The sequence below is a fragment of the Trichosurus vulpecula genome, chromosome 4 (genome assembly GCF_011100635.1).
Source record: "Trichosurus vulpecula isolate mTriVul1 chromosome 4, mTriVul1.pri, whole genome shotgun sequence".
Lineage (NCBI taxonomy): Eukaryota > Metazoa > Chordata > Mammalia > Diprotodontia > Phalangeridae > Trichosurus > Trichosurus vulpecula.
Window position 1 is genome coordinate 302,591,402 of NC_050576.1, and position 278,127 is coordinate 302,869,528.

A 278,127-nucleotide genomic window follows, 5' to 3' on the forward strand; every position below is an offset into this window, starting at 1 on the left:
GAAAATTTGACTCCATACAGATATGTAATTGGAAAAAGAAATATTTTAGTAGGCAAATAACATCTTAGTTTTATTATGAAAATAGTTTTGACTTTGTGAAGCTCCAAAAGGGTTTTGGGGACCTCCAGAGTTCTATGGACTACACTTTTGAGAACTATCACTTTAGAGCACCTCAAATGTCTCTCCTAAGTCCTGTTGCTGTTCAATCATTTTTCAGTCATGTCTGGTTCTTTGTGACCCCATTTAGAGTTTTCTTGGCAAGGATACTGGCATGGTTTGTCTCCAGCTCATTTTACAAATGAGGAAACTGAGGTAAACAAGTTTAAGTGACTTGCCCAGGGTCACAGAGCCAGCAACTGTCTGAAGTCACATTTAAACCCAGAAAGATGAGTCTTCCTGTCTCAAGGCTGGCACCAGCTGCCCCTATGAGTTCCTTACTGGAAATGAATAGGTCTTTAAGGGATAAAGGGAAGGAAGAAGAGGAATCCAATTGAGACTCAAGCTCTCTAGGACTGTTTCCTTACCTGCAAAAGTGTTGATGTTCTCTGAAGTCCATTATAGTTGTAAGATTTGGGGGCTTTACAGCCTCTTCCCCTATGCCATAAGCTACCCCTTGTCATCCGCTCTGTATCACTTAGAATTAGACTGAGCAGCAATGTTTTATGTACTTAGGAATGTATCATCTTTCAGATGATTTCTTGTGTTGGGGTGGGGGGGGGCCGGGATGTTGTACTTTATTTCATTGGTACCTCCCTAGAGCTCTTTGCTAGTGCCCTGAACACACCCAGGGCCCTCAAATTCTTACTGAATGAATAAAAATAAATAGAAAGGTAGATCAATGGAACAGAGTAGATATATGATTCATAGCAGCAAATAAATAGAGTAATCATGTATTTGACAAGTGTAAAGACTTAAGATTTTGGAATAAGAATTCATTATTTGGTGAAAATTGTTGGGGAAACTAGAAAGCAGTATGGCAGAAACTAAGCATAGACCAATCTCTTACACCATTTACCAAGATAAGGTCAAAATGAATACATGACCTAGATATAAAGAGAGATATTACAAGAAAATTTGAAGAACATGAAACATATTACTTATCAGACTTAAGGATAGGCAAACAATTTATGAATAAACAAGAGACAGAGAGCAGAATTAGGTGTAAAATGGATAATTTTGATTACATTAAATTAAATAGGTTTTATACAAAGAAAACAAATGTAGCCAAGATCAGGAGGAAAGCAGAAAACTGGTCTCATATCTCAAACATATAAAGAATTTTGTAAAATCTGTAAGAATATGAGTCATTCCCCAATTGATAAATAGTCAAAGAATATGAACAGGCAGTTTTCCAAGGAAGAAATCAAAACAATTTGTAGTCATATGAAAAACTGCTCTAAATTATTATTGATTAGAGAAATGCAAATTAAAACAACCTTGAGATATTTTACACCCATCAGATTGGCAAAATTGATTGAAGGGGGAAAGCAACAAATGTTGGAAGGAGTGTGGGAAAATTGGGACATTAATTCATTGTTGGTAGTACTGTGAAGTGATGCAATTTTGAAGAGCAATCTGGAATTAGGCTTAAAGAATTATTAAACTGCCTATGCCCTTTGACCCAGCAATACCACTACTAGGTCTATTTCCAAAAATGATCAGGGAAAGAGGAAAAGAACCTGTATGTTCCAAAGTATTTATTGCTGCTCTCTTTGTGGTGGCAAAGAACTGGAAATTGCAGGGATGCTCATCAACTGGGGAATGGCTGAAGAAGTTGTGGTATATGAATGTGATGGAATACTACTGTGCTATAAGAAATAATGAGCTCGATGATCTTTGAAAAACATGGATAGACTTGCACAAAATAACGAAGAGGGAAATGAGCAGAACCAAGAGAACACTGAATACAGTGACAGCAATATTGTTTTAAGAACTTTGAGCAAATAAGTTATTCTGACTACTATGAATAGAAAAATTAACTATAAAGGGTATATGAAGGAAGACTTGATCTGCATCCAGAGAAAGACAGATAGAAGTATGATAGATAGATAGATAGATAGATAGATAGATAGATAGATAGAAGTATGTGTGGAATGGTTTTACACATATATATACAAATTTGTTTTTCATGGTAGCCACGTGGAAGGTGGGAAGGGAAGAAAAAAAGAAATTTACATGATAACTTTTTTATATATTTAAAAGGAATATCAAGTTGTATGCAATAGATTTGCAGTTTCATTTACTATCATTTTCATTATACTATGTTATGGAAATGCTTGTTTATTCCATAAATTAAAAATAAAAGAAATAAAAGCCTGAGTAAATGAATAAATCTAAAGCCATACACTGCTCTCTAGTCCATGATGAATGGGACTTTGTCTTTCTTTTCTTTTTCAGTTACCATGATCATGGATGGGCTCTCCAGTGACTAAAGATTTCTGTTTGTGTAGCGATTTGCCAACATGTCTAAGAAAAAGAAGACCCAAAAACTTAAAATACACCCTTCCTCTTATAGACTCTCATTTGGTTCTCTGTCTTCTTCAACGCAAAAGTTCATAGACCGAGAACATAAAAAGCTGCTTCCTGAAATCTTAGTGACAGAAGACACAGAAAGACCCCTAGGGGAAAAAACACCAAAGTCAGAATCTCTGGACCATGATGAAGTCGCTCCTTCTCAGTCTCCTCCTTCCTCAGCCCTTTCATCTTCCAAAGCCTTTCCTTTGAGCTCTTTTTCTTTCTCTTCATTGAAAAGTGCTGGCACACAGTTTAAAAGCTCAGCATCAGTGATGTCATCATCCACTTCATCCAAGTCAGAAGAAGGTAAGAAGAATCACTAATAAAAATTATTCCCAGGTCTTGTTGCAGCTACATGGGACTTCACAGGTGAAATAACCAACAACTCAGGCAGCAACATAATAATCAGGCAAATATTTGTTGGAGGTTAATTAGCATTTCTAAGGAGACCTTTGATTTTCTAGGAAGGAATAATTTATGTTCAAGGTCTTTCACTCATTATAGGACTGATTTTAATAACAATAACAGCAATGATGATATATATTCTTGGGAGCCAGCGGTAGCATAGTGGATAAGGGATTAGTCTTGGAGTCAAGAAAACGTGGGTTCAATTCATCCTCTGACACGTATTAGTGGTTTCAGAGTGGACAAAGTCGCCTAACCTCTCAGTTCCACAGGCAACTCTCTAAGACTGTAACTTATGGATAAGTTACAGGCTTGTATATAGATGAAGGGAGTTAATGTATGGGAACTTCTCGCACTAATAAAACTACGAACACATATAATACATAAATGTACAATATAGAAAAATAATATATATTCTTAATTGGCAACATTTCCTTCAGTTGTTTTAAACTATTGGCTCAGTAATAATAGTTTACACTTATATAGTACCTTGCCAGTAGTTTTGCATGTCATCTCACTTGATACACACAAGAACTTCATTTTACAGAAGGTAATCGAACCTGAAAGAGTTTAAATGACATCCACTGTCACATAGCTAGTTATGGACTGAGGAACAATCAGAAGCTACCTAGTTCTTCTGACTTCAAGTCCTACATCCTATCAACAAGACCTACTGCCTCAAGAGATGCGAAGCTGCCCGTGTGAATAATAACTAAAAACTGGATCTTAGATCCATTTCTTCGTAGACCATATGCCTGCCTTCTTCACTGGGGCAGGGGGCGTTAAGAGAGTGAAATATCTAACCTATATTCCGTGCTATCATGGGCAATTGGAAAATTAGTGGTACTTATTTCTTCATAGATTATTTTGATACTCCCTCAGCAGCAAAACTTGATTGCTGTTTGCTCCGTGATTCACACTCAGAGCACAAGCCAAAAAACAGAATTTTCTTCTTAGCTTTATCCAATCTGGAAAATATTTGCAATTCACATTTATGCGGTACTTCGGGTTACAAAGATTCAAGGAGAGGAGGTAAGTAGGTAGGACAAAAAGTAATATCACCACCATCATCATTGATGTTATGCTGCCCATTTTTAGGTAAGGAAGTTGGGGTTCAGAGAAAATAAGTGACTTAGCCGTGGTCATTCTCAGAACTCTTTCTGCTGCACCATAATTTCTTCATTCAAGGGCTATTAGTATTGTATAGATAGGTATGGCCTCTAGGTCAGTCTGATCTCCTCAGGGGGTTAGATGGAAGGGGAGACAAGTACCATACTCTCTGTGCCAGTCTAACCAGAAATTGCTCCTCAGAATACTAATATCCATCCTGCTCACATTCCAAGCCTAATTCAGAAACATAAAAATAGCATTCAGAGGTTTTCCCCTGCACAGTATGGAATCAGGCATTCTTAACATATACCCCTGTGGGCCATATCTTTGTAAATAGATCCCCTGCTGGAGTAGGACAAATACAGAAGTGTCAACTGACCAGAATTGTATATAAAGCAGAAACCTCAAAAATAAATGTCGTACTGGTAAGGGAAAGGAGGTTGATAAACTGTAGGTAAGATTAAAATGCCTTTAAAACTACATCTAGCTATGCCTTGCTAGAGAAAAATCCAATATGTACTAAAAAAATCCTTCAAAATTTATAAAACATATTAAGTTGGGAAGGAATTTATGATAGGATTCTTGATCTTGCAAAAGGATTTATCGTAGTAGCCTTCCTTTATACAGAAAGACCTTCTGGGATATTTTGAATTGTAGAGTCTCAGAAGTGGAAGGGACCTCAGATATCAACTAGTCCAATCCATTTCTGAAGCAAGAATTCCCTCTACAATTTCCCTAAAAAGTAGAGAAGCCAGCCTCCATTTGAAGACCAACAGTGACAGGAAACTCACTACCTCCTAAGATGATACATTCCATTTTGGGACAGCTATAATTACCAGTACATTTTTCCTTATACAGACCCTTCTCTACATAGCTCTGACTCTTAGTATAGACTCTTCCCTATACAGACTTCCCTATACAGACTCTTCTCTTTACAAATCTGACCTTTATATAGACCCTTCTCTTACAGATCTGACCCTTTCATAGATTCTTCTCTACCAATCTGACCCTTACACAGACACTTGTCTGTATTTTTCTGACCCTTATATAGTCTCTTCCTTATACAGATCTCACTCTTAGACTCTTCTCTATATAGTTCTCACCCTTACCTTATTCAGAGGCAGCCATGATATAGTGGAGAGAGGATTCTATATAGACCTGACCCTTACATGGACCCTGCTCTACATAGCTCTGACCCTTACATAGTCTTCTACCTATACAGATTTCCCTGTGTAGACCCTTTTCTAGAGTACTCTCTACACATCTGCTCCTTATATAGACCACACTCTACATAGCTCTGGCTCTTATAATATAATGAAAATAATAACTAGCAAAGTGTAACAGAAAGAAACAGGAGATAGATTGACTTGGGGCGCTATGAGAAATTCAGGGAACGACAGCACAGAGACAAGTTATGGATTCCTTGAGTATTAGAGATGGAAGGGAATTTAAAGATTGAATTTAAATTAAATCTTTTCATCTTTCAGACAAAGAAACTGAGGTTTGGAGAGGTCAAATGGCTGACCCAAGATCTCACAGCATTCTGGGTGCCTCAGTGTTTACCTTAGGTGAAGCATAGTGAGTAACACCTGCTCTCCTACAACCTCCCAAGGATGTTTCAAACATTAATTAGTTGAGGTAGAAGGCTTCTGTCTTACCCACCCCCTTGAACCCTAGCTTGCTAGCTCCTTCTTGAGCTGTCCAAGGAAACCTTTGTCTGTTGGCCATGCAGTACTTGAGGAGGAAACTACATAGCTAACATAGCTAAGCCAGCTAAAGCACACACTCTGTCCTGCCATCATGTGCCCTAAGCTTCTTCAAGGGCCCCATTGTCACCGGAGCTGGCTGCCCTACCTAGAGTTTGAATTCACATCTTTCCTTATCATCCCACAATTCATGCACAAGTCAAGACATGACCCCATGATGTCATTGGTCCTCTTCAAAAATGACGGACAAACAACAAGTGCACACGCAAAACCACAAGTGTGCTTTTCCTGAGGAAAAGGAGCATTTACATAAATGGCAGCACAAGGTTCGGATGGTTAAAAGAGTTCTTTCCCAGAAATAGGACTTGAACAATTCTCAGGTTTCCTAACTTATCGACACTTTTGTTGTTGTTCCTGTTCAGTTGTGTCTGACTCTTCATGACCCCATTTGGGGTTTTCTTGGCAAAGATACTGGAGTGGTTTGCCATTTCCTTCTTCAGCTCATTTTTTGGATAAGGAAACTGAGGCAAACAGGGTTAAGTGACTTGTCCAGGGTCATACAGCTGGTACATGTCAGGAAGATGAATCTTTCTGACTTCAAGTCTGACTCCCTGTGCACTATGGGCACCATCTAGCTGCCCTAACTTATATATACTGACTAATTAATGTTTCCTCCTTGACATAGAAAGGAAGGAGTTCATGGAGAGGCAGCCATGGTATGGTGGAGACAGAACTGACTTCATAGTCATAGGACCTGGGTTTACATCTTAATTATCTTACTACCCATATGACCTTAGACAAGGCATTTTACTTGTCATGGCCTTCTGGGTAAAATGAAAGGGTTATTAGATGAATGAATGAATGATTTATTAAGTGCCTACTATATGCAAAGCATTGTGCTAAACACTGGGGAAACAAATAGAAAAGTAAGACAGTCCCTGCTCTCACCTTCTAATGGAGGAGACAATACCTATCTCAACTGCCAGTTAAGATGACCTCTAAGTTCTCTTCCAGGTTTAAAATTATGCCTATTTGATTTATGGCAGTGGGGCTATACATATCACAGGTTATTTCATGTGTGCAAGAAATTCCTGATGTATTCAGGGCAGAGACCCAGGTCACCAAAAAGAAAAAGCATCCTAAGGTTTTAAGAAAAGAATTTGCATCCCAGGCATTTCCCACAGCCCAGAAAGCCCATTATCTGGTGATGGAAGGAGAAAGCCCCTCATGATAACCAAATGGGAAAGCAAAGTACCTTTGCCTTTGAGATGCCTATGATTTCTTGAAGAGCATATTCTCAGACACTAATTACTTTTAAAGAGAACCTTTCCAACTTAATCATTTTAAAAGAATCATTAAAAGGAAAGATTCTTGTTAACCATAGCATTGACTACCCTGGCAATCTGATAGATAAAAATTATAATAGTAAGTATGTCTTCCCCACCCCCATTCCCACATATATGATGTTTTTTTTAATGGAAAGAAAAATGATTTCTCAACATTCTCTCTTTTTATTCTTTTTTTCCTTCCAGAAGACTACAGAGACAGACTCAAAAGTGTCGTGAAAGTAACATCAGGGTAATGTTTCTCCATTCTATTTAATCCAGTTGTCTTTAAACTTAGGTGGGTTGCTGCAGGGGCCTTTCAGCCAGGGGTTAAGTGGTACTTACATTTGAAAAGAAGTTATGAGCTAAACACAAGTGATGATGTTTTGGGCATTCATAATCCCTGCCTCTGCCTAAAGGCCAAAGTCATGTGGCATCAGGACAGTGAGGGTATAGGAGATAAAAATATGTCAAGGGGCATAATTGTGGGTGTAACCTTGACTATTAAAGTGAGCTGACAGATAAGGGCTGGGGGGAGAGGAATGAGGGAAAGGTCATACAACGATGGGATGTCACTTCCCTAAAATAGGGATTAGTTTCCCTAAAAGGTAACCCAATTGTCCCTGGTATTTGATTGGTCCCTGCTTCCTTTGAAGCAGCTTCCTGGTCACCTAAAGTCATTAAAAAATTCCACCTATGTGGAGTTGGGGCCCCTCCAACTTGGTGGATTTCTGAAAACCGTACAAGTCATCATATGCTGACTTGCTGACCCTGTATTTCCATATGGAATCAAGGAGGAGCTGAGTCCAGAGAAGCCAAGTGCCTTTGTATCCTTGTTGTACATCTTTGCTGTGTTAGGGCAAAGCAATCTTCTTTTTGATAACTGTTCTGTGACTTGTGAGTGCCTCATTTCATCCATTTCGTTCAAAGTTATAATTATTATTTGTGAATTTTCCTCCATCTTATTTTTACTCACTATTTGCTTTCTCAGCTTCTCTTTTTACCCTATCCCTGTTACTTTATCTTCTCTCCCCACCCTACCACCACCCCCAGTTCCTCACCCCCCCAATAGTTCCCCCATTCCCTCCCCTTAACCCCAATCCACACACCCCTCTAAAAGTCCCTCCCCCATTCTGTCCCCCAGCTTTCTCACCTCTCTGCATGAATCCCAATCTTGAACTTGAACTGACAGAAGCCTAAGACAAGAAAACTCCCCCTTCCCAGTCCTAAAACCCTATTTGCCTTGGCATGGATCAATGCATTTAACCACACCTCCACAGATAAGCCTGACTGACTCCCTCTCCTACCTGCAAAAGGGTAAGATACAGCATTGTAGGTCATCAGGTATATTCCCTGCTACCCCCTAAGGACAGTCACATTTTCCCTTGACTCTGCACCATCAGCATTACATAAACACCTCCCCTCTCTCAGTTAGTGAGAAGGTACACAAGCTGTGAGACTTTGTGATGGCAACAAACCTTATCAGTCTATCTGCCATGCTTACTGAGGTTTGGCTCTGTGCAGCACACTATAGGAGGTAAAATGAGGCAGAGGAGGGAAAAGAAAGTTGAAGATAAATGTCTGCTGAAAAGGGAGCTTAACATCTGGCTGTTGAATAATAGAGGTTATCAAGGAATGTTTCTAGCACCACACTCAATAGTCAATCAACAAGTGTTTGCCTGGAGTCTCTTATTAGCCAGTATTTTTATAGCCACTGCAATAAATACAAAAGGCATATACCATACACACCTTAATTTGGGGGCCCAAAATTTGAAAAAAAAAATGTCTTACATAAAGTTACTGAACTCAAGTTTTATTCATCTGCTCATAGCTTTCGGGCATCTTTTGGGCAAATCTGGTGCACGTACGCATGCTTAGTCCATTCCGTTTCATGAACCTGAAGCACCAATTGTGCCCTCCTTTGAAATCAGTAACTTCTGGGAGGTGGAGCCAAGATGGCGGCTGGAAAGCAGGGACTTGCCTAAAGCTCTCCTCCAGGACCCTCCAAACACCTATAAAATGGTTCTGAGCAAATTCTAGAACTGCAGAACCCACAGAATAGCAGAGAGAAACAAGGCTCCAGCCCAGGACAGCCTAGATGATCACTGGGTAAGGTCTATTGCACCATGCTGGGAGCAGAGTGGAATAGAGCCCGGCGTGGGCCACGCCCAGACCAACCAGACCCAGGAACAGGGCGGAACAGGACATAGCGCCCTGTATCAGTGAGCTGTGGCAGTTACCAGACTTCCCAACCCACAAATGCCAAAATTCAACAGAGAAGGTTAGTGGGAAAAACTTCAGGGACAGAGTGAAAGGAGTTTGCAGTTGGCCACTGCCATGGGGTTGGCAGAAGTGGTGCAGCTCTGAGGCTGCTTCCAGAGCTACAGTTGCAGTTGCTTTCAGCCCCAGGCCCACCTGGTGGGAGAAATTGAGTGGCAGATCAGAGCAGGAGTGCAGAGCCTGCTTAGATCTGAGTCGTGGTCCAGGTTGGCAGTTCTTGGGGGAGGAGGAATACTGGTGTGGCAGAGCTGGATGTGTAGAAATAGCTCTGAAAACAACAGCGTGGCCCCTAAAGCTTGGAACAAAGTGCTCTCTACTCTACAAGCAGCCATATCCTGACAAAAAGCTCAAGGGTCAAGTAGTTGGCTGGGAACATGGCCAGGCAGTGAAAACAGACTCAGATTCAGACTCAGACTTGGGAATCTTTCTTTGGCGACAAAGAAGACCAAAATATACAGCCAGAAGAAGTCAACAAAGTCGAAGAGCATACATCAGAAGTCTCCAAGAAAAACATGAACTGGTCTCAGGCCATGGAAGAGCTCAAAAAAGCATTTGGAAAAGCTTGCTGTCATCGGATTTGACCTGAGTAGGGAATAACACACACACTCAATTGGGTATCTTACTCCACAGGAAAGAAGGAGGAAGGAGACAAAAAGCGGGGATGTATTATGAAGGCAGAATTTATAATTTCAAAGAGAATCATATATATGTCTGAAAGGTTCAGAACCGCAGGATATAAGAAATTCTCTAGATAGGAGGCAGAAGAATTAAAGCATGTATTTAAGCTCCAGAGTAACAGACCCACAAACAAGCATCCCCATTTTGATATATTGATCAAAAGCCTCCAGGCCCAATAAGTCCGCCTCACAAGAGTAACCAGGAGGCCACAGAGAAGCATGATGGTATAAAGCAAAATCATATACATGCTTCCCCTCTATGGTAAAAAGATTACCCACTGGCCTCAAGTCCTTGTTCAGCACTCCCCAATCCACATGTAGGTCAGCTCTGCTACCAGCAGTTCCTGCTTCAGCTTCGGCTGCAGCTGCCTCTGGCTCCAACGGAAGCTGTTTTTAACCATCCAGCTAGCGGTGTAAGGTACGCCAGGAAAGCACAGGTTCCTTCAACCTGCTTAACCAAGGGAAGCAAGGTGAAGGGGCCGACAAGCTTACTTTAATCCAACATACAGACAGCATTCAGTTCAGGGGAAAAAGCCAGCACCCCGAACTTCAGAACATTCATTTAGTTCAGGGGGAAAAAAAAGCCTCTGCTATCCCAGACCTGTAAACTAGGCCCTCCCTGGAGTTAGCCCTACCCCACCAAGGTTCCACACCTAACAGGGCTCTGGGCCTGGGGCCCAGTACCCAGCAAGGCTCAATAAGATAAACTGAGTCACTCAAAGAAAATAAAGGCCATTCTGCTTACACTCCACCCCTCACAATGTTCTAGGATACACAATCCAATCATAATTTAAATTAAATTATATATCTTAGAACATTGTGATCCAATTACGCAGGAAACTAAAACATATCATTCACAATAAAGCAAAACATATCATTCAGTGACATTCCCAAATATTGGTTTAGGATTCAAATGTGACCCACCCCTGGGTCCCAGCAAGATAATCTCTTCAATCAAAGTTATTGAGGGAGCCTTGTGTGACCCTGTGAAAAAACAGTAAGGAATCAAGGGGGAAGGATATGAAGTACTTACCAAGCATTGCACAGAGGCAGGCAGAACCCTCTCTAGGTTCTCTAAATTACCTGAATCAAAGTGGCATACTGTAGCATCCCTAAGGAGGTAAGAGTTTGGGAGAATATCCAGAATAATCACTAAACCCTTCAATGAAAAAGAAATGATAGAAATGGAACTCAAGACTTTCTTGCAAAGGGAAGGATTGTCTGAAGATGCTATGAGATGTATGCTTGAGAGAAAGTTAACACCTGGAGAAGGCAAGCAAGCTGGATACAACCTAGTATAAGGACTCCATTAGAGCAAACTACAATCCTTCTCAGGAGAGTTGCCAAATCCATCTGGCGAAGAACCATTTGAATTCTGAATAGGACATTCCACAGAGATATTACAACAGTGGGAAATAGATGGCTGATACAAAGAAATGGGGAAGATAAATGGAGAGCTACATGGGGTCAGGACTCAACCTAGTTTGCTATTTGAAATCAGAGCCTTGATATCACAGCATTAGAATTCATACAGATATTAGAGGGGGAGTACAGGAGGGAGGAAGGAAGGAAGAAAGGAAGGGAAAGAGGAAAGGAGAGATGGAGAGAGAGAGAGGAAGGGAGAGAAAAAGGAAAGGAAGGAAAGGTGCCCACTCACATACTGAGTACTCCTAAGTGGAGAACTGCGCATTAATTTATCAGCAGTCAAATAAGATCAGTCCAATTTAAGGAAATTAGGACAGAGTCATGGACAGAGGTCGGCCAAGACCCGCTAAACCTTAAGTTTGACCTCTTCATCAGTTTTTATGTATGATTTCCACCAGGACGTATAGGATCTTGTAGGAAGGTTAGTGGGAAAGTTATTGTGCATCCTCTTGTGCTGGATGGTGGATCTCAGGTAGACATTGTACCCTAGTCATTGTTTCAGAGGAATCTCCAAGAAAATACCTTGGCAGCCTATGCACAGAATAAAAGGACTCTGTGAATTAAGCATCTTTCCATATTTGGGATACAGGATGTTAGAAATTCTCTGCAAAAGTCACAGATCTTAGCAAGAAGGATGATACTTTGAATCTGGTATATCCAGGCATAGTGAATATCTCTGGGGTGTTAACATTGATTGGGACCATCTCCAACTATTCAAAGTATTTGCAAAATACCACGGGTAGCAAACTGGAATTTGATACGTAGATACCCTGATGAGCCTGGTCTCCTATGATAATTTTTTCAGAAACCAGAAGCCAGTAGTGGCATAGAACATCACATGAGTACCGAATCCTTCAGGTCAAAAGTGGATTCAGAGATATTTTACTTTGGTGATCTTCCAGTCCCTGAATAATGGAAGGAACCTTTGAGGAAGAAACTCAGTACAAGTACTGGCATGTTCTCATTACATGAGAGAAACATAGGTTGTGCCCAAGGAGCACCACACAGAATTCAAATCAACAATTTCCGCCTTTTTTGGAGAATGACCTGGAAAGATTGCATTATCAGAGATGCAAGATCCACCTAAAGGAATTGTTAATCAATAGCATCATCACAGAGTATCAAATTCCACATGCATTGATTACAGCAGTGGTATAGAAGACTAGAAAGATATGACTCGTAGACTTTGAATATTCAAGTGTACCACTGGCTGAATACATGAATTACTTAATGGTGCTGGTCTACTTGGATAATTTCATTGTATTGGGGAAGATGATGGAAAAACATGAGAAAAAGATTGATCAAAGTCAGGAAGAAGCTAGACTGAAGCTATTAATGGGAAAGCCCAGTTCTATAGAGCTTTTGTCAAGTATGTGAGTCACATAGTATCTCATAAGGGAGGGAGTACTGATTTAGACAAGAGAGAAGTACTCATCAGTTGGTCACAGCCAAAGAGTGTAAAATAAAAATTTTGCTAAGATTCAGTAGTTACTGTGGAACATTTGTAAAGAAATGTGTTATTGTAACTAAACCATTCATTATTTCACTTGTGCTTGGGAAGAACCAAAAGCAGAAGGCCAAGAAATATCATTCTGGTGTGATGGAAAGACTACCAGCCCTGGAGTTGGAGAAACTAAGTTCAAATCCACCCTCTGATGTTTATTACTTGCATGACCTTGGACAAATCACAACCTTTCTGGACCTTAGTTCTGTCATCACAAAATGACGGGAAGTGGGGCAGAGAGGAGTAGAACAGATTGTCTATGCGGTCCCTTCTAACTCTAAGTATATGATGTTACAATCACTTATCAATCTCTTGGAAGTCATTGGAATGAAAAATGTAATAGTCTTTTCGGGTCTCAGCCAGTGGTCCATATATATAGACAGACCCAGGAAGGCCCTTTGTGCTTCATGCTGACATCAGTTTAGGAGGCTTAGCAACAGTCTCATGCCAAGAGAGTGATGAAAACCAGATACTTACTGCATTTGCCAGAGGAGGACTTATTGACAGTAAGATTCATTATCCCATATATGAATGAATCAGAATTCCTGGTTTTGAGCTGGACTGCCACTGAAAAGTTCTGAGATGGTGTGAATGGAGCTCACTTTCAAGCATGGACTCACAACAATTCAATGATTTTTCTTCTTACCACTACCAAATTGCCCATCAGAAATGGGTAACAACACTCATTAGCTATGTGTCTAGTATGCATTGTATAAGCCAGGGAAGACTACTGTGGACGAGGCTGTTAACAGGATTTTTACTGAGCCAGTCTCTAACCTGAAATGCTCAGAACCACACAAAGCAGGCCTAAAGAGGGAGTGCCAGTAATCAAGTAGTTTAATTAATCAATTTCAGAGTGAGAAATGTTCTCTCAGCTGAAGTAAAAGCACAGGTTATATACTTAAATCACAACTGGGGAAGGAGAAGGGAGGGTGACTCACAAACAATCATTTCATGGTTTCCCGCGAGAAACCCACAAATCCCACAATACAACAATTCTGGAGTCAAGTCTTTGGGGGGTTGTGACCACCTCCCCTAGGGCATAGAACCAGAGTTCTGTGATGTGAACAGGTTTTACAATCTTTTATTCACTTCACTTAAGGTCCAGTATGAGCGTTGTCAAAGTTTTTATTGATCAATTCAAGCTGCATTGGGAGCGCTGACTCCCAAGCCAAAGAGGCAACTCTTGAGAGAACTAAATTATTCGTATATTCATTACATATATCATATTGATTAATATAAAAATCATAGTCCCATGAGGCTGACCTATTCAATAAGCTAGGTGAGTCCAAAACTAAAATTACCCCTATGGAAGGAGTAAAGAGATTATATGACATTCAAGAAAACAAATCGTTTTAATGTGAAAATGCAGCTAAGGATCTGGGACTTTCATCAGAGTGTGCCACCTGTAACTATGAATTTTGTCACAATGAACTAACCCTCTTTGCCTGAATTGTCTTTGGATGACTGACAATGGAAGCAACTGCATGATAAGAGTTAGGAGCAGTGATAGGAATGAAGAAATGAAAGAAGAACTCTCAATTCCCTAGAGGGTATCCCTAGTCATTACCTAGAGGGCAACTTACTATAGAAACAATGGTTGAGGTTTTCATGGGAATGTTGTCCTGGACTGTACTTCATCACACAAACAGAACAAAGAAGCAGTTGCTGCTACTCATGGACTTTTGATTTCTCAACACAAAAGCATCGACATGACAACTTTGGACCCTTTGGTCAGAAGAAGACACACATTGTATTAGGCCCCAATAGCAGCAGAGCTCCAGAAGAAGCCTAATATTTGTACCTGAAAGTATTCAAAAATTAAGTTCTACCAATCCATGCTGCATATCTGGAGAGTATAGGTGCCAGTAAGCCTTTGGAGCTTGTGGGTTTAGACTTTCTATCTCTGGAAGGAGAAGAAAAATATTAGCCACATCTTTATGGTGACACAATCTTTCCCCTGGAATGCAAAAAATACGCATTGTTTTGTAAAATTTGGACTCAGTCAAAAGGCCACACTTGAGGACCTAGAAGGCAACATGTGGCCTTGAGGCTAAAGGTTCCCCACACCTGGCCTAGGCATTTGAACCATGCTATCCTAAGCATCCTGAGGATCATGAGACCTCAGCAGAATATTCAGCGCGTCAACAAGGGGCATGTACAACACTCCTAGAGATGATGCCACAGCCTTTATGTATCTGTGAGAGCCATGTCTGCTCATCAGCTTGTGCTGTAGCATCTCAGAAGATGTAGGTTTAGAGATTCCCAACCAATATTTCTCTAAAATGAGAGATTAGCTGAAGGAGGCCGTAATGTTAATGGGATATGAAGATCTTCCCCACCCATTAATAGGCCTCACGTGGAGCCCATTAAGGGAAGCTTGCTTAGGGGAGGCTTACTTGTAGGAAGGCTTCCACATCTTTTGGTACTAAGTTGATTAGGCACTGAGTCACAAGGGTTGTGATGACTTCTGGCTCTGAGAAGTGTATATATACTCTGAGTTGGTATTTTGCTTTGGGGGTTCACTCATGAGAAGGATCTTTGGATTCTCTGATCATGACTCAGAGTAGCCGTATGTTCAGAGCTCCCTGACTGCTCAGATGTGAAGGCTCCCTCAATCTAGTGGTGTATGTAAAGTGTATAGCAATATTGCTTTGATTCAGGCAGTTAAGAGCCCTGTCTGTTGGTCTTTGTGTTAATTCCTCTGCTTGTATTTTCTCTGACATTCAGGGAGCTGGCTTTTCCCCTGAACTAGTGAATATAATTAAAGAAGATTGTTGACCCCTTTGAAGTTGCTTTCCTTTAAAAGCAGATCAAAGAACCTGTGCTAGCCGGCCATCCTGGGTGTACTAGGGTGCTTGCTGCTACTGTTGACCACCGATAGCTCTGATAGAAACAAACAACAATTCACTTGAATTGCAACAATTACTATAATGCTCCAATTCATTGTCAAAATCATAATCAGCAAAATGAGAAGAAATCATGGCATGAAGAAAACATAGAAGATGGCATCCTCTACCTAGGAGCTAATAGACTGGAAATCCAATCTTACCTTTTTACAAAGTAGCTGCCAAAAGTGATCAGGGCAGCACAAAGACAATATATCTATTGCTTGTTGAGAAATTAACCAAATTCTTTTCTGAGCAATAGAAAAGGAATGATGGACTGCAAGCCAAGAGGACTTTGATGACATAAGACAACTAGCCAGTTATGGGGTGACTATCTGAACTAGATAAGAGCTCAGATGACTGATTCTGCTAAGGGAGAACTGAGTGGCGGTTCTCACTGAAGGGCAAAGAAATTCCACATAGTTTGTCTTGGCCCAAAGGAAGACAATGGACATAAAGGGGATGGGTTGAACCCAGAAATAACCTCCTTCCCGTCCAATATTCCTAATGCATAGAATACTTTAGCCATGGAGATGCCTAGGGAAGAGTCCACTTCCACCAAGGTTAGAGACAGCGGCAGTCTGCCTGGGTTATCCACCAGCTCAGGTCAACAGGTACGTGGATCCAAGAGTTACCCTGACTCCGACAAGCTCAAAAGGTTACGGTTGAAGTTCCAGGTGACCAAGCCTTAGGAGAAATGGGAGAAGTAGTTACTCAGATAGACAAATGACACCCATTACTGGATTGCTTATAATGTGAGCATTGTCACTCCAGCGTATGCTATTAGGTGTCATGCATGGCACGTACGGTTATTCTGCAATGTGCTTTTATGCATCTTTGCTATTTATAGTAGTGTATCATAGGCAAATTACTATTGCTACCTTGAATTTACTATGTTTCTACATGTTATCTACGATCTTAGTCATCACATTCAATGTTATATGATGCTATGTGTTTGTATGGCACGAGATGTGTGTCCTTAATTTAATATATGCAGTGATGTCACCTGTTTTATTACATGTATGCATTATATCACTAGGTACATGCTAATGCTAATGCTAACTGCATGCAATTCCAGTGTAAATGTCATATATACCTTTGCATTGCATTGCACTAGGTAGAAGGAAAAGAAAGGAATAAAAGCAACTACTAAGTACATACTATGTGCCGGGTACTATGGAAATACAAATATTATCTCATTCTATCTTCACAAAACCCCAGGACTCTGAAATTTGGATTCTGTCAAAGGGCCACACTCGAGGACCTAGATGGCCACATGTGGCCTCAAGGCCACCAGTTCCCCACCCCTGACCTGGGAGGTAATAATAATAAAAATAACACATTTATATAGCACTTATTATGCGCCAGACACTATGTAAATGCTTTATAAATATCATCTCATTAGGTCCTCACAACAACCATGGGAGGTAATCATAAAAATAATAACTAATGTTTATATAGTGCTTACTATGTGCCAGATGCCTTATTATTATTAATATTATCTCATTCAGTCTTCACGACAAGGGCCATGGGAAGTAGGTGCCATGTAGGCGGGATGACTGTAACTATTATATCTGAGTTATTATGCTTACAACATACACCCACAAATGCTCAAGAACACTTAGTAAATTTTTTAGGGATTAGAAATATTTCCCTGGAGGGAATGTGTAACCTCTCCTCATTCTGGTCTACTGAGGAAGAGCAAAAAGCCATCAGCTCGTGTCTCCCTTAGGTTAGCCCCATCTACAAAAGTCAAGTAATACAGAAAGGTCCCAAAAAGCAGATTGGGGGTGGGGTGGTGATTAGGTTTGGTCAGTCAATAAATATTTAGTAAATAACTCCTTGTGTGCCAACGACTGTACTAAATGCTAGAGATACAAAAAGAGGCAAAAGAACAGTTCCTGCCCTCAAGGAGTGCACAATCTAATAAAGCTCAGCACAGCAGAAGAGACTTAGGATGTTCCCCACCCCCACCCCCACAGAGAAGGGGCGTAGGGGTGGGGGGTAGAAACTGAGACGATACGATTGGCAGTATCAAGGAAGGCAATATCTAGTCAAGCTTCTCCCATGATGTTTGCAAGAGTAGGGCTGCTCCCCCATGTATTAGGAGGGCAGAGTTTATAATCTCAAAGAGGATCATATGTATGTCTGAAAGGTTCAGAACTGCGGGATATAAGAAACTCTCAAAGTAGAAGGCAGAAGAATCAAAACATATATTTAGGCTCCACAGTAACCAACCCATGAACCAGCAACCCCATTTTGATATATTGATCAAAAGCTTCCAGGCCCAATAAGTATGCCTCGAAAGAGTAACCAGGAGGCTACAGAGAAGCATGATTGTGTAAAGCAAAATCATGCTTCCCCCTCTATGGTAAAAAGATTACCCACTGGCCTGAAGTCCTTGTTCAGCTTCCTCCCGTAGGTCAGCTCTGCTACTGGCAGCTCCTGCTTCGGCTGTGGCTGTGGCTGTAGCAGCATCTGGCTCCAACGGAAGCTGTTTTTAACCATCCAGCTTCTGCGGGGGTGTAAGGTACGCTGGGGAAAGCACAGGTTCTTTCCATCAGCTTAAGCAAGGTGAAGGGGTTGACCGAGAAAGCACAGGTTCTTTCCATCAGCTTAAGCAAGGGAAGCAAGGTGAAGGGGCCGACAAGCTTACTCCAGTCCAACATACAAACAGCATTCAGTTCAGGGGAAAAAGCCAAACTAGTCAAGGGTACTTGTTGACTAAGTGCTATAAGGAGCCCATTTTTGGTTGCCAACACACCCCATTCCATCATGGCTAATAAAAATAACATTTATATAGAGCTTTAAGGTTTGCGAAGGGATATAATAATAATAACATTAGCTAATATTTCTACAGCATTTATTATGCTCCAGATGCTATGTAAGCGCTTCACAAATATTATCTAATTCGGTCCTCACAACAGCACATAAACATGCATGTATGTATTTATAGTCTCATTTGAGCCTCACAACAATGCTATGATGGGGAAGGTGCCATTATTATCCCTATTTTGCAGAGGAAGAAATTAAGGCCCAAAGAAGTTCAACTTAGGGTCACCCGGCTATTGAGTACCTGAGGCAGGATTTGAGTGTGGATCCTCCTGACCCACATACTCTGGGATGCAATACCTGGTTGCCTTTCTTCTTCTCCCTCTCCACCCATCCCCCACAGGAAAGGGGCCAACTGTCATCCCACTTTTGTAAAAGCGCTCCTTCCAAGGCTAACAAGGTGTTGAGAATTTCTGCAGCCCTTCCTACCTACCAGTACTAAGATGCCTGTATCTGGTTCGGCTTCTCCACAGATTGTCCTTTCCCTCCACTTCTGGTTATTCTGAGGAGTCTTCCAGCTCTTCTATTTATGTCCCAGTTCCAGTCCCTGTTCCTGCTAAGCAACTTGAATCCAAACTACTAGCCATCGAAAAGTCTCTGTCCCTTCACCGTTCAACCCAGACCAAATGGCAGATGGATAATGTCGGTAAGCAGACCTGCTGGGCTTCATTAGCCGTACAAAGAGTCGGGATTTATTTCTGTTGTGAGCTAGAGAAGGGAAGAGTTGTATGTGGTGGTGGTGAAGAGCAATAGCTATTTTAAGGCTGTACCTGTGTCAAAATACTGTGATAAACTAAATGTGGTTGAGGAAAGGTGGGGTGTGGTAGCAGATAGAGGGCCTACCTTGAGGTAAGGAAAACTGGCTAATCTCAGTGCCTTAGACAACAATCTAAAGACTATAATTTAGTGAATTCTCCAGTTTTCACCAGGGGAAAGAGTTTCCACAGCAAAAAAAAAAAAATCCTACACTGGTTGAGTCAGAAGAATAACCAAAATCCATGATTCAGACTAACACTGCTTTTGGGGGGAATCCTTTCCTTTGAAAGCCAGAGTTTCTAAGTAGCCATCCACGATAGACTGCAAGCTCCCTGGGGAGGGGGGAGGGAGGGAGAGTTTCTATTTAATTTCTGTCATTGCATCCTGGGTGCCTGACACATAACAGGTTTGAGTTGATTGGGTAATAAATAGATAGCATTTATATAGGCTTTAAAGTGAAATATATATTACATATATATGTGTGTGTGTGCATATACATATATATACATATATATGTATACACATATATATACATATATATGTATACACACACACACACACACACACACACACATATATATATATACACACATATATGTTAACCTCATTTAATCCTCACAACAACCTGGTGAAGTAGGGGCTATAATTGTGGCCATTTTATAGATGAGGGAACTGAAAGAGGTTAAATTACTTTCCCTTGGTTATAGACCTAGCAAGTGCTTGGCCAGGATTTGAACTTAGCTCTTCCTCTAACCAAGTCCAGTACTCTATCCACTGTGTTCCCTAGCTACCTCTTTGGGTAGAAGGTTAGGTTTCCCCAGGGGACCTTTTCTTGACCCTCCGCTACCCACCTCCTTTGTTCTCTAAGATTCAAGGGAAAAGGGTGTCAGGAAAGCAAATAACCAATTTTGCCTCCTTTTTATTTCTCCTTCCTTGTAATTCACTTCAATTCAACAAATATTTGTTAAGTCAAGGCCTACTGGGAATAGTAAGGCAAAAAAAGGAACACCCCAACTTGGCAAGCTTCCATTCTATTGTAATCCCTCCCCAAAGTTAGGTTTTCTTCACTTCACTTCCACAGGTTGTCTTGTTCCTCTTCTGCTTGGCTGCAGGAACTATTTTCCTTAGGAGCACTGGTTACTACAAGAATCTTGGAGTAACACAATCAATTAATAAGAAAGAATAAGGGCCCTCCCCCACTCCCAACCGAGCCTAGAACTCAAAACAGTGGAGACCACCCCACCCTTTACAATTACCAACTGAGGTACAGAGAGGTATAGCCACTTGCCCAAAGTCCCTTCCCTCTCCCCGAAGGTTTCACTCAGAGTCAGTGGCCAGAGCTGGGACAGAACTTGAGGGTTCATCCCTGTCAGCCCAGGCTTCCTCCACTCCCTCACTTCAACAGCCAACAGCATTTGCATGGTGCACTTTCCTTTGGGTACACAAAGCTGAGATACACCTGGAAAGAGCAATCCAGCAAAATTATTTGGAGTGTCTTAATCCTCCACACAATTACAGCCCAAAGGCCCAGAACTTTAGGAGCGTCATGATTCACAGAGTGCTGAGCCACATTTCTCGCTGTTATTAATAATTTAAATCCAACCTTAGTGTTATCGATCCATCATGAAATCAGAGCTTTATTTCATAACTGTAGTCACAGCAGCAGTAAATTAGATTTTCTTCCACACATGCCCCCCCCTCCACCTGCTAAACTTTGCCAATATGATGAAATTAACAGGGGCTCCAGAAAGAGGGAAAGGAAATAAAGAAACAGGAACCCACCAAACCAAGAATCCAGGGAAGCAGGCAGCATGGGATGGGGTGGATGGAGAGAAGAAAGGGGCACTTGTGGGGTAAACTAGCTCATTCATGCTTTTTGACAATCTCTGTGGCTTAGATTGTGCCCCACAATCTAGGGCCATATTAAAGTCAGTAGGCACCAAAGCTTTAACCCCAGGAAAAATCAATGCAATTCATCTAAATATTCATAAGCAGGATTTTGAAAGTCATCTCTCTTGGGCAATAACCTGGAAAATTCCAGGGCTGAATTTGAAAGGACGTGGGAGAAGAGAGAGAAGATAGGAATAGGCAATGGGGTGTGGAAAGGGGGGAGGAGGAGGGGACTTAGAATGAAACTTAATTCTGCTCCCGGGTCTTCAGAAATCATGGATTTTTGCCCTGCTTATCCACATCAATTAAAATTAGAGAGTCAGGGTTTGTTTCTGAGAATTCTTTTTAAGTTTTCTAAGATCTATGTTATAGAAATGCTTGTTTTATTCCATAAATTTTTTTAAAAAAATAATTGAAGAAAAAAGATCCAGCAGTTTCAATTTACAGAGTATCTAGTTTAGGTTATGGTATCCTTGCAAAAGATCTTTATTAGAGGAGTGTTTGTGTACATGGCCACCATGGAGATGTTTCAGACATTGCCTTTTGGGAGATCAACAAAAATTTTGTCACATCTGTCCCCTCTTCTCTATTCCTGCTACCACCATCCTAGTATAAGTCTTTAGCCCTTGTTACTACTGATCTTTGAGCAAAGATCCGACAATTAGATCTATTCCCAAGCAAGTACACTATTTGGTCAATGAAGGAGGGGGCAGTGATTGAGTCAGGGGGAATGAGAGACAGAATGGAGAGCATACCCAGAACAAACCATCTTTTTAGAATCAACCATTGACCCAGGTGTCACTTAGAATGTTGGCAGGGTTGGCTTTACAGTCTGAGCTTGCCCAGTAGAAATCCTCCCAGTTTAGCAGCTGTGTTTCAGAGTGTAATAATAACTCCCATTTATACCATGTCTTAAGGTTTCTAAAATGCTTTCCTCAGAGCAACTGTGTGAGGCAAGTAGTACAAATCTTTATATCCCCATTTTACAGATCAGGAACTGAGGATGAACAATTTTCCCCAAGGTCATTTGGCTAGTAAATATCTGAGCCAGGAATAAAAACCCAGGACTCCTGACTTTGAGTCTCAATGCTTCAATTCTAATATGCTGCCTCTTCAGACAACTGAGTTGTCTCTGGAATCTGAAACAAAATCAGATTTCTTGGGATGAAAGACATCTTCTGATTCTTCTCTAAGATTTAGTTCACTCATGACCGCACCCCCTATCCCTACCCCATCTCCTAGTAATCCAGTTTCACCCTACATCTTGTCTTTTCTTATTTGTTTTTCAGAAACAGAATATGAAGATATTGAATCAGTGACCACCAGTTACGAAAAACGTAAGAGGAAGAGTATGACATGCTCCCTAAAATTCTGGAACACTTGGGAAGGCATAGAAGGGTAACAGTTTATACATCACCTCCCCACCTTGGCAAGAGGCAGTAAGGTACAGTGAGGAAAGTGCTGGATTTGGAGGCAGAAGACTTGAATCTAAATGCCATTTCCACCATTTTCTACCTTGGACAAGTCACTTCTTGTAAACTGAGAGTTAGACTAGATAACCTCTGAGGTCTATATCTAGGATCCTATAATCTCTAAAATTTCTTGCAGCCCTCAGATTAAATCTGTGATCCTATGAACAAATGAGTGCTGAAAATGGCCTGGGTTCTCCTCTTTTGGATAGGATCGGCATGCATCATCAGCCTGGCCTAAGACAGACTGTGGGCATTCCTGACCCAGACTCCCAGAACTTGAGCCATGGAATTCTTTCAAAACTAGAGGTATAGGTCTTGATCAGCAATGGAGGGAGGTGCAAGACCAAAGGCATCCTCACCTCCCAGAAAGCCAAATATGGTCTTTTTGATCTGGGAAGATTAGCTAGTTCTGACTCTGGGGATTTTGATAGGAAAAGAAGGGGAAGAGGAAGGGGAAAGGGAAGAGGAAAAGAAACGGGAAGAGGAAGTGAAGAAAAGGACTATTGAAGTTGGAGGGGACTAAGAAAAATATATGGAATTGCAAAGGGACCAATTTAGGGTTGATGTTTTTTAAAAAAACATTCTAAATAATTAGGACTGTGACAAAATGGAAACGATTGGCTCAAAGGTAGTAGGTCCCCTCCGACTGGAGTCAGTACCACAAAAGTGCTGGGTGGCACTTGGCAGACATGATAGAGGGATTTCTTGTTCAGATGCAAGTTAGAAGCATCAGGTCCTGTCCACTTGTGACCTTCTATGATTCTGTGAAGAACTCCTAGCTCAGCCACTAGAAAAGCATTTAAATGAAAGAGCCAGGTTGAGAAAGGTAGGACCCACCGGCTTCTGTATTCTATTTTAATAAAGCTGCTTTATGTGCCTCTACAATTCAGGCCATCTCAGTTCATGGACAGTGCCTTTAACAATCCACCATGCCTATAAGCCTATTATCTCACTGAATACAGGCAAAAGTTGACAGAAATCCAAAACAGGAAAGTTAATTAGTAGTCAAACTTTTAATTCTGGATTATGTACCTAATTCTAAGTGCATTATGACTTATTTATTCTACCTGGTTTGACATTTAGACAGTTCCCATTGACATTAATAGGTTAATTATTAGGTTGAATTCTATAGTTCTGAAAACTGCTGTTCAGTATTTAGAACTGCCAACTTCATCTTCTTTCTTCACCAAACTCCTACCTCTTTTCTGAATAAATATGTATTATTCAATACAGTCCTATTCAATTAAGGTAATCACAGGTGTTAGAAATTTGCTGAGATAATTAGTGCTGCAGCCAGAATCCACTGCCAATCTAACAGGAGGAGAAGGAAAGGCAGCACTACCTTCTACCTCCCTCTGTAGAAAAGTCTGGTCTTGGAATAACTATCTATTCCTGGGTCTTTCCAAATCACCAGATCTTCCACAGTTTCTCTCTTTCCTTGTGGCTATGCCCCAATGAGGAGATCCCCGAATTTTTATTTTATTCCCATAGTATCTTTTGAGCTTATTGAGGTTTGTTGGGGGTGGGATTCTATTTTTTCCTTTATAAAGCTGCTGACTAGCAATGTTTGTGTAAAATCTTTCATGAGCACAGACTGTTTAAAGGAGAAAAAAACCACTTCCAAATGCCAATTGTTTTTGTAAAGTTGTGGCTGTCCCCTTTGGGAGTGTATACATGTATCAGTGGATGTCCTCATGAACAGAGAGCCACAGATAGGGAACATGCAGCTCCCTGAACAGATTTGACTTAGTGCTTTTGCATGCTGTCATGAAAAAAGAGAAATGGAAGACTGAAAAGCCCTTCTGCTTACCTTAGGTAAACAAGAGGAACACCAGATGGCCACCTGCCTCCAAATAAAATCCTCTTCTAAGAGGTCAAGCCAAGACACTCACTAAAAAAATCTTTAATGGCAAAAATGAGAGCAAAAGGAACTAATGTACAGTGATATTCTGAAGACTTGAAGTTGCCCGTAGGGCAGTGCAGGAGTACACTGCTTGGCAGCAGCATGACTGATGCTAGGGGCTCTCACAGGCTGTAAGGCCCTGAGGGATCATTGTGATACAGGAGGAAAGAGTGGGAACTAGAACTTCCTGATTTCCCTGGGGCCACAATTTTCTATAATGGCCACTTCTCCCAGTGGTGTATGCCTCACCTTCTTCACTCTCCCCAGAGCATGAAAAACCAGTGCAAAGTCAGAATCAGAGCAGGGAGGATTCAATTTGCACCCAGAAGGGGCAGGATGGTTTCAGATCTCTCTTTAATGACATAATGTAAAGTGATGACACTGACCTTCTAGACCTGGAGGTGTCTGGATTTGCCTCATGCTGGCTCTCCTATGGTCACCTACCTTGGGGTCCAAATGGGCTGACAGAATCCAATGCTAGTTTCATCCTCTCTTGGGCCATCATTAGGAGCTATAAACAATGAGAAGTTAGAAGAGGGGGACATTTGAAGGCTGAGTATTCAAAGCTGATGGATATCAGTAAGATTTTCCAGAGGACAGATTTCCAGGAGATCAGTTCCCACTTAGACTCAAGTTACCACAATTGCCCACAAATGAGCAGCTAGGTAGCACAGTGGATAGAGGACCAGGTTTGTTTGTTTTTTTTTCTCAAGTTATTTTATTAAGTCTAAAGAAACACTGAGGCATGGAGCCCAGGGCAGGTTGTCCCAGGAGGAGACATTCTGCAGTTGTTCAGTGGTCTTAGGCAGGCATCTACATGTAGTCAGAAAGACTCATCTTACTGAGTTTAAATCTGGCTTCAGACACTCACTAGCTTTGTGACCTTGGACAAGTCACTTAAACCCTGTTTACCTCAGTGTCCTCATCTGTAAAATGAGCTGGAGAGGGAAATGGCAAAAACCACTTCAATATCTTTGCCAGGAAAACCTCAAATGGGGTCATGAAGCCTTGGATATGATTAAAAATTACTGAACAACCACAAATGAACTTTGTAGGCAAATGTAAACACAGATACTAACATGAGGCCCATGTCTCCTGCCTTGGGATTGCTATATTTCTACCTGACAATTGTCAGTTTTAGGGACAAGCACCATTTCTCAAAATAATGTTTTGGCCTTCAAAAAAATTCTGATATTTAAGATTTCAGTGTAGTGTAGCATAGTACAACTGAAAGAGCATTTGAGCTTGAAGTCACAGGACCTAAGTTTGAATCCCAGCTCTGCTCCTGAGCTACCCTGTGAACTTGGGAATAAGTCTTGGGGTCTTGTAAAATGAGGGGGCTGGACTAGATGACCTCTAACTTCCCTTCCAGTCTTAGATATGATGTTTCTGTATTCTTCACGTAATCATAGAATTTCAACCTGAAAAAGACTTTAGAACTCCTCCAACCCTTTAATTTTAAAACTGAGATCCAGAAAGAGCTGAGTGACCTTCTCAAAGTAGCAGAGCAAGGACCAAAACCCAAATGTTAGCACAGAGGGTAAGGTATCACAGCTGATAAGAAGGGAGCATATGGGGTCATTTGGCCTGCTGGGTATTCTGGCACCTCCAGCTATGATCAGAGCTGCTTTTGGCCAGAGCATGTAAGGAAGAACACTGTATTTGACCATAATGGTTTATTTAAAAAGAAAAAGGAGAGAAAAGCAAGTAGGACTCTTCTTGGGGTAAGCTATGGTGCTTCTAGGTACTCCGGGTATGATTCCTCAGGTTTCAAAGGCCCTCCCTTTTAAAACTGCTCATCGTTCACAGCTCCCAATGATAACTCAAGAAAGGATGTTATAGCTTCTAAGAACCCAAGTGACATTCAAGGCCAATAACCAATAGACAGTCAGCATAAGGTATGTGTTAAGCTGTGTGACCTTGGGCAAGTCACTTAACCCCAATGGCCTCACCTCCCCCCTTAAAAAAAATAGGATATGTGTTATCAGATGCTCTGCTATGGTCCTGACATTCCAGTAAAGGCTGAGAGAGGGTTCATGGGAAAGTGCACCATCACATTCCTCCCCTGCCATGCGTCTTGGTTGCCCATGGTACATTACTGCCGTAGGTGCCAACTAAACAGCCAACTGCCATCATCCAGGAGGAGACTATGATAACCCTAAGTCTTCAGATTCATCAGGCACTGTATCATTACTTAAGTCCTGTCTTAGATAACTCAGAGGATCATAGATTGAGAACCAAATCATACCATAGAGACCATCAAGTTCAACTCTTTCATTTTACACATAAGAAAACTGAAGCAAAGAACATTTAAGTGTCTTATTGCAGGGGAGGGTCATATAGGTAGTAAGTCTCTGAGGTGGGATTTGAACCCAGGTCTTCCTGGCTCTAAATACAGTTGTTAAAATGCCTGGTGGCGACTAAGCATGTGAGAAATAGACCAGCATAATGGAGGTAGGCCCTTTTCCCCCATCATCTACCTAAAAAGGGTTAGAATGGGCTGAGCTAAAACTCAGGAGATATCTATGGAGTTTCATGGGGTAGTGGTAAGGATGATCTTTTGGGAGAAGCTCGCCCAGGCCATTGTGATAGCTCCACTCCTTCCAACATTCCTGTTGGAAGTATCATTCCTGCCAAAGTCCACTAGAGTCTCACCACCTTAAGTAAATGGTGGCATTCATGAGCCAGTGAAAATTAGCCTCTGAGATCTAGTACCATTGGTGGAACTGTTAATTGATCCATTATTGATCCATTAGAAATTATATGAAAAAAATTCAGTTAACTATAAATACCCTTTGACCTAATGCCACTATTAGACATGAGGAGTTCAAAGACAGAAGGAACGTTCTCAAAAATAGTTATAGCAATTTTTGTAGTAACAAAGAGCTGGAAGGAATGTGGGGACCCACCCAGTAGGGGATGGCTGAACAAACTGTGGTAAATGAATGCAAGGGTCTATTACTGTGCTGTAAGAAATAATGAATATGAAAAATCAAGAGAAACTTGAAGAGCCGTATAGTAACTGATGCAGAAAAAGAAACAGACAATTTCTATGGCAACCGCAACAAAGTGATGGAAAACAACAACGGAAAGGAGGCTTCAGTACTTGGACCAATACAGTGACCAAACGCAGCATCCAAAGATTTGAGGTGAAGCATGCTTCCCAAGAAGCAATAGATGCAGAAGGAAGCAAACATCTTCAGACACATAGTGATAATGATGATAGCTAGCAATTAATATAGTGCTCACTAGGTGCCGGGCACTGGACTAACTGCATCATAATTATCTCATTTGATCCTCACAACAATCCTGGGAGGCAAGTGCTATTATTATCCCCACTCTACAAATGAGGAAACTGAGGCAAACAGTGGTTAAGTGACTTGCCCAAAGTCAAACAGTGTCTGAGGCCGAACTTGAACTCAGGTCTTCCTGACTCTGAGGCTAGGGCTATATCCACTGCACTACATAGCTGCCTCCAGTATGACCAATGGGTCAGTATATTTTGTTTGACTGTACTATTTGTTACAAGGTGGGGAGGGCTTCATTGGAAAGTGACAGCAATAGGAGGAGAAGGAAAAGAAGGATATGGAAAAGGAGTAAGAAAACAAGAAGAAAGAGGAGGAGGAGAAGGAAAAGGAAGAGAAGGAGGAGGAGGAGGAAGAGAAGAAGAAGGAGGAGGAGACATCAATAAGATATTTAAAAAGAAAAAAATTACGCAATGGAGCAGCTATCCATGGTAATAATTATAGGCAAGACTTCAGATAGATCCTATAATATCAGAAGGGATATTCTGGCAGCGGTTGGGGAAAGGGATTATTGGCACTTCAACAACTGAAGTTTTCGTAATTTGGGCATGCAACCACAGAAAGTGGATATACCTACCACTGAGCTATAGTAGAAGAGGAAACAGTCATTGATTGATTACATCAGTGAATTGAAGCAAGTAAAAAAGCCATATTGGTCCAGTACTAATATACATAGGATAGGCTTAGGACTGGATCAATTCAAAGGCTTTAGTAAACCACATCCTAGGTCTAAGCTAGGTGATAGAAAATAAACAACTAACAAAAGACCATTCCAAAACTGTTGCTGATAGTAGATGGCTGACCTCTGAGAGGGAAATCATAATTTCAAGAGACTACCAGCCCACTAACCCAAAAGTTAGAGGGTAATACAAAGTAGATAGTTTGAGGAATAGGTAACATGGCAATAGTGGGGGTGGTTATTTGTGTCACCATTCCAATGGCAGCACGACCCCATCATGGGGGGTTCAATTTGATGCATCTTTCCCAGACAGTATGCACTTAGGCATTACTGGGAGCTATCTTTAGTCCTGACTCCTAACATAGTCCACTTGTTTAAGAGGTAGTTGGGGAGAATACTTCCAATTACCACAGTTTGCAAGCATTTTCCAGGAAGAATGAAATCAATCTGTTGCTTTCATATGCTATGGCAGCCCAACTCATTGAAGGCCCCCCACCAATACCTTACTGCCCTACAAAAGGATTTAAGGATTTAATGAGCTGGAGAAATGAGCCTTGAGGAAGTTCATTGGAGAGAACCAAGAAAGCTCTGTTATAATTTCAAGGGCAGGGCAGGCAAAACTCCCCAGTGTGGCTTGAACCAAATTAAAATATAATTGGAAATGTTTAACAAAATAAACAAAAATATAATATGACATAAATAATGCTCATTTGTGGTTCTCTTAGTAAATATATGCTGCCTAGTTTAACAACAGTCTATAGTTGGATAGATCACTGTACTAAGTTCAAATCCTTTCTTAGATACTTACTAGCTGTGTGATCCTGGGCAAGTCACTTAAAAAGGTGAGAGGGGGTGGTTAGATTCAGTGCCTTGGCTCTAAATCTATAATTTTGTAAATAACAGTGTGAAAGCTCCCTTTTTGGAGCCCAGGGGCTGGGTCTGTCTAGGCCATACCAGTGCAGAGGACCTTCTAAGCCCTGAATGATGTATATATAACTATTTCTGTATAACCATTTACCATTACCTGTCAATTAGTTCCCTTACGAAGTGGGACTCTCTGAAACCTAGAGGATTCACCCCATTTTCTGTGTCTCCTATATGAAGTTAGTCTATACCTGGAGTTTTCATGGAAGCAGTGGTATTGAGTACTTAGAACTGTGCCCAGCACTTTGTAGGTGCTTAATAAATGTTTATTGACTGACTAACTTCCTAATGTTCAAGGAGGGTTGTAATATGAGAATGAAGTCTAGGATAGTTTGAACTATGGGCAAAGGAGAATATTTAATAGTGATCCTAATAGATTAGGAAAGGAATAGCCCAGCTGGCAGGACCAGCACATGGATAGATGATATTCAATGGTCAGAAGAGTCAATTAACAACAAGCTTATTAAATGCTTACTATGTTACAGGCACTGTGTTCCACTCTGAGAAACCTTAGCCACTACTTCCAACTGAGCTGGGGATGGGGCATCAAATAGAATGAGGGCGTTTAGGAAGGGCATACTGTTTAGCACAGAGTATAAGATGCCACAGCTGGCAGGAAGCGAGGGGGTGAAACTCACCCTTCCACTGGTGAGTGCTCTGGTGTACTTCACCATGCCCTGACCTGCATTAATCCAGGGCGTTTACAGCAACAGCAGTAGTTGCATTAATGTAAGAAGCTAGCCAGCCTCCGTTCTGCTCATATAGAGTGGACTTTTACAAAAAGAAAAGGGGACAGGTAGGAATCTGTTTGGGGAAGAAGGAGCTTGCCTGCAGTGGTCTGGGGTCCCCAGTGATCTGTCCCTCTCAATGAATGTCAGTAAGCTTTTCAGCTGGGCCAAACCTCAGTTAAAGGAAACCAGGGAACAAGTGGTAGCTATGTTTTTTCACCTCCAGACCTCAAGTGTGTTGTCTGCCTGTAGGTAAGCTGGCAGGGTCTAAACACAACCAACACTCTCTGGAAGAAGTTTGTAATGCAGCAGATGTTGAGTACAAGTTCTGAGGTGACTCCCATTGCTAGGGTGTACCTACTGTAATATCCCCCCTAAGGTCACTCCCCTAGCCTGCACTCATGCTCAAGATTTTAGGTCCCCAAAGAGACAGTTGACTACTCACTCTTAGGCCTCTAAAAGTAAACCTGAAGGTTTACCCCATTAACCCCATTACCCCATTAACAGGTATCTAGACTTAACTGGCTTCTAGAAAAATTATTTACTAAGGCTGAATAGTAAGGACAATTGGTACAAACCATTACCCTTTGCCAAACCTGGCATGCATTTTCCACAAATGCACACAGAATCCACAAGGACAGTAGACACAAGCTTAAAATACAATGGTGATTAGGCACACTTGTATAGAGAATATGTGTAGCAATAGGCAGCCTCACTACTCCTGTACTGAAGGTCCTTTTCTCCCCTCATGGAATCTATGAGAAATAATCCTTAGGGGTAGCTTTCTGTTGATTGGACCACTCAGCTAGGCTTGGAGGACCTATGCCTTTCTAGAATCTATACTTATGTACTTCTCTCCAAAATGGGGAGTCAGAGTCACTGAAGCTGCTGTTGTCCTCAGGCAACCATCTCTCCACATCTGTTCCAGGCACTTCCATTGCTATCAATCTCCAGCAGAAACCGCTACTATTGCCATTCTTCTCTGAGCTCTAACGGGATGTCTAGATTCGCTAAACTGACAAGGCTGCCTGGACACTTTCATCTCAGGATATTTTTTTTGCCTAGGATCTGTAAAGAACAAGACGCAAAGACATATAAATAGTCAAGTGTTCACATTTGCCATGGCTGGGTGGAAGAGAGGGCAACCAGCCTCTCTGTTCTCAAGGAAGAAGTTCAAAGTACTACCGCCTCCTTGAAGCCACAAAGGAAAGAGAATAACTTTCAAGCAGACTACCTTTTTATGCCCTTGAAGTCACAGCTCAGCAATACCTGAATCAGTTTTTCCAGTTCCATAGCCAATCAGAAGGCTTCTCATCATCAGACAGTACAAGCTCTTTAGTCACACATGGCTGGAAAATGACTCCTGAAAGTTCCAGATGGTAGGTTGAAACACAACAAGAATACTGCGCATGCTCTGTATAACCTACCAGGAAGAGCTAATCTAAACATTCTCCTTTAATCAACCAATAAACCTACTCTGTGCCAGGTATTGTGCTAAGTGTTGTGGATACAAAAAGAAGCAAAAGACAGCCTCTGCCCTCAAGGAGTTTACAATCTAAACAAATATGTGCAAAAGAAGCTCTATCAGGATAAGTAGAAAATGATTAACAGAGGAAAGGAACTAGAATTAAGAAGGGTTGAGAAGACTTGCAGTAAAAATGGGATTTTAGTTGAGATTTAAAGGAAGCCAGAGAGGTCAGTTTCGAAGGACCTGTAGAGCTGAGGACCTGTTCCCTGAGATGACCCCCCATACACACACACACACACACACACACACACACACACACACACACACACACACACTGTAAAACTATGACTAGTAAAGGATAAGAACATGGCACTGAACCTTTTGACACCATCTTATGCTCCTTCTTCTGTGTCTTCCTATCTCTTTGGTTCCCAAACTGGAATTGTATTGGCCATGTCTGCCTTCCCTAAGTATCTCTCTTACCTCCAAAAAAGACATCTAGTCATACTCTATAGGAAAAAAAAGTGTAGGTTCCTCCTGATCTATCCCACCTACCCTGTTTCTAGAGTACGGCCAACCTGGCGCTGAACCTGCCTACATATTCTCTGCCATGGTCTGCCCAGAAATGTATAAAAAGTCAGTCACTAGCACCATCAGACTGCCAGACAAGAGCCCTAAGTCAAAGTTGCCAGATATCAATTGATATCCTAAGGTGTGAGAGTGAAGATTTTCAATATATGCCAGTAGGAAATCAGATTACCCAGTAACAAATTTCTGAAAAGACACGAGCTAAATTGGAATCCAGGTACAAAGCAGCAGGTCCAATGACACAGAAATAAGCAAAATAGAATCAGGGCAAGGATTACTGAGTTCAGCTGCCTCAGGCTTTCTGCTTCCCTCAACCAATATTTGGCCACTGGACCCAGATGGCTCTGGAGGTGAAAGTGAGGCTGGTGACTTTGCATAACCCTCCCTCACTTAAGTCCAATTCACTTGCATGTCAGGGCATCACCTCCCTGATATCATGGTCCTCTTTGAGAACGAAGGACAAACAGCAACGACTGCCATTGGTGGCTCATTACCCACAATCCCACTACCCTCTGGCCCATCCGATCAATCACAGTTGCTATTGTACATAGTGGAAATAGACAGATCCATTCAGCATTGTCCTCTAACACGACAAGGTTGAGTCTCTGGATCTCTACAGTATATGGGGGTAACATTTCATTTATTGGTCAGCACTTCATCCACCTCTGCCTTAACAATCAGAAGTAATTGATCAAATCAGCAAAAATGTATTCAGCAAAACTATAGACAAATATCTAGGTACAGAAAGACAAGAAAGAAATAGCCCCCGCCCTCAAGGATCTTGTATCTTTTGAGAGAATAGGACACATAAAGGAAATACAAAATTATCCAGTGAATTGTAGAGACAGGGTGCACTTGGACCTGGGGATGGAGCGAGGGGGATTGGGTGGGCAGGAATTAGATTGGCCTTAAGTAGAAGGTAGCATATGAGCTGTGTTCTGAAGAAAGTGAAGGATTCTAAAGAGGTAAGGAGGAAATACATTCCAGCACAGCCATAAATGAAGAATCGACAAGTCAAGTGGTTAGAGCTAGAAAAAATCCATTCTTTCCTATCAGGAAACTGCTTTATTCTTCTTGCAACGCACTTTATTTTTTGTAAGCTTAATTTTGTTCTTTGATCAGACTCTTGGATCTCTATACTGAAGCAGAGAACATCTTAGCGGTTGAAAAGTTCCACATGCTTCCTTTTCCACGGATAGAACTTGAACAAATTATAAATTTACATTTATCATGTAACTATAACTCATGTGTGAGTTTTTCTGTCCAACCAAAACAAGAGCATGGGAATCCATATTTCCCTTTCTAAAGCAACCATTAAAAACCAACCCTTTTCACTCCCTTACGTTAGTAACCCCAAATCAGAGTTCAGTGATTTCCTTTAAGTGGATTTAGCAGATTTATTTTGAGCTGTGCTGATGGGGCAGAAATGTTGATTTAAAAGAGTTATTTCTTATTTGTCTCTTTCTTAAAATGCCTTCTGAAGTGCCGAGTGATGACATCAAAATGAGTTTGACACAAAATCAGGAGCAGACAATGACTACCCAGACTGTTAAACCACCTTCTCCTCTTCTGGTAAGGCCATAAAACCCTCAGACACTTTATAGTCTTGGGGGAGGGAGGTAATAAAAATAAGGGTTCGCAAGAGTACTTTTACTTATATTATCTAATTTGATCCTCACAACAACCCTGTAAAGTAGATGTTATTATCCCCATTTTACAGATGAGAAAATCAAGGCAGATTGAGGTTAAAGTGACTTCCCCAGGGTCATACAGCTAAACCTGTGTCTGCAGCAGGATTTAAACTCAGGATTTCCTTTTGCCAAGTCCAGCACTCTATTCACTTCACTACCTAGCTGCTAACAACTCAAGTCTAGGACCCATTGACTAAAGTGGTGGACTTGGAGGGAGGAAGAACTGAGTTCTTCTCAGAAATCGACTGGGTGAAAGAACCTGGGGATGACACAACTTCTCTCAGCCTCAATTTCCCCTCCTGTAAATAGCACCCACTTTACAGATTTGTTGTGAGGATCAAATGAGGTAATGTACATAAATTGCTTTCCAAACCTTAAAGTCCTCTATATATGTGTTACTATTCTGTTGTCATTACTGTTTTATAAAGAATCTAAATTAATTTTTCAGAAACACAGGTAGGAAAAGCATTCATAAAATATATTTTTAGCCAAAGTGGTCAGAAGAAACGTAAGGCAGGAGGAAGAAGGCTGAATTGTAAGGTCCGGACATTTCTCTTTCTGGTCTGGCCATATGCTTGCTCGCTCTCAACTAGTAATTTGGACACAGGAGACCGCGTGACCAAGATACCTTTTTAAAGAGTTTTGGCAAAACGCTTTTGATAGGCAGTCGGAGGGAAATTGATTAGGACTCTCTTGCTCCACAGCGGCAAGATTTTCCCACAGGCTGGGTCTATATCCATCCTCATAACAATACATGTTCATTTGGGCAGCTAAAGAAACCTGTCTGTCCCCAAGGATCAGAATTTGTTTTGTGACTAATTTGGAATCTGTTCATTATTTTTCCTCTTAAATGTGCTCATCTTTCTGACCTCCGTCAGAGGTCCCATGGTTCATCCAGTCTCCCACTTTCAAAACTTTGGGTTCCAGGCCACTCTTCCCTCTTCTCCAGCTCTCACATTCAATCATTTAAAAGTTCTTTCAGTTCCACCTCTGCAATGAGAAATAAAATGAGAATAGAGCTCTCAGGCCTTGGCCCCAGGGCACTCACTTTTTACTGGCAACATAGAAATAATTGAGCTTAGCTTCTAGTTAGAATAATTAGATAAAATAGGAAACTACCAGGTAGCATGGCTTCCTCCCTACTCCAACCTCTACAGGTGATCATACTCCTGTTAAGTTGCTTCCTGGCCTCATCCCATCCTTCATTGACCTCTAACCCAACAATGAGCCTCCCCAGCTGTGGCCATGAGGTTTTAGGATCATAGAGTTAGAACTAGAGGTAACCCAGAGATTATCTATTCCAACCCTCTTACAGACAAGAAACTAAGGCCAATTGAGGAAGTTACCTTGTCTAAGGACCCACAGGTAATAAATGACAGGGCCAAGATTTGAACCCAGACCCTCTAGCTCCCAATTCAGTGCCCTTTTCTGTTTTCCCTCCATTGGATAGTATCCTGGGGTATCTCTCTTACACCTTTCAACTGAATTTGCCTTAAATGGGTTAATTTGAAGGTATATGTCATACTATTTGCCCCTGATACCAAAATACTAATTCTAGAGTCCACCCTCCCCTCCCTATTCACATATCTACTACTTCAGTACGGGCTCCTCTCACTACCCATCTGGACTGCTGTAGTGGCCTCCTAACAGGTTTTCCCATCTCCATTTTTTTTATCATCCTTCCAATTCATCCTTTATAAAACTATCAGAGTACTCTTCTTTATACATAGATCTAGCCATGTCATTCCTTGGCTCAAAAATCTTCATTGGCTCCCAGTCTTCCTATCAAATGTATTTGCCTGGCATTCCTGGTCCTCCACCTTCCTCTTTTCTAGCTTATTTCTTATTTTTCTCCTCTACCTGCTCTGTGCTTCAGACCCATTTGCTCTCATCCTTTTCCTCTCCTCTTTCTCCTCCACTTCCTCTTCCTTCTCCTCCTCCTCTTCCCCCCCAAATACACCCTGTACTTTCCAACTTAAGGACTTTTGATCATATTGTGTCCTATGCCTAGACTGCCTTCCTTTCTCTTCTTCTCCTGTCAAATTCCTGCCTATCTTTTAATGACCATTTCAAATGCCTGTCTTCCACGGAGCCCTCCCTGATGCCACTGTTGGGAAGGACTTTCCCACCTAACTGCACTGAGTTTATAGTTCTCTTATGAGCTTATGTGTTATTTATGAAGAGTTTTCTATGGAGGGGTAGTGTGGCATAATAGAGAGATGGTCTTCAAACCAAAAAGACCTGGGTTCAAGTGCTTTCTGACACACTGGGCAAATCATTTTCTCTCTCAATGTTTTAGGCAATTGTAAAACTATAAATTACATAGGTGTCGACTTGCCTTGGTAATGGGAGTTTCCTTACCAGGGAGTTCCTCATACCAGTGAAATCACAAGTCTACCACCTAAACCCTAGCTTTCTATGTATGTGCCATTTACCCCTATTAGAACATAAGCTTCATGAGGGCAGGTATGGCTTATCTAAATTTTGCATCTCCTTTAGTGCCTTTTGTTTAGTATGCCTAGAATAGGCTTATATCAGTGGGTCAGTGCTTAATAAATGTTAGATTTCATTCAACGCAATTCAATACCTTTTGAAGTCATACTTGATAATATGATAATTAAAACAAAAGAGTCAAACAAGAAACCTCCACCTCCACACACACACACACACACACACACACACACACACACACACGGGTATTTGATCCCCTCTAAACTTTTTTTTATTCCAACGTTTAACGCATAATAAAAATGCACAAGAGTTAGCTCCTTAATAAAACTAAATTATGTCATAGTTGCAAAATTTTGAAAGTCGGTCAAACTATATTCCTCACATATAGTTTAGATATTTTTAGATAATTTTAAAAACTTAGCCATCATGGCAAGGATTAAGAGATTAATGTGAAACTGAGGAACCCTCCATCAATGTCATTAACTATCTAACAGGAAGTTCCATTGAAAATAGAAATTTCCTACTTCACGCTCGGCCATCACAAATTCAAAAACATACTTAATCACACTTGGAATCCTTTACATAGTGCACTTTATTTACCACTGCATTAACAAGTTGGTGTGGGAGGAGGGGAGTAACCAAACTAAGAGAAGCCACTGCGATCACTGTCAAGTTGCTTAATGGGCCTCTAGGGGAATTCTCTTCAGAAAGACCATGCCTCATAGGAAGGACTAGCCAAGCCAAAGGGACTATATGTCAGAATCCATCCATCAGTACATTCTATCTTGCCAGAAGGAGCATTCATTTCCTTTCACTGTCAACTGACAATCAGCAAGCATTATTTAACACATTATGTGATGAGTCCTGAGGATACAAATACAGAAAATGAAATAATCCCTACTCTCAAGGAGTTTATAATTCAACAAGCATGTATGTGTGTTTATACATACATATACGTACATATATGTGGATTGTGTGGCTGGATGTACAGAATAAACACAGGGAGAATGAATACAAGATAGGTATACATGATAGTCAAAGAGGAAGGGCACAAGAAGCTGGAGGGATCATGAAAGACTTGATATAGAACAGGGGTATATAATCTGAAATCTAAGGGCACCCAGGGTCCTTGGATTGTTTGGGGGGATTTGAGGGGTGGGAGGGTGTGGTCTATGAACTTGAATGGGTAAAAAAAATCTCTTTAATTTCACTACCTCTAACTGAAATTTAGCATTTCCTTCCATTATTTGAAAACATTCCTCTGAGAGAGGAGTCTGTAATCCTCACCAGACTGACAAATGGGTCCATAACACAAAAAGGGTCAAGAACCCTTTGTGTAGAAGGTGGTATGGGAGCTGAATCTTAAAGGAAGAAAAGGCATTCTATGAGGTAAAGGTGAAGAGAGAAGGCATGTTGGGAATGGGAAGACAACCAGTGCCAAGTCACAGAGATGGGAGATGTAGTACTACATGTGAGGGATGGAGAAGACCAGTTTAGTTGGATCATCCCTGAGAAACCTATGTTTCTCATTTGTGACCTATAGGTCAGGGGCTCCTAATATATGCTTTTGAACAGAAGATGTGATTATTCCTGACAACTTGACCATGTTCCCTGAGGGAGAAATCCTGCTGCAAATACTATGGCACCCGAGGAGAAAGATAGTTGCATTTGAAAGTCATCAACACCACCTCCTAATAAGTCAAGCGGATTTCTTGGCCGGCTCTGGCATGCCCAGAAGGCGTTTTTCTCATCCACTTCAGGAAAGATGTGGATGTTGGGGAGGGAGGGAGGTTCTTCAAGAGCTCTGTATTCTCATGAGAGCCATACTCTGTGTCTGAGTAGAGGGAAGGAAATTTGCTTTTCCTCCTAAAGCTGAGGTGCTATTGCTATCACCCCAAGTTCAGGCCCAGAGCATTTGTATAAGAATCTCGTCACTGGTAGAAAGAGCATACAGACAATAAGGGAAATCATAGAATTTACTTTGCAAGGTTATGAGTATCAAATGCAGTGTTTGTATTAGTAGTATTAAGAAGACCCTAGCCCAAGTTTAAGCAATGAGTTGGACTGCCCCTGTGCATACACAAAACATAACATGAGTGTGGTTTATTCAGTGTGAAGACATTGGAGGTCCCAGGGCTAGCCTTGGCTTCCTCCTCTGTCTCCATTCCAACCACCTATGAACATACTCAAATCTCCACAATCTATTAAAAAATATAGCCTTTTGTTCCATCTGTTTTCCATAGCACCTTTTTTCCTTCTCTTCATGACCAAACTTTCTGAAAAGTCTCTACTTAATTCTTCCACTTCTACAATGACCACTTGCTCCTGCAATTTGGCCTCCTTCCCAAAACTCTACTGAAATTTCTCTCTCAATCATCACCAAAGACTTCCTAATTAACATATTCATTGGTTCTTATTTAATCTTCATCCTCCTTGATCCTTCTGTGCCATTTGACAATTTGCCAACCTGTCTTTATGGACATTCTCTTTAACCTGGGCTGCGGAGATAGCCACACTCTCCTGCTTCTCATCCTTATTCTCTTACTATTCCTTCTCTCTCCTTTACTGGTTCCACCAACCCTCTGAGTTCCATCCTTGGCCCTCTTCTTTATCCCCTCTGCATTCTCTCTCCCTTGGTAATCTCATTTACTCCCATGGCTTCAACTATCATTTCTATACAGACGGATCCCAATTTTCTATGCTTATCTCTTCGTCCTTTTTTTAACCTTTTAAAATTTTATTATTTATTTTTAAGACTCTTTTTCCAAAATTTTGAGTTACAAATGCTCTCTTGTCCTCCCTCCTCTTCCCCACCCATTGAAAAAGCAAGCAGTATGATATTGATTATACATATGAAGTCATAGAAACATATTTCCATATTAGCCATATGACAAAAACACATGAAAAGCAAAGTGAGAAAATTATACTTCAATTTGCACGGACAGGTCTTCAGTCCTTTATCTGGAGGTGGATACATTCTTTTTATCAGGAGTCCTTTGGAGTTGTCTTGGATCATTGTATTGATCAGAGTAGATAAATCTTTCACAGTTGATCATCATTACAATATTGCTGTTGCTGTGTACAACGATCTCTTGGTTTTGCTCACTTCACTTTGCTTCAGTTCATATAGGTCTTGCCATGTTTTTCTGAAACTCTTTCATCATTTCTTATAGCACAATAATACTCCATCACAATCATATGCCACAACTTGTTCAGCCATTCCCCAAATGATTAGAGTCTTCTTGATTTCCAATTCTTTGCCACCACAAAAAGACCTACTAGAAATGTTTTTGTGCATATATATGTGTGTTTACACATACACACATATACATATATATACATACATATATACATACAAATATGTATATATACATGTCCTTTTCCTTTTTCTTTGTTCTCTTTGGAATACAGACCTAGTAATTGTATTGCTTGGTCAAAGGGTATGCACAGTTTTATAGCCCTTTGGTCATAGTTCCAAGTTGTTCTCCAGAATTGCTGGACCAGTTCACAAATCCATCAACAGTTCATTGGTGTTCCTATGTACCTATTTTCCCTCATCCCCTCCAGCATTTGTCATTTTTGATAAGTGTAAAGCGGTACCTCAGAGTTGTTTTAATATGCATTTCTCTAATCAATAGTGATTTAGAGCATTTTTTCATATGACTATAGATAGCTTTGTTTCTTCTTCTGAAAACTGCCTGCTTATATTCTTTGACCATTTACTAATTGAGGAATAACTCTTATTTTTATAAATTTGACTCAATTTCCTATATATGTGAGAAATTAGGCCTTTATCAGAGAAACTTGCTGTAAAATTTTTTGGTGTTACTTCATTGACATTTTAGAAAAATGTAGTTTCCATGATTATCTCTTTTAATTAAGTCTATTTTTTGCTTTTTAATTAGGTCTATTTTTGTCTGGGATCATGACTGCTACCCCTGCCTTTTTTACTTTAGCTGAAGCATAATAGAGTCTACTCTGGCCCCATAGTTTAATTCTGTGTCTTTTGGTTTCAAGTGTGCCTCTTCTAAACAACACATTGTTCGATTTTAATTTCTAATCTATTTTGTTATCCACTTCCACTTTATGGGTGAACTCATCATATTCACACTCACAGTTATGATATATTAACTGTATTTTCCTCTATTCCACTTTCTTCTCTTTATCCTCTCTCTCTTTCCTTTTATCCTTTTTATCCTCCTCAAAAGTCTTTTTTGCTTCCGACCATTATCTCCTTTAATCTACCCTCCCCTTTATCATTTCCCCCACCCTTTCTTTGATTCCCTTCCCCTCCTATATTCCTGTTGGGTAATGTAGATTTCTATACCTAACTGAGTGTATATGTGTGTATATATACATATACATATATATATATTCTTTTCTCTTTTTAGCAATTCTGATGAGAGTGAGATTCAAGTATTGCCCACTACCGCCCCTCCACATTTCCTCTCCATTGTAAAAACTCTTCCTTGTGTGCCTGTTTTATGAGAAAAAAAAATGTCCTTCTACCCCTTTCTTTCCCCTTTCTCCCAATGCATCCCTCTTTCCCACCTGTTCATATTTTTTTTGTTGATCATCCAAACATAATCAACTCATGCTCATGCCCTCTGTCTATGTAAACGCCTTTTAACTGTCCTAATAATGATAAAGTTCTTAGGAGTTACATGTATCATTTTCTCATGTAGGAATGTAAACAGTTTAACTTTATTAAGTCCTTTATTATTACTCTTTAATGTTTACCTTTTCATGATTCTCTTGAGTCTTTTGTTTGAATGTCAGATTTTCTATTCAGTTCTGGTCTTTTCATAGGGAACATATGAAAGTTCTCTACCTCATTAACTATCTATTTTTTCCTTTGAAAGATGACACTCACTTTTGCTAGGTAGATTATTGTTGGTTGTAATCTGTGCTCCTTTGCTGCTATGTGTGCTCCTGGCTATCCTCCACCCCAGTGTCACAGACCCCGCTTGTCAACCTCCTAAGTTGTCTTAGGCTAGAAAAATGTCTCTCCCTAACCTTTTGTTTTCTCTGCTTTTCTGAAATTAGATTTGAGGCATGTGGACAGTAGTAGGTACTAGGTCATCTTTATCACTTGTGCTGCTTAGAAGAGAGCTCACTGTTGCCTTCATTTTCTAACTATGATGAATGAATCATCAGGAGGTAGAGTGGGTCTAGAAAAGATGTTTCCAGGGAGTGTGTTGTTGCTGTGTCATTCCAGGGAGAACCTTTCACAGTCGAGGAACATGATAATGCCACAATGTTCTATATCTACTCTTTCGCCTTTACAATGTAAGACCCATAACATAACCTCAATTGCAATTATAGGAATCCATCTTAGTCTATTCTGATAATCATTAACCAAAACTAGCATTTTGGGCACAAATTCACAAAAAGTGAGATCAGATATAATATATTCTCATACTTAAGGTGCTAATTAGCCAATGAGCAACAGTTCACATTTCTGAACTTAATATCTGCAGATATTGTGAATTCTCTATGTTCTGCTAATTCTGTTGACAAAAGTCCTTTGTATGTATGTATGTATATATATATATATATGTATGTATATATGTATGTATGTGTATACAGGTAGATATATAAAATACACAACATTAATGTTAGAAGCTGCTCTTTTAATTTGTTTTACATGCAATGATATCATCTTACTGGCAGGGACTTATAAATATCAAATTTGGAAAAGTCAGAAGAGGCTGTTGAACAGCTTTATTATGAAAGAATTCTATACAGAAGGCAAACCTGTGACTTTTCATTCAGAAATTTACATAATCATAGCATTGCAAAATGATAAGAGTATAAACAGTAATGTCCTTGCCAGGCTGTTGATTATGTTTGTGAAATTTAAGTCCCTGAACAATGGCTGATGGCTCTGGTCTTGTGGAATAGAGATTTGACTCATTCTGCTTGTTCAGAGAGGATTATAAAGAAGAAGCACTGGGGGACGTGGCAAAGAGACAGATTTAGGTTTGATAGAAGGAAAAACTTCCTAACAATAGAGCTACCGAAAAGCAGAATGAGCCACTTGGGAAGGCAGTGGATGGCCCTTCATGCAAGATCTTCCAGGGAAGATGAGACAATTAATTGCTAGGCATTTTACAGAGACAATTCTTGTGCAGGCATTAGACAATGTGTTCTCTGAGATCCCTTCCAATTGTGAGATTCTGAGGTTCTATATTAATTCCCCATGATTGTTAAATGCCTCAGTCTTAGGTGAAGCTGGGGAAGTAGAAAATTTTATTGTAAGATGCTTGCACATCATAGACCATCAGGAACATGGCTTACTTCTGTTTCAGGTCGTACTTTTGGTCTACTTTGAGGTGGAAGCAAAGTCTCTCTGTACAAGAATCCAATATTCTCACAGTTGGGAAAGTCCCAATGTGCACCTAGTCCAGCCTGTGTCTGACCAATATTTACTGCTAGCCTGTGGATAGCTGAACTCTTATCACTTAATATGTTAGTGACCCCCTCCAGCTTCATGTCACTTACAAATTTGACAAGCATGCAATCTATCAATGAGAAGTAGTGTGGCACTGTGGATAGACAGTCAGTCTTAAAATCAGAAAGAGATTGGGTCAAGTCTTGCCATTGACACATATTAGTTCTGTGACCATAGACATATTATTCAACTTTCCAGTGTCCCCAGTAACTACTTATGATTCAATGATGTAAAGGAGTTGTTGATCTGCAAAAGTGAAGAGAGCTCCCAGACAAAGTCCCAGGAGAGACTTTGTCAAACATTTTGCTGAAATCTTAAGTATAGAATGTTTATAGCATTCTCCTGATCTAGCTATCAAGTTACACTGTCAAAAAGAAGAAATAATTTTAGTCTGGTATGGCCATTTCTTGCTAAAATCAGGCTTTCAATAATCAGTTTCCTTTTCTGAGTATCACACAAGCCATCAAATTCTGAACAATGTGTTCTAGAATTTCACCAGATCTAGAAGTTAAGCTCATTCATTTTTCTGTGGTTTACAGACTGCCCTCTCTTCTCTTTAAAAATAAAACTGAAACATCCTTCTCTGGATCTCTGATACTTTTCCCATTCTTCAACATCTTTCAGTGATCACTGACAGTGGCAAAAGCCAGTCCCTACCCTCAAGGAGTTCCCAATCTAATGATCCTCCACTTTTATCTCTGGGAAAAGTTATTTTTCAGGTTATCAGTAAACAGGTTAGAGACCAGCAAGCCTTCACACAATTGGAGGTTTTTTATTTTGTTTTGCTTTTGCTACAAAAACTAATCTAATCATACTCTCTACTTAAATTCACAGACATCTTCAAGAACTGGAAAGTAAAAAAATGAGAACTTATTAGACATAATCAGAGTTTATACCGCAATGGCACCTCCCTCACAGTAACCCTATAAGATAAATAATGTGGATCCAGAGATACTCCATTTTAAGAATCACTCTATTTTGTTCACACATGTATGTCTGTACCCTCCCATTAGTGCTTGCAGTACAAGTGACCCCAAATAGGATGTGCCATGGTATCCTGTTGTACAACCTATTCTAACAAACAGTCTAGCCTCCTGCATCCTGTTACGCAATAACTCCTAACCTTAAACCTGAGTAAAGCAGTTTTTGTACCAGATCAGCCTCAAGTTCCAGCAACAGCGATCTTAACCAATTAACGTTTGCCTCATCCCTTACCACTCCTTGAAATCAAGATAAACTTTGTGTACTGTTCATTTGGGGAGTCTTTGCCTCTTCAGGTGAGACTGCTGTGCTGGTGAACTCAATAAACCCTAATTGGTCCAAATTATGTTTCTTGTTTAATCTGTTGTTGCTCCCATTCCCCACATCAACAGTACTGACTGTTACTCCTTTTTATTTTTTTAACTAACCCTATGATTTCATCAGAGTAGGGGATTCCTTAGGAGTGTGAATTTCCCTCTACCAGTGCAGGACCAACACTAGGTCTGGAATTTAAGTCTCCGTCTTTAACTGTGAGGTTGGTTAGGTAGTTCACACAGGGTCACATAGCTGATGTGTCCGAGATTGGACTTAAATTTAGGTCTTCCTGACTCAGAGGCCAACTCTCTATCTACTATGCCATCTTGTCCCTACCTCCCCATTTTATGGTTGAGGAAACTGGTGTTCAAAGTCATCAGTGACTAGTATAAATGCTGGGAATCAAAGGTGCTAGGAACACAAATAGTCCCTGAACTCAAGAGATTACATCCTTGGAGGGGGAAGGGGAGATATAACCTATACAGAGATAAGCTAATTACAAGATAGTTCAAGGGTGTCAAGAGGACTAGCAAGGAGAGAAATCAAAGAAGGGTTCTGGGAATAGGTGGCACCTCCACTAAGACTTGAAAGAAGTGAAGATGCTGAAAGGCATCATATAGATGAGGAAATATATTCTATGCATTAAGGATGGCTTATATAAAGATAAGGAGTAAGGGTTGGTGGGGAGGTGGGGATGGAATATCCAGTTCAGTGAAGAGCAAGTAGATCTTTAAATGTTGGGGGATCAGGGAAGGCCTTACGTAGTTCAAAGCATTTGAGCAGAACTTGGAAGGAAACTAGGGATTTAGAGAAATGGAGGTGAGAAGGGAGTGCATTCAATGTATGGTGAAAAGCTTGTGCGAAGGTATGGTGATGGGACAGCAAAAAGGCCAATTTGGCTGGGAATGAAAAACTAAAAAGAGCCTCAGTCAATTCAATTGCTAATATATACTTCACTAAGGCAAGAAAGTAGATTCATGAATTTTAGATACTTTGACTTTTCTAAAAGTTAAAACATTCTTTAAGCCATTATTTGGAAGCAGGGCTAGATTTGTTTCATTTAACTTCAGAAGGCAAAACCAGGAGCAATGGGTAAAAATTGAAGGACAGATTTAGACTTGTTGTCCAAAAAAGCTTCCTAACAATTCAAACTATCCAAAAGTAGATGTTGCCTTGAGAGGTGGTCAATTCCCTATCACTGAGGAGTCTTCAAAAAAAGAGTAGATGATGACATCCTTAAGGTTGTAAAGAAGGGATTCCTGTTTAAGTAGGGTTTGGAATAGAAGGTCTCTAATGGTCCTTCCAACTTGGAAGTTCTGTGATCTTGTGATTGATATATATATGTGTATATACGTATATATGTCTGTGTATATATATATACATATATATATATGTCTGTGTATATATATATACATATATATATATGTATGTGTATATATATCTCAGTGGTTTGGGACTCAATCTATTTTCCAATAGGAGTAGCATTATAAAAGTTGGTTAGCTTTGTCAGGTAATCCCTAAAGTCATCCCTATAAAATACATAACATCCTTGAGATGTCCTCCATTAAAATCCATTGCTAATGTCTCTATGGCTTGGAGATGACCAAAGGCTATTCCAACATAGTACTGTAAACTTCAGGCAGCTAGGTTGCACAGTGGATAGAGAGATGGGCTTTAGAGTCAGGAAGACTTGAGTTAAAGTGAGTGAGACAGAGTTAAGTGACCTAAATGTCTGGCCTAAAACACTAGTTGTGTGACCCTAGGCAAGTCTCTTAACCTCTGCCTCAGTTTCCTCCACTGTAAAATGGAGAGCATAAAAGCACCTACCTCAAAGAGTTGTTATGATGGTCAAATGAAATAATAGGTTTAAGTGCATAGCACACTGTCTGGGACATAGGATGTGCTATGTAAATGCCTATTCCTTCCTTCTCTCCCTACCAAGCTGGAAAGGGCCAAGTTGTATATCTATCAACCAAGAACCAGCCTAGCTACATTTGCAGGCAAATCCCGGCAGGAAGGCAACAGTGATGAAGTTTCTGATTCCAGAAACTCTCCAAGGTCTTGAGGAATTGTGATCTACATAGACCATGGGAATGCCCAGAGTCTGACCATTATTGTATTGTAGATTATATGTTATGTATAATATATCAGATTATAGATTATGTTATTATTTTATAGATATATCATCTGAAATTATAGATCCTTGAAGTATTGTTGTCCAGTGCTAATGATATGTCAGTAACACTATGGTAGAGGTCTTAGCTAGAGAGTTCAGCTTGAATTAGTGCTACAAGAGAGAACACAGAATCTCACGTAAGACAACCTGCCACCCTGCCCACGGACCAGGATTCATGAAGGGAAGTCAGCAGTACTGAAAATTAATATGAATACCCATACAGCATTCCCCCACCCACCCACCCACCCACCCAACTCCACAGAGGGCTCTATTGCCCTTTTTATCATATGGTGAAAAGGGAATGGAAGAAAACTGCTCTCTAGGGGGGAGGAGGTCATTCCCACTCAACAGTGGTGTGAGCCAGCTACTCAAATGTATCCATAGTTTGGAAAAGCCCAACACAAAACAAGAATATTAAGCCATTTTCTCATCATTTTCTAAAAGATGAATATTACAGATTCACAAAACTTAAAGTGTTGTATTGTGTGTTCCTTTTTTTTTTAAGGTGAAAGAGTCAAGCAGCACTCAAGGAACATCTACTGCTATACGGACAAAATCCCAAGGAACCGTAAGTATTGACAGCCACAGGCAAGGTTTCTCTGAATTCATTCCACAGTGTTCCAAGGGCAAAGTCAAAATGTTAATGGCAGTTAAGCAGAAATGGTAGGGGGAGGGCAAGGAAGGGACATCTGTTGTTCTTAAATTTGAAATGGTCACAAACCAATATGATTTCTGGTACACGTGAAAATTTTTAGCTAATTCAACCTAGTTTTATTCTTCTATGGTGTTTTTATTTCTTCTTGAATCATAATTGACTACATTCAATCCCACAAACATTTAAGTGACTACCATGTGAAAGGTACTGTACTTGAAAGGTAACATATTCTAAGGGCCATTTGATATAAAACCCTTGTAGTTATTAGAAAAACAGGCCAAAGGATCCATTGGCATAGCATCATAGATTCAGAGCTAGAAGGGACTTCAAATATCAACTAGTCCAGTCCCTTCGCTTTACAGGTAAAGAAACAAAGATCAGAGAAGTGATTTGCCCAAAGTCACCCAGACAGTAAATAGAAGAGGTGGGATTTGAACCCAGGTCCTTAGACTCTAAATCCAATGCTTTTGCCACCATACCATAGTACCACTTGCCAATAAGTTAGAAGTATTATTTTCAAGTATTATTACAACAGATTATCATTGTTCTTCCATTGAGCTCCAACCTCACAGTTACATGGAAATGATTCTAGGTTCTCGAAAGCTATGCCGGTGAAATTCTTCCTTAGGGTCCTACCAGATTAGAAAAAAAAACTTCAAGTATAGATCTGGTATGTACATATGTCATATGAGGACCAGCCTAGATAAGTCTGTAGAAGCTCAGCAACCAAACCCTGACCACATTTGCTCAAGCTTCACTGGGAACTGCATCAGTGCGCACAATGCCCACACATAGAGCTTTAAAGGATTAGAGGTTGTAACTACCATATTCATCACAAATGAAAAGACCCTCCTGTTTAATGATGGAAAACTGCACAGAATGGTCCATTCAGCTACTGATCCTCAGATGTGTCAAGGCTTCATGCCTGAGCAATCAGAATATAAAAGAACTTAAAACTGGCAGCCCCCAAAAAACAATTACTTTATATAAGGTCTTCACCTCCACTGCTCCAAGAGACTGGAGTAACAGAGAAAAGATGGCGATGGGACACGAATTAATAGATGGCTTGCATGATACTATGAAAAAGAAGAGTGTTGGGTTTGGAGGCAGAGGACCTGCCACTTGCTACCTATTGGCCTCACCTATAAAAAGAGGGGGCTGGTCTAGATATTCTCTGAGGTTTCTTCCAGCTCAAAATCTATGATGCTTTGAGCCTAAGAAGGTCATTTTCCCAGGTCCTCAAAGCCAGGAACCCCAGCAACAGAGAACTGAGGTCAACCTTGTCATTAGATAATTCCAGTAACAAGCACAATGGTTTGTCATCAACCCTAAACACACTAGGAAACTGTTTCTATAGAATAGAGGCAGTACCACGAGCAGGATAAATACTTTGTGAGTTGTTGATCCAGTTGGTTGCATCTGAAACCGAGTGTGCATTTTTAGAAATTTTTTTTCTTACTTTCCCTACTGCCAAATATTCCTCGATAAACCTCCAAGACTTTGGCAGCTTCACACTTCTGATCAACTTCATAGGATAAATCTGCCAGACTTTAACCCTTTTACTTCACTACCAAACTGTTTCTATGAAACACTCCAAAGCATCTGTTACTCCAACACATAGAGTTGGCTTCTAATTTCTTTATGTTAGGGATTCCTAAGTTTTTCAGTGTCATGGACTCCTCTGGCTATCTGGTAAAGTCCATGGACCCATTCTCAGAATAATGGTTTTGGAAAGTATAAAACAAAATACATAAGGATTAGCAAGGAAATTAATTATATTGAAATACAGTAACAAAAAAATTTAAGTTTACAGACCCCAAGTTAAACCCCTGCATTATACAAATGGAGTAGGGCTGAGAAGACAAAAAAGACGCTAGCTCTGAGCCACACCCTGTATATCCATTCCAGGAATGATGAAAATTAAGTTAATTCAGACATTAAGCTAATTTAGCCTACTTTAGAAGACTGGTGTCAGAAATTACAGTGTAGTGTAGAAGAAAAGAAATCTCTGAATTGTGTAGTAAGAGGATATGGGTTCAGGTCCCACTATTGCTAGTTACTAGCCATGTTATCACAGGCAAGTTACCACCTCTCTGATCCTAGAGTGTCTCATTTGCAAAAAGCAGAAAATACTATGTATGCTACCTAGAAGCATAACTTTAAATCTAAGAGGGGGCTCAAAGGTCATGTATTCCAATCCCTACCCAATACTAGATCCTATCAACAACATCCCTTAGGAGTGGTCCAGGCTCCACATGAAGAGCTCACTACTCCTCTGAGGTAACCCATTCCATTTGTGGGCAACTCAACATACAATCCTATATTAATCCAAAATCTGTATCCCTATAACTTCCATGCTTTTGTCCTAGCCTGGTCCTCCAATGCTAAGGAGGAAAAATTTCACAGGCCTGTGAGAAAAGCATCCTGTGACCCCAAAAGCATTATATAAGTATTCACTATTATTACATGGGGGAACTCAGTCGTAGATTAATGCCATTTATTAGCAAAATGATGAATCCAGGTTAATGTAAACACAAAAACACAATATTTTTTGAATAAGTAAAGGATAAAGTAGGACAGGATGTAAGTTTTTGCCCACCAGTATTCCAACAATTCAGATGAGTCAGGATAAATCTTAGTTTTACAAACCTCAAATGAATTTGGGGCAGAATAATCAGTCCTGGACTTGGAAACAGAAGATTTGAGTCCAAGTCACAACTCAACAATGCACTAGTTATGCGGCAAAGTGGCAAAACACCTCATATGAGAGACTGATCAAAATGACCTCTTATACACGTTTTAGCTCTAACAGTTTGAATCTACAACCAGATGTGTAAAAGGAAAAAGGAAAGAAAAAAACGATGAGCAGCATTACTATTTGGAAACAATCTCATACTATTATAGCAAACCTAACACTATTACAGGACCTTACTCCCTAAACTAGAGGCAGCTAGGTGGCACAGTGCTAGTATTCTGGGCCTGTAATCAGGCAGAAATGAGTTCAAATCTGGCCTGAGACCCTGGGCAAGTCATTTAACCCTGTTTGCCTTAATTCAATAGAACAGGAAATGGTCCACCGTTCCAGTATCTTTGCCAAGGAAATCCCATGGAGAGCATTGGCATGCTATGAAATCATGAAGAGTCAGACATGATTGAAAAACAGCATACCCTAAACTACTGATACCTTATCCCCTTCTTCAAACCCCTTACCTAATATCTTCTTCCACCTAGAAGAAAACGCCATATACCTTAAGTTCTTCCCAGGATAGATCATAGAGAAGATTACATAGAGCTTTGTTGCTGTTGTTCAGACTTTTCAGTCCTGTCTGACTCTTTGTGACCCTATTTTGTTTTTTTTTTTAATCATTATTTATTTATTTAGTGTTTTTAGTTTTCAGCATTAATTTTCACAAGAGTTTGAATTACAAATTTTCTCCCCATTTCTACCCTCCCCCCACTCCAAGATGGCATATATTCTGATTGCCCCGTTCCCCAGTCAACCCTCCCTTCTGTCACCCCACTCCCCCCCATCACCTTTTCCCTTACTTTCTTGTAGGGCAAAATAGATTTTATGCCCCATTGCCTGTAGATCTTATTTCCTAGTTGCATGCAAAACCTTTTTTTTTGAACATCTGCTTTTAAAACTTTGAGTTCCAAATTCTCTCCCCTCTTCCCTCCTCACCCACCCTCCCTACGAAGGCAAGCAATTCAACATAGGCCACATGTGTATCATTATGCAAAACCCTTCCACAATACTCATGTTGTGAAAGACTAACTGTATTTTTCTCCTTCCTATCCTATCCCCCTTTATACAGTTTTCTCCCTTGACACTGTCCCTTTTCAAAACTGTTTGCTTTTGACTACCTCCTCCCCTTATCTGCCCTCCCTTCTATCATCCCCTCTTTTTTAATCACCTTCCTTCTTCTTTCCTGTGGGGTAAGATACCCAATTGAGTTTGTATGTTATTCCTTCCTCAGGTCAAATCCGATGAGAGCAAGATTCACTCATTCCCCCTCACCTGCCACCTCTTCCCTCCCAACAGAACTGCTATTTCTTGCCTCTTTTATGTGAGATAATTTACCCCATTCTATCTCTCCCTTTCTCCCTCTCAATATATTCCTCTCTCATCCCTTAATTTGATGTTTTTTTTAGATATCATCCCTTCATATTCAACTCCCCCTGAGCCCTCTGTGTGTGTATATATATGTGTATGTATGTATATATATATATATATATGTGTGTGTATGTGTATATATATATGTATGTATGTATGTATGTATGTATATATTCCCTTCAGCTACCCTAATACTGAGGTCTCATGAATTACACACATCATCTTTCCATGTAGGAATGTAAACAAAACAGTTCGACTTTAGTAAGTCCCTTGTGATTTCTTTTTCTTGTTTACCTTTTCATGCTTCTCTTGATTCTTGTGTTTGAAAGTCAAATTTTCTATTCATCTCTGGTCTTTTCACTGAGAAAGCTTGGAAGTCCTCTATTTTATTGAAAATCCATATTTTGCCTTGGAGTATGATACTCAGTTTTGCTGGGTAGGTGATTCTTGGTTTTAATCCTAGCTCCATTGACCTCCAGAATATCGTATTCCAAGCCCTTCAATCCCTTAATGTAGAAGCTGCTAGATCTTGTGTTATTCTGATTGTGTTTCCACAATACTCAAATTGTTTCTTTCTGGCTGCTTGCAGTATTTTCTCCTTCATCTGGGAGCTCTGAAATTTGGTGACAATATTCCTAGGAGTTTCCTTTTTGGGATCTATTTGAGGAGGCGATTGGTGGATTCTTTCAATTTCTATTTTGCCCTCTGGCTCTAGAATATCAGGGCAGTTCTCCTTGATGATTTCTTGAAAGATGATATCTAGGCTCTTTTTTTGATCATGGCTTTCAGGTAGTCCAACAATTTTTAAATTATCTCTCCTGGATCTGTTTTTCAGGTTAGTGGTTTTTCCAATGAGATATTTCACATCATCTTCCACTTTTTCATTCCTTTGGTTCTGTTTTATAATATCTTGATTTCTCATAAAGTCACTAGCTTCCACTTGCCCCAATCTAATTTTTAAGGTAGTATTTTCTTCAATGGTCTTTTGGACCTCCTTTTCCATTTGGCTAATTCTGCCTTTCAAGGCATTCTTCTCCTCACTGGCTTTTTGGAGATCTTTTGCCATTTGACTTAGTCTATTTTTTAAGGTGTTATTTTCTTCAGTATTTTGGGGGTCTCCTTTAGCAAGACATTGACTTGTTTTTCATTCTTTTCTTGCATCACTGTCATTTCTCTTCCCAATTTTTCCTCTACTTCTCTAACTTGCTTTTCCAAATCCTTTTTGAGCGCTTCCATGGCCTGAGACCAGTTCATGTTTTTCTTGGAGGCTTTTGTTGTAGGCTCTTTGACTTTGTTGACTTCTTCTGGCTGTATGTTTTGGTCTTCTTTGTCACCAAAGAAAGATTCCAAAGTCTGAGACTGAATCTGAGTCCATTTTGGCTGCCTGGCCATGTTCCCAGCCAACTACTTGACCCTTGAGTTTTTCGTCAGGGTATGACTGCTTGTAGAGTAGAGAGTACTTTGTGCCTAGCTTGAGGGGCTGTGCTGTTGTTTTCAGAGCTATTTCTACACAGCAAGCTCTGCTACACCAGCGCTCCTCCTCCCCCAAGAACTGCCAACCCTGACCATGACTCAGATCTTAAGCAGGCGCTGCACTCCTGCTCTGATCTGCCACTTAATTCCTCCCACCAGATAGGTCTGGAGCCGGAAGCAACTGCGGCTATAGTTCTGTCCTCAGAGCTGCCCCACCTCCCTGCCCCCAGGGTGGTGGCCGAACCTTGAACTCCTTTCACTCTGTCCTCACAGCTTTTCCCACTAACCTTCTCTGTTGTCTTTGGTGTTTGTGCATTGAGAAGTCTGGTAACTGCCACAGCTCAACCAGACTGGAAGCCGGGGAGAACGGGCCCTAGCACCCTGAATACTGAATACTAGGGCCCGTTCTCCCCGGCTTCCAGTCTGGTTGGCCCTGGTGCAGCCCATGCTGGGATCTGCTCTGCTCCGTTACCAGCTCCGTGTGTTGGAGCCTTCCCTGAGTCCATCCAGACTTTCCTGGACTGGAGCCCTGCTTCCCTCTGTTATTTCTTGGGTTCTGCAGCTCTAGAATTTGTTCAGAGCCATTTTTTATAGGTTTTTGGAGGGGAGCTCAAGCAAGCTCCCTGCTTTCCAGCCGCCATCTTGGCTCCACCCCTTATTTTGGGTTTTCTTGGCAAAGATACTAGAGTAGTTTGCTATTTCCTTCTTCAGCTCATTTTACAGATGAGGAAACTGAGGCAAATAAGGTTAGTGATCTACCCAGGGTCACCCTTTGAAGGGTAGGATCTGCCTTCAGGATAGAGACTGGTGAATAAGAGTTCTACCTCCCCACTTTTCATTTTGTTGGGGCAAAATGAGTTGTACAGGATAGACAAGCATGGATGCTTATCACAGGCCTTTTCACATCATCTTTCTACCCAAACCAACCCCCTTTCAAATGTCCCCATTTCTGCTGAGAGCACAACCATTCTTCCATTCTCACTCTCCTATACCCCATACAGCCAATCAGTTGTGAAATCTTGTCCTTTCTATCTGCACTCTGTCATCAGTCCCCTTCGCTTCACTCACACAGCCACCACCTTCATTCAATCCCTCAACATTTTTCTCCTAGACTATTTTAACAGCTTCCTCATTGGTTTCCCTGGCTCAAGTCCCTCCCCAATAAAATCCATCCTCCATACAGCTGCCAAAATGATGTTTCCAAAATGGCAAATCTAATCACATCACTTTGTCATTGTTGTTGTGTCGTTTTTCAGTCATGTTCTGCTCTTTTTGACCCCATTTTTGGTTTTCTTGGCAAAGATAACTGGAGTGATTTGCCATTTCCTTCGCCAGCTCATTTTACAGATGAGAGAACGGAAACAAACAGGGTTAAGTGACTTGCACACAGTTACACTAGTAAGAGTCTGAGCCTGGACCTGAACACAGGTCTTCCTGATTCTAGGTCCATCCAGCACTGTACCACCTAGCTCCCTTGTCACATCACTACCCTGTTCAATATATTCCAATGCCTCCCTATTACCTCTAGAATCAAATATTGTTTCATCAGCATGTTATCTTTTTCAAATTTCTATTTGGGAGTTTTATAATGTACATAATGATTAATACAGTAGTCTGTATATATAATTCATAACTCAATATACATATATTGGGGCTGTGTTCAAAAATGGTTTACTGATAAGGTTACACAATCAAAAAAGCTTGGAGATCTTTGTTTTAGGAAATCATTTACATATGAAAAGGACTTCTCTTTGAATTAATAGGACTTTAGCTCTACAAAGGCCAAAAGGCAACTTCTGGTCTAACCCCTTTGTTTAACAGATGAGGAGAAAGAATCCTGGAGAGACCAAGTGACTTTACTTAAAGTCACATAGTAAATCAGTGGCGAAGCCAGGACTAGTATGGTCTTTAATATCATTTCTGTGCTCGTGTCTCTACAAGCTGCCGGTACCACTCTGGAAAAAAAAGAGACAATTTGATCATTCTCAAAAAGATTTCTGGGGACACTGAGGGAAAATTCTCTTTAAAGAGCACATCTTCTTTAAAAGAAACAGAACTGGCCCCCCTCCAAAGCTAAGAAGAACATTTTCTATAGTTAATTTCTTGAATAACAAACTGTAGCATAATCTGCTCCCTTTGAAAAGTTTAAAACAAAACAAAACTGGTGCAACAGATGAAATAGGAAAGCACCGCTCTTGAAGAGTCTGACTTTTTGCTTTGTGGCTTGACTTGTAGCCATCACCTTCTAGGACATACCAGAGTGTATTTAAGTGCATACTACAAGAATTGCTAGAGCGAGAAGAAAAGGCATCCCTTGATATTGATGTGTCCCCCTCTGCTCGGCTAAGACAAGATACCCGGAGGAAACTGGCCTACATGTAAGTGGATGAGGACATTTCACGTTATCAGTCAAAGTGTCAGGCCAGGCCATAAGCTAAAGATGAATGGCTGGGGATGGCTTAGTAAAGTCTGGAAGACCAGGCAGGCAGCCACCCTGAGTCACGCCCTGGGAAGTCTGTCTGCCTGAGCTCACCTGTAAGTAGTGAAGCCAAGTGAAGGCACGTGTCAGAACCAGGTGGGTTGGGAAGAAAAAGACAAGCACACTATTCAGGATCAAGGAGTGAGCATAACCCAGAAGTCAGACAGAAAATAAGGTTTTTGAAGGAACAGAACAGAAATCAAGACCCCCAAAGAACAGGATTAAGTTACAAGGTAGGGGTCCAGACAAGGAATTAACAAGGGTCAGAAATCCAGACAAAGAGTGAGCAACAATGGATCAGAAACCCAGGAAAGTGACTGGCAATGGCAAAGGCCAGGAGGGGTGGAGGGAAATGGGGAGGTGTCAGGTGTTCAACTACCACTTGTCAACCTGCTTACACACAAACTTTAAAAAAACCATTTTAATTCATTATTTATTTATTTTGAATAATCTTTTTGAATTTTGATGTCCAAATTCTCTCCTTCTTTCTCTACCCCTACTCCACCCAATGAGAAAGCAAGCAATGTATCAATGATACATGTGAAATCATGCAAACAGATTTCCATACTAGCCAAATTTAAAAAGAAAAAAGAAAAAGAAAGAAAATGAGAAAATTATACTTCAATTTGTACTCAGAATTCATCTATTCTCTCTCTGGAAGTATATAGCATTTTTTCATCATCTTCACTTTGCATCAGTTCACACAGGTCTTCCTATGTTTTTCTGAAACCACCTCCCTCATCATTTCTTATAGCACAACGTACTCTATCACAATCACATGCCACAATTTGTTCAGCCATTCCCCAATTGCTAAGCATCCCCTGGATTTCTAATTCTTTGCCACCACAAAAAGAGCTGCTAGAAATGTTTTTGTACATATGTGTCCTTTTCCTTTTTCTCTGATTTTTGGGATACAGATCTAGTAATGATATTGCTTGGGCAAAGGGTATGTACAGTTTTATAGCCTTTTGGGCATAGTTCCAAATTGCTGTCCAGAATGTTTAGAGCAGTTCACAAATCCACCAATAGTTCATTAGTGTACCTATGTACCTATTTTCTCTCATCCCCTCCAGCATTTGTCATTTTTGATAAGTGTAAAGTGGTGCCTCAGAGGTGTCTTAATTTGTATTTCTCTTCTCATAGTGATTTAGAGAGTTTTTTTATATGACTATAGACAGCTTTGTTTCTTCTGAAAACTTCCTATTTATGTTTTTTGACCATTTATCAGTTGAAGAACGGGTCTTATTTTTACAAATTTGACTCAGTTTTATGTATGTATGTATGTATGTATGTATATATATATACACACACACACATATATACATACATATATATACATGTATGTATATATATATGTATATGTATGTATATGAGAAATTAGGCCTGTATCAGAGAAACTTTCTGTAAAATAGTTTTTTATATTCATTGTCCATAGTACATTTTAGCAAAATGTAGATTCCCTGATTATCTCTTTTAGTTAGGTCTATTTTTGCTTTTGCTTTGTCTGAGATCGTGATTGCTACCCCTGCCTTTTTTACTTCAGCTGAAGCATATTAAATTCTGCTCCAGCCCTTTATTTTAACTGTGTTTGTCTTTCTATTTCATTGTGTCTCTTGGATTCTGGTTTTTAATCCATTATGCTATGCATTTCTGGTTTATGGGTGAGCTCTTCCCATTCACATTCACAGTTATGATTACTGTGTATTTCCCTCCATCTTATTATTTTCTGTTTCTTCCTCTCTCTTTTTCTGTCTGTCCCTGTCTGTCTCTCTGTCCCTCTCTGTCTCTTTCTGTCTCTCTGTCTCTCTCTCTGTCTCTGTCTCTCTGTCTCTCTCTCTCTTTCTCTCTCTCTCACTATCTATTGGATAAGTTATATTTATATACACAACTGAGTATATATATATATACACATATATATATATGTGTATATATATATATATGTTCTTTCCTCTTTTAATCAATTCTGAGAGTAAAGTTCAAGCATTGTCCACTACCTCGCTCCCATTTTCCCCTCTATTGTAAAAGCTCTTCCTTGAATGCCTCTTTTATGTAAGAAAATTTTCCCCATTCTACCTCTCCTTTCCCCCTTCTCCCAGTGCATCCCTCTTTCTCACCCCTTCTTGGAGGGGTGGGGGAGAGAGAGAGAAATCATTCCAACTTAATCAACTCACACTCATGCTCTCTATGTAAACTCCTGGTAACTGCCCTAGTAATGATAAAGTTATTAGGTGTTACATGTATCTTCTTTCCCTATAGGAATGTAAACACTTTAACTTTATTGAGTTCCTTATGATTACTCTTTCATGCTTCCCTTTTTATGACTCTGTTGAGTCTTCTGTTTGAATGTCAAGTTTTCTGTTCAGCTCTGGTCTTTTTATCAGGAGTTTGAAAGTCCATTAAATACTCATTTTTAATCCTGAAGGATTATACTGAGTTTTACTGGGTAGGTTATCCTTGGTTGTAATTTTAGCTCATTTGCCTTCCAGAATATCATATTCTAAACCCTCTGCTCCTTTAACACAGAAGCTGCTAAATATTTTGTGATTTTGACTATGGATCCAGGTGTTTGAATTGTTTCTTTCTAGCTGCTTGAGGTATTTTCTCTTTGTCGTGGGAGCTCTGGAATTCAGATATAATATTCCTCAGAGTTTTCATTTTGGGATCTCTTTTGGAAAGTGATTGGTGAATTCTTTCAATTTCTATTTTACCTTATGGATCTAAGATATCAAGACGATTTTCCTTTATAATTTAATAAAATATGACGTCTAGGTTCTTTCTTTGATCATGACTTTTAGGTAGCTCAATAATTCTTAAATTACCTCTCCTTGATCTATTATCCAGGTGAGTTGTTTTTTTGTAATGAGATATTTCATAATTTCTATTTTTTTATTCTTTTGACTTTATTTTATTGTTGATCAACGTCTCATTGAGTCACAGGCTTCCACTTGCCCAACTCTAATTTTTAAGGAATTATTTTCTTTAGTGAGATTTTCTTACTCTTTTTATTTGGCCAACTCTGCATTTTAAGGAGTTCTTTTCTTCAGTGAATTTTTTGTACTCCTTTTTCCATTTGGCCCATTCTGCTTTTTAAGGAGTGCTTCAGTGGATTTTTGTGCCTCTTTTACCACTTGGCCAATTCTTTTCTTTAAAGTATTATTTTCTTCCACTTTTTGTGCCTTTTATACCAAGCGATCAATTCTCTTTTTATAACTTTCTTTCATCATTCTCATTTCTTTTCCCAATTTTTCTTCTATTACTCTTCTCTCTTTCTTTAACTCCTCCAGGAATTCTTGTTGGGTTTGAGTCCAATTAGTATTATTGTTTGAGGCTTTTTTTGGTAGCTGTTTTCACACTGTTGTCTTCTTATGAATCTATGTCTTAATCTTCCCTGCCACCGTAGGTAGCCTTTTTATATATTTTATAATAATCTTTTTATTTTCCACTCATTTTTCTAGCCTATTTTTTTTACTTTGAACTTTATTTTAAAGCTGAGCTCTGTTCACCTGGTGGTAAGGAGGCACTATCCCAAGCTTCAGGCTTTTTCGTGCTCCTTGTTTCAGAGCTAGTTCTGTGGGTCTACATGTTTTGGTGCTTCCAAGGTGATGTGATCCTGGGGTTTTCCTGGTCTGCACTGTGTTCTTTAACCAGGAAGGGCCTTCGGTCCCCTGTAGCCACAAGTGCTAGTGCTCCTAGCACTCTGAGTACTATGACCAGGGCCCCTGCTCCCCTGTGACAGATCGTCAATGGTCCTCTCCTCCCTGTAACTGTGACCAGAACTGTGTATGGGCAGTCAAATTGCCAATCAACATCAGCTGTCCCCAGTGCCAGCAAAGAGTTCCCTGTAATCTCTTTCCTACCAGTTGTCTGACCTCCTGACTATCTCTGGGCTGAGAGTTCCTGAAGCTGCTGCTGCTGCAGCAGCCGCCGTTGCCACTGCTGCAGGATGTGGGTTCCAGGAAGGCCTCCACCCCCTGCCACAGACTTCTCCTGCCAACCTCTTAAGTTTCCTTAGGCTAGAAAAATATCTCACTCTGACCTTTTGATGTCTCTACCTCTCCAAAAATTTGTTATGAGGTGTTATTTTAAAGTTTTGGTTGGGGGGAATATTGGAAGAGTTCACTAGGTGGCTGCCTCTAATCTGCCATCTTGGCTTCACGCTGCACAGAAACTTCTGAAAGCCTCCTGCTTAGTGTGGCTTATCCAGAAGAACTTACTTACCGTCATTTGTAACTAAAAGAATTTCACTCTGCACTCTGTTGCAGATTCCTTATCAAATTACCAGATAAGCCTAATGCTAGCACTGATTCATAGAGAATCCCACGATTTACGTAGTACCATCAAAGAAATGCCCATAATACAGATCTCTGTTCTATATTGTCTGTCTTTTAACCACTTGAAATTGAACAGTTAAATTATAACATTACAGATTTAGAGCTGGAAGGGACCTTAGAGGCCATTGACTCCTGCCCCTTTCATTTTGTAGTTGAGGAAACTTAAGCAGACAGAGATTAAGCAATTTGCCTAGAGTTATACAGCTAGTAAATAGCTAAGGAATGATTTGAACTCAGGTATTCCTGACTCAAGGTCCATCAATCTATCCACTATGCCACCAGGCTATATGGACTCAATATTGAGTCAGACAGCAAAGGCTGAATCTTGAGTACGTTCAAAATCATATAATCTACAATGTAGATTTCCTTATATTCGATAAGGTCCCAACTTCAGCTTTATTGCTGTTGTTCCTTCTTCGCACAGCATTTCAGATCCTGAGATGGTAGCATCCAAATGTAGTAGTAACATTATTATATCACCGGTATGATAAGAGAGCATTCTAGAAATGCCACCTTCTCTATTCCGTTTTATATTTATATCTTGTCTTTTTGGTGTCATCAGCAAATGTTCTCAGGATGACATGGCTTAGTTAAACTGATAGACTCAGTTAAACTCTCTGAAGTCCTATTTTTTTTTCTTTTGAGGAGTTAGTCAACATGCATTAAGGGTCTACTCTTCACCAAGCACTGTGCCAAGCACTGGAGAGGATCCCATGCCTTATCCTGCCCCTCCTGCCTTCCCCCCAGCAGCATTATACTTCACTCTGGACCCTGCCTTACCCTTCATAACCTCAGGTGAAATCTCCCCAGTCCAGGCGCATTCTCATGCCCTCAAATTTCTAAGTGCTCCAGTTCACTCAGTTTCTTCCATTCATGCAACAAACATTGACTGAGCATTTGCTCTGTATAGCACGTTGGTCTAAGGACTGATGGAAAGGGTCGGGGGAAGGGCAGAACAAAGTTTAGATAAAACAAAGATACTTGACTTCCAAAACTCCCTCAGTTCTCCAAGTATAATGGAATCTGAATCTCACTTCTTGAGAGGCACCTCAGACTTTATGAATCCAAGTTTTGACCCTATTTCTACTCTAATGCTTTTCATCTCTGACCTTTCAGTTGTATGACATAGCACAGTTACTAACTTTGTCTCATAAATAGAAATTCTTACTCACCCAGGAATTTTCCAGTTGTCGCATTCTTTAATTTCACCAAACCAGGAAGTTTTCATCCACCCCCTACAGTTGTCATATAGACCAGCCCACAACAGGTCCCAAACTCTGATTAGGCTAAGGACCTTCATGAATCAATCAATCATGGAAATCTTCTCTCTTTCACATGGCCTCCTGAGGAAACCTAATTTACTCTCATGGCTTTAATTATCACATCTATGTGGGTGACTCCTAAAACTTCACTAATCCTCCCAGAGCTCTAGTCTCTTATTTCCAGCTGAATTCCTCTAAACGTCCTCCATTTTATCAAAGACATTCTGAAAATATGGGACCCAGAACTGAGCACAATACTCTAGATGTATCTGACCAGGACAGAGTGCATTGGACTATCATTTGTCTCCCTAGTCCTAGATACTATATCTCCCCAAAGGGCCTAAAATTACATTAAATTTCTTGGCTACCATATCACACTCCTGGCTCACAATGAGCTTGCAGTCTCTTAAAGTGTAGACCTCAACATTTTTTTTGGAGGGAGAGGGCAGGGCAATTGGGGTTAAGTGACCTGCCCAAGGTCACACAGCTAGTAAGTGTGTCAAGTGTCTGAGGCTGGATTTGAACTCAGGTCATCCTGACTCAGGGCCAGTGCTCTACTCACTGTGCCACCTAGATGCCCCAACCTCAACATTTTTTAAAATTGAATTTTTTTTAAAAAGATTTTGTTGAATCAAGTTAGCTTTCAGCTTTGTATCATCCACAAACTTGATAAGAATGGCTTCTATTCCTATACCTAAGACATTTATAAAAATGTTAAAACTGTACATATCTTTGGGGTGCTTTGCTAAAGCTCTTACAAGTTTTCATTGAACTCTTAATGATGATTCTTTGGGTTCAACTAAATCCGAATTCAACAAATGGTACTAAGATCTCACCCCAATCTCACCATCTTGTGTATTATAATAGCATGATTTCAAATGTTTTATGAAAATCTAGGTAAACCATGATAGCAAAGAGCTAAGAACAAAATAGGTGCCCATCAACTGGGAAAAAGCCAAACAAAATGTGGTGCATGAACATAATGGAATATTTAGAGAAACACAAGAATGCCTATAAGTGGATCCAGAGTGACACAGGTAGAACTAGGAACACAAGACCTATGACAATATAAATAAAAATAACCAAAAAAATCAAGCTGAGCTTTAGCACTGTTGCCATTTTTCTTATAGGACCATACCTGTAAAGGTAGGCAAAGTGGGACTTTTTACTGTTTTTTCTTTGGGAGTACTTCTGAGCACTAAGGTAATCAAGTGCCTTTGATTGAGTCTTGCCTTTGTATGTAGGAAGGCCCACACTCTTTTGCTAATTAGGTCACAAGAGGTGTGAAGCCCTCAGGCCCTGAAAAAGGGTATATATACCCAAAGGATAACCATTGAACTCAGAATCGAGATCCGAGAATTGAGAATCATCAAGAACTCTCAGAACTGCGGAAGGAAAGGTTTTGCTTTGGGGGCTCACTCATTGGAAGAGTGTTGGTGTGGAGATTCTGCGTAGCCATTAAGGAGCCCCCCTGGCTTTGAAAACCCAGATGTTGGTGCTTCTCTCTCTGGTAACTAAGTATGTAATATCTTGGTCAGACAGCTAGAAGCCCTATCTGTTGATTTGTGTTTATTTGCTCTGTTTTTATAATTTCTGCTTGTAATTTCTGTTTGTGTTTCCTCCGAAGTTCAAGGTGCTGGCTTTTCCCCCTGAACTAATTGAATGACATATGTATGTTTAATTAAAGTGAGATTGTAAACCCCTTAAAGTTGCTTTCCTTAGAAAAGCAGATCAAAGAACCTGTGCTAGCAGCTCTCCTGTGTGCTGGTGTTACTGGTCTTACACAGCCACAGTAGTGGCAAGTAACATTGTTGTTACAGTGCCATGCCTGATTATGCATCCTCCATTACCTGCCTTGTCTTCCATCTTCTTTCTGTCTTTTTGTTTTTGTTCTTCCTAATTTTTATTTTATTATATTTAAGCTGTTTGGGGAAGTCCATGTACATCCAGATCAGATTCTTTCCCTCTTTGTCTTCACATTGGAATTTTTTCTCTTACATCTCCAGCACCATATTCTTGAGAGCTACTCATCCCTCCTGGGTCAACTTTCTTTGTTAAATTTGTTAAATTTCATATATAGTATCCTAACTATCTTTCCTCTAAACCCTTTGAAATCTACATTCCCAAAATCTAGGGTACATGCCAGAGTACACCCACTCTTGCTCTCCTTGCTTGTCATAAATTCTAAGATGCTGTGATTAATTCACCTCCAGCGAGGGTCCCATCAGTTCCAATTCAGCAACCAGTTCTTGTTGGTTCATTGTTGGTAAGAATCAGATCCAAAACAGAAATTTTCCCCTTGTTGGTTGCTCCATCCTTTGAAGATAAAATTACCATCAAGGCAAGTCAGGAAATTATTTACAACTCTGTTTTTGGCAGAGAGAGAGCCCCAGCAGATGTTCTGATAATTGAAGTCCCCCTCCCTCTACTACTTTATCATGCCTCACTCCATGCCAGGCTTGTGTTCTATTTCCCAAACTCTTCAACTATTTCCTCTTCCTGCCCAGGTGCAGTCTGCTCTGATGACAATATTGCTTCTGCCTCACTCCAACGGCAAATATTTCCAAATCATATCTGGTTAAGATGGGTTAGGAGGGGGAGAAGAAAGGTGGAAAAGGAGATGTCCCAAAAGAAATTATCATTTGCCTCAAGGGAAGAAGGGTGTACATTCATGTGTATGTGTCTTGGGGGCAGGCAAAGGGTTTCCCATGCTGTTCCTTGACAACAAGGGAATCTCCGTTGTGGCTTCCCCACACTCCTTTTTCTAAAGTAGTGTGGAGTTTGGGGGGGATAAATCAGCTTTGGAATCAGGAGAGACCTGGGGTTCAAATCCCACCTGTGACACTAGCTCCGTAACTATGTCTGTTGTGAGGATCCAATGAGAGAATGAGTGTAATGGGGCATAAATAATAAAGCGCTTATGTGAATGTCAGCTGTTTTTATAATCTCTGCTGGAAATTCCTACAGTCTGTGGGGAAGGCAGAAGTATGTGGTAGCACTCTGTATTGTATGGAGAAAGGGGAGGTGGGAAAGCATAATAAAAGAGAAAAAGAGAAAAATAGAGAGGGATTGAGAAAAATTAAATTTAGATTTAAATTAGAGCAAGACTCAATAAGATATAGATACTGAGGCAAATGGAGGTGACAGTGGCTGTGTTCACATTTTCAGGGTATCGTTTCATCTTATTAATTGTTCACCTTATTAACTACATTCACAGCTCTTCAATTTGCTTTTAATAAGGGCAGCCCTCCCAGGTGAAAATTATTCTTGGGGTTGGACCTTCCAGAGGTTTGGGTGAATTTAATTTAAGGGCTGGAAGGTGCTCTGCCCCTGACTACCTGGGGGGAAAACAACTGACCTGACCTCACTTTTCTTCTCATCTATAAGATGAGAGGGTTGAACTAGATGAAGCCTGTGGTCCTTTCTAGCTTTGAGCCAGTGGTTCCCCTTTCACAGCTTCCTCAACCCCAACCTAATAACATATATACAGATAGAGGTAGTCTTCTTCTGATTCACCTAACCATGCAAAAAGCCAGTAACACAGCCCCTTCCACTTTCAATTAGCGTTCCCCTGTAGGAATATTGTTGACTCCCCATAAAGCCCAGGTAACTCTTAATTATTCAGGAGTCAGTGAGTTACCTGTTTGGTATCCAAGACTTTTTTAGAGTTTTTTTTTCCTTTTTTTAAAAAAAAACTTTTTTGGATGTCTTTCAGACATTTTTCAAATTTGTTGAAACTTTAGAGAAGAAAACAAAAATTAAATTAGTCCATTTTGCTGCTTACTAATTGACAAACTCGGTCATAGGTTTAGAAGGTAAGAAGGAGGCTAGAAGTAACAGCTAAGAAATGGGCCCCTTAGCAGGAGCACAATATGGAGTCCATAAGCAGGAGAAGGGCAGCTAGGTGGCACCATAAAGCATAGAGCGCTGAGCCTGGAATCAGGAAGACTCATCTTCCTGAGTTCAAATCCAGCCTCAAACACTTACTAGCTATGTGACCCTCAGCAAGTCATTTAATCCTGTTTGCCTCAGTTTCCTCATCTGTAAAATGAGCTGGAGAAGGAAATGGCAAACCACTCAAGTATCTCTGGCAAGAAAATCCCCCAAAACTCACAGAGAGTTGGATATGACTCACAAAATGACTAGCAGGAGAGTACTTCCCCACAGTCCACAGGAGCATTCAAACAGAAGGGGGTGGCGGAATAGTGTAAATAAAAGGCACCACTATTATTTCACTTGCCAACAAGGCAAGGGTGGGATTACCCTCCCCCTTTCTATATATACATATACTGACTCCTGCTTCCAACTTTATTTATGCCACCGCCTCCATTTTTCCATCAACATTGCCCTTAGTACTCATTTTCACCATTTTTCCTGGATGAAAATGTTAGAAAACATACTCTGGTATTTATCATTCTTTTTACTATAGACAGTGATAGCTGGGATTAGCCAGCAATTTAAGTTTCAAAAAGTACTTTATATTATCTCATTTGAGTCTCACAACAACCCTGGAAGGAAGATGCTATTATCCCCATTTTACAAATAGGGAAGCTGAGGCATGGTGAGGTTAAAATGGTTTGCTCAGAGTCACACAGGTCAGGAAGACTGGGGTTGCTTACTAGCATCTCTGAGTTGGGGTTTGAACCCCAATCTTCCTAACCCAGAGTTCAGCATCAATCTACTACCTCAGCCTGCATCGCATGAACCTCAACCTCTGCATCCTCTTCAATCAAATCAGAGCCACCCCATTCGACTTGCTCCCATTAGCTCCTGATGCTATGTCTTCCTCTCCCTTGCTCTCTGCATATGGTCATCTTCCCTCCACACACATTTTTCTATATAGGATGGCAGCCCAGGAAATTATTTTAGTCCCAAGGAAAGTAATTACAAATAAAATAAATAATGTTCATGGAGATGGGGAGCCAAGAATCCTTCCTTTCTATGGTCTTCCTTTGTTGACCATGAAGCACCAGTGAAAAAGATTAGCGTTCTTAGCAAGGTAAACTAATACAGAGGATGCAATCATTTTCTAGTACAGGCTATTAGCTTTCTAAGGTTATGACGAATTCAACTATTAATCTTTCTTAAAGTAATACAAACTTCAAACTTAAATATGGGTCATCACTGGACCTCCCCTCATCCCCATTTAGGTCCATTTACAGAGAATCTCTTTTTCAAAAGCACTGAGAAAGGCTGCGAAATCTAGAGGCATGGTCTTCAAAGAATCATAGATTCACAAAAATTCATAGCTGAGAGGGATTTCAAAGGTCACCTTATCCAACCCCAGCCTGAATGGGAATTTACTGTGACATCCCTGACAAGTTACCATATAAGTCTCCACTTGAAGACCTCCATTAAGAGAGCACTCACTGGGTCCCAAAGCAGCCTGGCCAACATTTGAATAGCTCTAATTATTAAAAAAATGTTAAAGCCAAAATCTGACTCTTAGAAATTTCTACCCATTGATCTTCATTCTGCCATCTAGCTTTTGTTGTTCAGTCATTTCTAGGTTTTGTTGTTCACTCGTGTCTGACTCTTTGTGACCCCATTTGGGGTTTTCTTGGCAAAGATACAGAAGTAGTTTGCTATTTCCTTCTCCAGCACATTTTGCAGATGAGGAACTGAGGCAGAGTTAAGTGACTTGTCCAAGGTCACACAACTAGTAAATGTCTGAGGCCAGATTTGAACTCATGAAAATGAGTCTTCCTGCCTTAATTAAGTCTTGGCACTCTATACACTATGTCATCTGTGACCAAGCGGAAATAAATCTAATCTTTCTTATATGTGACAGCCCTTAAGATACATGATGACTGAATTCATGTCTCTCCCCAGTGTTCTCTCCTCTAGGCTAAATATATCCAATTCTCTTAATTACTTTTCATGTGCTTTCTAATTCTCTTCCATCCTGTTTGCCCTTCAATGGAGGGTACTGAGGCAGAGTCATACAGCAGGAGAAGGGTGTTAAATTTGGAGTCAGGGGACAAGAATTCCAGTCCCAGCCTTGCCACTTATTAATTATATGACTCTGCACAAGTCATAATCTTTCTAGGTCTTATCTCTTCTCTTTTTTCCCTACTTAATAGTATTTTATTTTTTCCAATTACATGTATAGCTAGCTTTCAACATTCACTTTTATAAGATGGTCTCATCTCTTCTCTAAAGAATGAGGGGGCCACTGCCAGTCATCTTGACTTATGTCTTGGCACTGGATTCCAATGACTGTGGAGGAGTGAGGCTGATGACTGCACAGCCCTGCCTCACTTAAATCCAATTCATTGCAAGTCGAGACTTCACCCTTGTGATGTCATTGGTCCTCTTCAGGAATGAAGGACGAACAACAACATCCTATGTTATTTATTTTGTGTGACTTTTCTTAAAAATAGGATTGTTTCTTAGCAAATTAAATATTTTCTTGGCATCTTGCATTTGCAGATTTGTTTTTGTTTTAGTTCAACCACCAGTTATCCAGGTTCTGGGGACTGGTCTCATATCTCTAACATGGACTCAAAGTAAAGGAGACAGAAGGGTTCTGATGCTGCTGTCAAGGAGATAGCTCTTCTGACCTTGCCACACAAATTTATCATGGCTAAATTCCTTTGGCATTCTGTCCAAGTCCCTTAGGCAACTCTGCAGCAGAGCACGAGACCCCCAGAGAATCCTCCAGCACTGAGGACACCAAGGGAGAGTTACTCAGCTCTCTCATCCTATATATGGCCCTATATACAGCATGAGGCCTAGGTTCCAAACATCTTCAGCAGAAACCCTGCTTCTCCCAGCTTCCGTGTGCTAGCTGCAGACAGCCTCAGCATGGAAGAAACTCGGACGCCTCCACTGGTGATATTGGCAGCAGCTGCTGCTCCCTCATCATTCAGCTTGGCTGGATTATATACCTTGCTATTGTAATAACAGGAATGAACAACTCAAACCCAGAGAGAACCTCAGAACCCTATTTTAGCCACTGTTTAAACCTGATCCTACACCATACTTTTTATCAGAATTTCCAATAAAAAACATTAATGGATTCATTTGCATTTCAAGGCCCTTCTTGACCTACTTTCTGCTGCAGGTGCCAGTGAAATGAGAAAAATTTCAAAAGGATAAAGCAAAATTTAAGAGAGAGAGAAAGAGAGAGAGAGAGAGAGAGAGAGAGAGAGAGGAGAGAGAGAGAGAGAGAGCCTTAGGATAATCCATGACATTGTCTGGCCCTGGATAATGGGGAGCTTGCTTTACTTTCAGTGGTTTATTTTTTCCAATTCACATTTCTAGTCTCATTTTCTCAATAATGGCCCTCTCTTGTATGACTAGTTCCTAGATGAGAGTTCTTTTCCAACTTTCATACTCTCCACTCTATTGACCTGGTAACTTTACAAAATAATGTATCTAAATCCAAAGTGTTTATTTTATATCTGTAATGAAGGTCATCAAAAACAGAACTTTTTTCCTAATCTTAATCCTTTCATATCATAAATTTTTATTCCATTATTAAAGATATTAATAACAGTTGCCTATTTACAGTTTTGGGAGAAAAGAAAGAAAAAGAAAGAAAGGAAGGAAGGAAGGAAGGAAGGAAGGAAAGGAGGGAGGGAGGGAGGGAAGTGAGAAAGGAAAAGAGGAAGAGAAAGGAAGGAAGGAGGGAGGGAAGGGAGAAAGGAAAGGAGGAAGAGAAAGGAAGGAAGGGAGGAAAAGAGAAAGAAGAAAAAAGAGAGAAAAAGAAAGAAATAGGAAGAAAGAAAGCCATACTTTCATTTATCTAAGGACACTAATGTATAGAAAGATAATCTCTAGGGTTGTGAAGCTTTTCACTTTATTCTCAGAATGTCTGGGCTATGTGCTATAAAATATTAACACCAATTTAATCAGCATTTTTTTAAACCTGCATATGTTTCTTTTAGGTTTAAAACCAATTTTGAAAGATACAAGGATGTTTTTAGACGGATTCTGAAGAAAAGAAGTGAGTAGTTCTGCTTTTCTAAGTAAATAGAGCCTGGCACACCCAAGGCATGTAAGGGGTTTGGTGGAACTGGCCCCTGTAAACAAAGCTCTCTAGCTTTGGCTGTCAAGGATACTAGCAAATAAACAAAGAACTAACTATATGGAGCTGCAGGCATGCTCATACCAGGAGAGAGCAGCCAGCCCCTGGGAATCATGTCAACAGGGTGAAGTTGCAGGTAGGTGAAAAGAGCTTTGTTAGTAGACTATGGATGTTGGTGATTTATCAGTCAATCGATCAGCAACATGGTCAGACTTGGTCTTTAGGAAAATCCCTTTAGCAGTTGTGTGGAGCTTGGATTGGAGAGAGGAGAGGCTTGAGGCAGGGAGCACGATTAAGAGGTCTGAGCAAAAGGTAAAGAGGGACCAACCTACAGTGGTGGCCCCATGCATAGAGAGAAAGAGACTGACGTCAGGGAGGCCATGCAAGTAGATTTGACATGGTTTGGCAAACAACTGGATCTATGCAGTGAGGGTAAGTGAAGAGTAAAGAATGCCTCCGAGGAAGGATGGTGGTATCTTCACCAGAAATAGGGAAGTCTGGAAGAGGAATAGATTCAGGGGAAAATATAAATGAATTTTCTATTTTAGACATGTTGGGTTTGAGACATCCACAGGACATCCAGTTCAAAATGATCATCAGTTGATCACGTGGAGCTGGATCTTAGGAGAGACACTAGGACTAGATAGAGAGATCAGAGAATCATTTGTGTAGAGATAATAACTGAACCCATGGGGAAACTGATGAAGACACCAAGGGAGTGTGTAAAGAAAAAAGGCATGGCCCAGGACAGAGCCTTGGAGATACGTTGATATGGGCAATTAAAAACAAGTGGATAGACAAGTCAGAGTAGAACCAAGATAAAGCAGGACCACAAAAACCTAGAGAGAAAAAGTATCCAGGAGGAGAGGGTGGTCACCAGTGTCAAATGTTGAGAAGAGTTTAAGAAGATGAGCACCAGAAAACAGACACCAGATTTGGCAGTTAAAAGATGAGTGTTTACTTTGAGGAGCTAAGTAGCGGCATAGTTCATAGAGCACTGGTCCTGGACTTGGGAAGACCTCAGTTCAAATCCAGTCTTAGACACTTACAATCTGTGTGACCCTGGGCAAGTCATTTGACCTCTATTTGCCTTAGTTTCCTCTCATCTATAAAATGAGGATTATAATAACACCTACCTCCCAAGGTTGTTGTAAAGTTCAAATGCTTAGCGCAGTGCCTGGCACATAGTAAGAGCTATATAAATGTTAGTGATTATCATTAACTTAAGTTGAATGATAAAATAGGAAACCAGATGACAAGGGTCTGAGAAGTGAATGAGAGAAGAAATGGAGGAAATGAGAATAGACAGCTTTTTCAAGTTTGGTTGTGAAAGGGAGGAGAGATGGGTTAATACCATGAAAGAATCCAATTCAAAATGTCCAACAGGTAGTTTATGATGCAGGTCTGGAGTTAGGACAAAGGTCCAGGATCTAAGAGTCATTTGACTAAAATAAAACTGAGTAGGTTTTTTTAAGGGTTGGATATATTTGTATCAGCACATAAACCTCTAGGAAGAGGTGGAAAGTTAGAGAGAGGATATGATTTTGGAAGCAATCTGTAGGAAGAGTCGGGCAGTGATGTGACCAAGACTACACATAGAAAGGTTGGCATTAGTGAGGAAGGGCCCATGATTTTATCAGAGGTTGGAGTAAAGGAGGGAAATAATGGTAAGTGATATTAAAGGGATCTGAGATGAGCAAAAGAGGGAGCACACAGAGAATGGCCTCTCTTTTTTTAATAAAGTAGAAGGTGAAATACTCAGCTGTGAGGGTTGAGGAAGAAAATGGTGTGGGAGGCTTAGAGAGTAATTTTGGAACAGCTGCAGTAGGGAGTATAAGAGTGAATCAATTAGAGGAGTAAAAAGATTGCCTTGCTACATACAGCAAGTGCCCAGTTGATATTGGAGAATGTAAATTTGTAGTGAATCTAGTCAGCTCAGTTGCATGACTTCCTCTAGTACCATCCAGCAACAAGCAAGTAGACATTTAGAAAGTAAATGGTAGTACTGATTGAGAGCTGGGATTTGGCAAGGCATGTCCTACCGTCTTTAAAAGCTAGAACCAATAAAATTTCATAAGGAGAAATATGAAATCCTAAACTTGGATACAAAAAAAATCAGTTTTACAAATATGTCAGTAAACAAGCACTTATTAAGTGTGCCAGGTACTGTGCTTAGCCCTGGGAATACAAGGAAAGAAGAACACTCTGAGATTCTAAGCTCCTTGAAGTCAGGGACTATCTTCATTTCTGTATTTTGTACCCACAACATTTCATTCTTTCCTTCATTCATTCACAGAGAATAATCAGTCATCCCCTCACTTTGCCATATTTTCTGCTGAATTTTTACCTGTCGAGTCCCGTGAAGTAAAAGTTTTGTCTGACGTCTGTTTTGAAGTTATGAGGGAAAAAAGTCTAGGCTGGAACCTTTAATTACTTTAAAAGTAAAGGAAACAGAGCAGTGAAATTGGTGTCTTGACCACGTCTCAATCCCTTCCCACATGATCTGGCACAGTGATCTGGTTTCTAGCTAGCGTTCCACACTGGAAAGCACCTAAACAAGCATTAGTTTATTTATTAGAAGTAGAAATAGTCTTTTTATAATTTTTCTCTATTTATATGATTTTATTTCTTAAAAATAAAAATATATATTTTAGTCAGTCAATAAGGATTTATAAAGCACCTACCATCTATCAGGCACTGTATTAAGCACTGAGGATACAAAGAAAGGCAAAAGACAGTCCTTCCTTCAAGGAGCTCACAGTCTAATGAGGGAGATAACATGCATGCAGACATGCTATATATAGAATAAATTCAAGATAGTCAATGGAAAGAAGAATAAATCATTTTCTGTAGAACGATGGAGAGCAGGAAAGGCTTCCTGTTGGAAGGTGGGATTTTACCTGGGACCTGAAGGAAGCCAGGAGGCAGAGATGAGGAAGAGAGCATTCTAGGCATGAGAGAGAGTCAGTGAAAACGACCAAAACTGAAAAATAGAGTGTCTTGTGCAAGGAACCATAAGGATTAAAGAATTTGTAGGAGACTGTAAGACATAAGAAGATCCTAAAAGTAGGAAGGGGAAGGTTATGAAGAGCTTTGAATGCCAATGAAAGAATTTTATATTTGATCCTGGAGGTGATTTGGGAGCCACTGAAGTTTATTGAATTGGGGGGGTGGGGGGAGAACAGTGGCAGGGTGTGACACCGTCAGACCTGCTCTTTAGGAAGACCGCTTTGGTCACTGAGTGGAGAATGAACTGGAGTGGTAAGAGACTTGAGGCAGATAGATCAACCTATGGATTTTGCAATAGTCCAAGAGTGAGGTGATAAGAGCTCAACCAAGGTGGAATCAAGCATCAGAGAAGCAAAGGGGACATCCATGAAAAATGTTACAAAGGTAAAATTGATGGCCCTTATCACAGATTGGATATGGGAAGTAGGAGAGAGTAAGAATTCAAGGATGACACCTAGGTTGCCAACACAGATGACTGGGAAGATAGTGGTACCCTCAACAGCAATGTTCTTAGGTGAGAGGTGGGGAGGCAGGAGATGGGTGAATATTGATGATAAGATCAATATGTATTATATATTATTATGTGTAAATATATTACATTTTATTATTATCTTATATAATTTATCATATTGTATTTTATATTATACATAATTGTATAATATCATTACATTATATTGTATATATTATATTATATATTGTAATTATTGCTGTCATTTATGGACATAGCCTGTGTCAATTTGTTTTGTTTGAATGTACTTTTATTTGTTACAAAGGATAGTCTTCAGGAAGTGACAGTCAACAAGCATTTATTAAGCTCTTACTATGTGCTAAGCACTGGAGATTAAGGGGTGAAAACATGGCCCTAGTCCTCAACAAGCTCCCATTCTAATGGGAAAGACAACCACAAAGAAGTGGGTACATTCAAAACATGTACAGAGTAAATGGAAAGTAATCTGAGAGGAAAGGCACTCAGAGGAGTGAAAGGAGGGGGAGGCTGCTGAAAAAAGCCTGTTGCACAAGGTGAGATTTCAGACAAGTCTTGAAAGAAGCCAGGGAAGCCGGGAGGCAGAGGTTAGGAGAGACAGACAGCATACCAGCGGAGAGAAAGTTGAGTTAGAGAGACCAACCACAGGCTATCACAATAGTCCAGGAGTGAGGAGATGAAGGCCTGCATGAAGGTAGCAGCTATGTGGGTGGAAAGAAGGGAATCTATATGCGAGGGGAAGGTACAGAGGGAAAGATGACGAGCTCTGCTTTGGACAGGTTGAGTCCGAGGTTTCTATGGGACATCCAGTTGGAGACATCCGATAGACGGCTGTTGTTGACGCTGTTGTTCGTCCTTTGTTCTCAAAAAGGACCATGACATCAGGAAGGTGATGCAGTGACATACGAGTAAATTGGATTTAAGTGAGAGATGGCTATGCAAAATCATCAGCCTCACTTTTTCCTCTGGAGCCATCTGGGTCCAGTGGCCAGATGAAGATCAGGATGACTGGAGATAGACCTCAGGCAACTGGTGATGTGAGACTGGAGATCAGGAGAAATGTTAGGGATGGATAAATAGATCTGAGGATTATCTGTATTGGGATGATGATTTAATCTACAAGAGCTGATGAGAATACCAAGCTAGATCATATAGAGGGAAAAGAGAAGACCCAGGACATTCATTTGGAGGACATCTACGTTAGTGGGTATGACCTGGATAAAGATTCAGTAAAGAAGAATGAAAAGAAGTCAGAAAGGTAAAATAACCAGGAAAGAAGAGAGTATCACTAAAGCCTAGGGGAGAAAAAAGTACCGAGGAGAAGGGAGGTGATTAACAGGGTCAAAGGCTGTGGAGAGGTCAAAGAGGATGAAGATCAAGAAAAAGCCATTAGATTTTGCAATTAAGAGATCATCAGCAACTCATCATTAGCTAATTAACTATTAATTACTCATCTAGATCATTAACAACAAGTTTAATTGAGCCAGAAGGCAGAGGGTTTAGAAAGGAGTGAGAAGAGAGTTTGGGTAGCTTTCTCAAGGACTTTAGCCACGAAAGGAAGGAGAGACAGAGGGCTATATCTAGTGGGGATGAATGAATGAAGTAAGGGTTTTAGGGAGAACAGGAGTATGTCTGTAGCCAGAAGGGAAGCAGCCAAAATAAGGGGAAATTGAACATAGAGAATGGAGATGATGGAAGTAGTATAAAAAAAGACAGCATCAACAAAATATTAAAGAAATAATTGTTCTGATTTTTTTTGCATTGGAAATCAATGCCAAGTAACTGTAACAAATAAACTCAAACCTACCCTGAAAACAAATAAGGCCCTTGAATTCTCCTTAAGCCTCAAATTGCCACTGATCAGGATCTCAGATAGGTGACTTAGAAGAAATACAGTGCATGGAAAAGCTTTAAGGAGTCAAGGGATGTGGGTTCAAATCTTATCTTAGGCATTTGTTAACTGTGTAACTCTGTTCAAGTCACTTAATCTGCACCTCAGTTTCCTTGGCTACAAAATGAGGGGATGGACCTAGATGACCTCTGAAGTCCATTCCAGCTCCAAATGGATGAGCTTAGAAAGTACTGGCTGAGGGATCCTGCTCCTTTTTGCTTTTTTTTAATTAATTAATTAATTTTTTTTAGTCTACAACACTCAGTTCCACAAGTTTCTGAGTTCCAAATTTTCTCCCCAGCCTCTCCTCCCTCCTCCCCCCTCCTTCACATTAAACTTATTTTCCCAATAATCAAGTTGTAAAGAAGAATTATAACCAATGAAATGAACCATGAGAAAGATGTAACAAAACCAAAAAATAAAATTAATTTAAATTTTTGGAAAAGAGAGAGAACACAAATAGTTTGCTTCAATCTGCATTCAGATTCCATAATTCTTTCTCTGGATGTGGATAGCCTTTTCCATCATGCTGCTCCCTTTTTCTAAGCCTATGAAAGTTTCACTAAGTCTTGTCCTTCCTCCATCATAACAGAACCCATCAAAACACCTTCAGTAGAGGACAGAAATGTGATAAATATAGAAGAGTATCGTATAATCCATGTTCCAGAGGAATCTCCTGTTCCTTCTGTCCACGAATTGGTGGTAATGGATGAAGAGTGGTTAGAAGAGGTTACTAAGGTAGGCAATAATATTGTAATTCCTTCATTGTTTGCACAGGTTAATCTGCCAGAGGCAGAACTCTGTACACACTTATCAGGGAATGGTAAAAACCAGCACAAGTTTAAGGCTGAAGTTGGTGAAGTAGAGACACTTGGATAGGTAAAAATGGTTTACTGGTACAGCCAAGCAGAGAACAGGAGGGTGTGGACAGATGCAGTCAGAGATAGAGACCTACGTGGCCTCCCTTGACTCCACAGTCCAGCTGTCATTGGCAGCCTGATGAGTGCTGAGATACATCCTCCAGTCAAAGGCTCAGAGTCATTGGGGACCTGGCTTTGATGCATTGCATTTTCAGATGAAGGGTCTACTTGTGGCAGCTGTCACATCACCATTGAGGTGATAGGGTCTGGGAGCTTAGACCCTATACAGCATAGAGCAAAACAGAAGGTCTCTAAAAATTAATCAGGAAAGAGAAAGATGGCAGAGAGGTAGGAATCAGTGCCCCACCCCTTCCAAAAAACTCCTCTAAACAGATCTAGGAAACACACAGGACTGAATCCTAACGGAGAAATTCAGAAAAAGTCACAGTGTCATTTATCCAGACCACCTTGGCATAGAGAGAGACAGACGTAGAGCTCTCTCTAGAGACACCGGGAATGGGGTCGAGCCAAACTGCACATTATTTAATTCAGTGTCCAAGGAGAGACCATGCACCAGGACATGAGGACACTGCCAAACCCACACCAGGGCACCCTTACAGGAACAGGTACGAACTGGCAGCTTTGTTACCCTCTACCCTGTTCCAGGTCACAGATCCAGGTCAGACTGCGAAGGGGACCTGAAAGGCAGGTGGCATTCTCAAGCAGGGAGACTCTGGATAATGTACCAAGAAAGGAGGAAGTTCAGCAGGGAAGCCAGCAGCAGTAGTGGTGGTGTGGCTCAGACCACAGGCTCAGGGAAGGATCTCATATCCAGCATCTAACCCAACCTGCAGAAGAATAACCAGGCAAGGAATCCCTGACCAAGACCAAAGGGGGAACCTACAATTCTGCCACTCTGAGCAAACAGAGCTTTCCAGCTGGCTGACATGGGCTGAATGTAGCATCAGTCTGCTCTTACTAAAACTCAAATCCAGGTCAGGAATTTGCAGAGCTCAAACCAAGGTGGGTCAGTAATCAGACTTTGGCCTGAATCAGACTACTTTGGGAGTGATGAAAGTTTGTAGGTCCCCAGCCTGTCCCTGAGATCCTGAAATAACACAACACTTGATACCCCGAGAAAGCAGCAACAGGAACAACCCAAACCTCTCCTCCAGAAGTGGTATAGTCTAGCCCTAACATCAAGTCTAAAGTCAGGAAGTAGGCTGGAAGAATGGGAAAACAAAAAAAGAACCCCATTATAATGAGCTGTTTTGACAGCAGGTCAGCTCAAGATACACAACCTGAAGGAGAGAATGACTTTAAACCGTCTACAAGCAAAGCCTCAGAGAAAAACAGAGTCTGGGCAAAAATTCAACTAGAATTCCTGGAAGAAATGAAGCAAGCATTAAAAAAGAGTTTAAAATGGTTTTTTTAAAATAAGTGAAATGAGAGTAGTTGAAGAAAAAAAGAGAAAAGAAATGAGAGCTATGGAAGAAAGAATTGGAAAGGGAACTAATTAACAGCTTGAGACAAGAAGTATAAAACCCTGCCAAAGCAACGAAACAACTACAAATTTGAATAGACCAAATAGAAGCCAATGACTCCATGAGGGAAAAAGAAATATGAAAACAATGTCAAAAGGCTGACAAAATAGAAGAAAATATAAGATATCTCATAGCAAAAATAACTGATATAAAGGAGAAAAAAATAAGAATCATCATTCGATCCAAACACCATGATCATAAAAAGAATCTAGACATCCTATTTTAAGAAAACCCAAAAGAAAATTACTCTGATTTCTTAGAACCAGAAGGAAAAGTGGAAAAAGAAAGAATCCATTGGTCACCTCCTAAAAGAAAATCCAAATGAAAACTCCCAGGAATATCATAGCCAGAATCCAGAGTTTCCAAGTCATAGAACAAATATTGTAAGCATCCAGAAAGAAAGATGAAGAGCCACAATCTGAACCTCATATGAGTTATTGGTGTTCACTATGAAGGAGAAGAGAATTTGGAATATGATATTCCAGAAGGCAAAGGGCATGGACTTATAGCCAGAGATAATTTACCCAGGAAAACTGAGTATAATCCTACAGAGGGAGAAAATGGATCTTTAGTAAAATACAGGACTTCCAAACATTCCTAATAAAAAGACCAAAGCTACAGAGAAATTTTGAAGTGCAAACGAAGGAGTGAAGAGTTATAAAAAGGTAAACATGGATGAACAATGACAAAGGACTAAAAAAGAATAAACTGCTTACATTCTAATATGGAGAGATTTTACATGTGTCCCCTTGGAATTGTATCCTCATCAGGGATCTTAGAAGGAATCCAATTATTCAAGGCCTTAGAATGGCTCTGTGGTGTCTTGATGATCTTAAAAAAAGAATGGAAAGCTAGAGAAAGAGGAATAAACTGGAGGGGGTGGGGAGGAGGAGAAGGGAAGGGAAAGAAAGGTTAGGGAAGATTATCTCACATAATTAGAACGCGATTATGACATACATCTTTACAAATAAGGATGAGATTTGGGTAAGGGCAGGATGACATTTAAATCTCACTGTCTGAACTGGTTAAAAGATAAAAAAAAAATACATACACAGAGTTGGGTACAGAAATATATTTCACTCAACTTGGAAAATAGGACAGAAAGGAGAGAAGAGGGGAGGGAGAATTTGAAAGAAGGTAGATTAAGGGAAGATTAGCCCTAAGCAAAATAAATTCTAAGGATACACAAAAATATTTAATGCTCTTTGAAGTGATAAAGTGGAATCTAATGGGAGAGACAACAAGCAAACAAAATATATACAAACAAACCATATACCAGGTAAATAAGAAACAATACAGAATAAATAGGAAATAATTAACACAGGGAAGGAACTAGAATTAAGAAAGATTGGGATTTTTTCTGAGGCTTAGAGGAAACCAGATAAACAGGAGGTGGAGATGAGGAGAGAGAGAGAGCACTGAAGGCATAAGGAACAGCCAAAGAAAATGCCCAGAACCAAGAGATGGAGGGTCTTATTCATGAAATAGCATGGAAGCCAGTGTCGCTGGATCAAAGTGTACATGGTTGGGCGTAAAGCCATAAGAGGACTGGAAAAACAGTGAGGGAGAGTGCTAGGTTTTGAAGGGCTTTCAATGCCAAACAAAAGAGTTTGCATTTGATCCTGGAGGTGATAGAGAGCCTCCTGAAGCTTATTTAGTGTTGAGGGAGGGCAATGTGTGTGACATGGTCAGACCTGCACTTTAGGAAAAATCACTTAAGTGGCTGAATAGAAGATGGATTGGAGTGGGGAGAGACTTGAGGCAAAATACCATTTAAGAGACTATGGCCATAGTCTAGGTAAGATTTGATAAGAACCTGAACTAGAGTACTAGTTGTATGAGCAGAGAGCAGAGGATGGATATGAGAGATGTTATGGAGGTAAAATAGACAAGTTTTGGTGCCTGATTAGATATGAATGACGAGGAAGAATGAGATGAGAATGACTCCAAGGTTAAAAACCTGAGTGACAGGAAGGGACAGAAAGTACCAACAGATAGGATTATTTCTCATCTCTATAAGATCTTCATAAGATTGTCTTATTAATGTTTTGATAGTTTCCCTTGTTAATTTTAAGATCTTAAAGTGTCATTATTGTTAGTGGCTAATTGTATAAATAAAAACGCATCTGTAGGGGCTCAAGAGCTACAGTGGTGAGTCGGGAGAGAGCATTCCCTCTCAATAGGGTTGCCCCTTAGATCCTGAGAGAATTTGAGTGTCCCTGGGGATCACATAACTGCCAGATTGTGTAAAAGAAGTAGCCAAGTAGAATGAACGGAGTTCTGTGCTCATTGTAACACACCTCGGTGAGAGGTATAAGGCACTATGAGTGGGCATGGCGCACACCTCGTGGGTTACAAAAGGCAGAAATGGCAGCAATACATTTCTAATCTTCAAAATGGAGAAGGCTCCCCCTCCCCCCAACAAATCCCTGCTTTCACTTTTCCTCACCCAAAAAAAAAATAGCAGAGCACCACATCAAAGACCATACCATTTGTTTTCTTCATCCACAATCATTTTGATCTCTTGCTGAGCCGGCAGAAAGCACCACATAATAAACATATGCTGTCTTTACGAACAGAATCAGTCACCTTGAACCAAGAATGGGGCCATAGACTCTCCTTCCCCGGAGCAGTATACAGAGGGGCCATCTGGAATGATCTGCTTTCCTTAAGGGCACCTAGAAAGGGCCGGAAGTCAATTCTCCTCTCTCCTCTCCCTCCCAGGTTCACCATCATTTATCTTCCTCCAAAGTAAACTGGAGGGCAGCTAGGTGGCCCAGTGGATAAAACACTGAGCTCGGAGTCAGGAAGACTCATCTTTCTGAGTTCGACTCTGGCTTTAGATGCTTACTAGCTCAACCTCATTTGCCTTAACTCCTCATCTATAAAATGAGCTGTGAGTGATATGGCCAAATTTATGCTTCAAGAATAGAACCTGGCATCTACATGGAGGGTGGATTAGACTGGAGACAAAGAGGCCAGCTAGGAGTCTAAACTCTAGTCTAGAGGAAAGGTGATAAGGGCCACCACGAGGGAAATTGATGGTATAGTCATTGTTCATTTGAGGGCCAGCTAGATTTGAAAAGTAGGAAGCCTTTGGGGAAAATCTAGCCCCGGATTTAAAGGGCTGGTGTTCACCATAGAAATCCCAACTTTTCTCTCTTTCCCATCCTCCCCTCCCCCCACCAACAAAAAAAGGTGGAATATTCCACACAAAGCAGTCATCTCCTTCATGTCCTGAAACCTAACTCCACAGGGCACACAGCCTCTGTGTATAAAGTAAGCTATGAATTAGACACTTTGCTAGCGTCGAGTCCAGGCCCCTAATTTTACAGAACAGGAAACTGAGGCCCAAATAGGAACATAGATTTAGAGCTCTAAGGGACCCTCAAGATGAGCAAATATTTTGCAGAATAAACTTGGGCAGACAGAGGTTAAGGGACTTGGCCAGGGTCACACAGAAAGTATCCTATCCATGGCAGGGTTTGGACCCAGTTCTTCCTGATTCCTGGTCTAGTACACAGATCACCCAGATCATTAGTGGCAGAGCCAGTTGCATAGGATGGTGTTTCATGATCTAAGGCATGTTTAGAGAATGAAAACTGGATCATAACTTAAGCAACTTGGGGCAAAATTTCAGGCACTGCACTTCAGAGAGACTAGTATCTTCCTCAGTTAACTGATTTTTCCCTTTTCCCCAGGCTCATCGAGGGTCCGGTGTTCCAACATTTTACAAGGGTCCTCAGGGTAAAGACTGTGTCTCTAAGCCGCTCTCCATTTTCTTTCCAGATGGGACAGGTCAGATTTAGTATCTGCTTGGACACAGGGATGTTCAACTTTGATACATATTGGCAAGTATAGCTCATACCTGGGGCTGCACACTAGCAAGGGACAGCAAGCCTTGCATGGCCACATCTATGTTTTTTACTAAACCCTAGCTTCCTCATGGATGTGTTCTGGGGAGGTTTATTTTTTTAAGTAGATGCCAAATTGACTGATTGTGCCTTAACAGTTTCCCAGTTATCCGTCAGGGAACATAGCACTGATTATCTCACACGCAGAAGACAGCGATGCCTTCACCTACATGATTTTCAAAGATGACAAAGAATTAAACATGCAGGCCCTCATCAACAACCTGGGACATGCTACCTTCTATGACAAAGAAGACAACATCAGGTAAGCTTGGGTAGTATGAACAGCTTTCTTGGGGCCCAAAGAGAGGCACTGTGGCAAAAGTAGATGGTGCCCTAGCCTGAGATTTTGAAAACCTGGATTCTGTTCTTAACTTAATCATGACCTCTTTGGATATGTTTTTACCTTGCTGCCTTTTCTTTCTTTATGGTCAAATAGGGATCATAAATCCCACAGCCTGGTGGTCATTCCAAAGAAATCTTGGGGGGCAAACTTTGGAAGAATTGGTTTAGAAAGCCAATGTCTGGCAAAGTCTCTGATGGCCTCAGAGAACTGGGCTAACATAACAGGGGGAGAGAGGGCTTCCATCCTAGAACCATAGAATTACGAAGGTTGGAAGTCCCTGCCATCATGGAGGGGAAGATGACACATATACATAGAACTACCATGCAAAAAAAATAACAATAATAAAACACAGAAACAACCTTGCTGATGTATCCTGCTTCTTCTGATCATAGTGTTAGAGCTAAAAAAGGAACTTAGAGACCATCTAGCCTAATGCCCCCCCCTCATTTTATAGGTGAAGATCTTGTCATGGGACAGGCTCAGTGGCATAGTGGATAGAGCACCAGGCCTGGAGTCAGGGAGACCTGAGTTTAAATCCCCCATCAGACACTTAACTAGCTGTGTGACCCTGGGCAAGTCACTTAACCCTGTTTGCCTCCATTTGTTCTGCAAACCACTCCAGTATCTTTGCCAAGAGAACCCCAAATGGGGTCACAAAGAGTCAAACACAACAGAAAAATGACTAAAGAACCCTGACAAAAAAGGGCAAATCTTTGAGGAAAGCAAACTACATTCTCCTGAGAATGAACTTACAGAATACATTGTCTCCAAGTTATCTGGGGAATCTATATTACTCACCAATGGTCTGCATATTCACCTCACTATTTACAAACCATGTTGCTGCTTCTCTGATTTTATCCTCTATTTATCAGGCTGGGGTATTAATGCAAATTCATTCATGAAGTTTCAAGCCTCTGAAAAGGATTTTGAGTTGTGTGTTTCAAAAAATGGACAATTTTTTTTTTAGATTTTAAAAAAATTTCCTTGGGGAAGGCAAAAGGATTCAGGTTTTTGATTTGAGAGGGTTTTTTTTTTTTCAGGAGGGGTAGGAATCACTATTGCTAAATGTTTAAGAACTAAGTGATCCCTACTGTGCCTATCCCCACACCCTAAATTTCCTGGGAGATTCTCCCCTAGTAGGTATCTGACATAATTGAGATAGGCTTAAACAGGCTTTTAATTGTCTCTGACTAGGTAGGTAGCACCAAAATGTTGTTGTTCAGTCATTTCAGCCATGTCTAGCTCTTTGTGACCCTATTTGGGGTCTTCTTGGCAGAGATATTGGAATGGTTTGCCATTTCCTTCTCTAGCTCATTTTACAGATGAGGAAACTGAGGCAAACAGGGTTAAGTGACTTGCCCGGGTTCACGCAGGCTAATAACTGTCTGAGGTCAGGTTTTAACTCAGGCCTTCTTGACTCCAGGTCAGGCGCTCTCTCTATTTTGCCACCTAGCTGCTTTCCTTCTAAAACTACTGCTGGTTTATCCTGTACATATCATTCGCACAAAGTTGTTTGCATACTGTCTCAGCTCAGAGGGGGTTCAGGGGAGCCAACTGTTAATGTTTTCAGCATAAGCATTTACAACTCAAAAATCCTCAACATGACAAACCAGGGGTTAATTTATTGTTTTGTTGACTGTCTAGGTAAGAAAGTGATAGAGAAACGGTTAATAGCGAAGATTAAACTTAATAGCGTGGACTTTTTATTTTTTGGAAAGCTAGTTACTGGGCAGCTAGGTGGTGCAGTGGACAGAGCGCCGGGACTAGAGTCAGAATGACTTGAGTTTAAGTCCAGCCTCAGACACTTACTAGCTATCATGACCCTGGGCAAGTCGCTTCACCCTGTTTGCCTCAGTTTCCTCATACGTACGTAAACAGCGCTGGAGAGGAAAATGGTAAACCATTCTGGTACCTTTGCCAAGAAAACCCCAAATGGGGTCACAAACAGTTGGACATGACTGAACAACAGTTGTTAAACATTTACCAGCACACCCCATTAAACTGTTAGGTCCTTGAGAGGAGGTATTGGTTGTTTGAGGGGTGGGAGGGGTCCCTTTCTTTGTATCCCCAATGCTTAGCAAAGTAGTAGACACTTAATAAATGCTAGTTGATTGACTGACCGACCACAAATTGAAGCAACTAAAACTGACTGTAGTAACATTCCAAAAGTCCCAGATCAAAGATATGAGAAGATACTTCCCCACCCCCATCTTTTGCAGAGATTAGGGTCCTTAGGTGTGGAACATTATAGATAATGTCAAATTTTTTCAGTAAGTTGATCACTTCGCTGATTTTTCCCCCTTTACTTTTATTTTATTCTTTTTTTAAAATAAATCTTTTTGTTATAAGGGATGGGTCCCTGGCAAGGGAATGAGTGAAGGAAATCTAGACAACAGAATAACAAAAGATGTCAATAAACAACTATTTTTAATTTTTTTTTAAAGAATAGCACCACCCCACGTCTTCCTGAGGAATATTCTATCCACCCTGTTTTGCATCTATCTTAAGACAACTTAGAGTATGTGCCTTCTTAAACAGGAGGTTCAATGCACCCACCCCAGCTGGGTGAGGGCCTACCACTCACTCACACTCCCCCGAATTTTAAAATGGGCATGTCACTTGTTTGGTTCTATTGTGAGCACAGTCACAATAACATCTCTTAGCAAAAGAGAATACTGGGCCCCCACCTACTTGATTTGTGTTCAGGTCAAGTGGTGAGGGGCAGAGATGGGAAAGGGAGTTAGACAACAAATGGAATCCTGTCTTTAAAAGAACCTGAATGTGCTGGCTGCCTGATTGTGGGCTTCTTGGTCTAGGATGTGTCTGGGTTTGAATTTGGGCTTCTACTTTGATGCAAAAGGAAGACAGAAGGCTTGGAATTGGTGGGACCCAAATCAACATATCCATGCACCCCCTTACCAGTCGATTTACTTTGATCTCAATCCGTGCATTGGTGTCCACATTAAAACCCAGGATAAGGTGCTTATCACCATCAATTACTACAAGCAAAAAATCCACTTAAATCTGGGCACCAAGGTCAAGGTAAGCTTTCTTCTTTCATCTATCTGCATCACTCCTCAAGCTCATGTCCAAGGAAACTGCTGGCATGCTTTGAACAGCACATTGTGCCTGCCATCCATCCATCCATCCATCCATCCATCCATCCATCCATCCATCCATCCCTCCATCCCTCCCTCCCTATTGTTCCCTGACAATACATGACCAGAAAGCATTATTTAAATTCACAGGTTACCCCCTCCATCTCCTCATTTTAGCCACTCACAGACACAGACACACACACAGACACACACACAGACACAGACACACACACACACACGCATTTTATCAGGCTGGCTAATAAGTTGAAAAATTAACTGATAATTATATTTCATCTTTTTATTTCTTCTGTTCACTCAGTGGCTAATAATGGTGGGAGGGAGAGAATATCCAAGTGTGTCCAAGAATATCCAACAGCCAGAGGGAACAAGAGCCAGGATAACCAGCCCCTAAATAATCCAAAGTTAACCATTATGTGTCCCCTGTTAGGGAAAAGGGAGGAAGCAAGAAAATGATGGGAGAATCAAAGCAAGATGGCCCTGGGTTCAAGTCAGTCCTGCCTCAGACTCAGTATTACTTACTAGTAATGTGTGACTCTAATACATCACTTTCTTGCGATTCAGTTTTCTCACCTGTAAATTGGGGGTCATAGTAGCACGTCCCTCCCAGGGCTGTTGGAAGGTCAGATGGGATAATAATTGTGAAGCATTTAGCACAGTGCCTGGAACATACTAAGTGCTATGTAAATGTTAGCTTGTCATCATTAGATGAGATCAGAAAGTACTGTGCAAACCTATAAATACAACATAGATGTTCACTATTATTATCAGCATGGACTTAGAGATGAAGGTTCTGAAAAGCTATCCAATCCAATCTCCTCATTTTATAGGAGAGGAAACTGAAACTCAGACAGGTTAAAGTCATTTGTTCTAGGTCCTATAGGCCCTATGTGTTAGCCCTGGAATTGGAACCCAGGTCCTTTGGCTATAAATCCAATGCTCTCTCCAAGAAGGTGCCTGTTATTCTAAGAGCATGGCCAAATGAAGTGGGAAGAAGTAACTCACCATCATCAACATTAACCTGTGTATTGTTTTAATTGTGTCCCCGTTAAAGCAGGAGTCTTTAACCTCAGGTCCCTAGACTCCTATGGAACCCATGGATAGATTTCATGGTTGTCTGTGAACTTGGATAGGGAAAAAAATTGTATTTTTATTAACCTCCAACTGAAATTTAATATTTTCTGGCTGTGAATGTAGAGAGAACAAAACAAAATGACAACAAAAACCCATTATCCTCAGAAGGGTTCAACAGATTGCCAAAGGGGTCCATGTCATAAAAGGTTATGAGACCCTATCCTAAAGAATAGACTTTTCCCTAGCTGTCTGGCCACTTTGTATAAAATATATCCCTCTTCTCTCACCTTTGGAGGTCCAGAGTTAGTCTTGTATGACAAAGGTCCAGTTAGAATATACTTTTATATCCTCTAAGGGTTGTTTTTTTTTTTTTAAAAAAACACTGAGGCAGGAGTGGAGGGACAGGCAGAAGCAGAGAACAGATTTCTAATTTCTGGTACCCTGTTCCCTATAGAAACCTGGTAGTGAGAAGGCAGGGGGCAGAGGTATCCTGACACTCCTATGAAGATCAAACCCCAGAGGATGCAGCACAAGCCAGAGTGGAGCTGGAGAGCTGGGGCAGGAAGGGAGGAATCACAGGGGTGGGAGAAGAGGAGGAAGGTATTAGAGGAATGCTAAGGAGCCAGAAACTTTCTTCCCTAACATTTTTTTTTTTTCAGTAAAAGCACAACACTGACACACCCTTCCCCTCTCTTCTTCCTCCCCTCCTCCCCCACACATCAGGGAAGGCTCCAACCTAGTCCTAGGCAGGGACCCACTAGAAAGGGAAACCCAGAGGGCCTAGGGCAGGGCTGAGCCTAAAAAAGCTTTCTGGAAATCTACTGCTTGCAGGTGAAAGACCGTGAGACAGAAATGAAACTACAGAGCAAGCCGATCCTGGAAATCCACAAGCTGGAGGAATTATTCCAACAGACAAACAGCCTCCTGAAAAAGATGAAAAGCCTGTGCTGTCTGACCAAACTTGACCTGGAGAACTTCATAAAGGGCTACCCATCCATGACCACGGTGGAAGAGCAGATGCGGGCCGGAAAGCTCAGCGTACTGCTCACAAATAGTACCAGGGGATCAACTGTGTGACGGTGCAGTCAGAGGGGCCTGTCATGGTTTTCTCTACCCTCCTAAGGAAGCCCTACCCTTACTCCATCCGCCAAAGGCCTAAGGCCCATTGTAGTTGTAGAATTTGAGGGGCATTTGAGATCCAGTCACAGCCTCTTGTGTTTAGTAGGGGATGGGGTTTTTGTGGGGTCTGTTTGTTTTCAAGGTGCTCCAGCACATAAAAATTAACACTGCTGTCTTTGGACAGGATTCAAAGTTAATCACAATTTGAATCTGGGCACACAGTGGATAGAGGGCCAGTCAGGAAGATATCAATTCAAATCTTGCTAGATGTGTGAGCCCGGGCAAGTCACTTAATGCTATTTGCCTGAGTTTCCTCATCTGAAAAATGAGCTGGAGAAGGAAATGGGAAATCACTCCAGTGTTTCTGCCCAAAAAAACCTCAAATAGGATCACAGAGTTGGACACAACTGGAAATTACTGAAAAACACCAAGTGTGACCCTGGACAAATCACTGAACTCAGCTTCAGTTTTCCAGGCCATAAAATGAGTCTTATAATAACCACCTACATCACAGGGTCATTGCGAGGATCAAACGAGATATTTGAAAAGAACTTGACAACTCTAAAGTGCTATCGAAAAGCTAGCTCCTAGTATTCCTTGTGTTTAGCCATTCCTCCACCGATGAGCATCTACTTGGTATCTAGTTTTTTGCTAACACAAAAAGATATAGATATATTTTGGTGTCTTAGGGTCTTTTTATCATCGATCACCTTGGGTATATACCCAGCACTGGAATTTCAAAGTCAAAGAATATGGATATTTTCATCACATTACTTTCTTAAATCAAAATTGCTTTCCAGAGTGATTGTACCAATTCATAGGTCCTCCAACAGTACGAGTGTACTTGTCTTTCCAGCATTAATTATTCCCACCTTTTGTCACTTGGGAACCTTCTGGGTGTGAAGTAAAACCTCAGGGTCATTTTGATTAGTGATTTGGGGCAGTCTTTCATATGATCATGAACTGTTTGCAATTCTTTTAAGAAATATTTTTACATATCTTTTGACCACTTTCTATCGAAAATGGCTTTTGGTTTCATATATGTATCTATGTATATGTACACACACATACATATGTGTATGTATACATATAAATGTATATACACATACATACATACACAGACACAGACATATATATAATGTGTTGTATTGTCTTCTTATCTTGGATATCAAACCCATAGGTAATTTATACACAGCTGTTTTCTCCCATAACAATTTTTCCTCTTAAAGGCATTAATTCTGTTTTGCAAAAGCTTTCTAATTTCATGTAATCAAGATTATCTAATTTTTTGCAAATGCCTCTCTCTATCCCTTGTTTAGTGATAAACTAAGGTCATGTTTAGTTTGGCATTATTTCAATGAATCAAGCTATCATAACATGCTTATAGCACAGTGCCTGGCTATAATAAGAGATACAAGTGCTGTTACTAATATTATTATAGAATTCATGCCTTTAACCATAGCTGTGAAAAGTATAAGATCTAGTCATCTTTTGTTTTAATGAGATCTTCTTTAATATCTAGGTCATGTATTCATTTTGCATTTATCGTAAAAATATGGTATAAGACATTGGCCTAAGCCTAATTTTTGCCAGGATGCTTTCTAGTTTTCCTCTAGGAAAATTATCATAAAGGCTATTAATGTTTGCGAGTTTATTGACTGCTGGATTGAGTGCCATCATTTCTGTGTAGTCTTCCCTGTCCAGTCTGTTCCACTGATCTACTTTTCTATTTCTTAATTCATACTAAATGGTTTTAACGACTTCAGCTTTGTAATACCATGTTACACATGATTATATAACTATTATGTATAACTACAGTTTGAGTTCTAGAAGTGCTGTTCCTTTTTCCATTATTTTTCCCTTTTTTCAACATTTCCCTTGATATTCTAGCTATTTTGCTGCTCCAGACAAATTTTGTTAATGTTTTACCTAGCTCTATAAAGTGTTCCTCGGGTAGTTTAACTGGTAGAGCATTAAATAAATCTGTAAATTAACTTCGGTAGCGTTTTCATTTTATTACATTGGCAATGACCCGCCATGAACATTGAAGATTTCTCCAGCTCTTTAAGTTGTTCATTACTTCCTTCAGGAACATTTTGTAACTACGTACAAGTACTGTTTATGTTTTGATAGACTGACTTGCCAAATACTTTCCACACTTTGTAGCTGTTTTGAAGGTGCCATTATTTCCAGTCCCATCTTATGGATGACACTCAAAAAAGGTGGCAAGTCCTCCCAGGTCACACAGCTGGTCAGCATCAGATCCAGATCTTGAACTCATTCCAAAGCTGCCTATCTACCACAACATACTCACTGACCATCTGTGCATGGTCTATTAAAAATGGAAAACGAGTTCTGCAAGGGCTGCTCCTGTCCACCAAATTTCGTCTCTTGACTTTGGGCTCCAGTGTCTCTAATCATGAGGGTCCCCGTTCTGTCACCTACACGAGGCACACTGGTACAGAAGCTAGGAGACAGACTGGATTTCCCCACAGCTGGGGCTCCTTGTCCCTACTCCTCTTGGGCTCACAACAAAGGTTCCTTAGGAACCATCACCCAAGGGCTCCCATCTGACCAATCCCTGCACAGCAAGTTTGGACACTCTCTGCTCCCAGCTATGCCCACACACCTGTCTATTCACTAGGTCCCTGCTGATTCTTTGGAGGCAATTATAGAAAAAAAAATGTAGCTTTGTGGGATTACAACATCAGTGAGGAAAATGCTATTTTGCTTTTAGTGCTACTATTAAAAAAACTGAATTTTCAACACAATTAGCTATACTGCCAGTGCCTGAGAAGACGGCTGTCTGGCTAACAAAGAAAAAATTAAACTGCCTTAAGATTTTAGATGCCTCTAGTACTTCTGTCTTGCCATTACAATCATCTTGTCAGAAGAATTTGAAGACACAAATAAAAGAGTTGCACAAGTTAGGAAGCAAAATCTTTATTTTTAAAAAAATCCACATTTATTAAAAACTGCAAGTTCCTAGCCAGATAATATAAAGTATTTTAAATTAATCATTTGAAAGTATATACACTATCTGTATAAGTAAACACTTGAAACTGTACAGATTTAAACAAATATTCACTTAGCAAATGTCTAATCACTACTACCCAGCACTTGGAGAAGTGTTTTGAGTATTTCAGAAATGAAAAATTCAAAACACAAGAATAAGTGCTGCTAAACATTTTGACCCTTAAGAATACACCCTCTTCTGTACAAGTAATTAAATCAGTCATGTACTATACAGCAATCAAGCCCTCATTTCTCTTGGAAAAGGCTATTCAAAAAGACCAAATATACATATATTGTACAAAATGGATATTTTACAGTCTATGTTCTTAAACATATATTTATAATAATAAGTGGAAGAATAAATACATCTTCCCCCTTAGTTCATTTCAGAGAATAAGCCTGAGCTCCTCTAAATCTCCCTTCTTAAAAGTCAGCTAATCAAGCAAACCCTACAACAAATGTAAATTGACTTGAAAAAGAGATTACTCGCTCCACATAACGGACATCAGGACATGTAACATCTCTACACAATGAGCAGGAGCCACTGAAGGCGTGCAAAATGCCATGCTAAAGTCACTGTACAAAGAGGGACAGCCATTGCCCACACCTCAGGGTCCACTCACATACCAGAGACCTGCTCAGCCCTTCATTTCCTAAACAAGCTTCTTTTTTTTCCCCCAAACAAGCCATATCTGCTATACAATTCTGGTTGCAAACCCAGACTAATCTAGCTATGCTTTTGTAGGAATTGGTAGATGCACATCATTTCTTTCAGGATCCCTGATAGACAGCAGTGGATTTTAAAGTGTTTGTTTCCATCTCCTTCTTCTTTATCTCCTTTACCAAGATTTATTCCACTCAGAGAGAGCTGCAGATTCACATCACGTGACTGTAAAGACTATGAAAGCATTCACTCTCCGAGGGGCTGCCCAAGTGAAGTCGGTACACCCCAAGACGAGGACCCCCCACCCGCAAACAGAAGAGCCTCCCTAAGCACAAGATGCTTTAATTGGCACTCGCTGCTCACAAACACCTGCAATTGTAGCTGCAGATTTTCATTAGAGATACCTCCCATGCCCATTGTGAGGTGGCGGCAGCTCTCTTCTCCATCAGCTCCCACTAAGGTATTCCAAGGAGCAGGGAGGGATCCCAGGGCCTTGTTGCAGGACCTGGTTCTTTAAACTACTTCACATACTTTACATCAGACATGGAACGATAACTCCCTGAATTCTAAAGAAAGCAGACTATGCTCCCAGAATATCCCATCTTTGCTACAAAGTGGTGTGAGAAATACATTACACAGTGTTACGAATAGCATTCCTGGGAGCTTGTTCAACCACACTCCTAGAAGCTTTCTAATTAACTTCTCAAGGTTTTTCTTCACTAATCCTAACTAGTCTCCTACTTTCATTGCACAGATTTTCTCCAGGACTCATTTTACTGCATATCCACAGATTAACTTCTGATAGCCATTTTAATAACATTAGGCAGTGATCTATGTTTACAAGTCAATCTTTGGCATTTTGGGTGCTTTTTACCCTTTGCTTAGATTTCATTCTGTAATCAATGCTGAGAAGCATAGAGGACTTTCAAGTAGTCAGTGGGCCCTGAGGGACCTCCCCACAAAACCCCCCAACGTCCTGCAGGCCGTGCAGGTGACGACTCAGCCCTGCTCCAGCCTGGCATACCTTCTACATCTGTTTTCAACAGCCCAAGAGACTTGGGTTATTTGGACACCGACAGCAGTAAGTTCACCTGAAAGGCAAAGTGAGAGGGTGAATGAGCTGTTATACAATCGTGGTGATTCTTTACGATGCAAAAATGGAGCAGAAGAAAGCCTTGTCAAGGCTGAAGAGAAATCAGAGTGACCACAACAGAACTGAAATTGCTTCAAAGCAGCAGTGGTATGCAATACTGTGGGAGTTATGCTGCATGGAGACTCAACCACTGGCTCAAGGAGCTTAATGAGAGGTACAGAGAAAATAAATGCACAGACGTGAATGACAGAATCCAAAGGCACAGAACCAATTACCTTGCTTTATACAACAAAAGCGTTCTTGAAAAACTAGATGCAAACTGAATTTTACAAATGCACAAAAAATATTTTTAAAACCTGCTGTGAATTATTCTATAAAAGTATTCTTTTGTTGTTGCTATTCAGTTCTTTCAGTCATGTCTGATTCTTCATGACCTCATTTCAGGGTTTTCTTGGCAGAGATACTGGAGCAGTTTATTATTTCCTTCTCCAGCTCATTTTACAGATGAGGAAATGGAGACCAACAAGGTTAAGTGACCCGCCCAGGGTCACACAGCCGGTAGGCATCTGAGGCCACAAACTCACAAAGATGAGTCTTCCTGACTTCAGACCCAGAACTCTTATCCACTGCGCCACTTAGCTACCCAAAAGAATTCTTTAATCAGACCCTAATGGATTAATATTTTTTATACAAAATTCTTGTTTAGCATAAGGCACAGATGTTCAGCTATGCTCATAATTAGGAATATAGGAAATGAGAAAGACTGTAGTAAAGTCAGCTTAAGAAGACTGCAGATCAGAGGAAACAATTCCCCAGAAGAGGAGAAAAGCTCAGATGGAGCAGGGAGACACTAAATAAATGCTAGCTGCTGCTGTTCTCAGATGACCCCAACCTGCCCAGCTACTACAGCACTTGCTGGCTACACAATCATTTGGCATTTAACATCTTTTGCTGGGTAGTTTTTTCTTCAGTCTATTTCATGTATGGCATGTAGGTGGTTGAGTGGATATGGGGTGCTGGATCTGGAGTCAGGAAGATGTGAGTTTGAACCCATCCTCCCTCAGACACTTATTAGCGACACCACCCATCTCTGCCTGCTTCAGTTTTCTCATCTGTAGAATGAGGATGATCATAAAGCACCTATGTCAGGGCTGTTGTGAAGATGAAATGAGATTTGTAAAATGCTCAGAAAACTTAAAGCCCTATAGAAAATGCTGGCAATTATTATTATTATTCTAGTTATCATGTTACTAATTAGAGTGTAAGCTCTTTGAGGACAAGGACTTTGTCTTACTCATCTTTCTCCTCAAGAGTACTTAGCATAGCGTTTGTATATAATATGCACTCAATGAACATGTTCTGAATAAGCATATGAAAAACAAAGGCAGAAGAATCAGGAAGAGAGAAGAACACTAAAGACCAAGAACGCTACAGGGACAGAGAGATAAATCAAGACCAAGACACATGCACACACGCATATGTACATACACACACACACACACACACACACACACACACACACACACATACATATATCTGAATTTACAACAGTGACAAGAGAAAATTCTGAGTGCTAAAGTAATTGGTTTGCTTTCAGTGTGATCATTCTGAAATCAGAGGCTTTGGGCATCCGTGACTCGAGACAGCTTGTTCAGCTCTGTGGTTCTCACTAGCTGGTATTTCCAAAGACAGATGGGTTTCATCCAGAACACAGTTGTCATTTTAATTGGCTCCTCGCCCCATTTAAAACTTATAGCTATCTCACATAGCCAAAGACAACTCAAAATTTTAATTTTCTTCTCATTAGAATAGAGGAGAATATGGCCAAGGATACCGAAAATAAAACCTTGATTACTCAAAACAAAACCATGATTGAGTAAAACAAAAATCTACTTCAAATGATCTTCTGATGACCAAGTACCACCACTACAAAGCTTACCTGTTCCATGGAAGGGCAAGCTATGATCTGGATATCTTCACTGCTGAACTCTTCTTTTAACAAGGCATGAAGCTTCTGGAATACTTGCTGAATGTTATTCTTAGAAAGAAGGAAATATCATATTAAATGAGGCACTGAAAAATACAAGCAATTGTCTTAAATATGAAGCAATTAGAACGTCAAGTCTTAATGAAAGTTGCCATAACATGTAGGAACAGTGTATCTTTCTCTCACAGGATCATTACCAAAGATGTCCAATGTGCACCCAACATTTCAATTAATGTGTTAGCACAAGCCTGGACAAGCTTGTCAGGTTATGTTTATTGCAAAAACTAAATTATAGTAAGCCCTGCACTCTCAGAGAATATTGTAGAGTTCAGTAGCAAATTCTAACATAAAATGGAGTAAAACTCCCAGATATATAAAATGAATTTTGGAAATCAACCAAAGCCTTGGGGAATATGAGCCTAACACAGAACTAGGAGAACTGAGTTCTAATTCTGTGCTGACATATAATCCTTCTGTAGTCACAGCAACAATTGATGATGCTACTCACCAATACAGTAGGGAGATAACTCCTATAATATTATGTTTTAGCATTAGGCCATGTTTCTTTTCTTGTCTGAATTTTTTTTATTATTATTTCCATTTTCAAAGTCAACCAATAAGAACTTAAAGATGAGATAGCATATGCAAAGGATGTGGTCAATAACCCTAAGAGAACGCTGTCAGATAGATGCTGGACATGCAAGCAAGACAAGAATCACAGTCTTTAGTACTCAACTTTGCTGAGATACCAGCCATATCAATGTTTTATAGTAATTTAAAGTGGAAAAATGATATATTTTTAAATCAAATACCAAGAAATTGGGCAATATTCATGTACATAGCAATACTTACCCTAACAGGCTTAAACAGGATGAATTCTGTATCTTTATTGGATAAGTACAGCGACATGCTTCTCAATGTCAATGGCAGCTTTGTTTTTATCGTCTTGTAGGCACTTGACACTAGGTCATTGACTTTGACTAGAAAGAAGTTAACTTTCAGTTACTGACACAGAAAAAAGAGAATGGGAACATAAGCATTTCACTTCAAAAGGGAAAAAATACCAAACCAGGGCCTTGCATGGCTCAGTTCCATTTCCCTTGCTTATTTTATTCTGTAATTTTTAGTTGGAAATCTATATCATTCTAATTACAACTTTATAAAAGAAAGAAGGAAGCAAAATAAAACCAAAGGTGGCAAAACTGGCTGACCAGTAAGGGAACACAGAACAAAAGTATTTTCTTTCCATATTCAATGCTTCCTACTTGTTCTGTTCTGCCTTGTTAAACTATAGAGGTTGGGATGGGCCTTTTAGCCCTCATTGGGGTAACACTTTAACCCTCATTGGGCTATGTTTATAATTTTTTTTAAAACAATTTTTTCCCAAGTTAAACTTAACTTTATTGAATGGAACTGAATTCAAAGAAAATTTAGACTCTAAAAAGACACGTCTTTTTTCCCCCACTTAGTAGTATTTTAAAAACGATTTTTAAAGACGCCCTATATACACAATCATCATCATCACCATTGTCATCCTGAGGAATAAGACTGCTTACAAAGTATTCTCAGAGTTGGGTACCCAACAATTCTATAACTATGCTAAACTCCATTCTGATATGGTCAGAACATTTTTTTAATTAATGCCAAGGTGTGCTATGCTAGTACTGTTATATCCAAATGAAATTGCCTTACTTAAATAGAAATGTAACTTGCTAAAATGAGGAGAGATCTAGTTGAGTCTTTACAATGACAATCAAAGCTACCAGGATTCCACTCTAAGGAAAAATCACCTCTGCTTTGAAAGGAGAATCATAACACAGAGAAAAGAACATTATTTCAATAACACATCAAGCCCTTGGGCAAATCTACATTAAATATGGCTTGTTACCAGTTTCTAGCTGATTTTAAGAAAAAGATGTTTACTACACCCATATTACATGTACTTCCACAGAATTCAGCTCACAAATCAAAGGCTAGAAAACTAATTTCCCCAAATAAGCCCTATATACAACCAAAAATCATGGCTAAAGTAGCAATTAATCCAAAGACTGTTAGACCTGCTTCAGGGCAACACTGAATTATGTATAAATAAGACAAGTTCTTCATTATGAGAAGGCAGTGCAGTCAGTTTAACACTATAGCCATGAATACCTTAGAACCCCTTGTACTACAGGGAAACAAACCTGTTGTTTCTAGGCTTCTGGTCAATAACCTAACTAAATGGTCAAGTACTCTAATTCTGTTCTAAGAACTACTTCAGTTTCTCAACACTGCATTCCAACTAAAATATTAAAAACATTATAGATAATAGCGGCTATATAAATACCTCCATTACAGTAAGAAAAAAGTCTTACACATCCTGGCATAAAGCTCTTGAATTCTAGATAAAACCAATCAAATTAAGTCCCCATTGGCTTGTTGTTGTTCAGTCATTTTCAGTTGCATCCAACTCCACTTGGGGTTTTCTTGGCAAAAATACTGAGGTGGTTTGCCATTTCCTTCTCCAGCTCATTTTACAGATGAAGAAACTGAGGGAAAGAGAACTAAGGGACTTGCCCAGGGTCACAGTTATGAAGTGTCTGAGGGCAGATCTGAACTCAAGTAGACGAGTCTTTCTAACTCTTGGCCCAGCACTCTATCCACTTTACCAGCCCCTGTTGGCATCATCACCTAATTTGCATCCCTTTGAAATAATGGTGATAAGTCTCTTCAGTCACTCAGTTATCTTAAAATATATTTACCTGCTTCAACAGTACAAAACAAACCTTGGGAACTCACAGCTTCAAAGACAGAAAGAGGTCCTTATGGCTCCAATTTCTTTTCCCCATGCTTATTTCTAAATAAAAGCAGGTCTGACAAGCGTGTCACCCTTTGGACATGGACAATCAACTCTGGTGCCTTCTATAGTTTCCAACCTCTGAGTGAAAGATTTGTAGCTATGTGAACTTAAAAAAAATACTTTCACAACTGTATTTTAATATAATTGGTTTCCTTTTTATTTCATGCATTTAAAAATAGCATCCTGGGAAGGGGTCCTGCCACAAGGGCCCATGACACAATAAAAAGTTAAGAACCTCTCAGCTAGTGAACGAGGAAGCCAAATGGAAAGCATCCTCAAGAGTCTGAACTATTGTTGCAGCACTTCACATACCATAAAACTAAGGGAAGCTAATGTGGTTAAGTCTGGTTCTAGCAATCGACAGGAGCCTCACTTCCAGTTCCTCACTACAGTTCCAGAGGATCCCAATCGCTGCTGGGGAGGTTCCTTTGCTTCTCTATAGTCCCTGGGTCAACCACCCAGTCAAGCCACCAGAGAGGCCTGCTCAGAAGACATTGAAAATCATTTGTGGTCAAAAGACATCAACAGGACAAAATCAATAGAAGTCAAGATCAGGTTAAAAGAAAACTGTAGGATTTTACTCACAGAAATGAGGCAAGTTAGCATCATATGACTTAGAGATCATATAAACCCACCCTTTCATACTTTACAAATGAGGAAACTGTGGCCCAAAGAGGTTAGATGCCCAACGTCACACAGTGGCAAATGGCAAAACCAGGATTCAAATGTAACTCCCAGGGGGGCAGCTAGGTGGTGTAGGGCATTCAGCATGGGGCTTGGAGTCAGGAAGATCTGAGTTCAAATCTGGCTTCAGATACTTACTAGCTGTGTGATCCTGGGCAAGTCATTTAACCCCCTATTGGCTTCAGTTTCTGATCTGTAAGATGGGGGCTCACCGGAGAAGGAAATAGCAAACCACTCCAATATCTTTGCCAAGAAAACCCCACGGACAAAAGTCCACAGGGTCACAAAGAGCTCACAAGACTGAAGGAAAAATTAACAGCAACAACAAAGTCACCTAACGTATGTCTAAGAACCCTTCAAAGTCTTAATATTATGTATCACCCAAATCACTTAATATATGAAGCCGACCCTACCCCTAAACTGGGGGGCAAATCAGTTAAATACATACAGCAACATGTAACAGTAAACACAGATACACACACACATTTTCTTCCTTATTCAGTAACCAAAACCAACCAATAAAAACAATTCCAAAATGTTCAACAGCACACATAATAGGTGAGACCAGTCCATCCATCCGTAAATGAGTCATACAAGCCTAAACACTTAGTCTCACTACCTCTGAGCAAAACAATTACAATTTCCTCTCTGATAATCTCTTTCTGCTGCAAAAATGATCAACCTTAAGACTTTCAGCTCCTTCCTGCCTACCGAACGATGCCCAGAATCCTTAACTCGGCATTTCGGCACCTTCTTGCCTCATCACTCACGATTGCTCTTCGCTCCAAGTCAATCTATCCCCCGTTTCCTAAACACAGCCTGGATTTTCCTTCCTCTAAATTCTCTCGGCTATTATTACTCTGTATTTGAGACTCTCATCCGACGACCAGTGTATGGAGAGGAATGATAACAGCTAGCATTCACACAGCGCCGTAAGGCCGGCCAAGAGCTTTACAAAGAGTACTTCATCTGAGCCTCACAACAACACCGGGAGGCAGCGACTCTCATTGTCCCCATTTTACTGATGAGGTTCACACAGCTAGGCAGAGTAAGTGTCTGAGGCTGGATTGGAACTCAGGTCTTCCTGACTCCAGGCCCAGTGCCACCTCGCTGTCTCCACCTCACAGGATTAGAGGAACTAAAGTATAGCAATCTTAACAGTCTTGCCATAAAGGAAATCAGAAGATAAAAGGAAATTATAGTTAAACGGAAGGATGGCAAATAATAAAGAAACTGGCGATGGTGGTCCTATTGTGTGTCCAAAGCCAAAAACTGTTCATTTGGTCACAATAATAGCTAGCATGTATATAGCACTTTATACATCTTGTGACATCTGATCATTTGACAAATAAAGGCTCATAAAGTATTTGCAAAAAGCCTAACACAAAAATAACTGAAGCTTATGGGCCAACATCTGTTGTAGGCTATGAAAAAGAGAAATCCTATGAAGATATTCATAGAGAAATTCTATGAATAAGTCAATAAGACCTTGCGAGCTAAACCAATGCATGCTTTAATAATTAGTGATTTCAATATAAAGATGAGCATAAGGACAGTTAGTGGAAAATACTTGAAAATATGGTTTAGAAGAAAAGAAAAAAGGCTAAAGACCTGTGGACCACCAAGTAGTGTCACACCTATTCATTTAAAATACTCTCTCAATCTGTCAACAAGCCTTTATTAATCACTTACTATGTGCTATACTAGACTACACTATACTAAGCACCAAGGATACAAAGGAAAGGTAAAAACAGCCTTTACGCTAAAGAAGTTTACTTTCCAATGAGGGAGACAACATATGCATAAATAGGTGTACGTACAAGATACACATAGAGGAGACACAAGTTAGCCTTAGAGGAGGTTTTCGAAGCTGGGTGGAGGCTTTTCTGCAGAAGATTACCCCACAGGCCAATGAGGTAACAAATAGAGAAGGCCTTGAAAATTGAAGGCAGCTTGGTATGCAAATACCACAACAGAAAGAAACAAGGTGATCTGTAAATACTCCACGGAGGTCAGGACAGTGCTCAGTTTCCTAACAAGAAGAAAACAGGGTACTGATGCTGTGTGTGAATCTTGTGATTCATTGCTGTTCTCTCCACCCAGCAAAAAGAAAATCTATTCCTTCCTTTAAGGAGCAGGAGTCAAGAATTCTATTTCAAACTCTTGAGTAGATTAACTTTGCAAGAATTCTACTGTTTAAGGCAGTTTTCAGATGAAGAAATTAAAGCTGTCCATAATCATTAAAAAAATGCTCTACACCACTATTGATTACAGAAATGCAAATTAAAACAACTCTTGAGGTACCACATCACACCTATCATATGGACAAGGCATACATGACAAGACAGGAAAATGATAAATGTTGGAGAAGATGTGGGAAAATTGGAATACTAATGCATTGTTGGTGAAGTTATGAACTGATCCAGCCATTTGGAGCAATTTGGAACTATGCCCAAAGGGCTATAAAACTGCATACATCCTTTGATCCAACCATACTACTACTAGGTTTGTATTCCAAAGAGATCATTAAAAAGGGAAAAGGACCCAGATGTACAAAAATACTTATAGCAGTCTTTTTGTGGTGGCAAAGAACTGGAAATTGAGGGGATGCCCAACAACTGGAGAATGGCTGAACAAGTTGTGGTATATGAATGTAACGGAATACTATTGGGCTATAAGAAATGAGGAGCAGGCAGATTTCAGAAAAACCTGGCAAGACTTCTATGAACTGATACTGAGTGAGGGGAGCAGAACGAGGAGAACACTGCATAGTAACAGCAACACTGTGCAATGACGAGCTTTGTTGGACTTAGCTCTTCAGAGTAATGCAATGATCTAAGACAATTCCGAAAGACTGATGATGGAGAATGCCATCCACATCCAGAGAAAGAACTATGGAGTCTGAATGCAGATGGAAGCAGACTATTTGCTCTTTTTTTTTGTTTTTTCTTTCTCGTGGTCTTTCCCTTTTGCTCTGATTCTTCTTTCACAGCATGACTAATGTGGAAATATGTTTAATATGATCGTATATGTAAAGCCTAGATCAGACTGCATGCCCTCTTGGAGAGGAGGGAGCGACGAGGGGGGGGGCGGTTTAGAACTCAAAATCTTATAAAAGTGAATGTTGAAAAATAAAAATTAATTAATTTTTAAAAAACCTCTACTGAGGGGCAGCTAGGTGGCGCAGTGAGTAGAGCACCGGCCCTGGAGTCAGGAGGACCTGAGTTCAAATCCGGCCTCAGACACTTGACACATTTACTAGCTGTGTGACCTTGGGCAAGTCACTTAACCCCAATTGCCCTGCAAAAAAAAAAAAAGCAAAAAAAAATTAAAAAAAAAAACAAAAAAAAAAACCTCTACTGTTTAGTTGTGGACCATGCCACACCAATCCACCTCCCCTTCCGCTGCCCCCCAATCCAAGCTGGTCAGTTTAGCCATGGCAGTTCCAAGCAGCATGTCCATAATGCTTCCTCCCAAACCCATTTTAATTAGCCTTCCTCCTCTCCAAGTCCATTCTAACCTATTTCTATCTTTGGGGTCATTCCACTGGGTCCTCTGGAACTGTATCATCTATTCTCAAATTCCCCTATAAAAGCTGAAACTTTTCAATCAACATGACTTCCAGGAGATTCTTTTTCTGCACAGTTTAGTCTAGGCAGGCTCTGAGGTCTCTTCCAACTCTAAAATTCTGTGATACTTCCTCACTTCATTCTCTCCTGAAGATTCCCTATGCCTTGTAACCATCTCTGCTGACAGCCACTTAGCCTCTGACTCTTCACAACTCACAGGGGTAGAAAGGGATCCTCGCTGTCCCTTATAAACCATTCTTCTACTACCATCCCTCTCCAAAACATTTCCTCTTTTGAAGACCATTCAATTTATACCATCCTCTCCCTACCTTTTTTTTTCCTGTCATCTACCAACTTCCACAGAAGATTCCCAATTTTCTCAATGACTTTAATAAAAGGTTCAGTTTTCTGCTCTACTCCATCCCCTGCAATCATGCTCGAGTCCTTCCAATATTCCGAATGATAACCTCTCTAAAAATCTGACTACACGATTCTCATTCGTTCTACTTCAACATTTCTCCTGCTTGTTTCCTCTCCTCTCTACTTCCAGCAGCCATTAACTCCCCACCTGGACTATGATGACAGCCTCTTAGCAATCTTTGCACCACTACTGTCAAGCTTCCTTTAACCCATCCTAATACCAATGCCAAAACCATCTCCATTACATAGAGATTTCATGTCAGACATTTAACTTTTTTTCAGTGCTTCTCTACCGCCCACCAAGTAGAATGAGAGATCCTATGCTTGCCATCCAAGCCCTTCTCATGCCACCCTGCCCTTCCAGCCTTATCACATACTGTTCCCCACAAACATTCTATGCTTTAGCAAAATCTGACCATTCTGCTCCTTAGAACATACACTCTATCTCTGTGATTCTGCTCATCCTATTTTCTACATCTAAAATTCACCTTTCCACCTCTAGTTGAAGAATTCCTACATATAAAAAAAAAATGCTTGTTAATTAAAAAAAAATACCTCCTAGCACTTAAAAGTCCAGTTCAAATGCAACTTCCCCTGGGAATCTTTCCTTGTACTCCAGTGAAAACAGCATTTTACCTCGGGTCCCAAACAGCACTTTGGAATGTAGACATGTTAGATGTCTATTTTGTCTTGTGTATTACAGTTACCTAGGTTCATTTTTTATCCTACTGTAAGCTCCATGACTGCTGGGACTACAGCCTGCTATATATGTAACAATACTTAATAGATGCTGAGATCACTGGATTTCAATGCCATGGAAAAAAAAGTAACCACTCAATATGCTTCCAAGTTATACAACATTTATATCTTCATTTTTACTGTCCAAAAGGATGGCCCCTCTCAAGTTGAGAACTAACACTGCGCATTCTCTAACTTGTCCATGGTAATAATTGTTTGCATGTATATAGTGTGTTACTGTTAAAACAAACAAAAACACTTCCCTTACAATATGAGGGAGCTAATGTCGGAAATATTATAGCCCCATCAAGGATCAAGAAGGAAAAGCTACTGGCCAAAGGTCTTGATTCCAAGTCCACTGTTGCCTCTCAATCAATACATTTTAAAACTAGGAGGGGAAAATGGCAGAGACGCTTCTTTTAAAAAACGGTTAAAACTATCTAGCCTTTCATTAAATACTGGAAATCTGAGAAATGCTTCCTATCTGAGGTGTGTAATTCAGCTGGAAATACCCTTAAAGGAATTATTTTTTTTAAAAACTGCTAAAGTGATCAAATGCATGTCAAATATTTAAAATACTCCCAAAACAATGCAACAGTGTTTTTGGCAGGAACTGCACCTAACAAAAGGCAGGTAATTTTTTTTGCTAAAAAAATTTACGTGAAAATCCTAACTTGTGCCTTGATCATTAGGTAAACTGGTTTTAGATATAATATTTAAATGAACTAAAATCATCCTGTCCAAGAGACTATAAAAAAGTTTTCACCCAAACTACTTTTCATTTTTGGAGGAAATTTTTCATTCTTTATTCCTTGGGATGCTTGTTGAAGCTAAAAGACTAACTAACTAACTTGCATTGGGGGAAACTGAATTGTAAATATATTGTTTCGGATAGTAGTACCTTAGAGAAAGGCAGGAAAACTACATGCCAAGAACAAGTGCTATATAAATGCAAATTAATCCATAGACTCAAAAGAAAATCCAAGTGGTAAAATCTGAATACCTGGTTGTGCCCAGGGCTGCTGAGAGAGAGTATACTTGGGACCTCCCTGATTGGCCATTGTTTTTAATGCTGAAACCTAGTGAAGGAGACAAAAAAGAAGAAAGTTTTTATTTCACTGGCAACCAATTAAACCAATATTGTTCTCAAAGGATATATAACACAAGACAACACCATTAAAACATAACAAGAAACAAATATTCAGCTCTAAAAAATGATATCTTGTTTCCTATTTCTTTAGAAGTAATAAAATCTTTGGCAAAATTTCTTTTGTGATTTTGGGGGGAAATTTTTAAAATACACAATTAGATGGTGTTATTTTACCATAATAATGACAAAATCCTGAAGGAATTTATCTGAATTAGTATTACGCTCATAAATAATTCAGGAAAGACCAAAATGAAGTCAAACAGAGCCATAAAAAGAGCAACAGACTAAAGAGGAGAGCCAGCATGTTCTGTCAAGCTGTCATTGTCCACTGTCATTAGGAAAGCTTCACCCAAGAAGCCACAGGGCAGTAAGGATGCTCTGAATGCTTCCAGGAAATATTTTTCTTCTTGCACATAAAAGCAATTTCCCTAGCACGTCATAAGACATTTGAGAAGCCTAAAAAAAAGGATACTCGATTAGCCTCAGCCAGAGGTATAGATTAGATAAGCATGAACATTTGTGAAAACTTTTATTGGGCTAAGCTAACATACGCTGACCAACAAAACTTTTCTTTGACAGCACAGAAAAAATAAGCAAAGAAAATATCCTTGGCTACTGGGGAAGCAAAATCCTTAACAATGAACTACATATAAACTTCAGATGGCTGGCAAATATAAAGCTTAACTGGAACCACCAAATGCCTGAGAACCATTGCCATGATCCCAAAGTGTCAACTAAAAAGCTTATAAACATCAATTCTAAAAAAGTACTTGGAAGAAAGATGGTTCTTCTTCTGTAGTTTCTACCTTTCAGTTGCTTCTTCTATTTGATTGTAAGTTCCCTGAGGGAAGCTCAAATGCTTTTAACAAATATTTTTACAGCTCAAATGCTTTTTAAAAGTATATTTACTAGGAAAATATTTTTACAAAAATATGCAACTGATTCATATTGTGTTCATTCAGAATCTGTCAATCTGTCAACTGGAACAGGGTGAAATTTACTTAGGAAAACAGAGCTTGTTATGAAAATAAATAAAATTTCAGAGAGTATTAGACCAATTTGAAAACAGGTGTCATTAATGACTAGCTATGTCAGTTGTCTGATTGAAAATGAATGTTGTCCAATACAAGATTATTCTATCTACTAAGCAGAAGGAAACGATCTTAACTTAATGACTTAGATTTTGAAATGCCTGGATTGTTTTTTTATCCAACCAATTCAAACACTTCACTAATTCATACTGGCTTTCCCTACAGCAGATCTGTTATTGAGGTTTCACTGTAAGTCAATATCAAGTCAACAAGCACCTATTGTAAGCCAGGCACTGTGCCAAGCACCAGGGACACAAGACAGCCAAAAAAGCAGTTCCTGTGAGCTCTCCTTTGAGTCTAATGAGGAGACAACATGCAACTAACAAAGCAAAAAAAAAAAATGCACAGGAGAAATTACAGGTAATCTTCAAGGGAAGGCACTAAGATTAAGGAGGACAGGGAAAGGCTTCTTTAAAAAGGTGGGACTTTAGTTGGGACTTGAAGGAAGCCCAGAAAGCCAGGAGATGGAGATGGAGAGGAAGAAATCTCCAGGGATGGAGGGCAGCCAGTGAAAATGATGCCCAGAGTCAATGGATGAGAGTGTTGCACTTCAGAACAGTAAAGAGATCAGTATCACAGGATTAGAAAGTTATTTAGAGGGAAGGAAGGCATGAGAAGATTGGAAAGGTGGGAATGAAAAGCTTTAAAAGTCAAACAGAGGCTTTTACATTTGATTCTGGAGGCAATATGGAGTCAGTGGAATTGACAAACTGGGTGACACGGTTAGACTTGGGCTTTAAAAAGATAAATTTGATAACTGAGTGGAGGATGGGCTGGAGTGGGGGAAGCCTTGAGGCAGAGAGACCAACCAGTAGGTTACTGCCAACAGTTCAGCAATGAAGTGATGGGTGCCTGAACCAGGATAATGTCAGTGTTAAAATAGAAAGGGGGCATACAGAAGAGATGTTAGGAAGACAGAGAAAACAGCTCTTGGCAACAAACTAGGTAAGAGGAGGGGAAGAGTGAGAAATCCAGAACGTCTAGGTTGCAAGTCCAGTGATTAGGACAAAAATTTCCCAACCTTAGCTTATGGTTTATTTCAAACTATTAAAAAAAATAAAATTTCTGTACAACAATCAAATTTTGGACAATTCTTGGAGTCTGTTTTCAAGAGATTTGAGTACCACAATACCTAATATAACATTACCCAGTAAGTACTCAAACTTCTTGGGAGTCAGGATGGGGAAGAATTCTACAACAGTAAAATAATAAATAGACTCTGCTACTTCTTTTCTGTTTTTCCAAGAAGGAACAGAAAGAGCATTCATTAAATAAAATAAAGAACAATGGCTAAGTTAGAAGTTCTCTTCTTCAATAGAGTGGGTCACTATGTAATAATGAATAATAAGCATTAATTTCTCCATCTGCAAAATGAAAAGCACACCTGCCAACTGACAATGAACGGAAGGGCTAAGAATCACAGCAGATTCCTAAACGCACACTAGGTGTATAGTCTCCTAGTACCATACTCTATCCAGAGGTTCCCAAAGTGGGCGATACTGCCCCCTGGAGGGGCACTGGGAACAATCCAGGGGGGCAGGGTGGTAGTAGCCTCAGGTGCAATTGGGGGGCATTGAATAATTGGGGCAGTGGAAGCATAAGGAAAGAAGAGAAGAATATTTTGAAAAACCGTTCATACATGTTTCATCTGTTGTGTAACAGAGTTAAAGCTGTAGTGACTACATTATTTTCCAAATAAACACACAAAACGCAAGTTATAACCCATCAGTGGTCAAGTCCACCAATAGATCTTAAAAAGCAAGTGTTGGCAGATGAGTATGTCTCTCATTGTCAGGAAGTCTAACATGCATCTGCGGGAATATTTGTGTGTAATGACTTGTTTACAATACGATATTATATGGTCACATGACACAATATAGCATCATCAAAATTTCAATGCAGGAAAAACCCCACAAATTTATAATAAATTATTAAATTGAAGTTGCATCATTTTTTAAGAAACTATTTTACATTTTTTTTAAACGACACAAATTAAAAAAAAAAGTTAAAGGGTTAAAGAAAGTAGATTTCCAGGGAGGCAGTAATTTTTTTTTAAAAGGAGGCAGGTAGGCCAAATAAGCTTGGGAACCTGTGCTCTATGCATTAAACTATGTTGGTTCATACTAAGAAAGCGCCTACTTAAAGGAAAATCAATCTGAACTTAAGGTGACAAGATGAGGACATGTGCTGAGGATAGTTACGTCCAGCATTATCTGACATTTTTTGATGCACACTCAAATAAGTGATGAAATGTGCTTCTTTTGTTTACTAAAACCCAGCTCAGAACTCCATTTCTCTTGCAATTATTCATAACAAAAGACACAGCTCTTATAAAATATCAATTGTGTCAGAAAAGACACAAGACTTTCATTTTTGCAAATAAAAAAAGCTTTTCAGTTCATATTTATGGGAAGTTCTTTGAAAGATGAATAGCTTTGTTGACTTCTAGACACAAATGCTCTAGCTGTCAGGAAAATGTGAAAGTTGATTTTAGATCTTTCATTATTTTCCTCTACAGTACATTACTTTAACATTTGTCATGTAGAAATAAAATTTGCAGGAAAAAAAATACAAAAAGTATCACCTTAAGGGATCAGCAATGTCACATAAACTCTAGTGGTGAGTTATATAACACAACTATTCTTTATTAAGCAAATTTGCCTTTTGGCCAATAGCAAAAAAAAAAATGTTAATGCACACACCCAAATTCAACATAGCACAATGCAGCAGTAACACTTTGTAATAAAAATTATAGTATTAACTAAATATTCCTAGTAGTAACACAATGAATATGATATTACAAGAGTGGTTAGGGATCAGGGTGAGGAGAAAATTGCCTGGGGCAAAGGTCAAATGTAAAAGCATCCAAATGCTAAGAGAAGCCATGGCTCCGTGTTTTCACAATCCCAACCTACAGTGGAGTGACAGTGGACTGGAAAAGCACTCAGGGAAGGAAACACTGCTGAGGCCCAGCTGAGGTTCAGTGTGGTCTAAGAAGAAGCATGCTGTTATAGCACAGAACCAAATTAAAGATTCCCTACACAATTCCCTATTTTACTCTAAAATTTTCAGGTATCCAGAGCCTTCCCAAATATCTATAACAGCTATAACTTCATTCAGTTTATGCTAAGGCCTCTTCTTCAGAGAAATGAACCAAAGAACTCACACTTTTCAATCTGTTCATTTCTAAAACATATATCATCGTTGAATCTTGGATTTCAATAATATCAACAAATACTTGTTTCAGAAGCTTCCTCTCACTCCATAAACACCTAAAGGTTTGTTTTTTCCCTCTATCTGGCCAAAATTAAACCTAAAGCTAAAACTATGGCTAGCTCCCAGTAAGGATTAATGCAGATGTACTGCAAAAAATGTGTCCAATGTTGTTCTATACTGACTCAATATGAAAATAACTCCAGTGAAAATTGTATTTGACATATGTCAAAGTTTTAAATGCTTCTGATATCACTTTATCATCAAAGTGACACAAAACAATAGTTGGAAACTCTTCATTTGCTATAAAAAGGAGCACCTCTAATTTGATAACCCAAAATCTAAGAGTTTGTTGAAATCAACTAAACTGAGTAAAGTGCCACCAGAAATCAGCAAATTATCTGATTGCGACTCTTCTGATACTTCTGTTATCTAATGGCTTGATTTTTAAAACTGATGGCTTCCTAGATGTTGGGTGAATATGGCAACCATCACATGCAGTCACCCACAGGCTTTTATGATGCATCTGTTCTTTAGCTGCTTCATATGCCAAAGTCTTGCCTCTCCAATCAGACTACAGGCAGCAGGAACATGTCTGACTTCTTCCATTATCCCCAAATTACCTGGTACAGTTCTATGTATAATACACTGCATTTACATAGCACTGTCAGGTTCACAAAGCACTTCTGAAATGTTCTTTCATTTCATCCTCAAGACAATCCCACTCACTATGATGTAATTATCCTTTAATAAATCTTTACTGAATAGAGGTTAGTATCCAGATCTTTTAAAATACATTTTTGATGTCATCAAAAATCCCAAATGAGATTTCAAAAAACAAACCAACTGGTTGAGTACAAATGTATCAAAAGAGCTGTGATCGAACAGTGTACTGACAGTAGCTCATGTATGAATTTTAAATACAAAATATATTTTAAATATATATACACTTAATGTTACTATAGTTATTAGTATAGAGAATATTTATGTCTTGCTATAAAGTCTTCACCTCTCAATTACCCAAGTCAAATGGAAAGGAAGAGTGACAGCGTCTAGCAATGTCCCAAAGCGGGATGTGATGGGCTGGCTCAGGCAGAAAGCTCTAACACCAAACTGGATCATCACTTTGTAAAAAATGTGGTACAAAGTGTTCCTAGTCAGATACAGATTAGACTAGATGACTTCTGAAGTCCCTTCCAATCCAATTTTGTGAGTCTGCAATATGTAAGAGAACCTACAAACAACCACCCCCTTAAAGGTTATAAGAAGCTGAAGTCCTGTTCTAAATCACTTTACCATGGAATTACGTAGTTAGAAGGGACTTCCAAAGTCAAATTACACAGGAATCCACTCTACAACAGCCCTGTCAAGTGATCACCCAGCCTCTATCTGAAGACCTCCTTCCAGTGACAGGAGATGCACCACCTCCTAAGGTAACCCGTTCCATTTGGGGGTAGCTTTAACAATTAAGAAGTTTTTTTTGTTTTTCACATGGACCTTCAATACACCTCTCTGCAACTCCACCTAAGGCTCTTTGTTTGGTCCTCTGAAGCTGGGCAGAACAAGTCTACTCCCTTTTCTCCATGACAGCCCTTCAAATACAGGAGGACAGCTATCCTGTCTCTTACAAGTCTTCTCTTCTCCAGGTTAAACATTCCCAGTTCCCTCAACTGATCCTCATGAAAAATAGACAACAACAACAGGTAATGACTCCAATAATGGATCCAAAACCACAACATGGATAATCATTGCATATGTAACCATGAAACTGATTATAATTAGCACACCTAATTAATATTTGTAGACTTTCCTTTAAAATGTTGAAATATCCCAAACTCTTATTTTGTTAATAATATGTTGAGAGATCTACAGGCCGAAGACATCAAAAGCTTATGGTTCATGATCTTTGACTGCTAAAGGTGTCACAAAAGGATGATCAAATAAAAGGACATGTGGGGAGATTGAGGATTATTTTTCAATGACAAAAATGCAGCAACACGTATACCTTTGACATGAATTCCTCCAGCTGCTCTATAAACAGCTTGGTCTGCTGCTGAATAAACTGCTCACAAGCTGACTTCAGATGTCGGTCTACATCTTTTTTAGAGTCAAGATAGTGTTCTCTTATCTCGGGAGTACCCTTAAAAAGAAGACAACAATTTCCTTCTATTTTTATGTGCCTAGAAATCACACACATTTAAACGAATATAGTTTCCCCCCTCAAAATAAATAAGACTCCTCACCTCCAACAAGAACTCTATTAAGGCATTGTTGCTATTCAGCCTAAAAAATCTTGGAACGGTCATAGGGTTCAGGATTTTAAATGCTGCATCTGTGAAACAAAATTACCCATGCTATGAACATATAAGTTTTAGCTAGCACAGTTCCTGAAGAAAGATATGTCTTGCCATTTCAATGGATAATAAATACTACTCCTTAACACCAACCACAAAGGAAAAAAAAGCCAAGTTCAATTTAACCAACTCTACTTGAAGGATAAGGATGATATGGATATGAATAATGATTGTCTTTCTGTGTTTTTTTAAGTCCGAATTTTAAAATAACTACCAATTGCAACTTGATTATTTCCAAATGAAGAAAATGGGATAAATGCTGAGTATCTGATTAAAAACTTCATCAATGATACCTAAACTGTAATACAGCTGCCATATTATGACCTTTAGAGGAATTAATCTGTAGGGCAAAAATTGGTTTTTGTATGCTGATAAAGAAAAAAAAAACTACTTACCCATCTTCACAGCTACAGAGCCCTGGCTGGCACAAAAATTTATTCATTTGAAATTGAAGAGAACAAAATTGTGTGTCAGCCAGGGAAAAACACCATAAGGACATATTTAACCCTTAACCTCCAGACTAACTAGAATCTATTCAAAGCACTAAAGGTCTCATTGATGTTCAAATGCAATAAGCTGTAAGAGTTAGTTATAAGGAAGTCAGAGGCTTAAAAGATACGATAGTAGCATAAAAAGTAACAGAAAGAAAAGACTATTTCTTAGTTTAGCTTTGCCCAACTGGAAAAAAGCAAAGTTTCAAACATTTCTAACTGCAGTTTTTCAGGCACACAATAGCACTGTGTCTTTGACCCTTATCTCAATGAAAGAGAATCTCTAGTGGAGAAAGCACTCGGCACAAAACATTAGTAAGTAGCTCCTTGGTTCTACTTTTCTCCTTATTATAGTTTTTAGTTACTTAAAAGAATTCTTTCTACAGTAAATGAAGTCATATCAACTTGTGCTTTGAATGTCTAAGATTTATGAAAAATATGCCCCAAGCCAACTTCTGACAAAATGTAGGGATATTAATGTTTATTATACTTCAGCATTAATTACAGTTAATTATAATTCATCGTGCAAAACACCAGAAACAATTTACAGGCTAGAAAGAATGGAAGATTAATCAGAATAGTACAAATGTTAATCCTATACTTCACAATCCCATCAATTAAAATCCTTCACAGTAATAGCATTGTTAAAATACCTAATAATAAAAAGAAATAATTTTATCATCTAAATGATAAAATTGGTTTCAGTACGCAATGTGGATATCTGACAGAAATCTATGTAATCATAAAAGTAAAGAGAATCCAATCCAACAAACTATTAAGTACCTATTATGTTTAAGGCACTATTCTAGATGTTGGGGATCCAGAGGCAAAATTAAAAACAATCCCTGCCCTAACAGAGCTTATATTCTACTGAGGTGATACAATGCAAAGAGACTGGAGAGAGAACACTAACAACCTCGGGTCTAAAGAAAGATTCCTAATTACAAATGGCAGAGGTGAGGAGGGAGTGCTTTCAAGGAACAGGAGATATAATAACCTGTGCAAAGGCAAGCAGGTGGGAGACACTGCCCAGAACACCAAGTGCACAAAGGGGCACTAATATACAACAAACAGAAAGGCTGACTGAAATCAGATTAAGAAGGGCTTTAAATGATAAGCTAATGAGTTTATGTTATATCCTCTAGGCAATAGGAGTCAATGAAGTTTATTCTGGCATCAACAGACCTGTGCTTTAGGACATGGTCAGAGCTGTAATTTAGGAAATTATTTTGGCAGCTGCGTGAAGGATGGACTGGAGATGGGAAAGACTGGAAACCAGGAGTTTGATTAAGAGGCTATTTCGATTGTCTAGATAAATGTGATCAAGGCCTGAACCGTCGTGATGGGTGACCATGTGAGTAGAGAGAAAGTAAGAGAGACAGAAGGAGAAAGAGAGAAAAAGAGTTAGAGAGATAGAGAGATTTTACAGAGGGAGAAACAATAAAACTTGGCAACCGATTGGTTATTGAAGGTGGGATAGAGGGCAAAATCAAGAATGCCTCCAAACCTACAAACTTAGGTGAATGTTAAGATGGTATGCTTAAGAGAAGTGGGGGAATTTAGAGAAAGGACGCATTTAGAGGAGAGCGCCATTCTGGACATGCTGAATACAAAAAATATGAACACGAGTTTGTTCTCCCACACCTACAATACTTGAAACGAAGGGCACCCATTGTATCAGAAAGTAAGCCATTTAGGGACAAAAGGAAATATAATAGAACTTTCAATAAATAGCTCTTTGTAATAAAGATTTAGCAATACAACAGATCAAATCAAATGCCAAAAATGTAAGTAGAATCCCCATATCAGGGTTTAATCCCTTAACCTCAACCTCCCGCCTTTTCTCACCAGATGATCTTACCTCCTCTTTACTAAGATGGAAGCCAATGTCAATTTCTTCAATGTTTATTTATATTTCTACTATGCGTAAGGAACTATGCTATGAACCATGAATATAAAGGAAGAAACAACATGGTCCCTGTTCTCAAGGAGTTTATGCTCCAATGGATAGAAAGACACATGTAACTTTCAGACTACTATCCATTTCACCAGAGGTATCCAACTTGAGGTCTGAACCAGATTAAAACGTAACTGGTAAATGTTTAATAAAATACAATGAAACACAGACAATGTTAATTTGTGGTTTTCTAAGTCAATGTGAGGTCTGCAGGGATCCATTTCTACTTGAGTTTGACATTCTACATGTTCTACACTCTACCCAAACCAGAGATTCTATATGTTTTTCATAAATCTCCACTTGCAAGCCTTCATTCATAACTAATTCCTCACACCTAGAAAGGGTTCTTCTCACACTTTCAATTTTTACCTTTTGACATCTCATCCCCATCCTTCAACATCTACCTCCCTTGCCATCTCATCAAGAATTGCCTTCCCAAATCTTCCCAGTTACAAGTAATCTTCCCTCTGACCTCTTACAGCACTCTGTATCTGTTTCATGTCCTATCATATTCTGTGTAATTACTGTGTATCTGTCAAACAGTATTGCACACTTCTATGTGTGCTATATCTCTTTGCTAGATTTTAGCTGAAGGTAGGCATCTTATCAAAATCAGCTTTATGTATCTGCCCTACGGCCTGGAAATTTTTGGTAATTGAAGAATGAATTACTGAATGCATGAATGACTACCCAATCCTCTGATAACAGAATTAAAGCTATCTGCAAACGTTCTGCACTGTCTCTTAAGATTCCAAGTCCCCCAAAATTGTGCCTCTTTAAGCAGAAGCCGGAAGACCCCTTGTCAGGGACGCTGTAGGAGATATTCCTAGTCACACAACAATTGAATTATGAGTTTCCAGGTTTTTTCCAACTAAGCTTCTTTAACTATCTTTACTCCCTACCTCAAAACTCTCTATCTTCACCTATTGCTCCTTCCTTCCCATCTCAGAGGAAGGGCTGGGCTTCTTTGCTGAGGCTAACTGTTCTACTTATGCCCAGAAGCAGCCAGGTGGCTCAGGGAATAGAGCACTAGGCTTAGAGTAAAGGAGATCTAAGTTCAAATCAAGATTCAAACACTAACTGGGTCACTTCACCTCTGCTGCCTCAGTGTCCTCAGCTGTAAAGTGGGACAATAATAGCATCTATCTCACAGGGTTTTGGGAACAAGCGAGATGATATTTATAAAGCATTTAGTATACTGCCTGGCACAAAGTAGGTACTTTATAAATGCTTATTCACATGCCTCCTCTTCCCTGCCCTTGATCTCAATTCTGTCTCTCATAGAGCCCTGCTCTATTAACTTGTATCTGGCACTTCTATCAAGGGCTTAAAAAAAGTTTGTTGAGGAGTATAGGTAAGCTGGTAAAAAAAAAAAGGCTTTATTTCTCAACTTAAATAATTTGCTATCCAAAGAACTTAAATAAGCTGAAACTATAAATATTATTGTGTGAAGAAAGTTTAAACTGAGAGGTTATTAGAGAAATTTGTGGTATACCCTTAGCCTAACTCCACAAACCACTGCTTGATTGTATTGTTCCACAAAAACTGCTGGATTAATAGATTCTGACCCAGCATGACATTGTTCCTGCTAACTACTGAACAGAAGGCTAGCTCTACAGAATGGAATATACTTGTCGGAGCACTTTCAGATACATCATCTCATTTCGGATTCTTAATCTCATTGGACCTTTACAACAATATTATGAGTCACACAGCACTACTATTAGCATCATCCCTATTTTAGAGAAGAGGAAAAGCTCAGAAAGGCTTGCCCAGGACAGGTGCTCCCTCCACTGCCTCAGACCACCTCCCTAGATTTCCACTATAGTGACTAGCTGATCAATTCAGTCAAATCAGCCAAACCATCTCTTTGGTATTGCATAGAACAATAAAATGAGAGCTTTCCCTCCATTTTCAACAGGTTATGTTGGCATCAAATAAATAGAAACGGTCTGATGCTGTTCCTTTCTAAGAAGATGTTACAGCATATGAGAAGCATTTAGAATGTCTGCAGCCCAGACGAGAACAAGCAGGTAATATATTCAGCAAGCATGCGAAAACATTGCAGATGAACATAAAATAAACCTAGATCCTATGTTGACATATCTGGACAGGTTAAATCTGCCCAATTATGCCAGCTAGGACAATGAAGTACCTCTAGTTTTCTTAAGGTCCAGGGAAATTTCCTTAATGGTGAATTCAGTGTGGAATGGAGCAATTTGTTCACGAAGAATCAAAAGATGCTTAATTAAGAAAAGCTGTCCATCAATCTGGGTCTAAATTGAAAGGGGGGAAATAAATAATACCATAGGTTAAGCAGAAATACAAAAGCAGAGATCACATGTAGGTGACTATAAACAAAAGTATGCATTTTAATAAATGTTATTGCCACCTAGATTTGGAGCCCTTAGCCTAAAACCTTATAGTTTTATAGTATCTCTATGACTCCCTAAACTCTCTCTCTCTATCAAAAATCTTGTCCTCAAATTCTTATTGAAATCTACACTGCTTAAGTTCTTCTAATCTAATAACAGGAAAAGAAGTCTGTTAAAAACAAAAAATTACCTTCCTGATCAAAAAGGAATGAAATGAGAAATTTAAAGAGAACCATCAGCTTTATTTTAAATTTATACTTTAAATGCAGCTGAGACATGGCATACGTGTATGTTTGTGTGTGCACAAATGTGTGTTTATGTGTATATATGTATATACATGCCTACATACGTGTACACACACACACACACACACACACTCTCTATTCCCTACCCAGCCAACTCTCAGCATGAATTTGGAAACAGAGAAGGTGATTAGGGAGACAAGATATCTTTCCAGTTTCTCTTGTCAGACCTCTGCAACAATATTTCTCTTTATTTTGTTTGAAGTGTTGTCTAGTCCTACACAGGAGCAGCTCCCTAAGTATAAAAAGAAAAACCCCACTTTGGATTATCCTTTCATGTCACTGTGCTTTTCCAAATAACTAAAAGCTTCCTTGAAGTTCCTTGCACCCCTTCCTTTACCTAGTCACTGAGTTTTGTAATTCAATTTCACTTTCAAAGCACAGACCAGATTCTTCAGTGATACATAACGTACTCTGCTTTTTATGTAAAGGGAGCCTATATACTACTGTTGCTAATCAAGTAGGAATGTGAAATTTGGGAGTTAATTGCTAATGAAACAACGTAACAGAAAAAGTTTATTATTCTTCCTTTATAAGCAATTAGTTTAACTTTTCATGGCTTAAAGTAAAAAAAAAAATTATCAACTTCTCCTCCCCCATTCCACAGACATTTTCAGCACAAAACAAGTTAAGATCCTGTGTGTTTTCTTTTACACAATGTCAAGTAAACAGGAAATCTATCAACCATGAAGCATCCGTTCATTAAGTTTGGTACATGCCAGATATTATTCTAAGCACTGGAAATGATGGGTTTATTTCTTTAAAATTTGCTCCCTTTTAAAAGTAATTCTTCTTAAGATGAAACTTAGGGAATTTAAAAGCATATTTTACAAAGCTGATGCGGTCCAATGTATAGAAAATGGTGGCATATTTGCTTTCTCAAACAGATTTTGAGAGTTACTTCATAAGCAAAAAATAATATACAAGGATAAGAACTCCTTTTTTTAAAAAAAGGAAAAAGTTTAAGACTATCATAAACTACTTTTATAAAGTCATGTTTTTAAAGGTTGAGATACCAAAAGGCACATGACATTTCAGTCATGAAAATAAAAAAGTTAGTGCTCATCCACTTAAGTCCCTTACATTAGAAACATGGAGCAGAGCTACACGGCAATGGTATACATAAGCTTAAGCTATGCATGAGCTTAAAATGCGGAAAAGAGAAAACTCAAGGTCTCTCTTCTGCCTCTAGTAACAGGCCTGTGGTAGAGACAGCCAGTGTCACTTATATCCTACTAATTAGGACAGAAAAAATATGAATGGTTCCAACTGAAGATATAAATTGTCTAAATCTTAACTGTCTGTCTAAAAACCTATCCTCTATCCTCTCCTGGTACACTTGCCAAAATCTTAACCCCCAGTTCCCTAACATAGAAAGGTGGGAATGAACATACATGGAAGCCGACAGGGCTGGTCTAACATGTCCAACATTTTGGGGGAGGGGCAATACTACTTTTTGCTGACATGAAACCTCAAAAATGTCAGGTCTGGAATCAAGGTAGAAGCAGATGCTCGTAAGGATGGGAAGGGTTTGTGAAAGGGAGCCATGGGTACAAAGAGGGAAGAGAATCACTATGGTTCCTTCCCTACACACTTGAGATAACAGGGATAGGCCAGAGTGGAAATGACAGCCACACATCCCTGACTTGCTGGAAATGTCCCAGGAACAAAGGAGAAGTAGGGAAGAGCAAGGGTGGCACCCTGTTAAGAAAGACTACTCCAATATTGTAGAGAACAATCCTTAACTAACCCCAGGAGAAAACCCAGAGTAAACTGAAAAAGTTTAAATGCCCCATTCAGCTTTCTAAAATAACTACTGCTCCATAAAAGCTAGCCATGGACGAGAGTAAGGCAGAACTTTCCCAGTCCCATTTCCCCGATGGCCAGATGTAAACAGAAGCTTCCATACTATGGGATTTATAACATTCAAAGAAAGTGGGCAAGTGATTAGTACTCAAGCTAATTACACTTTGAAAAAGAAATCTTTGCAAATAAAAAGAAAAGGCAGCTATTTCTAATGTATACTATCACTATCAATACCCAATTAGTCTTGAATTTTCAAAAATGAATCCTACTGTTTTAGCCAAGAGAATTCTGGTAATGTACCACCCTCATAGAGCAGGCTCTCTTCATCCTGCTCCTTAACACCAAGGTTACATGTCTATGGCAGCATAGTCTGACTTGGGACTAAAATTCTGCAGTCAGATGACTTGTAGCTTCTGTCTCTGCACATGAGCGTGTAATGTTCCACAATACCATTAAGGACCACAAATTTTCATCTAACACTTTTTATCAAACCTTATTTTTGGAGATTGAATCTGAAGCTCCCAGTAATGACTGAATGCAAGCTGACAATGCTTCCTGGGATAATCCTTGGAACACTGCCCTCTGGTGGAGTAAAAAAAAAGTCTTTAAGTATTGATACAACATTTAAAAATAGGAAAATATAAGATGGTGTTAAAAAAAAAAAACACCTTTCCTCTAGCACCTGATTTTTAAAATGAGTGCCAAGAATGAGACATATGAGTACAAATGACAAAGATTCTGGGCTCAAGTTCCCCCCTCTGCTATATTCTAGCTATGAGCTCTTGGGCATCTCTGGGTTTCTATTTCCTTTTCCAATAAATGAAGGAATTTAATTATCTGATTAAGTCCCTCCAACTCTATCAGTCTGATTCTGTAGTGTGTAACATTTAATAAATGCTATATTCTATTGCATAGTACCGTTTGTTCCAATTAACAAAGAGCATACACATCTATCCTGGAATAAAATCCCTGAATTGATTCCATACTCAAATCAAACTTGACTTAAGGAATGACTTGAGTAATCATTCAAGTCATGAGTCATTTTCTAAGTCTCTCACTGGTGTCTCTTGCAAGCACTCAGCTAGAAAGAAGGGGTGATGGTGATGTGAGGAGAAGGAAGGAAATCAGGGGTCCCTGCAGCTAATGAGAGCCACAAGCTCTAATCTACTCCTAGAGAGAGAATTCTCTGCCCATTCTTCAAGCAAAGATTTCTACCACTCAGCTTCCCTCCACTCTCTGACCTCCAGTGATCAGGCATCTTTTATTTCCACAAATGAATATGTAAAAGCAGCTGTGTGGATTGCAATGCAAAATACCTGATGTTCAACTTTGTCAATAACCATACCTAACATCCCTTTTCTGACTCTTTCCTCCTTCCCTATCACAGAAGCTGGGTAAAGATGGAAACAGCAAAGCCTCTCATTGGAAAGGATCCTCAGCAAGAAACCTAGGCACCTCTAACACAGTAGAGATGATCTGATTCCAGTTCCAGAAAGTCCCAGAAGCTAGAATGTGACTGACATTGACGTCAACACATATAACTATAAATTTAAATATATAAATGCTATTAAAACATTTTATATTCAGGGGCAGTTAGGTGGCACAGTGAGTAGAGCACCACCCTGGAATCAGAAGGACCCGAGTTCAAATCCAACCTCAGACACTTGACACATGTACTAGCTGTGTGACCTTGGGCAAGTCACTTAACCCCAATTGCCCTGCCCCCCCCCCAAAAAAAACCCTTAAAATACTTTATATTTTTAAAAATTATTGCTGTTTTGTAGAGTACAGCATTAAATAAAATGAATCTTGAAGAAAATTGCAATCAGTTCATTAAACAGAATTTTTTAAAATAAGTCAGCAGCCTGCAAAAATATGTAACTAAACCATCCACTCATTTCTGAGTACTGAACAATTTGGGAGTTTTAAAAGATATACCTGTTGAAAAAACTGATTCAAGGTGAGTACCATTTGGATCTAAATCAGTAGCATTATTTCTAACTATTTAAATCTGATACATGAGTCTGAAAAAGTCTCTTTTATATGAATTTTTGTTACTATAAATATACAGAGTTGAAAAGAAACAAAAGCTATAGAAAGAATTCAAAAGACTTAGATTCTAACACTGGTTCTGTTAACTAGTTATGTAACTTTGGGCAGGTCTCAATACAGATTTTGGTTTCCTCATCTATAAAATGAAAAAGTTGAGAAGAAAACTAAATGGCTCTCCTCATCCCAATACCCTAGGATGTTATGATACTGACAAAATATTGCTCTAAGCTCTGAGAACAAAGTTTAAAATTTAAAATTCAGTTATTTCAAATGGCAGAAAACATGAAATATAAAGAAATTAAAGTTCCCATACGTACATCTATGCATCTGTATAGTTTAGAGAGACACACAAGAGTTCTTCGAACAGTGGGATACCACATTCCATGAAGATCCGCTGGTGAAATTGTGGCCTGCGGTCTAGGATTAAGAGATTCTCCTGTGCCTAAGGATCAAATATAAAACAGCCACTCAAATTTCTTAATTGTGGACGTCTGTCTTAGAAGAATCACATAATAAGGCACTTACTTAAGGCACTTAAGGGATCTTCATTTGTTCTCAGGCTAATAGGAAATGTAAATTGTAACAAAGCTTCATTTTTAATCAGGGAATGGCAAATCATGTCAATATTAACATATTAAAATGAAACATTCATGGAAACATACAAGATTCATGATAAATACACTGCCCACAAATTGTCCCTACCTTCTAAACACTTTTCTCCCCAAAAGTACACTGATAATTAATGAGTTCAACTGTCTTAGTGAGTCACTCTTCATAAATTATCATTTGCCATAGGCCAGTATCTATTTTCAAAGCTGAATAACAGTTAGGACCATACATAGGTAACATGAGTCTCAACATGCAAAAAGATGGCAGGGAAGGGTACAATAAGGAACACTTTTTAATGTCCCCAAATTCTGTTTTCCAAGGTATTCAAGTATTGACTTTTATCTAAGTCACTAGTTACTTGCTGATAACAAAATCACTAGGAAGTTTGGAGTTGGCAGTAATACAGAGGCAAATGCAATTTTAAGGCGGGGGGGGGGGAACGCAGCACAATCTTTAAACTCGTCTTCAGCTCACAAAGGCCTTTTCCTAAGCTCTGCTGAAAAGGTCCATGTACACATAAACAAATGGACAAGTAATGGACAATTTTTGAAAATAAAAAAGAGACAACAGAATGGAAACAACAGTATACTGTTATGATAATATATTTTTAAAAGTTATTACATTTATTCAACAGCATTTATTAAACACCTACTATGACCCCACACTGTGTTAGGCAATGAAACTATAAAGAAAAAACAAAATTAGTCCCTGCCCTGACATTCCACAGAGGAACAAAAACAATCTATACACAGATAAGTAAACACAAAACATAAACAACATAGCATGAGGTAATGTAAAGACCCTGACAACTGGGGAACAGAGGAAAGGCCCTGTGAGCCAAGCCTTGCCAGGGATACTGAGAAAGGAGGCTGAGAAACTTAGGCTGTATTGATCCTATTGCTAATCTCATAGAAAGGCATTGGTTTCGTAAAATTCACAACACACAGCAAGGCTTTTCCTTGGCTACTGGGATATCTGATCCTTCTGAACAAACACAGCATGTCACTAATCACAATAACTTCAAATTTTATAGCTCTTCTTAAAGTCACTCTGAAATATCATTTTCCCAACTCAGGCTGAATAATGCTACTGAAAGGTGAGAAAAATTCTAGGAAAATTCTTGAGTGGTGCATGTTTAGAAGATCACATGCTGTAAGTAATATTTATGTGTTAATTCTGATTCAAGCAGAATCACCTCCTCAAAACAAAGCACAGAAAACAGCAAAACGAAGGTTTGTTGAAGTGACTACAAAAATAATTTCAGTTAGCTGTCAGTCTCATTGTGTACTGATGTGCTTCTCAATTTAGTGTGTGGTTAATGGGGCTGGGCTCAGAGCACTGCAGAGCAGTCGAGGATGATGCCCAGCTGCTACCCCTGCCCCTTATCTCTCTGATACACTCAAGCAGTAACAGTAATAATTAGGATGCTGAGGTTTAAAGCCAGGCTCTTCCCATGACATCATGCTGCCGCTGCTCATCTTCCTCACTCTACTATAGACAGAGAAGCCGACAAATATGTTTCCAGACATACCGGGTTTATTTAGGCGGTTAGACTGTGTGTCTTCTAACCGAACATCTGAAAATGAGGCTTCTGAGGGTACCTTCTTTTGTTCATCTTTTAAACTCTGTGCAATTTGCTGCAGAAAAAAACAAAGGAATACACCATTAAAACGGTGCTTTTGGTAAAGCTCAGTCTGTTTTGTTACTAAAAAGTACAGTTTCCAATTTTAAGTTTCTAAACTGAACATGTAAATTTGAAACACAGTAAAATTTTAAAAGTGTACTCCATGAAGAAGATTTTATCCAATGAATAGAGGTGATCATAAAAAACAGATAAATAAAAAGTTTTTGTATTGTCAAGTGGGGAAAATATTTGCAACAAATAATCATTAATCAAAGATTGATAGCTAAGATAGATTAAGAGATCAACCCAAAAGCTAAGAGCAATTCCCCAGCAGATAAGCGACCAAAGGATAAGAAGTTTTCAAAAGAATTGCAAACCATTAATAATATATGAAAGGCTGATCCAAATCATAATAACAAGAGACATGCAAGTCAAAACAACTCAGAGGTTACCCAACAAATTAGCAAAAGAAGCCCAAAACAAAAAGAAGTTGATATTAGAATGGCTGTGGGGGAAAAAAGCACAGTAACAATATTCTGCGGATGGAACTGTGAACTGATCCAACCATTCTAAATAACAATGTGAAATAATGCAAGAAAAACGACTAAACTGTTTATACCCTTTGGCTCAGCAAATCCACTCAAGGGCAAACACTCTACTGAAGGAATAAAAATACAATATATGCCAAAATATTCATAGCAGAACTATTTTTGAAAGCAAAGAACTGAAAACAAAGATCGGTATACCGTAACTGGGGAACAAGTGGAAGAAAAACTGTTGTACATGAATAAAATGGGATAAAAGTGTGCCACAAGAAATGATCTATATGAAAAATTCAGAAAAATATGGTAAGATTTGTATGAACTGATTTTAAGTGAAGTAAGCAGAACCAAAAAGACAATATACACGATGACTAGAATAATGTAAATGAAAAGATTTAAAAGAAATTGAAATTCTGAGTAACTGCAAAACCTAAATAAAGTTCTCAGAAAACAGGTAATGAACAATACCCTTCCCTACTTCTTCACAGAAAAGACCTGTGGCTACTTGGGAAGAATGTTGCCCACACTGTCAGATGTGATTATTGGGTACTTCTGCTTGTTATTTGTTACAAAATAGGGTTCAAATTGAAAGCGCAGAATGGGCATTTCAATCAATAAATACTTATTAAACTCCTACTATGTGCCAGACAATGCTATAAGCCCTGGGATAAGAGCAAAAGACAGTCTTGCTCTCAAGGAGCTTACAGTCTAATGGGGGAGAGATAACAACAAAACAAGTCTATACAAAGCAAGCTATAGATAGGATAAAAATATATGAGATAACTAAAGGAAGCACTGAAATTAAGAGGGGTTAGGGAAGGCTTCCTGTAGAAGGAAAGATTTTTAGCTGGGACATAAAGGAAGGCAGAGAGGTCAGTAATCAGAGCAAAGGAGGGAGAACATTCCAGAGACTGGGGACAGTCAGAGAAAATACCTGGAGCTGAGAGATGGAATGTCTTGTTTGTGGAATAGCCGGAAAGCCAGCATCACTAGCTCAAAGTGTTCAGTAGTAAGGCCTAAGAAGACCAGAAACGTAGGAGGGAGCTAGATTATAAAGCACTTTCAATGCCAAACAAAGTACTGTGCATTTGTTCCTGGGGGCAATAGGCAGCTGCTGGAGCTTATTGGGGGGGGGGGGGAGGGGGAGGAGCAGATGATGACAAATGATCAGACTCGAATTTGATGAAAATCATTTTGGTGGCTCAATGGAGGATAGTATGAAGTGGGGAGACACTTAAAGCAAGCAGACCCACCAGCAGGCTATTGTAATAGACCAGGCATGACACAATGAGGGCCTGAACCAGAGTGCTGGCAGTGTAAGAGGACAGTAAGAGACATATTTGAGAGACTTTACAAAGGTGAAATCCATAGGTCTTAGAATCACCTTGGATATGGGGGGTGGGGAGGGGGAAGAGGGATAGAGTGTCAGTGTCAGTTGTGAGTCTGGGGGACTGGGAGGATGGTGTTGCCCTCTACAGTAATAGGGAAGGTAGATGGCAGGGAGGATTTGGGGGAAGGACTGAGCTCTGTTTTGGACACATGGAGTGTAAGATGTCTACTGGACATCCAGCTCGAGATGGCAAAAAGGCAGACAGAGATGGGAAGCTGGAGGTCAGCAGACAGATTGGGACAAGTAAGATAGATCTGAGAATCATCAGCATAGAGATGGTAATTAAATCCATGGAAACTGATGAGAATACCAAGTGAAGTAGTATAAGGGGAGAAAAGGAGGGCCCAGAACAGAGCACTGAGAGACACCTACAGTTACAGGATATGATCTGGAGGATCTAGCAAAGGAGACAGAGGAGTGGTCAGAGAGGTAGGAGGAAAACTAGGAGAGACTGGTATCCTGAAAACCTAGAGCAAAAAGAATATCGAGCAGGAGAGAGTGATCGAGAGTGTCAGTGACTGCAGAGAAGTCAAGGTGAATGAGATCTGAAAAGGCCACTACGTTTGGCAACTAAGAAATCATTAGCAATTTTGGTGCATTAGCAGTCTTGGTGCAATGACAAGGTTGGAAGCCAGGCTGAAAAGGCTTAAGAAGAGAAAGTAGAAGCACCTATTGTGATTAAAAAGAAAAAGCAAACAAACTTTATTTTTAAAATAAGAGTATGGATGGCTGAACACACCCACCACAGGAAACACAGACCAAACTTATTCTCCTGAAGGTGGAATACCTTAAACCACAAATTCTACTAATAGAGCCAGCCCAACATACTAAACATGATCACTAAATAGATGAAAGTACAAGTTCATCACATTTTCACAAGGAAAGAAAAACACAGTAAGTTCAGTGCCTAGCTCATAGCAGGTGTACAAAATCTTTATTCTACGAAACCCTTCTTGATCTCCTAAATGCTAGTGACCTCCTTCCCAATACTACCCTGTATTTATTCTGTATACGTACATAAAGTCTCCTCCTATAGAATGGAAGGTCCTTGAGGACAGAGACTGTTTTGATTTTGTCTTTGTAACCCTGGTGTCTTACACAGTACTGGCAGAGAATAAGCAATAAATGATGATCGACTGAATAAGTAAATGGGTTTCAAGGTACTTTCACATATGCCATCTCCCACCTGATCCAGTAATAACACTGTACAACAAATAAATCACATATGTTATTGGCAAGGCAGAATGACACAGTGGGAGAGAACACTGGACAAGGACTAAAATCTCACTTAGACTTCAAGTACTGAACCTAATCTGCGTATCACCCCTAACACCACCACCAAGTCTGGTACTGCACTAAAACACAACCTTAACTGGCACTCTTAACACCTATAATATAATTATAAATAATGTTCACAATAACCTTAAAGCACTACAAGACCCTGACCTAGTCTGAAAATCTGTGAGCTGTATACGGCATTTATGGTATGGTATTTCTCCACAAAATAGTATCTGCCAAATATGCAATTCAATTCAACAAACATTTACTTGGCAACTGTGATGTTCAGAGCATTGTATCAGGAAGATAGGAATCACCAAATTTAGATAAGATACAATCCTCTGGGATTTCAGGCGTAGTGATATGATAGTACATCCAAGCAGCACCAAAATCATTAGAACATGCAATGAGAAGCCTAAGTGTTTGATTAAAGCAATACAAAACTATTGTCGCTCATTGCTCAATTCTCAATGCCAAAGTTACAAACAAAAATAGCTCTAAAAGGGAAAAGAACCTAACTAGTAAAGTGAAAGGTGAATGGAAATCCTGACCAGGGCTTCCTGTCCTCCATCTCCATAAAAGGCCTCTAGCTCCCCTTCATATTATTCAATATAATTTTAAGCACCCTGACTTTCCTTCTCAAAATCTACAAATGAAACACTCGTCTACTACAGGGGTTATTCATCTCTTACGCTATAGATATGTTTTCTTCTATTATTTTTCCTAAGTTGAAAGGGCCTGTTCAAAAGATGTTATTAAGGGCACATTTGAAGATGTTTTCTCAAAAAAATTTCATTTTCAGATAACATTTTAGTGGGCTATTTCTCTACATGTTCAGTGTCATTTAAAAACTACATGGGCGTTGGAGTTAAACAGCTTTTAGAAAGTCTCTATAAGCAAATTCCCTTCAGAGTGAGGAATACATTCAGGTTCTGGAGATTTCTTTTCTCCCCTCAGTTCAAATTCTAGAAAGTTATATTCTTGTAATTATGCTAAACATACAACATTCACACCCAAATTTGGCTTTTTTTTTTCAGACTTAGCCATAACTTACAAAAATAATTCCCTCTACTATATTGTAGTAAAACTTGAGAAATCTTCCCAATTTGATTGGCCTACTACACTCCTCTTACATGAGCACTCGGCTCTATTCAGCAGACTTATTACTGCCTCTCTTCTCTTGCAGTAGAGCTCCTCAAAACCAGAAGACCTTCCTTCCAAACCATCCAAATCCGACTCTATGGCTCTACCTCCAAGCCAGCTTTCAAACTAATGCTAATTAACAAAGGAATAAAAGAAGCTTCTTGATTTTCACAAAGGTTCTAGAGAAAAACACGGAAATCACCATTCCCCTCCAGCTTTATTTCTGACTCTTGGACTTCACGACCTTCTTTTCCCCTGACTCAGCTGCTGCCTTCCTACTCTAGAAATTCCCTCCCTCACTGTGGCCTTCTCTCCCCAAAGACCCCTCCCCAGGGCCCTGGCCATCATCAATCACTCCTCTCCCAGCTCCACTTTCCAGGCTTCAGACTTCTCCAGTACACACCAATCCCAACTCAACTCCTTTTTATGTCATTTCATTAGAACTTAAGTTCCCTGAGGGCAGGGACTGTCTTTCCTTTCACTTGTGTTGGTGTCCCCAGTGCTTAGCATAATACCTAGCACAAACACTAAATAAATGCTTGTTGATTTGTGCTCTGTACAGATAATGGAAAATACCGAAGAAATAGTCGCCTTTGAACAATACTCTAGTTCAATTTAAAACCAGCAAAAGCCCATTAGGGACTTTTTAGTGGCTATTTTTATAATAAGTTTCAAAAATTTTAACTAGAATCACATTAAATTCAATGATGATAAGAAACAACTGTTAACCTAGTAAAAATTACATTCACCAAAAATTATCCTAATTTCCAAACAAAATGATTTGAATGCTATTGCTTTCAATAACAGTATGTTTCTTTTTTTGTTTAACCAAACTTAATTTTCATTTAATTTCTGTTTAAATTTAATAAATCAACAATAAGGCATCTACTGCATTATAAGAAAATGACCCTTTATGGTCACTCTTCAAGTTATATTGTATGATTAAATGCAGATTGTCATAATGAAATTAGTTTTAAATCAAATGTCTTATGCAAATATTGGAGGACCTGACATATAAGCAGTGACTAAATAAAAAGTATTTTTCAAGAGTTGTTGTTCTATTTTTAAAAATGCTTCAAGGGGCAAAAGGCAACCTCATGAGGAACAAAATCGCTACTTGGATGGATACTGTGCTTAAGAATCTACAGAACTGGCTGAGAATTAGAAATTTTGGTTTCTCGTGTTATTTCTTACTGACTTACTATCCCTCCTAAGGCCAGTCATGTAAGCTCTTCTATCTCTGGTTAATTCCTAAACTGAAATGACACTACTTTTCTCACAGGGATCCAATGAATCAAGTCATAATCTTGATTTTAGAAACCACAAATTCTCAATTAGTCAGTCAGTCAATAAGCATTTATTGGGTCTAGGTCAGGTTGGGGAACCTGCAGCCTCGAGGCCACTCATGGCCCTCCAGGTCCTCAAGTGTGGCACTCTGACTAAAAGTGCCATTTGGATTCAGTCAAAGGGCTGCACTTGAGGACCTGGAGGCCCACATGTGGCCTCGAGGCTGCAGGTTCCCTACTCCTGGTCCAGGTGCTGTACCTGGGCATACAGAGACAGGTAAAAATAGTCCCTGCCCACAAGAAGTTCACTATTTAATGGGAGATACGACATGGCAATAGCTACATATATACAAGCTATATAGAGAGGAGGCGACCCAAGAGAGGAAGGCTTGAGAGAGTCACAGGGGAGATTACATGCAGAAGGTAGGATCTGAGCTGAATCCTGAAGGAAGCCAAGAAGATTAAGAGGTGAAGGTGAGGGGGCAAAGCACTCAAACATGGGGGTGGAAGGGGAGCCAATATAAATGGGGATCAGCAATAGAGTGTCACATTCAAGTTTTACAGGCAGGTCAGTGGCACAGGATCTTAAGAGGGAGTAGAAGGGAATCAAGCATAAGAAGACTGGAGAGGAAGGGACCATGTTATGAAAGGATCCTCAAAGTAAAAGGGAACCACTGGAGCTCAGGGTTGGGGCTGGGGGAATGGCCAACCTTCTGTAAACCTACAGGAAGGAGAAAAGCAGAACAGCACTACACAGCTAGCCATGTTCTTTGTGGCCATCCATGACTGGCAGTACGCTCTCATTAGCAAAGTGGTGACAAGACTGCTTCTCTATCAATGCCACCCAGAGAGCAAGCCACAGAATTTTCGGAACCAGCAATCACATGGATCACTGAATTGCTTTGGGATGAAATGTATGCTCCCTAGTGTGAAGGGAAGAACTGAGCAAAAAACGCATAAAAACATGTTGGAAGAATGACAATCTAGTCAAGAGTATTTCTACTGAACTCATTCAACAGCCTGATGTTATTTTTTTAGAATCTAATTTCATATACTGAACAGCAGGTTTATCTTGACAGTACATCTATGTGACAACGAAAAGGAAAAAGCCTGTCTCATGGTAAGCTACTACATTAAAAAATGAAATGAAGGATAAATTAAAAATCTTACCTCCATCATGACTAACTTATCAGGATAAGCTAGGTCTCCTGGGGCTGGTTTGTAGCCAGCGATGTCGGTCTGAATGTAAATGTGAGTCCGATAGACAAGTCGTTCTTGTACGTCTTCCAACATCTGTTTTACTCCAGCTGCAAATGCCCCAAGCTGTTCAGCTGATCAAGACAAATGAAAATTTCACCTTTTCAGATTTACAAAAATTTATTTTTTAAAGCAATTTACTAAATCATTCAAACAATATGGACCACTTGGCAAAAAACCTATTTCAAAAGACTGTGGTTCTATTCCCTTTTGCTATGACTCACTCCAGTGACCTCAAGGAAAGACACTGAATACTATTAACTATTTTAAAAAATGATTAAACTGGCCCACAGACCTCCTTACAAATATGTAGTGAAAAGTCATTCTATTAATAACAATGAAGCTTTGCACTTACATAGCATTTTATTGCCTTTCACTTCCCTCTTATATCCCATTTGATCATCACACCAACTCTTAAAATACATAGAAAAGTTGCTATTCTCTTCATTTTGCAGAAGACCAAAGAGAAATCAAGAGGCTCAGTGATCTAGTTAAGGACAAAGCAGGTACTCAAACTCAGGTTCTTCTGACGCCTAGTCTAACAGTGTTTGTACTTTAAATGCCTTAAAGAGAATCAAGCAATTAACAATTATTTATAAAGCACCTACTATGTGCCAGTCGCTTGGCTACACTATACTAGTCATTTGGGATACAGATATGATGAATAAAACAATCCTTACGCACAAGAAACTTATATCCTAATATGGGAGACAACAAGGACAAACAGAAGTACATACAGAATGGATACAAAATACAGCATATCCCAAAAATCTTAGTAGAGTTTTAAGCTTTAATAATTTGAAAAGTATAAATGCTACACTTGCAAACTTACAAAAAAAAACATTTAAAAGGCTAATATTTAAATGTTTAAATATTAATCTTTCTTATTAAAATTCAACATGACTACCATGTATACATCTACGATGTGGTACACATCACTAGCTGATTTTCCAAGTTTGTAAAACCTTTCATCAGCATCTGTTGCTCAGTGACTTAAAGAATACAACTGTTCTAGCCTTAAAAAATCATCCAAAGAATGAGGTCTTGATGCACATACAACAGTTTTAAAGTGACTCCACACATACACAAAAAAAGTCTAATTAATAGAGATAAATCAGGTGACCAAAACAAGGGGAGCTTCTCTACTGATCCACTGCTTTTGAGAAAACATCATCCAGAAACTCACATGTGCCATGCATAATAGAGTGCCTATCTCTTTAAAGTGAAAATGAAAATTTTATTACTCAAAATTTACAAAACTAAGTGTAAAAGAAAATTAAATAAACTTTCAAAATGATATTTGGTTTTTTAAGTTTATAGCGGTTATACTTCTGGAGTTATCAAAGATGAAGACTGCACTAAGACTTTCGGTAAACTCTAGTTAAATACAGGGTAGTTTGAAAGGTAAAGCACTAGCAAGTTGAGGGGGTGAGAAGGGCTTCATGTAAAACAGTGGTGTCAGCCTCTAAATAGAAAGGATCCCTGCAAGCTCCATACTGACTTGGAAAACCACACATTAACATTACCTACGTTGTACTGCATTTTGATTTATTTTGTTAAACATTTCCCAATGACATTTTAATCTGGTTGGTGTGTTGGCAATCAAAATGGGCCAAGTGTCCTTGAAGAGTTTGGCTTTTGTTTCCTTGATTAGATTGGGAGTCCTTGGTGACCTCCTTGCCTCAGAGGAGGGCGTAGTTTACAGGGGTTTGAGTGGCATGTTTGGGACTTCAGAGGCTTTTAGACCACATGGGTTTAAGTCGCCTCTTTGTGGCGATTTTAGGTCACGTGGGTGAGTCGCATGCGTGACTCACCTTTGACCCTGAAAAAGAGCTCTTTCTCAGAGCTCTGAGCCACAGGAGGACTCTAGGCCAGCCATTGTCAAGCTCCCCGGCTCATGAACTCAGAGGTTGATGCTTTTTGGTAACTTTGAATTGCAATTTGATCTGTTCCTAATGTATCTTTGTATTTGTATTTGCTCTGAAGTTCAAGGTGCTGGCTTTTTCCCCTGAACTAAGTGAATGATGTCTGTATGCTGGATTAAAGTAAAATTGTTAACCCCTTAATGTTGCTTTCCTTAGTAAAGCAGACCAAAAGAACCTGGGCTTTTGCAGCGTTCTGTGAGCTGGTTATTGTTGATTTTACAACCCCCCACAGCAGCTGCTAGCTTGTTCAAACAGTTGGGTGCCCACTTGCCCTCTGCTAGTTTGACATCTCTGACACAAAAGATGCCGTTTGGGCTGCATCCTGAAAAAAGGGATATTATGAGGCAGAGGGGAGGAGAGAGTGCATTGCAGGCAGAGGGGACAACAAGTACACAGGCACCGAGACAAGAGAGGGAGGTGAGGAAAACAGGTGAGAAGCAGAAAGTGGACCAATGTGACTGGACTGAAGACAGTGGGAGGAGGAGGAGGAAGGTATGATGGGATTGTAAAGACAGTTGAATCAAGACTGTGAAGAGTTTTATCTTGTAGAAAAACAGAGTTGATATTTGATCCTAGAGGAAACAGGAAACCACTGAAGCTGACCAAGTAGGGGTGTGATATGGTCAGATCTATGCTTGAGGACAATCACTTTGGCATGAGGGCAGAAGATGGACTGGAGTGGTGTGAGATTTGAGGCACGAAAACCAATTAAGACGCCACTGCAATAATATGGGGAAGAGGGCCTGAAATAAGGTGTGTGAATAGAGAAAGGGATGATGAAATATAAGAGATGCTGTGGAGGTAGAAACACAAGATTGGGCAACTGACTGGATCTAAGAGATCATCAGGAAGAGTGATGAGTTTAGGATATACCATATGACCCTAAGAGACTAAAAGAAAGGTAGTCTCTTAGAAACAGGGAAATTTGGTCAAGGAGTAGGTTTTGAGGGGAAAATAATGAAGTGTTCTGGACACACATATTGAATTTGAGATGTCTTTTTGAGAAAGGAATAAAGTAAAAATGAGAAACGAGAGAAGATAAGGAAGTTTTTAAGAAAAACACAGCCATCCATCTCCTAAAGACAGCCTGGATAGGGAAAAAAAAAATCTCTACGAATAAAATGATCACTTGTGAGGTATTCAACTGAAATGCCAGGACAACATTAGCTTTTCCAAGCCACAGAAAAATGCAATGCCCTCAAAATGTGTCAATTGGATGCATATTTCAATTCCAAAAATTACTTTCCCCTTTGCATAATTTGAAAAAAGGTTCACTGTGTGTAATGTACTACACCACTAGCTTTTACCAAGTTTCTCTGTTCATGCAGCTTCTTTGGAAATGAAGTATTGTACCAAAATGCCCAATCCAAAATGTCAATCCTACCTAGGAGACTGATTTTTAAGTATACTTAAAATGTCAAGAAAGTTTTCCTTTACTTTATCATTTGTCTAAATTTTAATCCTTGTTACCAAGCCCAAAAAAGAGAAGTAATCATTCAAATTTTACTACGAAATTAGCCTAAAATAGAAACAAACTTCTTATGCAATCAAGACATTATCACCCTTTCTTGCCAATGCCTTGAAACACAAATTCAGATCTACCTGGATCCCATCAGAGTCAAGGAACTTACCCCTGAGCTTCAAAATCAGATAACATATCACGAGAACCACAGTACTGAGGGAGACCTTAGAAATGGTTTAACCTCTGACTTTATAGATATAAAAACTGAGATAAAGACAGATTATGTGATCTCCCCATGATCACAAAGCTAGTTAGTGGCAGGACTGAGATCAGGATCCAGGTCTCTTAACTCATGGCTCAGACCTCTACTAATTTATTTGTAAAAGAAACTCTGAATTAATGTAAATATTATACATACTTGCATTTTTAAAAATCAACCAAATTTCCAAAATGTTAAATCCAAGAGCTACTCACAAAACTCAGCATCTACACTATTGTAGAAGACTTGCTATTGTACTTATCAAAAAAAACCTGAAATTCTGATTTTTACTTATAAATTACCATTGTTCTGTACATGATCTTCAAGCACCTCATTTTTAAGAATTCCACAAAGTTCAGACAGAGTCTCCAAGTGAATAACATGAATGATCAATGGTCTGAAGACATCATACAAGGACACACACAGTTTCTCCAAAAGTTCACTACAATAAAAAAGAATGACATTATTAAAAGTAACATTTCTAGGAAACCATAATAGTACTTAAGATAACAGAACCATAAAGAAGCTTATCGTTAATTTGAGCATGAATAAAAAAAGGTCTCTCCATTTGGAAAACTCTTTCCTATCAATAATCTATAGTGATATGTGAAAGCAGTTTTGAGGGATCTTAAAATATGTTATAACAGTTTAGAACCAATGTGCACAGCTTAGAAGCCATTAAAATTAACTACCCTAAAAACCATGTCCTCATTAAAAAAAATGCAATTTATTTTATTCTGTACTTTTTATTTTTACTTTTCCATAGGATGAAAATATTTTCAAAAGCATATTTACTTCCTCTATTCTACTTCACAGTGAATAAAATGGTATCCCCCATATGTGAAAGCCATTTTCACCTGAAGTCATTCATCACTATAATGTGGAAGGAACTTTTGAGACCATCTAGTTCAATTTCATAATTTGCAAGTAATGGAAGTTAGAAAAATTAAAAGCCAGCTAGTTAATGGCAGAACAGAGACCAAAACCAGGCTCCTAGTTCTCAAGAGATCTCTTTCTTTCCACAATACAACACTTCTCTAAGTAGTCAGTGAGCCAATCAAAAAGCATTTGCACATCAATAAACAGCTTGAGGTTTTTTTTTAATGTGTTTTTTGTCTCGGGAAGAAAATGGTCCCAGTCACCTCCCTCTCAATTTACCACTAAATGTTCAGTCGCAAAAGAAAAACGAAAATTTTCTGCAGTTTAAAAATATAATTCTGATTTGCTGTGATACTCAATTATGATCACAACAACAGGTAGTTCTCAATTTATGTGAGGCCACTGGAATGTCCCATATTAAAACTTGTAAGCAAAATGTTAAAATCCATTTACCACCTACTCTAATTTTGATGTTGGTTTTGTGAAAAATTCATTGTAAAGCTGGTGTTCATCTTGACACACATGAACCATGAAGGCACAGCCACTACGAACCTATAATCAACAAAGGTAACAAATTATTAAAAAGAAATGCAACATTTCCAATATTACAAAGTTTTTATCATCAAATTCAAGTGTGATTTTTATTAGAAACCTATTCATGGAATTTTCCGTTACTTTATTTAAAATCACAGCAAGCAGAAACACTACTACAGTAAAAGGAGGAAAATCTAAAGTTTAATTGTGACATTCACCTAAAAAGTTCAGAAAATACAATCTTGAAAGGGTCAATGTTTATTTTCCTATTTCCATTTCCTGAAAACTAGTTTAGTATAATAAGTTTGCCCCCTTCCATGAACCCCCTACTTCCACATACACACACCTCTACTTTCTGAGAAAGTTAAATGCCAATTCAGATAATCTATAGCTCAGTGAAAATTAAATATGTCTAGATTAGAAAAGGGAAAAGAAGTCTGATATATTTTTATACATGAGCTCAAAAATGATACATAGATAAAGCTTTTGGACACTTCACTTAGAAGAAATTTTAAGATAAAGTTAAATTCTTACCAAGGCACAATGATCTCTGTTGTTCTGACTTGTTAACTCAGTTACAGTACTAGTAATACTAGGACCCAGCAGAAGCTCCCTTTGATCAAGGTAGCACTGATGGATTTCATTTAAAAGTTGTTGGTATCTGATGGAAAGAAAAAAATTTTCTCAATTTAGTATTTTTACTTCAGGTATTAAATTTCACTTAAGATTTATGAGTATATCATTCATTCCAACTCCAGTACTGGGTGTAAGGAAGGCACTATGCTAGATACTGATGGAAAGAGAACGAACATAAAATATAAAGTTTTGATTAGGGGCACTAAATTTGGATTCAATACCTAAACATATTTTTCCAAAGAATAAAAAGTTAAATTTCTAAAACACATTTGAATAACTACAAAATCAGCTCTCAACTACCTACACTAATAAAGAGGGATATTTATATGAATAGTAAAAAAAAAAAAACTACAAGTAATCTGCCAAGCTGACTAGGCACCATGACCCTGCTCTTTGCAGCAAAGCACTACTCCAGAGAATTCACTCAGAGCTTTATTCACTAACTGTAGAAAAGACTGGCAGGAAAACTGCCCATTCTCCATGTCAGCTGACTAGCTAAATCTTCGATGTGGCCCTATTTTGTCAAAATAAGTTTCTATAATGCAGGAAACAGGGCCACGGTCCTAGGTCAGGTTCCCATCAATAAACAACCGGGAAGGAAACAGTAAAAACACAACACTCCCAGATGAGTAGGTACTCCACAAATGGAATGGTTGCTATTTACTTACTCTGGTATTTTCTCAGATCGTTGCTCTACTTGTTCAATGAGAGTCTACAGTTTAAAAAAAGGGAGAAACATAAATACCAGAGCTAGTCAATATCATGATTCAATTACCTTCCTTTCATACAACTGAAATGGTTACCAGGAATATTCTTGTAAATAACTGTCAGCAAACTTACTCTGACTTTGGGAGCAGCAGCTCGAAATTTTACATAAAATAGCGTGAAGGCATTGTCTGAATTTGGCACAGATGAAGGATCCTAAAGAAATACATGGAATGGGAAGAAAGAGAGAAATTAAAATAATTAGCAAAAAGTAATTCTTCAAATAGGGAATGATCCTTCCTATTGCTAATTCTGCCTACATGCCCATATGAAGCATCAAAAATGACTCCCCAAAAAGAACAAAGTGTGTTTTAACTAGAAGAGTTTTCAAACTCCAAATCAGAGTTTAATTTTATTATGTAAAGTTGTCACCACTCAGAGTGAAAATCATAATATGAACAAATCATATCATACTAAGTTCACACTTGTAATGCAGCATATGGAATAGACAATTCAAGATAAAAGATATATCAGAATAAACTGACTTACCCGCTTGATTAACTGACTTGTGAGGTTCTGTAGTGTGTTCACAGTGTAAGTCTTCATAAGGTGCATAGCTTTAGAAAGGCATTGCTTAAACTTAAGTAAATATACAGGATAGTCTTTGAAATTAGGCTGAAAACAACAAAGAATATATATTAATGACTAAAACAAAAATTTTTTGTTGAGAATAAAAGCATAACTTCAGAAAAATCTAAGAGCCAAAATAGCAAAAGTTATTCATATAGCAACATGTATTTTGATATAGTATTATTTCTCACACCAATATCCAGAGAAATAGCTAGGGATTTGGTGATGTGTAGGTGAGAAGGAGGAAGGAAAGATGGTATATGAGAAGGACCTAAATCTGGGGAGGAACTGCTCTCCCATCCCCCAAATCTTGAGGGTTTCCTGGTTTCCAGAGAAACAGGACCAAGCATTCTAATGTCAGCACCCTAAAAAAAACAGAAATTTTGAAAGCAGTGTGTATCTTCATGATAGCCTTGTCCCTTGAACAGGACACCAAAAACCAAAAGCACTCGTCTTCACTGCTAATAGCCATGAAAGACTTTGGGGAAAAATATATACACAAGAGAGATATTTTTTTCTTTTTGTAGGAAACAAAAAAGTATTTAAGTGGGAAATTATAAAACCATGCCTGTAAGAGGCAGCATTAGTGGAATGAACACTGATTGTGGAAGTTATGCATTCTACCTGGCTTCCAATCACAGCTTTGCCACTCATTAGCTGCAGGACAACAGGCAAACTTACTTAAGCTGTGAAGCCTTCAGGTTCCTCATCATTAAAGTGAAAGGACTGCATTAGATGATCTCTAAGGTTGTTTTTTCCCCAGCTCTAATAGTCTATTTTTTTTTAAGTATATGAAAATGAAGTAACTTACATGAGAAGAAATATACGTTATACAATCATCTAATTTAGCCAGCATGGGTATAAATCCTTCACTGTTCACAGACAATGTAGGGGAATTCAATTTCTTTAAAAGGAAAAAAAAAAATACATCAGTCTTGCAATATGAGAATAGGCAGGGAAAAAAGTTTTAAATTACATCACAGTAATGGTAGTAGTAATAAATCTCATTTATATAGTACTTTAAGGTTTGCAAAGCACATTCCTCAGCTGTAATATTACTGTATTTCCCATCAAAATAAATCCTATTTAACTGCACAAGTCTTTATAGCAGATTTTTAGAGTCAGTAAGGGCAGGCTTATAAATCTGTAATGTCGTCATTTATGTTGAGCAAGTAGGAAAAAGAGATAATTTGATTCAGTTCACTCCTACTGAATTTTATATGGGACAATATAACTTTGAGGTACTCTTTTTTATGGGGAGTGGTCAGGGGCAACACAGCACAGTGCAGTGGTTCTTAAATATTTTGGTCTCAGGACTCCTTTATAATCTTAAAAATTTGTTGCTGTTCAGTCATTTCAGTCGTGTTCAACTCTTTGTGACCCCATTAGGGATGTTCCTGGTAAAGATACTAAAATGGTTTGCCATTTTCTTCTCCGACTCATTTTACATATGAAGAAACTGAGGCAAACAGGATTAAGTGACTTGCCCAGGGTCACACAGCTAGTTTCTGGGGACAGATTTGAACTTACGAAGATGATTCTTCCTGGCTCCAAGCCCAGGACTTTATCCACTGCATTACCTAGCTGCTCTGTCTTAAAAATTACTAAGGACTAAAAGAACTTTTGTTCATGTGGACTATGTCCATTTACAGTCATTATATTAGAAATTAAAACTGATAAAAAAACTTTTACATTTTTATTTATATATTCATTTAGAAATCACAATAAACCCTTTACATGTTAACATAAATAACTCATTTTTATTAAAAAAAAAATCTATTTTCCAAAACAATAAGAGGTAGCCAGAAGAGTGGTACTATTTACTTAATTTTCCAAATCTCTTTAATGTGTAGCATAATAGAAGACAACTGTATTTTCATATCTGCTCTATATGCAATCTACTGCAACATGTTGTTTTGGTTGAAATATATATGAAGAAAATTTGACCTCATCGATAGGTAGTAGGAAAAGGAAGTATTTTAATATGCAAATAACATCTTGGTATTATTATAAAGAAAGTTTAGACAAACATGTCCCTCCCCAACAGGGTCTCAGAGAACCCCAATAGTCCATGGACCACACTCTGAGAACCACTGACATACTGATATAAAGCTGTCCTTAAAGCCAAGTCCCACCTGTGACCCTTTTTCAGTGCTCTAGGCAATTCTTTTAAAAGTATAAGTTGCAGAGAAGGGACCAACTTGCATTGGTAGAAGGAGTTTGTTCTCCTGGAAGTTCCTCACATTGGTGAAATCACGAATCCAGTCCCTCTCCCCATCCACAGTTTTTGCACTCCTGTATTAAAATGCTACCCCTTAAAGTATCTCAGTTTACCCTTTGCCATTACTTAGAATTACATACAATTTTTGCACTAAAAGAAAAAAATTAATATTCAGTAATCACATAAAACAACTATTTAGTTATTTCCTCTTTTTGGTATTTTCAGTTGTGTTTCAGTTTCAATGTGGACCTGATATTTTTCTTGTCAATTAGGCACCCGTTAGACTTTCAACCAAGAAGCTTATGCTTATCTTTTGTCATTTTTATTCGGTTAATGTTAGTATCTCATAAAATAAATATGTTATGTATATATACATGTGTAAATGTACATGCATATACACATTATACCTATATGCAAGCACATATATGTATTTGTATTATATACACATAGACATCCTTCTCATCTATGAATCTGAATTTATTAAATAGTATCTAGAAATATTTAACTTTGGAAAAGAGATATTAAAAAAATAAAGATCATTTTTCAATCAGAATATCATATAAGCTAACTATGATGGTCAGTCAATAAGCATTCAGTCCTTCAAATATCTGAGATAAGCACTTAAAACTAAAAATACTACTTTTTACTGAAAGTATTTAATACATACCGTGTTAATAGTTTCCAATTCATTAAAATAGGAAAGTTTTTGTTGAATATTTTCAGCCAGGTCAACCAGCTCTGACTATTTAAGAGAGAAAAAGACAATCACAAGAATCTCACAACAAATCCTGAGATATTGAATGAATATTTAACTCATACTCAAGATTCAAAAAACAATACATATAGAATCACTTAAAATCAATTTAATCTAGTTCCTAAGCAGAAAAATACAAATTACTCATGGGATCCTGGATGCTTTATTTAGAGCTAGACAGAACCTCAGAGGTCATTGAGTCCAATTCCTTCATTTTACAGATAAGGAAACTGAGACCCAGAGAAGTCAAGTGACTTGTCCAAGGTTACCAGGGAGTACATGGCAGAAACCCAAGGCTTCTGATTCCAAACTCGGTGTTCTTTCCACTGTACTCTGTTTCATTTGAAAGAAAACCAAAATCTAAAATAAAATTTTATCTGACAAACTTTAGCTAATTAGGGTCAGTAAAAGTAAATGATATTTTCATTCTTACTATACAGACAGTTATTATGTAGCACTTTAAGGTTTGCAAAGTGCTTTATACAAAGATCATCTTCACAAGAACCCTGAGGAGCAAACGAGGGCAAACAGTAGTTAAGAGACTTGTCCAGGGTGCCACAGCGAGGAAGTGTCTGAGGCTGGATTTGAATTCAGATCTTCCCAACTCCAGATCCAGTGCTCTATAATCATAATTCATATTAGCACAAAGATTTTAACCACTAAAGATAGGCCACTGATATTCTCTAATCTCTAGGCTGAAAAAAGCAACAGGCAAACTGGCTCAGGATTCAGGAAAGCCAACCTCTTTCCTTATACACATCTTTGTTCAGCATACAAACAGATGCCACCAATATAAGCCACCCACAGCACCTGTCACAGTACAGACAGGAGTTCAATGAATACTCACCAAATGAAAGAAACAACGAAAAACAATTCCATTTAGCCACTTGAAAACCAAAACATTAAGCAGTGTCCCGGACCCTCCTTCCCCTAACTAACTTACCTGCTCTTTCAGGAGCTGTTCACAAGCTTCATGCAGAGTACCTGTCTTCGTGGACACAAAGAGATACTGTTTCTGCAAAGACTCCAGATGCTGAAGTGCTCTGTTAACATCATTCAGTATAGCATCACACTGCTCCTGAAACCCAGACAAGTAATCCCTCATCTGTCTAGAAAATAGAACCAAAAGGGGATTGGCAGAAATGATACCACCAAGCATAGTCAACAAACAGAGTTACATTACACATTGATTAGAATCCTTGAATTTCAGGACGGAAAGTTCAATTACTCATGAAAAATGATTGTGCTCAACAAACATAAAGCCATGTTTATAAGCCATAAACTGATTCAATACATGAGAGGGCAGGTCACTGACTTTGTAGGCAAGCAAAAGGCTGAAGTCATAAACTATAAACCACAAATTGACTTTAAAAATTTTAAGTGTCATATCACTGATTTGGTTGGTTTTCAAAAGATTAGGACAAGCAGTATAACAAAAATAGCTGCGCACACATGCACACATATATCACCTTCCTACTCAGCTTATATTAAATCATGTTAAATGACTCATTGAAGCAAAATACATGTAAAAGTTAAAATTCATCTTTTAGCTTGCTGGTGTTTTAATACATATTTGATTATATTGTTAACCACAATTCGTGGCAATGGAGGAAAACTGTGTGGTGCAGATTATAGGGCCATAAATATAGTGCTGGAAGCAACCTCAGAAATCCTCCAGTCCAACCTCCTCATTTTACAGATGAGGAAACTGAGGCTAGAACAATAACCTAACTTAACCAAAGTCATACAGATATTAAGTGGCAGAGTCAGGATTTAAACTGAGGCCTTTTTACTCTTATTTCAGCACTCTTTCTATCACAACTTGCTCCCTATTATAGGTTGGCTACCTGCTGCTATCTAACATGCTTACTGCCATAAGAAGCGATAATAACTCACATTCATATAGTGCTTTGTAAATAATAAAAGGCAGCTAGATGGTGTAGTGAAAAGAGCACAGGGCTTGGAGTTAAAAAGGGCTGAGTTCAAATCGAGCCTCAAACACCTAACTAGCTATGTGACCCTGGGCAAGTCACTTAACTGTTTGCCTCAGTTTCCTCTAATGTAAAATGGGAATAAAGCAGCATATAACCCAGGGTTGTTGTGAGGATCACACAAGGTAATATTTGAGCCAGGACAACTTGGTTTCAAATTCCATTTCTGACCTTACTATATATGACCCTAAGCTCTATGGGCTAACTTTCCTTCTCTGCAAAAATACTATTTGCCACGTGTTTCATAAACCTTACTAAAAATAACCAAAACATGTTTATATAATGTTTTATGGTTTACAGAGTGCTAAATAAATGTGTAGGTATTAATGCAGATTAAATATGATTGGTGGCAGCAGGTGGCCAGTAAAAACCTAAAATTTATAAGATCCAAACGGGGAAAACTAAGAGATGAGTAACTATTTTTTACAGTTAATACCAACAATCACACCACAAATGTCCCTGATGTTCACATATGAGGTACTTAAAACAATTATCCTACTTTTCACCAATAAGCATGTACTTCACCCTAAGCTTAGAAAACTTGGTTTACGTTGCACAAAATAATAGCCAATGGTAGTGAGGGGAGTATAACATAGTTAGAACAATACAAGTAAAAGTAAAATTATCTTTATAACTTTATTCTTGAAGTGTGTAATATTTAGCAAGGTAAAGAAACACTATGGGAAAAATCTCCCAAGAATTATAAAATCCAAAACTGAATTTGTTTGTCAAAATGACTATAAACTAAAATTTATATTTATCTCTATCACTTCCAGGTAGGAAATACTGCTGAAGGGAGGTAAATATTAAACCTGTAAATTGTACAAATCATTTAATGTCCTGTGCTCAGGAAACTCAAATTCACTTTAATATATGATCTAAATAATTCGTGCCTAGCAAAAAAGCTGAGAAGTCATTAAGATTTTTTTCTTCTTCATGAAGTCCAGATCATCTCCAAGAAATTTTTGAGAACATTGATGCTTCTAATTCAATTAGAGACTAAGAGGAAAAAGTTGCATTGCTCTAGGAATGCTAAGTTATTACAAGACAAGAATATGTTATAGTCACCTGTGTCATCTTTCTGCTAGACTATATGCCTTCCATTTAGGCAGAAGCTCCCCAGCATTCAGCAGACAGGCCTATCTATACATAGCAGATGCCCCCTAAATGTTTGCTGAATAAATCACTGAATGAAAACTGTCTAGCTAAAAACTATGCAACACTGAAGACCATCATCGCCAAGCCTTCAACCCAGCAGCTACTTACACCAAATGGAAAGAAACATTCTCCTTTCCAATGCTCCCTATACACACAGACAGTCCCAAACTGGCTGACCCTCCCCACAAATGCCCATGGAGACACCATGGTATCAAGAATAGAGAATGGAGGGCAGCTAGGTGGCGCAGTGAATAGAGCACCGGCCCTGGAGTCAGGAGGACTGAGTTCAAATCTGGTCTCAGACACCTGACACATGTACTAGCTGTGTGACCTCGGGCAAGTCATTTAACCCCAATTGCCCTACCCCGCCCCCAAAACAAACAAAAAAAAAAAAGAATAGAGAATGGAGTTCACATTCCAGTGGAATCACTTCCTGTCTTTGAGCTAAACCTGGAAGTCCTGAGTTTGCTTCTTACCCCAGGCATTTACATGGGCAACTGACTTCGCTTTTCAGAACCACAATTTCCTTAACTGTACAACAAAGATGCACATGCACTACAGATCTTCTTAAATCGTGAAGCTCAAATGAGAGAAAGGCCCAACTAGACTGTCAGAAATAAAAGCTATGATTACCTTCACTCAAACCTGTCACAGGAACACAACATGGCAGACCTAGAGCTGAAAGGGTCCTCAGAGGCTCTGGTCCAACCCATTCATTTCACAGATGAGGAAACTGAACTCTAGCCCAAACAGAACACATCAGGAGTGGGATTTAAACCCAGGTCCTCTGACTTCAGAGGAAGTTCTTCGCCTACCGTACTGCACTGCCTAATCTGGGGTTCTTCCTTATTTCCCCTCCTAATCTATCAGCCACGGCACATCTCCACTTGTCTTTCTAAAAGAAAGTAGTCTAAGTGTTATCCCAGTCTTCCTTCTGACACTAGAGTCATTAAGACACTACAAAGGAGCCAAATGTTCAAGCTGTGCTTTGTATTATCAAGTAAGTGTTGCTGTTAGAATTTTCCCGTGTGTCAATTCTGGATGAAGACTGTTTGCTCAGAAACCTCAGGGAATTAGATTATTGAAAGCTTCAGGGGATGGTGACCAGAAGTTCAAAGGAATAACATACCACAAACAAGAGAGCAGCATACCTATATTTCGTTCCTTCATCTTGATCCATCTGGGTTTGTAGCTGTGCAAACCATGAGAAGAACTAGAAAGATAAGAGTATCAAACTGTCAATTTTACAAAAATATACAGAATGAAGTGGACTAACACACCACAATAAGTCCCCAAGGTCCTAAAGCACTGTCTCTACTTTTACTTTGGGGCCTCAGACAAAAGACACTAAGCACACTTTAGGATCCAGAATTGAGAGAATTCAAAGGAACAGTCATCGAATAACTTAAAATTCAAGAGAAAAAAAGCAAAAGATATCAAAAAATACTAACTATAAAAGACATCAAGTTTTCAAGAAAGAAAAATAACTATTCTTAAATAGGAGAGGTTTGAGGTGAGATAAAACAAAAGGAATTATTAGAGCAATAGTAGCTAAAGAATAAACCCTACATGGTATGAAAAGAATAAATGGATGACTAATGTTGGCAAGCTTGCCAAATTTGAGTGTCTCATGGTATTGTGTGTATATGAATGGTTAATTCTAATCAGCAAGAAATCTAAGATAGATTGCCCAACTGAAAAAAATCTAGTACTAAAAAATATATTGATGCTATCCTAAATACAAACTAAAAGTCATGAAAATGCCCTAAACAACACAAAGTTATGGACACAGTACAAAACGATTTTCTTATGCCACACTAAAGAAATTCCTCAGATTCTGATCAAGAAGAAAACTTAAAGATCATGACCAAACCCCCCACTTTACAGGACACTGAGACCCAGAAAAGCTGAGTGACTTTGTAGCTTCTCTGACTAAATGACTCCTCTGCTGTCTCCATGACACCATGCTGGCTCTATCAAAGTACTGCCAAGAGTTCAGAGCAAAGGTTATGAAGGCAGTGCCAAGGACAGCAGAGAGACAGATCTGAGAAGCTGGACACAGGCAAATGTGACAGAACATTTTGTCTGACCAAGTGTGGAGGGTGTAGAAGGGAGAAGGGTAAGTCTACGTTCACTCTGATGTTTTAAGCCTGGCTAACTATGAGAACAGCACTTTTGACAAAAATAAAAAAGGAAACTAAGAGAGAAGATATGGAAAGGTAAGGGGAGTGGAAGACAACAAGGGAAGACTACTTTCCTCTCAATGCACTAGGTTACCATAACATATGAAAGATAAAATTCAGTAATTTTAATCTATTTTTCAACTTAGTTACTATCTAGACTATCTAGAGGTTCCCAAACTTATTTGGCCTGACCCCTTTTGAAAAAAAAAATTACTCAGCACTCCTCTAGAAATCCACTTTCTTTAACCCTTTAACAGTTTTTTTTAATTTGCATCATTTCAAAAAAATATAATTTTTTTAAATGACACGTTAAATTTAATAATTTTATTGTAAATTTGTGGGGTTTTCCCTGCATTGAAATTTTGATAATGCAATGTTGCATCACATAACCATACAGTATTGTACTGTAAACAAATCATCACATGCACATATTCCTGCCGATGCATGCTCGACTACCAATGCTTGCTTGTTAAGACTTGTCAGAGAACTTGACCACCAATCAGTTATAACTTGTATTTTGTGTGTTGACTGCTACACAACAAATGAAACATGTATGAACAGTTTTTCAAAATGTTCTTATCTTCTCATCTTTCCTTATGCTTCTGCCGCCCCCTTATTTTTATTCAACACCCCCTAATTGTATCTGAGGCTACTACCACTCCCTCATAGTTTCAGCACCCCCAGGAGATGGTATCACCCACTTTGGGAAGCTATGATTCTAGACTTTCAGAACATTTGAAATAGCCCAAGAAACTGTTTAAACACTTAGGTTTTGTTGTAAACAAAGTAAAACCAAAAGGAGAAAACTAGGAACAACTAATACGCGAAAAGCAAATGTGTTCATCTAAAGCATGTAGACAAAACCTAATGGTAATAACAAAAAGAAGAAAGGTTCTAAGAGACAAGAAATTATTTATCATCTGGCAATAAATTCCCACTTTATAGCTGTGCTTTCTTCTTTGTATTTAACTACATGGTATGTTATGTTTATTTACTGTATATTTGTTACAAAGATTTTTAGGTGTATTTGTTGTATTCCATTAAAGTCAAAGTTCCTGGGAGCAGGTTGTTTCTTTTTTTGTTCCTGTATCCCCAGCATTTAGCTGAGCCAGACCTGTCACATGGCTGGCTTATTACCTTTCAGGGTGGAATTTATATCTAGCACTTTAAGGTTTGCAAAGTGCTTCACATGTTAACTCATTTGACCCTCACAATGACCCTGTGATGTAAAGATTATGATACCCATTTTACAGATGAGAACATTGTGCCATAGGGGCCAGCTGTGGCAAGTTAGTGATGTGGTGAAGAGTACTGAACCCAGTCAGGAAGACCTGAAATCAGACCCATCATGGCTACATGACTCTGGGCATGTCATTTAATCTTTGTCTCAGTTGTGAAAAATCAAATGAGATAATATTTGTCAAACCGTGTAAATAAATACCAGGATTGTTATGAGGATGATGATGATGATAATGACGTTGACTTGCCCAGGGTCATACAGACAGTAATGGTCTGAAGGACAATCTAAATCAGTTTTTCCTGATGCCAAGTCCTGAGCACTATCCACTATGCCATCCAGCTAAAAGGATGATTTTTAAGTAAGTCTTTGTCTCATGAACTAAAATTCAATGGGAATGATCCAAAAATGCATCAATTAAAATTTAATAAAACAAATGGTATATAAATTCACCACTAGATCAACTAAAAAAGGTTCTGTTGACAGAATTATATGTTTCTATTTATCTAGAAAATGACCAGAAAATGAGTTTTTACACATTTAAAAATTATTCACTACTGACATAAAATCATGAGTTTTCTCTGGATATTTTCAGATAACATTTCAAAGTACAGCATTTTTTTTAAGCCAGAGCCCTTTTATTTGACATTACTTACAATGTCTAAAATATACTCCTTATTCAAGCTACTGCCAGTTACCTGCTGTGCAGTTTCAATTCTTTCTTCTTCCATGCCTAAAGAGGCAAATCCTTTCAAAAGAATATCCTCTGTAGATTCTGGCACTGTTGAAGTCAGAGAGATGGACAATGACCGGGAAGTTAAACTGCACAAGTCTTCAATAGGGAGCTGTAAAGAAAGGGCCACAAAGATATTTAAATAACCTTTAAAATATCTAAATATAACTATAAGTTGGGCCAACTAATTCCCTACCACCTGAAATTACTTTTAAGACACAGAAATATATTCATTAATATCAAGCATCTCATGGCATTACTGAATGTGTTTAATAAAACAGGGCCATACCATAGGAAGCTAATGGCGACACACATTTTGTATTTCATACTCAAAGATGACCCACAAGTACCACCAAGAATCTGCAATCATTTTAAGTTATCTTTCTAATGGAATCATCCATTTAGAGCAGTAAGGGACCTTGGTGATCATCTAGTTCAACCTCCTGCATTTTATAGATGAGGAAATTGAAATTCAAGAAGGTTAAGTGAATTTGTACTTATCTGGTCGTACTCTCCCACCTAATTCCCCTTGTGATACGTGACATGCTTTCACAAGAGCTGTGAGAAGAGTTAGAGGTGTGGTCCACATCCATGAAGCTTGTTGACGCTCACTACCCCTGCTCTTCTAAACCTTCAAATCCCTCAAGCCTTCCCCCGACCAACTTCTCGGTTGAGAAACTTGCCTCATATTTGAGGCTCTTCCCTAAGAGCTCCCTCTTCTCTCCCTTCTTCCTCACCCGAGCCAGATGCCTTCCCACCACTCCCTCCTCCCTGTCTTCCATGAAGAGGAGGCCCTTCTCCTTGCCAAGGCAGACCCTCTACAAGCACAAGTGATCCCATTCCATCCCATCTTCTCCAGCAGATTTCTCACTCTATCATCTTCATTCTTATTTATTTTCAATATCTCCTTATCTACTGGCTGCCTCCTTAGTGCCTACAAACATGCCCATGTCTCTCCCACATCCTCAAAAAAATCTTCCCATGGTCCATCCATCCCCACTGGCTATCAGCCCATTTGTCTCAGTCCTTCTGTAGATAGTCCTTGAGAAGGCTAGGCTATTTACCAGACGAGCCTTCTTTTCCTCTCACTCTCTTAACTCCCAAAAGTCTGGATCCTAATCTCATCTTTGAACAGAAACTGTTCTCTCCAAAGCTACTAACACTCTCTTAGTTGCCAAATAATTGCTAAATCTAATGGCCTTTTCTCAATCATCACTCTTGACCTCAGTGCAGCCTTTAACATTGTCAATGACTTCTTCTAGTCAGAAGAGCTAGGTTCAAATCCCGGCAAGATTACAAGTTGTATGACCATGAGAAGGGAAAAGAAAGGGAATAAGCATCTTACATAGTGCCTACTATATGTCTGAGACTGTGCTAAGCACTTTATAATTATTACCTCATTTTATTCTCACAACAATTCTGGAGTGTAGGTACTATTATTATTATTCCCATTTTACAGCAGAGGAAACTGAGGCAGAGATTTTTTTAAGAGATTTGCCCAATGTCCAACAGCTAATAAGTACCTGAGTCTGGATTTAAACTCAGATCATCCTGACTATAGGCCCAGCACTCCACCCACTATACCACCTAACATCTCCAAGCCTCAGTTTCCTTATCTACAAAATACGGATAATACCTGAATCAAGTTGTTCATTTGAATATTAAATATTTCATAAAGCTCCAAGGGGGTTAATTTTTTTAAGGGCTGGTGCAGCCTTATGTACCCCGGCACCCACTCCCTCTCTGTGACGGACCCTACAATCCACAGCATCTTAGGATCACAGCATTAGTCATATAACTTGCTAGGTATCACAGGACCATAGCTCTAGAGCCAAGAGGGACTTTGGAGGCCATCTCATTCAATCTCCTCATTTTGCAAATGAGGAGACTGGATAAGTCACTGTTCCTTTCTGAATCCCGAAGTCACAAGCAGTAAGTTGAAGGGCCAGGATTAGAGCTAAGGTTCCATGACTGCAAGTTCAGCACTCTTTCTGACCTCATTTAATTTCCAGAGATACTTTCAGGTATCAAACACACAACCCACAGAGCCTGAATCAGATTGAAATGTAAGTGGGTAATGTAAGTTAACAAAATGAATAAAAATCCAAAAGAACATAGAAGGTAAATATGTGGTTTTCTAAGTCAACATGTAGCCTGAAGGGATCCTTATGTGGGGTCTAGTGGCCCCCATTTCTATTTGAGTCTGACACCACAACTTTTTAGTTTCCAGGGTTCTTATCCCTTCTCACGCCATCTTCCAAGGCAATAAGCCTTGTGGAGGTGAGACCTGATGATATCCTCTACATGTAATGCAGCAGCCACAGCTACTGAAGACACTTTAGAAAAGAAAACTCTCACCACCAAAGTCACTGTCAAATGGTTGGATATCAGAAACAAATATGGTGTCATCAGTGGAAATGTCACTAAATAAGCAACATTAGCATCTGCTTTGCCACTTTACTCTAAGAACCAAAGGGCCTTTCCCTCTGACTTGTAGCTGAAACTTCCTATATGTGTTCTCTCCCTCATTAGAAAGTGAGCTCCTGAAACAGCTGGGACTGTCTTACTTATCTATTTGTATCACCTGAATTTAGCAAAGTCTTTTGCACTTAGTAAGCATTTAATAAATGCTTTTTTTCATTCATTTGTTCATTCATTCCTCCAGAAACTAGCCTATACTGAAGAGCAGCACCTTGACAGATTAAAATCCACAATCTAAAGATAAAACAGTTTTCTCAAAGCTAGCTATTCACTTAAGCTTGTTAAGTATGGAGGCAAGAGATGAAATTTACAGCTACCTGACCCATCTTAACAGGGCAGGAGACAGATCAAACTAAATTACCTTCAAAAACCCCCTTTAGCCCTCCAGGTTCACGATTTTATTCCCTGATACAATTGTTACCTAAAGACATCAGCTTAGTATGCCTCTCCGGTCCCAGAGACAACAAAGTATCTTCAGGAATGCCACTGAAGTTACCTTCACAGAAAACATTTCTCCTCCCTTCCTACAAAGCCAGATTGTCTCCACCCCAAAACCAGACCCACACTACTAGAATTGGAAGGGACCTGGACTACTGGTCACTACATCTCCTCATTTTATACATGAGGTAAGAGAAGATTAAAGAAGATAATGTTATGTATTTTAGCAGCTACACCTCAAAGAAAAACATAACAGTGCTAGAGAAGTCAGGAAAAAACTAAAATATCAAATGTATGGCAGTACTGCCATATAAAAAGAAGTTTAAAATGTGCAGAAAGATGAAAGCTGAACTGGGATGCACTCAATGTTTATATCATAAAGGTATAGACAGGGTGGTATAAAGAGACACCTCAGCAGTCAGAAAGTTTCCACAGCCCATATGACCTATCCCATAAGGTTTCTTCCTTCAACTCAACTCAATTACATTTAACAAAGTATTCCTTCTCTCTTGCCAGCCTAAACTTCATCCAAGAAGAGATGAGAGAAGGGGAAAAAAAACCCACCCAAGGAAGTCACTTGCATTTATTATATAAAGGAGCCATTCCCAGACTCCCAGATACATATTCTCACAAGAGTGAACACAAGTTTGTTCACCGCATCCTGAAATTAGGGGGCACCACTACAGTTTGAAAGATATTACCTTAGATCAAGTAAAGGAGAACATAATTTTTCTCTATCAATTCAGAAAACTAAATTCATTAGCCAAAATCTTGTACAAATTGAAAATATAAATACTGTAACTTCAAAAAAAAGTTTAAATAAATTCATGAGGGTTTGTGAAGGGAAACTGAAGATTTGAGGGAATAGGGGATTGATATGGCTGGATAGAAAGAGCACCAGACTCAAGTCCAAAGACCCAAGCTCAAGTCCTGGCTAAAACACTTTCTCTGAGCAAATCACTTAACTTTTCCCAGCCCTGGTTCATCATCCACAAAATAAGAATAGAAACTACCTCACAGATTGTTGAAAGTCTTCTATGAAATAAATGTGAAATATTAAATACCCAAAAAACCCTAAATACCAAATATGAGCTATTATTATTTATTGATATCTAAATGATGACTCTAGGAACTTTATATATTAAGTGGGTTAGTTGTGACACATTACCTCTTAAAGAAACCTACTTCCAAAGAGCATCCAAAAAGTCAATAAAAGCAAATAAAGCATTTAAAATGTCACTAAAATATTTCAATAAGTTTTTAACAACATATGAAGAATTATAACACAATGAAGTACTTAGGTATAACAAGGGCAAATGATTCAAAATGTAGCATGAGGAATTGGGTTGGATTCAAGAATATATCTTTGACAGTAAGGAATTAATAAAGAGATTAAAATCTCCAGCTTTGCATTTCTACCTCCTCCATGATGTTCTGACCCATGCCTTTCCTATTCCCTCAGTAGGACCCAAACTGACCTCTTCATCTTCCTCAACAGAAAAAACAAATCTGCTGCTCCTCCCATTTCCCCATTTGTGCTGTTGATATCACTACCCTCCCAGTCATCAAGGCTGAAAATATTCTCAAAATATTCCAGTCCCCTTTAACCCCCCCCTTTCCTCCAGTGAGTCCATTGCCAAGACCTATCCATTTTACTCCCTAACTTCTTCCATCTGTCCTCCTCTCTATTCATACTAGAAACCGCTTGTTTAGGTCCTTGCTGCCCCTCCACTCCCCCACCCCCAACCTCAATGTTTAGATAGCCTCTCTCTGCCTCCCTTCCTGCCCCCACTCTCTCATTTTTCCAATCCAACCTTCACCAGCTGCCAAAATAATCTCCCAATGCCCAGGTCTACCCAAGTCATTGCCCTACTCAAAAGTCACCAATGCCTCTACTGCCTCTAGGAGGAAACCTTTCAGTCATTTATCATATGGCCCCAACTATCTTTCCAGCCTTTTATTTTTAATACAACTGCCCCTCAAACACCCTAGAACTTTTCTTGCCCTTTCCAGTCTCTGTACATTCACACAGGCTGTCCCCTATTCCTGGCATGCACTTCTTCCACAACGGTTTCTGCCTGTTGAAATCCTACCCTTCCTTCAAGGCCTAGATCAGATGGCACTCATCTATATAGTCTTACTCTCCCTGCTCCCAGGTCCCCCTAAACCCCACACCATCTCCAATCAAAGTGTTCTCTCCATTCCTCAATGTTCTTAGAATACTTTGTCTGGCTCTTTTCTTTGTCCCAGTAATATTTACTTTGTGTTTATAGCTTTATTTTTATCTTATCCCCAATGTAAGCTTCATCTTGTGTCCCTAATGTGTAGAAGTGGATTACCAAAGACATCTGTGATTAGAAAAGAAGATGGACTAATCATGTAGCAAGACTGAAGGATGAAAGATATATAATCCATCTGCTGCATCTGTATTGACAAAATATTAAAAGAACCAGCTCCAGTGCACCTGGTAGATCCTCCATGGAGGATTTATAGAACAACAAGAGTAAAGACCATACAGGAGGAAAAGTCATGGATGGCTTACAATCTGCTCTGCTCTAGGAAGAACAGATCCTAAATCCACAAATGTCCCTGGTGCCCAGAACAGCACCTTCCTTGAATGCATCAGCCCCTAATGAGGGGTCTTGAATTGAATTCAAAAGTTTCAGGTACTATCTTAACATTTTATTGAGCACTATACTGAAATAACTAGAAAGAAAACTGACTTCCCTATTATGACTTGGGTATACCACCAATTTTCTCTACATTGAAGAGAATATATAATTCTATTCTAAGACAACAGCTTCATTTAAAGAAGTGATTATATTAAAAGGTAAATGATTTTATGATATGTACAAGCTGGTAGCAATTTGTTATACAGCCAGCCTCCCAGTTCAGAAACAACGCAGGGAGTATTTTATATGATGAAAATTCTATTTTAAAACAGTATAAAGCCCATTGGGATGCACCTGTTAATTGTAGCAAAAATTAAAATTTAATTATTCAGAAGCCTGTTTCCAGCATCAATGCTAAAGGTAGCACATAAATCAAAATGGAATTCCAAAGGATTCCATACATCATATATATATTTATGCAATCTTTCTCCTCTTTCTCTATGGAAATCACTTAACTGAGGAAAATGTGAGCTGTGGAAGTTAAACCAACAGATTTTCCCCACAAAGGTTCTTGGGTGAAAAAATGACAAATCCTCAGTGTTAGTGTTACAGGTTTACAATCAGCAAAGCTCATTCTACCAAGAGAAATTCACTAACTTAAGACCATTTTCAAATTAATGACAAGTACTAAAATAATAACTGATATTTACAAAGTTTGCAAAGGGCTTCACAGACATTATCTCATTGAAGACTCAAAAGAACCCTGTGCGATACAGATGCTACAGACATTATTATTCCCATTTTACAGATGAGGAAACTGGGTCTTAGAGGTAAAATGACTTGCTCATGGGTCTTCCTGACTTCAAGAACAGAATTCTCTATCCATTAGGCCTTTCAAGCTAAATAGGCTTGAAGGGTTGGAGGAAAAATTAAACATACTGTGCCACCAAGTGCTGGGGTGAGTGTAGAAGCCTAAGGCTATAGGTTCCTTTATTCTAAACCACTCTTGCTACTCTCATGAGGAAATAACTCACATTTAATCAAATGACTGATTTAAAGCACTTTGCAAACTTTAAATTGCTATATGTAAATGAGTTATTTTTAGTATAACAGTATGTAAACTGTAAAGCCCTGCTATATACATTCTCTGATTTGTTCCTCACAACAATCGTGAGGTGAGCAGTACAAATTTATTAGGATTCAGAAAGGATCCTGTGTGCAAGTTCATGCAGCTCAGTAAGGTACTTGGACAGGGCTTGAACCTCTCTCTCCCAGTCCAGCAATCTTTCTTGTGACGTGTGATGGTAGGGAGAAAAAAAAAAAGGCTTACTTCTATATCCCAGTTCAGGAACAAAGAGGTGAAACCAGACATAAAATGCAGGGGAGCTAAAAGCAACAGGCCACTTTCTCAAACTTTCTACCAGTTCATATCAGGGTATGACAGCCAAAAGGAGAAAGAAGGGCCTGCTTGCTTCATCGTTTACTCAGTAGCTATACTTGACAGCTGGCATCTTCTTTACCAGGACACTGGAAGGTGGACAGAGGAAGCAAATGTTCACCTGCTTTCCCAGGCAGAGGCTGACAAAGTAAAGGTGGAAGATTTTTTTTTCTCAGCCACTAAAATCTGAAGATGGGTTCCAGGAAGCAAAGCTACCCAATTCTGATTTGCCAATGGCCTTCAAAATCTTTTTAAATTTTTTTTAAATGTGTGACATCAAAAGTGACAAATGTTGTTTATAAGTAGCATTTTTACTTGTAAGTCCTCAGATGTAAAGCTAAAAATTTAATTTCACCCTACATGTAAAAATTGTCCCTTTTTCTTATTTTTATAAACTACAAAGATATGCTCAATGACATTAATAATGTGAAGCCCTCGAAGTGAAAAATCCACATTATTTAATGGTTTATCATTCAAAAAATTTATCTGCTTTGCTTTGAGATAGACTATGTGATAACGATTTTCAGCACTACACAATTATACTCTTTTCATAAGTTACTGATATAAGTAAATTATCATATTAATTCACCATGATCAACTTTAATCTTCTCTAGCACTTCCCAACACTCACTACCTTACAGGATCCTATGGGAAAATGAGTGACATTTACCAGAGGGGGATATGAAAACCTATAGAGGGATTTCCTACAGCAAAAATCCCCAAATAATCTTGCCAGCACCCCAAAAGAAAAATATGAGCAGTGTTATTATCCTGCGTCCCACCATTAGGAAGTCTCAAAACATGTAAACTCAGGGACTTCACCAAGGACAGAAAGGGATGATTCAGGGCCAAGGACACAAACAGGCAGGTACCCGGCAGGCCCTAAAAGCATAGCAAGTGTCCTAAAAAAAGAAGGGAAAAGCCTGGCCCACTGGAGAAGCTGTGCACTGGGCTCTCGGGGGTATTATCTATCTCAGCTCGTCTTTCTGCACATCACACTTTCTTCACAAGACTCCTGTGAGGCAGTTAATTCCAAGTATTGTCCACTATTCTTCCAGTCAACCAAGTTCACAAACTTGTAGGTATCCTCAACAAGATACAGGTATCCTCCCATACTCTCCAAATCCAATTAGTTTTCAAGTCGTGTCACTATAACTCCACAACATCTCCTGCATCAGGCACCTTCTCTACTCTCAAAAAGCCTGAGTTCATTGCCATTGTAATAGCTTCCTAATTGGTCTCCCTGTTTCCCATCTCACCTCTGTCCAATCCAACTTCAAAAGACTGTCAAACTACTCATAAGGAACAGGTCTGATCGCATAAACGCCTTTCTTTGCTAGAGAATTTCCAGTGTTGCTTGCCTCTAGGATAAGATGCAAACTGTTAAGCTTTAAAATGCTTCTCAATCTGGCACCAGACTAGCACATTCTGCACTTTGGCCAAACTGGCCCACTTTTATAGCCTCCTTACCCACGATTCCACCTCCCCTCTCAGTGCCTTTGCACAGGCTGTCCCCTCAAGGGGCATTGCTCTCCTCACCGCTGGCTCTTAGATTCTCTAGCTTCTTTCGTGACTCAGGTTTAAATTCCACCTCCCATAGATAAGCTTCCAGATCACCACGGTTGTTGGTGCCCTTCCCCTTGAAAAAAGTTGCTTTGTATTTACTTTGTATGTAGTTTTTATTTCCTCTTCTGTATAAACCTGTCCCATTAAAATGTAACCTCCTAGATTGCTGAGACTGTTTAGGAGTCTTTGTAACTCCTTGGATTAGTACAGAACCTGGCACATTAATGCTTAACAAAGCTAACAAGTGAATTAATTTTACAAATGAGGAAGGTTCAGAGAGGGTCAGTGACTTGCCCAAGGATCCCCCCAGTCACCAGGGCTGGGCAAGGATTTTAACCCAGTTAAGTCCAAGGTCAAAGCTCTTTCCACTACACCACCCTGCCACGTTACACTATTACATGTAACTAGATATTAAAGTTCTTTAGTTTTGTGATTTATCTCTCCACCCTTCCTCACAACTACTAGACCCCAATGCTACATCATATCTACAAATCTGTCTTCCAGTAAATCAACATTTATTAAGGTCTTACTATATCACGTCAAGTAAACAAACAATTAAGCACTTTACAAATATTATTTAATTTATCCTTCACAATGACAGAGGGAAAAGTGCTATTATTATCCCCATTTTACAGTTGAGGAAACTGAAGCAACCAGGTAAATAACTTGCCAGGGTCACATAAGTGTCTGAAGCCAAATTTGAACCGGGGTCTTCAGGACCTTGTAACTCTAAGCCCAGCTCTCTTTCTACCATCAAGCTGTCTTTTATTGTTTCCAAAGCACTATATAAATGTGAGTTATTCTCATTCTTATAGCAGGACACATATGTGAGGTAGTAGCAGGTAGCTATTCTATAATAAAGAGGCAGCATACTAGAGATAATCTTAGAGTCAAGGCACCAAGATTAGGCTAGAAAAGGCTTCTTGCAGAATGTGAGATTTTAACAGAGATTTGAAGGAAGTCAAAAAAGACAGGAGGGGGAAGATGAAGAGAGCAAGAGTTGACAGAATGGGGGACAGCCAGGGCAGATGCGCAGGGTTGTGAGAAGGAAGCAGTGTTCGAGCAAGAGCAAAGAGACTAATATCACTCCATCTTGTACTCTGAAGGGAGTAAGTTACAAAAAGACTGGAAAGGTAGAAAAGGGCCAGGTTATGGGCTTTAAAAGCCAAACAGGAGATTTTGTTTGATCCTGGAAGGTACAGGGAGCCAGGAGGGTTTATTCAACGGAGGAAGTGACAAAGTCAGACCTATATTCAGAAACATAGAATTTAATAGTGCAGTAGAGGATAAGCGGGGGTTGCAGATGTAAGGCAGGGAGAACAACCAGCAGGCTACTGCAGCAATACGGGTAAGGTGGGTCCCTAGAGGAGCGTCAGAGGAGAGGAGACAAACATGTTGCAACGGCAGAAACACCAGAACTTGGGAATGACTGGCTAGGGGAGGGAGAGAGGGTGACAGGAAGGTGACAAGTAGTACCTTCTATAGTGTGAGGGGTATCAGGAGGAGGGAAGGGGTCAGGTGGGCCAGCTCGGGCTCCTCTTGACCATCACCTATTATTCGGGGGGGGGGGGGGGGGGGACACAGGTGAATGCGGAAGAGGCGGGCGCAGGTACCGGGCGGAGGCTGGGATTTGAACTGACACTGAAGGCAGCAGGAGGCATGCAAAGACCCCGGGCCGGGCCGGACGGGTCCACGAAGAAGAGAGAGGGAAGAAGGGATCTGTACCAAGGAGGAGTTTCCTCAGGGCGGCCGGACCCGAGGCCTTCCAGCCGAGAGGCCCCAGCCTCCGGTGCCCACAAAGGCCGGAACGGGGCCTAACTGCCCGGGCAGGGGCTGCCGCCGTGGCCAGAGAAAGGCCCCAAGGCTGCCGCCCGAGGCAGCGGACGGGGTCAGTCCCGGCCGGGCCGCTCTCACCTCGGCCGGCACCGGCAGGTTCTCCGCCGCCGCCTTCAGCTCCAGCACCGAGTCCGTCTGACGGTCGGTGAGAGGCGCCACCGGGTTGGGCCTCCGGTCCCACAGGGCGAGCTTCTCACGGGTGTCCCGGTCCCCCGCCGCCGCCTCCGGCAGCAGCAGCACCTCCGCCATCGCCGCCGCCGCCGGGGCCGGGGCCCAGAGCAGCCACAGCAGCAGCAGCCGTGTGGAAGCCGGGAGCCGGGGGTACGTGCTGGGGGGCGGGCACTTCCGGGAGTCCGGGGGCTTCCAGCACAGCACCGGAGCGGCTGGGGGCGGGGAGGAGCACCTGGCCCCGGAAACGCTTCTGAGCGCGAGGGGGCGGGGCGCGGAGGAGGGCAAACGTGGACGTGGCTTTAATTCCGGGCAAAGGCATTTCCGCTTAGGTCGGAAGTGAGGAGAGCGCCTGGCCGAACCGGAAGGAATCCCGGCCGGACTGCCAACCCTTTCTTCAATATCAATAACTTTATTGAGGGAACTTGCTTGAGTCACATAACACTGGAGACTGTTAGGACGTCTCGCCGGCAGGGGGCTTCCTGAGCCCTGCACGCCCCTAGGGCTCCACCACCGTGGAGTTGTGGGTTCAGGCCTTCATGCGTTTGAGTGGGTATGTACCGTATAGCATAACGTATCATAAATACATGTATACTTAATATATTGTCATAAAAACATGTACAGCGTTTGTGATATCATAATATGTGAATACATGTATAATCATCATGTATATTGCCATGAATATATTTATAGTATGCTTAATGTATATTGTTATAAACACATTTATAATATGCTTAATATATGATAATGTAGATCATTATAAATGCATACTAATATATTTAATACATCATTTAATGTTATAAATACATGCATCTTTTTGCAATTTGTAAATACATGTATGTTTGTAACACTAATTATATGTATGTTTGATTCCCATATAACATGTTATAAATACATTTGTGATATATATCATAACATTATTATGCTTATAATATAGTCAAATATATCATAAAGTCTTATAAATACATTTAGTATATCATAAAATATAAATGCATTTATATCATTAAAACATCATATTATATTATCATATACTATAGATAACCTTTATTTTATTTGATATATCAAAATGTGTTCTTATAAATGATATATTTAGGAGATAAAATGTTATTATAAATACATTTATCATATGTTCAGTATACCATAAAATAATTATAAATATATTTGAAATATATGGGGTATATTTATAAGGTAATTTCATATTATAAAATTATTCAGCTTGACTACCCTATCCAATCCTAAGACCTATTCCCAAAGGAGCCTGTTTTTTTTAACCCTGGAGTAAAGAGCTTTGCCTATCTACAATTCTACCCTGAACAAGCATACATTAGGTGCCTACAGAAGCCAATCTTAGCATTTATTGTATTTGTCCTTCGTTGGGAAGAGGACTATGACGTCAGGGAGATGATAACATGGCTTGCAGTTGACTTTGATTTGAGTGAGGGAGGACTGTGCAAGGTCACCAGCCTCACTGCCTCCTCCAGAGCCATCTAAGTCCAGTGGCCAGATATTCATCAGGATGACTAGAGATGGCCCAGGATACAATGAGACACCTTGGCCCTTTTAGGCTAAGGGCTTTTCAGGTTCTCACTTTGAGTGAGGTTATGTCCATTCAGTGAATAGGGCTCTTTAAGTAGTACTCAAGGGATGGCCCTTTTAATCCCCCTCCCCCTAAAAAATCAAACTGGAAGGGGAAGACAACCCCCCCCCCCAGTTAGCATTTATTAAGTTCCTTCTCTGTGCAGAGCTTATATAAGGTGGTACATTGGATAGTGCTCTGGACCTAGAATCAGGAAAGGTGGAGTTCAAATTCTGCCTCAAACACTTACTAGCTGAGTGACCCTAGGCAAGTCACTTGACTGCCCCCAGCCTCAGTTTCCTCATCTGTAAAATGGGGATAATAATAACACCTTTCTCCCAGGATTATTGTGAGGATAAAAGATTTGCAAACCATAAAGCACTATAGAAATCTTATCTGTTATAAGTATTACAAAGTCAGAATCAAAAAACTGTGGGGAGCCAGGTATATCCTGTATGGGCCTCTTAGACCTCTGCAAGGCAGGGTCAATTGAGAATGGGTCTATGCGTGGCAAGGCCAGTTTTAGGATAAGAAGACTTGGCAAAGAAAACCCACCTTTGTAGCTGATAATCTACATGGGAGATGACAGAAATGTTTCAGCCTGGTTATCTATATGTGAGAGAACATAAATGTTTCAATTTGATTAACTTTGAGGAAAAATAGTGTCTCACTCCCAGGAACAAGGAGATAAAAAAACTTAACCAATGCTTTATTGTACTTTTCTTTGAAGTCTAGATGACTCAGCAATTAACCTGTATAAAATACCTGTATAAAAAACTCCATTAAAATCAGTCTATAGCCTGACCACATGACTCGCCTAGCCCCATGTCTTTGTCTTTTTGTGTCAATTACTTCATCATATATTCACTCCACTGCGGGCACAAAAAACAATACCTCAAGGAGCTTGATACTTCAAAAAAGAGTGCTTCAAGGAGCTTGTGTTCCCCTGGATGAGAGAGATGTAAAATCTCCATAAATATGTACTTGATGGGGACCAACAAGGGAATTTCTCTTCCAATGCAGATCAACAACTGTTTTGACACTTAGAGCATGAGAAAGGTAGGTGCCTAGAGGCCTGAGAGGTTTAGAGACTTGTCCAAGGTCATTCAGTCAGCATGTATCTCAGGCAAGGTGTACACAGATCTTCTCTGTTCACTACACCATTCCTTTTGTCCATACAAATGAATACGCTAAAAGAAAAACTGAGGAGGGAAGGGAAGGCTTCAGGCAGTGGGAACCTAAAAGGAAGATAAGGATTCTGAGGGACAGAGAAAATATATTGCAGGCATAGGGGACAGCTTGTGAGAATGTACAGAGGCTGCAGAAAACAGAGCAGCTTGCTGTCTAGCTTGCCTAGAATACATTACTTTATTTGTTCACTCAACAAATGTATAATGCCTACTTTGTGCAAAGTACCATGCATAGGCAGTGAGCTTAAGGAATTAACCATATATGACATAAACAAATCAATGAGATTGACCAGCAATGTTATTGAAATTATATTAATTCTGTGTTGCATTTAAACATTTTTTTAAAGTAACTACCATTTATCTCCACCTAATCCAGACCAACAAAAATCCTTTTTGTTTCAAGCCAGCCTAAATCCAGGCTTAGTCTGTTTTCCTCTAAACACTATTTTGCTAAATCTTTTAAAATATTTTCAACATCTGGTAAAACACAATGCTAATGGGATACAACTCCCCTGCTGGGATGTTAGGAGAATGTGTATAAAGGCAGAATGCCTAATCATCCTCTTTGTAGTGAACTTAAGTGGGGGCTCCCGCACTCAAACTGTACTTGAAAGGAAGGGGAAGGGGTGGGAAGGGAATAACGATCCTTTGGAGGTCTTTGTGTAAATAAAAGACAGATGCATAACTAGCAATTTTTTGCACCCAATAGTTCCAGCTCAGCAGCCTCATCTGGCAGTGAGGATGAAGAATATCTCAACCCTTTTACGATTAGTCCCCATCCACCACTACAACGCCCATGCATTTTTTAACTGCTTATATGTAATACCCATGCAAAACAGCCCCAAAATCTGATTTGAGTTTTTTGTTGGCTCTTGAGGTTAGGAGACATGGATCCCACCTCTTCTGACCTGCCATATCCTTTCGTAACTTGCCCTGATCCACTTCATCTGCCACTGGACATTAGCTGCTGTGGAAAAGAAGGAGAATACCAACATGTGCTTAGAAACACGTTCCCTTTTATCCTCATACGTTTCTATGATTCTTCATTTTCAAAAATGCAGATGTCTTCATTCCAGTGTCCAAAATGCTCTGATTCAAAACCTGGAAAGATTTGCATGAACTGATGCTGAGTGAAGTGAGCAGAACCAGGAGAACAATGTACACAGTAACAGTAACACTGTAAGATAACCAGCTTTGTTAGACTTAGCTTTTCTGAGCAATGAAATGATCTAAGACAATTCCAAAAGACACATGATAGGAAATGCTGCCCACATCTAGAGAAAGGGCTATGGAGTCTGAATGCAGAGCAAAGCAGACTATTTTCTCTTTTGTTGTTGTCATTTTTTGTTTTTTCCTTCTGGTGGTTTTCCCCCTTTGTTCTGATTCTTCTTTCACAACATGACTAATTTGGAAATATGTTTAATATGAGCATACATGTATAGCCTATATCAGATTACATGCTGTTTTGGGGAGGGGGAAGGGAAGGGAAGAGGGAAAAATTTAGAACTCAAAATCTTATAAAAGTGAATGTTGAAAACTAAAAATTAAGTAATTAAAAAAAAAAGAAAATGTTCTGACTCAATTATCCCAACTCTCATTTGCTTTGACACGTTGAGTCCCCCAGAATTAGGCTACAACAACCCCTTAGGGCTCTAGGGGTACCCCTTAGGGATCTGGGAGATATCTTTCAAGTTTTGTGTAACTCATTAAAGCCCCACCAGTGTGCTGCCCCCCCAGATCATGGATGGAATATTATTTAGTCAAGCAGACTTAAGTACCTTTTAGACAGGGATATTTTTTCCCCACTTAATAGTATTTTATTTTGTCCAATTACATGCAAAAATAGTTTTCAACATTCACTTTTATAAGATTTTGAGTTCCAAATTTTTTTTCTCCCTCCTACCCCTACTCCCTCCCCAAGACAGCATGCAATCTGATATAGGCTATACAAGTATGATCATATTAAACATGTTTCCACATTAGTCATGCTGAAAGAAGAATCAGAACAAAAGGAAAAAATAAGAAAATAGCGTACTTCGATCTGCATTCAGACTCCATATTTCTTTCTCTGGATGTGGATAGCATTTTCCATCATCAGTCTTTTGTAACTGTCTTAGATCATTGCATTACTCAGAAGAGCTAAGTCTATCAAAGTCAGTCATTGCATGATGTTGCTGTTACTGTGTACAGTGTTCCCCAGCTCAGCTCACTTCACTCAGCATCAGTTCATGTAAGTCTTTCCAACAGGAATACTTTTAGTAAGGCAGTATAGTTAAAAAAGAAAAAGTTTGGCACAAAACATTATCCCAAAAGTCTGTGACACATTCTCCTACCAGTCCCTACAGAGTCCAGGAGTGAGTGGGCTCAAACTTAGCACATGTGACAAAGCTCACAGTTCCTATTTGCTGAAAGCCTTTTTATTTCCTTGCTTGGGGGAGATGCTCAAGAAGTTCTTCTTAGGCATAGTATAACTTCTTTTCTGGGCTCCTTTGTGGAGACCTGAAACTGTTTCCAATCTGTCCTTAGCTCCCAATGTAGACATGGCAGTCAGTTGATCCAGGAGTACCTGGAGGAAAAATGGAAAAGTCCAAAATCTTCATAGACTGAAGCTCACATGGTCCTCCTCTGGCCGAAAGGAGGAGATTTACATTCCCTCCTTCCACTCCCATGGGCCCTTTTCTGGTGTTTTGCTGACATGCCAAACTCCAATCTCTGGAATTATCCAGTTTCAAAATTAATTTGATATTTTGTAGATGACCCTAGGTCATCTTAGTCATCCCTGGGGTGTGACTAGGTTTCCTCGGCCTAACCAAATACTTTTCCTAAGCAAAGTCACTTCAGTTCATCCGAGGGCATTCTCTATTTTAATCTAAAGTGTTGGTCAGTTGACTGAAACTGATTTGTACCTCATTCAGGTTTCAAGGCACCCTATCCTTATAATATTATATATACCATATAATAATATATCATATATATGTAATAAATCCTATCCTATCCTTATAATAAAGAAAAAGAGCACCTTCCCTTTTATACTTTACCTGTACTTAGGCAACAACAATGTGCTTACAGGATAAAATAGAATCATTAAAATAAGGCCTTGTAAGAAATTAGTTTTAGTTAATCTTTTAATCAAATAAGAAAATAAGAATAAGAAAAACACATATATAATACTCTTAAACTACTTGCTACCCATCTCAGTCCCAGTCCTCTACCAAACTTAAGAATTTCAGTTTCAAATTCTTTAGCCATAGTTTCTAGCTTAGTTTGATTTGTATTAGATTGGTAATAAATATAATACATTTTATCCTGAAATATTTTTTAAATTATTAGCATGTTTTATTTCAGATGTTGACTCATCAAATAATCATTGTAATAGATAACTTGAACAGTAACAAATGTTTTTTAGGATATTTTTCTTTTTGTTTTTTTAAAATTTTATTTATTTTTAGTTTTCAAGATTCACTTCCATAAGCTTTTGAGTTTTAAATTTTCTCACCCTCGCTCCCTGCTCCACTCCCCAAGACAGCATGCAATCTGATATAGGTGATACATATACATTCATTACTAAACGTATTTTCACATTTGTCATGTTGAAAAGAGGAATTAGAACCAATGGGAGAAACCACAAGAAATAAGAAACAAAACAAAAAGAGAGAGCAAATAGTATGCTTGGATTTGCATTTAGACTCCATAATTCTTTTTCTGGATATGGATAGCATTTTCCATCATGAGTCTTTTGGAGTTGTCTTGGATTCTTGCATTGCTGAGAAGAGCTAAGCCCATCCAAGTTGGTCATCCCACAGTGTTGCTGTTACTGTGTACAATGTTCTGCTCACTTCACTCAGCATCAGTTCATATAAGTCCGGGTTTTTCTGAAGTCCGCCTGCTCATCATTTCTTATATCACAACTTGTTCAGACATTCCCCAGTTGATGGGCAAATGGGTAGAATCATGCATCTTAAAATTTAGTATAAGCATGGGCTGAGAGGTGTACTCCCAATCCGGTCTACCGAGTTGTTGTTCTGAGACAGAATAATCAACCTAGCACCCTTTTCTTACAGTGATAAATGTTGGCTATTCCCCAAAGAAGGCAGGGGCTTCCTGTAATGGAGCTAATTACATACAATGTGGTACAGGGAAATGTCTTCCTGTTCCCAGCTGGTGATTAGTTTATTTGCTGAAGCATAAGAAGGAATGAAAAATGCAACTGTAGTTTCCAACCTTCTGTAGTACTCCCATTCCTGCAATATATTTGTTGGAATAAGGCTCTGATCACAGTTTCCATAGATACCGTTCGAGTTGACATAGTAAAATTGCATTTGAGTTTATGAATGCATGATTCCGTATTACAAATTCACTATAATAGACTGGGAAATAATAAATGTGTGTTGTTACTTCTGTAGTGAGTGTTGGGATGTTTCTCCTTTCTACTCCCTCTTCCACTTAAATAAGTAAAGAGAATATTTATTCTCTTATGTAGAGGGGGCAAAGAAGTGCTGATAACTAATAGAGAATAATGGAAGGGGAAAGGAGCCAGAGAGAGCAAAAAGCAGTGGGGAGGTTTGCCCTCATCTTACACAGAGAAGATGGCAGAAAAGATGCTTGTCCTGGTCAGAGAAATTAAGTAACCTACAAGGCTGCAGAGAGCCATGAAGAATGGGCAGTAAGGGAATAAGTGGTGGAGGTGGGAAATAATAACTTCACCTTCCACCAGCAGGGGGCAGCAGGCTAAGACACCTGTAGGGCCATCTCAGCCAAATGAGCTCATATTCAGGATAGGAACGTGTTACACAAGGACTCTGGGGATTTGTATATATTTTCGCTACTAAAGGGTATTTATTCAGGAGTCTCTGTTTTCTCACCCTTCTGAACTGTGTGCTTGCAAATGTTCTGGTCTCAATATGCTGAGTTTTTCTTTTTTCTCAGGTTTCCTGGGGGGGAATGTAAGCCAAGAAAAGTGAAAATGTCATTTTTCCTACCTCCGATTTTCCTAGAGAACTTTATCTTGATTTCCCTTTTGCCTCCACCATACTCTGAGCATGTATTATATTTGATCTGGGCTTACATCAGGAGCTCTGTCTTTTTTTTTATTTATTACTATAACCCCTTTGTTGTTATTCGATTGTTCAGTTGTATCTGACTCTTCATGACCCATGGAGCATAGCATACCAATACTGTCCATGGGGTTTTCTTGGCAAAGATATGGAGTAGTTTGACGTTTCCTTCTCCAGTGGAAAAAGGCAAACAGAGGTTAAGTGACTTGCCCAGGGTCACACAGCTAGTAAGTGTCTGAGACCAGATTTGAACACAGGTCTTCCTGACTCCAGGCCCATCACTCTATCCACTATAATCCTTAGCACCTATCAAAGCCTTTCATATAATACACAGTAAATAAAATTCTGTCGAATTGTTGAAGTGAGAAAATTCCCCAAAATAGTCTCAGACTTCTCAGTGACAGGAGAGTCTCTAACATAAAACTGACATTTATTTTTAGATATCTACACACATATATCATTCTCTTTGTGGGCCCCTGGATGCTACATCTAGATTCAAGGAATCCTTGGGTCACCATCTATTGAAAACTATAATTCATGAACCTTCATCTAATGCTTCTTTTTTCCAGGCCAAACCAGAGGAGGGTAATGCAAAGCAAAATAACTTAAATAGAGTAGCAAGGCAAATAAATGAATAAAGGAATAGGCAGACAGATAGATAGATGGATGGACGGACAGATACATAGATAGATGAAGCTTTTATTAAGCATTTACTATGTACATTGGGGATACTAACAGAAAAGCAAAACAATCCTTTCTCTTTAGGCAGCTGGGTGGTATGGTGGTTAGAGTGATGGGCCTGGAATCAGGAAGACTTGAGTTCAAATTTGACCTTGCATATGTACTAGCTGTATGATTCTAGGCAAGTCACTTAATCTCTGTTTTTCTCGTTTTCCTCATCTGTAAAATGGGAATGATAGCAGCATCTACTTCCCAGGGTTGTTGCGAGAATCAAATGAGATAACATTTATAAAGAGCTTAGCACAGTGCCTGATGTATTGTAGGTGCTTTACAAATGCTTATCCCTCTCCCCGTCCCCATGTTGTAATGGAGGAGACAACAGATATGGAAGGCTTCAATAGTAGGAAAGAAACCAGCTGATAGGGAAAACTGAAGATGGTCCTTTCATTGCAGCAGCAAAGCAGATGTCGTTTCTACTGGGAATATCATATTGGTTTCTGTGTGGCTTGATCTGACAGCACCAAGGACTTGGATGACAAACACTTTCTTTCCTGGGTCCTCAGTAGCAGGGTTGTAGCATCTGCCAGAACAATTGCCAAGCTGCATCTCCACCAGGGTTACTTCCCAGGGAGATAGCGGAAGGTACTACTACTGCTACTATTACTAGTACTAATTAATAATAATAATAAAGGAAGTAATAAGAACTCTCTCCCATATATGTGAATCTCTCTCCCCCAGATTTCTGTACCACCAGCAGGACAGGGAACATGCATATCCTGAAAAACCAGTACTCCAAGTGTTGCACCCTAGCTAGAACACCTTTCTGACCCTGTAGTTCCTACTTGCTGCTTCCCTGTTGTGCTGCTGACATCATCTACCGATCTACTTTCTCCCAGCTTCCAGTGTCATGTGCTGGGCTGCTTTATCGTCTGAGGTGCAAGCAGTAAATGTCATCTGCTAGAGTCTGCCTCCGCTGAGCTGTAAGCCACTAGTGTCCTTTCTTGGGCTGCCTTCCGTGCTGGGCTATCATTTAGTTTTTCTCTGCTAAGTGCTCATGATGAGGTTAGGGGTACTCGAGACCCCAAAATACCGAAACACCAGATCCTGCTTGAATGAATTCGACTCAAGCCTTCTTTCAGCCAAAGAGAAAAACAAAGTTTATTAAAGATGCACCATATTGGCTAGAGTCTTAAGAAATCTCACCACTTGTGCATGAGAGTTGCAGCTGCAACTGAACTCCCTTTGGGATTAGGCTGCACAGATTATAAAGCCATGAAGCAAAGAAGAGCCCCTGACTTCAGGATGTCTGTCCTTTTGTTAGTCAAAATTACAGTTTCCATGAACCAAGGAAGTGCCCTTGACTTCAGGATGTTTGTACAAGCTTAATCTGGTCTTGTGGTTATTGATTTGTTGATACAGCAGGAGGATTTTGGGTTCACAAAGGATTATTAATATGTCAGTCCAGAAGGGCTCAAATTGTCCTGTCCAATTGGCCAGTCCACCTTTTTAGCCTTCTTTGGTTAATGAGGGGCTTAGGCGGGTCTCACAACATATACATGTATATACGTAAATATCTGTGTGTATAAGTCATCTACAAAGTGATAATAATTAAATTCATGAGAGCTGATGATATTACCAAGAGAGTATAGAGAGAGAAGAAAAGAGGGCCTTGTACAGAACCCTGGGAAACACCCCCAGTTAGAGAGTGCTATATGGTTGCTGAACCAGTAAAGAAGACTGAAAAGCAGTGGTCAGACAGGTAAAGGAAAACCAGGAGACAGTAGTGTCATGAAAACCTAGAGAGTAGAAAAAACCCATCCGGGGGTAGCTAGATGGCACAGCGGACAGAGCACAAGCCCTAGAGACAGGAAAACCTGAATTCAAATGTGACCTCAGACACTTAGTAGATGTGTGACTCTGAGCAAGTCACTTAACCCCCATTGCCTCTGTTCAACAGGATTTCACTGAGCCAGTCTCTAACCTGAGAATGACAAAACAGCAAAGTGCCAGTAATCAGGTAGCCATTTAATTAATTAGTTTCTTTATGAGGAACGGATTTGCAAATCAGGGGATTCTCCTGATCAGAATTCTACCTTGCAGAAGTAAAGACAGAGATTATATACATAAATCACAAGTGGGAAGGGAGGAGGGAAGGTGGATTACAAACAATCATTAGGAGGGCCAGAGCGGTTTCCCAAGACAAATCCACAAATGGAAGACAATACAACAATTCTGGAGTCTTGTGGTAGCAATACTGCTCAAGTCCTTAGAGGTCATTACTTAGTGGGTCACAGGTTCTACAGTCTTTGATTCGCTTCACTTCAGGTACGCAGGCAGAAGATGACAGTGATTGTGAGCCTTGTCAAGATTTGATTGATCAGTTCAAGCTGCATTGACCCACAAGCTGGAAAGGCAATTCTACAATATCTAATCTATTAGTATATTCATTACACACATCATATTGATTATTATAAAAATCAGAATTCCCTCCACACCTCTATATAGCTTGCTTTCCCTTAACAGAGAAAAGCATGTAGATAATTTTTTCAAGAAATTCAATTGAGAAAAGGAAATAAGATATAGGATAATAGCTTGTGAGGATGGGAGGGTAGAGTGGAAACTTTTTAAGAAAAGGGGAAAGCTAGTCATGTTTGAGAATAGTAGGGAAGAAACTGGTAGATAGGGAGAGGTTGAAGAATTTAGAGAGGGGAGATGACTGAGGATAAAATCTAATCTGCTGGAGAAAAGCAGAGAGGCGGTATCAAGCACACAGGTAGAGAATTGTCTTTGGGAAGGAGAAACGCCATCTAGTCAGTGACTGTGGATAAGGAGAGTGTGGTACCAAGAGGTTTTGAGATGGAGAGAGTGGGAGAAAAGGGAATTCATGTCAAATGGACTCGGCTTTTATTTTGGGGTGGGGTTTTTGTTGGGTTTTTTTGTTTGTTTTTAGTAAAGGAAGAGACAAGATCCTCAGCTAAGTGAGAGAAGAGAAGGTTTGGAATAACTTTGTGGGAATAAGATAAGGAATCAGTTAGGGAGAAATGAGAGGAATGTATCACTTCAGGGGAGCTCCCCTGAGGTTGTAGGACATGAATTTGTAATGTAGGCAGGCAGCCTGTTTGAGACACTTCCTCCAACACAACTCAGGACCTCTTGAGTAAGACCAGGTGGTGAAAACAATCCAGATCTGATGTCTGGTCATGGATGAGCAGTGATAGGAGAAGGGGAAAGGAATTTGAAAACAAAGGACTTTCCAGTAAAACTGACAATCCAAGTGAAATGGATGAATATTGATTGAATGATGACAGAATGCCTTTTGATTGGTTACTGATTGGCTACTTCATTATGCCATCAAGAAGCCCTACAAGATCAAAGTGAAGCTTTTTTTCCTAGTGCTGATTGAGGCAAGGACTGACATAAATCTATGAATGGAGGCTTTGTTGTTGTTTGTCCTTCGCATCAGGGAGGTGATGCCATGACTTCTAAGTGAATTGGATTTAAATGAGGGAAGGCTATGCAAAGTCACCAGCCTCAGTCTCTCTTCCAGAAGCATCTGGGTCCAGTGGCCAGATATAGATCAGGATGACTGTAGTGGAGAGAGAAGCACCAGTGGCCCAATCTCCCATTCTTGGGCCAGGATGGAGCTATTGACTCATGGTGCAGCTATTTTTTGCCTTTGGTTTGTCTCCTATCCTTAAGTGAATGAGTGTTGGAAATGAATCAACTAAGGTATGATTTTATGAGCTTTGAAAGGTTAGAAGAATCCCCAGAGGGCCAGGGACTAGAGTCCATACCAGAATTTGCCAGCAGGCAGGGAGGTGATCAAGCAGCAGAGATTTCAATGTCCTGCAAGCAAAGAGCCCCTCAATCCATGGGTTATACTTCATTTGGAAATGACCTAGGTGGGTTAAATGATTTGTAGCAAACATGTTAAATTTGAGCCAACTCTCCCTATGGACAAAGCTAATAAAAGGAAGAATGTGCCCCGTTTAAGGGGGATATTTTGGACTTCTGTTCCTGCTATATGTATATTCTCAGTAAAAGCTATTTGATGTTAATTGTCCTGCCTGTAATGCTTACTACCTATGTGACCTTGAGCAAATCATTTAATTTTCCCAAGCCTCCGTCTCCTAATCTGTGAAATGGCCTTTGAAGTTCTTCCTGCCCCTGATTTATGATGCTATGATATCTGATGATTACAGTCCAACCCTCACCCCAAAGGCTACATTCTCCATGTATCCTTCTTTGATGGCCATATCCCCTTCTCCCAACCTGAAGAGATCTCTCCCTTCTACAGCATCCCAGTGTACTTTATTCAGACTATTTATGCATTTATTATATTCTATTTTGTATTCTCATTACTTGTGAGTCTTTTCTCACCTATGAGATTGTAAGCTATTTTTTAAACATCTTTGTCCTTAGCACAGGTCTGTCCATAGTAAATATGTAATAAGTGTTTGTAGTATAAGGAATATGTATGTGTAAATATATACACAAACATATATAGGAAAGAAGGAGAGATAGAAAAGAAGGAAATGTTCACAATAGACTTCTTTAATGGGGATTAGGAAGAAAACATATAGCCAGGGTCACTTTCATCTCTAAAATCCTGAGATCTTTAAATAACAATGCACCTTAAGAGGATTCTACCACCAAATGTCTCCTGACCCCTTGATTTGTAGCAAGTCTTGCAAGGGAGCCAAGCTTCTCTGATTACATTCTTCTACTGTTCTGTAAGAAAACTGACTTTTACAACTGTAGAGGGCCAGCTCTGAGAAAGTTCATTCTGGGATAAGATTCAGGCCAGGTTTTACCTGAAGCCTGTTCTTGCCCTTGGGCTGATAACTCAGCACGTGTACTCTCCAACACTCCCCCCTCCTTGGCACACACTTGCTCTCTCTAAAGCTCCCTCAGCACACACGTGCTGCTCAGGATGTAGGCTCTCCAAGCCTCCTCGGCACACACGTGCTCTCTCCAAAACCCCCACAGCACACACATGCTAAACCACCTGTGGGCTGTTAACACAATATTGTTGTGGCAAAAAGGGGAACAAAGCACGAAGAAGTCTTGCAATGTAACAAATGTCTCGCGTGTGAACTTGTTGATCTGCTTGCCTAAAAAGGTATATGAGCCTTTTTCTTTGGCTTAATAAACAGAGCTGGGCTATACTCTCCTGCCTGGCCCATGTACTCTTTTCACTCTCTGAGGCATCCTTTTCACTCTCTGGTGGCCTGGCCTCAGGCCTCTGGTGGCAAGTGGCACCTGAACAAAACGGATCTGAAGACGAACCTGAAGCAGATGAAACCAGAGGACAGAGGCTCTGAAAGAGTGAGTTTCCCGCAGAGAGGCCCTGACAAAAACAGAGCTCTGGTCGGCAAGCAGAGTCAACTAAGATAAGGGCAATAATCTTTCCTCTCTTTTACTTTCACTTTCCTATTCTAAGTATTACCAGGCTTATATGGGGATTAAAGAGATGGGACAAGTACAGTTAGGAGAAATAGACTGAGAATACTATATGAAAGTTCTGAAGAAGCTAGTAAGGGAAGGAGGTCTCTTAATAACAACTACCCAAATTACAAGAATTTTTAGAGGCAGCAGAGATGGGCACATTTCCCTGACAGCCAGGGATGTGCCCCAGGTCATCTTAAAAAGCAGGGTCTCCAAGATCCCAATAAAGCATGGCACCTGGCCTCCGTTACATTCCTGAGGGACAAGCAATTTGTGCAAAGGATTCAAAAAATCTTCTCTGTGTCTGTGTTCTGTATCTGTGTTTCTGTGTGGAGAGTGTAATCTGACACCCTGTAATGTCCACTATCTGTCTTTCTCTCCCTCCCTGACTCCGATCTCTTCAGAGGAATGGGAGGGCAGGGGAGAGAAAAAGAGAGAGAAAAATGTTTTCTTGTTTAGGTTTTGTTATGGAAAAGGCAAGTTGGAGAAGTATCAGGTCAAAATTAGAAAGAAATAAGGTTTGAAAACTTTTGGGAAGTAGTTGGAAAAAATGCTCTTTCTTTCTCACTCCATTCCAAATCTGGCCAATTTGGAATATGAAGAGAGGTAAGAAAGAAAGCAGGAAACTTTTCCCTCAGATTTAAGTGAAATGTGGTACCCCTAATATGATGAGATCTGAAAAAGAGACACTTTGAGCTCCCCAGTATGAGGAGAAGGGACAAGGCACCACTGGATTTTTTTTTTCCCAGAGTCCCACTCACCTTTGACTGGCAGATTCAAAGTTCTCACTTTCATAAAGTTAAGGAGTGAACACAAAAGTGAAATTTACTTGAGTAAAAGTTAGAATCATTAAAATTCTCTTAGAAAAACAAAAGAAAGGGGGCAACAGAAACGTTTCCAGATTTTCTTAATAGACTCACACAAACCATCCAAAGGAGTGTAGGGGACGCTGAAGCTGCCAATACGTTGTTACAAAAGTTGGCAGTTGAAAATTGTAATGCCAATTGTAAGAGAGCCCTGCTAGGTGGGGGACCTCATATGACCATCTCTGAGATGATTCAAAGATGCCAAAAAGTGGGCACACTGGCATACCACACTGAGGTAGTGGCCGCTGCTTTTAATCAACAGCAGCCAAAAACCACTTTAAAATTCCATAACTGTGGAAAGCCCAGACACATGGATACAGAAAAGTTCCGCCTCCCAACCAACCGCACCATGCCCTAGGTGTGAAAAGGGGAACCGTTGGGCATCAGAATGCCATTCGAATTAAGGAAACTGCTCTCAAGGCCAGCCCTGGCCCTGGCAAAGAATAGGGGCTGCCCTTTCCCTAGCTCCCCCTCAGACGTTTCCAACTACAAACACACTTTACCCCTCACCATAAAAGACCTCCTTCATGCTACTCCAGGCAGTGCGGGTCTTGACCTTCCCTCTGCAAATGACTATACTGTATCTCCATCTGCCAGAGTTCTCTCTGTCCCCACCGGAGTATATGGCCCACTGCCTACTCTAGCAACAGGACTCATGGGACACAGTAGCTCCTCCCTCAGAGGGTTCATTATAGTCCCCAGGGTAGTAGATTCAAATTACATGGGAGAAATCAAACTTTTATTTTGCACAATCTTGCCACATCCCATACATATAGAAGAGGGGGAGAGAATAGCACAATTGATTTTAATAAAATATGAAACCACAGGGAATCATTTTCAGAAGGTTTGGGGCTCACAAGGATTTGGAAGCACAGGAAGAGAGGCTTTGTAGGTACAAGATATTACAGAAAAAAAGACCAACTTTGAAAATAAAAATAGAAGGCATAGAATTTGAAGAATTGATAGATACCAGAGCAGACAAATCAATCATTGCAGACCAACTTTGACCAAAAGCCTGGCCACTAATAACAAGTAATATGTCACAGCAAGGAGTAGGGATGGTCACCATCCCAAAACAGCGCAGAATGGTTAAGCTGAGAGGTAGAGAAACAGAGAGGAAAATTCAGACCATATGTTTTATCACATCTACCTATAAATCTATGGGGCAGAGACTTCTTGGGATATATGAAGGTCACTATACAATCTCACCCCTCCCCCCAGGAGTTTTAGGAAGGGCCACTGTCATAAATTCTAAAAATAGGGAGCCTAAAATAACCTGGAAGAATGGGCCCCCAGTATGGGCCTTTAACATCAGAAAAAAAATTGTTAATGAACAATTAAAGGCAGGGCACATTGAAAGCTCCAACAGTCCTTGGAATTCTCCTATTTTCGATATAAGAAAGAAATCTGGAAAATGGAGAATGTTTACCAATTTGAGAAAAATTAATGATAGAATGGAAACTATGGGAAATCTTCAACCACGACTCCCAAACACCTAACATGATACCCAAGGACTGGCCTTTATGGATCATAGATTTAAAAGATTGTTTCTATTCTATTCCATTACATCCCCCAGATTATAACTATTTCGCTTTCTCCTTGCTGTCTGTTAATCTCAAGGAATCTCACAAGAGATTCCAATGGAAAGTCCTGCCACAAGGGATGAAAAATAGTTCCACCATGTGTCAACAATGTGTTGCATAAGCTTTACAACCTATAAGAGAGAAATATCCCAAAGTTTATCTCATTCATTACATGGATGACATACTGTGCTCATATCCACAGGCAGAGATTTTGAGCCTCATTTTACAGGAAACTGAGGCACAATTAAAAAATTATGGACTCGTCATTGCCCCCAGACAAAATACAACTTGCTCCTCCATATTCATATTTAGGGCAGACACAGAGTCCCACATCAGTAACACCTACAAAAATCTCTTATTCGTAGACAAGAGCTTAAGACATTCAGTGATTATCAAAAGCTGCTTGGGGATATTAATTGGTTCATCCTCACCTACAAATAAGTACCCAAGAGTTGGGAGAACTATTCAAGATCTTAAGGGGAGATCCACACCCCAGTTCTCCTCGACAATTGACCCCACAAGCCGCACAACAACTGACAAAAGTTGAGGAGGCTCTCCATAAGTGCCAAACATATAGGATTGATCCCAAGGGCCTACTAGAAGTTACTATCCTCCCTACACCAAAAATTCCTTTGGGGGCTTTACACCAACAAAATGACATTATAGAATGGATTTATTTGCCATTTCAAGCCTCAAGAAGCATTTCTCCTTACCCTCAAATGGTTGCTCAACTCCTTCAGAAAAGCATAGAAAGAGTCACATTGCTAACAGGGAATAGACCACATGCTGTTCATCAGCCATATACTAAAGAACGGGTCGAGCTTCTACTAGCTAATGACCTTGGCTGGCAAGTTTTTCTAATGATGTATCAAGGTCCCATTGATTCAATAATTAAATACCCCGTATTCCAAATCTTAACCCCTTACCAGTGGATATTTCCCACAATTGTTAAGTCCTCCATGCTAGGACAGTATTCACTGATGCAACTTAGCACCACCGAGCATGCTATTTCTCCCCACCAAATGTGAAACAAATTATTACCACACCATTTTTGTCTACGCAGCAAAGTGAGCTGTATGCTCTAATAACTGCATTAAGGGACTTTTCTGAACCACTTAACATTATATCTAATAGCAAATATGCTGTCTGTGTAATCCAACATATTGAGACTGGCCAAATAAAATTTGCTCAAAATCTCTCTATAAATCAGCTTTTCCTTGATTTGCAACATCTTATTCAAACACGAAGAGAGCCAGTTTTTTGTTCTCACATTTACTCGCACACCACATTACCAGGCCAATTGACTGAAGGGAATTCAGTAGCAGATCTACTAACCACTCCTTCTCAATGACAGAAGCCCAACAATCCCATACGTGCTTTCATCAGTCCTCTAAAATGCTACACGAACAATTTCACATCACACAAGAACAGGCTAGAAATATAGTAAAATCTTGCCCACAATGTGTACCATTTCTACCTTCCCCCCCACCCCAATACTTCAATCAACCCTCAAGGCCTTAAGCCTTTACAACTTTGGCAAATGAATGTCACTCACTACCAATCATACATCCACATTACAATAGATACCTTTCCTTCATATACTACAGCCACTGCACAATCAGGGGAAGCCTCTACACATGTGATAGATCATCTCTTAGCCTGCTTCGTGGTGGCCGGTGTCCCAGAAACTCTAAAAACAGATAATGGCACAGCTTACACCAGCAAATCATTCAAAGAATTCTGTTCCACGTTCCAGATAAAACACATCACAGGGAATCCCACACAACCCAACAGGACAGGCTATTGTAGAAAGATGTAACAAGGACATTAAAATTCTTTTAGAAAAACAAAAGGAAGGGGGAAGCAGGCAGGAAAAAAGGATAAGAAGAAGGTTAGATCAAGTGCTATATACTATACATTTTCTAACACCAGATAACCAAAACTTAACCCCAGCACAAAAACATTTTAATAGACAAAAACAAAGGCTCCAGAATGATGAGGACATACCAATCATGTGGAAAGACCCAAAAACAGGATGCTGGGAAGGGCCAACAAGGCTACTAACATGGGGGCAAAGGTCTGCTTGTGTCTCCCCAGATGATGCAGAAAAACCAATCTGGATCCCAGAAAAAAAAACATCCAACCCTGTGACTACATTGGCCAACAGGATAAGGATGCTCAAAATACAGAAAAAGCCCAGAACAGAGAAGAGGAGAAGAAACCAAAGACCCAGGAGGAGGGGCGGCTGCAAGAGCCTCACTACTCTTCTTGCCGTGAGGATGATTTCAGGGATGAAAGAAAATAAGACTCACTAGGCATGTTTGCCTTTTCCACCATGGCTTAGGCTCACCACCTGGCGGAATACAACCAAGCTGCCAGGCGGCCTTGAACTTGATGTCTGGTCCAGACAGATGGGGCGTCATGGTCACCATGGGTCCCATCACTGTGAATCACAGTATATGGCACACACATCATTCGGGGCAGGGGGATTACTTGTACAAGCTTCTCTCCCGTATCCCTATTTCTTTGTATTTACAAATTTATGGCAAAATCATAATGTGACACGAGATATAAGTGACTTAGAATTTATCACCCACCTAATTGAACACAGCAAAGCCCCAGGAATTGATCCTGAAGGCATCACCAATGAGTTATTGCAACTCTTAAAACAAGTCAAAGCAACATTGTCGCCCTTTTTTATTCCACTTTCTTCCCTTGTTTGCCCTCCTAACACTATTGGGTCTCATAGGGCCCTGTCCTCTACAAGTCATTATTTGACTCATCATTAGCTTGAGCTCCCATCTTAAAATAATAGGGGGGAGATGTAGAGGGCCAGCTCTGAGAAAGTCCATTCTGGGATAAGATATAGGCCAGGTTTTCCCTGAAGCCTGTTCTTGCCCTTGGGCTGATAACTCAGCACACGTAGTCTCTAACACCACCCCCCCCCACCACGGCACACACGTGCCCTCTCCAAAGTTCCCTCGGCACACACATGCTGCTCAGGATGTAGGCTTTCCAAGCCTCCTTGGCACACATGTGCTATCTCCAAAAACCCCCACGGCACACACGTGCTAAACACCACCTGTGGGCTGTTAACGCAATATTGTTATGGCATAAAGGGGAACAAAGCACAAAGAAGTCTTGCAATGTAACATGTCTCGCGTGTGAACTTGTTGATCTGCTTGCCTAAAAAGGTAAATAAGCCCTTTCCTTCAGCTTAATAAACGGAGCTGTGATATACTTTCCTGCCTGGCCCATGTACTCTTTTCACTTTCTGCGGCATCCTTTTCACTTTCTGGTGGCCTGGGCCCACGGCCGTTGGCGGCATACAACCAGCCTGTCCAGGGAATATCATTGAAGTATGTATTTCCTGCCATGTGCTTTATAATCATAAATAGTTCTGAAACACCCTTGAGGACCAGAGAGACAAGTTTCCAAGTTTGTCAGCTCGTAAAAGGCACTGAGTGAAATATTTGGAGCAAGGGCCAAGGAGTCACACTTCAGAAGGTCACTTGTTTTGGTTGTATGAGGTACTCAGAAAGTCCAGAAAAGGTTCTGAATTTGAACCCTTATTCTACTCCCAAACATTCCACTAGCAATTATTTTCTTATTTTGTGTACAGAAACTGAGGCATGAAACAGTTTTACTGATTCATTTTGGCTTCATAGTGGAAAAAACAGTGGCTCTGGAGTCCAAAGACCTGCCACTGATACTTACTAATTGTGTGACTTTGGACAAGTCATTTAAACTCCTTGGGTCTCAGTTTCCTCAGCTGAGGTTTGTACTAGATGGCCTTTTGAGGTCCCTCGCAGCTCTAGAGTGATAATCTTATTATCCCAGGAATGTAAAGGTTCTTCACACCTGCTTTGTTCAATTCTCTCTACCCTGGACCATGCCTCCCAGTGTGGGTTGACTAGATAATTTCCCAACTGGCTACCAAAAGGTAACAATGGGCAGTTAGGTGGCTCAGTGAGTAGAGCTCCGCCCTGGAGTCAGGAGGACCTAAGTTCAAATCCGGGCTCAGACACTTGACACACGTACTAGCTGTGTGACCTTGGGCAAGTCCCTTAACCCCAATTGCCCTGCCCCCCCCCCAAAAAAAAGGTAACATTGGCAGGTATGTTTTAACAATGTATCACAAAATTTCAGAGTTTGAAGGGAGTCCAAAGACCATCCAGTCCATCCCATACAAGAATGCTTTCTGCAACATACCCAGCAGACAATCCAGTCTTTGCTTGAAGTCTTTCAGTGATGCAGAAACTACTACTTCCCCAAAACACATTCTGCTTTGGTTTAGCTCCAAATTTTGAAGTTTTTCCTTACTTCAAGCCCAAATCAGCCTCTGAAATTCCCACCCGTTGTTCCTCCTCCTACTTACTGGGGCCAAGCAGAAAAGTTCAGATACCCCTTCCATATGACAGCTCTTCGTAGACTCGATTGAACACAACTACCACATCCCTATTTGATCTCTTCTCCACCCTAACCATCCCAATTCCTTCAGCCAACTCTTGTTAAGTCTCATCTCGGAGTCTCTGACTGTTCTCGTCACATTCCATTTTGTCAATGTTCTTTCTAAAAATGTGTGTTGACCAAAAATGAACACAGTGTTCCAGATATGTTCCAAACAGGGATGATTATAGGACAAATAACTCTTGTTTTATATAGCAGAGGTGTCAAGCCCACAAACCGCAACACTCCAGAAATATTTTACAAAATAAATAAAAATATGATAAAACACAGAACTTGTGGTTTCCCAAGTCAATATGTAACCTCCGGGATCATGTCATATGGTTCAGTGGCACCCTTTTCTGTTTGAGTTTGATACCATTAGTGTCAAACTGTACTATTAATGTAATCCAAGATGCCATTAAGGGTTCCATTTTTTTCTTTTAGTTATTATGTTACATTGCTGACTTAATTAAAATTGCAAATAACTTGACTTCATCAGGTTCCGCCTTTCAGAACTATAACTAGCAATTTTTGGACCAGGGACAAGCAGCATGAAATGTACCTTTAGTTTAGTTATGGGAAGCGGGAGTGTAGCAGAGACCCTAGAACACTTGAAGCCACCATTGAGGAGCCTTTCACAGTCATTTGGAGAGCAACGGGGCTGAGATAGGGAAGAGCTCAATGGGGTGTAGCCATGATGGGGAAGAAGCTAATATCTGATAGCTTCCCATCCTAATTAATTATTCTTGCTTTCTAGGTACAAAGTTCAGTTGTTATGCTACTGAAAGACTGCTATTGGTGCCACTCTGAATTTTAGTGCTGTAGGAAAAGTCTCATTTTCTTTATGCTTCTGCACATTTAACCATCAAGTATTGTTGATTCTTCCTTCAAAATGTCTCTCTTGCTTGTCTCCTACTTTTCATTCCTATTGCCCCTAAAATATTATAGCTCTAGCATCCTTTCATTCCTCAATTACTACAATAGCTTTCTAACTGATATTGCATTATTAGAATGGTCGTCTTACTCCTCCCTCTGGTCAGTTTGCCATACCACCACCGTAGTCATCTTTTAAAGACATTACTTTCATCATGTCACTAAGACTCTGGTCGAAATCCTGCAGTAGGGACAGCTAGGTGGCGTAGTGAGTAGAGTACTGGCCCTGGAGTCAGGAGGACCTGATTTCAAATCTGGCCTCAGACACTTGACACACGTACTAGCTGTGTGACCTTGGGCAAGTCACTTAACCCCAATTGCCCTGCCTTCCTCCCTCAGAAAACAAACAAACAAACAAAAAAATTCTACAGTAGCTCCCTATTACTCTCAGGTTAAAATCCAGATTTCTCAGACTAGTTTTCATGGACTTCAATAATCTGTCTCTACCCATATTTTCCCACTACCCACAATTTATTCTTTATTCTAGCTAGGCTAATTGCCTTTATATCATTCAAATCCAACATACAAATTTCTGCCTACTTGACTTTATTTATTCCATCTTTCTTTCTTGTAATGCCTTCCCGAATATTCTCTACCGATCAAAATTCTACCAGATCATTCAAGGATAAGCTCATGTCTCATCTTCTCTCTGAAACCTTCCCTTAGCACAACTATGACCTACAGACTTAAGCTCAGCCAAGGGTTCATTTGGACATTCATTATTTATTCGTTTCATTACTCCTTTTATATCATTATTAATATAGTTCATCTTTGTCACTTTTCTTCCTCAACTAGGCTGTAGGGTCCTTTAAGACAAGAACTGTGTAACTTTCAGCTTATTTGTGCTTCCTGCTAGTACACCCTCAATATTTTGCAGGTAAATGAACATCCCCAGTTTAATAGCTGTGGTATCCTCACTCAGGACTAGGGATCAGTCTGTTTTCCCTCACTTGCACATATAACTTGATGGCCTTTGGCGGATCACACTCCCCACTTTGGGCCTAGGTTTCCTCATCTGTAAAAATTGATGCCACATGAATACAGCATTATCTAGTACAGTGGGAAGATCAGCGCACCAGCAGTCAGGAAAGACTGATTCAAATCTCTCTGTACATTTCATATCAAAGTGACCATGGGCGAACTGAGCATCATATACCTCATCTGTAAGATATGGATAAAAATATTTGTAAAAACTACTTCACAGGGTTAGGTTGCTTGTGGGCATTGAGTGAAATCACTTATGCAATTTGTAAATCCCAAAGTACTCTAAAAATATTGATAAGGAGGAGGATGGATGAATGAGCTTTATGCTATTTTCATTTTTTTAAGGCAATTGGGGTTAAGTGATTTACCCAGGGTCACACAGCTAGAAAGTAAGGCCGGATTTGAACTCAGGTCCTCCTGACTCCAGAGTTGGTGCTCTATGCATTGCACCACCTACCTGATCTGATCATCTTTAAAAAATAAAAACTTACAGTGACTTATTTTCATAGTCTCTTGGGTAGAAGAAGATTATGCTTTTTGGTGGCTTTCCTCAGCCTTGCTAGTTGGATGCTATGCTATTATCAGCATGGCCTGTATGTAGACCTCCTAGTAAGACAATTATTTTGAGAACACAAATATCATAATAATGTAATGTTACCTAGAAAAGTTTCCAAACAACTTTCAAAAATCCATCCAAAGTCTGAAAAGAAATGGAGAAGATCTGATGTGTGGAAAATTTTGGTTGGGTTCATCCTATGGTTAATGAACCAGAAATACATATTCTATGCTTTAGAAGGCCTCTCTCAGAAAAACAACATAGTAGAGTCTATTTGAAATCTTTACTCATATTTCTTCAGCTTATATGTGTGTGTATCCACATGGTGTTATTCACTGAATCCTTGGAAAGGGCATAAATCCTTCTTCGATATCTGTTCATAAGATGCTCCATGGCAGCAAGAGCCACTAAGTGTAACTTTATGTAGGCTGCTGCTTTTCTGCAGGCAATTATTTTAGTTGGTTAAGTTGGAACACTCTTCCAGGGCTATGGAAACCCTCATCAGGGATGATCATAGAAGCTCGTGTAACCATCCAATTAGTAGTAACTAGCACTGTAATCAAAAGACAGGGCACTAACTCAAGCTTATGACCCACACTTACTGGAAAGCCCTTATTTGTGGGGAATAATTGCAACCCCCGATCCCTTTCACATGTGTAGTTCAGTGTAGTTCATTGCCAACATAGGGTAGATCAGAGGCAGTTGGAGCTATTGAGATATGTATTTATTTTCAAATGTTTACATTTTTTGCTCCCATTGTTAATTCGTAAAGATTGACAGTTGAGCTCCTAAATTTTGATTGTTTTGACAAATATAACCTGAGAAAATAAACTCTTTAAAAAAAACTAAATTAGAAAGAAAAGAACAAAGAAACTGGGGGTTTAGATTCTAAATCTACAGATTCCTTTCACCTCTAGATTTTATGATGCTATGAACCTCTGTCAATTCTGCTGTGCCATTACCATTTTCAATTAATAATTTTATTGATAGTTTCTTTTTATGTTACCCGTACTTCTCAATGGGAAGCTACATGCACAGTGGATAGAGAGCTAGTCCTAGAGTCAGGAAGACTCATCTTCCTGCGTTCAAATCTGACCTTAGACACTTACTTAGCTGTGTGACCCTGGGCAAGTCACTTTACCCTGTTTGCCTCAGTCTTCTTATCTATAAAATGAGCTGGAGAAGGAAATGGCAAACCACTCCAGTATCTTTGCCAAGAAAACCCCAAATGGGGTCATGAAGAGTCAGACACAACAGAAATGACTCAACAACAACAAAAACAAAACATCCCAATGTGTCCCTTCCTCTTCCCTTCCTAGAATATCATCCCTTAAACCAATGGTAAAAGGAGGAGAAGTGTTAGCCAAAACCAACCGACACATTGGAAGAGTCAGGTATTATCTGCAGCGGTCCAAACCCTTAGTCTGCTACCTCTCCAAAGAAGGAAGAGAGGTGACTTCTCATATCACTTCTGTGAGACCATGGCATTTAATTTCACAGCATCCAGTCTTAATTATTTTTCCTTGTTCTTTTCATTTACATTATTGTAGTCATTGTGTATGTGTTCCTTTCCAGCTTCTCCTCATTTTACTTTGTTTTGATTCAGACACATTTTGCTTTGCTTTTCTGTAGTTGTCACATTCATCATTTCTTACAAGTCGTATTCCATTCCATCCAAGTATCACACCTTGGGTTTTTTTTTTTAATTAAGATTTTTTATTTTTAGTTTACAACACTCAGTTCCACATGATTTTTAGTTCCAGATTTTCTTCCCCCCGCTCCCCCGCCCCAAGACGGCATGGAATCTGATATATCTTCTACATATAACTTCACATTGAACTTATTTACACAATAGTCAAGTTGTAAAGAAGAATTATGACCAATGGAATGAATCATGAGAAAGAAGAAACAAAACCAAAAAAATTTAAAAAAACAAAAACAAAAGAAAAAAATAGGAGAGCAAACAGTGAGCCTCAATCTGCATTCAGACTCTATAGTTCTTTCTCTGGATGTAGATAGCTCTCTCCATCATGAGTCCTTTGGAGTTGTCTTTGCACCTTGTAATTGCTGAGAAGAGTGAAGTCTATCAGGGTTAGTCATCACAGAATCCATATAGCTGTGGTTGTGTATAATGTTCTCCTGCATTATATCATGTAGGTTTTTCCAGGTTATTATGAAGTCCGTAATGAAGAACATTTCTTATAGCACAATAGTATTCCATTACCTTCATATACCACAACTTGTTCAGCCATTCCCCAATTGATGGGCATCCCCTTGATTTCCAATTCTTTGCTACTACAAAAAGAGCCGCTATAAATATTTTTGTACATATGGGTCCTTTTCCCACTTGTGTGATCTCTTTGGGATACAACTCTTGAAGTGGTATTGTTGGGTCAAAGGGTATGAACATTTTTATAGCCCTTTGGGCACAGTTCCAAACTGCTCTCCAGAATGGCTGGATCAGTTCACAACTCCACCAGCAATGTAACAGTGTTCCAATTTTCCTACATTCTCTCCAACATTTATTATTTTCTTGTTTTGTCATTTTAGCCAATCTGACAGCAGAGGTGTGGTACCTAAGAGTTGTTTTGATTTGCATTTCTCTAATCAGTAGTTATCACACCTTGTTTTAGTCTTCTCCAATCATTATCTACTTTGTTTCCAGTTCTTTGCTACAACAAAAAGTGTTGCTATTAAGGTCCTGCTTTTTGCTTTTCTTTGTAGCCCCTAGGCTTAACAGAAGGCCTGGCACATAGTAGGTACTTAAAAATACTTGTTGACTATCAATATATTGGTCAATATTGTAGGACCTTTCTTTTTGTCCTCGAGTTCTTTAGAGTATGTGCTTAGTGGTGAGTCAAAGGGTAGGGATATCTTAGTCACATCCTTCAAATAATTGCAATTGATTCCAGAACATTTTGATTGATTAACTCTACCAAAACACATCCGTGTGCCTGCAGTTTCACAACCCTTCCAACACTATTCCCATCTTTTGTTACTTTTGCCAGGTTGCTGGGTGTAAGGCGATACCTCTGAGTTGGTTTAATTTGCATTTCTCTTATTAGTGGTGAGTTGAAGAGTCAATTATCATTTAATCTTCCTTTCCTCCCACTCCACAATTAGAAATGGGGTTAGTTCAGAGTAACTGAGAATAAGACCCTGGAAATGGATGGCTGCCTGGAAATAGGAATGGTGATGGAAGGAGGCAGGAATATTAAAGAAAGGTTAAAAAGGGAGGAAAGGAGAGTCATAAGCATGCCATAGGAGGCAAAACACACAACTTTAACTATTTTGTAATCAGTTCCATAAGGTCAGTTCATCAAAAGTAGGTCAGCATGGTGACAAGAATCCCATTACAGAAATGACCAAGCTTTTGAGCACAGGCCCAGTGATGGGCAGCTTATATCTTATCCAAGAACTAGCTTACTTAATTTTGGAAAGCCTCCTCCCCAGAGAGCTGATCATTGGCTAATATAGTAGTAGCAGTAGCAGTAGTAGTAGAAGCAGCAGCAGCAGCAGAGGTAGCTACAACATTAGCAGCAGCCTCCTCTTTCTCTCTCTCTCTGTCTCTCTCTCTGTCTCTCTGTCTCTCTCTCTGTCTCTCTCTCTCTCTCTGTCTCTTTCTCTCTCTCTCTCTCTCTCTCTCTCTCTCTCTCTTTCTCTCTGTCTCTCTCCGTCTCTCTCTTCTCTCTCTCTCCTCTCTCTCTCCACATACATATACACACACATTACATTTATATAGTGCTTACTACATGCAAGGCATTGTATACACATGTATATTTGTGTACTATGGTGTACATGTACAAGCATATATATGCTTATTTGGTCAGTTGTACAACATTCGAACAACAAATGCTGAACTACTTAAATGAAATGTTGTATCATACAGTTGTGGGTGCTGCCTCGTCCGTCTCACACTCGGCCTCTGGAAGTTGCAGAGCTTGCCGCACCACTGGGCTGAGAACGAGTGTTCCATTTGCCTAGCTGCTCCATGCAGGATCCACCAAAATTTCATCAGAGCTGCTTTTCTTAGAGTTGGTACTTCATCAGGTAGGAGGAATGTATTTCTTTTAGTCATGTTCTATATGACGTGCTGCCTCCGTTTCTCAGCCACTCATCTTTGAGCCGTATAAACCGCATCAAACTGAAGCACCTTACATCTTTAACTATTTGGAGCCAATATTTTCTTTCCTGAGAACATTAGAAGTGCTGGTCTACTGTAACTCCTGCGTCAAGGTTTCCTTGCATAGGCCATGAAGGACCCAGGTATAATTTCAAGGATTTCTCCCCTCTCAGGCTCATTGCTTCTACTCGGAAAATTCGCACAATTCATGACGTATGTCTACATATGTCACTTTAACCTGAAAGGACCAGGGTCTCCCAATGCATCGTGGGCCATCTGCAGTCGTCCTATAGTCCTATAGCCACGTCTATCAAAGTTAGTCATTACAGATACTGTGTGTCTGTAATCGTGTATAATGTTCTCCTGCCTAACCCCTTTTGAACAAATGTTCATTTTAAGTCTAGAGGTGGCTTGGTGTTGCGGTGGATAGATCTCTGGGCCTAGAATTAGAATAAGCTCTGAGTTCAGATACAGCCTCTGACACCTACTAGCACTGTGACTCTGGGCAAGTCGCTTAACCACTGTTTGCCTCAGTTTCTTCATCTGTAAAATGAGGGTGATAATGATAGCACCTATCTCCTCGGGGTGTTGTAAGGATCAAATGAAATAACATTTTTAAAGTGCTAGACTATAGTAGGTACTTAATAAGCATTTACTTCTTTCCTTCTGTACTACCTAGTTAACTAGTTAGCTGGGCTGTCGAGAGGCAGCATGATGATAGTACAGAAAGCCGAGAACTAGCAGCTGAAAATCCATTTCTAGCTCTGACTCAGATAAACTGCATGACTGTAGGCAAGTCATTGCCCTTTTTTGGGTTTCAATTTCCTTATTTTATAAATAAGGCTGTTGGACTAGGTGATCTTTAAAGTCTTCCAGCTCTCAGTCGATGGACCGAGGAAAATTCATAAGGTCATAGAAAGAACACTGGCCTGAGAGTCAGAAGACAGGTTGCAATGCCAACTCTCCCATTGACTAGGTGTATGATCTCAGGCCAGTCACTCAACCACTTGGAGCTTTTAGTTTCTAAAGTCTGTTAGATGCAGGCAATGAATGAGGTGATCAAATCAATCCTTTTCTAGCACTAAGATTCTGTCACAAGTTTCCTACACATAAAATAGCACCTAACATACATATACATGCACATATATGTGTGTGTATATGTGTATGTATATGTATATGTGTATGTCTATATCTATACCCATATCTATCTATACCTATCTCTCTCTCTATGTATCCATTTATCTATCTATATGCCTGCATTTAGATTTTCAAGTTCCTTAGGACTCCCCTTCTTAAGTTAAGTTACAGAATTTGGAAATGCTGTCACACTTTAATAAAATGGGATCCTATTGTCTCTTAGACTTACTCTTTCCAGGTTAAAGTACACTCATCTTTTCAGTCTGTTGTCACATACAAGTAGGGGCAGCTAGAAGGCACAGCGAATAGAGTGCTGGGCCCGGAGTCATCTTCCTAAGTTCAAATCTGCCCTCAGATATTTACTAGCTCACTTACTCACTTAATCATGTTTGCCTCAGTTTCCTCATCTGTAAAGTGAACTGGAGAAGGAAATGGCAAACCACTCTAGTATCTTTGCCAAGAAAACCCCAAATGGGTTCATGAAGAGTCAGACATAACTGAAATGACTCAACAACAATAACAACAACACATTCAAGTGGTTTCCTTTTCTTCCTGAACATGAATACACATACATACATAGCCTGGATGATTTTAGTTTCTTTTATCTGCACATTCTTCCATTCTTTTGCTGCTTCATTGGGGTTTGATAACTAGAACCAAACACAGAATTCTAGTTTTCAACATTGATTTCCACAAGATTTTGAGTCACAAATTTTCTCCCCATTTCTACCCTCCCCCATTCCAAGATGGCATAAATTCTGATTGCCCCTTTCCCCAGTCTGCCCTCCCTTCTGTCACCCAACTCCCCCCGCTTATCCACTTTCCCCTTACTTTCTTGTAGGGCAAGATAGATTTCTATGCCCCATTGCCTGTATATCTTATTTCCCAGTTGCATATAAAAACAACTTTTTTTTGAGCATTTGTTTTTAGAACTTTGAGTTCCAAATTCTCTCCCTTCCCTTCTCACCCACCCTCCTTCAGAAGGCAAGCAATTCAACATAGGTCACACATGTGTCATGCAAAACACTTCCATAACAGTCATTTTGTGAAAGATTAACTATATTTCCCTCCCTCCTATCCTGTCCCCCTTTATTCAATTTTCTCCCTTGACCCTGTCCCTTTTCAAAAATCTGTGCTTTTGATTACCTCCTCCCCTGATCTGCCCTCTCTTCTATCATCCCCCTTCTCTTATTCCCTTCCCCCACTACTTTCCTGTAGGGTAAGATACCCAATTGAGTGTGTATGTTATTGCCTCCTTAAGTCAAATCCGATGAAAGCAAGATTCACTCATTCCCCTCACTTGCCCCCTCTTCCCTTCATATAGAACTGCTTTGTCTTGCCACTTTTATGTAAGATAATTTACCCCATTCTATCTCTCCCTTTCTCCTCCCAATATATTCCCCTCTCACCCCTTAATTGTATTTATTTATTTATTTTTAGATATCATCCCTTCATATTCAACTCACCCTGTGCCTTCTGTCTATATATAGGTATATTCCCTTCAACTACCCTAATACTGAGAAAGGTTTTATGAGTTACAAATGTCATCTTTCCATGTAGGAATGTAAACAAAATGGTTCAACTTTAGTAAGTCCCTTGTGATTTCTCTTTCCTGTTTACCTTTTCATTTTTCTCTTGATTCTTGTATTCGAAAGTCAAATTTTCCATTTAGCTCTGGTCTTTTCACCGAGAAAGCTTGAAAGTCCTCTATTATTGAAAATCCATCTTTTGCCCTGGAGTATTATACTCAGTTTTTCTGGGTAGGTGATTCTTGGGTTTAATCCTAGCTCCTTTGACCTCTGGAATATCATATTCCAAGCCCTTCAATCCCTTAACATAAAAGCTGCTAAATCTTGTGTTATCCTGATTATGTTTCCATAATACTCAAATTGTTTCTTTCTGGCTGCTTGCAATATTTTCTCCTTGAGCTGGGAACTCTGGAATTTGGCTATAATATTCCTAGGAGTTTTCTTTTAGGGGTCTTTTTCAAGAGGCTATTAGTGGATTCTTTTAATTTCTATTTTGCCATCTGGTTATAGAATATCAGGGCAGTTTTCCTTGATAATTTCTTGAAAGATGGTGTCTAGGCTCTTTTTTTGATCCTGGCTTTCATGTAGTCCAATAATTTTAAAATTATCTCTCCTGGATCTATTCTCCAGGTCAGTGGTTTTTCCAATGACATATTTCACATTGTCTTCCATTTTTTCATTCTTTTGGTTCTGTTTTAGAATTTCTTGATTTCTCATAGTCACTAGCTTCCACTTGCTCCATCCTAATTTAAGGTAGTATTTTCTCCAGTGGTCTTTTGGACTTCCTTTTCCATTTGGCTAATTCTGCCTTTTAAGGCATTCTCCTCCTCATTGACTTTTTGGAGCTCTTTTGCCATTTGGGTTAGTCTATTTTTTTAGGTGTTATTTTCTTCAGTACTTTTGGGGGTCTTCTTTAGCAAGTCATTGACTTGTTTTTCATGGTTTTCTCACATCACTCTCATTTCCCTTCCCAATTTTTCCTCTACTTCTCTTACTTGATTTTCCAAATCCTTTTTGAGCTCTTCCATGGCCTGAGACCAATTCATATTTTTCTTGGAGGCTTTTGATGTAGGCTCTTTGACTTTGTTGACTTCTTCTGGCTGTATGTTTTGATCTTCTTTGTCACCAAAAAAAGATTCTATAGTCTGAGTCCGAGTCCTTTTATGCTGATTGCTCATTTTCTCAGTCAATTATTTAACTTTTGAGCTTTTGGTCAGGGTATGACTGCCTTCAGAGTGAAGAGTGCTTTGTCCCAATCTTCAGGGGTTTTGAACTGCTGTTTTCAGAGCTACTTCTATTCTGAGGTAGTGTGATACTCCTCTCCTGGCCTGTGCTCTGCTCTGTGAGTGCAAGTACTCCTTTCTGCTGTGTTGCTACCAGGAGGACTCCCTCTCCACAGTCACTGCAAGCTCTGTCACATCACACCAGTGCTCCTCCTCTCCCAAGAACCGCCAACCAGGACCAATACCCAGATCCAAGCAGGGCAAAGAAAGAGAACCCTGCCTCTGTGACAGCTAAGTGCTCCCTGCACTCCTGTTCTGAACCACCCCTTGATTCCTCCCACCGTGTGGGCCAGGGACTCTGGAAGCAGCTGCAGCTGGAGCTCTGGAAGCAAATGCTGGAGCTTCCTGTTGCTGCTGCTGTGCCACCTCCACGGCCCCCAGAGCTGGGGCCGGACCAAGCACTTCTCTCACCCAGATCCAGCAGTTTTCCCACTGACCTGCTCCATGGTCTTTGGCATTTGTGGGTTGAGAAGTCTGATAACTACTACAGCTCAGTGATTCATGGCCCTGAGGCCTGCCCCACCTGATCTCTTGGCCTGGCAAGGGCCACACTGGGCTGTGCTCTACTCCCGGTATAGTGCAATAGACCCTTCCCAGCAACCATCCAGGCTGTCCTGGGCTGGAGACCTGCTTCCCTCTGATATTTCATGCGTTCTGTAGCTCTGGAATTTGTTCAGAGCCATTTTTACAGGTATTTGGAGGGGCTTGGGGGAGAGCTTAAGCGAGTCCCTATTTTCCAGCCGCCATCTTGCTGAACACAGAATTCTAGTTGTAGACAGACCTTGGTTGTGTGCAAGAGTGGGAATAACTTTCTTGGTTTCCAGTCTACTTCTGAATGATGTCTGACATTTTGACTTGCCAAGAATAGTCAAAGATGTCTCTTTCCTTAGTTGTAATGAATAATCCAGGAACCATTATGCTACAGTATAGCTTGGACGATTTTTCTGTAAACACATTATTATTTTGCATTTGCCTATGGTGATGTCCACCTACTACCTCTTGGTCCAATCATACAGCCTCAATCTTCCTGCCATTTGTCCTTCTCAATTTGGCATTTCAAAATCCAAAGAGCTTAGGTGTCACCAATAAACTTGAAGGTTTCATGTGTATACTCATGTCTTCCAGATCATTGATTTAAAGGTTAAATTAAGAGACCTGGCTTAGCACTGAGACATTGAAACCCCTATTTTTACTTTGGAAGCTTATAGACTACAGAGAAAACAGTGTAATTTGACTCATTTTTCCTGTGACATTTATCAATTATGCATTTCAATTTTGCACTTCTGAAAAATAGCATTAGCCTGTTTATGTACTTACTTGCTGAGATAATGAACTTCCTTCCGCTGAAGCAGGCTGCTTGATTTCCAAGCAGGGATGTAATAGATGATGGAAATAACAACTATTTCTTAGGCAGAGTGCAATACATCGGTTTTTCTTGGCACACTTTTGGACGTATCGATTGAATCATTTGACCAGAACAGAATTTAGTGAGATGCTACATTTCCCTTTATGTAGCTCAAGATTGCATTAACTTTTTTTGGAAGCCACTTTTATTATTGACTCATATTAAGCTTACAGTCAAGTGAAGCCTCTTAACTTTTCAATAGATGAACTATTCCTAAATAACATGTTCCACCCATTCTGTACTTGTGTGGATGATTTTTTTTAAAAAAAAATTTTAATCATGGGATTTTACATTAACCCTATTATATTTCATCTAAACCAATCCAAAAAGGCATTAATTCGCCCAAGTTTGAGAAATATTAATTGCTCCTGGGTAGGCCTAGTTAATAAAGTAAAAAAGATAATATTACCTAAATTAATTCACTTATTCATTACAATATCAATCAAACTACCAAAAGATTAATTTATAGAAATAGATAAAAACAAAATTTAGCAATCTCAAGAAAAATAATGAAAAATAAAAGTGAGAAGGAAGATAAACTAGCAGTAACAGATCTCAGACTGTTCTATGAAGCAGCAATCATAAAATTAATTTGGTTCCAGTTTAAAAACAACAATATTGATCTGTGGAAAAGATTAAGTATAGAGAACTAAACATAGTAGCATGGTGTTCAATAAACCCAAAGACCCCGAATACTAAGATGAGAACTCATTATTTGACAAAAATTGTTGAGAAAATTGGATAGCAATCTTTCAGAATAAGGTATATCTCAACATCTTATATTGTATCTAAAGAAAAGCTCCAAATGAGCCAATGTCTTAGAAATAAGGGGAGATATTATAAACAAATTAGAAGTTTAAGGAAGAAATTGCCTATCTGTGGCTACAGGAAAAGTTCATGACGAAATAAGTGATAGAGAGGATTAGACAACATAAAATGGACAATTTTAGTTATATAAAATTAAGAAGCACTTTCTCAAAAAAAAAAAAGAGCCAACACAAGTAAAACTAGAAGGGAAGCAAATAATTAGGAAGAAATCTTTACAGCAAATTTCTCTGAAAAAGTTCTCATTTCCAAGGTGTATAAGGAAACATTCAAATTTATAAGAACAGGAGCCATTCCCCAATTGACAAATGTCCAAAGGATATGAACAAACAGTTTTTAAGAAAACATCTAAACTATAAACGGCTATAAGAAAAATACTCTAAATAATAATAAATAGGGAAATGAAAATCAAAGAATCTCTGGTGTTCTTCCTCACACCTATCAGATTGACAAAGTTGATAAAAAAGGAAAATCACAAATTTTGGAGGGGTTGCAGGAAAATAGGAATGTTAATGCACTTTTGGTGGTGTTGTGAATTGGTAGGGTCATTCTGGAAAATAATTAGGAACTAAGCCCCAAAAGTCATTGAATTGTGCATACCTTTTGACCCAGAAATATCACTAGTAGGTCTGTGACACAAAGAGATCCCCCCAAAAGAAGAAAAAGACTCATATATACAAAAATATTTCTGGTAGCTCTTTTTGCAATAGCAGAAAACAAACAAAAAACAACAACCAAACTGGAAACCAAATGGGTATCCATCAAATTAGAAATGACAGAACAAATTATGATAGTTGAATATAATGTACTATTGTGCTATAAGAAATGATAAAAGGGACTTCCAGTGAAACCTGGGAAGACTTGTTTGAGCTGATAGAGAGAAATGAGTATTAATAACCAATTATGGAGGAAATCCACATTTTTCCCTGTTCTGTTTCCTTGTTCAAAGCCCAGCCTTTGAAGGACATTAATGACCTCTGCCAAAAATTTACCCCACTTAAACCATCTTATTTAGGTGAATTCTTGCCCATTGTGTTCTGTTCAGGTTTGGGTAGGGATAAATTCTTTGATTAAATTGGCTAAGGCTGGGGGGTGATTTGGAAGTGAATAACATGATGAAAGTCAAGTCCCCCAGCCCTTCATTAGAATAGGTCCACTTCTTATAATATTTATTCTCTCTCATTACTTGTTAACTAATCAGAGTCGATTGCCATCCTCAGGAACACCCACTCTTCCAAAGGCATATAAGCATCAAGTGGGTTCCATGAGGGGTCTTTGGCATTCAAGAGTGTCACTGAGCCCTTTTATTACTAATATGCTAGCATTATTAAATAAAATTATTAATTGCCCAGAAACTATGTCTCTAAAACTTTTTAAACATCACATGCTGCTGAATGAAGTGAACACAACAAGGAAGACAATTTATAAAATAATAATAACAAAAACACCACCATTATAAAACCATGCAACTTTGAAAGACTTAGAAACTCTGATCTGCCCAGTAACCAACCATGATTCCAGGGGACTAAAGATAAAGGATGCTACCCACCTCCTGACAAATGATGGACGATGAGCGCAGAATAAGACATCTATTTTTTACACATGGCCAATATGGGAATGTGTTTTACTTAACTATGCATTTTTTTACCTTTTTCTATTTATTTAATATTTTAGTTTTCAGCATTAATTTTCACAAGTTTGAATTACAAATTTTCTCCCCATTTCTACCCTCCCCCCACACTCCAAGATGGCATATATTCTGATTGCCCCATTCCCCAGTCAGCCTTCCTTTCTGTCACCCCACTCCCCCCCATCCCCTTTTCCCTTACTTTCTTGTAGGGCAAGATAGATGTTTATGCCCCATTGCCTGTATATCTTATTTCCTAGTTGCATGCAAAAACTTTTTTTTTAATATCTTCTTTTAAAACTTTGAATTCCAAATTCTCTCCTCTTTTCCCTCCCCACCCACCCTCCCTAAGAAGGCAATCAATTCAACATAGGCCACATGTGTATCATTATGCAAAACCCTTCCACGATACTCATGTTGTGAAAGACTAACTATATTTTGCTCCTTCCTATCCTATCGCCCTTTATTCAATTTTCTTCCTTGACCCTGTCCCTTTTCAAAAGTGTTTGCTTTTTATTACCTCCTCCCCCTATCTGCCCTCCCTTCTATCATCCCCCCATTTTTATCTCCTTCCTCCTTCTTTCCTGTGGGGTAAGATAGCCAATTGAGTGTGTATGTTATTCCTTCCTCAGGTGAAATCCGATGAGAGCAAGATTCATTCATTCCCCCTCACCTGCCCCCTCTTCCCTCCCAACAGAACAGCTATTTCTTACCACTTTTATGCGAGATAATCTACCCCATTCTATCTCTCCCTTTCTCCCTCTCTCAATATATTCCTTTCTCATCCCTTAATTTGATTTTATTTTTTTAGATATCATCCCTTCATATTCAACTCACTCTGTGCCCTCTGTCTATATATAGACTTGCTCCATCCTGGTAAGACTTTGTTGGTCTGTGATTCCATCATCCAATATGTTTTATGTGTCCCACCCAGCTTTTCACCATCTAGAAATTTGATAATCATACCATTTATGTTTTTGTAAACATTATGGATAAAAATGCTGGAGAGGTCCATGAAGCTGCCAGAAGCATAGATGGGTAAATCACTTGTCATGGCTACAAGGTCAAGGGATTGTGGAGCAGTTCAGAAAGCAAGTGATCCCAGTCTGAGACTATTCTCAGCAACTACTGTAGACTAAAGTTAACAGTCCTCAAAGGGTGGTCCAGGGACCCCTGGGGATCCCTAATACATAAGCACAGGTAGTCTATGATGTCAAAACCATTTTCATAATAATACTAAGATTTTTTTTCATTTCTCATATGGTAAACATTGATGGCTATAACTTATAAACAGAAGTGCTAAGTGGGAGAGCCTCAATCGTTTTTTAAGAGTACAAAAGGATCCCAAGACCAAAAAGTTTGAGAGCTGCTGGACGAGATGATTATTTTATATGAGAATTTTCCTCATTTCCCTCCCTCCTTCCCAGCTTCTAGTTCCACCCCACCCCCCACCAAAATTACTTTGTATTGTGTGTAGGGGTATGTATGTATATTTACATGGGTGTCTCTGCCTATGGAATCTAAGATCCTTAAAGGCCGGGACTTATCTCATTTTGGTTTTGTATCTCTAGCATTTAACACAGTACATGGCACATAGCAAGGCACATATTACATTGTTTTTAAATTGATCTTGCCAGTTTTCTCCAGCAGGTTCAAGGGCATCCATTCAGTAGGAGTAAAAGTAATAGAGAGCAACAATCATATAGTCAATGAATCAGTTAGAAAACATTTATTGAGTACCTATGATAGGGAAATTGCTATACTAGGTTTTGGGTCTACAAAAAGGAGTGGCCCCAGGACCAAATCAATAATGTACATGAAGTAAGATATGGGCAGCTAGGTGGTATAGTGAGTAGAGAGTACCAGGCCTGGAGTGAGGAAGACTCATTTTCCTGAGTTTAAATCTGGCCTCGGACACTTAGTACCTGTGTGACCCTGGGCAAGTCACTTAACCCTGTTTGCCTCAGTTCCTCCCTATAAAATGAGCTGGAAAAGGAAATGACAAGCCACTCTAGTATCTCTGTCCCACATCTATTCACATTATACCTTCCTAACCTCTCCCCATTGTTACTGGTATTGTTGTTCATTTGTGTCCAGCTCTTTGTGGCCCCATTTGGAGTTTTCTTGGCAAAGGTACTGAAGTAGGTTGCCATTTCCTTCTCCCGATCGTTTTACAGATGAGGAAACTGAGTCAAACAGGGTTAAGTGACTTGCCCAGGGTCACACAGCTACTAAGTGTCTGAGAGCGGATTTGAGCTCAGGAAGATGAGTCTTCCTGACTTCAGGCCTGTTACTCTATCCACCACTTGAACCTAACTGCCCTTGCATCATAGAAAGGTTAGAAACCTTCCCCTAGACATGATCCAAAATCTAAATTATAATTTTTTCTCCAGGGCAATAGGGTGAAGGATGTAATGAGTTAAAAAATGTAAGAAAAGTAGGCTGACCTTTCTTCTAGATGGTTGTAATAGCAATTTAGACTTGATATTGTGATTATTTGCCTTGCTGATACAATGGTCTGGCTCCCCCATGACTTAACCTCTTGTGGAGTATAAGTGTAGATCCAAAGCAGAGGGGCCCCTTAATGGAGTAGAAAGTGGACACAGTGACTCAGTCCTTGGTCCCAGCGGCAGTTCTTAATGTTAGCATCACAAAAATGCCACATCCATCTAGGCCATAATGAATCTGAGCCATGTACATCCTGCAGCTTTGTGATGTTTGCAGACATGGGAAAATTTAGGGAAAAGTCCTTTAGAAAGGCCCAAGGGAAGGGCACATAGTGAGAAAGAACTATGATGAAGGCCGGGCAGCAAGGGAGGAGGCTGCCTAAAGCAAAGGGGAAAACCTTCACATCTGGTAGACATCTAAGCACAGCCAGTGACACCATAAGCCAACAGTTATAGCAGGAAACTAATGGTCCCTACCAGCTGACCTATTCTTTTAAAAAACTCAGGGAGATTCAAACTGGTAATAAAAAGGTATTAGTTTTACCTTTTCTTACTAAGCTACAAAACCCATCCAAGAAAGCTACGTAAGTTACAGATCATATCACATATCCCATGGATGTAGAAAAGAGCTTCTCATGATGCTATCCTTTCATGGCTCAACACTCCTCTGCTGGCTGCAGGCAGTCACTCATTAAATGCCACTATATCTCTATTTGGGGCAGCTGGGTGGCACAGTGGATAGAGTATCAGGCCTGGAGTGAGGAAGACTCATCTTCCTAAGTTCAAATCTGGCCTCAGCTGTGTGACCCTGGGCAAATCACTCAAACCTGTTTGCCTCAGTTTCCTCATCTGTAAAATAAGCTGGAGATGGAAATGGCAAACCACTCCAGTATCTCAGCCAAGAAAACCCCAAGTGGGGTCACAAAGAGTTGGGACATGACTGAACAACGACAAGATTTAACTAAAAGGAGCAATTTGGAAAGGGAAGTGTGAAATTGTTCAAAAATGAAACAGATGAGCCAAGGTCAGAGTTGGTCTGACATTTTATCTGTGACAGATTTACCTTCTGGCTCATTTTAGGTGACTGTGGAAATATCTCATAAATCTGTCAAACTCAGAGGCACCAGAATGCCAAAAAGGGAATCAGGAGGACATGGTTCAAATCCTGCCTCAGGCACTTACTATGTGACCCTCAGCAGGTCAGTTAATCTCTCTGGGCTTCAGTTTTATCATCTGTAAGATGGGGATAATAAAAATGTCTACTATTTCATGCCAAGTGCTTTATAAATCTTAAACGGTTACAAAAACGCTGGTGATTTTAATTTAGCCCAAAGATTCCAGACACCAATCCCAGTCATATCAATGAGCACACTTGGGCTATTGGAGGGTCACCAGTCTGCACATTGCGAGGCTAACAAAAGATGGTTATCAGACCATTTTAAAAATGAAACTCCAGGGGCAGCTAGGTGACCCAGCGAGTAGAGCACTGGCCCTGGAGTCAGGAGGACCCGAGTTCAAATCTGGCTCAGACACTTGACACACTTACTAGAGCTGTGTGACCTTGAGCAAGCCACTTAACCCCAATTGCCTTCCCCCTTCCAAAAAAAAAGGTGAAAAGAAATAAAGCTGCATCTGGACTCAATTGAGGAGATAGGAGAAGACACCCTCAACCTACCCTGTGGTGCAAGTGGGAGGTCCACGGGAGTTTTAATCAGTTGTGCTGACTTTATTTCCCTCCCTAAAAAGTACTGTTTGGTATATGGGATGGCTCAGAGTTGGGGGGAGGAGGGAGGGAATAAGAATTCTTTTGCATCTACTAAGTGCCAGGCACTATATGTAATAAGTTCCACAAACGTTTTCATTTGAGCTCACGATAGCCCCTCAAGGTTGGTGCTGTTATTATCCCCATTTTGCAGTTGAGGAAACCGAGACTGACCAAGGTTAACTGACAGTCGTTTTTTATCCTTCAAAGAGGACCACATGATGTTATGACTTGTAAGTGAATTGGATTTAAGTGAGGCAGGGCTATGCAAAGTCATCTGGGTCCAGTGTCAAGAGAGGGAGAGAGGGAAGCAGGGAAGGAGGGAAGCAGGGAAGGAAGGAAGGAAGGAAGGAAGGAAGGAAGGAAGGAAGGAAGGAAGGAAGGAAGGAAGGAAGGAAGGAAGGAAGGAAGGAAGGAGGAAAGGAAGGAGGGAAGGAAGGAAGGAAGTTGGGAAGGAAGGAAGGAGGAAAGGAAGGAGGGAAGGAAGGAAGGAAAGGAGGGAGGAAGGGAGGTCACAGTCACACAACTAGTAAATGTCTGAGACCACATTCAGGTCTCCTTGACTCTAGATCTCACTGTACCCACTGCACCACCTAACTGCCAAGAGGTGTCAAGAGGTACTTGGAATAACTATGATGATGTAAGAAACAGAAGCTATCTCTATCTATCTATCTATCTATTCTCTCTCTGTCTCTCTGTCTCTGTCTCTGTCTCTCTGTCTCTGTCTCTCTATCTCTCTCTGTCTCTGTCTCTCTCTGTCTCTCTCTCTCTCTCTCTCTCTCTCTGTCTCTCTCTCTCCTTGCATCCTAAACGATCATCAGTCTGTAAAGGATTCTCAACTCACCTGTTCCCGTTTGTGACCTGGAGAAAAAGTCTTACCTGCTCTGTGTTGGATTTGTCTACCTGCAAAACACAGATGTTTTCCACTTACGAACAAGAATAATGGTAGGAGTAACAAATCAGTTCTTAGAGAAACTTGGATAAAAGGAGCATTGCTTAATGAAGGACTTTTAATAAAGTCAGCCCACCGCACAAGGATATTGTGAATGTCTCTCCTACTCCAAGAATGTATTTGTTGGATAATAGGAAAGTGTTTTTACAAAACTAATGCCTTACCCCAATTTCTAAGGGCAGATGATTGCTAAACAGACCACAAGGCAACAGGCTTATTTTATGGCCTGACTATAAAAAGGGAAAATTTTGGAGACAGGTCGGGCAATGGCTTATATTTATGTGTATGTATATGTGTGTGTGTGTGTGTGTATACACACATATACCCACCATATTTATGTATATATATATATATGTACCCACCATATTTATGTGTATATATATGTATATATATATATATGTATGTATCCACCATATATTGCCAAGAAGGGTCTCTAAGCACCAAAGAAATTTATTTTTAAACCTATTGTTGAAAATACATTTCTTGAACTAAAAGGCTGCGGTTTTCCTAATGTATGAAAGTGTATCACAAAGCTATGCATCACCTGATGGTCAGGATGCACACTCTCAAAGCAGATTCTTCTTATTTCATGGATTGGCTGATACATTAAAACAAAAGACATACCACAAATTGTAAACTGCTAAAGGGCAGATTCTCGTCAAGGCAGTGGTTCTCTTAGACAGTTCCTGCATCCACAGTTATTAGCAGCTAAGATGCAGAGGAGAGAAAACTAAATTTGGAGTCCTAAGACTTGGGTTCAAGTCCAGACTCGTTAGACTCTTGTGACCTTGAGCAAATCACTTAATCTCTTAGGGCCTGAGTTTCTTCATCTGTAAAATGGACCAGATGGACTTTAGGGTTCGTTGCAATTCTAAATCTATGATCTTATGTATTCTCAAGTGTGAATTTAGTGTCAGGATCACTGAAAAGGTTCACACACTAACTCACCAGCTGCTGTCGTTCATAAATTTTTCTGTAAAATTGGCCTTGTAAACTGCCTAAACTTCACCCCCAATTAGTTGTACTTTTCCAGCTGCCAGCTTTAAAAAAAAAAGTATGCTGGGTTTAGAGCCAAATATGCTGAACAGCTGAAGCAATACGAGGGGACTTTCTTTTTTTTACCATTCTGGACATTTGTGATCTCACCAGTGGCCACCTGTCATCACCAGTCTTTCTATGATGCAAAAATATACACACATGTCATTCATCTCTTAGAATTGGCAGTACAATTCCAGTAAGTTCTTTTAAGCTCTGCCAGCTTAAAAGTGTATTCTCTGAGTACTAAGAAGAAACACTGGCAAAATGCTTCTACGTATACGATTACTGAATCTGCTGCCATTCGGCCCAGCAAGTTGTTCTCCAGCTGCTGATTATCCTGCCAACAAGAACTGGGTCTGTCTTGCTCACAGCAGGACAATAACCCCAGTAACCAGTTGGCAACAGCAGGATTAAACAGGCCAACTTGTCAATTCAGGGCATTGACACCAACTCGTTAATGCCAGTACTATTGCAGGACACAGACATTCTGGCCAAAACTCCTGGTTCACTGCTGAGTTACACAATTGTCTTATAATGGTAGGGGGCAGAGGGAAGGGTCTGGAGGCAACAGCTGGAGCTCTCCTCTAGGCACCTCCAACAGCTATCTCCTGCTCTACAACTTTTAAAAGATGATCCCATTGATGCAATGACCAGCCATGATCCTAAAGGAGAATGGAGAAGTTATGGACTAAAGGGAACAGAATGACTTTTTTTTTAGACATGGCTAATGTGGAAATTTGTTTTGCTTGACTGTAAATATTTGTCCCAAGTTTTCTGTTTCTCTCAATCAGGCACCCCTTCAAACAGTAAAATAGCTCCCTTTAAAAGCAATTTTCTTTGAAGCTACCACAGTGGGTACAAATGATTATATTTGGTAACACTTTGCCACACAGATCAAGTCCTCAAAGCACTGCATTCATTGTGATTGTGAAGTTAAAAGACATCCAGCTAAAAAGGAATCTAAAAACAAAATATATGTAGGAAGGAGAGAAAATTTTTGTTCATTGAAAAAATAAAAATTTTTAAAAGTTGACTCCAATACTTTGTGTGTGTAATTACTTTTACAGACCTTCATTTTGCTCTAGATTCCTACATTCTGAGTTTCTCCTTCATTTAAGTCGTTATTTGAAAAAATCACAAAGAATTTTTCATTTTTTGCATTAGTCAAGTTTATTAAACAAATAGTTTGTATCTGCACAACTCATCAGTATTTAAATAAAAAGCTAGAAGCAGAAAAGCTCATGAAAACAACAATTTTATGTAAAGCTCTGAAACAAACTTACAAATAAATATAAACAGGAAACATTTAATATTTCTCTTAACAGTAACTGGTAACTTTTAACAGCAGAGGCTAAATGAATCCATGTGCAAACAGCAAACAATTTTTTTTCAGCCATTTGGTTATAGAAGCTACAGGGAAAACAACTTTAAAACCATAAAATTCTTTTTCTCATACTCCAAAATAGGGGGTAGGAGAAGGCTCTAGCTGTGCTCTTCAAACATATGAGGGAGAGGATGGATTCTCCCGATTCCTCAGCCACTCTGTTTAGAATCTTCTAAAATGATCATTAATCATTCTAAGACCTAAAACTAGTCAAATCAGATACTTCATAATACTGAATAACTGAGCCCTTAAGAAATGGTACATTCTCTCTTGCACTCATCAACCTATGCAAGCCCCTCTCCCCCGTCCCCTCCATATTGCTGTGCCTTTGCCTGTCCCCCATCTCCTAGGGGACACTACGATTTGGAATCAGCAGAATGGTGTTTTGTGGGGTAGGGGTTCCTGTCCACTCTAGGTTACCCCCCTGCCCCCATCCCCAGCCAGGTCCCATCCCATCAGTCTGGTAGGCATGAGCCGGCTCAGCCTACCAGTGAGGACCTCCCTATTGGAAGGGGGTGGGGACCCCCAGAGAGGAGAAAACCATCCTCTCCCACCCTCCAGCCTGACACCAGAGTGTGTGGGACGCAGGCGGCCCCCACCCCGACAGGCAGGACCCAGTCCCCCGTCCCCTGTCTTCCCTTCCCTCCCGGGCCCTCCATGGTTTCAGCACCCCCATCTTTCCCCAGCCCCACTGGCAGAAGCAGCTTTGAGTAACTGTACACAGTTTTTCTCTCTGTTGGAGAAAACAAATTTGTTGGAGTTTCACTTGTTTAATGGTCCGGGCTTATTTTGGAAAAAAAATTCTGACCTTTGTTATAATACATTTAATGAAAACCCAAAAAAAAAAAAAAAGAAATGGTACATTCTTTTAAAAAGTTTTTAATGTATTTTAAAATGAGGCTTGTTTTTTAGTATTTTTATTTAAACCACTGAATTTTAGAGTAGAAAGGCCTTAGAACTCATTTAACCCAACCCCTTCAGCATTACATTATAGCATGAACTTTACATTCAAATAGTATGAAAATAGAAAAATGGATAAATACATAGAATGATCATAACAACATCATTTTATAATTGGTCTTTATAAACAAACTTGCCTACAATGTTTTGGAAACTATATACACCTTCTAAAAAAAATAAAGTGTCTTGTGCAATCCAAAAAAGAAAAAAATTATTGAGTGATTAATCAGGAAAGAAAATCCTTTGAATTTAAAAGAAATTTATCTGTTGATTTAACTATAGACTATTGGTGGAATGTCTGGCAAAGTAACAAAATACACTATTCTGAGATGGGATCTGGTAACATTAACAAGTGGTCTAAGGTCTGGATGGTCTTAGCTGAGCGATCCTACACTGCCACCTGGAGAGAAATCACCAAAAGATGTATAATTTATCTTAGGCTTTTGGCATCTAACATTAGTGCTTTTGGCTTTTTTTTTTTGGTCATCCTAGTTTAATTTCTATTTTTTCTAATCAAACTCTGCTTCATAAAATCTAAAATCTCCAACAACAAAACAGGCAACTCTATATATTCCTTTCAGCCTGCTGGAAGAAAGTACTGAGAAACAAGGACTAGGTTAAACCTAGGAAAGGCACCCTATTGTGACACAGCTCATCTCTAGAAACCTACAATGTTCCTAGAGTGGCCCCATCAGCCTAGTGAGACAGGAAACATGGTCATCTCCTCCAACACAAGGATTTACAGGGGTGAAGACTGGATAACATCATTTGACATTCAGTACATCAGTAGGCAACCCCATCCCTATTTTAGAGATGAGGAAATAGGAGAACTGGAAGGTTTTTAGGATTTTCCTAAAAAGTTAAATAGCAAATTGGTGACAAGGCCCAATTACAGTGTGTACGTTTCTGAACACTCAATCCAGCATCGCTGCAAACAGTGAAATAGTTACCTTTAAAGGCAACTTTCTTTGAAGCTACCACAGTGGGTACCAACGACTACACTTGGTAACACTTTGCCACATAGATCAAGTCCTCATTGTGAATGTGAAGTTAAAAGACATTCAGATAAAAATGAATCTAAAAACAACCACAAAAAAAATTTCAGGTATAAACTCCCTATACAATGTTTCCACTGATTATTCTCAAGCTGACCACCCAGAACCAGTTCTGAAGTCTCTCCTCCTTACAGGGTTCTCTCTTCCAATGATGCCAAGCCAAAGACACCAGGAGTCCAGGAACCAAGCTTTTGGGGACTCCATTAAGAAGCTAGTGAGGGCTTCTGCATTAGAGCACTTTAGTATTCCCTATATAAGAGGCAGCTGCATGAGAGACAGTATGTAGCAGTGCATAGAGAGCCCACCTGGAAAATGGGAAGATCTGGGTTCAAGTCTTGCCTTTGACATTCTGGTTATGTGACCTTGGACAAGTCACTGCTCCAAATCAATTCTCCAAGTTGCAAAGCAGTTGCTGACCTGCCTTGATAGACCAACATCCCTTGGCTGGGGGCTACCTGTACCAATGAAATCATAGGTCCATCCCATCCCCTACCATTGTACAAGATATTGCCACCAGCTAAAAGCTGAGCCATATCACAGTCATCTGTCACAGAAGAAATCTGATCTTAATTCTCCTTTTCCCCCTACACAGTGCTACAAAATGGCAGCCAAAGATATGTTCTTTATACATTTGGTATCCAAGAGCACTTAAATAGTAAGAAGAGATGTTCTGACTGCAAACTTTGTACTTCCAGGTAACAGGTGAATTGCATCTGAGGGATCTAAATGAACGCTCTTGCGGGGACATTTTTGATCCGTTGCCTGCACCTCAAGATTTGTGATGAGTCAAGCACTGAAAAGCAGAAAGCATTACTGTTGCTGAAAATAGCATCCTTGTGGTAGCGATGTCTGAGGCCATCTGTTCACTGTCACAAGTCCAATTTTTTTAATTGTTCATATGTCACAAAGAACTGTAATAGTCAGTTAAGGCCAAAAATAATTCTATCTTGATTCCAATAAAGAAACCCAATCCATGAAAGTGAACATGTTAATTAACCAGATAGTACCTACCAGTAGTTATTCCTAGGTATAGAGAGAGTAAAGGCCCAGGGTAAATGCTGTGGCCTGAGGGACACCAAAAGTGCTTCCTTTTCCAAAAATCTCTCTTCCATAGGCCTGCCTTGGTGCCACCCCCTATTCCTACTTGTGTCGGAAGCAGTTCCAAAGAGCACCAGTTAAACCATATGCTACCTGGAAGCAGGCTCCTGGCTTTTCTCAACATCACATTAGTGCCAATGAGCTTATGAGATTAGTTAACAGACATGCTACATTCTGAGTAATGAGATACAGGATGAGGGAGTTTCAGAGAGGGAGAACTTGGCATCTGAAAACCCTGGAGAGGGGTGGGGCAGCATAAGGGGAAGAGGCCCAGGCTGCTGGGATGGGCACTGAGGAAGAAAAGGGTGGGTTAAGAGAGAAGAATAGAATACAAAGCTATTTTCCTTCTTCACAATTTGGTCTGGATTCAGTCCTAGGCAGGAGGCATTCAATTATTTTCTCCCTTCTGTGAAAACATGAATGTTAGCTATAACATTCTCAACTTCTAAAACATATCAGCTAAAATTAGGCTGTCATGTGGTATCATCATTAACTCCATTAATACACTATCCATTGATACATCCGGGCTTCACGCTGTCTGAAATGGTAATTCCAAACTTCTAAAGGAACTCAGATATACATACTCCTTGTTTTTAAAAAAAAAAGGATTCTAATACAAAAGTTTCTTACAATCATAAGCAAAGGGGTTTTTAAAATCACTCCCACTCTATTTTAAAATAGCAACAATCAAGTGATGATTGCAACATAAACTAAATTCAAGAACCAAGTACCCCTCTAGTGCCAAACATATGTGTCAAAATATGAATTTTTAAATTAGTGAAATCTCCTCCCACTAAATTTATCAAAATAAATCAGACTAATGGTGAGTTGTGTGGGGTTTCAGTGTAAATTCACTCACGTCTAAGAGCTGAAAATACACAATGAAATGGAATGCAGTAGGCTCAATCACTTTTTTCTGTAATCTTTTGGTTTTAGTGCCTGGCATAGGGTAGTCCTTTAATAAATGCTTGATGAATTGAACTCATTACATTTGTATGGGAATTAGCTGCCAATGGGTAAATTCTTGAGCATGTTAATTTCAGACAAACTTCTCTATTAGACTGTGACTAACAGACTTGTTATTTAGGTAAAAATCTTTCCAATAAATCTATCAATTCAATAAAGAAATATCAGTCATGCTTCATGTTTGACAAAATCAACATAACTAGTTAAGTAAGCTACTTAATTGAATTAGTAATTCAATTGACTCAATTAGTTCAACTAATACACAATGAATTGGTAAGCTGTGTGAAAACAGGAGTTCCGACCTTCTGACAAAGGGAAGAAGTGGCATATTATTATTATATGTGACATTTTTAATGTGAGTGGGGTGGATAAAAAATTAAAGATATAGATTCAGAGCCAGAAGGGCGCTCAGAGACCATCTACTCTATGCCTTCTCATTTTACTAGATAAATAAAATGACTTGCCCAAGATCACACAAGTAGTAAAGGGAAGAGTCAGATTCAAACCTAGGTCTTCTGATTTCCAATGTGGTATTCTTTTCATTATTCCATCTTCAGGCTTACTCGAATTTTCTATACGCTTGGTGTAAATTCAAAGTCTAGTACTAAGAATTACGTCACTTTTTCCTGTACTCATGTCTCAAAAGAACAAAATCTTTGGAGAGAGAATTTTTAAATTCCTCCAAAAAAGAAAAAAGAGACACAAAACCAGTATTTTATGTATGAAAATGCAGTGGATCATAGCTGAAAGGCAACTTTCAAAGAATATGATTAACAAACAACAGCTCTGTTCTTTAGAATCACAGTGGAAAATAAGCCCTGAGTGCCAAGACTATAATTCATGATCATTACAACTTCAAAAATAGCATTCTTACAATTATATTTTTTCACACTCGACGAAAGAGGAAAGGATACAATAATATTCCAAGGACCGAGCCTCAACCAATTTGGCCAAAACCCTTTATACAAAGCAAAAAATCCTTCATGCTTCCATGTCTGTTGGGGAAGAAAGAGATATTGTTTGAATGGTGAAGCAATCAAAAGCAATATCAATTGCTCGCATATCCTATTTATTTACCGTGAAAATTGTCTCTAGGGAGACTTTTTTTTTGAGACCCATCCTTTTAGGAGAAATCCAGTCTTTCTTGCATGGGTTGATGTAAGACTGATGGTCTATCCCACAGCCCAGTGTTATGTTCATAGCAGGTCCCAAGTAACTTAGTTTGAATCAAACCCACAGTCTTTTTTGATTTTTGTTTTTTGGTTGATTGATTTCCCTGTTGAGTTACTTGAGACCTTAGGCTAGAAGAGTGAGAAAGTCTTATAAAATGCTGCCATTTTCATAGGCTAACAAAAAGTGGTCATGGATGAAGAAGACCTGCACCCTTCTCCCTAACTTCAGATTTTTTTAAACCTGTCTCAGGAATGTAGAAACAGAACATTAGCTCAAGGATTAAAATGAAAGGGAACTACTTACTCAGAGTCTGCCTTTCAAGGACATTCTGTCCATTTCTCCACTTAGAATTCCAGGCACAACAGGGTTCTGCTCTGTTCACATAAAGCCATTTCCTCATTATTTACAGCAGAGCAGGGATAGAAAAACAATAAACTTTGCTTTCCTGTCACTTTCATAGATTCCAGATTTGGACAAGTTGGCTACAGTGAATAAAATCTTGTGAATTCTATTACCTTAGATCTTTTGAATATTACTCTACTTTGTTTGATTTTTATTGGCAATACCCTTTGCTTTTAATAGACATATATTCTGGTTGATCTTTCAAAAGAAATATCAGTGGGGGCTCATGAACTGTAATTTTCAGCAGATGCTAACCTAAAGTATGCCTTGACCTCAATTTACCTGAGAAATAAGCCTTTCAGAAGGTGAAACGAAAGTAAATGTACTAGAGAGGATTCTCAATACTACATAGACACACATAGCTTCCAAATTTATTCCTAGAAATTAATCCTTACCTGTAACAAGCAATCCAGGGTGCTTTTGTAACCAGAATGTGTTCCATCTCGTAAGGCTCTCTGATTCATCATACGTGTTCTCACGACATCAATAGGATTTGAAGCAAGAGCTCCAGCTAAACCACAGGTGAAGCTTGATCTAGTAAGAAAGAGAGACAGCTTTTGATACCTGAACTAAATACTGCCATCAACTATTAGGTAATAAGCCCTTCCTTCATTATATTAGACTTCTGTAGACGGAGCAAAGGTGTACAGGGGTGAGGAACCTGCGGCCTCAAGGCCACATGTGTCCCTCTAGGTCCTCAAGTGCCCTTTGACTGAATCCAAAGGGCCACAGGTTCCAGTTTGGATTCAAAGGGCCGCACTTGAGGACCTAGAGGGCCATATGTGGCCTCGAGACTGCAGGTGCCCCACCCCTGAGTAATGGTCAGGCTATGACTTATCAGGTCCAGGTCCTTTCAGGTGCTACAACTGCTTCATCACCAAGAGTTATAGCACTAGCTTTGAATATCAGACAAATTCAGAAGACTTATTAGTAATAAAAGAGAATCAGAAATTAACAAGACTAAAATCCATTCCCCAGGAGGTAAGAACTCTAAATATATTAACAAACAGTTCCCAAAAGAATTGCAAATTATTAACAACTATATGAAAGAATACTCCTAATCACTAATAAGGAGAAAAGCTGAAATCAAAACGACTGTCAGGATTCACTTCATACCTAGTAAACTGGCGAAGATGACAAGATAGAAATGGTCAGTGATGGAGGGGTTATAAAAAGACAGGCCACACTAATACATTTTTGGTGGAGCTGTGAAGTAGTATGACCATTTGGGAAAGCAATTTGGAATTAGGAATAGAAAGTGGCTACATGTCAATACCCTTTGACCCAAAGATTCCACATGTAGGCAGGCAAACATGCATGGAGGTCGTTGACAAGAAAGTCTCTATATATATCAAAATATTTATTAACAATAATTTTGTAAAATAAAAAAACTAGGAACAGAGTAGATGCCCGTCAGTTGAGGAATGGATAAATAAACTATATTACAAGAAAGTAATAGAACATTACTGTACTGTAAGAAAGGATAAATATGATGAATACAGAGCAGCATGAGAAGATATAAAAACCAATGCAAAGTCAGGGAAGCAGAACCAAGAAAGCAATATGTATAATGACTACGACAGTATGAATGGAAAGAACAAAAATGAGAGAAATTGAATGCCGTGAAATTATAATGACCAAAATTGGCTCCAAAAAATAACCATGAGAAAATAACTCCCTCCAGTTCTTTTCAGAGTTGGGGGGATTATTGGGGTGGAACACTGCACATAGCATCAAACCACCTCAATATTTTGGTCAGTTTTGCAGAACACTTTTTCTTCCTCTTTTTTATTCTTTACCATAATGGATGTTTCTCTGGGAGAGGGTGAGGGGAAGGATGGGGTGGGAAATGTAATATAAAAACAAGATATGGATAAAAATTTGTTTTCACAAGAATCATGAAACCATAGGAAGGAACCTTCTTCCTTAAACCTCACTTATCCAACCACTTCCAAATCAATGCCATCTGCCCAGTTCTGGGAGAATGGGGGTCTATGTTGTTAATAATAATTAAGCTACATAGGGACTGGGCCTGAGCCAAGGATTTCATTGACTTGAGTTTCTCACCCTAGATGAGAAAACTCTAACAATTCAGGTTGGCACCTTCTCTGTAAATTATGGTCTTAGAGACTTGCCTTATGCACTGAGAGGTTAAGTGGATCTCTGCAGAGTCACACAGCCAGTAGGAGTCAGGAAGGACTGGAACCTAGATCTTCCTGATTCCAAGCCCAGGTCTCCGGGCATACAATATTTCTCTAAAATTCACAAGGTGTTTTATATATGATACCATGTTTGAGCCTTATAACAATACTGTGAGGTAGGTACTACAGGTGTCAACACTGTTTTACAGATGAGAAAACCAAACCTTGGAGGGGCTTAATGACTTGAACAGCGTCACATAGCTGGTGTCAATAGCAACAGTCAGACCCACAGCTTTCTGACTCCCGGGCCAGTATCACCATGTAAAGCTACAGCTCAAATGCAATTTTTCTTAAAGAGAAAGTTGCTCTTTAAGGAAGAACACTCTACAGTCCCCTCGTTTTTATATTGTGATGGTCCAATCATAACCAATAAGAAACATTGAAAAGATCAATATGTGAAGGAATCATTTTAACAGCTACTCTATCTTTTCTCACATTTGCTCAGGTTAAGATACAGTACTAAAAATTGGAGGAAAAATAGCAAAAACGAAAAAACAAAATAAAAGTTATAAACAACAAAATAAAGCCCATAAAAGAGATGTCAAACATCAGATATAGAGCTGACAGTATTTTACTTCATTCTCCTTGGTAACAGCATAAAGGATCTGAATCCTCTTCAACTGAGATACCACTTCTCTGACTTTAAAATCATTTCCCCTTCCTTTCTCTGAGCCCATTCAGAGGCTCTCACACTGCTCAGAAGTTGTGGAACTGAGAGCTCAAAGACAGTCTTTTAGTAATGAACAGCAAGTATTAGCCCTTACTTTATATAGGCTAGACTCCTCTTTGTGGAACCCTGCATGAATCTGACCTTCTGAGCTAAAACAACCCTGCAGACACTAGGAATGGGTCTTCTTCTACTGCAACTATGCAGAGCTACTCCTTGTCATCATGTCTATTCTTCACTGATTTACTGTTCTTTTTCCTCCCCTAATAGATACCATTTTTTTCCATTAAAAACAAAATCTAATCATCTGTTGGAAGTCTTAAATGCTGCAGTTAGCTTAGGGCACACTTTTTTTTGACATTCTAAGAAATTAGGAAGGCTTGGTTTTGAAAGCAAACCTCAACATCTTGTCCAAAATTGAAGAACTTTAAAAAGAGACACATGGTAAACAGACTGTTGACATCTGGAAGTTCTTATACATGTGTGTGATATCTCTTTTTATTGTAATGATACCAATTAAACTTTATTTTTTTTAATAAGATGAACTGATAGTACATGTCTTAGTGATTTGAAAACTCTATTTAATTGCTTTTATACATATTTTTACATGTATTATCCATAACAACTTCCTTATGTATGTGACCAAATTAAATTTCCATGTGTGTATTGAGAGGCAGTAGATAGAGAGCTAGCTTCAATGTCATGAAGACCTGGATTCAAGTCCTACTTCTATCCTGGCTGTGTGAACCTAGGCAAGTCACTTAACCTCTCAATACCTCTAAGCAATTAAGACTCTAAGTTTCAAAGCAGGTTTCAATCTGCCTTGGAGAGAGGCATACCCTATATCTCTGAAATCACCGGTCTGCTACCTAGGAACTAAACAAACAAACAAAAAAAAAGCATGTATTAAATCTCAATTTAATCCTCAAACACACTAAAAATATTTTTTTAAAAGATATTGCATGGACATACAGAAAGTGTGTATAGACAGTATCTCCCATCAGACCAGACAGGATGAGATGCTTCTTGGTGATATCATAGACTGGTAATTCCACTCCAACAACAATGGCGGCTCTCTGGGCAGTAAGGGACACCCCCTGAATAAAAAAATGAATAAAATATAGCAAATTCAAGTTAATCTTATCCAATACACTGTGTAATTTTGCAAATGGCATTATATACAAACTAAAGAATGTTGGTATCTTTTTCCCAAGAAGAGACTAGCCAACAGATACTACACTTCCAAGAGACAAAGCCTACACCAGAACTCGCCAAATAACATATCCATCATCAGAGAGCTAAAAAGCAGCCTCCAAAAACTGGAAAACCCAAGTATAGGATGTCAGTACAAAACTGGGACTATCTTGGAATGGGCCTAATTTACTGTGACAATCATAAGTCATTCACAATGCTAATTCAACCCACATAGGAAGTATTCATTATTACTTAGCAACTCTTGAAGTCAATTATTCACAAAATGCTTTCAAATTACAAATCGGTTACTCCTTATTATAGCTCTACTTTACAAATGGGAAAATTAAGGAAGAGATCAATATGGAAAGGAATCATTTTAATAGCCACTTTTCCTTTTCTCATACTTGCTCAGGTTAAAATACAGAACTGAAAATTGGAGGGAAAACAAAAAAAAAGAAAATTTATAAATGACAAAATAGGAACATAATACAGGGTATCCCTAAAGTCTGGACGCATAGGCAAAAATGCATATTTTGGAATATTTGGAATATTAACAGACCTTAGCCCCCTTGACTTCTTTTTCTGGGGTATGCTTTAGGAGAAGGTGTACTCAGTGAAAATCACAGATGCAACCCACTTGATTGAACGCATAAAGAGTCAATGTGCTAAAATTGACAGCAATGTGGAGTTATGGCATCGAGTTCACGTGAATCTTGCAAAGCACATCAACCTTTGCATCACAAATGATGGACATCATATTGAAGATGTTATTTGTTAATATTCCAATTAAATAAAATGTTGTTGAAAATTTCATTTCTTGAAAATATGCATTTCTGCCTATGTGTCCAGACTTTAGGAACACTCTGTAGAATAAAACCTACCTCATAGTGCTATCATAAAGAAAGCACTTTGTAAACCTTAAGGGATATAGAAATGTAGGTTGTTACTATTATCATGGTTAGGGATAGAGAGAGGAATAGGAGCCAGACCTGTGATTTCACTGGTATAGGGAGCTACCTGATGAAAAAACATCCTCTCTTACTAAAAATCAGAACCTTCTCTTTCATTTACCCTCTTGGAGAAATACTGTGTGTCAGAGGCTAGAGGTAAGCCCCGAGGCTGGCTCTCTACCCACCAAGCCACTGCTGCTTTTCCTCAGCATCATTATCACCAAATATAACATGATTTAAATACTTGCCTTCCAAAGTCCTCTTGTTCCCTCTTGCTGGTAGATGTTGATGAAGTTCCCTATCATTCCTCCTTGGATCACATTGCTTTGCGCCTGCATTCTTATCTAAGGATTATTTTTAAGATCCAAGTTAGAAGAAACGAGTGTGTTTTCCTCCAAACACATACATCTGAAGACTATCAATTAATAATAAGTAATAGGAAAAGGAAAGTACAACACAAATAATATCCCAAAATTCTCATTAAAAATATCTCCCACCCAAGTTAATTTAGAGCAGGGAGTATGCCTTAGACACCAATGACTATATAATAATTATAATAATATAATCATTATATATCATATAATAACATAATAATCTGGTATGCAGAAGACATCTAATAAATGTTTGTTGACCCACTGATGCACTGAAAATAATGCCCATAATTATAAATATCAAGATTTAAAAATCACAGAATTTTTGAGATGGCTGAGAGATAATAACAATGATATGATGATGAATATTTATACAGTGCTTACTGTGTGCCAGACACTGTGCTAAAAGCTTTGGAATTATGGTCTCATTCGATCCTCACAATAACCCTGTGAGGTAAGGTGCTGCTATTGTCCTCATTTTACAAATGAAGAAACTGAGGCAAACAGAAGCTAAGTGACTCACATACAGGGTCACATAGCTTGTAAATGTCTGATGTCAAACTCGAACTCGGGTCTCCCTGACTCCAGGGCCAGAATTCTATGAGCTGTGGCACCACCTGGCTGTCCCAGATAGAAAATCTGATAACAGAAATAAAGGAAATCTTTTGATACATCAGTAATACAAAAATTAACATTGTTTTCCTAGCAGTGACAAGGAAGTGATGGCAACTTAGCAGATCTTAGCAGACTGAGTCACTGGTTCCGGGGGTGCCATCTACATCTACCCTGTGTCTATGACCTCGCAGTGCACTTAAGACAGGGTTAAGCATGTGCTGGTGTCCAGCCTGGCTCTTGAATTAATTACTACAAGCCTGAGCCTCTACTATTTTCAAACCCTGAACTGAAAGGTATGCAAAGAGGGTAACATGGGACTCTTGCACGCTGACCTTTATACCATAACCTCGCTTGAACTTATCAGTGAGCTTCTCAGGTGACAGAGAGTTCGCACAGCTAAGATTCCAATATAAAGATTGCTTAACTCAACCTTGGGCATATTTTTTTTAGAATGAGCAGGATTTCTCTTCAATACCACAGTGTCTTTCTTACAAAGCACGGGCACTTGTTAAATATTAATGAACTGAATAAAATACTCTGTTAGCCTGATTTTCTCAGGAGCAAATGATTTGCTCCTAATTTGGACAGGGAATCATCATCATCATCATCATCTTAACTTTCTAAAAGATCTCTCGAGCTTCAGCAACGGCCTTATCCCTAAGCATTAAGATATCTTCTCAAGCTTCTTACTCAAAATAAGGGGAGGCCATAGCAAAGTAAAAATTCAAGTCACTTTTCCAGGAGAACAGTACTTACCTGGAGCTAAAAAATGTGTTCTTTATTTGAAAGTAAAAAAGCACCTGGCCTAGACTTAGAAGCTATGGTTTTCAAGAAAAGACATTCTGCCTCGAGTTTTCACTCTCTTAACTTCCTCAGATAGCAGCAGAGTCTACTAGTGTCATGCATGCTTCCTGCTCTCTGAAGACTCCCCATGTTTTCCTGCCTCCAGGCCTTTAAGGCTCATACTATTCTCTATGTGGAATTCCCTTCCCAATCCCTGCTTCCATTTACTCAATTTTGACCCCATCAGGGTCCAGTTCAAATTTTATCTCTATCATGAAGCCTCCTCCGATAGTCTCAGGCAGAATCAAGCTCTCTCTTCTCAGAATTTCCCTAGTACTTTGTATTCCTTTTATTACATGTTCATATTACCCCTGGCAGGCTTCTGATTCCTTTTTAAATTACTGGACCTTGAAAGTGAGTCTTCACTACTCGTGACTTGTTATTTATAGCCATCGTCATGATCTGATAATGTGGTTATGGGATTTAACTGTATAGGGAAGGGCCTGTCATATGCATGCATCTTTTATTTACGCACATACTAGACTGGAAATTTCACAAGGGCAAAGAATGCATTATTCTCTGTTGTATCCCCTGTAAACACTTGGCACATTGCCTTGCACAGAACAGGTGATCAGTAGAAAATTATTGAATGATTAGTCATTTTTTAAGCCCTAGAAACAGGATTAACAAATACCAGGTAATTATGTTCCAAAACAGCTAAAATTCCTTAATTAATTAGACAAATCTTAGTTTATTTATCCCTTTAGTTTGTGATTGGCAACTCTTTTTCTGAGATGATCACTACCAATCCTCTACAATCTCTAATCATGAAAGTAACTTTAAAGGGGGAAAGAACCCCTAGTTTTCCCACACATAATACAGGCATACGATAGAAAGTATGGGGGCAGCTAGGTGGCGCAGTGAGTAGAGCACCAGCCCTCGAGTCAGGAGGACCTGAGTTCAAATGCAACCTCAGACATTTGACACACTTACTAGCTGTGTGACCTTGGGCAAGTCACTTAACCCCAATTGCCCTGCCTTCCCCGCCCCCTGAAAAAATAAATAAATAAATAGATAAATAAATAGATAGATAGATAAGATAGAAAGTATGCTTCTTGAGGACAAGGGCTATCTTACTTTTGCTTTTTTATTCCCAATACCAAACACAATATCTGGTATACAGCAGACATCTAATAAATGCTTGTTGACCCACTGATGCAAATAATGCCCATAATTATAAATATCAAGGTTTAAAAATAATAGAATTTTTGAGATGGCTGAGAGATTTAGGGGTTTGCACAAAGCTGGGCCATGGCAGGGTCCGGACTAGAAACCAAATTTTCTTAATTATCACTAGGAAGAGATGTTTAGGAAGCAGAGTTTATATGCATCCTAGATTGGAGCAAAGCATACAATAGAACCATTTCTAATGAATAAAATAAGGTAAGTTTTCAATAAGAGTAATATTAACTGGGAATGAATAAAATTTGCTCTCCTTAATTCAAGTAAAGCTCAAAATACAAGTTCCCCTTTTTGATTCAGTACAATAATTATTTAATTAAGTGCCCACCAGGTAGGTACTGAACATTGTACTAGGTGCTGGAGGAAAGATATGATTTTACATAGGATATGGTCCATGCCCTCTCATGGAATTTATTAGCAAGTTGATGTGGCATATACACAAATAACTATGATATTAAAATAATACACTGTAAGTGGATAAGGAAAATAAAGGACCATGTAAGTTAAGTGTGGAGGATTCTGGAAGAATTCAGGAAGAAGGCAGCATCTGAGTTGGGCTTTAAAGGAAGATCCAGAATGCCAAGGGCACTCAGGTCACAGGAAACAGCAAGAATAAAGGCAGAGAGCCAGGAAATCCCAGGACATGTACAGGGGCACAGAGAGCAGCCCAGCTGGGCTGAAGCCTAGGGTATATTTTGGGATAAGGGTGGAAAGGGCATCATATGCTGGAGCCAGACTGCAGAGAGCCTTGAATGCCAAGGTTGAGTTTGAACTTTACTCAGTAGGCAATAGAGACGCCTCGAAAGGCTTTAAATAGAGGAGCCACATGACCATATTAGATTATGGATGTGAAAGATGGAGGGAAAAAGAGATAAGTGTGGAAGTAGGAAGATTGGTTAGACAGTTCCTTTGTATGTGTAGAAGAATCCAAAAAAATCCATAAAAATTAAATTCTCAATTGGCCTTTGTTTTAAGATGCTCTACTGCTTTTGACTTCTTATGGCAGCTAAAGCACTAAGTGAATTATTTCTACTATATACATAAAGTCAAGTAGCTTTTACCTGCTAAAATCCTGATAAATGGAAGTTTTTCTCAGGTGAAAGGAATGTAGATGAACCTACAACATACACAAAAGTTTTGTATAATAACTTACTTTCAAAACATCTGTTGGATTGGCAATGGATGAGGAAATAACTCCAGAAAGAATCCCACATACGACATTTAACAAGAGGGTTTCATCTATGAGCAAACAAAAGAACATCACTATTTTGTCTTGGATTTAAATAAGCTCTTCACAGGGAGAGCCGTAACTCAGTTTATGCAATGAGCATGCTTATTAAAGATGGAGGTCTCTGAATCTTAACGTCCTTATCTGTAAAATGGGGATCAAAGTAGCACCCACCTCATGGGATTGTGGTTCAAATGAGCTAATAATGTATATAAGGTGCCTTGCTATGTAAATGTCAGCTCTCGTCATTATTGAGAGGCTACATGGTGTGGCGGAAAAAGAGCTGGCCTCAGGGCCGAGAAGACCTGAATTCGAATCCCATCTCTGACACAGACTGATTGGAGGACTCTGGGAAACCAAGATTATAAATTGCAGAGAAAGTGCTTATCTGCATTGATAGAGGGAGTTTCCTCATCTTGAAGTTCCCTATACTTATGAAATCACAGATCCACTTTACCCTCATCCTCATCCTCATCTATGTACCTAGTATTTCCCTCCAATAGAATATAAACTCCTTAAGGGCAGGGACTCTTGTTTCATGTTTGTATCATCAGTGTCTAGCACAGTACTGAACACATAGTAGGTACACAATAAACGCCTGCTAAATTGAACATAGAATTGAATATAGACAAACATTCTTGTCATTGTACAGATGAACTGAGAACAAAGTCACAGAGCCAACTAATCAACAAGCATTTATTTAGCACCTACTGTGTGCCAGGCTCTGTGTTAGACAATGGGGATGCAAAGACAGAAAATTAAGTCAACTGCTCCCAAGGGGCTTCTATTCTCTCTGATGATAGGGCTGAACTCAGAATTCCTAATTTTGACACATGGCTGGCCTGCTAGTTTATTCTGCTCCGCGGGAAAACAAGAAACAATTACTAGAATCATAAAATTTCCAAGCTGGAAAGGCTCTTAGTTATCATTTTGTCCAGGCCTTTCATCAGACAGATGAGGAAAATCACTAGAAATAGCTGCACAGATTTTTCCTCTCATTCCCTAAGCCCTTCCCATTTATCAAGGCTGTTCAAGTGCCAGCTGCATTTTAGCTGGAAGAAGAGTTCCTGGGAAAGTGTTTGTTTAACAGCAGATAACCTGGTATGGCCTTGTTCAGAGAAAAGCCCCAGAGTCCACTGGTAAAAAACAGAAATGAATGAATCTAAGTAAAATCAAAAACCCACAATCCCTTTTTTTCTGTATAGTTTTGCTTCATTGTTATGGAGTTTTTTTATTTGTTAATTTTTTGTTTGTCCTTGGCTTGTGCTGCTGATGCTCTCTCTCTGTCTCCTCTCTCTCTCCTTTCCTCCCTCCCCTCCCTCCCTCCTTCTCTCTCTGTCTCTCTGTCTCTCTCTGTCTGTCTCTCTGTCTCTGTCTCTGTCTCTGTCTCTCTCTCTCTCTCTCTGTCTCTCTGTCTCTCTTTCTCGCTCTCTCTCCCCCATCCTCTCGCATTGTTCACATATTTGAATGCTTTCACATGTTGTTGGAGGCTAAAAACAACTTGGGGTAATGTCCAAACTTCTTATTTGTCCAGTGTGGAAGAAATACGAGTATGGAAATGCCTAGGCAGCTAGGTGGTTCAGGAGATAGAGTACTGAGTTCATATTCAGCTTCAGACACTTAGCTGTGAGACCTTGGGCAAGCTGTTTAACCTGCCTCAGTTTTCTCCTCTGTAAAATGGGGATAATAATAGCACCAACCTCCCAGGGTTGTTGTGAGGACCAAATGAGACATTTCTAAAGAGCTCAAAGAAATTACATGACTTGCCCAAGATCATACAGGCCATCCAGGGAAGCAATTTAGAGTCTTGCAAGGTTAAATGATTTTCCCACAGTGACGTGGCTAGCATGTGGAATGGAACATAAACTCTGGTCTTCCTGACTCAAAGGCTCAGCCCCTAAACCACTAAACCATGTTACTTCTCAAAGCAAAACTTATCATAATATCATTTTAAAAATATTTATTTAAATCTTATTTAGAGTTGTCTTCGATAATATACATGTCAGAAATGAACAGAAGATAATCTGATACTAAATTGTAATGAAATCAAGAAGATGGACAATCAAGCTTCTGCCCACTAGGAAAGAAATTTAAGAAAAAGATGTCTCACTCACCCTCTGGTCGATCAGCAAATATTCTCTTCAAGCTCTGATAAACACCTATCTTTATTGTGCCATAAGAAGCCTGCCGTAACATGGCGGGGGCAATCCTGGTGGAGCCAGTGCACGAAAGAAATGTAAAAGAAGTAATGCCAATAAGAAATATAAAAACCATTTGAAATTACCCTAAAGTTTCACATGCACACATCAGGCACCTATCTTGGAAGGAGTCCATTAAAGAACATCTGAGATCTTTTCCAACTTGAGATGTTGCGAACTCTTTCCTATGAGATGGCACGGCATCAAGGCTGTAACACTAGACTTGGGAATAAGGAAGACCTGAATATATTTCCTACTTCGGACAGTTACTAGTTGTGTGACACTGCAAATTGGGGACACTAATACCTCACAGGGATGTTGTGAGGATCAAATATGTAAAGCATTTCGCAAACCTTAAAGCTCCATATAAATGCTAGCTATTATTATTTTTCTTATATGATAGTCATCTTTTACATTCAGATTGTATCAACCAATTTCTTAATTCAAAGCCTAAGTTCAATCATCTCAACTCCATGTAGGAAAACAGGCTCTTTTGAATTTGTATCATTTGTGTTGGCTCAATAAATATAGATCAGTAATCAGCCTTTCACAGCATCAGTCAAAATATAAGTGAACACATAATTCTGACTATCAACTACTGCCAGAATTAGACAGATGAAGAACTGTGATGTATAAAAAGTTCGAGAGACATAGTTTCTGGGTAATTAATAATTTTATTAATCATGCTAGTATATAATTAATAAAATGATTAATTTTATCTCTTGAACTTTTTATGCATCACAGAACATTATTCCTAATAAAGGATTTCCATTTCTGTCTGCAAAGCATCATGAAATATGGTCACTGATTTTCAGGATTCATTGTATAGGATCATAGGTTTAGGGCTAAAAAGAATCTTAGAGATTATCTGATCATACGCTCTTATTTTAAAGATGAGGAAACTCATTCCCAGAGAGATTAAGTCATACCAAAGTCACCCAGTAGTCAGACAGAAGAGCCTGGATTCCAACACACATCCTCTGATTCTATATCTAGTAGCCCTACCTCTATCCACATTAATATAATTATTCATAAAGTGGGATGATGTGTATCACTCTTGGACTTATCTAAGGTAGTGGTTCTCACAAAGTATGATCTGTAGATCCCTGGGGGTCCCAGAGACCCTTTCAGAGGTATGAAGATCAAAAATATTTTCAAAATAATATTAAGATGCTATTTGCCTATGAATAGGCAAAATTATTGCTCCTCCCTTTTCTAACTGCATATTGTGTTAAGTTAGATTTTCTTCATATATCTCAACCAAAACAACATTTTGCAAAAGATTAAATGTGAAACAGGAGAACCCAACTATCTTCTATTAAGTCCGACATTAAAGAGACTTACAAAAATATGTAAAACTATGCTATTTATCCTACTATTTTTTGTTTTGGAAAATAGTTATTATTCATTATAATATGATACTTACACTAACGTATAATGGGTTTATTATTGTTATTTTCAAATAAATTAATATTTTAAAATTTTATCAGTTTTTATGTCTAATGCAGTAAATATCAATAAATATAACCCATGTAAACAAAAGCTCTTGGAGGTTCTCAATAATTTTCAAGACTGTAATGAGGTCCTGAGGCCAAAAGGTTTTAGAACTACTAATCTAAATAGGCCATACTACTGAAATGAAATCTATTTGAAAGTAAAAACATACAAAAAATAGAGATAGCCTGAACTAATAAAAAACATCATTGATTAAAGACTACATTCTGGTTTTACACAAGGCAGATGTGGAAGAGGAAGTGCTACCCTCCATGCAGATCAAATATCAAACAGAGTGCTATAATACATTTTTCATATATATACAAAATATAATACTATATAGATTACAGAAAAATCTCACTAACTCGGGATAACCTAAGTAAATAAAGGCAATTTGAAATAGTGGCATATCTGTATTTGAAGTATTAACAATTAAGTGCTGCCAAATGCAGCAGATGACAGAAAAATAAATGAACAGAAATTAAAAATAAGAAGAAAAAATCTTGAAGGTTATAACATTTTCAAAGATCATAAAAATCACTTTTATTTTCTCTTTAAGCAGTACTATGAAGAACTCTATTTATTTTAGAGGTTTCCCTCACCACTAAAAAAAAATGCACAAAAAAATTTTATTTACCCAGAATATAATGCTTTCAATCCTTCTTCTCTGAATATCCTTGAAAGAGCATGTAACATGCCTCGATATCGAATTTCTTTGAATTTGGCATCATTTGTCTGTCCCTGAATCTGGAGACGCGTCTTGGTCAAATCAATTGGAAAAGTACCTTAAAATTTAAAATGCTGAAATTAATATCAGAACGAATTTTAAAAACTTTACTCTGGGCTATATAAAAAGAAGACAAGAATTAAACAAGAGCAGTCATATGACAATTTACTTTTTCATATTCCCTTGTGTTCAGAATCAGAGTCAACAAAACCATGCAAGAAATTTATAAGCGCTGCACATATATTTATATGTGAAGACATACATTTATATATGAAAGCATATATATGTACATGTATACATGTACACATACACATATGTAAACAAACACACGTATGCATACGCATATATGCCTGCGTATATGTGCACTATGTACATACACGTGTATATATACATGTGTATATGTACATATATGTGCATATCTACACACACATGTCCAAAATGTTGATGTTTCTCCACTGAGTTTTTTGTACAAGCTAAGTAACCCCGAAAAGAAAAGCAATGAGACCTTAATATTTTTGTGTCTAAAGAAACAAATTAATATGGTGTCAATGGAAATAAAACAAAATGTTCATATTCTGAAAAAAAAAATACTCTAACTTCCCATACACCAAAAAGGTTTAACACTATTCACGTAGAAGAGAATAGTACTTAGCTGACCATGAACTTGTTTACTGAGTACTGAGTCAGGAAGGCAACTGTAGATGGAAAGCCTGGCTTTTTAGGTGTTTGCAGTCTAAATGGGAAGACTGAATGCATACAACTGAACAGAGAAAGAGAATCAAAGAATCTCACAGGTTATTTAGTCAAATCAAAGTTGGGCCAGAATCCTTCTATGGCATCCCTGTAAGTCAGAGGCTTTTTAACTTGTCGTGTCATGAACCCCCTTAGTAGTCTGGTGAAGCCCATGAACCTCTTTCTAGAATATTTTTAAGTGCATAAAAATGAAATATATAGGATTACAAAAGAAACCAATTACATTGAAATACACTTATCAAAATATTTTAAAAACAATTCCACAGACCCCAAGTCAAGAACTCTTCCTCTAAGTATTCATCCAATTTCTTAATAAAGATCTATTTCCACACATATATAAAGTATCTATTGTATAAAGATGAATGTGATAGGTGCTTGAGAAAATATGAAATTTAGCTAGAAATGATTCTTGTCTTCACGCAGCTTATAGGCTAGTAGATGCATAATACATACACAAAAATATCTAAAACACATACTATTATACAGTAAGTACATTAAAAGAGGTGCTGGAAAAGTACAGGATGAAGCCCAAAGGGGAAGGTAGTTAGTAACGGGGAAAGATCAGAGAAGAAGGGGCATTTTGAGTTAGACTCTAAAGGATAAATAGCATTCAACAGTCAAAGATGGTGAAAGAGAGATTATTCTTGTCACAGAGTACAAAAGCCAGATGTGTAAAAGCATTATATGTATTCAAGAGACAAAAGAGTCATCCAAGTTTAACTGAAGCATAGAATGCACTGTGGGCAGATCTGAAATAAGTCTGGAGGGGAAGGGTGGTGCCAGATTATGATGGGCTTTGCATGTCACACAAACCTTAGATTTGGAATGAACCGTAGAAGTCAGTTTGAATTGTATTCAAAGGGCAATAAGGCACCATTGATGCTTTCTGAGCAGAGTAGTGATGTGACCAGATTTATGAGTAAGGACAGTTAGTCTGGCAGCAGTGTAACACATGGTTTGGAAGGAAAAGGAATATAATAAGACGACTGGCAGTGAAGAGAAGAGAGGGATGACATGGGAAAGCAGTAGAACTGTTTTATTGGGACCCAGGGAGCAGAGCTAAGAGACTAGAACCGAAAAATCCTTAATTCCTTGCCATACCTGCCTCCAAAACACACACACACACACACACACACACACACACACACACACACACACCCTTTTACTTTTCTCTTCTCCAAGCTCAACATCATTAATCATCAAATAATATGGTTTCCAGTCTCCTCACCATCCTGGTCACCATCCTGTTCCAGGTTGCCAGTGTTCTTTTGAAGAAGTGGCATCCAGAAGTGAATACAATACTTCCGATGTAATACGACCAGGGCACAGTACAGAGAAATTTTAGACAAAATCATCTGTTAATGCCACCTAAGATCACAACTGTTTTTCTGCCTGCTATGTCATACTGTTCCCTGATGTTGAGTTTAGAGTTCACTAAGATCTCCAAGTCTATACATATACAGGTGTGTGTATACACACACACAAACACATACATACAATATATGTAAATATACATATATAGTGTATATTATATGTATGTCTGCATACACATATATATACACCACTGTCTACTCACATCACACTTAACCTACATTTTGGGCAGTTGACTTTTGAACTCAAATGGAGAGCTTTCCATTTAGCCTTATGAAGTTCAGTTCATCAGTACAGCCCGCCCAACAAGATTTTTTTGGAACCCAAGCGAGTTATAAAACATATCAATGATTACTCCCAAATTTCTGTCAGTGTCATCTGAACATCTGACCAGCATGAAATCTATATCTTCATCCAGCTCATTAAATGAATTAAAATGTTGAACCAGAGACAAGGAACAGGCCACTCTTGTAGAGTCCTTCATCCAGACTAACATAAGTCCATTAGTCTTTATCCTTTGGGTCTGTATGATTATTTAGACAGATCCAAATTCATGGGACCTGTATTATTATCAAAACCACAAATATTAATTGTGCCCACAAACATACTATAACATCCTGCTATACAAGCCAATTCAACAAACATTTATTAAGCATCTACTATATGCAAGGCATTGTGTTAGCTGTTGAGGACACAAAGCCCTCAAGGAGCTTACATTATCAATCTCCTCCTCCTCCAAGAGGCAGCTTGGCAGAGTGAACAGGGCATCTGCTCTGGCATCACAAGACCTAGGTTCAAATTCAGCTTCTGATGCTTGCTGGTGCTGCCTTAGCCCTCAGTATTCTTGTAAAACAAGGGAGTTGAACTAAATTAATTTTAAGATTCTTTCTGGCTCTCAATTTATGATTCTATGATCATGATCCACAGTCTGCTGTTATGGTGGTCATTTAAGGTGTGTCCAACTCTTCATGACCCCATTTGGGGTTCTCTTGGTGGAGATACTGGAGTGGTTTGCCATTACCTTCTCCAGCTCATTTTACAGATGAGGAAACTGAGGCAAAGAGGGTTAAGTGACTTGCCCAGGGTCACATGTCTAATAAATGTCTGAAGGCCAGATTTGAACTCAGGAGAAGTCTTCCTGACACCAGGCCCAGCACATTATCAACTGTGCCACCTAAAATCCACAGCCTACTCTAACCATTCTTTTGAAATAGCAGTAAGGCTCACCTCTCTTGTGGCTTGTTTTTGCTAAACTCATGCTGGCTCAAAATGATTATCACTTTCCTTCCTAAGTTCTGATAGACCATCCTTCTTGCTGAATTATGACATTGGAAGTAGGTATCAACACAGAGAACAGAAGTGGTTAATCAGCAACCATCCCCTTCACCACTTCCACCTACACTCAACCAGGAAACTCTACACAATTCTTCTCCCATACAATGCATCTTCTATTCTATCACCACCCACATGGAGCTTTATCTGACTTTGCCCTAGATCAACAGAAAAGGCAGCCTAGAAACTCTACTGAGCCAAAGAAGTGTGCTAAGGTTCAAAAGAACAGAATACACCAGACAAGGGAAAATTGGACATGATGGAATTCAATAACCCAGAGTTCAATAAACCAGAAAGAATGTACTGGATTAAAAAAAAACTGCAAATCAATCTGGCAAGAAATAGTCTTAGACCAACACTATATACCATATTCCACAATACAGATATGGGATGTTAATAATAAAGATTACATATTTTAAAATTTAGAAGAAAAGCCAGGGTTCAAAGGATGAGTATGGACAGCATATCAAGAACCTGTGGATAATCAGTAGCCAATTAAGTAATTAGAGATAGAGTGATGTATATCCTATATGCTCAAGGGTCACTGGCATGATGCCAGCCCATTAGTTTCTTTCTGTATAACCATATAGTCAACTGTGGGTTACCTGTAGCAACGGAGGGAGAAAAGGTAAGACCAATAAAGGGAGATGCCTGAAAAAATACAGATAAATGACCCCAAAATTTCCTTTGGCCCAAGGATTTAACCCTTCACCCAGTGGACCTTGAACCACAGCTACTAACAAAACACCAAAGTGGCTTCTTTTGTTTAAAAGAAAATTTACCAAATATTGAACATTTTGAACTCTGATGTTAATGTCCCATGACCCAATGCTTTGCACTTGAGATGTGTTTACATTCAAACAGCATTTGCTGGTTTAAGATTTAAATACTACTATGTGGAGCTAGTACGTGGCACTATTACATGGCACTACTACGTGGAACAGGGAAAATAACACAATTCAAAGAACTGTGATTTGCCATCCTTACCACATTCTGCAGTGATCGAGGCCAAACCTCCGTAGACAAATGGTTTCCAGCTAGGAGTGGACATTCTTCTCGTCTATGTTTTCTCCCCTTTTCCACTTACAGAAGCACATCAATGAATAATACGGCTGTTTCCTACAGACACACAAATAAGATATTTCACAGTTACAACTTTTCACAAGACTGAGTCTATTTTCTCTAAGCAATTCATATTTTCTTTCATTTGAAAAAAGTTTGAAAAGAACCAGAGGCTGGGGTCCCCAAACTGTCAATGGTAAAGTAAAAGTTCCTGGAGAACAGGTATTTTTTTTAATTTAAATTTATTTATTTAACATATTTGGTTTTCAGCATTGATTTTCACAACAGTTTGAATTACAAATTTTCTCCCCATTTCTACCCTCCCTCCCACTCCAAGATGGCTTATATTCTGGTTGCCCTGTTCCCCAGTCAGCCCTCCTCTCTATCACCCCCCTCCCCTCTCATCCCCTTTTCCCTTCCTTTCTTGTAGGGCAAGATAAATTTCTACGCCCCATTGCCTGTGTATCTTATTTTTTAGTTGCATGCAATAACTTTTTTTTTTTGAACATCTGATTTCAAAACTTTGAGTTCCAAATTCTCTCCCCTCTTCCCTTCCCACCCACCCTCCCTAAGAAGTCAAGCACTTCAACCTAGGCCACACATGTATCATTATGTATAACCCTTCCACAATACTCATGTTGTGAAAGGCTAACTACATTTTGCTCCTTCCCAACCCATCCCGCTTTATTGAATTTTCTCCCTTGACCCTGTCCCCTTTCCAAAGTGTTTGTTTTGATTACCTCCACCCCCATCTGCCCTCCCCTCCACCATCCTCCCCCTTTTATTTTTTTTTTATCTTCCTCCCTCTTCTTTCCTGTGGGGTAAGATACCCAACTGAGTATGTATGGTATTCCCCCTCAGGCCAAATCTGATGAGAGCAAGGTTCACTCATTCCCCCCTCACCTGCCCTCTCCCCTCCTCCCACAGAACTGCTTCCTCTTGCCACCTTTATGCAAGATAATCCACCCCATTCTATCTCTCCCTATCTCCCTCTCTCAGTATGTTGCTCTCTCATCCCTTAATTTCATTTTATTTCTTTTAGATATCTTCCCTTCATCATCAACTCACCCTGTGTCTGCTCTCTCTCTTTTACATATATATATATATACACACATAAAACACACATATATATACACATACATACATATACACATAGATATATACATACATACACATTCACTTATATATATACATAAACATATACATATATATATATATATATGCATATTCCCTTCAACTACCCTAATACTGAGGTCTCATGAATCATACACATCATCCTTCCATGTAGGAATGTAAACAAAACAGTTCAACTTTAGTAAGTCCCTTGCAATTTCCGTTTCTTGATTACCTTTTCATGCTTCTCTTGATTCTTGTGTTTGAAAGTCATGTTTTCTATTCAGTTCTGGTCTTTTCACTGAGAAAGCTTGAAAGTCCTCTATTTTATTGAAAATCCATATTTTGCCTTGGAACCTGATACTCAGTTTTGCTGGGTAGGTGATTCTAGGTTTTAATCCTAGCTCCATTGACCTTCAGAATATCGCATTCCAAGTCCTTCGATCTCTTAATGTAGAAGCTGCCAGATCTTGGGTTATTCTGATTGGGTTTCCACAATACTCAAATTGTTTCTTTCTGGCTGCTTGCAATATTTTCTCCTTGATCTGGGAGCTCTGGAATTTGGCGACAATATTCCTAGGAGATTTCTTTTTGGGATCTATTTGAGGAGGCGATCGATGGATTCTTTCAATTTCTATTTTGCCCTGTGGCTCTAGAATATCAGGGCAGTTCTCCTTGATAATTTCTTGAAAGATGGTATCTAGGCTCTTTTTTTGATCATGGCTTTCAGGTAGTCCAATAATTTTTAAATTATCTCTCCTGGATCTATTTTCCAGGATCCAGTTTTTCCAAGGAGATATTTCACATTGTCTTCCATTTTTTCATTCCTTTGGTTCTGTTTTATAATATCCTGATTTCTCATAAAGTCACTAGCTTCCACTTGCTCCAATCTAATTTTTAAAGTAGTATTTTCTTCAGTGGTCTTTTGGACCTCCTTTTCCATTTGGCTAATTCTGCCTTTCAAGGCATTCTTCTCCTCATTGGCTTTTTGGAGCTCTTTTGCCATTTGAGTTAGTATGTTTTTTAAGTTTTTGTTTTCTTCAGTGTATTTTTCAGTATTTTTTTGGGTCTCCTTTAGCAAGTCATTGACTTGTTTTTCATGGTTTTCTCGCATCCTTCTCATTTCTCTTCCCAATTTTTCCTCTACTTCTCTAACTTGCTTTTCCAAATCCTTTTTGAGTTCTTCTATGGCCTGGGGCCAGTTCATGTTTTTCTTGGAGGCTTTTGTTGTAGGCTCTATGACTTTGTTGTCTTCTTTAGGCTGTATCTTTTGGTCTTCTTTGTCACCAAAGAAAGAATCCAAAGTCTGAGACTGAATCTGGGTGCGTTTTTGCTGCCTGGCCATATTCCCAACCAACTAACTTGATCCTTGAGTTTTTCAGTGGGGTATGACTGCTTGTAGACTAACGAGTTCTATGTTCCACGTTTGGGGGGGAGGTGCCAGCTCTGTTGCAGGAGCACTGCTCCTTCCCCAAGGACCCCCAACCCGAACTGGGCTTAGATCTTCGGCAGGCTGTGCACCCCTGCTCCAATCCGCCACTTAATTCCTCCCACCAGGTGGGCCTGGAGCCGGAAGTAACAACAGCTGTAGCTGCCCCATCTCCGCTGCCCCCGGGGCTGGAAGCCGAACCGCGAACTCCTTCCACTCCCGCAGCTTTTCCCACTAACCTTCTCCGCAGTCTTTGGTGTTTGTGGGTTAAGGAGTCTGGTAACTGCCGCAGCTCACATATTCAGGGCGCTAGGGGCCCCATCCGCCCGACTCCAAGTCTGGTTGTTCCACGCAGCTCAGGCTGGGCTCTGCTCCACTCCATACCCAGCTCCCAGCTCCCAGCTCCGTGTGGAATAGACCTCACCCAGAGACCATTCAGGCTGTTCTGGGCTGGAGCCCTGCTTCCCTCTGCTATTCTGTGGGTTCTGCCATTCTAGAATTGGTTCAGAGCCATTTTTTATAGGTTTTTGGAGGGACTCAGTAACGGAGCTCACTCTAGTCCCTGCTTACCAGCCGCCATCCTGGCTCCAGCCCCAGAACAGATATTAAAATATACCTTCCTCCTCTAGGTAGAAAAGTGAGGGGCTACCAGGACAGAGTGTTATATATATTGTCAGGTGGGTCACTATATCAGGTGTTTTTGCTACTATTTTTCTTTGTTTAACTGGAGGTTGAGTGGGAGGAAGGGAAGAGGTCTCATTTCCAGACATGACCGGGATGTTAAAAAGATATCAATAAGATCTATATTTAAAAAGGAAACTAAAAATTAAAAAAAAAAATTTTAAAAAGGGGCAGCTAGGTGGCACAGTGGATAGAGCACCGGGCTTGAAGCAGGAAGATCGCAGTTCAAATCCAGCCTGGAGCGCTTATTAGCTATATGGCCCTCTACCAGTCACTTGCCTCAGTTCCTCATTTGCAAAATGAGGGCACATTGAAGAAGGAAATGTGAAGCAGGAAGATCGCAGTTCAAATCCAGCCTGGGGCGCTTACTAGCTATATGGCCCTCTACCAGTCACTTGCCTCAGTTCCTCATCTGCAAAATGAGGGCACATTGAAGAAGGAAATGGCAAACTGCTCTAGTATCTTTGCCAAGAAAACCCCATGGACAAAAGGTCCATGGGGTCACGTGGAGTCAGACACAACTGAACCACTGATAAACAACATACTGGCTATTTGACCCTTGGCAAGCAACTTAGACCTTCAGTGCCCCAGACGACTCTTTAAGACCATGCATGGCAGAGCAGGCGCTGATCTGCATAGGTAGAGGGAAATTCTTTGCACCAATAAACCACAAGAATGTTTTTAAACCCATAGTAGTTAAGTAACTTGCCCAGGGGCACACAGGTAGTGCATGTCAGGGTCACCCTTTGAACCTGAGCCTTCCTGACTCCTCCATTCACCTTGAACTTACTTTACTAAATACTCAAGGAGATACTACAGAAGAGCCAAACAAGAGATTATCCAATGACTGCTTACATGATATGTAAAACCAGGGTTCATACTATTAATATTTTCTGAGGTGCCACATTTTTTAAAGGTGACTAATTGCTGGCGTGCAGCTGAAGACCCTAAGTCACTGATTAACTTCTCATCTCCTATGAGGTGAGGTAGGAAAACTATTTTCATCTGGATAATACCCTGGCCCTTCAGAAGGGAGCCAATAGAAACAAAGACCCAAACAATGAGGGAACCATATTTTCATGTTACTATCTACCCAAAGGTGTTACAAACCAGAGAAGATTTTATTATACTACCTGTTGCTCCCGTCATAAGCAAAACAACTAAATGCCCCCCTCATCTCTAAATATATCTACATCACTGTGTCTAAGGAATGCCAGTTTGCAGGAAAGCACTTACTCTTCCAGTTTTAATTAGTTGGGAAGAGGATGGAAATTCCCAAAATAGCTCTGCCCTTTGTTCCTTCCCTTTGACTAGATAAATTCCCAAACACCCTAAGACTAGTGAACTTTTCCACAGGAAATGGTACTAATTTCCATGACTAAGTGTAATTCAGCACCAAACTCAAGAGTTCTAGAGTCTTCAAAGATTGTGCATCCAATAAAAGGGGGAAAGGTATGCAGACAACTGTCATTTAAATGGGTATGAAATTTTCATTTTCTCACCAGCTGGAGCTCCTCTAATTTGTCATCTAATTACTACCCTTTCTCCATTATTTTTTTACCCTTTCTCCTTTAATTAATAATAGTACAATAGACTTGAAAATTTACAATAGACTTGAGAACTTTCTAATACTGTTCTACGGGGCTCCCTCATAAAGATGTCTAGCAGATGTAGCATGGGGAATGGAGATAGGCAAATATGGGGAAGGGCTGAGTCCCACATCTTTAGTAAAAATAAATGTAGGGTGGTTGCTTTTCCTTGTTAGAAAAAAAATTCAATTCAACTTAACAAATATTTATTAAGTACCTACCCCGTAAAGACACTATGCTAAGGCTCTGAACAAAGACAAAAGCAAAACAGTCCCTGTCCTCAAGAAGTTTACCTTTTACTGAGGCTATAGAACTTTTGCCTACCTATGCAGTAAGTAAAAAGAAAGTGATATTAAGTATGATTTCAAGAAGAAGAAAACACTAACCAGTGAGTGGATTAGGAAAGGCAGTAAGAGGAAAGAAAGTAATACAGAGGTAGTAAGGGAAGAAGAAAGATTTTAAGTGGTAAAAAGGGAATGAATGTATTCTAGATCTGGAGGACCACCTGTGCCAATGCATGGAGGAGGACTACTACAATGATCCAAGGAAGAATTGACTAGGCTCTGAACTAGGGTGGAGTCTCCAGGAATGGAGAAATACAAGGGATATCATGGAGGTAGACAAGATCTGGCAAAACTGATAGGAAATGATTAGGAGAAGCAGTAAAAAAGAGGAAGAGGAAGAGAAAAGGATCTCTCACAGGTTGTAACCAGAGTGATCAGAAGAATCACAGCACCTTCAACAGAAATAGGGAAGTTTAGAAAGGGATGACAGGTTTAGGGGTGTGAGAGGAAATAGACATGTTAAGTTTGAAATGTCTCTAGTATTAACAATATGAGCATATCATGTTAAACAGTCATTGGATAATCTCTTGTTTGGCATTTCTTTTGTAGTATTTCTTTTTGAATATTATCTAGTAAAGTAAGATCAGGGTGGATAGAGAGCAGGCCATGGAGACAGGAAGACCTAGATTCAAATCATGACCTGATATGCACTATCTGTGTGACCCTGGGCAAGCTGCTTAACTTTATTGCTGTTCAGTCGTGTCTGACTCTTCATGACCCTATTTGGGGTTTTCTTGGCAAAGATACTGGAGTGGTTTGCCATTTCCTTCTTCAGCTCATTTTACAGATAAGGAAACTGAGGCAAACAGGGTGAAATGACTTGCTCAAGGTCACCTAGCTAGTGTCTGAGGCCAGATCTGAACTCAGGTCTTCCTGGCCTCAGGCCCAGCACTCTATCTACTACTCCATCTGGCTGCCTCTAACTTAACCTCCCAGGGTCCTGGGTTTCCTCTTCTGTAAAATAAAGGGGTTGGATTAGATGAGTTCAGAAGTCCCTTACAGTTCTAAATCTCTAAAAACAGTGCTGAATCTTGAACTGGGAGCCAAGAGATAGTTTCTAAGGACTCTTCCAGCCTTGAAATTCTCTGTCAGCAGAGAACTACACAACCTACTTTACTGAAATGATTAAAGCTAGTCACTCTAAGTTACCCATGTTCCCTTTCTGATACCTAAAAACCTGTAGCCTTTCACCTATTCCCTCTTTCTTTCTGGTCTCAGAGGATGAAATGATTCCTCCCCTCCCCACCTGGCCAAGGCTGACCCCTTACATCCTTATTCTGATCACCTCTTGTCTCCTTCAGGACCTTCTGCTATCTATGATGCGCTCAGTTTCAGCTTTAATCTCTTTCTCTCTAAGAACTACCTCTACTCTGCCTATGACCACACTGAAGTCTTCCTATAAGTTATCACCTCTCTGACTCCTTCACGCCCAAACTTCTAGAAAGACCAGACAGTCTATACTGCCTGCCTCTTATTTCCTCACTGACCTCATTTCTCACCCCATGCAGTCTGGCTTCTCTACCTCACCCCACTCTATTCAAATGATCCTCTACAAAACCACCAAAGATCTGATTTCAAATCCAGGGGACTTTTCTCTGTTCTTTTCTTCCTTAAGGCTCTCAGTAACATTTGACACAGTTATTCACTTGTCCTCCTTTTTGATAGCGTCTTCTCCTCCCTCATCTTCCAGGATACAGCTCTTACTCAATTTAGTCAGTCTGCTGATAAGCATTTATTATGCCCTTATTATGTGTCAATTCAATAACCACTTATTAAATGTTTACTATCAGCAAGGCCCTACGTTGAGACTTTCATGAGAAGATGAAAAATAAAACAGCCTATTATAGTTTATATGAAGGGCAAAGGAGAGACCCAGTAAAAGTATCAGGAAAACCTGAGGAAGGAAAGAGCACTTTCCCCAGAGATCTTCATAGTTTGTCCTACCTCTCTCTGGATTCTCTTCACCTTTTCTGGTTCCCCTTCTTGCTTCCTCAGTGTAGGCTTTTTCCTTAGTTCTCTTTTCTACTTCTGCCCTTCAACATCTCAGCCACTCCCATTGTCTTAATTATTACCTCTATGCAAATGAGCTCAATTTTCCAGGTCTAATGTGGTGTGGCCCAATACCTCCGGATATCAATCTCCACCTAGATACTGTCAGCTCCTCAAATCGGGATGTTCAAAATGGAATTCATTTTCACCTCTAAACCCATCTTTTTCCTATTTCTGCTGATGGCAATACCATTCTCCCACTCAAACTGGAAACCTTGCAGCTATCTTTGATTCGTTTTTCTCACTAACTCCAACATCCAAGTTGGTACTCAGTCCTGTTGACCCTATCTCCTCAATCTCTCTTTCATAATCCAATTATCTTAGTGCTAATCCTCATAATCTCTCATGAAATACTTTAATAGCCTCCTAATTGGCCTTTCTCCCTCCAGTCTCTCCTTTATGAAACTTCTCAGGTTATGTGTTTTGCATATATATACATGCTGCTTCCCTCTTTTGCATGCAATCTTTTTGAGGACAGGGACTATTTCATTCTTTTTGTCTCTGTACCCCCTGCACCTAGAATAATAGCTGGCATGTGCCATCTAATAAAACATTATTGATTGATTGATCCAATAGATAAGTTTTATCATGTGACTGCTATTTAAAAACCTTTAAAGGAACCAAGAGAACAAAATACATAGGGACAACTTAAACTCAACATCACCCAAACTGAACTCATTATGCTCCCTTTAATACCCACCTTTTACAAACTTCCTATCTTCCCAGTCACCCAGGCTTGCAACCCAGAGATGTCACACTCTCTCACTCTCCATATCCAATCTGTTACTCCATATCCAGTCTTGTTACTTTTACCTTTTTAAGACCTTTCCTATATACCTCCTTCTCTCCTTTAACACACCCAGTGTAGGCTGTCACCTTCTGATGCCTAACCTATTGCAATAGCCTGCCTGGTTGGTCTCCCTGCCTCAAAACTCTCCCCACTACAATGTTCTCCACTCAGCAGCCAAACCAATCTTCCTAAAGCACAGATCTGGCCATGCCATTGCCCCAATTTAATATAGTTCATTGGTTTCCTGTCACCTCCATGTTCAGATATAAAGATCTCAGTTTGACAACCTGATCCCCAACTATCTTTCCAGTTTTCTTATACCTTTCTCCCCTTCCTGCACTCTACAATCCAGTGACAACGGCCTCCTTGCTGTTCCTTGCACACGTCACTGTATCTCCCGACTCCAGGCCTTTCACTGCCTATTCCATATACCTGGAATACTTACTCTCCCTCCTCATATCTCCTGGATTCCCCAGTTTCCTTCAAGTTCCAGCTAAAACCCCAAATTTGGTTTGAAGCCTTTTCTGATACCATTTTAATATTAGTGGCTTCCCTCAAACATTTCCAAATTTTCCCATATATATCTTGTTTGTACATAGTTATCTTCATGTTGTTTCTCCCATCAGACTGTGCGCTCTATGGGAGCAGAGGTTCTTTTGCCTTTCTTTTAATCCCTACAACTTAAGTGCCTAGCACAGAGCTGGTTGCTGTTGTTGTTGTCGAAGAGGACCATGACATCAGGAAAATGATGGCATGACTTGCAGCTGACTTTGATTTGAGGGAGGAAGGGCTGTGCAAGGTCACCAGCTTCACTTTCTCCTCCAGAGCCACCTGGGTCCGGTGGCCAGAGAGCAGGCACTTAATGAATGCTTGTTGACTGACATTAGCAATATAAAAGAACAGAGGAAGGAAATTGTTCTGAACTTAAAAACCAACAAAAGTCCCAGAGAACAGACAATATCCATCCTCTCTCTGTGGGGGACAGAATGTCATATACACTGTCACATGTAACAGTTCTCCATAATGGATTTTTTCCTTAGTTTTTTCCTTGTCCCAATAAAGGGTTCAATTTGAAGGAGGAGGTAGAAATGACTCAAGTAAACATAAAAGCCATCAATAGAACATAAAAAAGAAGATACTTTAGATGCAGATTCACCATCTGCAGGATAAAATACAAACTCCTTTGCTCGGCATTCAAAGACCCATGTCGTCTATCCTATCTTATTTCACAAGGCTCATCTTTATATTCCAGCCAAACTGAACTACTGACTTTTCCCCATCCTGCTTCTCCAGCCTCTCTATATGAATAAATACACACCAACCCCCATGTCTAAAACAAACTTGGCAATAGTGGGTAAACCTAAATAGGGCCTCAGACATTTACCACTTGTGTGACCCTGGGCAAGTCACAACCTGTTTGCCTCAGTTTCCTTGACTGTAAAACGAAGAAAACAATAGCACCTACCCCATAGGGTTGCTGCATGTAGTAGGTCCTATATAAATGCTCATTCCTTCCCTCTGTCTTGAAATCTGACCCAACTTAAGGGCCATAACTTCTGTGAAGGTTTTCTGGATCCCTCCCAGCTAGAATCCAGCCTTCTTCTCTCTTTGAATTCCTCCCTGTTCAGATCTCAGTATGGACTAATCCACTTTGTAACTTGCACAGTTATCTGTGGACATTTTATCCCATGACTGACTTCTAAGCTCACTTGGGCCAGAACTTGTGTCATTGTTCATCTTTACACCCCCAAAGACTGACTAGCACATACAAACTACATCCTTAATAAAGTTTTGTTGAATTAAACTGATCTCATTTAGACCTCTGTATCACTTAGGTCTTTCTCTGACTCAGAAGTATCAATCTTTTAAAAATATAAAGAAATTACCCTTTAAATTGTGAGATAATCTCAGATTTTTGGCAAGTAAAAAATCACACCGGGCTCTTTTAGTTTGTTCAGACCCCAAGTAGTAATTTTAGATAAATTTTATACTCTCTCTGTCACCATTACTTACCATTACAATTTTAAGTGCCTTTCTATCTTTCTCACCATTGAAATACAGAACTGGGAAGACACATTCAAGATGATTTAGTCCAACTCCCTCATTTTACAGATAAATAAGGCCCAGAAATATTAAATGACTTACCCAACATCACTAGATATAGAGAGAGTCAAGACTAGACAGACCCAAGTCTCCTGTGCTCCTTCTATTACATGGGATAGCTGGAAGCTGATTCAACTGTGTAGACCTCTGACGTGGTTCGCAGATGTGAAAACAACTAATGGAACCAGAAAAAAAAAAGTAAACTCCACAATATAGACATGTATGGACTCTAAACATTGCTAACAACTCACCTAACAGTTTAAGGTTTACAAGGTGTTTTCCTCAAAGTCCCTTTTATGAGGCAAGTAAGTATTCCTTGTGAGGCTCAGTGAAATTAAATGACTTGTCCAGGGCCACTTGGCTATAAAGTGTCAGAACCAGGACTTGAACTTGGTTCTCCTGACTACAAATCCAAAGCTCTAAATTACAACCCTGTTGCCTTCTAATTAAAAAAAAAAGTACACATGTAACCTATAAGACCTAAATGTGAGGGCGCTCTGCAGACACGGGCATGCAATAAATCAAAAAGTTAGGGCTCCAAGTCCTGGCTTGATGCTCATAATGGACATCTGTACAGTGACCGACACGGTTGCAAGCGTTGCTCGGTCGTAAGGCCACCCTGGGAGGAGTCCTTTTGCTCGGTGCTATCCCCTAATGCCTACTGATCTGCTCTCACACTGGGATTCTAGGGAACCAGGGAGGAGCCAAGCTTAACGCTCTAGCGCCCAGTGCCTGGCCAGCCCTGCCCGGCCGGGGCTGAGGGCTGCAGGGCGATCTTGAGCCCAAAAGCCCTGGACAGCCTGGGAGGAATTGCAAGTTCAACCCCGCCTTCGTCTCTGTAGCTCGGGGCCCCAGCAGGGGCTTGCTTTCTAAACAGAGACCTTGACCATAAATGTCCCTGGAACGGGGTTAAAAAAGGGGGGAGGGGGAGGAGAAGGGAAGCTGTCCTGCAAGCAGGAGCTCTCCCCAGGTCTCGGTCTCGGGGTGGGGGGGGGGGGGCGGGGAAGGGCACGCGTGGCAAGACTCGCGCTGTATCTCCATCGTTTGCCCCTCCAACTCCGGGCGGAAGAGGAGGGAAAAGCCCCGCGGGTTCCCCTTGGCCCCGGGGAGCCGGGGAGCCGAGGCGCACGGAGCTCGCAGAACTTACCAGGGGCCAGCTCGGCACTCGGGATCGGGGTTCGGAGAACGCGGCCCAGGCAGCGAAGCAGCAGCCGCGCTCTAAACGTAAGAAGCCCCCAGAGCCGCGGTAGCTCTGAGCCCTCAGTCCGCGTGGAAACCCCACCCCCCGCCTCTCCCGGCCGGCTCGCCTCTCATTGGTGGAAGTGGGGCCCGACTTGTGCTGCCTGCCAGCTGGCCCAGACCTGCCAGGAGCCGCCTGGGCGGCTCTCCACGGCTTCCCTAGCTGGTGCGATCTGCAGCCTGCTGAGAGGGGCAAAGCAGGCCAGCAAACCCCATTTGCACGTAGTCTGCACCGATAGACTGGAAGCTCCCACAGAGCAGGGATCGGCTTTGCTTGTCTTTGTGTCACCCCAGCACAGTGTCTGGCACATAGTAGGCCACTAATGAATACTTGTTGACTGGCTGACTTATTCCCTTTCTGGTGGTATAAGCAGGAAGTCCCCCGCATAAACCCCGAGCTGGGTGGATGCCCAGGGTGAAGGAAATAAGCAGGCCCGAGTGTGTGCAAGGGTTTTTTTGGTCGGAGGTGGGGACAGGAAGAACCCTCCCGCCCAGTGGCTGCCATGGCACTGGTCGTGACTCTTTCGAGTCAACGAGCATTTATTAAGCACCTACTATGTGCCAGACTGCTAAACTCTGGAGTCCCCCTCCCCCCAAAAAGCGAAGAGAGTGCCTGCCCTTAAAGAGCTCACGTCTAATGCGGGAGATTGCAGTAGAACACCTCACTTTCCTCCTCTGAGGTGTGGGGCCGGGGAAGATCTGGGGACTTCGATCTGGAGCTCACCTAGTCCAACTTCTCCAGAGGCTGGGGGCCCTTTAAGGGGAGGAAGTTCTTTCATTCAGCCCCCTAGTTCCCCTACGTTTGCAGAGAGGGGGAAATTGTCGTAGCAGGAAGTAATGTAGTGCTATGGAAGGAGCCCAGGCTGGAGAGTAGGAATACAGGGGTTTGTGTCCTAGCTCAGTGTCTTGCTTGCCACCTCCGTGTCCTTAACTTCCCCACTTTGTCCAGGAGTTTCCCCACCCTCTTAAATTAGGGGGTTGGACTAGGTGATTCCTTCCAGATCTGGGACCTGGCGGGGTTGGCAGCACTCTTGGTTCGATCCCCCAAATGAAGAGAAAACGAGCCCTCTTGCTTCTCTGCTCTCGGTTTCCATTTTTAGCAGAGAAGGAAACTGCCAGTTCCTAGCTCCAGCTCCCAGGAGTCCTAACACAGATCTTAAGGACCCCGGTGCCCCTGATCGATTTGGAGGCCTATGTGTGCCCCTGGGGTTTTGAGAGGGGTGGAGGAAGCTTGCTGTGGCTGGAGGGATGGTTAGTTTCCCCATGTTGTAATCAGAATTAACTGTTGTTTGCTTAGAATGTTTTATGGAGACATACAGAAACAGAAAATAAAACTCTGCCAAGAATATGTGTGGGAAGAGAAGAGATGGAAAGGGGCATAAAAAGTCATTAGTAATTTTTTCCTATTCAGCAACAGAACAAAGCAAAAGGTGATTTAGTTTTTTTGTTTCTAAAGGATTTACAAGATGCCAGACTGCATGGAATGTGCTTGGGAAAGATATTACTCCTCTTTATTACACACTAGTAGAGCTGAAAGGGACAACTGTCCAGTTTCTTCATCGTACAAAGGAAACTGAGATCCAAAGAGATCTTAAGTTACTTTGCTAAGATCATACAGCTAGTTAATGGAAGCAACTAGGTCACCAGAATTCCAGGGTCCTTGGCAACATAGCCTGTAACCTGTTAATTAGAAACCACTTCATTTCCTCTCATACCATTTGCCTCCTGATGCATTACAATACTGTAAAGTTTACAACCACCACCATAACCAGGAAATAGAAAGGTACTTTTGTCATGTAGTGTTTGGTTGTAACTTCCTTTTAAAAAAAAAAAAACATGTTTTGTTTTTTTACCGTTTTCTCTATTCATGGTGCGTGTGTGTGTGTGTGTGTGTGTGTGTATGTGTCCCAGGTCATATTGTCCAGCTAGTCCCAGATGCAGTTAAATATTATGATTGCCAAAACAATTGGAGCAAAGAAGTGTAAAAGCAAGCAAGAGAATACTTTCATTAGTCTATAAAGCAAAGTAAATAAATGTGATGCTGAAAAACACTGGTGCATGATTCCAGAAGGCTGGTGATGAACTAGTCGACTCACCTATTAAGGGGGAGATAATGGGTTCATGATGTGCAATGAGATTTACTTTAGACTCCATCAATGTAGAAATTTGTTTTCCTTATGATGTATTGTAAAGCTAGACCTAAATGTAGAGCAAGACCAAAAATAATTAAACCATAACATAATTTTTTGAAGAGTCGTTTCTAAGCTAAATTATGTGCTTATGACAGGGTACAGGCTGTGGGAACCCCCTTGAACTCAGCTTGAATCTTCCCACCAGATCTTCGCACTTCTGTTACCCTTAACCTAGCCTAGCACTCCATTGTCTGTTATCTTTGGATGCCTTCCACTACGTCCCACCCTCCATTTTATCTAAAACCCCATTCTCTTGGTTCTTGGCCTTCGACTTCTAGTCACCACAGCGTACTGGCCACTCTCATCAAGATCCTCCCTAGACTCCTCTAGTCACCCCAGACTACTTGGCCACCCTGAGATCCCTCCCTCAGTCTTTCTGTGTATGAGATCCATCTTGCCTCTCCATTAAGGTGCTCAGGTTACAAATGTTCAGATTCCTTAAGAGCCTACCCAATATGGTGAATCTTTAATAAACTTAGTTTTTCTTTGGCTGAAAGAAGGCCTGGGTCGAATCCATTTGGGCAGGACCTGCGGTCACTATTTCAGGGTCCCAGCACCCCTAAACCTCAACACTGAAACTCAACTTATTGATACTTATTAAAATGGAAACAAAAAAAGTCAGAAACTGACTTTTGAGTAAAAGGCTACTGAAGAAATATGTCTACTGCATAGGAAGATCTTGACCCAGGACAAATTGAGAAATAGGCAGTTATAGGGAGTAATCAATCAGGAAATATTTATTAAGCACCTACTACGTACCTAGCGTTGTGCTAAACCCTAGGGTTACAAAAAGAGGCAAAAGATAGTCCCTGCACTCCAGTTTACAATCTAATGGCGGAGAGAATATGTAAACAAATATATACAAAGCAAGGTATATACAGGATAAATCAGAGATACTTAAGAAAGGGAAGGAGCTAGAATGAAGAGGGGTTGGGAAAGGCTTATAGTAAAGGATGGGATTTTAGTTGGGGCTTAAAGGAAGCCAGGGAGGTCAGTGGTCAGAGCAGAGGTGGGACAGCCTTCCAGGCATAGGGACATCCAGAGAAAGTGCCTGAAGCCAAGACATGCAGTATCTTATTGATGAAACATCAAAGTAGTCAGTTTCACTAGATCAAAGAACACAAGGATGGAAATAAAGCATAAAAAAAAACCTGAAAAGATAGGAAGGGGCTAGGTTATGAAGCCCTTTCAGTGCCAAACAGAACATTTTGTATTTGGTTCTGGAGGCAATAGGGAGCCAATGGAGTTTATTTAGTAGGAGGGTGATATGGTCAGACCTTTGAAATTAGGAAAATCACTTTGGTGGCTGAATGGGAGGAAGATGGACTTGAATCCAAAGAGACTTGAGGTAGGTGGATCCACCAGCATGCTGTTGCAGTAATCCATCTATGAGGTGGTAAGGGGCTGTACCAGAATGGTGAGTGTCAGAGAAGGGGGTATATTCCAGAGATACTACAAAATCAATACTGACAGGTGTTGGCAACAGATTGGATATGGGGGGAGAAGGGGTTGAGAGATAGTGAGGAGTGGACAGTGACACCTAGGTTTCAGATCTAAGGGACTGGAAGGATAGTCTTGCCCTTGACAGTAATAGGGATGGCAGGAAGTAGGGAGGGTTTAGGGGAAAAGATAATGAGTTTAATTTTGGACACGTTAAGTTTAAGGTGTCTACTGGACATCCAATTTGAAATGTCTGAAAGGCAGTTGGAGATGTGAGATGGGAGGTCAGCAGAGAGTAGGGCAGGAAAGGTAGATTTGAGAATCATCAGCATAGAAATGATAATTAAATCCATAGGAGCTGATGAGAATACCAAGTAAAACAGTGTAGAAGAAGAGAAGATGGCCCCAGACAGAACCCTGTGGGACACCTATAATTAAAGAGCATGATCTGGAGAAGGATTCAGCAAAGCAGACTTACTAGTTTTATGACCTTGGGCAGAAATCACTCAGTACCTCTGAACTTCAATTTCCTCACCTGTCACCCTCATCTAAGGTCATTATTATATGCACTGTCCATGTCACTGGGTGGTTGTTGGGAGGAAAGTGCATTGTAAACCATAAAACAGCTCACCTTTACACAGCATTTTAAGTTTTACAAAGTTATTTACAAAAGTTATCTTATTTAATAAGCAGAACCAGGAGAACATTGTACACAAACACTGTGCAGTGACCAACTTTGTTAGACTCAGCTCTTCTGAGCAATGCAATGATCTAAGACAATTCCAAAAACCTCATGATGGAAAAAGCTGTCCACACCCAGAGAAAGAACTATAGAGTCTGAATGCAGAGCAAAGCATACTATTTTCTCTCTTTTTTCTTTCTTTCTCATGGTTTTTTCCTTTTGTTCTGATTCTTCTTTCACAACATGACTAATATGGAAATATGTTTAATATGACGGCACATGTATAGCCTATATCAGATTGCTTGCACTCTGGGGGAGGAGAGGAAGGAATGGGGGAAAAAATTTGGAACTCAAAATCTTATAAAAGTGAATGCTGAAAACTATCTTTACATGTAATTAGAAAAAAATAAAATACTATTAAGTGGGGAAAGAAGTTATCTCATTTAATCCTCATAACAACTCTGGAAAGTGGGTACTATTATGATCCCAATATGCAGATGAGGAAACTGAGGCAGGCAAGGACCAGAGACACACAGGTGAGTTTGATTTTGAACTTACAACTTTTTGGCTTCAAGGCCAATGCTCAATCTGCTCCATGAGTTTGCTATCTAAGTAGCTAGGTGGCACAATTAATGGACTTGGATTCAGGAAGTCCTGAGTTCAAATACAGCCTCAGATACTTATTAGCGGTGTGACTCAACAAGTCACTTAACCAATCTCTGCCTCAGTTTCCCTTTCTGTAAAAGGGAGATAAGACTAGCACCTACTTCCCAGGGTTGTTGTTGGGCTCAAATGAGATATCTGTAAAGTGCTTTGCGAGCCTCAAAGCACTATATAAATGCTAGCTGTTAGCATTACTATAAAGGTCTTAAATTTGAAGCATAATTGTTACTTTTATTGATCTTTAAGGTCCTCCACTTCTCCTTTCTGAACCTTTTCCTTTTTTCAGTGTCTTCTTCTCTCTCACCTCACCGCATTCCCAAGGTTACCTATGCTCTTATGCAGTCCCACATTCCTAAATCTGATAAATCTCTGACACCTGACAGTGTTAGTTTCTTTTGTCACCTAGCCAGAAGTATTTGCATTTTAACATAGGCTTTTATTCAGAACCTGAAGGAATGAATCTCTAAAGAGGAAATGTGATTATCAAATTATTTTTTTAAAAACAAATTTTCAGACCCAGGCTAAGACCTCTTGAAGCTATAGGGATACATATCTACCCACTGCTAGTTACAGTTTTCAGTTTAAAATGTCCTCTGAGGCCAACTCTGACTAATTTAAGTAATAATCTTGGTTCTAGATGTGAGAAATGTACTCACTCTAGAAGGAACAATCCTCGTTGTGAAGCCAGGAAAATTCTCATTTTTTTCTACATTTACTTTACATTCCTAGTGAATGGGTGGGTAGCTCCCTAAAGGAGTATGCTTGCTCAGACAAATGCAACACTTATTAAGCTGTTCCCAATTAAAATGCCCCCCTTTGCTCTCCATTGGCTAGATACAACCTGAACTGCTCACTTCATGTTTTCTTACTTGATATGTTCCCCCTCAAACAGCTCCATAAGCATGCGTACAAGCTACTGACCTTTTACCTGATCAGAAGCCTGGTTCTGTTAGGTCACAGCTCTGATTAGAACCAGGCACCTCTGACTTACATTCTCTTATCACTTAAAGCTGGGAGTACTTTTAATCCTGTGGAAACAGAATTCCTTCTTTTGTTTCTCACATAGAAAACTGAAAATGAAACACTCTTGTCTTCTCTCAGTAGAGAAAGAAGAAACCATGGATACAGAATGTAGCATATACTATCAGACATAGTCAAAATGCCAGTTGGTTTTGCTTAATGCTTTTGCTTTTCTTTGTTACAAGGAAGGATTTGCTGGGGTAGGGAGAATGGCAGGGAAGGAAAGATACTGATTCAAAGGGAACTGACTTTGATATAAAAGCATAAGGTAAAAGTAACACTAAAAATAAAAACTATTTTAAAGTATGCTTTGAATTTAGTGTGTACTCAATAAATAAATGAATCAACTAATAATTAATTGACCTACTGGGTAAGATCAGGTCAGGCAGCAGCCACATCTGACATGCTGAGACCCCATGTGCATGCTTTATTTATTTTTAACTGGGAGTGAAGAAAAATGAGGTACATGATTTCCCTGGCAATCTTTGTCCTTCCTCCACAGATAAAGGCCAATCCTTGCTGTCATGATGGCTTTAGGAACAAGGACATAAATCCCCCATGGAGCAGATCAATGTCAAGCTTGTCCCGCAGAGCAGACAATGACTAGGTAGCTAGCTCACTACCGAAATAGCTGGGATCTGCAGTCTTCTGTGTCATTAGAAACTTGTCTATTTCTGCTTTTCATTTTCCAGGCACCTGGATAGTGGTCTTTACTACCATCTTTATTTTGCCTACTTCCCTGAAAAGGAGTGACTGTACTCTCATCTGGAAGTTACTGATTCATTCACAGTGAATGCTTTTGTACTTTTTGACCTTTTGAATACTTCCCATCTTTACAAAGAAAAAAGAAGTCCTGAATAAATAAATAAATACATAGATAAACTTCCTTTAGCATGTCTATCATGAAGGCTTATTTGAAAGGGTTCACCATGACAAAAAATGGCAAAAATAACTTTTATTTTTAAAGGTAAGTTGCTTGGTCATTTTTATGCAGTTATGTGAGCCAATGTGGTATGATGGGTAGGGGACCAGCCTTGGAGACAGAAAGACCTGGGTTCAAATCCTACCCCTGAAAATTATTATCTGGGTGACCATAGGTAAGTCACTCCATCTCTTCCTCCCTCCACTCCCATCAATTCTTTAAAGCTCTAAATTATAGAGAAGTAGCTCATTTGCAACAGAAAAGTAAGTTTCCACAATATGGAGATCACCGACACACAGATGAAACTACTGGTCCAGACTCAAAAAGAAGAAAAACAACAACTTTGTGCCTTCTTCAAATGTAAGCTCAAAAGTGCTGAAGAAAGGGATCATCCGGCTGTTCCAGTTGTGAAATGTCATCCCTAGGAAAATATGGGTACTTGAAAATATCATCTGCTGCTGAGTGAAGTGAGCCGAACCAGGAGAGCATTGTACACAGTAACAGCCACTGCGTGTGATGACTAACTTTGATAGACATCTCTCAGCAATGCAAGGATCTAGGACATCTCCAAAAGACTCGTGATGGAAAATGCTATCCCACATCCAGAGAAAGAACTATGGAGCCTGAATGCAGATATTATTGGTTCTCTCTGTCTCTCTCTGTCTCTCTCTCTTTCTTTCTCTTTTGTTTGTTCCTTCTTTCTCATGTTTTCTCCCATTGATTCTAATTCTTCTTTACAACTTGACTAATGTGAAAATAGGTTTAATATGAATGTATATGTAGAGTCTATATCAAATTACATGCCATCTTGGGGTGAAGGCAGGGGAGAGTAGGGAGAAAATTTGGAACTCAAAATCTTATGGAAGTGAATGTTGAAAACTAAAAATAAATAAATTTTATTTACAAAAAGAAAAAATAAAGTATCATCTGCATTAGACAAGAGCAATGCTAGCCTTGAAAATTACTAGGTCAATCTGTCTATGAGCTGTTTTGTCTTTTATTGTCTGAAGATATCATGGAAATACCACAAGCATGAGATACTATGAATGGAATGAAAGTATGTCCTGCACCTGAAGACCTCTTGGCAAAATGCTTAGCAATGATTAGAGAGACGTAAGTTGTATAATTGTATTTTCACAGCAAACCTAACATCATGGAGATGAGACTTTGGCATTTGGGGTTACAGTAAGCTGTAGACTTTATGAAATGAATATGTGCAAACCACAGCTCCACATTCCCCATATTCTCTGCTGTAGAGTGATGGCTAGTTCTGCTTTTAGAAGGAGGGAATTTTTAAAAGCAGTTACTATATCTGCAAATCTCAAACTATTTAATTTTTTAATCTATAGAAGGACAATGCTTAAAATATTGGGATGATGGGTTTCTGGCCAGGAATGAAGTACACCCAGCAATGGCTGGCAAAAATGTATTTGCTTGAATTTTGCAAATCTAATTAAGAGGGTTTTAAACTGAAAGAGAAGGGGGAGGTAGGGGTGGAGTCCCCACATATGGAATATTTCATATATGGTCAAATTTTTCAAAGTATTGTTTAGTTTTCTGGGTTTTTCCCCTTCTTCCCCTTTTTCTTTTCTTTTTTTCAATTCTTGTTATATGGGATCACTCTCTATGAGGGGAAAAGGAAGGAATGGAAAGGGGAATTTAGACAAGGTACAAAAGATACCAATAAAATATATTTTTAAAAGAAAAGAAGAAATAAATGAGAAGAAGAGGAAGAAAAGTCATAGTCTCACAGATTTAGAGTTGAAGGGGACCTTGGAACATAGTTCCATAGTTTATATGTGCATGCAGGGGGTGAAGGGAAGCGGGGAGAGGAGAGAGTTGCTCCCTGAACAACCCCTCATCCCAGGATAAGTAAAGTAAAAGGCAGATAAAGAAGTGTTAAACTAAGTATAGCCATATGTCTATACCCTATCATCTCGCTGGCACTACAGAAATAAACAGCAAAACTACAATCATTTTTTGCACTTGCTATGATGGTTTACTTAAGAGAACCCTAGACTTTCAACTAAAAATTAATTTAAACAGACTTCAGTAAAGTAGCAGGATGTAAAATAAAAGTCACAAAAATAACCTTTCTGTATGCTACCAATAAAATATACAGAAAGAGACAGAAAAAGAAATTCCTTTCAAAATAACTACAGAATGTATAAAATATCTAGAGGACCACTTACCAAGACACAGGAAATATACTAGTACAGTTACAAAACAGTCTTTACAAAAATAAAAGAAGACAAATGAGTAGAAAGAGATTCTTTGTGGTTGGGCCATGCTAGCATAGTAAAAATGATAATACTACTGAAATTAATTTACTTAGTCAATGCCATATTAATCAAACTTCATAGAGTTAGAAAATTAATAACATAATTCATTTGGAGGAACAAAGGATCAAGACTCTTAAAGGAAGTGATGAATAAAAGTTGGAAGGAAGGGAGCATAGCACTAACAGATCTCAAACCATACCACAAAGTATCAATTATTCAGTTCTGGTTAAAAAATAGAAAAGTTAATTGGTGGAACACATTAAGTCCATAAGATCTATAAGCAAATAAACATAATAACATAATGTTTAATAAACCTAAAGATCTCAAGTCTTAGGGTAAGAGACAACTATCTGACAAAAATTTCTAGGAAAACTGGAAAGCATTTTGGCAGAAATTAGGATTAGATAAACATTCACATCATATACCACAATAAGGTTTAAATGGGTACATGACCTAGATACAAACAAATCACAAACAAATCAGAAGAGCAGGGAATTCACAAATATGGATAGTGGAAGAATTTTTTTTTAAATTTGTAATAATATTTTTTTCCAATTACATGTAAAAACAATTTTTAATACTTTTTTTTAATTCCAAATTCTCTCCTATGCCTCCTACCTCTTCCTTTTCATTGAGAAGGCAAGCAATTTGATATGGATTATGCATGAGCAATCATACAAAACTTGTTTCCATATTAATCATGTTGTGAAAGAAAACAGACCAAAAAAATCCATGAAAAAAATAAAGAAAGTGAAAAATAGCATGCTTTGATCTACCTTCAGAATCCATCAGTTTGTTCTCTGGATGTGGATAGCATTTTTCATCATGAGTCCTTTGGAATCATCTTGGATCACTGTGTTGCTGAGAGGAGCTAAGTCATTCACAGTTGATCATCGCACAGTATTGTTACACTGTACAATGTTCTCCTGTATCTGCTTATTTCACTTTGCAGCAGTTTACGTAAGTTCTTCCAGTTTTTTTTTTTCCAAGAGCACTCTGCTCATCATTTCTTATAGTACAATAGTATTCCATTACAATCATATACTGCAACTTCTTCAGCCATTCCCCAATTTCTAATTCTTTGCCATTGCAAAAAGAGCTGCTTTGAATATTTTCATGTGTGTGGGCACACGTGAGCGTGCTTTTCCTTTTTTTACAAAAAATCTCCTTGAAATACAGACTTAATAGTGGTATTTTCTGGGTCAAAAGATATACACAGATTTACAACCCTTTGGGCATAGATCCAAATTACTCTCCAGAATAGCTGAATCAGTTCAAAATTCTACCACCAACTCATTAGTTTCCCAATTTTCCTACATCTCCTCCAACACTTATCATTTTCCTCTTCTGTCATTTTAGTCAATTTAATAGGTATAACAAGATACCTCAGAGTTGCTTTAATCTGCATTTCTCTAATCAATAGTGATTTAGAGCATTTTTTCATATGACTATAGACAGTTTTTTTATTTCTTTGAAAACTGCCTGTTCATATCCTTTGACTATCAGTTGGGGAATAACTTGTATTCTTACAAATTTGACTCAGTTCTCTATAGTCTGAGAAATGAGGTCTTTGTCAAAGATATTTGTTGTAAAAAAATTTTTCCAGCTCCTTCTAATTTTGGCTGCATTGGTTTTGTTTGTGCAAAACCTTTTTAATTTAATATAATCAAAATCATCCATTTTATATCTTGTAATGCTCTCTATCTCTTGTTTGGTCATAAATTCTTCCCTTATCCATGGATCTGACAGGTAAACTATTCCATACTCTCCTAATTTGCTAATGGTATCACCCTTTATGTCTAACTTATGTACCTATTTTGACCTTAATGGAAGAATTCTTGACCAAACAAGGAACAGAAAGAATCATAGGAGGTCAAACGGAAAATTTTAATTATATAAAATTAAAATGCTTTTGTACTGACAAAATCAATCTCGTTAGCTTGAAAAAAATTGTAGTTTGAAAGAACTTTGAGGCAAATTCCTCTAATAAAGGTCTGATATACAAGATATACAAGGAAGTCGTTCAAATATATAAGCACAAGAGTCATTACCCAAATGGCACATAGTCAAAGGATATGAACAGGCAGTTCTCAAAAGAAGAAAAGTAAGCTATTACCTGATGGGTAAAAAACACTCCAAATCACTAATAATATGAGAAATACACATTAAAACAATTTTGAGATTCTGTCTCACACTTACCACATTGCAGATATTATTTAAAAACATAAGAAAAGCAGAAATGTTAGAAGGGATGTGGACTCTGACAGATAGGCCTATTAATATACTGTTGGTGAGGATCAAATGAAATAATATTTGTAAAGTTCATTGCAAACCTTATATACCACACAAATGCTAGCTATTATTTTACTACTATTATCAGTACTACCACCACTACTACTACTACCAGTACCACTACCACTACTACTACCACCACCACTACCACCACCACTACTATTACTACTACCACTACTACTACCACCACCACCACTACTACCACTACTACTACCACTACCACTACCACCACCACTATACCTCAGTGCCCTAGCCAACTCATCAATTAGAATATTATGAACCATAAAAGTGTTCTAAATATGAAGAATACAGGGAAGCACCGAAAGACTTCCCTGAAGTCAGCATGCTGGAAGAATACTGGCCCCTGGAGACAGGTCTTGGATTCAAATTCCACCTATGATCTTTACTACTTGTGAGAGGCTGGGCAATCAATTCACCTTCCAGGGCCTCAGTCTCCTTATTTGTAAAATGAGAGGGTGGGACTTGGTGGCCTCTGAGGTGCCCCTCCAGCTCTAGAGCCATAATTCTCAGGGATGCAAAGGGAAATCAACACCACCAGAACAGTGTACACAATGATTATGACTGCATAGAAAGGAAAACAAAGCTAAAGATCAGCTGGAAAGCAATCTAGCGATATACAGTAAAAGTTACAAAACTGACCATACCCTTTGACCTAGTGATCACATTATTACAACCACAGCCTAAAAATGTTACTAGAAGAAAAAAAGACCCACCTGTACAAAAAGATTCTTAGAGGAGATAAACAGATACACACACACGCACACACACATATACATATATATATATATATATACACTTGCATATGTATATATGTGTATGTATATATTTGTATATGTATATTGTGTGTGTGTGTGTGTATATTTATATATTTAAATTGGAACTAACCTATGTGGGCAACAATGTGGGAATGACTGAATAGTGACTCATCAGTATAGTGGAATATTATGCCATAAAATATGCCCTAAAATATCAACTATGAAGAACACAAAGAACTATGGAGAGATGTCTGTGAAGTGATACAAAGCAGAATCACAACACATACATGGATTATATGTGGACTATGTCTATACTACTGTAAAAAGTAGCCCTTGGGTCAGAGAGTCCCCCCTAACATGAAGGGACTGGGTACCACCAGCTGGAGACCTTTCACTTCTCTGCCTTATTGCTCCCACACAGCCTTGTGGAACTTGAGGATGTTGTTATCTGGCATTCCTCCAAGGATATCTATCAGCTCACTATTGCAAGCCCTCAGGCTCATAAGGCTCAAAACATAAAAGTTTTATTTATAAATTAAAAACTACAGAGAAGCAAGAGGACTCTAAGAGACCAGCAGGTGCTTTTGTAAATCCCTGAGTCATCCATCATCTTCCAGTTAGTTGGTTAGGTGGGGTACGGGGGCGGGGGAGGGGGGGTGCTGCAAATAAGGAGGTTATGAGCACATGGCTGCCTCTTTATCTTTGTTCTTTCCTGATCTTAGCTAAATGAGCATCCCAAGATGGAAGCATCCAGGGGGCTTTGTGAGTTGTAAAATGTCTGTATATCCTGGCAAGCCTGCAAAGTGATGGTTACGTCATCCGCTGGAGTGACAGTGGCTGACAGGAGAGGAAGCAGGAAGACACGCAGAGTTTAGTCAGATTAGTCAAAAGACGCCCAAGGAAGGAGGAAGTTTCAGGAAACAGGAATGCTAGAGACGCTGATGCTTTCCCAAGGGAAGCTCTGACAAGGGCTCCATGAAGAGAGAACAGACCTCCAGGCCCTCAAGTTTAGGAGTTGTGAGCTACCCTTTGCCACATGTATAGCCTGCATGTGGGCCTCGTTGTATTTAGAGTTTGAGCCAACTTTTCCCATGGCCGCTGTATGTATTTGTGGCAAAGTGCACTGCAGGATTTTTTTTAGGAGGGAGCTCAGTGCCAATTGTTCTTGAGTTGCCATTTGAGTAAATGCCTTTGATAAGAGCTAAGTGAGACTACTGGCTGGTTGTTAATGGGAAGCACCCAAGTAGGGACTCAAGTGTACAATGTTGGCAGTACAGCCCAATGGGGTTACCTTTGAACTCTAAGAGTAAGACCAGAGGTTTTCTGGGAAACCCAACCTGTGAGTGTGAACCACTGGGGAAGCTCCCCAAAGGAGGTATTAAATTTTTTTTAAGTTTATTTTTGCATATTTCCTTTACAAATTGTAAATATTTGGCAGTTTATTGTTTTAGGTATGATTTTATTCTTTATTTTATCAGTTTATTTGATTATTTGTCTTTGATGGTGGTTATAAAGTTTTATAATTTTTTAAAAAAGGATAACAGAGACCTATGACCTCTGGCACAGGCCCTCTCAACAGAACAAGAAGTGGATCTAAAGGTGTGATCAAAGATGCAGTCGCTGCTGACCTTGCAACACAGTCATCATCATTTCCAAGTCCTTTAGTATATTAATATCATACACATAGAGAGTGAAAGGACCTCAGAGGCCATCTGGTCCAACCTCTGCTTTTTATAGAGCAGAAAATTGAAGCCAAAAGTAAGAAACTTGTCCAGGGTCACAGATCGGCTAAGTGTCAGAGTAAGGATTTGAACCTAGGTTCTTGGACTCCAGAGGCCTGGCTCATTCCACTATACCACAACTAAGACCTCTACCATAGTCCAAAGCAAGAGATTTTCCCAGGGACCCACCCTCAAAAGTAAGGAATATAAAATAGGGTTACTGGTAGTAGCTGGTTCCCTTCCTTTATTGTACAACTTGGAGAGTCTGTCTCTGAGGCCCGTCTTTCCCCTTTTCCATCCATGGGGTAAGATCTTTGTCTCATGTGCCCTTAGGGAAGCACCAAGGTGGGCCTGAAGAGTTACCTCCTTGATTGTCAGATTGCGTTGGTGCTGGTTCACAGCCTCTTATACTAGTTGTATGATCTCAAACAAGTCACTTAGCTTTCCCAAAAATCAGTTTCCTCACCTGTGAAATGGGAATAATACCACTTGTCCCGCAGACATTACAGAGCTGTTGCGAAGAAAGCTCTTCATAAAATGATATGCATTATACTTACAATTTTTTTTTCCTTGAGGCAATGGTTCCTTATATGTAAAGGCTATTATGGTCTCACTCAGGGCACATTTATCTAATGCTTTCTCCTTTTGGTGGTCAATCATTCTTCTTGTCCCTTTCTGCTAATGGACACTCTAATTGTTATTCATGCTCCTTTTGTATTTTAAAGGATCTACCAAGAATAAAGCAGTACCTAGAGATTTTTTCACCTGAGTCAAAAACTATTGGGGTCTGGGGTAGCAGGGGTATGGAAGACTTTGACTGCTCTTAAGTCATAAGAAAGGGTAGCCCATCTGGGACTGACCAAAATGTCAGAATGTTGCCTGGCTGGCAACTCCAAGTTCAGTTTCTTTTAGAGGGGAATTTACAAACTACTATAAGAGCTTTATACATTTATTTGTTTGGTTTTTGTATCTACTTTGGAACTTCTGTGAGTCTTTCGTGCCTTCTGTATTTTCTGTGGGCTGAAATAAAGGCTGTGACACACCACATATGACTTTGTTACCTCGAGTGCTTATAAAGGATTACTCAATATCTCTTACTAATATTTGAAATACTCTAGAAGTGAAAATATTTGGAGATTTCACAAAGATGAGGAGCTTCGATGCCTTTGAATTTCTATATGTAATAGTTAATCAGGAGGTTCTCTGACCAGTTTGATGAGTTTTCAGGAATGTGAGCCTTTGGGACTTTTGAAGTTCCCTAATCACCTCTTACATATAGCCACAGAGGCAATATGGTAGAGTAGAAAGAGTATTGGACTGGCTTTATGAGTCCTTGGTTCTAGACTAAACTCTTGCCACTAATTAGCAGGGGAACTTTAGTCAAGACATCCTTCCCTGAGCCTTAGTTTCATCACCTGTTAAATGAAGAGGTTTTGAGTAGGTGTTTTCTCAGGTCCCTACCACCTTTAAAATCCTGTGATGCTTATGATATAACCTTAACATTACAGATTGTTGCCTCACGTACCTAACTTTCTTCTCAGCTTCCTTCCTCAAAGTTTCCAAAAACCCTGTATCTTAAAGAACTGAGAAATTTAAGGTTTAAAGAAATGAGAGAAGTTTGTCCATACTTCAAAATTTCTAGAGTTTTTTTTTTGCTTTCTAGTTATAATATAAATTACTACCCAGCACAATCTCTCACACAAATAATTAGACAACTCTGTATGAAAACATGTCCCCAGAGATTTGTACAAATTGATCCAGAATGAAAGAAGTGGAACTGACGGCAGAAGAGAATTGATCCAATGACAACAATAACGTAAATGATAAGATACTAAAATAAACTCAAACTCCGAGAAATTGGCAAACCAATGAACGTTTCTGAGAATAGATAATGACGACTTCCAGTAGAAAGTCAAGGGATAGAATGTTGTATACATGCCTCACACAGTCACCAGGTCAGATGTCATTCCTGATTTTTCTTTGTCATAAAGGAGGATTTTTCTAGGTCTAAAGAGTAAAGTCAATTTGCATTTTTAAGTGTTTATTATGTACCAGGCGCTGTTAAGCCCTGGGAGTTATGCAATGATTGAATGTAAGAACAAAAGGCATCAATAAAAAGTATGGTCATTTTTTTCCTTTTTTCAACGTGACCCAGACCAAGTTTTTGCTATCACGGTTATGGCTGTGTCTAGTTCAAACAGGTCAGAGTTGGTTCCTACATTCCTTTCTGTATTTCCTAACCGCTCTAAAGGCAGCCCCAGATATTTCTCCAGGCCAACAGTGGCCTTTTCTGATCCCAAAATGAAAGCAGCTCATCTAGGAAAGCTGAAGGTGGCTAATTTAAAGATTAAGCCTCTTACTTTCTGTTTTAGACAACTTAATGATATTTATAGGATTAAGGTCCTGGTGGCTGATCATCTTAAAAGCAATGACTCCTTGGGTGAATTCTCTCTCCAAGCAAACTAATCTACTCACTATCTTCTGGACCTCTCCATCTTGGGGTCATTGCTCACACCATTCCCTCTCCTCCATTTAAAACCCCTTCTTCCTGCCTTATCATATCCTAATCGTCCTACAGACAACTCCTGGCTCATCTCAACCAGGAAGCCTTCTGAGGCTACTCCCCTATCCCCTTATTTCCTTAGAGTGCTAGATTTGGAGTCAGAAAGACCCGAGTTCAAATCCCACCTCAGACACTCATGGATGATGTCTTGACTGGTGTTTGAATTGGATTCAGGTGAGGCAGAGTTACACAAAGTCATGAGTCTCATTCTCTCTTCCTGAGACATTGAAGTCCAGTGGCAAGACAAAAGTCTTTTTTTTTTTTGAAGGAGGGGAAGGCAGGGCAATTGGGGTTAAGTGACTTGCCCAAGGTCACATAGCTAGTAAGTGTGTCAAGTGTCTGAGGCCGGATTTGAACGCAGGTCCTCCTGACTCCAGGGCTGTTGCTCTACTCACTGTGACACCTAGCTGCCCCATGCAAGAGAAAAGTCAAGACAACTGGCGATGGTCCAGGATGCAGTGAATGACCTTGGCATCTTCAATGTCTGACCAAGCTCTAAGAGCTCCACAGCGCCTGCTTCAGGCGCCTTCATGGCCACTGGAACAAATTGTTCTCATCTGCCCGTTCTGCCAGGGGAAGTCTTCACATGGTCACACACAGTAGACACTCTTCTCACTCACGGACAAGTCTGAGGCCCATCAGTTATCCTCAGCCTGGTTTAGCCTATCTGCTGAGACAGTTTGCCAGGGTATGGCAGCCACATGTGCTGCAGCTTGTTGAAGCCACAGGTGAGAACTGGGTGAATTAGGTGGACACCAAAGGTAGACAAGCAGCCCTGAAAAGGGCTCTGCAAGCCCTCGTACCAGAGGTGCCAGTCCTCCTGAACACCCCAAATAATAGTAGAAGTAGTTGGGTGGGAAAGTAAAGGAATAAGCACTTATATAGCACCTACTATACACTAGGGGCTAAGCTAAATGTTTTTTACAAATATCTCATTGGTTCCTCACGACAACCCTGAGAGGGAGGCACCATTATTATTCCATTTCACAGCTGAGGAAACTGAGGTAAATAGAAATTCAGTGACCCAGCTAGTAGGTATCTGTGGCTGGATTTGAACTCAGATCTTCCCAACTCCAGGTTCGGGGCACCATCTGCCATTCCTACCAAGTTGCCTATATTGTTTATGTCATCAATATGTTATTTGCTGCATGCTATATTACCTTGGGATCTCTCTTGTATTCCCATATTACATTACTCCTTAACTATTATCCATGTGTATATGCCTTAGCTCCCTACAAGTCAGTAAGATCCTGGAGTACGGTATTTTCCCTGTATCCCTCTAGACCTATAACAGTATCTTCCTGGCAAGAAGCAAGGACTATGGGATGGTAGATTCAGGGCTAGAAGAGACCTTCCCATTCCTGTTGATTGATGGAGAGATGAAGGCACAGAAATGTGAAAGAAAAGTCCGTTTCTTTTTCTTTTAGCAGAGAATATGGAGAATATGGAAAGAAACAGTATCTAGTTGAACCAGGCCTAACTAACTATGGAGCCTGGCCTAACCCCCTCCCTTATCCTCTCCTTCATCTTTCTGTCCTCCACACATTCCAACTGGCAGGGCAAGAACAAGTTATATATAAATCCTTGCAGGAGTACAAATTGTTCGATAGTGTTCCTTTTATTGGGAAATCTGTATGCCTGCAAGAGAGTTCAGGAGTTCACCTGCCCAAGTCTGAATTCTGAACACCAAAGGAAAATTTTCCAAAAAAAAACAAACAAAAGGATTCTCTTCTAGCCTCCTGCCCTCAGATGTGCCTTGGCTATGTAGGCATCCAGAGTGGGCCTCAGAAAAGATGTTTTGGCCTGGCTAATGTACGCTCTTCTTCATTCAAATGTCATTATCTCCTAGCCAGCCAACGAGCATTTATTAAGTGCTTACTGTGTACCCGGCATTGTTCTAAGTGCTGGGGATAAAAAGAAAGGCAAAAACCATAATCACTGTCCTCAAGGAGGTCACATTCTAATGGAGGAGACAACACACAAACAATTTGTGTTTAAGGCTACATCTGTTCAGAGAAAATAATTGGGTTCAGAAGAGAAATAGGAAGGCATTCGGGCTTCTCTGGAACCATTCCATCCCTACAGGAGAAACTGCCTATGGGAAATTCTTTCAAAATTGAAAAGTCCTAAGGCAACATTACTTCCACATACTGTAAAACAAATAATGGGGAACTAGTAATTAAAAAGCTGACTTTTTCCTCCTGGGGTGACCTTAACAAAAGTAGATAGAACAAGCAAAAGACGGAGAAGGGCAAAAAACCAGGTGAGCTCTTGGAAAGAGGCCCACTGTGAAATTCTTTTAAACATTTTCCAAGGGACCAAGCATAAGGAAATGTCACTGGGAGACTTAGGAATGACATATGCAGCTAAAATCCTAAAAGCAGTGCTTCCCCTAAAGGGGGAGGGGGAGTTCTTTCTACCCCCTACTTTTCTCTTTCCTGCTCCCAGCAATCTAAAAATGGCCCCTGAGGAAAACCAGCCACCCCACTTGAAAAGCAGATAAGCCCTTGCCACCCGCAATCCAACTGGGACAAGGTAGGAGTTTAAAAGACTCCTTAAAAATAAAGGGAAGAAATCAACTCAAACAAAAGAACATGCTCATAGTAGGTAAAACATGTAATTTATTGGCAAATCCTGTCAACCTTACATTAAGCAGCCTGGGGGAAAAAAGAAGGACTTTAGAGGTTTGGGTTTTATTTTGCACAGGAAGGTTAAACCAAAAGATAAGAGAAATATAGATACTTTTCCACACTTTGCCTAAGAAACTGGAGGCCTGGGGGTGGTGTAGCAGTAAGCACCCTGGCACACCCAGGATGGCTACCAGCACAGGGTCTTGGATATGCTTTCAAAGGAAAGCAACTTTAAAGGGGTCAATAATCTTCTTTAATTACATTCAATACTTCAGGGGAAAAGTCAGCCCCCTGAACATTAGAGAAAATACAAGCAGAGAAATTAGCACAAAAACCAACAGACAGAGCTCTAACTGCCTGATCAAAGCAATATTGCTATACACTTTACATACACCACTGGATCGAAAGAGCCTTTACATCTGAGCAGTCAGGGGGGTCTCAGAGTCTCGACCAGGGAATCACAAGGTCCTTCTCATAAGTGAACCCCCAAAGCAAAATGCCAACTCGGAGTATATATACACTACTCAGAACCAGAAGGCATCGCAACCCTTGTGACTCAGTGCCTGATCAACTTAGTGCCAAAAGGTGCGAAAGCCTTCCTACAAGCAGGCCTCCCCTAAGCAAGCTTCCCTCAATACACTCCATGTGAGGCCTATTAATGGGCAGGGAAGATCTTCATATCCCATTAACATTACAGGTGACCATTCTGTAGAGCTGGGGAAGGCCATGAAGAACAGCATGAAGATGGAGAAAGGGAGGGAGGAAAAGTCTCCTTCTTTCCCCCACAACCCTCCCCCAAAAAAGGTAGAAAGTAGAGAGCCATGACTGTACTTGTAGGAGGAAGGGTTTCTTAAAAAGAAGAATTAATCCCAAGAGCAGGCTGAGGTGAGGATTTGGCTTCATGTTACTGAGAGTCCTAATGCATAATAATAACTAGCATTGATAAAATCTTAAGCATTGCAAAAGCCTTTACATATATTATCTCATTTAATCATCGTAAGAATTCTGCAAAATTATTGTCCCCATCTTACAGATTAGGAAATCAAGGGTGAGAAGGTTAAAGTGACTTGCTTTAGGTTTCCTGACTCCAAATCCAGCACGTTCTCTACTGAGCCACCTACTATCTCTACCTCTACAGTAGGAAAAGCCCCCCAATGTATCATGAGAATATCTGGCCCAAGGGTTACACTTGAAAGCAGAAGAATTGTCAAGATCAAAAGAAATAGTGTCTAGTTGAACCAGGCCTAAGTATCTGTGGAACCTGGCCTAACCCCCTCCCCTATCCTCTCCTTCATCTTTCTGGCCTCCACACATTACGACTGGCAGGGCAAGAACAAATTATATACAGAACTTTGCAGGAGTACAAACTGTTTGATATTGTTTTTTTTTACTTTTACTGAGAAATTTGTACGCCTACAAAAGAGATATTTGCCTATCAACTGATAGCCACTTAGAGTGTCTGCATGGTCTGGCTTGCCTTTGAGGTGAAAATGGATTGAAGAAAGAATAAAAGAAAAAAAATTAGACAAACCACTTCCTCACACTAGTTTTTCAGGAGAATGTCCATGGAGGTGTGGATCCTGGAGGGATCTGGAGCCAGGAAAATAAATACGGCATCAGGAAACCCATTATACAAAAGAAGTGATTACAGGACCATGTTTCTATGGGTTCTCTCCATGGCTTATTTGTTGCTTTTGCCAGACACTTCAGAGAAAAACTAAACCCCTCTAGCATAAACCTGGGTAAGGACGCCAATTTTTTTCACTTCTTAATGAATCAGCTGGCCTGGCTGCCAAGAATTCAGTTACCCTTTTCTTAGCACAGGATATATGACTCCTCATATCTTCTTTGGAGATATAATTATGTAAACTCTGCTCAGTATCTGATTCTGTGGTCTGCAGGCAGTGTATATTTCACGGGGTTCTGAAGTTCAGGATTATCAGGATTTCCTTGGTTGACTCATAAACTAAAGCATAGGGAGAATCAAGACTCTACGCTCAGACAATTAATACTGGTGAACCATTTGGTCATTCAATCAACAAATATTTATTAAAAGCATACTCTGTGTATAGATAGCACCATGCTATGTCCTGGGAGAAACAAGAGCTGGTTCTATTCTAAAGTAACTTATAGTCTTGGGGAGATAAGACTTTCCTCAGCAAAGTAATTAGAAGCAATGACCATAACAATGCATTCTAGGATCTTAGAAAAGTTGATAGAATCTCAGAGTTGAAAAGCATGCTGGAGGTCACTTTATCCAATCTCTTTCTCACTAGAGGAATCTTTCCTACAATATTCTTGATGATGTTCTTCCTGTCTTGAATTCTTCCAGTGACAGAGATCTCATTACTTTTTAAAGCATCCTGTTTATTGATAGTTCTAGTTGTTAGGAAGGTTTTTCCTTGTATCAATCCAAAATCTACCTTCTTCTACTTTCCACTCATTGAACCCTCTGAAGCCACAAACAACAAATCTAATCCCTTTGCCACATGACAGTCCTACAGATATTTGGGGACTATTCTTTAGTGAGGACATTTCTTTTGTCTAGATGTTCCCTGATTCAGTTCCAGTGGGTTGATCAAAAATAGAGCCCTGGGGCTCCACACTGAAGCACTTTTAGTAGATTGATATTAAAACATTACTGGAGAGTTTTTACATGTGATGAGTTGTTCCGATTTACAAACCCACTTCAATGTACTGTTACCGACTTACGTTTCTCTTTTCTGCAAATTCATGATAACAAGTAACAAAGGGCCCCTGTCCCTCATTGAAAACCTACACAGGTATCCAGAATGTTTTCTGTTGGCTTACTTCATGTTGACAAAAAGTTTTAATTGATTGCTGAGTTGGAATTGAGTGTGCAAACAGACGTCACAAATTGACAGAAAGTTCTCTGTCCCTGGTAGTTTTCCAGGGAGGAGGAAGAAGTGCCATATGTAGAGAAAGGCAGCAGAAACCACTGTTGGAGGCCAAACAGTAATATCAATGGGTCAAAGAGTAAGTACAGTTTAGAAAACTTTGGACACAGTTCTAATTTGTTTTCTAGAATAGCTGGACCAGTTCACAATTCCACCAACAGTGTATGTACGTGTGTTTTTCCAGTAGCCCCTTCAACATTTGTTATTTTCTTTTATCTTCTTTGCTAGTACAATGAATGTGAAATAGAACCTGTTACTTTAATTTGCATTTCTCTTATTATTAGTGATTTGAAACCTTCTTTCATAGAGTTGTTGATTGTCTGCACTTCCTCTTTTGAAAGTTACTTATTAATAACTAGGGAATCATTGAAAAAATATATATGAAGGAAGGGAGCCGAGCAGTATCAGATCTCAAACTATACTACAAAGCTGTAATCATCACACACAATTTGGTACTGGATAAGAAATAGAGTGGTTGATTAATGGACTAGATTAGGTGTACAACATATAGAAGCAAATGAGCATAGTAGCCTGGTGTTTGATAAACCTAAAGATTCTAGCTGTTGGGGCAAGAACTCACAAAAATTTGACAAAAAATGTTGGCGAGACCGGAAAGTAACCTGCCAGAAACTAGGCATAGAGCAACATCTCACACAATATACCAAGATAAATGCTAAACAGATACATGATTTAGACATAAAGAGTGCTATCACAAGCAAATTAGTGGAGCATGGAAGAAATCACCTGCCAGATCAATGGATAGGGAAAGAGTTCACGACCAAACAAAAGATAGAAAGGTTCACAGGAGGTAAAATGGATAATTTTGGTTATGCAAAATTTAAAAGTTTTTGTACAAACAAAATCAAATACAGTTAGAATTTAAAAAAAAAAGCAGGAAATTGGAGGGAAATCTTTACAGTTAGTTTCTCTGATAAAGGTCTCATTTCTAAAATACATATTCTTTATTTATAAGAATTGAAGTCATTTCCCAGTTGATAAATGGTCAAAGGATATGAGCAGGCAGTGTTCAGAGGAAGAAATCTAAGCTATCGATAGCTATATTTTTAAAATGCTCTAAATCACTAAGAATTTCAAAAATACAAATTAAAATAATTCTAACATATCACCTCATGGTTACTCACCATCAGACTGGCTAAAATGAAAGAAAAGAAAAATGAAAAAAGCTGGAGGTGTTGTGGGAAACGATGCACTATGGAGCTATGAATGAGTCCAACCATTCTGGAAAGCAATTTGGAACTATGCACCCAAAGCTCTTAAACTATGCATATCCTTTGATCAGCAATACCAAAGAGATAAAAGGAAAAGGACCCATATATACAAAAATATTTATAGCTGCTCTTTTTGTCATGGCGAAGAATTGGAAATTGAGGGGATACTCATCAATTGGGGAATGGCTGAGCAAGTTATGGTATATGATTGTGATGGAATACTGCTGTGCTATAAGAAATGACGAGCAGGATGGTTTCAGAAAAACCTGGTAAGACTTGTATGAACTGATGCAAAGTGAAGTGAGCAGAACCAGAAGAACAATGTATTCAATAATCGCGTACCATAGAGATAAATAACTATGAAAGATTTAGTAACTCTGTTCAATAAAATGATTCACCACAACTCTACAGGACTCATGATGAAAAATACTATTTACATACAGATAGAGAACTGATGGACGCAGAATGCAGATTGAATTATAAATTTTTCCTTTACTTGCTTTGGTGGTGGGAGAGAGTACATGGGAACATGACTAATGTGGAAATATGATTTGTATGACTTCATATGTATCATATTTCTTACCATTGCAATTAGTGGGGAAGAGGGTAGTGAGAAGAAGAGAATTTATAACTAAAAATAAAAATATAATTTTCGAAAATGACTAAGGGAAGTTTCAGAATAAGCTAAGAAAACCTATATGAACTGATGAAGAGTGAAGTGAACAGAACCAGGAGAACAATTTAAATAGTAACAGCAATATTGTAAAGATAAGCAATTATGAAAGGTTTGGTGATCATTGTGATCAACACAATGACCCACCACAGTTCTACAAGAGTCAATGAAAAATGTCATTCATCTCCAGATAAATAAGTGCTGGACTTGGAGAACAAACTGAAGCATATTTTTTCTTTCTTTTTTGAAACATGGCTAATGCAGAGGCAAAAAGAAAATGAATAACTGGTTTTGATTTTTTAAATGTACTTTTGTACTGAATAATCACAAGCACTATATTAAATGATAAATGCACTAAAAGTTTTTTTTAAAAAGCTGCTTGTTCATATCCTTTGTTCTTTTGACTATTGATCTATCTGGAAATGGTTCTTATTCTCATATGTTTCTATCAATGCCATATAGATTTTGGCTATTAGAACTGTACCAGAGATATTTTTCCTGATTAACAGCTTCTTTTCTCATTCTAGTTACATTAATTTTGTTCTTGCCAAAGCTTTTCAATTTTATGTAATGAAATTTTCCATTTTATCATTTCTGATCACTTCTAGCTAAAAATACTTCTCATAGACATAGGTGAACAAGGTACCTACTTCCATTCTTTTCTAATTTTTAAATGATGGTCTTTTATATTTAGGTTATATATTCATTTGGAGTTTATTGCATTATCCATGATTTGTCAAAGATTACCATTACATCCACAATTTTTTGCAGCATCATGTGGTGTAATCAGTGCTAAATCATGTTTCCTGATTCAATGACTAACACAAGACTCTACCTATTTGATGTCATTTTAGGAACCCCAAAACACACTTCCTCAACCAATTTCCTTTCCTATAAAGGACAAAATCATTCCACAATTAGAAATAGGGTTCAAAATGCAAACATCCTTGGGAGAGATAATACTTAAGGTAGATTCTCTATTAAGGTATAAATAACTGATAGAAGATAGTTTCCTAAAAGCAGATTTTAATTTGGAGATAGAATTAGAGAAGGAAAAAAACAATTCTATGGAGCCAAAGGTTTACAGAGGAGAGCTAGGGAACCTCAAGACAACATTTCCTGGTTCACAATTTTTCTAGGGCCAATCCTGTCTAGTACTGGAGTTGAACAATATATAGTTGAACAACAAAGGCTAATGAAAATCCATCTAGAAGCTTGCTCTTAATAAGAATAAGCAAATCTATGATTTAATCTCTTTGGATCTTCCATTTCTGAGATATGGCCCTGGTTCTTTGCCCTCAATTTCTCAAGCCTTTGACTGAGCTGAGTCCAGGCAAACACCACTTATCTAACTTACAAGTTAGTGACATAAAAAGCATCTTGCAATATTGGGATAATTTGCCCTTTTTCCTAATGGTCTCAGTTCCTTCTCTAATGGTTATCACTACTGTATATGGAATACTAAATATTGAGCCCCAACTGTTATACTCTTTTCTAAACTACCTTATAATTACGGAGATGAAATCCAAGGAGAAAAAGAATAAAAATAGAAAAACTGTAGGAGTACAGGGATTCATATCTCAATATCGTAAACATGATAATTTTAGAAGCAATTGAACTTGCACATATTTTATATTCTTAAACTAATAAAATTACTTTAAATCTATAAAACATACTAAAACCAAAAAAGAGCATAAATTTCACTTTCTCCCAAATGTCCATTACCCCTCATATTTCTCATACTCCTCAATCAAAAAAATTCTTATAAAACGTACGCTTCTTTTCAAAATCTGAATTGGATTTTAAGACAAATATTCCTACATGGGGAGCAAAGAGCTTATTATCTCTCTTAACAGGCTTTATTCTTTTCATGGACAAGATACCTTTTCACCAATACCCCCTTCCACAAAGTGTCATGAAATTGGAAGCTGACATCAAGGAGTGGTGGAAAGCCTGGATTAGGAATCATAAACCCTGGATATAAATCCTAGCTCTTCCATCTCCTACCCTGTGTCCTTGAACAGGTTACTTCACCTATCTGGGTCTCAGTTTCTTCATCTGTAAAATGAAGGGGCAACAACTCTTTTTAAGATCCCTTCCAATTTTACACTCTCAAATGGATCTATGATTTCATGCATGTGGATTCTCCTTCCAGTGATGCAGATTGCAGCCCATCCCATCAGACTCTTACTCACATCTTTCCATAAGTTTGCTACCAAGGGTCCACTCTACACTCTGGAGGTCGTTCTCTTTTTCTCCTGACCTTTTAAGGATACCTGTTGAATGTGAGGGCTATGTACCTGCTATTGCTCTTCCCACTGAAGAGCCCACCTTCTTTTTCTATCATATAATGTCCATCCTTTCCTCCTGTTCTTCCTTAAAACCTTTATCGATTACACGTTGCAACCCTTTCACACCTAGTATACCTCTCCATTGCCCTATGTGTGATATTCATTTTTGATTCTTCCAAGTCCATTGTGTTCAAATACTTTTTTCTGTGCCTGCTTCTCAGAAGCAGAGAAGTGACATACAGAGAATGTTGTTACTGCTGTTGTTCGGTCGTTTTCAGTCATGTCTAACTCTTTGTGACCCCATTTGGGATTTTCCTTGGCAAAAATACTGAAATGGTTTGCCATTTCCCTCTCCAGCTCACTTTACAGATGAGGAAACTGAGGCAAATGGGGTTGAGTGACTTGCCCAGGCTCATACAGCTAGTAAGTGTCTGCGGCCAGATCTGAACTCAAAAAGATGAGTCTTCAGGCTTCGCACTCTATCTACCATCTAGCTGCCCCCTCTGAAGAGAATACTCAGAGACTGACAACATTCCATCCTATGGAGAATTTTTTATATACCTTTTGAATAGTAGAAATGCAGTGAGGAGGCACCTCTAAGGTCCCCTCAGGCTCTAAATGCTTTGATCCTGTAATCTTATTAGTGTTCAGAAACAGGCTACCTTTATATGGAAATCAAAGATGGAGGCCTTTCAATATGTTAAGTACATAGACAACTTAGCCAAGTGATCTATTCAACTCTTTTCACTGCATAGGGAAGAGCAATGAACCACTAGGGACTTAAGGCTGTGATTAGCCATTGCTTGATCCATTCATTAAGAATTTATCAAGTGCTTATTAAATGCCAAGCATGGGCCAGGTGCTGGGAATATCAAGATAAAAACAAGGCAGTTCCTGCCTCAAAGAGCTTACATTCATACTGAGGGGAGGAAGTAAGGGGTGTACTCAGAACAGACCCACTACAACATTCTTTCTCCCTCTCTTGGCCTTCCACGTGTTCTCTATCATGTTTCCTCTCTCTAGCTCATTAATTTCCTTAGTCATATACATTCTTGAGATACAATACCCCTTTATATAATCTATTCCTTTCGTAAGGTGTATTTTTTTCATAGTCTAATTTCTTTCATTAGTCATATCCCATCAAGTCTTCGTAAAACCTGTGAGGTCTAATTTACCTCCTTGAATTAAGATCTATAGTTCAGCTTATTTTTTTTTCTTCAACTGTTCCTTAAACATGTCCAAGGTCATGGGTTATTGCTGTCCCATTTCTTAGATACCATTTTCTGTAAATTACTACTTGTCTTTACTTATATTATTTTTGTCATATCTACTCCTCTCTTTGTATCTTCCTTGGTCTATACATATGGACAGTTTCTCCCCGTCTCTTCCATTTTAAGTTTAAAGACAGACTGATCAAATTCACAACACTCCAACAAATGAAATCTTACTCAGTCCTCATTAAGTATAATCTATCCCTGACCAAAATCCCATGTTTTCCATACCTTAAAGCAGGAACCCCAAATCCAAATCCCATTACCAGACATGATCTTTTTAACCAGATCTTGACTTCTCAAACACAACTTTCTCTTTGAAAGCCCCTAGATTCAATGGGTGACAGTCAGATACCAGCTCTTCCCTTCAGCCTCCAGTTTCTTGTTCAGGACTTCATAACCGCAGCAATGTTTTCTAGATTCCTTTTGTCAGTGTCCTAATATTGCCACGCGAATCACCAGAAACACTGTACTGATTATGGAACAGACAGGAGGGAAGCCACCAACCTTGTCCCCTAGGCACGTTGCTTTTCCCATAGTAGGTACTCAACAAATGGGACTGGATTGGATGAAGAAGCAACAGAACTGGCAAATTTCCATTCTACGCCTCATTCTTACCTTATCAACCTTCTGATGTAAGAGTTAAAGAAAAAGAGAAAGGCAGGTGGGGAAGGAAGACAAGGCTGAGAAAAGTCATAAGCTAGATAAGCAGACTGTTAATAATTAAGAGTTGGCTATTTCCTTCCTAATTGGCCTGAGAAGCAGGTCACCTAGCAGGGCTCAGTACTTTTCTTCCCGCCACCCCCCCATTCAAAGTCTAGCACAGGAATAGCACAAAGTTTTTAAAACTGCTAATGCAAGCTTCTACTGGTTTTGTTTTAGAGTCAGCCTAGGTCAGGGCTATGTGACACCTGATGGAAAATCTCAGGGCCAGGAAACTTCCATGCCCAGCCTAGCTGAAGTATGAGCAAAGCACAGAGAAGGCATTGGCATGCCCCAAGGAAATTAAAATAAAGAAACCCATTGCACTCCTTGGGTGCTTTTGTCCCCTGGATACTTTGAGCCTTCCTGCAACAAATACCACTTAACTGGCACCCCAAAATAAAAGCCAACAGTCCACAGAGAGAGAAACTTCTGTGTTTATAAAAATCGATATTTAAAAGAGGGTCTAATTGTGCCTCTCTACTCTCCTTCATCTCCCCTCCCCCAGGCGTCTTCTGTTTTGTGGGTTTTGCCCTACATAGGCAGCTGTCTTCCTTGATTCCTCCAGCAGACTATACAAATGAGTCCATGACTCTACAGAGCTTTGAAGTAGTTTGGAAGTTCAGAAATATGTCCTTTAGGGTTTGGTGATACTTGGTCCTGCTCCCCCACTCATTCTGCCTAATGCATTAGAGGAATCACAGAATGTCAGAGCTGGAAGGCCTTTAAGCAGCATCCAATCTCTTCATTTTAGGGAAGAGAAAAGTGAGACCCTATGAGATTCAGTGATTTGCCAAAAGATCACACAATTTGTAAGTGACAGAACCTGACTCTGACCTGGGTCCTCTACCTTCCGAGGCCAGTGTTCCTTCACTACACAACCATTCCCAGGATAATAGTTTCCAGATCTGAACTATGGCTCTAGTGAATCATGGCTTTACAGCTGGAAAGAACCTTAGAAAGAGATACACTAGTAGATGTTTAACAATGTGCTCTCTGAAAAGGCATTCATCTTCCTGAGTTCAAATCTGGATTCAGACTAGCTGTGTGACCCTGAGCAAGTCACTTAACCTTCAGTTTCCTCATCTGTAAAATGAGCTGGAGAAGGAAATGGCAAATCACTCCAGTATCTTTGCCAAGAAAACTCCAAATGGTGTCACAAAGGGTCAGACATGACTGAAAACGTGAACAACAACAGTCTCTGAAAAAGCAAAATATACTATTAAGTTTAGCTGTATTCTTAACATTCCTTCATCACTTTAAATCTAGACAATCAATAAAACAATAAATTAAACCCTGATTTGTGGTGTTTTCTGATTGACTTCTTAGGTCTAAAAGCTCACACTAAAAGTTTGACCATCAATTCTCTCAAACTGCTTGGAGCTGGTTCCAGTACCCTCCTGACCTCAGAGATCATGTATTCTAACCTCTTATTTCATAGAAGAGGAAACTGAGATGAGGGGAGGTTAAAGAACTTACCCAAAGTCACACAGATAGTATAGGTAAAGCCACATTTGAACACCAGGGCCTCTGACTACAGACTCAGTGTTCTTTCCACCGTGCTGCCTCAGGTAGTTTTCCAAATCCATTTTGCACATGTGTATCCTTAAAGACTTATGTAAACTGATGAAGGGTGAAGTAAACAGAAGCATCAAAATGTATATACAAGTATGACAACAATGTAAACAGAAAGGAAAACAACATCACGAAGGAAACGCTGTGTTAATTACGATGATGAAACCCTGGAAAAGGATAAAGTAAATGCACCCCCTCCCCAGATGATAAATGGCACAGGATATGAACAGGCAGTTTTCAGGGGAAGAAATCCAAGCTATTCATAGCCATATGGAAAACACTAAATTACTAATGATTAGAGAAACGCAAATTAAAACAAATCTGAGATACCACTTTCCACCTATCAAACTTGCAAAGTTGTCAGAAAAAGAAAATGACAAGTCCTGGTCGGGTTAAAGAAGCTAGGTGACACTTTGGATGGAGTACCAGATCTGGAGTAAGGGAGACCTGAGTTCAAATCCAACACCAGTAACTTGCTAGCTGGGTTAGCCCTGGGCAAGTCACTTAACCTCTGTCTGACTCAGGTTCCCCAACTGTAAAATGATAGCACCTACTTTCTAGGGTTGTTGTAAGGATCAAATGAGATAGTATTTGTAAAGCATTTAACTCTGGGCCTGGCATATAGTGGGTACTTAATAAATGCTTGTTTTCTTCTTTCCTTCCTGCAGGAAAACAAGTGTTTTAATGCATTGTTGCTTGAACTAGTGAACCGGTCCAACCATGTTGTTGTTGTTCAGTCATTATCAGTCATGTCTGACTCTTTGTGACCCCATTTGGGGTTTTCTTGGCAAAGATACTGGAGTAGTTTGCCATTTCCTTCTCCGGCTCATTTTACAGATGAGGAAACAGAGGCAAACAAGGTTAAGTGACTTGCCCACAGTCACACAACTAGTAAGTGTCTGAAGCCAGATTTGAACTTAGGACGAGGAGTCTTTCTGACTGCAGGCCTGGCATTCTATCCATTGTAGCACCTAGCTGTCTAGTCCCACAGTTCTAGAAAGCACTTTGGAATTATGCCCCAAAAGCTATTAAATTGCACATACAGGAAAATAAGACCCAGAGAGGTTAAAGGAATTAGCCAAAGTCATGTAGATAGTAGAGGCAAAGCCACATTTGGTATGGCTACCAGATCTATACCTCAAAGAGATCGAAAAAAGGGTAAAAGGAACCATATGGACAAAAATATTTTTAGTAGTTCTTTCTGTGGTGTCAAAAAATTGGAAACGGAAGGAGATATCCATTAACTGGGGAATAACTAAACAAATTACGGTATATGAATGTCTTAGAATATTATTGTGCTATAAGAAATGATGAGCAAGCAGATTTCTGAAAAACCTGAAAAGACTTACATAAACTGATGTGGAATGAAGTGAACTGAGCCAGGAGAACATTGTACAGAATAACAGCGACACTGTGCAATGATCAACTATGACAGACTTAGCTCTTCTCAGCTATACAATGGTCTAAGACAATTACAAAAGACTCAGGGAGGAAAGTGCTATCCACATCTAGAGAAAGAACTACAGAGTCTGAACTCAGATCCAAGTATACGATATTCACTTTTTTTTGTTTTTTCTTTCTCATGGTTTTTCCCTTTTGTTCTAATTCTTCTTTTACAACATGACTAATGCGGAAATATGTTTTTTTTGTTTTGTTTTGTTTTTTAGAATTTCAATTTTGTTTTTAATATTTTTTAAAGGGGTAGATAACAAGACAGCATACATTTCCCTTTCCCATTAAGGTAGGCAAGTAGTTATTGTATTAGCAAGCCATTACTAATACAGAGAGAGACAGTCTAGAGTGGTAGATAGCAGCTGGCTCTGAAGTTAGAAAGGCCTAGGTTCAAAAATCTGCCTCTGACATTGATGTGCTACATACAGGTCAGATCTGAGTGGGGACCTTTAATTGTGGAAATATGTTTAATATGATTGTACATGTATAACCTATATCAGGTTGCTTGCTGTCATGGGGAGAGAAGAGGGAAGGGAGGAAGGGAGAAAAAATTTGGAGCTCAAAATCTTGTAAAAGTGAATGTTGAAAACTACTTTTACATGTAGTTGGAAAAAATAAAATGCTATTAAGTGGGGGGGGAAGAAATGATGAAGGGGATAATTTCAGAAAAACTGGGGAAGACTTATATGAACTGATACAGAGTGAAGTGAGTAGAATCAAGAGAAAAATTTACAAACAACTTTGAAAGACATAAAAACTCTGATCTACACAATAACTCCCCCCATTTCCAAAGAACTCATGATAAAACATGGAATCCCTTTTAAGATAGAGAGATGGCAGACAAAGTATAAACTCAAGCATATTTTTCTGACATGGTCAATGAGAGAATTTATTTCATTTGAATATACACGTTTGTAACAGGAGTTTTTTTCTTGTTTTCCCAAAGGTGTGGGAGGTAGATTACAGGGAGCTGGGAAAGGGAGAATACAAACCAGAAAATAAAATGGAATTGAATTTTAAAAGTTCAGCATTTTATAAGTCCTTTACTGCTTCTGAGCCTCAGCATCTTCATCCATAAAATGGTGGGGTTGGACCACATGATCTCTAAAGTACTTTCAAGATTTTACATTTTCAAATTACCTTAACTATTCTGCTATTAAGATAGTGTTTAAGGTTGATTTTTTTGTGTGTTTGGTGGGGTCAATGTTGAGTTGATGTGGCAGAATTCATCATACTGCATGCAACCTACCAGACTATGGGCCTGTCTACACTTGGCTAAGTGCCCTTGAAGGACAGACTGTACCCTAGCCATATTAAAAGTATTTCCAGCTTTGTTGGAGCAACCAGAGTTTGTGCTCTGTGAACATAACCCTTGAAAATCCAAATTTACCTGGATCTGAGCTTGGAGCCCCTTTGACATGCTCAGCTAGCTTTCCAGCTGAGCCCATGAAAGTTTGGGGCAAAACTTGGGGTTGCCTCAAAGGGCAACCTACCGAAGGAAGACATGTTTCTGAACATGTAATAGGGAAAATGAGACCCAACCGTGAATAACTGAAATGGCCCACGCTGATCCTTGAGAACAGATGAAATGTATCTCCCATCTTAGCCAAGGAGTGCTGCACAGATACCATGTCAGACACAATTACCGTATTGGTTGTTTTTACTTATCTGTCTTAAATACTAAAAGAGATCATTTGGTACTGGGGTGGGGTAGATGGGTGTGACATAAAAACAAAATCCCTCAATAAAACCTAGGTTAAAATGAAAAAGTTGGGACAAAACTTAAATACTCCGAATCCGCCCTCCTGCCTCCCAAAAAAATTGACCTGAACTACATTCTGCTCACAGACTGCCCTGCTTTGGCAGAAAGGGCCAGCCAGTGGCTTTGTTTCCAGGTGAGCGGGCAAGACTTCAGAAAGGACAAAAGTATTACCGGTGCTCACTGCTTCATTTCCCTTCCCCGCCCCTCTTCTCCCCAGGAGCCATGTTTCAGCAGCACCATCTACTGGGCAGGCATCAATGGTGCTTTAGTAATCTGCCTCTCCCTCCACAGGAAAGGCACTTCTCCAGAGGGAATGACTATTCATTGTCACTGACTCATGTCTACATCATTAGCAACACCTCTCACATCTGCCCCCTTATTTCTGTTCTCACAGCCACCACCCTACCACACCTGCTTGTACTATTGACATAGATTTATTTATCTATCCATTCATTCATTCAAAAACATGTATATTGCCATAGACTCTTAAAAGGTTTTCTTGTCTCCCCCTACTCCAATCTAGACTAATCTAGCACTCAAACTCTACTGTAGAGAGCTCAACTCCAATGGGCGCCTGGCCACATTGTTCAAACGCCAAACTTACGCTTGCCTAAAAGACTATTTTATGGAGAACTCACATAGGGCAGGCACTCACATGGTGGTCAGAAGAAGCAATACGAGGACACTCTCAAGGTCTCTCTTAAGAACTTTGAAACTGATTGTGACATGGGAGACACTGGCACAGGACCACCCAGCATGGCATGCCCTCACCAGAGGAAAGTGCTATGCTATGCTCTAGAAGCAAAGCAGAATTGAAGTACTCAAAAAAAAAAAAAATTGAGATGCGCAAATTTAGAGAATCCACCCAAATGTTCACATGGATTGTTTGTGCCTGACCTGTAGTAGAGCATTCTAAGCTCTTATTGATCTGATCAGCCACAGTCAGATGCATTGTAACTTGACTCTAACATAGTGATGTCATTTTGGTCCTCTTCGAGAACGAAGGGCAACAACCAACCAATCTTTCTTATGTAGTCCTATCGCTGCTCTGCTTAACAATCTCACTGGTTCTCCTTTGCCTTCCAAGCAAAGGATGGAATTTGCAAAGAGTATGATTTAGGCTTGATGTCAGGGAAAACTTCCTGGCAATTAGAGCTATCTCCAAGTATAATGGGAGGAAGCCCCTACGAGTCCTTAAACAAAGGCTGGGTGACCACTTTGGGGGAATGTGGTAGAAGGGGGTTTGTTCAGGTTACCTGATGAACTAGATGTTCTCTCTAAGGTCCTTTCCAGCTCTGAGATCCATGAGTTTTGGAGAATGTTTTGAGGAATGAAGAAAATGGGAGCAATCATCGGTAGATTTCATATCCAGGGAAGTGAAACTGGTTATCCAAGAGCCCTAATTGCTAGTCAGTAGGGCAGTTGGGATTGGAGCTAGAGTCCCACCCACCAGTTCAGCACCTTCCCTAAGTGGAATCTAGAATGAGAATGGATATTGCTACCAATGAGAAGGGATTTTGTTTATTTCCCCACTTCCTGTTGGGTGGGGTTATAACTGTGATTCAAGTAGGGTGTTTCATCTTCTGCATGCCCGGGGGGGGGGGGGGGGGAAGGGGGGGTGAAGAGAGGGGGGAGGGAGAGAGAGAGAGAGAGAGAGAGAGAGAGAGAGAGAGAGAGTGAGTGAGTGTGTGGGCAGTAAAGTAGATCCTGAAGTTAGTCATATTTCCTTTTGACGTTTCCTTTGTTAGTTGCTATCCTATCATATGTGATCTGTTCCTCTCTTTACTTCTCTGTCACTGTCTCCTAACTTCCATTTCTCTCTAGTACAGGGGCCCCAACCCAGCCCACCCAGCCCCCTTTCCCATCTAACCTCCCCCCTCCCCCAGTATGCATTCATCAATTGTGGAAGTGAATTATCTTTCATAATTTCCCTTCTCCATTCATTGCTATATTAAGAAAAGCCTCCTTGCATTCCTTGCCTGAGAGGAGAATTAATCCCCAGAGAAATCAGCTCACATGTGCTGCTTGCCCACACAGAGAGGAACAGCAGCTGTGTACTGGCGTCATTCTACCAGGTCACAGGCTTGGCTTCACAGCTCAGAAAGCGGGCAATGGTATGACATACGAAGCAAGAGGAGGCCAAGGGCTGCAGAAGGTTCTGCTAGCTCTGAAGCTGGCCAGAGAATTGTAACCAAAATCTCAATTCACCCACTAAGACTGGGAATACTACTCTCCTCTGGGTTAGGGTTGAGATAGGGCAGAGGGAAACTCTTGTCCTACAGAACAAATCCCAGAGGAAGCCTTCTGCCAGAGTATGCTTAGCGCTGCGAAAGAAATCACATTGTTTGACCAGAAGCCAAACCTCAGACTGCAGCAGTCTTCAATCCTAATCACCCAGGGAGACGATTAATTTAGTAGGAATTCTTTACAAAAGCTCCGTATGGAAAATTAGTATTATTGATCCAATTTCACAGGTGAGGAAACTGAGGCAAGAACTCTCCCAGAGTCAGAACTATCCCGGTTGCTCAGCATAGGCAATTTGCTTTACCTCTTTGGGACTCAGTTTCCTTAGCTGTAAAATAATACGATTAGAACACCAAAGTTTGTTCTTAGTCATAAAATTATTATTAATAATAAAGTTAAGATCAGAATAATTAGCCATCAACATGGAAATGTTTTGCATGACTTCACATGTATAATTTACATCAAACTGCCTCCTCAAGGAGGTGGAAAGTACAAGAGGGAGGGAGGAAATTTGGAAATCAAAATTTTTTTAAATGTTGAATTTTTACATGTAATTGGGAAATATTTAATGAAAAACATTAAAATATATCAAGAAAAAAAAAAGAATACTTAGCCAAGGTTTCCTTAGCCCTCACTTAAAGGTACTGAGGGTCATGGGCATATTCCTCAAAAAGTTTTTTCTGCACTGGTTAGATTGTTCATGTCCTATGACCCCCTCCCCCACCTCCAATTTCACCCCTGGGCAATAGTACAGGGAGGTCAGAGACAGAGGCTCCATAAATATTGATGAGTGTCCATCAAGTGGGGAATAGCTATTTCCCTAGAGTGCCCCCACACAATGCATCCCAGCTACGTGTTGCACAGAATGCCAGATTCCCCAGGTGTGACCAATCTTAACACTGATGGTATATACATTTGTAGTATTTGTAGGAGGGTATACCCCAGGTTTATGAGGAAAATGTTCTATTGCTTCTTTTCTAATTATGCTGTTTTGTAAATGACTTTACCTTGAACTAATTATGTACTCAAGATGACTAGTACACATGAAAGAGTAGGTGCTGTCTTGAGTTATGATTTTTAGTGTATGAGTTCCCTTGCGGTACCTTAAAACTAGAATAGCTCTTCTAGGTGTTCTAGGAGGAGAACAGGCTCTAGATGCCATGTAATAAATTAAAATCCACATCCTGAATCAGATTCTGTGAAACTCATAAGCCAATGAACTGAAAAAGTGTTGCTTTAAAATGAATAAGTAGAAAGAATGAAAAAATTTTAAAACTTCAAAAAGGAAATGATACGGGGAAAAGGCTGCCTTTAAAAATATTAATAATTTGTTTTTTCTATAATAAGTATATTAGCATTATTTTGCTGAATTTCTCATTCTTGTTCTTTGGAAACTAATATACAGGATGTCCCAAAAGTCCTAGTGCAGCTTTATAACTTAAAATTGGACTAAGACTTTTGGAACCCCCTATATTTATGGGTGATATTTTAATAACAACTCATTTATTCAATACTTTAAGGTTATGAGGACCTTTCTATTAATATCTTCATTTCATAGGGATGAGAAAACTCAGACTCAATAAAGTACTTAGATAATAGTTTTGCTACCAGTGCTTCTTAAACTGGGGATCACGACCCCATATGGGGCCACAAAAAATTTGGCAATAGTAAAAGGTTTCTAAACACGCAATGACCAAAAATTAATTAAAAATGAAATGCGTAATGAATCCAAGGTTTTTCTGGCAGCGCTTGCCCATGTTGCATCATGCAACTTCCCTGCAGCCTCGGTTCTAAACAAAAAACACGCACACTTTGCACTGCACATACCCTCAGGCCATGCAACAAACTAAACTACTGGCCAAACAGGAAAGGGGTCCTGAGTGGAAAAAGCTTCAGAAGCACTACGTATATGCTACCTTGGAGATGGGGGGAGTGGGGGTGGAGAGAAGAGGCTAGAAATGTCTGTTCTGCCTCCTTTCGAGCATCACACAAGGCAAACAGCCCCACTTTATTGCTATACATGAATAGGCACAAAAGATCCAAATTCTATATTGATTCTATTTATCTTCTATTTGGTAGTCACATAAAACACATATTGCATGTAGCTTCATATTCCTCAGGAATTAGTCAAACCTGGCTCCTGCTCCCACCCTCTTCTGAGATGAGGCAGGAATATATACCATCTCCCTAATTCTCATATTGCTATTTACCCACAGAGATACCCCATTAGGCCATTTCAGGAGGAATAAATCAGGCTAGCAATAGATATACTGGCATCCATGCCCAGCCATGAAGTGGTCAGTAAGCTAGGGATGAAGGATGGTGTGGTGTGTATTGCTTCTCTTTCTCAGATTAAATTAATATCCCTTAGATAAAGTTTCCAGTGACTAGAATGTTCTCTCTCCACATTTCTGATTTTTGGAATCTCTGATTTTCTTTAAGAATCAGTTAAAGTTTCCAGACCACAAATTATATTATAAACATGGAGTCATCAAAACTATCTGGTATTGATTTAAAAACAGAGAGGCAGATCAATAAACAAGATAAGGGAGAAAGAGAAGAAAAACTGGAACTCAATAACACGGTGTTCAATAAACCAGAAATCATAAGTTACTTACCAAATAATCTTCATTCGATTAAAATTGTTGAGGAAACAAAAATAGTTTGGCAGAAATTATGCTTAACATCTTATACCATAATCCATGATAAATTTAAAATTAATACATGACATTAATATTAAAGATCATACTATTAAGAAATGAGAAGAGCAGATCATATATCTTTCACAGCTATGGGTAGGAGATGGATTTGTGATGTTTAAAAAGTTCAAGAGACATCGACAGAGACCATTATGGCACTGGGCTTACAGTTTATATGCCCTTGAAAGAGTAGGTGATCCTGAGGGTGGCAATCAACTCTGATTGGTTAACAATTAATGAGAGAATGAATATTATACTGAGGGGCTGGGCTATATTCCAATGAGGGTTTGGGGGATATATGAATTGTATTACCCAAGTCCTGGTCAAAGAGACATTGATTTTCATATCACCTGTCTAACAAAAGGGAGAATCCACATTTTCCCAGACCTGAGTAAACACAATGGGCAGGAATACTCCATTAGCCCAAACCATTCTGGAAACCAATGTAGAATTACACAAATAAAAACTCAGATTCTAATACTAAGCTTTATACTCTACAGAGGTCACTGACAGAAAGAAAGGTTCCACATACACCAAAATATTTATAGCATCGCTTTTTGTAATAGTAAAGCATTGTAAACAAAGTAGATGCCCGTCGTTTGGGGAATGGACAAACTGTAGTGCATGAATGTAACAGAATATGATAATGGTATGATGAGCACAGAGAAGCATAAAATCTACACACACTGATGTGGAACGAAATCAGCAGAGTAAAAAAAAATATACACAATAACTACAAAAACGCAAATGAAAAGAACAACATACATACAAATCAAAAGTGAATGTTACAAAATTGCAATGAACAAGTATGACTCAAAGAAAGAGACAGGAGAAGATACTCCTATCCTATGCCTTTGCAGAGGTAGGAGACCTACAAGTGCTCTACACTGCACATATTTTCAGGGTTTTTTGATGTACTAATCAGTTGTGCTCATTTCTCTTCTTTTCTTCTGTCCTAAAAATGCTATTTATTATGTGAGATGACACTGAAAGGAAGGAAAGTACATCAATAAAAACTTGTTTAAATAAAAAATAATCAGTTGAAGCACCAAAGTCTATAGGAGACCTATTCTGGTCCCCCAAGTTGTCATTTATTTCATCCAACAGTCCCAAGATTCTCTCAAGTGGATTAAGGAACTACATATATTGCCGATCATATTGTTGGAAAAAATCCTTAATAGCTCCTTTACACGCCCCCTTCACACCTTGTGCTTATATTCTGGGTCTTCTGTCACTGCCTCAACTGAGGTTGCTTTACAGTTGCTTATTCGATTGATCCAATTAGTAACAGAAGAGTTTCTTGGCTTACTACCTGTCTAGTAGCCCAGAACAAAATGGAGGGAGTCTGCCTCCAGGACTCCATGAATGAGGAGGACCCAAGTCAAATATATATGGAGTCAGGACCTGGGACCACAGGGGACCTCTTGGAGGTTGACCAGTTATCACTACATCAAGTGGCCCGGACTAGCTGATTCGTCCCTCATGGACATTTCTGGCTGGAGTGGGACTATGAGAGGCTGAGGGCAACAAGGGGAATCAAGTTTGATCCGTCTAGGGCTCAAAGTCCTGCAGGTCTCACAGGTGCTTGATGCCCGTGGGGTTTTTGCCGCATACTTTACAATGCAGGGAACTGAAACTCTGGGCTGTTGATGAATGGAGCCTCCACTTCGGGGCTTACGGACTGGCCCTTGGGGCTACTTATCTCCACCTGATCCTTTAAGTTTTTTCAACAAATACCTCTAGCCAAATAATCTTTTTCCTGATATTTTCTAGTGTTTTGTAATTCAATTGCAAGCACTAATCCATCTCCAACCTTAATAAGTGTGTGTGTATGTGTGTGTGTAAAAATAAATGGCACCATTTGATGAGCTAAATTAAAAAGAGAGAGAGACAACCAAGCACACACACTTAGCACAATGCCTGGCACATAGTAGATTCTTTTTTTTTTAAATAAATTTCTTTATTTATTTTTAGTTTACCACACACGGTTCTACATAGTTTTGAGTTCCAGTTTTTCTCCCCTCCCTCCCCCCTCCCTCCCCAAGACGGCATGAAGTGAATAGTGTGGATGTCAGAGCCAGGAAGCTGTTGTTGTCGCTCTGTGCTGTTCAGTTGTTTCAGTCGTGTCCAACTCTTCGTGACCCCATTTGGGGTTTTCTTGGCAAAAATGCTGGAGTGGTTTGCTACTTCCTTCTCCAGCTCATTTTACAGATGAGGGAACTGGGACAAACAGGGTTAAGACCCAAGAAGACCTCAGTTTAAATCCCACTTATGACACCTACAGGCTCGGTGACCCTGGACAATTCACTTAACCTCTCAGTGCCCTAGGCAACTCTCTAAGACTGTAAACTGCAGAGGAGGTGCTGCTGATATATATCAGGAGAGAGAATTTCCATATCTGGGAGTTCCTTACACCAAGGAAATCACAAGTGCAATCCCTATCCAAACCACACTAGAGAAATTTGGGGGCATTGCCCATGGGGAATTTCCCAAGTACCAGTTGAAAGAATTCTTTGACCTGGGTCAGGTCACTGTTGAGGAGGCCCATTTATACATACCCCATAACTGAGGGGATTAGGAGAGCAAGGGATTAAATATGGGAATTGAGGGAACCACATTAATTTCCTCTTGTAACTCAGTTTTTGTGCTATCTCGGTTCTCTTTCTATTTAATATGGGTCTAGTCCAACTTCTATTTTGTGAGAGAACTTTATTCACTTGCGGGAATTGGGAGAAAACTTCATTGCATTGTTTGAACCTAGCTCTGTGTGGGTGGGAAATTGGACCACCTCCACCAGCTGTTTAGAGACTCTTAACTAGGGACGTAGATTATGCTGACCAGAAACTCAGTTAGATCCAAAGAGCTTTCTCACAGTTATATACATGTCAAGCAACTCATCTGTCTTATTTGAAAACGGGCCTCATACTGCTCAATCACTTAGTGTTTCCATGTTACTTTGATTGTTTACAGACACCTGGGGCGGGGCGGGGAGTAGAACACCTCTTTTTCTGAATTCAGGGAATTAACCTGTTCGATCTCCTCCTCCCAACTTGGGAAGTCCCTAATCTTTCATCCAATTAGAAGTCAGATTACATGATGTATTATTTCCTTTTAATTAATTGGCCTTATTTGTTTTTCATGTATAAAAGTCTGTCTCCCTCTGAATTCGGGGTACAGACCTAAGCTGAGGAAACAGTCCAGTCCTGATTTGTTAGGAAATTGGCATGCATTGTTTAATAAATTGATATGCTTGGAAAGTCGAACCTTTGTTTCCTCAGTCATTTCATCCTTCACCTGTCACATAACTATTCTGGGGTCTTTATAGGACTCATGCGTGAATTTAACCCTGTACCTTAGTCAACTCATTAAAAGCAAGTTAGCATTTAATAAAGGGTTTTATTTTTTTAGCAGAATTGATCTTACATTTGTAACAAAATGGTTCTTCATGAAAATAACTGAGCGTACAAAATAAGACACACCCCATCGATACTTAGATTGGTGCTAGATTACTAATTGTAGTTACTGGTTCAGAAAGACTGAAAAAGATCAAAACATTTCTTATATATACATGTTGTCTAGGCGACTACTAAGAGGACAAGCATTGAAATTGTACAGATAAACATTCTTATATTGAAGATTATATTTAGAAGTAACTGTGAACCTGTAGGGTTCTTTAAAGGAGTGAAAACACACTTCAATGTATCATCCGTTATCTCTAACTCCCACCCCCAAGGGTGCTTGCTACTTGAAAGAGTGGAAAGCCAGAGATAAACTGTATCTTCTATAGAATGTTGGCAAATATTCACTTCAAAAGTGTGAGTGTGTGTGTGTGTGTGTGTGTATGTGTGTGTGTGTGTGTGTGTGTGTGTGTGAGACGCAGTTCTTGATCTCAAAAAGCTCACAACAAGCAAATGACTACGTACAAACAAGATACATACAGGATAAATTGGAATCCAAATATCTATAGTTCACAATGTTTGGAAATGATATTAAGGTTTCTTACTCTTTGTATTATGTTCTGCCTTCCCCTGTTCCTACTTGCAATTGAAGATGCCATTAGTTACTGAAAGGAGGGCAATAAAGGAATTGGGTTGGGTTTTTTTCCCCTCTATCCATAAAAACAAGAATTTGTATGAAAAAAGGGGCATGAGGGGGAGAAAGAAGGATGGATGAGTCAATGTTATTTCATCCTCTTTTCCCTGTGCACGTCCTTACCCATCTTACTCCCTAAGCATTTTAACTTCCCAGTCAAGGCTATGCTATTTTGTTAGTATCAGTACAGAGGAAGTATTGCTGTTTGTCCTTCATTGTTAAAGAGGAGGCCCATGACATCAGGCAGGTGATGCCATGATTTGCGAGTGACTTGGATTTAAGTGAGGATGGGCTGTGCAAAGCCACCAGCCTCACCTTCTCCTCTGGAGCCATCTGGGTCCAGTGGCAAGATACAGATCAGGATGCCTGGAGATGGCCCCAGAGGAAGGTAAAGACAGGCATGGGAAGAAAAACTTACAAGAAGTTGTAGTTGAACCACTTAAAATTCAGCAGTAGTTTTGAAAATGTATTTATTTGTAACTATTTGTGGCAACCTAAGAATTATATTGCTGGATTAGTTTTTCTTTTAAATTGTTTTGGTGGCAGAACTAATCAAACATTTCCTCAAACGCTTTCAAGAGCTGAGCTTTAGAAAAATTTGTTGCCTATTATTAAAGAGCTAGCAAGGTAGAAAGTACATTTTAGCAACAGTTTGACACCAGAGAGCTTAACTGTAGACAGAATAGGTAATTTGTTGATATAATCTCATATTTCCTAATTAGCTTGACATGGCTTTAAGCATTACTCAGTGTCTGTCCCTCTTTGACTACTGGGGTAATAGGCACACTCCTGGAACCTAATCCTTTGGATCATTTTCCTTATTTGCTATTTCCTTTATTCACAATGGAACCAAATTGAGTTCAACAAATTTTTATTAATCACACACCATATACAAAGCACTTTGGGGCACTGGATGAGATAAAAGGTGAATAAGCTTCCTTCACCTGACCAATAGAAATTCTATGACTTAGCCCTTCTGTTCTTGAGGGCAGGGGCTTTTGTATTCATACTCCTAGTGCTTGGCATGGTTGGGTCCCTACAATAATAGCTCAAATTTATTTGGTGCTATGCAGTTTATAAAGCACTTTCATTTTCCAAACGCCATAAGGTAGGCAGTGCAAGTATCATTCCCTTTGTGTAACTACAGCTCATTGCAATGTGAAGATGTCCCTGCACCTCCGAGGGTAAAACTCTGAAATGGCAAGGTTTTGAGTATCAGCAAGGTGACAGACTATCTTGTCAAAGAACCAGCCTAGGTAAGTAATTTACCAGAAAGTTGGTCATAACAAGATTAATTTTCTTTTGGCCACTACAACTCATAGAGACTAAGATATGGGAGGATGCAATCTATCAAATTGAAGGGAGTATTCATATGGAGGAAAAGAACCATGTTTTCCATTGTGACAGCCATCTTGGAGGTAATTCACAAATATGACAAAGCACAGAGGTTAAGTGACTTTCCCTAGATCTCACTGCTAGCAACAGATGGACTTGGAACAAAAAACCTGGACGCCTTACCCCCATTTTTCTCTTCACTACATTCTAGTCACCCTCATTTATTGCTGTCCTGATTGGTGACTTACTTTCTATTCTTCCTTCCTTCCTTCTTCCTTCCTTCCTTCCTCACCACTCTTTCTTTCTTTCTTTTTTTCTTCCTTTCTTCCTGTTCCTGCCAGTGGAGGAGACAGAGGATATTCCTAAGATTTCTCCTCTTCCACCAAAAACAAAACAAAAAACAAACCTACCTTCCATAACAGCAATACTGTGTTACAGCTGAGACTTTAAAAGGCATATATAATGAAGTCCTGGCCTTGCCCAAATTTTTAAATACTTTCTTCATTATCAGTGACAGAGGAAATATACCTATAGCTACATATTTAGTGTCACAAGTTTTTTAAAAATTGCTAATTTGAAGCAGAAAGCCTATTTTGTTTTTTAATATCCTGGTTCACATGGGCAAGTATGCCAGATTTGTCTTATACTTGGACACCTGGCTTAGCCTTCCTCTGCTTTACTTACATGAAACATTATCCCAATCCCTGGCCAGGTCCAGGCTGATCCTGCCAAAACCTAGTTGAAGGGAACATGTTATAGAGTAGCCCAGACTCAGTCCCTCCCCACCCCCTGGCTTCTTCTTCCCCCATCCCATGGCTCAGGCTCAGGGAATCAGAATAAAGTGAGACACTCAGAGTATCTGACACTTAAAAAAACAAGTTTACTTAATAATAGGATGGAAAGGACATTCGGCAAGAATACAGAACTAGGTTAAGTGGACTCAGCTTTCTTCATCGCCATATAGAAACTTAGCTGGTCAATGAGATGTGTTGGATCAGATGGAGGTAGTGACTCCCACAGCAGTGGAACATTTGCTGAATCTGGGGGACACTTACTCCTCAGGGGCTGGCCTTTTTATGCCCTAGGGAAGAAGTCAGCACCCTGAACTTCAGAGAAAACACAACCGAAATTACAAGCAGAAATTATATAAACAGAGCAAATAAACACAAATTAGCAGATAGGCTTCCACCTGACTGACCATAGCAATATATACATAGTTACCAGAGAGAGAAGAACCAACATCTGGGTTTTCAAAGGTGGCAGGGGGCTCCAAGCTACCCAGAGTCTCTCTGGACAAATCACCAACACTCTTCTAATGAGAGTGCCCCCAAAGCAAAACCTCTCTTCTCATAATTCTGAGACTTCTAGCTTAAAGGCTATCCTTAGAGTATATATGTAAAACCTTTTTCAGGACCTCTTGTGACCTAATTAGCAAAAAGGTATGGGCCTTCCTACAAACAAAAGCGAGACTCAAAGGCACTTGATTGCTTCAGTGCTGAGAAGCATGCCAAAAGAAAAAAACAGTCCCACTTCACTTGCTCTTACTAATTTATCATTTTATTCATGTTTATCTCTTGAAGATTTTGCTACTTTGGGTCCATCTCTCAAACTGTATTGTTTAAGAGCCACCTCTATGAGAAGTTGGGCTACAGGTCTGGGAAACTCCTCAACACCAAGAAAAAGCTTGTTTTTTTTCTTTTGCTTTTGTTAAAAAGCCTTGCTCCTTTAAAAGCTGATAATAACCCAGCTTTGTTTTTACTCCTCATGG

General features: G+C 39.6%; 3 protein-coding genes across 3 annotated transcripts; 1 reads left to right on the top strand and 2 right to left on the bottom strand.

Annotated features, from left to right (window-relative positions):
- Positions 1 to 2,394: 2,394 nt before the first annotated feature.
- On the top strand, positions 2,395 to 86,230 carry ERICH6B (glutamate rich 6B). Its single transcript, XM_036754051.1, has 13 exons — positions 2,395 to 2,820; positions 7,268 to 7,313; positions 19,140 to 19,312; positions 22,602 to 22,649; positions 33,863 to 33,951; positions 46,953 to 47,015; positions 54,925 to 55,067; positions 68,654 to 68,712; positions 74,770 to 74,915; positions 80,283 to 80,389; positions 80,602 to 80,757; positions 83,655 to 83,880; positions 85,860 to 86,230. Exons 1-13 carry the CDS (start codon positions 2,463 to 2,465, stop codon positions 86,103 to 86,105), a joined length of 1,860 nt encoding a protein of 619 aa, XP_036609946.1. The 5' UTR covers positions 2,395 to 2,462; the 3' UTR covers positions 86,106 to 86,230.
- Positions 86,231 to 89,068: 2,838 nt separating this feature from the next.
- On the bottom strand, positions 89,069 to 155,175 carry COG3 (component of oligomeric golgi complex 3). The gene is made up of 23 exons (XM_036756351.1): positions 154,833 to 155,175; positions 144,349 to 144,495; positions 141,382 to 141,443; positions 138,025 to 138,190; positions 136,995 to 137,069; positions 134,918 to 135,010; positions 134,026 to 134,151; positions 133,612 to 133,692; positions 133,440 to 133,483; positions 132,670 to 132,796; positions 132,062 to 132,153; positions 131,025 to 131,164; positions 126,990 to 127,150; positions 120,088 to 120,193; positions 118,265 to 118,389; positions 116,388 to 116,477; positions 113,568 to 113,688; positions 108,854 to 108,942; positions 108,616 to 108,750; positions 102,160 to 102,235; positions 93,759 to 93,886; positions 92,859 to 92,957; positions 89,069 to 90,917 (listed from the first exon to the last, which is right to left on the bottom strand). Exons 1-23 carry the CDS (start codon positions 155,001 to 155,003, stop codon positions 90,888 to 90,890), a joined length of 2,484 nt encoding a protein of 827 aa, XP_036612246.1. The 5' UTR covers positions 155,004 to 155,175; the 3' UTR covers positions 89,069 to 90,887.
- Positions 155,176 to 198,617: 43,442 nt separating this feature from the next.
- Positions 198,618 to 232,932, bottom strand: SLC25A30 (solute carrier family 25 member 30). The gene is made up of 11 exons (XM_036755954.1): positions 232,842 to 232,932; positions 231,737 to 231,869; positions 221,522 to 221,653; positions 216,989 to 217,136; positions 214,774 to 214,868; positions 212,585 to 212,670; positions 208,669 to 208,764; positions 207,249 to 207,373; positions 203,804 to 203,942; positions 202,748 to 202,828; positions 198,618 to 200,680 (listed from the first exon to the last, which is right to left on the bottom strand). The coding sequence occupies exons 3-11, from the start codon at positions 221,583 to 221,585 to the stop codon at positions 200,639 to 200,641; spliced, it is 876 nt and encodes a 291-aa protein (XP_036611849.1). The 5' UTR covers positions 221,586 to 221,653; positions 231,737 to 231,869; positions 232,842 to 232,932; the 3' UTR covers positions 198,618 to 200,638.
- Between the last annotated feature and the right edge of the window lie 45,195 nt (positions 232,933 to 278,127).

Excerpts from the sequence above, each read along its gene's own strand:
- SLC25A30 (XM_036755954.1), bottom strand. The coding sequence starts at position 221,585 with ATGTCCACTCCTAGCTGGAAACCATTTGTCTACGGAGGTTTGGCCTCG. Across the intron at positions 212,671-214,773 it reads ATTTGCTGATCGACCAGAGG|ATGAAACCCTCTTGTTAAAT; the intron begins GTGAGTGAGACA and ends GTTTGCTCATAG. Across the intron at positions 200,681-202,747 it reads TCGGTCCTTGGAATATTATT|TTCTTTGTGACATATGAACA; the intron begins GTATCCTTTCCT and ends TGACTATTACAG.
- COG3 (XM_036756351.1), bottom strand. The coding sequence starts at position 155,003 with ATGGCGGAGGTGCTGCTGCTGCCGGAGGCGGCGGCGGGGGACCGGGAC. Across the intron at positions 134,152-134,917 it reads TAACGTATATTTCTTCTCAT|CCTAATTTCAAAGACTATCC; the intron begins GTAAGTTACTTC and ends TGTTGTTTTCAG. Across the intron at positions 108,943-113,567 it reads GGACCTTAAGAAAACTAGAG|ATGCAGCATTTAAAATCCTG; the intron begins GTACTTCATTGT and ends TTTGTTTCACAG.
- ERICH6B (XM_036754051.1), top strand. The coding sequence starts at position 2,463 with ATGTCTAAGAAAAAGAAGACCCAAAAACTTAAAATACACCCTTCCTCT. Across the intron at positions 7,314-19,139 it reads GTCGTGAAAGTAACATCAGG|ATTGTCCTTTCCCTCCACTT; the intron begins GTAATGTTTCTC and ends GCTTCTCCACAG. Across the intron at positions 22,650-33,862 it reads GACCACCAGTTACGAAAAAC|TGCCGAGTGATGACATCAAA; the intron begins GTAAGAGGAAGA and ends TGCCTTCTGAAG.